Source organism: Amphiprion ocellaris, chromosome 22, assembly GCF_022539595.1.
Source record: "Amphiprion ocellaris isolate individual 3 ecotype Okinawa chromosome 22, ASM2253959v1, whole genome shotgun sequence".
In the NCBI taxonomy this organism is placed as follows: Eukaryota; Metazoa; Chordata; class Actinopteri; family Pomacentridae; genus Amphiprion; species Amphiprion ocellaris.
Window position 1 is genome coordinate 20193455 of NC_072787.1, and position 288358 is coordinate 20481812.

A 288358-nucleotide genomic window follows, 5' to 3' on the forward strand; every position below is an offset into this window, starting at 1 on the left:
TTAGAAAATTTCAGCCCTTAGACTGTGTGAAAGCTCAGGTCCTGAGGACTCGGGAGGTGTGGAGGCTTTGGAAAGTCTTGGAACTGAGGGTTCCACCCTCCAGCACAAAGGCTGAAGTCCAACCTCCTGAGAAAAACGGTCGAGTCGAGACTCGAGTTAAAAAAAAACTCGAAAACGACAAAAAATAGATGATAAATGCGCAAAAAAAAGAAGAATTTGTATCTGAGCGAGTAGCTCAGGAGGATAAGAAGAGGACTCCCAAGTGGAGGGTCGCAGGTTCGAGACCCGCCAGCGGCAGTTTTCTTTCTTTGTCTTTGTCAGGATTTTGAGAAAATTTAAGAAGTGTCTGGTCTTGAACCAGCGACCTGCAGCTCCATAGGCAAATCCTTAACTCACTGAGCTACAGATCAGATAAAATAACATAATTTCGTCGTCCCTTTGTCATCGTAGTTGCTGAAGTCACCACATGGGTGGAGCCAAGGCGGAGTCTGGGTGGAGTCAGGGCGGAGAGTAGGCGGGGAGGTGGGTGGCGGCCTCCCCCCTCTACTCCCCCACCTCCCACCACCGCCCACCACACCTTCCCCCGCCCGACGAGTTCTTCGAGTCTCCACGAGTTCTTCGAGTCTCCAAGGGTTTTCCCGAGTTTCTGGAGTTTCCACCAGGTCGGAGGCAGAACAAGTTGTCATGAAGAGGTGTTGAAGTCGGCCAGGATGGACTGACTTTTTACAGCGACTAGAAGGAAGACGACTAGAAGAGCAGGTCTTTCACCACCATCCATGAAATCCATGGAGTCGACTCCAGAGAAATGAAGGGAGATCAATTTTTATCAACCTCCATCCAGATGTTCAACTTGATATCTTTACTTGGAGATTTTTAGCACCACAAATCTTTAGTATCACATTTTATTATTATTTATTAGGACTTTCATGGAATCCACCAGCAGATTTAGTTTTTGTTGACAAACTTTATTCTCGTCATCATGGGATTGTAGTATTTAAAACTGTTCCTTCTATTTGACCTCATGTTTATTAGTTTTAGTGGAGAAAGTTTTGTCGATAGTCTCTTAAAAACTAAATAATAAATTGGATTAGTCAAGAGGTTTAAATTTCTTACTTTGTCATATTTTAAATGACAAAAAAATCTAAAAATAAAGTGTCCTGAGACAATTTGACCTGTAATTGGCGTTATATAAATAAAATTGAATTAAAATTGTATGTATCTTGTAATGTTGGAGTAATTCAGACATATATGTTAGAAAACAAATTTTCTTTGTCCATTAATCTGTTGATTGTTTTCTCCAGTAATTCATTTCTTGTTTTGGTTTATAAAATGTCAAACCCAAATATATTCAGTTTACTGTCATAAAAACCAAAAAGATTGACATTCATGATGCAGGAATCAGACAGTTTTTCACTTTTTATCTTAGTTTAGTCAGAAAGATAGTTGATAATGTGTGAATTGTTGCAGCTTGTGAGGCGTAGAAGGTTTTAATCTTTGGGGCCGAGTGTCAAAAAACATTTAGAAACCATCACCAACAAAACACTCAAAGATTTGAACATCAAGAAAGGGAAATCCAACTTTTGCATGACAATGTCAAACTAAAGGACATTTATTTCCAACGTAAATGTGTGATATTCATCCTCTGGAGCTTTCTCTTCACATCGTCTTCCACCTGGACTGGTTTGGTCGGGAGCATGTGCAACAAACATTTGAAAAACTGCACTTTAACAAAAATGAATGACACTGAAGTTTAATCTCTACATAAATTAGACTGAGTCTGGATGTGCTGCTCTGTCAACTCCTAAGTTTAGGGAAAGTTCAAACAAAAGAGGACAGTTCAGATCAGACTTGAGAATGAGCTTATTTTGAACAAACATCTCAGATTTTCTGAGCTTCAGCTCCTCTAGCAAGATATTTTAAAAACAAGCAACTCAAGAGATCCAGAAGCTGGAGAGAGTTAGCTTTAGCTGAGCCAAAGAACATGTGGGACGCTAACCTAGCAAACATTTCAGACTTTTCTCTGTGAATTCTGAGAAATAATTTACTATTTAATGACAGCTACACATCTTAACTCAGTCTCATTCAAACAGACTCTAATTCAGTGTCATCCATCCATATTAAAGTGCAGTTACCCAAAATGTTTGCTGCATGAGCTCCAACAAAACCTGTCCAGGTAGAAGGCCACTTTGACAAACAGGAAGTGGACGATTCCAAGTAGATTTATAGAAGGGGGAACCGGACTGTACTAAGTGTGGTCGATTATAGAGGGATGTTTTGTGGGTTTTTAAGGCTGATAATGATTATTAGTGAGACATTTGGAGTAGATATTCATTTGCAGTAAATGAAAGTATTTAAAATCTTGGAGTTAAACTTAAAAGAACACAAACTCTAACAGAAAACTTTGTCGATATGTTTTTGTTTTGTTTACAGATGTTAAGTCTTTACTTCTGTTGTGAACTTTGGTAAGAAGCAGAAACGTTAGCGTTGCCATGGATACATGAGTGTTCAATTCTGGCCATGTTTCCATTTTGGGAAATTCAGTCCAACAGATGAGTTTGTTTTTACTGCCAGCTACCATTCAGTCTGAGATATTAAGAATAAATAAATGTGCATAATGTGGAAATGAACAGATTTTATTTTTATTTATTCCTACAACTGTTGCAGGTAACGTTCTAGAATGTGGAGGAATTTAGTCTCACAATCACAGACAATAAATATTATCTGAAAGTCAGGGTTATTGTTGTTTATCAGCACAATACAAAAAGATTAATGTAAGACGTATTCCAGTTAAGACTCTAGAATATCAGGATTTATGGAAATTTACTTCAGTAATATGAATGCTCAGGTTAAGATTGTGCAGTGATATTATGTAAGTTTAGCTGATTAAAGTTTATGACTCTGCACTACAATATTATTTATTTAAATTTACACCATTATTATAATATTTAGGGTCAGACCCTACAGTATTGAGATTAAGAAATCAAATATTCTATAACATGTAAATACACTGAATTCATTTGGATATATTTAAGAGAGACTCTACAATATTATCTGAAACAAATCTATCAAAATCGAAATTTTAATCATTTTTACTCCAGACATTTACAGGACTGATTTAAACATTAAAATCACTCCTTTCTAATCCTCTGCTGTACGTTCAAACCTGAGGCCTTAAATAGAGAAACACACAAGTATCTGATGGAAGGAACTTCTGCAGAGTCCTGGTTCCAGAACATGATGATAGAATTATAGACGAACTTTAACAAAAGCTGCCTGAGAGTTTACAGGTTTTTATGTTAGATTTCTTCAGTAATTTAATGAGAGTTATCAGCAAAAATCAAGTGTTCATTTGATGAACTTAGTTTCCTAAAACATCCAGAATTGGAGCTCATATCTTTGGCAGCTGTCAAGTTTCTGCTCCTTCAAAGTTCACAACACAATGAATGAATTCCTAAAACACTCTCAATGCTGGAGAGCGTTTGTGATGCTGAAGCAGTGATCAGTTTTTCTGATTCTTCTCTGGAGATGCACAATGAGGGACGTCTGCAGCGACTGAGAAAGAGTCTCACCACATCCTGACATGAGGAAAAAGACTTTATTGAAGACGACAATGAGAAAAACTATCAGACAGCAGACGGCTGCATTCAAGGTGAGCTCTGAACATTTGATCTGGAACAGGAATTCAATAATGGCAGCATGAGCTTCATTTCATTACTCCAAACCATCCTTTAGGTCTACATTTAAGGTGGAATACTCCTTTACACCAAGATTTTTTTGTTCTCCATTGAAAGATTTTAGGTGGAATATTCCTTTGAATGAACTGTTTAAGTTTATGTTAAAGGATGTTGGGTGTAATATACCATCAGACCAACCTCCAAGGTCTACACAGGCAGTGAAAAACACTATGGTAAGGTTTTCTTGTTAAAAAAAAAATATCATCATGAATGCTGGCGCAAAAAAAACGCCTTACTATACTATGTCGAAAAAAAATGCCATTTTTCAAACATGTTGTAAAAACGTGCCATATGATGAAATAATGTAAAGGAGGCCGTGAAAAACACTCCAGAAAGGTTTTCTTTGAAAAAAAAATCGTCATGAATTTTGGTGCAAAAAAAATGCCTTACTATAGTATGTCGAAAAAAAATGCCATTTTTCAAACATGTTGTAAAAACGTACCATATGATGAAATAATGTAAAGGAGACCGTGAAAAACACTCCGGAAAGGTTTTCTTTGAAAAAAAAATCGTCATGAATTTTGGCGCAAAAAAAACGCCTTACTATACTATGTCGAAAAAAAATGCCATTTTTCAAACATGTTGTAAAAACGTACCATATGATGAAATAATGTAAAGGAGGCCGTGAAAAACACTCCAGAAAAGTTTTCATTGAAAAAAAAATCATCATGAATTTTGGCGCAAAAAAAACGCCTTACTATACTATGTCGAAAAAAAATGCCATTTTTCAAACATGTTTTAAAAACGTACCATATGATGAAATAATGTAAAGGAGGCCGTGAAAAACACTCCAGAAAGGTTTTCTTTGAAAAAAAAATCGTCATGAATTTTGCCGCAAAAAAAAACACCTTACTATACTATGTTGAAAAAAAATGCCATTTTCATAACATGTTGGAAAAACGTGCCATATGATGAAATAATGTAAAGGAGGCCGTGAAAAACACTCCAGAAAGGTTTTCTTTGAAAAAAAAATCGTCATGAATTTTGGCGCAAAAAAAACGCCTTACTATACTATGTCGAAAAAAAATGCCATTTTTCAAACATGTTGTAAAAACGTGCCATATGATGAAATAATGTAAAGGAGGCCGTAAAAAACACTCCAGAAAAGTTTTCATTGAAAAAAAATCATGAATGTTGGCGCAAAAAAAACGCCTTACTATACTATGTCGAAAAAAAATGCAATTTTTCAAACATGTTGTAAAAACGTGCCATATGATGAAATAATGTAAAGGAGGCCGTGAAAAACACTCCAGAAAGGTTTTCTTTGAAAAAAAAAAAGTCATCATGAATTTTGGCGCAAAAAAAAACGCCTTACTATACTATGTCGAAAAAAAATGCCATTTTTCAAACATGTTGTAAAAACGTGCCATATGATGAAATAATGTAAAGGAGGCCGTGAAAAACACTCCGGAAAGGTTTTCTTTGAAAAAAAAATCATCATGAATTTTGGCGCAAAAAAAGGCCTTACTATACTATGTCGAAAAAAAATGCCATTTTTCAAACATCTTGTAAAAATGTGCCATATGATGAAATAATGTAAAGGAGGCCGTGAAAAACACTCCAGAAAGGTTTTCTTTGAAAGAAAAATCGTCATGAATTTTGGCGCAAAAAAAAACGCCTTACTATACTATGTCGAAAAAAAATGCCATTTTTCAAACATGTTGTAAAAACGTGCCATATGATGAAATAATGTAAAGGAGGCCGTGAAAAACACTCCGGAAAGGCTTTCTGTGAAAAAAAAATCATCATGAATTTTGGCGCAAAAAAAACGCCTTACTATACTATGTCGAAAAAAAATGCCATTTTTCAAACATGTTGTAAAAACGTGCCATATGATGAAATAATGTAAAGGAGGCCGTGAAAAACACTCCAGAAAGGTTTTCTTTGAAAAAAAAATCGTCATGAATTTTGGCGCAAAAAAAACGCCTTACTATACTATGTCGAAAAAAAATGCCATTTTTCAAACATGTTGTAAAAACGTGCCATATGATGAAATAATGTAAAGGAGGCCGTGAAAAACACTCCAGAAAGGTTTTCTTTGAAAAAAAAATCATCATGAATTTTGGCGCAAAAAAAACGCCTTACTATACTATGTCGAAAAAAAATGCCATTTTTCAAACATGTTGTAAAAACGTGCCATATGATGAAATAATGTAAAGGAGGCCGTGAAAAAACACTCCAGAAAGGTTTTCTTTGAAAAAAAAATCATCATGAATTTTGGCGCAAAAAAAACGCCTTACTATACTATGTCGAAAAAAAATGCAATTTTTCAAACATGTTGTAAAAACGTGCCATATGATGAAATAATGTAAAGGAGGCCGTGAAAAACACTCCAGGAAAGGTTTTCTTTGAAAAAAAAAATCATCATGAATTTTGGCGCAAAAAAAACGCCTTACTATACTATGTCGAAAAAAATGCCATTTTTCAAACATGTTGTAAAAACGTGCCATATGATGAAATAATGTAAAGGAGGCCGTGAAAAACACTCCAGAAAGGTTTTCTTTGAAAAAAAAATCATCATGAATTTTGGCGCAAAAAAAAACGCCTTACTATACTATGTCGAAAAAAAATGCCATTTTTCAAACATGTTGTAAAAACGTGCCATATGATGAAATAATGTAAAGGAGGCCGTGAAAAACACTCCAGAAAGGTTTTCTTTGAAAAAAAAATCATCATGAATTTTGGCGCAAAAAAAACGCCTTACTATACTATGTCGAAAAAAAATGCCATTTTTCAAACATGTTGTAAAAACGTGCCATATGATGAAATAATGTAAAGGAGGCCGTGAAAAACACTCCAGAAAGGTTTTCTTTGAAAAAAAAATCATCATGAATTTTGGCGCAAAAAAAACGCCTTACTATACTATGTCGAAAAAAAATGCCATTTTTCAAACATGTTGTAAAAACGTGCCATATGATGAAATAATGTAAAGGAGGCCGTGAAAAACACTCCAGAAAGGTTTTCTTTGAAAAAAAAATCATCATGAATTTTGGCGCAAAAAAAACGCCTTACTATACTATGTCGAAAAAAAATGCCATTTTTCAAACATGTTGTAAAAACGTACCATATGATGAAATAATGTAAAGGAGGCCGTGAAAAACACTCCAGAAAGGTTTTCTTTGAAAAAAAAATCATCATGAATTTTGGCGCAAAAAAAACGCCTTACTATACTATGTCGAAAAATAATGCCATTTTTCAAACATCTTGTAAAAACGTGCCATATGATGAAATAATGTAAAGGAGGCCGTGAAAAACACTCCAGAAAGGTTTTCTTTGAAAAAAAAATCGTCATGAATTTTGGCGCAAAAAAAACGCCTTACTATACTATGTCGAAAAAAAATGCCATTTTTCAAACATGTTGTAAAAACGTGCCATATGATGAAATAATGTAAAGGAGGCCGTGAAAAACACTCCAGAAAAGTTTTCATTGAAAAAAAAATCATCATGAATGTGGAAAAAAATGCCATTTTTCAAACATCTTGTAAAAACGTGCCATATGATGAAATAATGTAAAGGAGGCCGTGAAAAACACTCCAGAAAGGTTTTCTTTGAAAAAAAAATCGTCATGAATTTTGGCGCAAAAAAAACGCCTTACTATACTATGTCGAAAAAAAATGCCATTTTTCAAACATGTTGTAAAAACGTGCCATATGATGAAATAATGTAAAGGAGGCCGTGAAAAACACTCCGGAAAGGTTTTCTTTGAAAAAAAAAATCATCATGAATTTTGGCGCAAAAAAAACGCCTTACTATACTATGTCGAAAAAAAATGCCATTTTTCAAACATGTTGTAAAAATGTGCCATATGATGAAATAATGTAAAGGAGGCCGTGAAAAACACTCCAGAAAGGCTTTCTTTGAAAAAAAATCATGATGAATTTTGGCGCAAAAAAAAACGCCTTACTATACTATGTTGAAAAAAAATGCCATTTTTCAAACATGTTGTAAAAACGTGCCATATGATGAAATAATGTAAAGGAGGCTGTGAAAAACACTCCGAAAGGTTTTCTTTGAAAAAAAAATCATCATGAATTTTGGCGCAAAAAAAACGCCTTACTATACTATGTCGAAAAAAATGCCATTTTTCAAACATGTTGTAAAAACGTACCATATGATGAAATAATGTAAAGGAGGCCGTGAAAAACACTCCAGAAAGGTTTTCTTTGAAAAAAAATCGTCATGAATTTTGGCGCAAAAAAAACGCCTTACTATACTATGTCGAAAAAAAATGCCATTTTTCAAACATGTTGTAAAAACGTGCCATATGATGAAATAATGTAAAGGAGGCCGTGAAAAAACACTCCAGAAAGGTTTTCTTTGAAAAAAAAATCATCATGAATTTTGGCGCAAAAAAAATGCCTTACTATACTATGTCGAAAAAAAATGCCATTTTTCAAACATGTTGTAAAAACGTGCCATATGATGAAATAATGTAAAGGAGGCCGTGAAAAACACTCCAGAAAGGTTTTCTTTGAAAAAAAAATCATCATGAATTTTGGCGCAAAAAAAAAAAGCCTTACTATACTATGTCGAAAAAAAATGCCATTTTTCCAACATGTTGTAAAAACGTGCCATATGATGAAATAATGTAAAGGAGGCCGTGAAAAACACTCCAGAAAAGTTTTCATTGAAAAAAAAAATCATCATGAATGCTGGCGCAAAAAAAAACGCCTTACTATACTATGTCGAAAAAAAATGCCATTTTTCAAACATGTTGTAAAAACATGCCATATGATGAAATAATGTAAAGGAGGCCGTGAAAAACACTCCAGAAAGGTTTTCTTTGAAAAAAAAAAATCGTCATGAATTTTGGCGCAAAAAAAACGCCTTACTATACTATGTCGAAAAAAAATGCCATTTTTCAAACATGTTGTAAAAACGTGCCATATGATGAAATAATGTAAAGTAGGCCGTGAAAAACACTCCGGAAAGGTTTTCTTTGAAAAAAAAATCGTCATGAATTTTGGCGCAAAAAAAACGCCTTACTATACTATGTCGAAAAAAAATGCCATTTTTCAAACATGTTGTAAAAACGTGCCATATGATGAAATAATGTAAAGAAGGCCGTGAAAAACACTCCAGAAAGGTTTTCTTTGAAAAAAAACATCGTCATGAATTTTGGCGCAAAAAAAAAACGCCTTACTATACTATGTCGAAAAAAAATGCCATTTTTCAAACATGTTGTAAAAACGTGCCATATGATGAAATAATGTAAAGGAGGCCGTGAAAAAACACTCCAGAAAGGTTTTCTTTGAAAAAAAAAAATCGTCATGAATTTTGGCGCAAAAAAAAACGCCTTACTATACTATGTCGAAAAAAATGCCATTTTTCAAACATGTTGTAAAAACATGCCATATGATGAAATAATGTAAAGGAGGCCGTGAAAAACACTCCGGAAAGGTTTTCTTTGAAAAAAAAATCGTCATGAATTTTGGCGCAAAAAAAAAAACGCCTTACTATACTATGTCGAAAAAAAATGCCATTTTTCAAACATGTTGTAAAAACGTGCCATATGATGAAATAATGTAAAGGAGGCCGTGAAAAACACTCCAGAAAGGTTTTCTTTGAAAAAAAAAATCGTCATGAATTTTGGCGCAAAAAAAAACGCCTTACTATACTATGTCGCAAAAAAAATGCCATTTTTCAAACATGTTGTAAAAACGTGCCATATGATGAAATAATGTAAAGGAGGCCGTGAAAAACACTCCAGAAAGGTTTTCTTTGAAAAAAAAACGTCATGAATTTTGGCGCAAAAAAAAAAACGCCTTACTATACTATGTCGAAAAAAATGCCATTTTTCAAACATCTTGTAAAAACGTGCCATAAGATGAAATAATGTAAAGGAGGCCGTGAAAAACACTCCAGAAAGGTTTTCATTGAAAAAAAAATCATCATGAATTTTGGCGCAAAAAAAACGCCTTACTATACTATGTCAAAAAAAAATGCCATTTTTCAAACATGTTGTACAAAACGTACCATATGATGAAATAATGTAAAGGAGGGCGTGAAAAACACTCCAGAAAGGTTTTCTTTGAAAAAAAAATCATCATGAATGCTGGCGCAAAAAAAACGCCTTACTATGTCGAGAAAAAAATGCCATTTTTCAAACATGTTGTAAAAACATGCCATATGATGAAATAATGTAAAGGAGGGCGTGAAAAACACTCCAGAAAGGTTTTCTTTGAAAAAAAAATCATCATGAATTTTGGCGCAAAAAAAATGCCTTACTATACTATGTCGAAAAAAAATGCCATTTTTCAAACATGTTGTAAAAACGTGCCATATGATGAAATAATGTAAAGGAGGCCGTGAAAAACACTCCAGAAAGGTTTTCTTTGAAAAAAAAATCGTCATGAATGCTGGCGCAAAAAAAAACGCCTTACTATACTATGTCGAAAAAAAATGCCATTTTTCAAACATGTTGTAAAAACATGCCATATGATGAAATAATGTAAAGGAGGGCGTGAAAAACACTCCAGAAAGGTTTTCTTTGAAAAAAAAATCATCATGAATTTTGGCGCAAAAAAAATGCCTTACTATACTATGTCGAAAAAAAATGCCATTTTTCAAACATGTTGTAAAAACGTACCATATGATGAAATAATGTAAAGGAGACCATGAAAAACACTCCAGAAAAGTTTTCATTGAAAAAAAAATCATCATGAATGTTGGCGCAAAAAAAACGCCTTAATTCAATTCAATTCAATTTTATTTATATAGCGCCAATTACAGTCAAATTGTCTCGAGACGCTTTACAGAACCCATATGCCTGACCCCCAGAGCAAGCCAAAAGGCGACAGTGGCAAGGAAAACGCCAAAAGGCGACAGTGGCAAGGAAAACACCCTTTTAACAGGGAAAAAAACCTCGAGCAGAACCCGGCTCTAATGTGGGGGGACCCATCTGCCTGCTGGCCGGGCGGGTTGAGAGGGACAGAAGAGGTAGAAAGGTAGAGATAGAGGGGTAGAGGTAGAGATAGAGGGATACAGATAGAGGGATAGAGGTAGAGGGAAAGAGGTAGAGGGGTAGAGATAGAGGGGTAGAGGTAGAGATAGAGAGGTGGGGGGTGGGACACAAGGACCATAAAACACAGCCACACATCTGAAGCATCCAGCTCTGGGACCAGGGACACTCGGAGAAAGGACACAGAAAGAAACAGAGTGAATGTAATGCAATAATGGTATATATAGTAAATACATAGGTAGTTAGAGAAGGGCTCAGTGCATCAAGAGAGGTCCCCCAGCAGCCTAGACCTATAGCAGCATAACTTGGGGCAGACTAAAGGGACGTCAAGAGGGGAAGTCAGTTTTGCAAATGAAAACACCAGCTCACCCCGTCAGGGTCCCCCAGTCAGCCCTAACAATAAGCTTTGTCAAAAAGGAAGGTTTTAAGCCTGGTCTTAAAAATAGAGAGGGTGTCCGCCTCCCGAACCCAAACTGGGAGCTGGTTCCACAGGAGAGGCGCCTGATAACTGAAGGCTCTGCCTCCCATTCTACTTTTAGAGATTCTAGGAACAACAAGTAAGCCTGCAGTCTGAGAGCGAAGAGTTCTGCTAGGATAATATGGTACTATCAGGTCTTTAAGATATGATGGAGATTGGTTGTTAAGAGCTTTATATGTCAGAAGAAGGATTTTGAATTCTATTCTAGATTTAACATGAAGCCAATGAAGAGAAACCAATATAGGAGAAATATGATCTCTCTTGCTAACTCCCGTCAGTACTCTGGCTGCAGCATTTTGGATCAGCTGTAGATGTTTCAGAGAGCTATTGGGACAACCTGATAATAAGGAATTACAGTAGCCATTTTTCAAACATGTTGTAAAAACGTGCCATATGATGAAATGATGTAAAGGCGGGCGTGAAAAACACTCCAGAAAGGTTTTCTTTGAAAAAAAAATCATCATGAATGCTGGCGCAAAAAAAACGCCTTACTATAGTATGTCGAAAAAAAATGCCATTTTTCAAACATGTTGTAAAAACGTGCCATATGATGAAATAATGTAAAGGAGGGCGTGAAAAACACTTCAGAAAGGTTTTCATTGAAAAAAAAAATCATCATGAATTTTGGCGCAAAAAAAACGCCTTACTATAGTATGTCGAAAAAAAATGCCATTTTTCAAACATTTTGTAAAAACGTGCCATATGATGAAATAATGTAAAGGAGGCCGTGAATTTTATTTGTTTCCATACTTGTCTCCAATGTGCTCAGTGTAAACAAAGTCTGCAATTCAACTGAAAAGTCCCTAATTTTTTGTCATAATACCATAAGTCATTAATACCTTTTAGCTAATCTATTCACATTTTGGCAAATACACATCATTTAATACTGAGTTATAGGAGGCCACTTTTTCTATTATTTCCAAGCAATTTCACAGATCTTGTTCATCGTGTTCATATGGGGAATTGGACATCACTGAGCCAGATCAGATTTTTTTCGGGCTTCAGACTAAACTGCTCATTTACCTGTGTGTCTTTGGACTCCTGGACTCCTCACTTTCGGTTTAACCTGGACCATGAGTCAGTTTCTGTGGCTGAGCAGATGCCTCAAAGCAGCCAGCATCCCCATCCTCAGGAATACTTCTGGTATCTTGCTCCTGAGGAGTTACAGTGCAATCCCCAAAGTTTTTTCTCAATGAATTATTCACTAACCAGACTGGTACAAATCAAACAGAATTAAAATTACTCATTTCGAAATTACAACAAAATGTTAACTGACTTTGGTAGCAGCTGCACCACCACTTTGCTCTTTCTTCACCACGTTGCAGGTTTTGCATAGCTGAGTCTTTATCTTCTGCTCCTTTTCTCTGCTCAAACACAGACATAAATACCCTTAATCACGAACCAATTACAAATAGATGTGTTCCAAAATTTGTCTTAATACACACAGGATTTTGAAGTTGCAAATTTAAAGGTAGAGACTCACTGCACAGCAAGCCTGAACTGGGCAAACACTGCTTGAACCTGCCTGATACTTGTGACCTGTAATTAGATGTAATGCAGTGAGAAATTTAAAGCAGAAGTTTAATATATCAGAGAAAGTATTAATAACCATGTTCAATCCAGACTGCGACCAAAACTGCGAGTTGAAATTTCATGTGGTCGCATTGTGCGAGTGAATGACGATCGTTAGCTGATCTGGGGGCTCTTCTGTTTGTACAGGTAGCCACTGCACAAGTTAGTGTGGTTGAAATAGCACTATTTCTTCCATATTGACTCAGCTTCTCCATGCTTGACATGTAAAACAGTAAATTTCACTGTTACCATGATCCAATGACGAAATGATCTACAACCGATTCTGATTTATTTTTTTTAAATAGTGAGGAGAGAGGAGGCTGGAGGAGAGGGAGAGGTATGACACACCTGCTGGGAAAAGTGTTCAGGTGCAGGCAGAGAGATCTCAACTGAGTCAGTTAAGAAGAAAAAGCAGCCTCACATTCCATTTTGATGGCTCAAATTTTAACAGTGATCACAGTTTTGACTATATAAACATGACTGACTGTGGTATTGACATTTAAAATGAGATCTGCTTGTACAAAACTCTGCTAACAGAAAACAGCGCATGCCGATAAAAATCACCCGGTTTCAAGTTGGGTAAATCTGTGTAGAACGCTCTTTTCACTGTTTTCCAACAAATGTTTGGTCCCATACTTGTCACAGCTACTACATTGCAGCTTCTACCTTTGCCAGCATGTGAGGCGTTTAGGGAACATCGGTAAAATGTAATATCTACCGATAAGAAGATATTCAAGAAGTGTTTAGTTTGTGCTCAGTTATGACCGATATCAAAAGAAGACTGGTGACAAAATGAATACTTTTCAGATTTTACAAATATCAAGTCTTGCATCACTGAAAGTCAATGCAACATAACTAGGTTATGCAAAAACAGCTATTCATCAGCATGCATGGTTGATAAATAGCTGTGGCAATGCTGAACCAAAACAAGGGGGTGGACCATATCATATGTTGGTGTGACCAACCAGGAAAGCTGGTAGCACCAGTGCTACCGGTGGAAAAGTTAGTCTGGAGGCCTGCCACAGCAACCAGCCCCTGCGACCAAATTTCATATGACTGCACTGTCTAAAACCAAGGGAAACACAGTCTTACCTAGTGAGTCTTTGAGGGCATGTGTGAGTTTAGTTTGTCTGAAAGGAATGTGGTCTCTGCATTGGTTCGCTAGAGCCAAAATGGCCCTTCTCCAGGATTGACAAAGACTTGTTGATGTACATAGCCTCCTTCAACATCTGACCCTCTGACTGGAAGAACGGGAAGGTAGTACATGACATGGGCATAAGGTTTAGTGATATGACAATCGTCTTGTCTCACTTTGAAGATCAAAACATAACATTTTTCAGTTGGTCAAGTAAGTGTATATTTTTCAACTCACCCCAGTCTTTACCAGCCTCTCAGACCCAGCCAAATCCACCAGATTCAGCTTGGAAGTCATGTACCTGGCATCAGACAAAGTCCTGGAGTGAGACTGTGATAGACAAAAATATTTTCACCTTCTTCTATCTTGGTGTTGGGCATCAAGACTACAGTAAACTGTGCAGTAAAACATAGAAAATACTGGTTCAATACCTCAATATACACAGTTAATATACAGTGCGACCTGGAGGACTTCCTGTTCAGGGTATGAGATCCAGTAATGCAATTCATCTCAGCCTGGGTAAAGAAAGAAAAGCTGATGTAACACTAGAGCACTAGCATCTCGGACCAAAACTGGTTCTGCTTGTAAAGTAAACGTGGAGGAAGTGGTGGGTATGGTTATGACGAGTTTAAATTATTCCTTCAAGTTGGACAGTTTTATAGGTTTAAATCCCATACTAATCACTTCAAACAGAAGGTTGAGGGCCTCATCCTTGCTGTGAACAGGATGACGAGATAGACCCCTGATGAAAAGCCCCCTGCCCGGCTCCTCCATCACCACCATGGCTCGAGGAGACAGCTGAGGTGAGACCTGCGGCGATGACAAAAGGTCCACCAGGGTTTCATTGTAGATCTCCAAGTAGGTCAGGTGGACTGAGAAGGCGTGCTCACTTCTCTTCTTCATCTCCTGAAACACCTGAATACCACATTAAATATAAAGATTACATATGGGTAAGATGTCCTTTTTCAAGATTTCACATTAAGTTTTTATGACAACAAAGCTGCAGTCTGGTATGATTTAACTGTACACTAAATTTGTACCCTTAAGTATACTTCTGGTGAACATATTTCATTTACAATGAAAAAAAAACATTTTAAAAGAGAATCAACATAGTTCTTAAGGGGAGACCTTTCCCCGGTTTACATGCATGTCTGGCTTGGACTTCGATATCAATCTACAATGACACAAGGACCTCAAACTCCACCTCCTGACACACATACTACAAAGCAGATGTGTGAGCAAACAGGAGGACAATTCATTTTCAAGATGAGAGGAATTATACTACTCTTGCTGTTTGGAACTGTTGTGGTAGCGAAACCAAAACCAGCTACAGTTGACATATCGGTAAAGACAAATAAGTTCAACTGCTTAACAAGACCAACTGCTACTGTTCTTTACTTATTAATTTGTTGCACTTTTTTTGGTTAAATTTGCTTTTAATGACAAAATGAATGATCCTCATTTAAAATTAATTGAATCTTTAACTTCTACCAACCAAGAAGCTCTGAAATATTTTTATATAGCACTTTATGTGGTTTAAATTTTTTTTCTCTGACATTTCCAGTGTAAGTTTTCAAGCTGTGGAATATTTCAAATCAAAATTTGTAAAGAAAACAAATGTAAGTTTTGCAAGCTTCCAAAATTGAATTACTAAAATCACATCAATATGTGATTTTCACACATGACGTATTTAATGAGTATAATGTGACCATTCAGTTTTAATTATTACATCCTTTATTTGCTTTCATTTTAATACTATAAAAATGTCAACTAAATATAGATTGTTTTATTTTGTTTCTTATTTACATTTTTTAAAAGAATCATTAAAAAAAGAAAACTCAGTATCGGCCTACAGCATCTGTAATGCTGCTACATGTATTGATAATTTAACTGGCACATTTGAAATAACCTTTACAAGATTTGATGAATACTGGATACAAAGCAAACACTGTAATTCCGTCGGACTAATATCAATGATTTTTTAAATTCAATTTGCAGGATAAAAAAGGAGTTATATTCTTGATGGATAATATCCATGGCTTTAACACAACAACCAACTCATCAACGGTATGTACTGCAGTCTTTGTTTGACAAAGCCATTTTGTGTGTGTGTGCTGAATGTTATTTGTAATGGTGAAAAGTTTCATTTGTGTAGATGAAACTTCTCTGCTCATACATTTAGTATAATGTGTATTTCAATTTTTAGGACTCCTGTTAACATTTTAAAAGTAGTAAGTTTACGTCTGTTAATAAAGATCTGCCGATATTATCTGTTATGTAAATATAGTAAGTGACCACAAGTGGTCTCAATGCTCAGTTCTTTCGCAGTTTATGAGATTTCTGATGTGAGAAGCAAACATTAAACAATACAAAAAAAAAATCATTTTACGATGCAATTTTCAATTTCAAAGTGGAATGTTTCATATTGCTGCCATTTCTAAGGAAGAGGTTATTTTGTTGATTCTTTTGCTGCTCTATTTGAAGTCCAAAGTCGACGACCTTGCAGGAATAAACAAACAGACCATTACCAAAATTGGATTACTAACTCACCATGACCTTCTATTGTAGGTAACACTGCCAAGCAAAGAACTGGACCATGCAGAGGTGGGTACGCCTAAGTTTTATAAATTAATGATTAATATATGATGGAGTTTTCTGGTAGCATGAGAAGAAAATTTCAGGTATTACAACTTTTCTTTGCTTATGAACCAATTTCAGTACCTTATTTTAATCTTATTCTGATGTAAAACAAGTAGAAATTTATTTTTATAGTTTTATAGAAACCTACACCATCATTACATTACTAAATTTATTGGTCATTAGCTGCTTTATTTGAAATCCAATGTTAATGGATACTATTTTTGACAAGACAAGATGGCACCGTGCACAGATGCAGCAGCTCAACGCTCTAAACACACACTAGAATGTTTTCACACTAAGTTCATTCATTTGTCAATGTAATTTTAAGCCACAAACATGGATTACAAGCTCAATGGAAAAGAAGAAGGGGCTTAACAATAACTTTGTTCAAGAAAATAATTTCACTATTTGAGTTTGCAAAGTTTTTGGGGATGGTGGAAGGTTTGACATGTTTACTTGAAACTTGTTTTCCAATCCAAATAAAGCTAAAGGCTGCTGCAGAGGAGCAAAGAGGTTTGTTTGGTTAGATAGTCCAAAGTCGACAGCCTTGCAGGAATAAGCAAACACACTGCATCAAAAATTGGATCAGAGTAAATATGGATATATTTTCCTAATTAAGTGCAATGCCCTCCTATTTTAGGTTCCAGAGCAAAGGACAAAAATTGAGCTTGTAGAGACAGGTACTCTAAACTTTCAGAAAAGTAAAGCAATGAATAAGGAACTTTTCAACAGAGGTGAGACTAAAATGTTAACACAAAGGAGAGAGCAGATTAACACATAAGGACAACAAATGTCAACACATAAGAATGTGAAGATTCATTTGTCAAAGGACTTACATCACTTTAAAATGCTGATAACTGTTTTTCCCCATCAGTAGAATGGTACTGTGATTCCAGTTGAAAATTCTGCTGGATTTGCTCCAAAAACTGTTGACAATGAGGACACACAGGTAAGAAATTCTTTAACACATAAGGACAACAAATGTCAACATATAAGAATGTGAAGATTCATTTGTCAAAGGACTTACATCACTTTAAAATGCTGATGACTATTTTTCTTTGTCAGTGGAATGGTGTAGTGCGGCCAATTGAAAATTCTTTTGGGTTTGCACCAAAACCTGCTGACAAAGAGGACACACAGGTAAGAAAATGTTCAAGACTTAAAGACAACAAATTACAAAGATAATCCCAATATATATTCTTCACCTGATGTTATCAAAGTCAATGATTTGTCAATCTGAAAAACTAGGAAAGAAAATCACTATCTTTGTGCATGTTTTCAAAAGAAAGTGTGACAATTAACTAAAAATCTTTTTTTTAATCTAATATTACTCAATTCATCATCCAGGGGAATACAGAAGAGTGAAAATGACACAGCAGAGGGTTCAACTCAACAGATCCAAACACATATGAAGTCCTAACTGAGTACAGCCATCAGAATGAGGAACCAGCAGGGGATTTCTTCATCCTGTTATGCTTCTTCTCCTCAATAAACATTTCATTTGAAACTATTGTGTGAAATTTCTGTCTCATTTCCTAATTTAGCTGATGTGGACCAACTTCGAAGAGGTGAGTTCAGTTTTAATATTTCATTCCCAATTTGACCCAATGAACACCAACTCTGACAACAGAAGGGAAAACATTAATTAAAAGTACAAGGAACAATCATTTGAGCATACTAAAACAAAGGTTTTTTCTGTGAATTTAAAGTCTGATACATGCTATTACCTTGAGTCACAGAGTTCTACTGTCATCCACCAAAGATACAGTATATCGGTAAAACCACACTGTTGCACTTGGTGACCTGTTCCTTCACTAACATGACCACCAGCATTGTGGTGCATTTTGACTCAGGTTTACATTCACCATCACCCTGCTGTAAAAAAACAACAATAAGATAAATTGTTTTAATCTACAGGTGAAAACAATAAAACAGCCTCCAGCAAATGTCCTCTTTACTCCACATTACTCCAAACCAGTAACATTTGTTCAAAATGGCAACGCCTATCTGCTGTAGAAAATAACTGAGCATTTGGCAATTTACGTTTCAACAGTGATAAAATGAGTCAGGTGCTGAATGCAAATAATGCTTTGCTGGTTTTTGCATTTATGGAATTAGTTAACAATCAACAAACAATTTTGAAAATCAGCCTAGTGCTGTCAACAATGAATGACACTTACAAAAAGGACAGCAGGTAGCAGGCCATTAGTAGACATTGCAACAATATAATCAACATCCCAGCCTAAATTTTACACTAAATAAAGTGCAAAATATCTCTGACTGGAAAGACACTTTGTACAAGTACCCAAGAAAATCAATACATGACATCATTCACAGGAGTCATTTTGTTGCGTTTGTTTAGTCTTCTTTTTTCGTTGCAATAGAGCTAAAGTTCTCAAATGTGTGGACTTGCAGTTTTATGTTGAAATATGCGACAATAAACTGAATACTTTTGGGTTTTTGCCAACAAAACAAAGATTTTCACCATGGATGTTGAGTCATTATGATGGTCATTCTTCACTATTTTCCAACTAGACAAGCCAAATAATGAGTTAATCGAAGAAAAAAAAGGCATGAGCTACAGTACTACATTACTTATTTCTACTCTCCCTACAAGAATCAGTGTTTTCCTGACATTCGTAATGGAAAGAACAGAAATGTATATATTTATATTTTAGTGCATTTTGCCAGAATAGAGACAGACATGAAAAGATAAGGAAAGAGAAAGGGGTAGGAAATGCAGCAAAGGCCTTAACCAATAGGATAAGTGCCTTAAATGATCTAGTCAAAGTCAAAACTATAGTTAAATATAATATTATAATGTTTAACATAATATAACAAAACATGCATTTAAAGTTGTTTGATGACATCATTGTCTTGGTTCTGTAAAATATTTCATTTTATATAAAATAATAGTTTTGGAATAGAAACACGCTATATTTCTTCTTACACTTGTGGGTACAGATTAGGGTTAAAAAGTTTTTATTGATATTGTAATTCCATACACTTCCAATGGCAAAAAAAAAATCAGCAAAATAAATCTTGAAAATTAGAAGCAGTCAACACCTAAAAATCAGCAATCTTTGTGAGGGTAAGCAGTTAGCACCAAGTGGGACTTTGATATTAAACTAAAACTGAAGCAGTGCAAACATCTAACAGACTCCGCCTACGAAAGGCATTATAAAACAAGAGTATGCGCAGACTGGAGGAACATTTACACCAAGATGAGAGGGCTAACTCTACTCTGTTTGGTGGGATTCATTCTCGCAGCGTCGGTAAGACGGTGTCCTACTATTGATGGATTTTCAATCTTCACAGATAATCAGCTGCAATTGGTTTTACTCTGGAAGTGTCTGTAGTATCCTAACCACACTACATTTTGATTCTTGCTTTGCAAAATTGAACATTTCTGTAATTTCATTTATGACACCTAGCGTTTATAATGAAAGATTTTATTTAATGTTGTTATATATTCACCAAAGGAGGACTACGGCTTAAGTTACAGTAGTGTTAAAGAGATACCGCTGATACAAATCCAGATTTAAACAATAGTTTGACTTTCATTGTACATTTGTTTTTTCATGTATTTTTTCTAAGAATCATCAGGAGCACGCATCATACTGCTGCTGTCTCTGTGTAGATTACTGATTAATTATTTTGCTGCTTTGTTTGAACTCTAATGTCAATGACCTTCCAGCACCGGGGTGGACAAACTGTTGAAATGATTAAATACAAACATTCAATGTTGTAACATTGTTTAGGAATCTATATTTTTTAATTTAAGTGTTATCCCTTTCAATTTCAGTTGCATGAAGGAGGCACAGCGCCGCTTCACATCCAGAAAAGCCCCACATCGCATGTAGGTAACAAAAAAGTGGCAGCAGAAAATTTCGTATTTTTTAAAATAAATTCATAAGACAAGCCTGGTCCAAAAGATTATACTTGTTTAAATGTATAAAGTACTGGCACCACATAGCACCATTAAGATGACATGTACATTTAAAAAAAGCATCTTAAAAATCCATGCTTTGTATGACGTTGGTGTTTATATCTTGTTTTTTGTGGAATCTACACTAGTATCTACATTTTTCTTGTTGTCACATTTTATAATTTGTTTTTGAAAATTGCTACATTAATAAAACTGACAAAATTTAATGCAGACTTTTTTTTGCTGTAAAGCCTTGTATATGAGCAAGCCTGCTAAGTAACTTAAATCCACAAACCGATAAATATCTTCTTGAGAACTTGAAAATATTCCATGACCTAAACGTTATAGAAAACTGTTCGTATTGGATTTGAATATTGTCAGCAAAAAAGTAACTACACATTAGCTGTAATACTCTCAGGAGCAGAACCAAAGGGTGACCAGGGGTGTCCACGACACCCAAATACTAAAGTCTGTCCACAGCATGTAGGCCGTGATGCCCGTTTGAGAGCTATGCATGTACTCATAAAAATGGAATTACAACCAGGAACTGCCATTTTTCTGGAAGAATTCTTGTACGGAACCATTTCTCTATGGCTGTTGTTCCCATACAGACTCACTTTAATATTACAACCACCCCCATTCAGTCCCATACAACCAAACAGTTCTGACAACAGCAAAAATGTAAACACTAATCTTGTAGTTGTCACTGGAAAGTCTACAGACAGTAGGAAAATGCAACTTTTATAACATGCAAATACAGAATCTGTTTGTACATGTTTTATTAGTTAAAAATTGCATGATTTTAAGCCTAGCTGTGGATTTTGTGTGTTGTAGACTCTTAAAGGCTATAGGGATAAAACTTGATATTACCTGATATTTTTTCTGTGCATACGTATGTAACTAAGTAAAACATGTAAACTGGACTAAACTGCTTATGGTATCACTTTTCAGATAATTGTTTGAAGGACCATGAGTTGGAAAACCACAATTTTTCTTCGAGCCCAGTAACAAAAACGTATAATTCTTCCAGTTGGGACCACGATCAGAGCGGTTTTAACTATGATACCTGCACTATGATTGTCCTAATACTGACCATAAATGCAATGAATGCAATTTTAATTTCTCACAAAGCATGCCGCACTGGCATGCATAAAATCATATGTATATGTGAGTGAGCCTGCAAAATTTCAGGACTCTAGCTACATTACTTCTCAAGTTATATCACTTCAAGCATTGCTTCACAGATTGGCGCAAAGAAAAGAACCCAAAAGCTGACATGACACCACCCCTCTTTAGGAATCAGAAATTGATGTTAATTATGAACCCAGATTCCACACATTGTCAACTCAATCAGTATTTAGAAATGTTTAAAAAAAGCTGTCCGATTGAAGATGGTCAGACGTGGCGAATAGAGGTGGAATGACCCTTATGTAATTTTAAATATTATATATCTTATGACCTTTTTACCCATCAGTTTAAAAAGTATAACTTTAACAATCATCACTTTTTTCCCCTTTTGTTTTCTTATCAATTGAGAGTTTTAAAAAAGTGTATTGGTCTTCTTTATGGCCTGGTCTTGTGTGCACAAATAAATGGTAAGAATGAGCGACCAAAAAATGTTCATCTGCAGAAAAATGATTTATACAATACTGTGCCACCTCATTGTGAGCAATGGTCTAGGTATGTTTCTTGCCCACATCACTCCATCTGTGGTGTTTCCTAAGCTAACCTTACATGGGGAAATCCAAACATTATTTCCTATCTTACATTTAGCAGCTCGGAACATTTTCAAGACATGCCCATGTCCTCAGGGTCGAGCTATCTGCCTGGAGTAATTGAAAAAGAATTTTTTTCCCCAACATTTTGTGGCCAAACAACGGACAAACAACATACAGATTGCTAAGTGTCACAAACTGGGCAAATGCTAGCTTTGGCTAAGAAAGCTAAAACGAGAAAATTAGGTATAATATTCATTTACAGCTACATATTCCAAGTTGTCAAACAAGCGCTCATAAGGATGAAGTAGTGAAATGTAATTTACCTGGCGGTACCACCTGTGAGATCTTTCTGTCTTTGGCGGCCGTTAGCAGTGTTAGCTAATAGCTTCAGAATTAGCTTCACAATTTCGACCAACTCTTACCAAGTCAAGTTTCGCGTCGTTGTCTCGTTTCGACTTGCTCTTTAAAATTGGTCTTTTTGTCATCGTTGTCGCTGTTAACGCTGTCTGTTTTCGTTTTGTATATATTTTTCTTTTAGATAAAGGCATCAGTTGTGTAGCCTGATAGCCCGCCGTTTGAAAGCAGTTTTTATAGTCAAGTTTACAACCGGAGCGAACTCTGCTTTGTTATTACTATGTGCGACAGCGACACCCTGAGGTCGGCGGTAGTAACAGCAGGCAGATCTTCATAATATTAATTATTGTTATTTTATTTCATTTTTGCATAATAGGACATAGCTGACTGGAACACTCTTCATCACAAAGGTGGTTTTCGACCTCAACCAACTGCTGGAAATCCAGGTAGGAAACTATTACCGCAACGAGCATTAATGATATGTAATAGCAGTAATGGCAACAGTAGACAAAGGAGTCAGCAAATGTATAGCAATTAATTTCAAGTTGTTTTTTTATTTTTATATATGTTGGTGATCTCATCTTCTCAGGGGGAGCCTAAATGAAAGAAGACTGGCACCAGAGATGCTCAACAGATGAAAGCATGTCGTGAATCCGGACAAAGACAAATGACTATCATTCACTGGTGTTAAGGTCTTCTTTAAATAAACATTGAAAAGTCTGTTGTGAGAAAGTTTCTTTTATTTGTTAATATGCTTGGGATTAGGTCATTTATCTTTTTTTTCCAAGAGCTGGAACGTTTGATATTTTATCCACGTGTTTTTTCTTTTAAAAAAAAAAAACACCTACTCGGACAAAATGAGACAACACAGGATTTAAGCGTTGTAGGAGGGATAACAGGACCATACAAGCCTTAAGTTTACAAATGGACAATAGCTTTTCTGAGGAAAGAAAACCCAATTTTCAACTTTAAAGATTCAGATAGACAAAAATCACAATGACCACCTTATTTCTGGGGTTAGGCTCTTTTCTTTTCATCACAAATATTCTCTAATTTCATCCAAAGTGTCCGAGCAGGGATCAATGCCTCCTGACATATTTTATGGAACATACACAGAACATAAATTCAGTTTTTCTTGACCTTTCAAAACTATGCTTGTAGTAAAAACCCATTGGATTTTAATTGGGTAGTTCTGTTGGTTTAGGGGTTGTATGCATGATACTGAGACAGTGGGATTACCTATGAGGAAAAGCCTTGTTAAAAAGAAGAGTCTTAAAACTGGAGGTTGAAATGTACCACTTTACAACAAACTATTAAAGTTGTGAACTCAACATGGGCAAACAACCTCAACAAATTTGCATATAAAGTGGTTTTCCATCATTTTCTTGACACGGTGATATTTGAGACAACCTGGTGTCAAACTGCAGTAAAGAGTTGGTTGTCAAGGGAAGGGTTTCAGATTAGAACCAAGCTTTAATTACTCTTTTTCTGATGTTTAAAGAGAAAAGTAAGGGCAGCAAAATCAAATAGCAGATATGAAAGACAGTTAGTAGTTGTAATCATCAGGCAAACTACAACAGCACTACATTCTTGAACAGAAGAGTTTTTTTTTTTTTTTCACAAAGTGGTGAGATCCAGAGGCAGGCAACAGCCCGCAAGACAACAAGCAAAGGTCTCTTTAGATGACAATGCAGTTTTTCTCTATCAGTAAGGCCACTTTATATAGAAATTCTAAATGAGGACCACAACCTATCTCTTCTTGTCCATAAATCTTTGCAGAGTGTCATCATCATCATCATGAATGGAAAAAAAACAAAGCTTCAAGTTTCTAAATCAAAGAGCCTGATGGCCAACTTGTATGAGGAGGGGTGGGGGTTGGTGTTTGCCCCCTTCACCACCACAGCGAAAACAAACTCAGTCCATATGGTCACCACCAGCTATGCTGCTGAGGTAGTATCCCCACTCCCGAAGCCCCAAACGCAACTCAAAAACACACCTCAAAATAACCATGTGCGATTGGGTTATAACCATCTTGCAAAAAAATAGATATTTTCACAGAAGTTTGTAAAATCATCTTGCCTAAAGTCATCTTCGATCCTCTGTGGCTTTATCAAAGCAAGTTGAAGTCCAGAGAGAAGTTGCGCCACACAACTGCTGCTCTGAGTATAATCCACAAAGGACAACTACATCGCCTTTTGTTGCTGCTGCAGTGTCGTACGTTTGGGTGTATTTTGCTAATTCCGTTTCGATCATTCCCTCTCTCATCAGCCCCTTCAGATGCAGTCCTTGATGCAGTTTTGCCAACCAAATGAATGTAAAAGTCTGATCTATTTAAAGGGAGTGTCACTGTATGTGCTGCAGTGGTACTGTTGTGTGTCGGTTTGCGTATTTATGGGGCTGTGTGTTTGTGTAAGTAACCAGTGTGGTGATGGTGGCAGCGTGAGCTGTCGGGACTGCAGTCCACACAGCTGGAGTTCAGCTTCCTTCAAGGGGCCGGGCAGGACCATGCTGGAGGGGCCGGAGGACGGAGGGAAGCGGCTCTACTTATCCCCCAGGATGGCGTACTGGTTGTCGAGCTGCAAGTGCTGCATAGAAGCGCCGCCTGTCTCCTCCCTACCACGGTTCCTGTGTTTCACAACCTCAAAGGTCTTCTCCATTTCTCTGTCCCTGAAGCAACGAACACAGATTGCATTAGTCAAACAGCAGCAACACATGATACTCGCAAACTAATCTCACTTGAACTCGACTCACTTGCGCGTCTCAACATGCTTGGCGGTGGCGAGTAGAGAGGGGAACTGTGCGTCGCTGAAGATCTCAGGAGGGCCCTGGCTGGGGCCTCGTCTGGTGGTGGACAGTCGAGCTCCTGGTGGGCGATAGACACCAGCGGGCTTCGACTCGGGCACCTCTACATCCTCTGTAGCAAGAGAAAACATTTTTAATTTGGTTAAACTGCTTTAGGTTATGTACGTGATTGTTTTATGATAAAACACAAAACATTTTAAAATGCTCTTTGTGCACTTCCATAATCCTAAAATACCGTACAAATAAGTAATTATCTAGGATATAAAACATAATTTAAATGACAGAGGTGAAAAGCTATCAAGAGTATTTTTTATAAGTAAAGAAAAAAAGTATCTTTCATTACCAATAGTGCAAAAATAGATCCTTTTCTCTTTACATACACATTAACAGATTAAACTGTAACACGAAACACAAAAACATTACAGCTTGGCAATGACTCATAATAACACAGTAATAACCCAACAAATACAGTAACACAGTAGTCCTAACACAGAATTTAATTTCAGATAAAATATACCCAACCCCACAAAGACCTATAGTTAATCTGAAATGTAAAAAAAAAAAAATAATAATAATAAGGAATGGAATTTAAATGTAATAATAATTCAACTTTTGTTATTTTTGTTACCAGGACTAATCAAACTAGCTTTATTTGAATTAATACTGTACAAAATTCATATACAGTGTTCTTGTATGAATTTTTTGACAGGTTACAGAGCAACTAAGGATGGTTTACTCACCCACGGGTGCAGCAGGAGGTGGTGCAGCACCAGACTTGTTCCAGGGACCAGACACTTTGTCTCCGCTGACCAGAATGATCTCTCCATCCTCCCCAACCTCCTCCTTCTCATACTCCTCTTCCTCTTTCTCGTCACTGCGAACAAGCAGAAGGCAGGTGAGGAAGTGAACATATGCTGAGCTGCTCCGGTGCCTCCGGACAGAACAGGGAACATTTTGAGGCGGTGGATATAATCAGCTACATCACAGTCGACCTTGTTATGAAGGTTAGGAGCTTATGTGTTCCGTCTGACAGCTTGAAAGATGGATTTTTTTAAACCCTTTTCTCCTATTTTCTTTCAAAGAATGTCCTTTTTGTCTCAGTATATTCATGTAGGTAGAAATAACCAAATGTATACGCATCAGTTCAAGGTACCTACACAACAAATCCACTTCTTTGATTTGGTATTGACTTTTGTTAGGATTCAAACCTAATCTATACATCATTTAGTGTTGTTCAAATACATCTGAATGGCAGCATTCACCACAACTGCTTTGGAATTTTGAGTTGGTGGCCAAATAATATGTTCGGCATTTGTTTGTCTGTGCAACATTTGCAGTAGGAATTTAATCTTTGTTTTTTTTACAAATTTCTGACAGACAAGTTGTTTTAATAACTGATTATATCTGATATAACATGGAAGTGTTCGTATTATTTGCATTTTGCACAAAAAAATGATGACAGAACCTATTAGAAAGATAAATAATCATGATAATGACAACAGTTTTTAACATTTTATGCCTAAAAAAGTTAAATCATTTTCTGCAAACAAGTTTACCCTCAATTTGTGATTTAAGTTATATATTAGGAATCAACTTAGACTTGCTTTAAATTCCCTTATTATCAAAATCTGACTTGGAGCTGTGTTAACTGTATTTAGAGTTAACTGTATTTAGGGCTGCACCAAATACTTATTTTCATTTCTGTATGTTGACTATTTTCTCACTTATTTTGTTAGTTGTTTGGTCTATCAAATGTTAGAATATGTTGAGAAATATTGTTGAGTGTTTCCTAAAACCCAAGATGATAAGCTAAAATGTATTTTTTGCTGCATGTCCATAAGATATTTAGTTTACTGTCATAGAGCAGTAAAGAAACCAGAAAAAGTTCAGATCTATCTGGCTGAAATTTAAACTTTGATTTCCTCAGATGGACTGATTATAGAAAGAGATGGCAATTAATTCATCAGTTAGCAACTAATCTATTCATTTATTTATTAATGCAGCTCAAGTTGTAATATTGAACCCTGAATAGGCCCCACAGCTTATGCACAATGGCATAAAAACCATCCTCAAGAGGTTTTTATCTTCGCAAATGCCGCTGAAGCATAGTATAAGAATTTGTAAAATCATTTCTTTTACTGGCACTAACCGGAAGGCACCAAAACTAAAACGCAAGTGACTAGAAAACACATTTTATTCTCACCTTATCTGTAAAGCTTGGAGCCGCAGCCCACTGTAGTCCACTTCTTTCTGCTCAAACTCTTTCCATTCCTCGTCCTCCTGGGCAGACGGAAGCATTACTGAATGTTCGCAACAGTAAAATTACAATAACATCCTTATAGCTGTCAGTGTCGCATGTGTTTTTGGTGAAGGTCAATTTAGTGAGGCTCTCCTCTGGAAAAATATATATTCTCTGGGAATTCTTGCCAATAAATGATTTCAAGGCCCCAACATTATAAGACAACTGCACCTACAAGTGTGACAATTCTTTTACCTATCTAATAGATAACTTAGCTTTTTTCAACTAATCATATCTTGATGTTACTTAAAAGACACATTCTGATAATCCAGGAAAACCTTGTGATAAATGGCGGCTAGGCCTTGTTGGAAATATTAAATAAATGAGTGACATTTGTGTGTGTATCTGGCAATAGAAACACGGGAGAGGTTTAGTTAGATGGTCCACATAAGTATGGGGTGTAACAAAGCACACAAGCACGCGTGTCGTGTCAAATTTGGTACCCCGTCAAAAAAAAAAGTGTCACTGAAAGCCATATGCTAGCTACAAACCGGCGTTTTCCCCCCTCCATGTTAAAATAGTCTAGTCAAAAATGAACATTATGCGTGTATAAGTATTAAAAAGCCGCTGTCAGTAAATGAAGAGTATTTTTAGACGTACATATTAAAATGTGACACGACACCGGTAACTGGTAAAGACGCTAACGAGGCAAAAAGTTCCAGGAGAGCAGCGTCGGTTACCTTATCAACCTGTGTGTCCTGATTCTCGTTTTTCGTCGATTTTTCCTTCTCCTTCTTGGTCTTTTTCACCACGGCCGACGTGGGCCCAGCGGCGGACTCCTTCCCCTTTCCCTTCTCTTTCTTCTTCTTTTTATCCCGCTTGGCAAAGAAATCGTCCAGGCTCTTCTCTGTCGGTACATCCGCCATTTTCAAAGAGCTGCGTTAACTAGCGTCACTTAGCTAACCGAGCAATGACAAACGGGAGAATCCGCGGTGGGAGAGTGAGGACAGCGGCTGAAACGAACGGCGGAGACGAAGCTGCTACCAACTGGGGCAGTTTAACTTGTTTTTTAAAGGTTGATAAAAATGTCCACCCTGGTTCCCTGCCTGAATCGTTAGCTATCCTGTCAACCATGCCATGCACGGGCTATTTGACAAATCTGCACCGTCACCCGGAAACACCCCGGCTCCGACCCGGACATGCTACGACGTAAAAAAAAAAAAAAAAAAAAAAAAAAAAAAGAAACAACAGTAGTTGTGTGTTTGTATTTTAATTTTCAAAAGTCTTAAAATTAAATAATCAAAAATCGTAATGATTAAAAATGCGAGTAGTTTACGTTTTTATTACCAGATCCGGGCCACCAGCGGTTTTCTTTTTGGTTGCACCAGCGCAGACCGTACAAGCCACAATATTAGCAAAAATGTACCTTCATTAGTCATATTTTTTGTATTTCAATTTAAGAACTGGAACTTTAATGATTAAAATACACTTTGTTTTTGTTTCTATTAATATTTTTTGGGCCTCCACGACTTACAGAGATAAGTCTTGCAGAGTCAGTAACTTCACTTAAATCACTTCTGAAAACCCACTTTTATAGACTTGCTTTTATGTGAAGTTTACTTTGAGCTTAAATTAGCTTTAGTGTTCTGTCCTATATTATGTCCTGTTTATTTTATATGTTCTCTCTTTTTACAATTTATTTTAATTGAGTACTCTGCCTTGTCTCCTTATGTCTTGCTTGATTGTCTGTGTTTGCATACTTTGAAGGTCAAAGCACCTTGTGAACGCTGTTCTTAAGGGTGCTGTATAAATAAAGTTATTGTTGTTGTTTTCTTGCAGTTGCAACTACACATATGATACAATAAGTCGCAATATTAGCAAAAAATAACTTACATCCGTCATATTTTTTCAATTTCAATTTCAAATGTCTTGAATTAACAAAAAAAACTAACATTAATGATTAAAATACTATTTTTTAGGCTTTTATTAATACTTTTCTGACCTACAAGAATTATAGGTTGCTTGCAGTTGCAGGAACACAAACTATATTCATATTTATATGAATTAAAATTAAGGGGGAAAAAATAAGAATAAGTCCAGCTGACATATTTTATTGTGAGTCATCCAAATATTAGTTACAGACTATTAATATAATATTATTAATATAGACATCAAGCCCACTTGTTCTAGTTTGCTTTATATATTTTATTTTATTTTGTTTTATTTTACAACTAGCAATATACAAGCATTCAGGTAGTTCTTTGTAGCGCACATATATCACAAAAGGAATCGTATCAGTATAGTGTGTGTGTGCATAGATAGATCTAACTTTCTCAAACTCTACAAATGTGCAACTACACATAGATAGATAGATAGATAGATAGATAGATAGATAGATAGATAGATAGATAGATAGATAGATAGATAGATAGATAGATAGATAGATAGATAGATAGATAGATAGATAGATAGATAGATAGATAGATAGAGTGAACAAGTTTACAGTGTAGATAAATCATGACAGAGTAAAACTTTGTTATTATAAAACTAAATGTAAAATCTTGAAAAGACCCTTTTCAAGGCAGTTTGATCAACCCAAGCTTGTTACTGTGAAATAAAACAAATTTATTTTCAGATGTCGATGTTGCTCTGACTTTAACTGCAAAATAGAAAAGTGAAACCGTGGACATGAACTTTGTTTCCAATTACTTTACTTTGATTGGACCAGGACAAATTACAACAATTAAAGGGATTACAACTTTACTGCAACTTTTATTTTTGCAGACATTTAAAATCCAGACGTAAAAATCACCAGTCAGCAGTGATGCTTTGCAAGAGTATCAAAGAATACTGGCTAGTAGCTTGCTAGTGCTACATCAGGCTAATTTAGCACAAAATTACCAGTTCAACATAAAGTCAGCTATTAAGCTTTTCAAAAAGATAATATATATCTACTGCTGTGTAGCTATTGTGTATTTGTAAATAATTTATCACAAATCCTGGTTAGAGTATTGAAAATCACTGCTGTCCATAGGAACTTTCTTACCTCATATCCACAAAATGTAACTGAAAAGTTTTATTCTGACAGTTTCACATGTTATAAAAGTATTTGTTATTTTAGGTTAAAATGATTGGATAACTCTCCATGAAACTTTTGCTAACAGTTTTAAAAAGTTAGGAGGGTAAACCAGAAACTACTTGAATTAATTTGTCCAAATCTAACTTCCATACATACATTTTTAATTGACACAACTTTAATTTACTTTAAAAAGTATTTGGACCCAACTAAACGTCTATGAAGATTTTGAAACAGATGTGAAAAGGTGGCCCAGCGTTTGAGCCACCATGTTTCACAGATGTAAACAGGTCTAGAAACCTGTAATACTACAAATGAAGCCTGTTCTCAGCAGTAAAGCAGGCTTGTAAACAGATTATTGAACTGACGTCAGACTCCCAAAGCCAGCGGTCATTTGAGCAGTCGTAGCACTGGTGCACAAAGAGAAAATTCCAGCTTAACGCATCAATAGATGTGTTGTGGTCGGCTAGACTTGCTTACACAGCTTTGTTATGTAGTAAACCAACAGTATGAAGTCTAACGCACACATTTCCGATGCTTGAAAACCGTCCAGAAGAAAGTAAATCAGGCAAACACAGCAATCCATGTCTTTTCTTTGTTTTATTGCTCAGCAGTAAAAAGTACAGTGTATACTACAGTACAAAAAATACATAATGTTGAACACTGCTCCACCGTGCCACTGAACGTTTTGTAAAATATCCACTTTTTTTTTTTTTGAGCGTGCAAAACAACAAGCCCAGCTGTGAGCATCCAATGCAGGAAATATCAATATGTTTAACTGTGTTATTCGGCGTCACCTTTTTTTTTCACTCGGTGATTTCGGAACATCTCACAATGCAGAAATTTAGCGACGACCAGAGGCAGGCAGCATCAATTACTGAAGAAAACTGCAGCAATGCAAAGTGAAACAGATGACAGAAGGACCACAGGTTCTAAAACGCAACAGAACATTCAAATTTTCCGATTAAACCGCCTCTGTATGTGCTCACAGTAAATATTCATCATACATTATTTGTCTCGATGCTTTTCTTGGTTTAAGGTCTCACTTAATAATGGTCCGACAACTAACTCACAATCATTCAGCAGTTCAGCAGACAGACACTTTTTGTTTATGGAGGGAGACGCTTACAGTAGCAAGGTTGGTCTAATTGTTTCCTACAGCGGTGAGAAATTCTTTTTCTCACTCCGGGACAAAACCAGTAGCCACTCCACGATATAGACAAGTGACAAACACACACACAGAGGCACACACGGGGACGGACACACACAGACAAACAGACAAAATCGAGCCGAAAGTGATACAAAGTCTGGTTCGACTTAAAATAACCGTGATATTTGTTTAGGGGGCGACAGGTCTGTTCACACGCACGCTTCAGTGCACATTTGTATGCACCGACTGGGCATTGTTCTCACACACACTGATAGATAAAGGGCCAACAGAAGGAGTTAAGACATCTATGTGGTCCCTCTTCAGAGAAGCTGGTGACACATGAGGGGGAAAAGCCATTTTAAGTCGCTTTTATTTGACTAACATCTGAGAATCGCTCAAATAATCTGTTCAATAAAACCTGAGCCCGTATTTATCAAATTGCTGAAAGACAATTTTTAAAATCAAATTCACTTTTTCTATTTATTAAACATGATTTGACCTAAAAATAATCTGGAATCACAAAGAGATCTTATACATATGTACATTCTATATGACTACAGCAGCTGAAGCAAAATGTGTATGCATATGTATAAGCATTTAATTTACATTTGACAGGATGCTACACCGTGTTTTCTTTTTTCTTTCTGCATTAAAAACAACAACAAAGTGTTTGGAATCATTTTCTATACATTTTTAATGCACTTGTCAAAAGACCACAAATAATTTCTAGGATGTAGCTTGTCTAATAGCAGCAGGGTTACTTTCTTTTTCTATTCTGGTTATCTTTTTGTACAGATTTCTTCCAATTTCCTATTATTGAATCCCCATTTATTGTCTAAATTGTATTTTTTATTCATGTTTTTAATGTCTGACTTTTTGTTTTTATGATTCATATGTTACATTTTGCATTAGTATGTTTTTGTGGACAACAGAAAGTGACTTTATGAGGCAAAATTTGAATTAGTATGAAAATAAGTATATATGTTCTAAATATATTGGATATAGAAAGTTAATTTTACATCTTAACTGCACAAAAGGACAGACAGAAATTGAACACATCTTTACATAACGATGCTTTCTTTCTTCTTTCTGTATTTGTCATGGGTAAAAACAACAAAACAAGTGTTTGGAATAATTTTCTATACATTTTTAATGCACTTGTCAAAGACTTTTACCTCATTGAATAATGTCTATGATGTAGCTCGTGTCTCCCAGCAGCAGGTTTTCTTTACTTTTCCATTTTTTTTTATCTTTTTGTTTAGATTCCATCCAATTTCCTCTTATCTAACTGCTATTTATAATGTAATATTTACTTTTTATACACGGTTTAATAGTTGAGTTTGTGTTTTTATGATTTTTATGTAAAATTTTGCCTAGAAAGTGATTTTACAAGGAAAAACAACAGAATTATCATAAAAATATGTATTATATATTCAGAATATGTTGTTTGTGTCACAGCTTAAGAGTAAAAAGCTTGCCAGGCAGAAAATTAACATGTTTTTTTTACATAATAGCATCACACGGAGTAAAATATATGGTTTTTTGGTCAAACAATAAACAATGGCTCTACACGTAGGAGTTACACAGGTTTTTAATGTCTGTTTTCTTTAAATTAATTGCTTTTTGGAGGATTCTTAAATATATAGTGTCTAAGAAGTTTGATAAATACGGGCCCTGATTTCACATACAGCATTTTTTCAACACATCTCTGTTTTCCCCCCCAACTATGTAGGTGCTATATTCAAGTTCAACAGGCTATAAGTATTTTGGGATTGATCTTAAAAGAAAAATAAAATTACAAAGAACAGCTTAAATGTCTTCATAGCACATTTTTCTCTCTCTAAAGCAGATTCTCATGTGGCCACATCCGCAGTGCACTCGCCATCAAGCCACTGTAATGAAACAAAACCCACATATACTCTGTATTTTTATAAAGACAATAAAAACCTTTTATCACAATTAAGCCTTTTTGTAGAAAATGTACATCAGAAAAATATGCAGGTGCATCCTCATAGTAAATAGTGTCTGTTTACGTCGCTCTTCTCTCTGGTTGCTCTTTGTGTTTGTAATATACAGTATAAAGTCAAAAGTCTCTGAATATTTACCACATATATAAAATAGACAACAACAGCAGGGGGAGTAAAGGAGGTCAATCCAGCAGCGATTTTCTTTTTTTTCCTTTTTTTCTGTCTCTATATGGCAGAAGCTTTGTCCCTGTTGATGAAGAGGGTCTCCTGGCAGAAGGGGTTGACCAGGACCACGCTGCTGCCGCTGTAGTCTCCGTTAGGGGGTAGGCAGGTGTCATGCTCCTGCAAGTGCACACACGGAAGAAAAATTAGCACAGAACTGCTAAACAATAGCCATAACTCATGATTCACGCTTCAGGGCTGGGCATTAAAGCGCACGCTGCAGTCTACTGTATCTAAGTCACTCTACAAGCGATGAGCAGACAGTTTAGTGTGGAAGCCAACGGAATAAAATATGGGTTCGGTGCACCCCGGGGCTTTTAGGGAGGCGGCGAACAAAGATATCTGACAAAGCTAGATGTACAGATACAAAGGGAGGTGGAGGGGAAGATGTAAAAGCTTCACAAGCAGGGAAACAAAAGGTAGAGGGAACTCAGAAGAAGGCAGCACAGGGACTTCATAGAGGAAAGGTGGAGAGGGGGGAGTTGATGTCGAAATGGTTGTTGATGGTGAGTCAGCAGCAGCGAGGTGGAGGAGGGAGGTGCAAAAAACAAAATGATTTGTTTTAGAGCAGGAAAGAGGCCATTTCATCAGTGAGATCCAATCAAAACCGAACTAACGCAGGCCGTCATTTAGGTTTACGGTGATCATTTCTCCCAGAGCACCGGGGTGGGAAAGCTACGGCATGAGGCTTCTGCTCTACAGAAACAGGTAAAGCAGGAGGGAGAACAACACCTGGGTGTCACCAAGGGCATCCTACACATGATCCAACCTCAGCTTCCCTCTCCTGATGCCCCCACGGGCGGCAGGGGAATGCGAATTGAACGGAGAAGTAACAGCAAGGAAAGAATGAAATGGTCACTGGAGAGACGATAATAAGCAAAAACATGCAAACAGAGCAAGCAATGATACATGAAAATGATGTGGTAAGGTGGAGGGAGGAGGGATTTGCAGATTTAATACGTAATGTAGTTACTGTGCCACTGTTATGCATGAATATTTCCAACAGATGGCGCTGTAATGCACCAAAAAACTAAGCTGCTACTAATTCTGGTCCCCAGATAGAGTTCACGGTCATAGAATAAGCAACTTTTAGCTAAACTGAGTTCAAACTCAACCCCATTTAACCTTAATTTTACCAGTTGATCAATCAAATACTGCCAAAACATAAACCATATAAAAGTAGGTTCAATTTTTTTCATAGAACCCATCTATCATGATGAATTTTGAGGAAATGTGCCTAAATTTACATGCAAGAAATGTAGAATATTTCCGGCCGACACAATGCTGCACAATATAACAAAACCTAATAACATCAGACAGAGTTAATAAGATGATTTTAACAATCCAAAAGCTCCTTACTGGATGAAATAATAGCAGAGAAACTGTCTGTTAAAGGATTAAGCTCTGAAGTAATAATTAGAAACGCTGCCAATTAGCAGAATTTTGATGGTTCAAAAGATTTGTGTGGCCCGAGAATCAAAGAGTTTCTTTATGAGGCCGAATTATTAGAAGTTTTGGATGAAAAATTCAATTTGTTTGGAGGAAAACATCACATCAACAACCACAAGGCTAGAACAAACACTATGGACAAACTATAGACAACGATACACATGAATCGGACATTATGAAAATGCAGACATCATTGTGGGCTTGGTTAAGAACTGGCACCTTATTCTTGATAGAAAGATATGAAGAAACTGCTAGAGAGCAGAATTTAGGTGCTTTTTGTGATTTTAAGGATGATTCGGGTTTAAGCGTTGCAGGCAGAGAAACTTTAAAGGTTGATATTTGAGAAAAGTTAGTTTAGGAATCCCAAAAGAGGTGTTTTATCTGTATGCTGATGGATCAGTTTTTGAAATATTTATCTTATTGTTTTTATTGGCCATCGAGTGGAAAATTAAATTAAATGTCATTATACGTTGTGTAATGACAATAAAGATTAATTAATATTAGATTTGTTTGTGTTGCCTTGAGGTAATTTTGTTTTAGCAAGAATACCAACATACCCTTGATCCTTTAAAATACATTCTAATTGTTAAATGCAGCTTTTTAAAACAGTTTTTTTAGTATTTTAGTGCATATATCGCTGATGCTATAGGTGTCATTTGGTGTAGGACACTTAAATAAAGTCATCAGTCAAAGTATTATGAAAAATTTTGTTAGTTTACAATCTAATACGATCCAAAAATGACAGAGTTTTTGCAGTATTGTATGCATTTTTGCATCTAGACACCCTTAAGGGAGCGCATTTATGACAAGTTATCTCAAGATTTATTAAAAAAGACACATCAACCCCATAATGTATCGGCACATTATCCTAGATTTAGTTGCTGCCGTTCTCCAAATTTGAATCTGAGATATTCTAATAATATTCAAAGTGAAAAACCGTCTAGGAATCGGTGCTTTCACAGATTCCCTGCAGGGTAAAAACCTCTCTTTGCTTGTTCCAGACAGCGTCCCCATAAATCGCAGTAACACAGCGTCACGCTCAAGCGCCTCAGCAGACCTCAGGGCTTGCTGACAGGGCAGATTGGACATGGATCCTCTTGTTGTTTCCATACTCATTAAAAGCATTTTGCTGACTGATCGTGAAACATCAAGTAAATGTCCTAACTGCTTTAGAGTGCGTCGTGCCAAACAGTAATAGAGCCGTAGTGGTGGCGTGTCAGTAGTTTGTACCTCACTCTCCAGAGTGTGGATCTCTCTGGGCAGCTCCACAGCGTGCCGGCTGAAGTAGTCCATGGTGATGGCGTTGTTCCAGTAACTGAGGTTGTTCTCCTGACTTGACGACTTTTTCTTCCTCCTCATGCAGCACACAGTCAACAGCACGGCTACAGCAGGCAGCACAGGAGAAAGGGGGTTAGCGAAAGAAGCTGGAATAGCTTCAAAACGCCTCTGAAAGCTCCCACACTAGCTGCTCAGGTGGAGGCTGTCATGTTTCAGGACAGCAAGCCACTGTTGGAATAAACTGTGCTTGAAAAGGTAGAAAATCCACTTTAAAATACTGTTAGAAAAGGCTGCAGGTTGTGTGTCGTGTAGTCATTTGAAGCTGTCAGTCTCTTAGAAATAAATGGTATGAATAAGGTTTCAGGAATCCAAAAATATATTGAAAATGCATAAGTGAAGAGATTCTTTTTTTTCTCAAGTAGACCAAAATGCAAAATAAAAACAAAAAACCCTGTACTTTGATTCAGGTGCAATGCCTGCTCCTCGATAAAAACTCTACTGTCTCCAAATTAATCCAACAAGATTAGGCCCTGAGGGGTTTCTGGGGGCTGTCAAGAGGCATTCTGGGAAATTTAGTAGATCAGTAACTGAGGCAAATGTACTAGTAGAGCAGGTAGGCTGAAAATGAAGATAAAAATCTAACCAACTCCTACAGTAAAACACAGTTATGATATGCGGCATGCATAATATAATATATATTACTTGGATCAAGAGTGAAAGTTCCTCTGCTTTGTTTCCAAGAGTTAGATGAGAAGATCAGAACAGTCTCACATCTGTCTGTTAAACATGAATCTAAATCGATTGGCCAATCTGCTTAGTTTAGGATGAAACAGGAAAAAGTGCTGTCCAGAGGTGACAAATTCCAGCTCAAAGCACCTCCAAAGCTCACTAAGTGACACCTTGTTTGTTTAATCCTCAGAAGAAAGTCCATAAAGATAAGTTGGGATTTTGTAGTGGTTATTTACTAACCAGGCTAGCCCCATTTCCAGTCTTGATGCTAAGCTACGCTAACTGTCTGCTGGCTGTAGCATTATATAAAATCGCACGGATGTGAGAGAGGTATTAATTTTCGTATCTAACGTTCTCAAACCCTACAAATGTGCAAATAGATGGATAGATGGATAGATAGATAGATTTAACAAACAAATCTAATTTTAGCAATTTTAGTGAATACATTTTCAGCATTAAATTTGAATTTACCAGTTTCATCTATAAAATTAAAAGGAAATATTTGTGAAATTATGGTAAATTCACAAATGCAATTTTTAATATCAAAAATTTTTTTCTTTTAAAAAAGTAAAATTTTTATGTTTACTCAGTTTCAGTTTTTTAATGTTATTTTACATGAGACATGTAAATTCAGTCTATTTTTGTAATTTTATTTAGATTTTCATGCATTTACAAATATTTAAAATTATCTGTATAGTAAATGGTTAAAAAAATAATTAAATTGTTGACTTTTTTGGAATAATAAAAATATTTTTGACATATTATCAATGCTTACATTATATTATGCACTGATAAAAACACATTATTCAACATTTTTGTTGTTAAAACATCTGTAATTATTAAAGAAATCTCTCATTTAACAAACAAATGTATGTAAAATTTCAGAGCAATGCATCTTTTTCTGTTAATTAATTAATCTAATAATATCTCATTTTACACATATATTTAGAGTATGAAACTCGAATTTCACAAATAGTTTCATCTATTAAATAAAAAAAATATTTAGGAAATATTATATACGATTACTTAACATCTTTGCAGTGAAAACTTTTTTAATTATAAAAGAAATCTCTCATTTAACCAACAAGGTATGTCAAATTAATAAAAAATTATGCTATGCTGAATTTACAAACATATTATTATTTTCAATATCTTTTAATTTTTTTAATGTTATTTTACATTAGATGTGTAAATTTTAATCTATGTTTGTAATTTTATTTATACTTTCACGCATTTCAAAAATATGGGAAAAAATCTGTAAAATAAATACAATAAAACACATAACATTTTTGACAGAATTTGAGCTTTTATATCGAGTCACAATTTCTAATTGATAATTTGACTTTACTTACAACACGAGGACACAGGCACGCTGATGGCCAACACGATCCACACGATGTCCATCCTGCTCAGGCAGATGGTCATGCGCGAAGGCGGGGAGTCGACGGTGGGGCCCGAGTTGTTGCCGGGCGTCCAGGGGTCGTGGGTGGTGGCCGGTACCTGCCTGTTCAAGAAGTTCCCGCTGGCGGTGGAGGGGGGCTCGGAGCTGTTCCCCTGAGCGGGCGAATCCTCCACCGAGCTGCTGTTAGACAGCAACCCTCCAAACGCCGTTACATTCCCCATCCAGTGTCCCACGGGGGGACTGTCTGTGCCGTTGCCTCCAACAACACGACCTTCCTCAGTGCTGGTCTCGTTGGCTGCAGTGTGGTTGATTGAGATGCCTGTTGGGTTCTGTGACTTGAGGCTCGGCTCTGTGGATTGGGCCGGGGTGGACGCAGTGGAGGTTAGGTTCTCTAGTGGACTCTCAATCGGACCCGCAGATACTCCCTGTGGCTCCAACGTTAGCTCATCGGTGGGGTTTTCGTTCACTCCGTGCACCTCCCGCTGGGTGATGGTGTGGTGGGCGACCCGCTCATGGGTTCCTGCAGCGTGCTCCCTGAGTTTCAGGCCTCGTGCAGCATCGGCGTCCACTGAGGAAGAGGAGAGGGAGGAAGGCTGCAGACTGGGGTCAACAGGTTCCTCTACACTCAGCTTCTGAGGCCCTAAGTGGTGTGCATCGAGTGTATCCCCTCTGTCTGATCCAGAGCTGGACGCGAGGGGGTTTGGAGCCCCTCTCACAGCAGATTCCACATCTATATTTGGGATCGCTGTGCTGGAAAATTTAGGGCTCCTGCTGCTGGCCTGGTTAGTGCTGACAATAACTGGGTTATGGACTTGAGGTACCCTGACCGGTTTGTGCATGAGGCCTTGGTTTACAGTATCAGAGTCGGGCAGATTCACACGGCTGTCAGTGCTCACAGTGTTTGGGGTGACAGTATTCGTGTCGTAGACGGGAGGATCCTCGCGGCTGGAAGTCTGGGTGGTACGAAGCGAAGCTAAAGGAGGGACGGCAGCAGTAGGAGGGATGATGTTTGCGGGCTGCGTGCTTTTGGATGACCACTCTCCGCTACTGGAGCCTTCCTGATGCCATTCCAGTCGGGGAGGTTTCGGGGGAGACAGGGGGATGTTGTGGGTGGCTGCCATGGAGACAGAGTCCTGGGACGTCTGGCTGAGGTACAGCTCCTGTGCTGATGACACCAGGCCTACTGGCAGTGCTAGGAATGCTAGAACACCTGCAGAAAAATTGAGAGAAAGCTGAATATTAGCACAAGATAATACAGAAAACCCACTTAGCTTAACCGCTGTGTCGTCCTGCGGGTCAAAATTGACCCGTTTTAAAGTTTGAAAATGTGGGAAAAAAAATATATTTTCACAGTGAAACTTCTGATGTCCACATTTTCAACATTTTTGGGAAATCTTTGAACATTTTTTGGTGGAAAAAAGAAATGTTAAAAATGTTTCTTAAGAACATTCACAAAAAAAATCAACCAAAATCCAGCAAATTTCGCTGGATTTTGGTTGATTTTTATGTGAATGTTCTTAAAGAAAATATTAGAAGTTTTACGGATATATATGTAATCACTTTAGATATTTTTAGGATTTTTTTGGAAGATTGTTACTCATTTTTTGAAAATATTTCCAAGAATTTTCTTGCCAAATTTGGGGGATTTTTTAAAAAGAAAACTTTTAAGGGAAACTTTTAAGGAATTATTGGAATTTTCTTCCTGAAGGTTTTTGCAAATTTTCAGTAATTCGGGGAATTTTTTTGCTGAATTTTCTTCAGACAAGGAAACAATATTTTTTGGTGCCCGTAAATGAGGACAACAGGAGGGTTAACAAAACACTGGATTACTTCAAATAAAGGTGTATTTTCACCATATCCGTCTAACTACATATCATTCCCTCAAGCCTCCTGCTTTGCAAAGCCCCACTAGAGTGAGGCTGAGCAGCTGAAATTGACTGCTCAGATGTTCAGAAGAGACGTGCAGCCTTGTCCTGCATTCATTATGCTTCTCAGCCTTTAATCTACTGAACCGCTGTGTTTGTCACTCCCCTAGTCTAACTAGATTGTTTTATTAACTGCATTATTCACTAGGCGAGTTCCACTGTGTGCAACCGTTCATGCATAAGGTGGCAGCTGGGACTGAGAGGACGTGTCCATCTTTGGATGCAGACTTCAAACGCAGCAGCAGCGGTTTTGTTATTGTGCTTCAGAAATGCTTACAGAGCTCTTGACTGAGGTGATAAAATAGCAAGCAATTCTTTGATTTCATTCTTCAGATAGCATTGCAAGAAGGTAAATTTTTTACTAATGTGATTTCAATAGATTTGCTCATTTTAAGTATTTTAAGGCGCCTTTTGTCAAAATAAGATCATGTCAATAGACTATATAACCCAATCTGAAGGATCTGAAGATGGTGGAATCTATTTCTTAGTGGGACAAAATGACTTGTAAAGACATTTTTACAATGAATAGATGGATTGATGACAGTCGTAGTGTCAAAATGGCCTACTTAACATGCTAAAACCATCTTCGAGAGACTGACAGATTCGCTTTCTCAAGCTGGATCCCATAAGGAGGCTGTGTAGTGACAAGCCATTAGCAGGTGCCTGTGAGGAATATTGGTCCTATTATTGTATCCAGACAGCAGGAAAGTCATGGAGGGAGGAACGTGGAAGGGCGTATTAATTTCCCCTTTGCACCCTCCTCTTCATTCCTTATTGACACTGTTTAACACAGCTAATGCGACACATTAGCGGTGCTCCCACTGGGTGGTTTCCATGCATTCAGCTCAGAGCCGCACGCGCAAAAATGCAACGCTAACATCATCTAAATTCCTGTCTGAATGAGGCCGTGGTTTGTTTTGGTCACAGGATGCTGAATGGAAGCATTTAGTTATCTTGACACATACAGTATTTATATTTATTGGCTCTTAATGCTGCTATTAGCCAATCCTAAACGTGGTACTTGGGTCAAAAAATTCATCAAAAATATTACTGAAATCACAATGTGGCCAAGTGCAATATCCAAATCACAGGAGCTGCAGTTTTTTTGCTAAAATGTGTCACAAAATATCATTATAAATGAAGCACTGTGGTGCTACAGTTATACAAATCATGTTCTCCAAACACAAAGGAGCCTGCTTGTTTTGAAGGAGATCACAGGAAAAATCACATTATTATTTTTTTTATGTTTGTTTCAGTGGAAAAGTAATGAAAAAATGACAATTACCAGTCAAATCATGACTCATATCTGTCAAAAAATAATCTCAAACTAATTTTTTTTTGGCATATTGTTCCACCCTAATTCCTACCGAGGAAGTAAATCCTTGAAAGGGGCCTACAACTGTGTATTTTGAGAAATAGTGCATTCATTGGGGACTATTTTCACTGGTGGAGATATACATATTTGGTTTGCAGCTGCAGGGTGGTGTATGTCGTAGCAACTTTAAATAAACTACAGTTTGTGTGATCGTAGTAATAAAAGAGTATGTCATCCAGTGCAACACTGCGACTCTGATATGTTTTTATTAGTTTCTGGACAACAATGCAACGCTGTGGTACGGAGAAAGGAGCTATATCAGGCTTTAGTGGGATCAGTTCATATTTGCCTTTGGTTCTTTAATGGGATTTGTCAACAATAAGAAAAATGTAGAATATTTCAAGCCTTATCCTTTAATAACAGTCAGTGAAAGAATGCTTATATTAATCTGTGAGGATTCAAAGTCATTTATCAAATGCTGGCAAGTCAGATGAGGAAAAAAATCCTTTTTTAAATGTAATATGCAATAAAATGAAACGATACGCGCATATTGTTAAAAGACTATTGCCCACTATGCCGAGTCTTTTTTTACTTTTTTGTGATTTATTTAAAAAGCTTTTGTGTACCATTCACATAAGAAAACAAATACAAAGTAGCCGTCATTGCCTTCTGTGTATCATTCAGAAACAGATTATGCAGAAAATAAAAATAAAATATGTCCTTCATCAAGAAAATTAGATTCTTCTTCTGATCTTTTGAATTAAAGTGAGTGAAGTTTAGAATATTGAGCTGCCACGCTTCAGTCACGTGGCAAGGACTGCATTCAGTCTGGTATCTTTATTAAAACGATGAATCATCCATCAATTACAGCCAAGTTTTATGCAAGATTCTCAATGACGAAGACACAGAAAAATAGAAATGCATGGCAAAAAAAACCCCCAGCATATTGTCAATATTTTAGAGACCTCTCAAAATTTTGAGAACCAGCTCTCCTGCAGTTTGCACCTCGATGCTGCCATACAAATGTAGCTGCAGTAAAAAGAACATGCATGAGTGTCTTATTTGTGACAGAGAAAAAGCTCCAAGCGTTTGGCAAAAAAACATGACACTGACATGACCGAACCAAAGAACAACTAGATATGTATGGACAGGCGTAGGTGGGCTTTCATAAGGTGTCCGCAATATAGAGCTTTCAATGAGAGAATTACGGGTGGTGATTAAGACTCCATTTTTCTTACATTCAAACAAGAGATCAGAGAAAAACACAGTTCCAAGACACCGATGTGACCTAGATGTTATGGCCATCAGTTAACCATGGTGCTCCCTCAGTAACTATGGAAACCAAGTCTCCATTTCCAAAAAGGGTAGAGAAGAACAAGAAGGGAGAAGAAGTGAGAGAAGGGTTGAAAAGTAGAAAGAGAAAGGGATATATAACTCAAAACTACAATGAATTTTTCAAAACAAACAGTAAAATCTGATTTCTTTTCCACAGGAACCTCTCAGATCCTTCCTCTTTGTTCACAGAGGGACTCAAAACGCACCACAGCAGAACCCCAAAGCTCTGACTATTTAAACTTGGCCTCTGAATCATTAATCATATTCCTCTATACTCAATCACACAGACTTCCAGGATGGAGGGTCCGGGCCTTGTCTTCCATTAACCGAGTCCGTCACATCTCTAATCCACAGAGCCCACTTCAGACCCATATCTGAGGAGGCGACTCACACAGACGCTGTTGATTTATCATCGCTCATCCTTCCCTTAAATGATCCCTTAGGCAGGAGGATGAAACACAGTAAAAACCAACCTATCAACACAGAAGCATTTAGGTTTTTGTTGATCCTGAGTATTGTAGATCAAGGCAACATTTAGACAAACTTAGAGGACTAAGTCTGATTAAGCAACATATAATAAATGTTAACTGATACAGTGTAAAAAATGGTAATAATCTGGCATTTGTGGCACTGAAAAAATACTGTAAATACTGTAAATCTCCGTACATTTTCTAATTTTACATGAGATTTTGTCTTTCCTGTGGCTTTGTAATGTTTAACAGAGGACATTTACATGGACAAAAACACTAAAATTGCATGTAATTAGATGGATTAGTATAGAATAGTATTTTGACACACATTATAGATATTATACACAATTAAAACACATTTATAAATGATTTTTGTTGCGAAAACGTCTCTCATTTACCCAACAAATCTATGTAAAATTCAAGAACTAAAGCATTTGTTTTTCAGTTAATTGTCAAAAAATATGTAGTTTCAGAAATATATTTACAGTATTAAACTTGAATTTAATAGTTTCAGCTGTTAAATAAAAAGAAATATTGATGGAAATATGCTAAATTTGCAAATATATGTGTTAAGTGAAAAAAAATCTATTTTCTTTTATAAAATTGGAAATTTTATGTTCATAGAAAGTTTCAGATGTTCTTTTTTTATATTAGACAGGTAAAACCTATTATTCCAGTATATTGTAGTATTTTTAATCCTAAAATATAGTACAAAAATCTGTAAAATAAATAGGAAAAATTACATCAAATTAGGGATTTTTTTATACTGTAGGATATTAAGGCCTCAGATATCTGCACGAAATGGAACTTTCTAGGTGCCAGCATGATAGAGTAACCACTGTGCCTTTTAATGCTAAAAAAAAACAAAAAACAAAAAAAACAGATGAAAGAGATAATAGAGGACAATTAATAGGGAGGATGCCTGTCATGATGAGGTCTGGCTTGTGTCACGCCTTCAATCAGTACCCAAACCTGGCTGTCACAACCTGGCAACCCGACACCCTGCTGCTGTTGAATAAAACATGCCATCCAGAATGCCTTTCCAAACAACGTTATTTTAGAAATGGGCAGATTAAATGCTCTGGCACGCACTCTCCTGATTTGTACAGCTGATCAGAAACTGTGCATAAACGTGTGGTTTCACTCTGATCTGTACACAACATGGAAATAAATATTCATGCCGTTTATTGAAATCATGTTTTATTAAAGATCGCATCTGAAATGTTACAGGGGAAAAGATGCTTTTTAAGTTAGCGAGCACAGACATCTAACTGCCATATATTCATTATTGTAGAGTAGAAATTGAGGATAACACTGGCCTTTAGATTCTCTATCAGATACTGTGCTGGCTTCTGGCTTTAATTAGTTTAGAGTTTGTGACTGACACTGAGTTTGGCTTCAGCAGGACTCCCACCACCTCATTATGAAGAGTTATAACAAGCTGACACGCAGGTTTCCAAACAAATCACCAGTGAGTTGTGTAAACATATGAAAATGATAGAGGATTAGTGACTGACAGCTTTGGAGGAGATCAACATGTTGTTAGAGTTCCTTAAACTAATTAAAGTAACAGGTGGAAAGTTTTTACCCCGAGAGGGAACCCGATTGAGCGTGCAGAATTAGCTACTAGCAAATAGCAGGATAGTCAGAGTCCTCGGTTTGGTAATGGATAGTTTATCGTAGAATCAGGAAGATACACCTGCTTGATAAAGTGATGTACAGGTAGGTGACAAATTAAAGGAAAACTAAAGGAAAAAACTGAATCCTTGACCTCTACAATTGGGGTGTCCCTTTAGATGACAGAGTCAATGCAAACCAATTCATAGTAGTTTTGACTGTTCACCAAAATGAAATGTTTCTATTCTGATGGGAGTGATCACTTAAAGACAACGATGCCTGAATCCATAGGACATGAGGGGTCATTGCATGGTTTGATGAGTATGAAAATGGCCTTCAGAGTCACCAGATCTCAAACCAATGGGAGATTTTGGCTCGAAATGCCATCATCAAAACACCAAATGAGGTAATATCTTTTGGAATATCTTTTGGAAGAATGGTTTTCATTCCTTTAGGAGAGTTCTAAAGACTTGGAGAATCAATGCCAAGGTGCGTTAAATCTCTTCTGGCAGAACAGGTTGGCCCAAACACCTCAAGAAATGATGGGTTTTTACATTAAGACACTTCATGTTGCTTTTTCCTTTAATTTTGTCACTAGTTTTCTTCCTTTTATTTTCATCCTGAGTGCACAACAGAATCTCTTTCATGATCCCCTGTGGCTGATTGTGAGTGAAGCCTTGCCTTTGTACACTGCAGTCACCTAATATTCATGATAATGGCTGCTACAGACAAATTAACCACTAAAAAGCAATTTTTATTGGTTTTATTTCCATAACAAAACTTTCCGTGTTCAGCAAAAGAGTTAGTCAGCTAACTAAAGTGAGGAAGCGACACTAAAACTAGAGACCATCCAGTGGTGGGATCACACCAGCTGTAACACCAGTGAACATGAGCATAGCACATGGAAAACTCTGCAATTAGAAGCCAACGCAGAAGAGCCAAAAATTGCACTTCCTCAAATGACCACTTGGGGCGGAAACCAAAACCGAGTAAATTCCTTTGGCCTTCATGTTAAAATGTTCAACTTTACAGCAGAAATAAATACATTTACAGCCTGGTACAAAACTGGTTCTGGTCTCTATGGCTAATTTCCCCATTCATGACAAATTTACTTGAGGTGAATTTTAATAAAACTCACCCATTTAAATTGTATTATGGCTTCAAGTTATGCGTTATGAGTGACAGGTTGGTGCTGTCATATGCTAGAGACCCGGAGATGTTTGCATGGCACGCCTCAGCTCTTTGCATGCTCTTCCTTTTCACCCATTTTTGAATGAGCTGGCACAACCACCACTATCTTTATATATAGTCAATGCTTCGAAATCTCAGTTTGACACCTGTAAAGTTTTCTGACTGCATCTTGTATGGTTGTGATGCTATTGTGCTGACAAAATCTGTCCACAGACAGCTGCAAAAGTACTCAAAATCACATTTGTGTTCTTCCCGCTACAGTAGGTATCTCCAGGATCAAATTTTGACATAATGAACACACACAGAACACAATACAAGATACGTTATCAACAAAGCCTGCTTTACATCAACTCAGATGACACGGGGAATTCAGTCACTCCTCTTAAAACGACAAATATCTACACAAGCTACCTTGTTCTTCGCGCTCTGCTGCACTTGCATCTTCATTTGTTTTTAAACAGGGAATCTGTTCATTTTGACCCCTGCCATATACATAATATTGTCGAGTTTCCATGTGTGTGATTGCAGCGATTACATGTGTGTCTGTATGTTTTTGCACGTACACTGTGCTGCACACTGAGGCAAATGGCTGTAATTTGTCACAAAGGTTGCGCGTCTGGCTGATGGAGTGAGAATATAAGCAGGGCGAACGCAGACAGAGAGCCCGGCCCGGCCTCCACAAAGACGTGCGGAAAAAGCAGGCGCAGGGAGTGAATTAACAAGAGAAATGATTGAAAAGATCCGAGAAGTAACCTGAGCTTTATGAACATCCATTACTGAGCTGAAGCACTGTGAAGAACATGAGTAAATTGGATGGGAAAGGGGAAGAATGGCGAGGTCGGAGAGGGTGGGAAAATGTGCACGGAGGAGGCCAGAGGTGTACTGCAGAAGAAGAGAGGGAGATGTGTAGGTGTTTCATCAGGCTAAGGCACGGACAAAGGCAAAAAGGTTAGATTAAATACATGACACTGAGGACCAAAAAGGACATTGGAAGGAAAATAAGGTGTATGAGAGAGGAGAATATAGGAGGCACATTTTGGAACATTTGTCTTGGTCAGCTGCACTCGTCTACTCAGCATGATTTTTTTTTCCCTGTCTGACATGATATTTTCTCACCAGCACAAAACACACACACACACACGCACACACACACAAAAGGCTTTCTGTAGTATTGATGCAGTGAGTGAGGAGGCGAAGAGTTTAAATCTTCACACAAAGGGGATAAAAAAAAGCAGAATTCAATGGTGACATTGAATTGAAGGTCCATCTCCTTGTCCTTCTACTACATGTTAACACTGTTATCACTCACAGCAACCTGTTGCCTTCACTATCTACATCGCCCAGCTGATTATCTAAGAATAGCACGCGCTAATATGACGCTGACAAATAATCTCGAAGGTAAAATTACTGCGAGATTATGCCCCCATTTATTTGACTAATGGCGTCAACCTGTTTTCCATTAACCAAGCGCAGGATGTATGGAGGGTGGGGCAATTTATGCAAGAAACCTGCTGAATTAGGGCTCTTTTGAATGCATAGGAAGCTGGTGACATTCGCTGAAGTCCTCCATTGGTGCCATCAGGGACATCAATAAATCATGTTGCAAAGCAGGATCCTGTGCGCTGATCCAACGCAAGCTTTGTCCCACCAATCATTCACTATTAGACTCAATGTCAAGGGCCGGAGTGGCTGTCACTGAATCTAAAGTTACACTAAGATGGAAAACAACATAACATTTAGTCCTGCTGAATGAAATCCTGCATTCAATTTGGGTCCACTCATAAGCTAAGGCTCCATTCTTGTGGAACAATATTATTCACTGCATCGTGAATCTTCCGGCCTAATCAATCATACTGGATGGAGCACTTAGTGTGCGGTATGCAGTGCTTATGCACTAGCCTGGCTGCGTGATCAATCCTGAGGAGGGGCTACTCACCGTGGAGGCTGGGGTATTCATCTTTTTTTTTTTTGCCAGGGGTCACCTCATGCTACGTGGGATGAAGAACGATGTGGCTCCGGCGTCCACAGCGACAATCTGCCTATGAGGCGAGTTCTGTTGCCAGGCTGGTTGTGCCGCATCATGAGTGGGCAGCTGGTAGTGGCACTATTCGAACTGGAGGCTCTACAGGAAGCCAGAAATAGGAGCTGCAAAATCATCCATCAATAAGGCTCGTGACGGTTTGTCAGGCTGTACTTCTGAACTACTACTGCTCTGTCAACTTCCTGCTCAACAGCATGACGGGGAATAACAGAACTGTATGTACAGGGAACAAAACACCGCGGTCCAATGGGAATCTGGCCAAGGTCACATATATATATATGAATAAAACTGCAATACAATGATAAAACCTTTGTCAGTGTAGCATAACAGGGTCTTACAGGATATCTTTAGGAGCATGAATATCCTCCATGTCATTGCTCTGCAGGCTATTTAAATTAATAATTTGGATAATTTTAACTATTTTTGATTTATTTGCACTTGTAAGCTATTTATAAGTGATTTAATGTGTATTAGGGTGCATCAAGACCAGAATTCAATGGGATCTATTAACCAAAATGGAAAATAGCATTCATAATGATGTTTTAATTACTGTATAATCATCTTTAACTACTAATCATTGTGCTTTTGTTAGCTTACACTGAGCCCTTCATGGCTACAGAGGGAGGTCACCATGTTGTGCCGCCATATTTCTGTTAGCCCAGAATGGACAAACCAAACACTGGCATCCTCAGAAAAGGACGGGTTGCAATCTGTCATCTCACCTCTAGATGCTACCAAATCCTAAATACTGTACCTTCAACTCAACTAAACAGTCGAGAAATGAATAAGATACAAATGTAGTTGTTTTATGGGTTGATGTTCGTGGTCATGTCAACAATTTAGGTATAACTTGCATCATCAATGCTCAAGAGGAGTTAGATGAAGAGGAATTATTAATTTCAACTGCATTTTGGTGTCTACATAACATCACATCAAACACTTGAAACAACTCGTCTTGTGATTTTATGCTTTTAACGTTGGTTGTATCTGGTGGCAGAAGGCACAGGATCATCCCTTTAGTCGGTCTAAACAACAGTAGAGATTTCTGATTTGCCTATTTTAGGTTCATGCTCCCTGGTTAAACAGACCAACGGCAGTTACAAAAGTACCTTCACTTATAGACAACTGACTTCACATCTCCAGTTGACGGAGGTTTCGTACCACCTAAGGAAGCTAAATGTACCACTTTTGAGGCATCTCAGTGCTGTTATTTGGTAACACGTCTTTGGCAGCATCGCTGTAAATTCATATCAAAGAGAGTTATTTCTATTGATCTCCTTCTATGCTTATTTTAAAGCAAGGAGTATTTTCACCTTTACCTTTAAACACACCGGCGGGCTTGGAAGGCACAATTAAAGCATTAATCAGAACCACAGACAGTAAACAGAAAGAAATGTTGGATTTTTAACTTTTTGGCCGCCTTTGACCTACTCACATGCCACGAAATCACTTTATTCTGCATGACTTATTGAACATTTTGCCCAAAATATACAGATTCTGAAAAAAATTCACAAATTCTGCAACCAACAAGCCATTGCTCAGCTGTGACCAATAGTCATTTGACAAGAATTCTATTTGGCTCAACTGCAGGCAGTGTTCAGACAGAGCAGACAGGAAATAACAAATTTAAAATTTAAGTAGTAATGTATCTATAGTACATAGAATCATCATATTTTTCCAGTATTGGATGTAATCAAAAACATTCAACTTGGCATTTTTGAGTTGTCTTTACTTCTAGCCATGGTTTTGTTGTTTATGTAGAGGTCAAGTCTTTATATTGTAGTTTAAAATGTGCTCATAGTGAGTAAAAATGCAGCAAGTCTCAGAGTTTTTAGTCTTATCTCGTTATTTCAAGTGTCCAGAAATGATGACTCTGGCCCTGATGAAAAACGTTGAAGTATCTGACTTTGTTTCTAAAGTTACTAAACTTTATCGTCTGATTTGCTTTCAGTCTTCCAGAGCCTGCATAGAACCTCACCTACAGAGAAAAAAACAAAAAACAATGGTGTTTTTAGTATTAGCACCGTATCTGTGCATTAACAACCATGTGAAGATGCCCCTGAGCAAGACACAGGACCTCTGGCTGAACTTTAACTGTATGTTACTTTAAATTAAACCATCAACTAAATGCCTGGGATGTAATTGTACAGATGGAATTACTGTATGTCCATAATGTCTCATAATCTAATGGGATAAACATGTATCAGTGCTGGTTTAGGAGTCTCAAGGAGCTGAACCATAGCTGAGAATTACAGACGTCTTCTTCGCCAACTGGCCGGCCCATGGATCACATTAAGCCTCGTTTATGCTAATCACAACCACTCCACAGTAGCAGACAAACCTCCATGGGATTCCCCCTCCAATCCTTTGGGGGCAAATGGAGAAAGGCTTTATCTCCAGCATTCATCAGAATACAGATGAGCCTAAAACACATCATACCGGTGCACAGAGAAATACACCGCGCCTCTGCTCCTTTAATACAAAATGAATCCATATCTGTCTTTTATGGAATAAAGGCTGGCAGACAGAAATCAAAGCATTCAAAAGACTTAAATGGGGAGTTTTGTCGAAGGTAGTCTGAGACGTTTAATGTAAAGCTTTGACGTGCTGTCAGAGGGAGACGCAGAAACAGATCAGATCCATCAGCTGCAGGTGGACAAAACCCTTTATCAGCAGGCCGACCGGAGAGCTGTCTGACTAACTGCTGGTGAGATTGGATTATCACCCCTGGACAGTGAGCTATCGGCCCTGATGGACTCCAGTGGACCCACTGCACTTCTATAGCAATTAACACTACCAACAGGACTACTGTGATACTGCTGTTACCACTGCTTACTAGTGCTTACAAAGTACCACTAGTGCTTCTATTTTGATCAATACCACTAAAAGAACCACTAATACAGTTGCTAATGATAAAACGAGTAATAAAATAAAGAATCACATAAGGAAAAATAAGAAAAATAAATGACAACATAGTGATTGCTCCAATTTGCAAACTACCTTCACCAATGCTATCTCTACTGGTACTAATACTATTACTACCACTAATGTTATTAATGTTATGTTAATGCTTTATGGCTTTTCAACACTGAGCTATAGTTGATATGATTTGTTTATTTTGACATGAATTTACAAATCAAGACTCTTTCATGCCAAAGTTAAAGCAGATTTCCACAAAGTAATGTCAGTTTTATTACCTCTATGGTCGTTACTTCAAGTGCTACAATTTCCACAACAACTTCTCATCTCACTACAGCTACAACTACTAGTGATGCACGGTGATACTGACATCATCATCATCATCATCATTACTGGCCAAGAAAATTCTTCAGAATAAAATATCAGGAGCAGCATGAAATGAGCATTAACAAGCAGATAATGCTCGTCAGGTTAAAAATGGACAGTCTGGTTTTAAAATTTTGCTTAAATATAATTTTGGCATGTTTTCCATACATGTTTTTTATGTCTGCGTAAACATGATAAGAGTAGGGATAATAAAATGTTAATTCCACTACAGGAGAGATCTGACGTTCTGTGTTATTACGTGGAAAAAACGTGCATATATTGTATTGGTATCAACCAAAATAAGCTGGAAAAAACTGACATATCAGATCTTTGCAAGAATCCAAGATTGCCTAAGATACCTAAGAACTACTGCTTCTTCTACTTCTATTCCTACTACCAAAACACATTCTTCTACTGCTACTATAAAATCACTGCTAGTACTACTGATACCTCCAGTAGGACTACTACTAATGCCACTATTATTCATAGAAAAAGCAATATATGTTTCTGCTGCAGATACTTCCAACTCTAGTTCATCTACTACTACAGTCATAAAGGCAGAGTTGGCCATTAACCAAATAAGCAAATTTGATGTGGTCATTAACCAAAATAGCAAAGCAGGCAACTGTCCTGGGGCCCGACGCCATCAGGGGCCCTGAAAGCCTCAGGTTCATTGTGAGTCATTTAATGGTAATAAACAGAAATTAAGTCCTGCATTAGGTTGTTAACTATTAGCACTGCTCCCACTGGTTCATTTACTTCATTTTAAGATGGAGGAAGTAAAAGAAAAGAGTTTGACCCTCCCTGATTATCAATACTGTCATTCTGCAGCATCCAGACTCTGTATAACTGTGAGCGCAGGCAGATGCTAATAAAAAAACAAGAACTGCTGTCTGTAAAATGCCACTGGATAAATTAATGTTTAAAAAAAGCAACATGCTATTCCTATTCAGCAGAACTGCACTGAGCCTCGGCTCTGCAATGTGTTAGTTTGAAATGTTCAAAATTATTCATATTTCAAATGTTTTTGCTTCTGCAAACTTCTTTTGAATCTGCATTTTTCTTTGTATTTTGCTCCATGCAAATGCAAAAAATTTGCCAGTGTTTAAACAGCATGCTAAAAATGTCACCATTTACCACAGCTTTATATTTCTTTCTAAACAGAAAGAACCATCAGATTTTCAACTGTGCGACAGTACTTGAATTACTCATCTGCAAATCAAAATATATTATTTTGATATATTTATTCAAAATCACTTTCAAAAAATCTAAAAAAAAATCGCCAAAAGTAAACTTCCTGTAGTAAGCAGATTCTATAAAAAACAAAAAATTCTTGCACTTGTCACAAACAAGCAGTCGTGACTGACCAACCAACAGTCACATGATCCAAAATTAAGGGACTACTTGGCTGAACTGCAGGCTGTGTTTACACAGAATAGGTAGGAGACAAGTATAGGAACAAAAAAATGCTGTATGTAAAAATGTATAACTTTTTGTCAGTATTTGCAACACTTCCTTATTCCATTTTTTTCATTTTTTGTAAAATAATCAAATAATTCAAATTACAATTTTAGTATTTTTTGTCATTCTGTGTCCTACTGCACAAAATACATTTTTGAATTCTTTTTACCTTTGGCCATGGTTTTGGTCTTTCCACAGAAGTGCAGGACTTTATGTCACAATGAAAATGAGCCTACAGTGAGTAATAATGTGACTGTAGCATATGAAGCCCAGAAATTTCTTTTACAGTCATTACAAATGAGGAAATTAGCTATAGAGACCAAAACCATTTTTAAAACCAGGCTGTAAACAGATTTATTTCTGCTGTAAAGCTGAACATTTTAACATAGGGGTCTATGGGGAGTTACTCAATTTTGGGATCAGCCTCAAGTGGCCATTCGAGGAACTGCCGTTTTTGGCACCTCAGGTAATTTTTCAGCAGAGGTTATTTCTTACTGCAAACAAGGTTAGAAAAGAAGTCTTCATTTTGAATTTAAGGGACTGAGACCTTTAACTGTACTTCTAGGCTCTGTTACTGCTACCACAACTGTTAATTGTTCTTTTTTTCCTGGACCGACACAACAAAAAATGTGTAACATCTTGGAATTTCGCAGGCCAAGACATTTCAGCAACAACATTTGTCCTCATAAACAATTTGGTTTGCCAAGAAGACTATCAGCTTTTCTTATTCATCAATGCTCCAGTGAATAAGTTAGCTGATTTAAAGGCCAATTCCTCTGAAATTCATCCTGATGGAATGACACATAAGTGCCCTGGGTGTATAAATACAGTGTCATATTAACAGTAGCACATACAGACAAATTCCTTTGGTTTGCTCCTGGGTGTGTTCGTCTGCCATTCTGGGTAGAGTGTCTGTCCCAGGGGGGGAAACAGACAGATAGGGCACATCCTGTGGAGCGCTGGGACCGAGCTGGAGGAGTTCTGGATGGGCGGAGTGGCGGAGAGGCGGAGCAGGGAGGGAGCTACAGATGTGAGCCCAGAGATAAGAGGCAGAGCTTTCGTAACAGGATAATGGCTTCCTGTTTGAATGCTCCACAAATTGTTTGTCAGGTTACAGCAGCTTTGAACAGAGACGTGTTTATCTGAGAATCGGGCCGAGGGAGAATGCAAAAACAAGAACAACAAAGAGTCCTTGCGCTGTTTACTGGGATAATGATTTAGCTGCAGCAGCGGTGACAGCACCAATGGATCTGACCGGAAGGAGAAACATTAAACAGGAACTTGCCTGGAATCTGAAGAGAACTCTGAACTGAAGGCCAGCAGTTATACAACCCCATTACAGTCATGGACACAGAGAATTTCAACATTTCCACAAGTGTTTGTGGCTTTCAAAAAACCATTAACTATTTCAAAAAATACACAAGACAAGATAACATCAGACTGGCACCATTACTGCAGACTTTGTGTACTCATTTACACATCACACCAGCAGTTCTTTCAAGTTACTATCCATTTTTTAAGGAGCTGACTTCAAAACACAATTTGCACCTTTGAAGAGGAGACATTTGGAAGCAAATGCCTTACTTGATGGGCTTCGCTTTGAACACTGAGCTGTCAGACAAAACTTAACATGCTAGAAACAAATTGTGAGTCTTGTCTGCTGTTTCTGGGGTATTCTGGCAGCACAGCAAGCCCACAGTCAAGAGTGGGGATGTAGTTGGAGGACAGAAAGTGCAGAAGACAGAGCGACAAAACAAAGCAATGAGGGTATCCTGGGGTAAAGAAACTTCCAGCTCTGACAGCTATTGTGATGCAGGATCACCTGTCTTTTCTATCTGCAGCATCTCTTCTATCGCCTGCAGCCTGAAGATGTTAAAGAACAGCTGTCTCCTGCAGATGGCTCATCCAAAGAGAGAAATAAGAAATGTTTCTATACGGTGCAGAGACAGAGATCTCAGGTGGTCAGCTCTACATAATGGAAGTGTAATGTGTCCAAGGAACTGAATGCAAGAAAGCATAGCAAGTTTTATGTTTCAAAGATATGACTTGTCAAAAAAAAAAAATGCTCTGAAATATGGTCACATTATAGACTGTATACAAAGCCAACTCACAACTCCGACCCAGACTTCCCTGTTTTAGATGAACCTGCTGCAGTGTGACCTTGCTCCACCTCTGCTACAGTTTATAGCCCTCAGCTCACAGCAGTCCAGTCCGAGTTTATCACTTCTGAGGGATTGAGGCAGATTTGTCAGAGACAGCCTTTGGCTCCACTGCCCCGAAGTGGAGCTTGGGGTGAATACCAGATATGATCAGCCTGTTTAGCTAACCGTCCCATAGACCGGTGGGTCTCAGTCTGACCCCCGTGTTCCATATTCATGTGACATTCTGTGCTGGTTGCCTGCCAGAGCTTTGTGCATCAACTCCCACAGCCTTGATCCTATTCTGTGAATTTAAAGCAGCACAGACACAAACTACGACAAGGGGATGCAGCACTGTATGTACAGTACCTGATGTCCACAAACTGGTTCTCTGAAGGTATTTCACAGGGTCCCCAACAATAAATGAATGCTTTTAGATTCATGTGCAGACAGGACAGCAGACTTGTAGTTAGAAAAAGCATCATTATGCAAGCACACAGTGGAAATATCAAGCAGCAACTCTGGAGCTGAGAAATGAAGCCACTGCCCAAGAGCAAAAAACTGTAGTTCATCAAATGGCCACTTCAGGCTGACTCCAAAAGTGAGTTAACCCCCATAGACCCCCATGTTAAAATGCCCAACACTACAGCAGAAAAATAAAATGTTTACAGCCTGGTACAAAAAAAAATTTGGTCTCTATAGCTAATTGTCCCATTGATGATGACAGTACAGGGGGTGAATTTATATATAACTCACCAGCTTTAATTCTAAAGTTATGCATAATTAGATGCATGACAGCTTTGAGTGACAGGTGGATGCCATCATGGGACAGTCCATGGCCCAGTTCACCTCCACTCATGCCTCAACTCTTTGCCAATGTTTGGATTAAACAGGATTTAGGAGGACTCGGAAGCTGCCAAGATGGTGACAGCAGGAGCCACCACGCTGAGTGTCAAACCTGCTCTTCAGGAAAACTTTGGGTAATGTCACAAACGATCTGTCCATCTTTGTATACAGTGAATGAGACATACCTTTTGGCAAATGACAGTTCTGAAGCTAAAACTTTCCCATGAGAGGACTTCCCTCCCTGATAAACAACATTTTCCTGATGTATAAATTGCATCAGATTTCAGTCTGACTGAATCTTTTCCGACTGATTCTGACACCAAAATGATGAAAATGTTTGCACTCTGGTGATTAATTACTAACGAACAACACTTTTAAATACCATTCACATCAATATACAAGTCAGAATTACAGCTTGGAAACTCTTTGACTGAAAGCTCAAATACTTTCAATTTGCAAATATGTTGACTGCTGTAATACCACATGATATTTTGTTATAAAAATATAGAGGAGCCCTGCATGAATTCACCTATTATTATTACTATTACCAGTACACTGACTGCTCCCACTGTGGCTCATCTACTTTATTTTAGGATGGGAGAAGTAAAAATAAAGTGACTTCCCCATCCTCATTAACAGCACTGTTGTTCTATGGTGTGTAGACACTTGCTGTAAAATGTCACTGGATAAATAAATGTTAAAGACAGACTCCTCACGCTCATCAGTCTGGTATTTCTATTCAGCAGAACTGCACTGAGGCGCGAATATGCGACTCTGAAATGTGCAAGTTTTAAACGTTTGATTTTGCTTCTGCAAGCTTCTTTCTTTTGTAAGTGCAGAGCATTTTTCTTAGTTTTTTTCATACGAACATTAAAATGTACCTTCTATGAGGCAATTCTAAGCAATAGCTGCATAAATTGATCAACATCTTGTCAACAGCTGAAAAAAGACTCTTCCGTTGGCCATTTGATTAGCTTGAAGCACTACTGCAGACCACAGACTATATAAAGCTAGACAAAACTTTCATGACATTTCTTCTCGGTTTCCTGAAATCCTACAGTCACCATTTCGGCAGTGGCTAAGTCTTCATAATTCCTGGCTAATCAAAAAATGGCAGCATCCACCTTTTTGTCCAAGTGTCCACACCCTTAATTATGCAAAATTTTAATCCTAAATATAATATTTCCCTGTAAAGTTGTATAAAGGAGATAATTAGCTATAGAGACTAAAATTGTTTTTGTATCGGGCTGTAAAATTGTTTATGTCTGATGTAAAGTTGGGCTGCACAGTGGCGTAGTGGTTAGCACTTTCGCCTTGCAGCGAGAAGATCCCTGGTTCGCGTCCCGGCTTTCCCGGGATCTTTCTGCATGGAGTTTGCATGTTCTCCCTGTGCATGCGTGGGTTTTCTCCGGGTACTCCGGCTTCCTCCCACAGTCCAAAAATATGCTGAGGTTAATTGATTATTCTAAATTGCCCGTAGGTGTGAATGTGTGAGTGCTTGTTTGTCTATATATGTAGCCCTGCGACAGACTGGCGACCTGTCTAGGGTGTCCCCTGCCTTCGCCCGAGTCAGCTGGGATAGGCTCCAGCCCCCCCCCCCCCCCCCCCCCCCCGCGACCCTAGTGAGGATTAAGCGGTGTATAGATAATGGATGGATGATGTAAAGTTGGGCATTTTAACATGGATGTCTATGGGGATTGACTGGCTTTTATAGCCAGCCTCTAGTGGCCATTTGAGGAATTACAGCTTTTTTTTTTTTTGTTATACATGTTTCTTCAGCATGTGTAGCCCAAGCCTTTACACAACAAGCAAAGGTATCGACTTTCTGCTGTCTCTTTGCATATGAAATGGCCACTGGTATGCAAGTCCTCAGTATTCACACCCAGACCTCCACTGTTAATGACCCCGCCCCCCCCCGGCTCTACTCACTCAGCAGCTGGCAGCGCAGGACCTGCAGGCTTGTCTTCATGGTATCATGTGGTCCGGCTCCTCCTCCACAGTGCTCATGGTTCTCTAGTAGACACAAGAAGAAGAAAGCCTCAGTGCTCAGGTATCAAAATTACATTCAAGTCATGGTCAAGCATCAGTGTGATATACTGTGATCATGTCTGGGCGGGTTTTTAGTAGAACAGACACAGAAAAGGATGAAGGGATCGTGGAAAAGACTGTCCAGCTTAACCTTGGCAGTTTAATCCACGTAATGACTGCCACACAGCAGTTACAACTCTCGCAGCAGACACACAACTAACAGTTCACAATAAAAAGACAAGGAAGGACTGCAGCGGCGGTCAGCCTCAGCGGTTCGGCCTCAGATCAGCATTGGCATCCTGCAGGCTGCGCTGGTCAGTAAAACCAATTATGGAGCATTAAACATTGACCAGTAAGCCTTGTTCTGAGACTGCCACTGTGTGTGTGTCGGCGAGACAAGTACCCGAGGGTGCTCTTTAGGAGAATGACTCACTGATGGCCTTCTGTTAAATAAAAGGCCATACACACCACATCTCCTTTCACCCCCGGACGAGTGCGTGCATGAATGTGCCTCCCTTCGTGGAAATGCCCCTGGCCGACACACTTGCCCACACAACTCACCCACACAATCTACATAAACGTATACGTCTGAAGAAGTGCTGGTGAGAACACACAGACACACAGACACACACACACCTAAGGACCCTTCACTCCACCTGCGTGAATAATCTGCTGTGAATGCGACATGTGAAATTGGATTTGCGCCCCCCAGGATGAGGGCTCTGGTTGCAGGCAACCAGTGTTTCTGTGGGAGATGTGTGAGGCGAGAGTGACGGACAACAAAAGCACAGGGTACTGATCCTTTCATAAGCCTTTATTTCTCATAAATGTAGCCCCGCTCTGGGGACTGAGAGGAGGCAACACAACGCATCTGAGTCATCCTGTTTATATTGCTGCCATTGTGGCAACCTTTTAATGCCTGTATAATATGTGGAGCTATAAATCTGAATCCGAGGCAATTTAATGATTTTTTGAAAGTATTGTTGACTGAAAAGGGATGGAAGTAACTGAGGACGCACAAACATGAGAAAAAAGTGTTAAACGAGTACCTCGGGGCTTATTAAATGTGGTTAAATGCCATACACATCAGGCTAGGTTTTATTTCAGCTACAGCATTAGATGTTATCTATCAAGTTTTGCTAGCCTCTACTAAATAGGTGGCTAATAAAAAAAGATATGATAGAGCCCAACTATAACTGGATTTTTGGGGCTGGCAATAATATTAGGGAATAAGATAAAGTGAGTAAGATTCAAAAGTTTGGGGTCACCCAGACAATTTCATATTTTCCATGAAAACTCACACTTTTATTCATGCGCTAACATAACTGCACAAGGGTTTTCTAATCATCAATTAGCCTTTCAACACCATTAGCTAACACAATGTAGCATTAGAACACAGGAGTGATGGTTGCTGGAAATGTTCCTCTGTACCTCTATGGAGATATTCCATTAAAAATCATCTGTTTCCAGCTACAATAGTCATTTACCACATTAACAATGTCTAGACTGTATTTCTGCTTTTCTTTAAAAAATAAGGACATTTCTAAAAGTTCCATTTCCAAAGTTTTGAACGATAGTGTATGTTATAGTTATATTGAAAACAGACAATGATGGGGTCATTTTTATTATTTTTCCAGCTGTTTATTGCACAGTTTAGTTTAAAAACTTATCAGAAAGCAAAGCTTGACTCGGCATCACCATCTGCTCTGCTACATGTGCGGCATACAGTACTATTGTAAGAAAATTGTAAACAATAGATTCAGCTTTGCTCTGTTGGACCAACAATGTGATGAACCTATTTCTAAATTACCCCTAGTTCCTTTTTCTGTGTTATATTCTGTAAGATAAAGTTTTGATCTCAGTGTATATCAGACAACATATGCGCTGCCATTACATCACCAATATATCAATGATATCATATAAAACATGTAATAAAATGTAATATTAAACAATGAAGACAAAATTGTGTTAAGGAGTTATTAAGAGAACTGAGGTACATAAGTAGCTGCAGAACTTCATAGGTACAACTGCAACTCAAAACACGGCAGAAAATTTGAATGGACTTTTGACATAATGAATGACATGAGAGAGAAACTGGAAAAACAACAACCAGTCTACTGGCTTGACCCTAACATTACAAAGGGGAACACGGATTAAAACTAGAAACAGGGTGACCTGATGGCCAAATGATAAGAACACAAAGGCCCATTTGCTGATGATGGGATGGCTGATAATCAGTCGATTCCCATCACATTTGTTACGGTTCCTTGTGCAAATGCAAACAAGCTTGAGGCACCAAGAGACAGGTGAGAGCTCATTTTATACTGCAAACCGCGACAGACATATGAAAACGGTAAGGCAGGATGTTCACATGTGAATGCAACAGTACGTAGATTGTAAGGACAGCTGCAGCACATAAGAAAAAAGGAAGAGTATGCAATTTGGAATGCAGCCCAGTTGTTTGTCCACCACTAAAAAAAACACAAAGAAGAAGAAACAAACTAAATTTTGGTCATCTATGAGTGAAAAATGAAGAGAAGTCTTGCTCTGGAAATCAGGAAAGCTGTAATAAATCTATCACGTCAGCTGATATTGGTCATATCTCACGCTGTCCGGAGGCGAAGACAACAAAAGAAGTCAAAACAGCTGATCAGCCATGCAAGTTAAATGCATCAGAACTTCCTTCCTTTGATGTGTTTCCACCTCCCATTAGGGGCATTAAGTCTTTTTATTTAAACCCAAAACTTTTTCACAAAATTGAGAGAGTTATTTGAATTTTTTTCCATTTCCATTAAGTTTTTCTAAAGTGATACTTCAAATCACATCCATGTTTAAACTTGGTTTTCATTTCTCCATCACCTTCACACCTGTAAAGTTTTGGGACTGCATTTTGCACACTTGCAATGCCATCGTGTCCACAAAACCTGTTCCCATACAGACACACGCCAACTCAAAGCTGCCTTTGTTCCAGTTCCCACAACAGTAGCTGCCTCCTGGACCAAATTTAAACCACGATGACACACCAACAGACTTACAAGGTGAAAAACACACCAGCCTGATAGACTAAAGAGTCTATCAAGAAACACTTTCAGATGACATATGCACACAATTTTCCTCCATTTCCATGCGTTTAGAAAATTGGCTTCACGACTCGTAACACAGTTTTGACTATAATTGTGCAGGCTCAGTTGTAATATGGTGCGCATAATTGCAAAGAAGATGAGGCGGCAAGAATACAGTAGTGGCAGAAAATGAGTTTTTCCAGCTTCACATCTGAAGAAATGACACCAGCTACTCAAACCCATCCTCGCGTCCACTCATAGCAACGCTACGATGCTGCAGTGAGAGCTCCTTGCCACCGTGGCTTCACTCTTTGCCCCCTTTTTTCTTTTTTGGTCTCACGTTCCTGGTCTAATGAGCTCAATGGCAGGGTGCACAGACAGCAGCTGAGCCTCTCTACGGTGATTACGCCTCATCAGTGCTGCCAGACCAGCGCAGGCTCATAGACACGCTCCTTAATTTGCAGAGGTGAGGCTATGGGTACGTGGATGAGGAGGGAGGAAGAGGTAGTGATGACCCCGGGAGTGTTTCATGTATTCTTGTTATCACAGAGCAGAGGAGGTTTTTTGTCGAAACACTATTGAGCTCTTCAGGCCTCCCGCTGAGGAGCTGAATTATAGTTCAGCTCTGTGCACACATGCAGGTAAAAGATAACGCAGGATGACAGTCGGGGTCACAGCGCTGCCTAAAAGCCCCAGACAGGCTGACGGGGGACGCCGACAGCTGTTGGCAGTTTTGTCGCTGCAACGCTTAACAACACGGAAACTTGAATTCAATTCCGGCATCTCGGACTTGCTCTCAGGTGGGAAGCCGGTGAGGGATCCTTGCTGGGTGGCTGGTTAGGAGGCGGAATAAATATTATTCCTACAAGATGCAGCCTTCAACTTCATAACCAAACTACCAAAATGCAAATATAATGCAAGCCTGTCTGAAACGAAGCAGAAACAAGTGCTGACATCTGGTAAAGCGCATAAAAGTGCACATTCTTTATTAAAACTACTGTTTAGCTTTCCATAGCTGCATCTGTCAACATCTCTGCAGTGTAATGGCAAAAAAAGAAGACTCCAATCTCATACATTTGCAAATTAACCCCTTGACGCCTATTGTTGCAAATTTGCAACATATACCTGTACTTTCATTCAGACTGCAGCTGAGACAGTGTATCTATTCCCCCAATGCTAGCTTGTGCATATTCAATACGTACCTCGGAACCTTTTGCAAGCACTGGTTTCTCATAGGATCAGTCGGCGTGGGACCTAAGTATTATATATCTGGTATTATTTATCTACAGTTATCATCAAGGGGTTAAACTACGCACCCAGTTTTTTTTATGTGTCCCATCATTTGTGCCTAAAACAACAGAACGTTTCAATCTGAGCACCTGATAAAACCTGGAGAACTTCACCAGCAGCATGTGTTCTCGCTTGGAAGTGAAAAGACGGCACCTCCATGTGTATCCGGGAGGACAGATGGACGTCTAACTACAGCACATAAGGAAATGAGTGTTTCCAAACTGGAAGAAAAATGCGTAACACAAACAACCCTCCTCTACCGCTTAATAGGCAAAAATGAAAATATACTAATTTGACAGTAACAGATAGTAGTTTCACAGTGGCAGTTTTGCACACAGTCGCCAAGCTTTTAACTGGAGAGGGGGAAAAAAAAAAAAAGTTGCATGGCAACTGACATGCACACAGACGGCAGCCATCACCATAGCAACCCTAATGGTACATTATATTCAAATTCATTCACAAGGACATTTTGGGGCTCAAACAGAACTGAGGAAAAAAAAGAAAAGGAAAAAGTGAGGAGATTTGGAAATTCTCACTCACCGTGGGTAGAATAAGAAATCTGCTTATCTCTGGGACTTTGTGCTTGCTTTGTGTTTGCGGTCCTGCTGACAGGCCCCCCGGTCCCCGCATAGTGTGGCTGGAGACTAGAGGCCAAAGACAAGGTCACCCGTGACGGCACAATGAAATAAACCTGTCACTCCGTTGTTCTGTGGCCACCAGCCGCAGGGATAACAATGCTTTTAATTTTGGACTTCCCTCTATTCTGCGGTTATGTATAGGGGCCATGATAGCGGGCTGGCTGCTTGCCCACAGCGGCTGCAGCCTGAGAGCTTTTCCATAACAAGAACAGAGGAGGAGGAGGGAAGTGTGGGAGTCGACGATGACGGTGTGAACCACACTGTTGTGCTCTCACAGTCAACTGATAACCGGACCTCCAATCACAACTGATGTCCCTCCAGTTTCAATGCTACGCTCTCACGCTTTATCTCCCGGGGAGGAACTGGACGAGCTTTCAGGCTGAGAAAGCAGAATAAAGAAAGGTAACATGCGGGAAAATACAATAGACTCTCCAGTAGAGGAATAATACTGCCGTTGCAAATTTACCGAACAAGTTTAAATATTAATGTTATAACCCAGCTGTCTAGGGGGAAAGAGAAAAACAAAAACAGGGAGGTGGATGCCGTTTAGCCAGAGTTGAAATTGGTTTCCTTAATAAAAAATAGGTAAATAACACAAATCACCGCAAAAGAAAATGAGAAATTAAAATAATATAACAAAAAGAGGAGTTCTAGTGGAAGTTTTAAACATGCTAAACTAACTCGCCTTAACAAAATAAAAGCTTTTAAACCAAATTTAACCCATCTTCATCACCAGTCTCATTTCAAACTCGGAGTACATTGAGGTATGAAGGCCTCATTTACAATATAGCCGAGTAAGAGAATAAAAGATGTCAACACACAAACAAACTATTTAACAATGAAATTAAAAGGCAAAGTTAGTAAAATAAAAACATTAATTGGTGCATTTAATTTTTAAAAACACATAAATCTACTAAAACAAGCGCAGCTGGAGGTTAAATACGATGGAAAAAAAATGTAATTACCCAAAAGGCAATGAATGAGTCCAACATTAGACTGTTTTACAAGTTGTTCCATGTTGCAGCTGCACAGTGAATAAAAATGGATTTCCAAATTCAGCAGTGAAATCTAGCCATTTGAGCTTGTGTAGTAAAGGCCCACATTAGAAGGCATTAATGAGATGATGCAAGAGGGTAAATAAAACAGAAACTGATCTTACTTGATCGATTCAAAACAAAAATACAAAAGGAGTATCACCCCTATTTAGTGTCCAACACTTGTACAACTAGCATCCAGGTAGACAGTAGCGTCCCCCATACCTCCTGACTGAAGGCTATTTCACAAATTCTCAATTTATCTGGTTTAGTTAAATATTAGAGTTAAAATTCTACAAAATCCTATAAAATACAAATTCCCCTGACTAAATCATTTTTTCACATTTAAATACAAACCCTATAAATCAGCCAAACTACCTTCACCTGAGTACGGTAGTGTCGTTTGAACAGAAAAATCCTCCCTTGACCTTCCAGCGTCTTACAGCTGACTTACAGTAGGAATCACGATGTGGTTGGATGAGCAAAAATCTGCAACCACTGGTGCAGAATTCAGCGCATCAAAGCTCCAGCTTGGTGTGATCTCAGAAAGTTTAGCTCCATTTTAAGTTGTGCAATAACCAACTTCCCTCAGCCCTGCCCTTCCACAGCGACCCAGGGGACATGCCCGCGGAGAGGGCGTCCATTTTTCCTTTGATGTTGTTTTAGCCTTTGATGGAAATCGGCAAACAGTCCCTGATAGCGCTGGGGCTGCAGTCTTGCTCGGTCCATGTGTTTCTTGCACATGTTGAGTTAACCCCATGTTGCCGACTTTGCAAAACGACCACATCTAAGATTACGCCTTATTGTAGGATTACCAGTATGAACAATTCTGTGAAAAAACAAAACAAAACAAAGGAGCGACTCAAACACTGACCTGTGGAGCTCTGATAACTTAATCGTCCAGCCGGGATACACACAGAGCAGCTGAATGATTACAAGTATTGATTGGATGCAACAACAGGCCCAAATTAAATGCAAGAAGCGAGTGCTTGGAGCAGCTTTCCAGGCATCTTTCCATCCCTGCAGGCAGCCACGATGCTGAGTCACTGTGCATACATGCATGAGTGCTGTCAGCTGTGGTCCTGGATGGTTAACCTGGTGGGATGAGCTGCTGCTGCTGCTGCTGCTTCTGCTGCTGCTGCTGCTTCTGCTGCTGCTGCTGCAGTGTCATGGAGGCCGGTGGAGGTTGTGCTGGTGATCAATCAGCACATTCCAGTTTCCCCATTTCCATTTGTCTCCAGGCCCTCCTTGTAATACAGCAACGCGCCAGCCATTAAAAGAACATTAGGGTCCCAGCATGCCGTTCACTCTGACTGTAAAGTAGTGACACATCACTCGCCTCGTCACAGCCGGTCACATGGTTAAATAACAGCAGGAAACACTGCTGCACCGTGCATGTGATTGGCAAAATTTGCACAGTATTATCCTAAAAAAAAACAAAAAAACCCCCACAATTTCTTCAAATAATGAAGATCTAAAAAAATTGCCCTGTTGCTGTAAAATGACATTATTTGGATTCAATTGAGCATAAAGATCGACTGCAGAGAAGTAGATCTTGCTGCCTTCTTGGTTGGGGAAGCTTTTATTGACAATTTAATTTAATATTTTGGTAAATCTAACCTGACTATAAACTTAAAATTCCCTTTCAGTGAAGAATTATAGCAGCCTGGTTCTACTCGTCTGGATTGCTGCCTTTACCTCCAGTTTTGCCATCGGTTCACATAAATACCAGGTTGTGCACATTGATGCCTGCTTTCCTGCTCAGAAAAACATGGGCTGTGCTCTTGTGCAGAAAAATTGCTGTATTTAGTGCAACTACTACACTAAAATAGGAGCAATTGTCCACATATAGAGGTTACACAGGGGCAACCCGACTAAAAGCAACTTGGAAATCAGCAAATTTCATCAACATAGGAACATTTTCTAAGTTGCTTTTTAAGTAGGTTGGAATTATATGGTGAGTCTACTTCTGTTGCGCTACTAAACAGAACATCTACATGTATTGTGATGTGAGAACTCAAGAGAAGCTGTGTTAAAGGGATAGTTCAGTATCTTTGAAGTGGAACTGCATGATTTGCTCATCAATTATAAATGTTTAGATGTTCAGATTTGCACAAAGTTTGGAGAAGCTAGTCAGACTCACCAAATGTACACTTCAGGTATAAGCCTGTCATCTCTGCTGTACATTTCATTCCCATTTATCCCCAATAATATCTCCATGTTACCATTTTCATAATCTACTTTACTGCAAAAAAACAACAGCAACAACCTCAGAGCTGGCAACCCTCAAGAAATACAACTTTTTGCAGCTTTAATTTGTATGAATTAGCCATTTTAATGGCAGCACTAGCTACCAATCACAACAATTGCCCTGTTACCATTTTGAGGGACATTGGTACTGCATCCTGGGCTGAGTTCTGCCAAAGACAAGTGTGATTTGTTTGAAGAAATACAAATAAACCAGAGTGTTATTGTTCTCATTATAGCAATAATCAGGTACTGTCAGATCATTCTCCTGTGCGGACACAAAACTGCCTGGTCAAAGCAGTGCTTGGCTGTGGATAGGGACAGAAACACAAGGTATTTTAGTCTAATAAAATAATAGGTTTCAGCTTAAGTGTACACTATATTTAGAATATTTTTTACTGCTTTACCTTGATGTCAGTCAGCTGTTTCAAGCAGTCAACTGAAGCTTTCATATCGCTGTCTTCAAAGCCACCAGACTCCTTTGACACAAAAAGTAACTTTACCTCTCAAACAACACCGCTCTGCCACCAGTTAGTTTGTGTTGTTCTGTGACGTTTAGACATATTAGTTTGGATCCAAGTTCACACAGCAGCAGAGCAGGAACTTCCATCAAATTACAGTTTTTTCGATTGAGTCTGCCTCAGCTTCCTGACTGAAACTGCCATTTGATGGCAAGGTTAAGTGGTGAAGATACTCTAAATATAGGGTACTCTTAAATTGATATTGATTTCATTGGATGGGTACATTTGTCAGGTGACTAAAATAGATTTTACTGCTGACCCGTTCTACAGTGGTTCACTTTTTGCCTTCTATGCAGGTCGTGCTGTCTGCTTCTGTGATCTACTGTAGGTAAAACACTGACTGTGGATGAGTACCTCATGCAATCTCACTTCAGAGAAACTGAATTATCCCTTTAAGTTAGGACGAAAAAGCTATATTTGCAAATTTTTTATCATAGTAGGATTCCTGGTTATCAAGATGTGATTGAACTCTGCTTTATGCACAAAGAGAAGCTACACACTAATCTACAGTTAAGAAAAAAGTAACTCCAATAGGAGATTTGCCTGCAGCTTTATATTCATACAATAAGTTCAGATTCCTGCATTATGCTTATACACTCACTGAGCAAGCTGTCAGTTTATATCCACATCTTGGCCACACTCCTGAGGTAAACATACTGTATATGTCGGTACTGAAAAACCAGGACAAGATGATGCACCTGTCAATAGTCATTAATGTATAAAGCAGCACTGCACTGCACATAAGCAGAGACCTACTTCACTGTGTTACTGCAGATGCTTGCGAGATTTTTGTTTTCGTTTCTCGAGCTCACTTTGATGCCTCATTGCATGCCATGCACGCCAAAAACACAGGACCTCGGCTTCACGCTCACTTCACATCAACAATGAAGGAACTTGCCGCAGCTCTCACAAGGATGAATGAATTAGAAACTCGTTGAGTGGAGAACGCCCACTCAGAACGAGCAGAGCACCTGTGCTCAGGGGCGAGTGAGGAGGAGTGGAACAGCATCGGCGGCCTCTTCATTACTCAGCACACACACACCGAGCCAGGACCAATGACTAAAGCAATTCATCAGAGGAATCGTGGCCGGAGCCCTTATCTGTGGGTGTGTGAGCACATGTGAGACACAGACAAAGAGATAAATGGTGGCCAACTAGAATTCCTGCCGATTTGTACAGCTGCACCGGAGTCCATTTACAGGCAGAAAGTTTTACAGAGTGATTTTCCTGTGCGCCTCAGAGTGGTTTTAAAACTTCTGGAACAGGTCCAAGTCGAGTTTAAGTTCTGACAATGTTCAGATTCTCTCTAAGGTCAGTCCAAGTCATGACAAGTCAGAAACTGATGTTTTGGGTTATGTCTGGCACACACAAGTCGAATTCAAATCAAGTCATTTTGTTTAGTTTAAGTCTTTGTCATATCAAGTCTCAAGTCAAGTCTTCAGAGAGCTTCTGGAATAACTCAAATCTCACAGAAGTCAAGTCCTAAGTCTCAAGCCAAGTTCTTATTAAGTGTTAAATCAGCAGTCAAGTCTTCATTTGAGTGTTCCACATAGTCAGGTCTAAATACAAGTTCTGTTAAGTCTCAAATCTCAAATTGGAAGCATGTCTGAAATATGTCAAATCTAATCCCAGGCAAGTCGGTGTTAAGTTCTCATTTTGAGGTAAGTTCACTCCCAATCTCAAGGCTTCAGGGAGTCTATTCTCACAGCAGTTAAGTCTGAAGTTCTAATTTTGTTCACATAAATCCAACCTGACTCCAGGTCTCAAATAAGTCAGGTCTCATGTCGAGTCAACACTTTTTACACCACTAGAGAAGGTGCCAGACTCAGGCAGCACTGCATCACATTGCGAAGTCATTAAAACCAAGGGAAGGCCAGACTGTGTGACAGGTTCAGACACTGTGTAACACACACCTGGTACAGAGAGTGAGGCAGGCAACAGAGCCCTTGGGAAGAACCGGTGACAGACTTGTTATATCACCGGAAAGAGGACACCGCGGACTGAAAAGACGGCGCTTGGAGTGATTGATGGAGAAGTGCTGTCGGTGGATGGATTTGATTAGTGTTTCGGCCGGACCTGACAGATTTCAGCATGCAAGAAACACTTTGCTGGTGGCGACTCTGCGATTCAATATTGCAACGTTATCATAAATACCAGCAGTTTTTGAACCTTAGTTTTCTTGTATATTGGTCTCCTTATTTTCCTAAATGTAATGTGTGAGCAATTGCATACCCAGAATTTCCCAAAGATTCTGTCTGTCTGTCTGTCTAGTTGCGCATTTGTAGAGTTTGAGAAAGCTAGATGAGAAAATTAATACCACTCTCACATCTGTGCAATTTAATATAACACTACATCCAGCAGACAGTTAGCGTAGCTTAGCATTAAGACTGGAAATAGGGTAAACAGCTAAGAAATAACCCACCACACAAATCCCAATTTATCTTTTTAGACTTTCCTCTGGGGATTAAACAGTCAGGGTGTCAGTTAGTAAGCTTTGGAGGAGCTTTAAGGTGGAATTTGTCACCTTTGGACAGCATTTTTTTCTGTTTTATACTAAGCTAATTGGCCAGTCGATTTAGATTCATGTTTAACAGACAGATGTGAGAGCATTTTATTCTTCTCATCTAACTCTTGGACACAAAGAGTCTATCTATCCATCTATCTAGAAAGTGAGTTTGTATTGGGATATCAACTAAAACAGAAGACATGGATCGAGAGAAAATTTGCAAAAATCCAAAGAGTCAATTCCAACACACTTCAATATAGTGACGATAATACAGAGATAAACTCTGAAACGACACCTAACACAATATCCAATTTCATCTCCCATAAAACCTCCCGAACGGATGATATTTGGCTTTTTTTGTTGTTGTTGTTGTTATTTACGTTGCGCAAACACCTGGAGACTTGGAAGACTGGTGATACCTGCAAATCTCTGCACAGGCTTTATTCCTACTCTCCTGAGAGTTATTGAGCCAGGCAGTAAAAGGAACAGGCATTGGGATGCAGCTCACCCTCGCCACTGTCTGAGTCGTAAATATCCTCACCTCTATCTCCATCTCCCTCACCCAGTCTCTCCCTCTTTCTTCTCTTCGTCCTTACGTGACCCCGACTGACTGACTGACTGCTCGGCTCGCTGATGATGAAGAGTAACGTGAGACTGCAGTGTCCCGCTGTGCTTGTCACAACCGGTGAACAGAACTGAAACGTACCGTCGCTGCAAAAATAGGTGAAAAGGGCTTTAGGTTGACAGTTGAATTCACCACACTGCATTAGTCTGAGCCACAGTCCAGGACATGCATGAGGAAATCTGCAGCACATCCCCACTGGAAATAATCATAATAATGCAGCATTTTCCATCCTAACACACCCCCCTGAATATAAATATTTGATCACACATGAGATTATGTGATCGTCCTAATTGCTATTCATGAAAATTTACATAAATGGCATCTAAATGAAACTGCATTAGAGCTTTTAAGCAGCAACTTTCACATGGTACTGTTCTACAGGATTCATCTGCATGTTTTTCTTTGTGGCTCTGCACTAATGAAGCAAAATGAGCTGCTGTGTCGACAAAGTGCCGCTTATTGGTTTGTTCGACAAAATAAAAAAAGAGGACATGATGGGAGACAGGATGGGTCAAAAGGCAGCATGAATAATGCAAAAATCTTTTTTTACAAGGTTTCTGATCAGCAGCCTTGAGAAGAAGCGAATAATCAACTGCATTAGGGGCTGAGTTGCCTTATCCAGCTAAAAACATCACTGGCCTTTTTTTTTACTCTTTAAAACACCAGGGGAAGAAAAACATTTGATCAAAGCCTCATGTGTGGCTTCTGTCTCACAGCCAGAATCCCTCCAGACGGTTACATCTCACGGTGCGGCCGGACCTGACAGGCCAGCAGACAGATTGATATGTAAAGTCTGTCTCTCCTGCTTTGCCACATTGATTATTGGACCGGTGCCGCTCGGTGAGGCCACGGCGACGGATAACAAGCACATAATCCTCCATGCAATGGCTGTCAAAGATCTAAATTTACACCAGGAAAATAAGCTGGGAGAGCTTTGATGAAGTATCTGACCTAATCAATCACAGATTTTATCACCGCTGGATACACACACCTCTGCACCGCTACACACTTCTAAAGCTTTATTGAGAAAAGACTATTTTCAGAACCGACTTGGACAATAATGTGAGTTTGACTGCAGCTTTTGATGTAACTTCCTCGACGGCTGAGACGACCGATTTTGTCTGTTTGGTGATAACTTTCCGTGCTGTGTGTTCTCCCCGTCTGGCAGGCTGGGGATGATAGACTAACTTTGCATAAGAGCACGGCTGACAGAAGGAGGGAATGTAACCGCTCTGTAAAAGTGATCTCCAGCAGCAGTTCCAACACGGGGCGAGATGTTGGAGAGTAGCCTCGAGCTGTGAGGCTTTTCTTCTCCTTCATCTCCCATCGCTCGCTTTTATTTGCTCCCCACTTCTTTAATGTCAAGTCATGCTTTCATCCGAATAAGCATCTTCCTCTTTCCCCCCCTTTCTCATCTTCACTTCAAACGTCATGCTCAAAGTCCCTTGAAGCAAAGAGGGTGTTTTAAAGCCGAGTCTGGAAGCTGAAAAATGACGAGGAATAATTTAAAGATTTCCAACCAACATCTGCAGGAGGTCTCAACCTTTATTATGATTTATTAATGCTAAGGGTGTGCCGCATGTGTGCAGATACCGACACTTTAGCGGGTCAACATATGAGACTGTACTGTATTGTTTTCTAGTTACAGGACCAAACAAGCAAGTGTTCATGGATGTTAATGAGTCTGACTTCAGGTCGGCACGAAACAAAAGCTGAAAAATTGCACTTTAGTGTTTAAAGCCGCAGTTAATTAATATTTTTAGATTAACAATGCATCAAATTACAATGTGCATCATGGAAATGGGTGCTTATTTAGTAACTGGTTCACTTTTGCTGCTCTCAGAATAGTTTTCAGAAGCAGCAGGCAGCTCAAAAGCTGTAAAAAACACAACATATGCCACTTTCTGCACACAAAATTAGCAGCTAGCTATTGAACAGAAAGCTAGTGGATTATTTAAGAAGCAAACAGCCATAAATTTCCTCAGAACCGAAGAAGAGGAGAGTCGATACTAGACTGGTGGTGCACAAAAAACACAACTCCAAATGCATGAAAGTGTTTCTGTACGTCTGCAGGATGTGCAATCAGCAATTAATTGCAAAGAGTTTCAGCTTTATTGGCTTGTGTTTTCATATTTTTCTTTTTCCTTAAAGCAATTTAAAAAAATCAGTGGAGCTTCAACTAAAATGACTTGTTTTTTTGCTGTTTCTTCAATGTGGATAGAATTATATAATGTGCACATTAAGATTTATGTTTCACCAGAAGGCGTATAAATGTCATCCTGCAAACATCAGCTCACTAAAGAACTGCCACTGAAAAATGGCAGAAAAATGACAAAACTGTAAATAAAATACAGATTGATAATGGAAAAGGTTGACTGAAATCAGATGAAAAAAATCAGGATCCTTTGCCCTTTACTTGCATAACGAATGACAGTCAACATCAGGAAATGTTCTGTTCCTCCTTGTGTACATCTGTTGACCACTGAATTTCCCTGGAAAGCTACTCTGACATCAAGTGGAGAGAAATTTCTTTTGCAAAGGACACACCTGCTCTGCTCCTCCTCCCTCCTGCATTCAGCCCAGCAAGCATCTCTGAAAGCATTTTCAAGTATTTGGTGATTTTGGCAGACATGTTTACATGACTTGCAATTTCAATTCAAAAGGACAGCTTTATGAAAAGAAAAGCAAGAAGATGAAGTGCGGAAAAACTTTTGATTTGCAGTGCAAATCTGTCAGCGTGTACCGGGTTGTGTGTGTCTAAGTACGGAGGCAGCACTACATCAGATTTGCTGTAATTCCTGTGACGTGGTTGTCGTCCATCTGACAGTCCATCTGCAGCAGGTCGAACACCTGTCACACCTCACTGTCTGTCAGAGAAGGTGACGGCCGACCTGCTGGTGGTCAAACTGCCCTTTAGGGCAAGCTGACATGATTGAAAATACCCACCGGCAGAAACGGTGTGACTCAGCTGGAGAATCAGCACCTCATCAAAATGTTCAACATGAGTCAGTCCATATTTCTCTATTTTCCCAAAGGCTGAATCACTAAATGTGTTTGGCTTTGCACTAACATTTGAGCGGGGCATTAATATGAATTTAGTCGAGCAGAACCGGTGACTGTACACACACTTTAAAAGTCACAGATCGACATTGTAAGAGAAGAGAGTCACTTTCTCTGAATCAAGTGCTCGCCTTATTTTGAACTTCTGAAATAATTTTTGCACAGTAAAGGAGAGAAGCTGAAAATGCGGGACGGAAAATGTTCTGCATCTCAAGAGGAAGAAATACGCAGACGGGTCTTTGAATGAAGAATTTACATACAAGATAAAATAAGCCTTTATTAATCCCACAGCATATGGATAGTGCAAATATAGAATACAGGGACATCGGTGGAAAATTAAACAAGATATATGCACAAGTTCAGTTAAGACTGTACAGATTCTCCCATATGTAGGAATTTAAATGTTGCACAGCTTCCTTTGAATGTGGAAATTTATCATCATGTCATCATCATGAGGAATTTATTATTAAACAACAAATCTGCACCTAAACTGCCGATTGCATGCACAACTTTAAAGCCTGCTTTTTGACACGCTTTGTTTTCCATTTTTAGATTACCTCTGTTTATGTGCCAAGCAAATGGTTAGCAGGCTCCATGGGACGTCCCATCCGATCCCATCTTAGTGTTCAATCAGTTCCCCGCTCTGATTGGTGAGGCAGGAGGTATTTTTAGCTGCAGACGCTTCTCCAGAGGTTTTTTAAATTGAGACAAACAGACAAGCCGACACCACAACAGAATAGCATGACACAGCAGCAGCACTGCAACGCCAAGGGTGCTGTCAGCCGTCGTCTATCCTCGCAGCCTTCCAGCGGGCGTCACGGTTACCACAAGGCCTCCCCGAACGCACCTTTTACACAGAGCAGGTAAACTGTTAAAAGACCCTTTGTTTGGGTGAGCGAGAACACAAGTGAGCATGAGGCTTAGATGCAAACTTTTGGCCCAGTGACAGCAGAAGCGCTATTAGAGCACTGCAGCACAACCGCTGCAACATTAAGCTGAGGAGGACCATTTGTCAAAGTGCTTCCCACCAGAAGTCCCTTCTGTGACGCTGTTTCTGAGGAGATTCGTCCCCAGATTTACAAGAAACCGAACTAAAACCATCACATCCAGACATCCTCTGCATATGAAAGAAGGACGGCGTTTGCATTCAAGCTCAAATGATCCATGTCATTTAACAAAAAGTATCCTGCACGAACAGGAAAGCTATTTTAATTGCCCTGAGGGGGAGAAATTAAAAATGTAGCAGTGCAAGATGAGAGATGAAGGGTTGTGTCTTCTGGGCATGAGCCAAGTCCTCATCTTCTAAAATGCAAAATAAGAAGCCCGGGGTTGAACCACTATAAAGGGAACAATACCACAAACAAGCTTAATCCGTTCAAATCAACAGAACGTGTAGCAGGGCGGGTCGTGTGCTTATTTCAACATGCTGGAGGGCGAAGGACAAAAAAACAATTCTGGGCATTGCGTCAGGGTTGGTTTAAGTCTGAAGGGACTCCAGTGACTGACTATTACTATTAATGCTGCAACATTCTACAGACTGTAACGCAATGAAACAAAGGTTGTAAACATGGGGGTTGGTAACCAGCATGGAGTCGTTGTTCAAGCGCGTTTTCTGCAAACATATGCTTGACAGAAATTTCATAATCCACCCAAATCCACAAGAACTCCTCGGCAGACATCCATGCGCAATCGAGAATTTGCCCACACCCCACATCTTCCAGGAAAACAAGTGCTTGTAAGAGGAGATTCTCCATCATTCACACCTTTATAATTGAAGTAGCTGCTGTTGGACTTTTGGAGGTGCTTTGATTCGAAGGTGTTTTCCATCGACGGAGCCCAAACACAGCAGGAAGTTGCAAATGCACCAGAAATCCTGTGCCATGTCCGTCTACTGTGCTCAGTACAGCTGGGGAATAATCACATTGACACGCTGCTACAGTCCAGAGTGAAGTCTTTCTGCTATATATCCTGGAAAAAGCGCCAAGTCACAGCCAGCCTTTCACAAACATCCACTGGAGTTCAGTGTGTTTTTCTGTGTTTGACATGAGGGACGTCTGGATAGCAGACTGATGCAAATCTATTGTCGTATCAATAGAACCGGCTGTGCTGCCACAGCTGCATCTGCCATGGAAAACATGATGTGGCCCCTAAAAGAAGTTGTGAGAAAACTAACCAGACTAGAAGTAAGCAGAAACATCATAAATTCGTCTTTTATTGTGAAAAACTCTGAAAGTTCACAAAATGCAAGCAAATGGAGACTGAAGTGAGGTTATCTTGTCAAAAATACAGATCCAAACTATAAGAATAGACTTCTACATAGGTTCTCCCTTTCGTGCCAAACCTCTGGTGTGTTGCTGAACTTTTCAGGGTCACAACCCGAAAACATTGTGAAATACACACCGATTGTCTTCCACACCTGATACTTGAGTAAAACTGAGGAAACTAAGGTAATCATGAAGGGAAAAAAAACTCACTTAGGAAATCCTCCTAGATCAAAACAATGCTACGATTTGGAATTTGAAGATGTAAGTGAGCAAAAATGTGACAGCAGCCAGTGGAATTTACGCTTTCCTGTAAACGTACTATCTAATGATCTTACTGAAAGGATCTATTAACCACACGAGAGCCACGTCCGGAGCAGGTCAGGAAACGAGGGCCTTTGTCACATTCCACAAGTTAGACACAGCAACCCAAGAATTTGCATTGCAAAGGAGGAAATACATATTGTCGCCACTGCGTCTCGACTCTTCCTGTCTCAAATCACGGATTGCAAATGCAGCTTCTACAGAAAGAAGCAACACACACACTCCACAGAAACTCCAGGACATTCCTGACGCTATGCACACATCCCTAATTTCACCTCCTGACGCAGCCTCTCGTCTGGTGACAATGGCAGGAACGAAAGGCAGTGGGGGGAAGGATGTTTTTTTGGGAGGCGTGTTTGGAGCGGGGGGTGTATTGTACCTCGTTTCCTTCAGCGGTGCAGCAGAGGCCGTTGAGAGCCAGCTGGGACGAGCCAACAAGAGGAGTAACATCCGTACAGAACATCCAAGGTCCTGAGATTTCCCGCCGGGCGACGACCACGTGCAAGAGGGAGACGGAGGGAGAGATGTTGTATTGTTCTCCTCTCTCTCCTCCCCCCCTCCTCCCTGAATCCCCCACCATTAGTGAGGCGGATTAACTCCAAGAGCTGCTGGTCCTGAGTGCGTCTGGCTCACACACACACACAGACACACATACATTGCGTCAATTAGGCCTCCTCCCAGTGATTTAGGCCGACAGACGAAGGCAGATGCACGCTGCAGAAACTAAACAAGGACAAGTGGCCTGAAACTGGAGAATTTACTTATGGATGAGCTGCCCAATTTCCCCCAAACCGACCAGAGGCATAATAAGCCGGTTACGCTGAGACTGAAGGGCACGTGTTGCAACACACAGATACTCAAAACATGTCTGGGTTGTGAGGGATGAATCTCGGTTGCTTCTATGCAGACACAAGTGAAGCATCTTCTTCAGGAGAGCTCGGTGATTAAAGAAGCCGTAGCTGGTTTGGAGCTGGACGTATAAAATTGGCAGCTGCAGATGGAATGACTTAAACCTGAATTCCCAGCAGCAGCTGTGGGACTCGTGTTTACCTGGAGACGATGGAAGATTTGATGCCGCGAGGACCTGACAGGGCTGACATTTTAAAGTGAGGCCCTACTGAGGCCTGTCCAGTGGGAGTCTGGTTCTAGAGGAAGGACATGTCGGAGGGGCAGAGTTGTGACACACTGGTTGGATTAATATCACGGAGCAGACAGCCTCCCACCGTGCAAGTGTTGTTATCAAGAAAGCAACAAATTATAAACGGCAGAATCTGAACAATCTTGCTCGCCGACGGCAAAAGAGAAGCTTGAGAAGAACTCTTTCAAAGAACCAGATTCTGTACATTGTTGGTCACTTGAACGCATTCTCTTGCTTTTTAATCACAAAAGATTGATGGTCTAGAGGATGTTTTGGGTCATTTTGAAATGCAAGGACACTGTATCTAAAGCACATAAATAGAGTTTACTACAAAGAGAAGCAAATTTATTGAATCAAAGGAACTTTCCCAAACACAAACACATGAAAGATTTTCAAATACAGTATTTTTTTCAACTTCAGAAGTGATTTAGATGCAATAAAAGCTAATTATTATTTTAAGTCTTGATAGAGCTGCTCGTTTATTGAGTTATTCATTATTAAAGACCCCAATCTGGTGAAAACCAAGATGTTTCTTCGCACTGCTAACATGTCCATATGGTGTTTTTTTTAAACACTAGAAATTACACAACAGTCTGCATCAATCTCAATGAGTTTTGACAACTTCTAATGAAATTATGCTCAACCATCAACCTAAATTGAGTTACTAGCATTAGCATTACCTCTTTAATCAACTTATTTTATAATTATTTAATGACTGCCATCATAAACACGTAAAAAAAAAAAAATCAGCTTGTAAGAATTTATCCTTTACATTTATCATTCTTATGCACTAGTTTGCTAAAGTGAAGGGTTAGATGGCCAAATTTCACTGCTAAACATAATTAGCATTAGCTACATACAGTAGTAAAGCTTATTCCATCAACTGTATTTGCAAGAGTAGCCTAAACTCTGTACAAGAATCCAATGTTGGTCACAACACAATGGAAAATATCACCAAATCATTGCTTTAGTGGAGGATAACTTGATGTTTTTGTATCATATTTGTTTAACCTACATGTCCTCTAACATACCACCTTAACTGTTCTGAAATTGTCCTGGCATGAACTCACTAAAGATTAAGAAAAATTAGGGTAACAAGCTAATTTTAATAAGTTAGAGCAACCTGAACATAGTGTTGAATCAACTATCACAGACACTTGAGTTTGAATTACGAAAACTATCAAGTTGATGCAACTACCAACGTTATTATGTTGACCCAACCCATCAAAATAATGTTTGTAGCTTGAAAGGTTTACTAAATCAGTAAATTAAAATGTTTGTCTTGCAAATATGCACTTAATTAAGTGGTGAGAATAGGAAACTGAAATTGTTTTATAGAGTGTAAAGGAAGAAAAGGAACAGAGCAACATTTAAGTCATTTTAAGAACTTCTAAATCAACTACTTTAATCCGTGGATATGAATTTAAGGAGTTTAATTAATGAACAGAGAGAGAGATTCAGATGAAAAACTGAGAAATGCTACATTCACAACTATTTTCAAGAGCAGTGGTGAAGATGTTTGTTTTTTCTGACCAACAGTAAAAACCCCAAATAGTTTCACTGCACAAAGACAACAAAAACTGAGAAAAGCAGCAAACGTTCCCCTGAGAATCTGGGACCAGTCGATATTCAGCATTTTACTTCGAGACAAGAGTTTGCAGGCAGGCTGGCAGCTTTGTGATATTCTTATCCACAGTGGATGTTCACATCACATAACTAACAAGATCCCAACGGTGCAATGGCATAATAGCATCTAGAATATCTAAATAGATTATTCAAACTGGCTATTTTATAACCAAAACCAATAAGTTTAGTGCTGAATTCAGTGCACTAATCTGCAAAGGAAACCCAATCCAACATAACCACAATCAGAAACCTTCATTTCCAAAGATTAAACATGTTGTCGATCCCTAAAGCCTCCAATTACACACAGCCACGCTAATATCTCAGCGCACGAAAATAATCCTTATGTAACTGGGCTGATAATTGCTGCTCTGCTCACAGCGCCAGACTCAGCAGCTCTCCTAACAAACTCCATTTCTCAACCTTCCACCACACCAGGAGCACTGCAGGGACCACAGGATTCACGTTGAGCAACACAGCGACTGCAATTGTTTGCGCGGAGGTTTGATGTCGCATTGAGCTTGGTGCAAGAGGATCAAGATCAGGGTGTAAGCTCCTTAAAGGAACGTAACTTTGGCCTTGTTCCTGTAGGTGTGAAGCAACCTCGACGTTTAAAGAGCTTGATGCACACACAGCGTAAGAAGCTTTAGCTGCGGATTACTCTCAAACATGCAACATCCATCAAATGTCTCTCACAGATGCGTATCGGAGAACTAATGAAGCAATCAGTGCAACCGCTCAGCACGCTAATTACCAACTGTAGCCCGCGATGCCCACCGGCAGCTTCTCAGAAAGAGTGTGTGCGCTTGTGTGTCACTTTTTAAAGATGCTCTCCAGGAGAAAAATGCCTCAGAAATAGACGTTTAATTACCAGAGGATGAGGAGCTTTGGTAGGATCGTGCCATCGCTCATGGCTGAATTAATGAATAGGTAAACAGTAGAGGAACGGGCCACACTCAGCATGGTTTGGATGAGATCTGCAACAACACCACACACACATACGGAGTCAGCAGCGTTTAATATTATGGATGAAATGGTGGTTCAACGCCACAGTAGGCTGGAGATGAAGCTGAGGAGAAGAGCTGAGCTTGTGGGTGATTTGTTTGGCGAGCAGTCCGTGATGAAGCGATAAACCGCAGACGATCCCCGCCCCTCGGTTCCTACATCAAACAGGTGAAGGAATGAACGACATGAAGAAAATGATTGCTCTATTTCATCAGAGAAGTGCATGAGATTATCATAAATCATGGGCGCCGTGATGACAAATTAGAAGAAAAAGCAGGAGAACAGCAGCGTTGCGTCTCGCTGCAGTAACTGGAGGGAGGAAGACCATTTTTCATTTGATGGTTTGATGATAGCGGTGGCGTGTGCTGTCCAGTGAGGGTGATAATTTTAGAAGATCCTAATTGCATAACCAGTAATGTTTTTTAAAGCCTTTCAGTAAGGTCCAAAGGTTTGTTTTTCCAGTTTCAAAACATGTTTCATTTGTCAAATCTGCTCTGATTGTAGAGAATTTTATTCATTTTCACTCATTCATTTTACACTTTTATTTACCTGTTTGTGAATTACTTTTACACATTTTGCTTTTCCCATTTAAAGCACTTTATGATGACATTGCTATGAAAGGTGCCATATAGATCGCATTAATTGATTCATGATCTTCAGATTACTGTTCCTTTGCACAGGCTTTTTTGATGTCATATATTGAGTTCTGGTAGTGATTTGTCGATCACCTGGTTGCCCCACCCTGAAACACACCCTGCTTTATCTTCTATCTTACTCTAAATGGGAGCATAATTTACAAAATCAACATTATAGTGTATTAAATGAGACTTCAAACTAGTGATTGAGACCATAAAGTCATTAGCAAAATGCTTACCGAGTTAGTAAATCAAGTGAGAATTATAGACACTTTCTCATAGACTTCTATACAATCTGACTTCTTTTTGCAACTTGAGGAGTTGCCCCCTACTGGCCATATATAAAATATACTTTATTAATTCATTATAATTATATTACTCTTAATTTCATATATTAAAAATGATGCACTTAAATGCTGCTGGTCATCAAATTAGCCTAATTTTATGACCTGGTGTTTAAATTGCTGTCAGTATCTCATCTAGTTCTTATAATTCTCCGCAATCTGGGTTTAGAGCTTTTTTCCTCAATTGATTGAGTGTTTGAGTCCATAAATGTGAAGATTTTTTGTATTTCTGTGTTTTTTATTGTAATAAACTGCACATCTTTGCTTTCTTTTTGGACATTTGAAGGTCTCTGTGAAACCATGACAGCCAATTTTCGCTATTTTATCGACCAGCTGCCTAATTGACTAAAGTGTCAGCACATTTTTAGAAGCTTGCAGAGCGTGGAGCATTCAGTGAAGAGGCTGCTCAGTACTACTACAAATAAATGGATGCAGCATTAGTCTGCTTTGTTTCTGTTGCATCAAATTTGATATAGTGGCAGTTGAGATGTTTTAGAACAAGTTCAATCGCACCAGTACTTAGTGATTCATTAATACAAGGTTGTTATTTACTCTCTGAATTTACAGTTTTGATTAGCGGGAGGCATTTCAACACTCTTCCAAGTGGTTCTCATCAATAGAGCCAATTTTTGTTCATGCTGGCCTTATAGTTGTTGAGCTTGTACTCGCTAAAAGTGGGGATGTTTCGTCAGGTGGGAATTTTGTGTTTTGTCCAACAGCTCGCTTGCTTCCAGTAAAAACAGCAACTATTGTCTTTATCGCTTGTTGAAAGAATGTTCAGCTCACTGCTAAACATAGCCGTGCACCTACACACATAGCGAGAGCTGAATAGTGTGAAAAATAGTTTCCCAGAGCACAAGATGATGTTTTCAAGTGACTTAATTTCCCCAATTAGCTGCCAAAAACACAAATATGATATAAAGAAATAAAGAAAAGCAGCGAAATCTCACATTTGTGCGATTCAGTGCTGAGTTTAAACCACCGAGCAGAGTTGCAGAGACACAACCAGCAAAACAAACAAAAAAAAAACTGTGCCAGACAAAATGAACGTCAATGGCATCCCAGTGGCCTGTTTACGGCTATCGTAGTCAAATGTCAGATGCTCGGCCCTGCAGGGAAACAGGAGCTGGCTGGGAGAGAATTTGCAGGTGTCTCAGCCTCCAATCACTCTGCCGCCTCTCTTCTGTGTGATGTTGGACATGGGACAATATGGCGGAGAGAGCAGCACGATCTATTATTAGTGGAGGAGTGAAGAATGGAGCGAGTGCCCAGGGGAAGGCAGAAGAGATGGCCAAACCTCACTGACATTATTTTAAGAGTTGCTGTGGTGACAATTTCTGCAGGAGATGGGTTCTGTACCACAGACGACAGAAGCTGTGCGTGCATCACAATTGAAAAAGCCCATTCCAGTGGTTTTGCACTTTGTTGTTGTTTGCTACAAAGCAGCTAACCATTGTGCCAGACATGCAAACCAAACTATGCATGTTTTACAACTTTGAATTCATTAAGTTAGCCAATGCCTAAGCATTAAAGTGCACTTACTACTATTCCTTGGGCTTATTCTTAGAAATTCTTCTGAAAACCCATAAAAATTGTATATCAAAACATGCGGCTCGATTGGGAATGGTGAGCTATGACTTTTGGTAGAAATTCGTCGTATGGATTTTCTAAAAATACGTAAAAATCCCCATTGAATGAATGGGAAGTGCCAAAACCCAGCCATCTCTGAAACCCTGTAGCTCTGTATTATCTTTTTATTTTACAGTAGAAACTTCAACTTAAAAGTCTCAATTTAATAGCCCATGCAAAACTCATGTATTTAAAGGGTCAACAGGATTCTGTGAACTATATGAGACTTTCAAAGTAAAAGCTCAAAGATGATAAAAGGAACAGAGCAGGGTTTGCCACATATACTGGTTATTCAAAATAAAATATGTACAATAATAGCAGGACATATTAATTTCTTCAGAATTTTTCTAGCTTTATCTACTCTTCCAGACATCCATTGGTTTCTTTCTGTTTAATGCAAATTATACTTTTAAAATCTATTCAATGTAATGTACTTACTTAATCAAATGCCATTTTGAAAAAAAAAACTAACACAAAACAGTAATGGTGTATAGAGATCAGCAATATCAGAAATGCAAAAAAGTGAATAGATGTGTTTTATGCTTGCTGTGGAGTGAATGAAGGTGCAAACACAAAAGAAGACTGATGCCAGGTGGGTGGACGACAAAGACAAACCCCTCTTCTCAATTCTCAGTTTGCACCTCCTCGGTTCCTTTCCTTGACTCCTCTGCTCGTTTCCTCCTATCAGAGAAACATGCGGAGGAGGCAAGGAACAGACACAAGAAGAGAGGAGTCGAAGCAACAGGCATTTAACAAAATCAGACATCGTTGCCTTGGAGCTGTTGTTTAAAAGTAACGGCAATTAAATATGACGTGTGGCGCAGCTGCATCATCTGTCCGTTTTTTGTTATAGCTTACTGTTGTGTTTTATCTCCGCCAGTTACGTAGAATAGTGTTTGTGACAACTTACAGGACAGATTCACTTCCAAATCAATTAAGAATATGGCATAATGTCACGAGAATGTACAGATTTGATACATTGTGTTCTTTAGATTTAACATATAAAGTAAAGAAATAAAGTGTACAGTGACTGCATATATGCCTTGTAATAGTTTGTACTGTATATGGACTTTCACTAAGGATACAGCTGTGCATCCTTGCTCTTAGCTCTTCAGCATTTGCAATTTAGGAATCAAGACATCCTTCAAGATGTCGCACTGAAAGGAAGTCAGAGGAGACAAGAAGGCTCAAAATAGTGAAATGAAATGCCTTGCAACTGCATGCTGGACCTGGGGGATCAACTGCATATAAAAGATGGATGTAGCCACAGTGATGTGACCCACTGGTTTGTAGACCACTGTTTTGAGGCCTCACGTTTGGCATTTTGGCTGTCGGCCATCATGTTTTGTTTTTTTTTTTTAAACTGTATATGACAACCAAAGGGGCAGATCTGACTGAGAACCCAAGCACATTGCAAAAACTCATAGAAGCAACCTGCCCGTCATAAAGTAGCCAGACCCTACAACATACCCTGTTTTGTCGTCTATTTTCCTCTAAATAGGACCATAATTTACAAAGTGCACATCTTGCTGTATTGAAGGTGGCTTGAAACTAACAACTGAGACCATAAACTCATTAGGAAAATGTTTATTAATGTGACAAATCAAGTGAGAAGTTGGGTCATTTTCTAATAGACTTCTATACAATTAGACTCCTTTTTGCAACCAGAAGAATCACCCCCCTGGTGGCCATTAGAAAAAAAATAAAGCACTTCTGCACTGTTCTTACTTTTCAGACCTGCAGGCTGCATCTATTTTTTAAAATACAGAGCCTATGGACATCTGGGACCCTAATGCAGTTGCCCACTTCTCCCTTTCTGCAATCCATCCTAGATGATTGTAAGATAACAATAACATAGCATTATAAGATTTGTCGATGCTGTTGTTGTCTCATTTTTGTCACTATTTCTGGCACTTTTTATTGAATAGTCATTCAGTGTACATTCCCTCTGCACTACATCTCAACATGGTACTTTCCTTGTCTGTCCTACACAAAAAATACCCACATCTAAGAGATCCACTGACAGTTATACCAGCACATACTGGACACAATGCAGATGACAGTAGTTGACTTAAAAAGAACAACAGACCGTTTAGCTGCACTCTATGGAACAGATGTTGCTTTTTATTTTTCTCAAGGAACACTGGGATATGTATTATTAATTTGGGTTATCATTAACACAGTTGCTGTTAGTGCCAGAAATCCTGTGTGACCAATCAGGACAGACAATTTACTCAACCAGTGATATAATCCTTTGTAAAGAAAACAAGAAGAATATGGACTTTACTAACAGCAGCAGATGCTTAAACTCTCATTACGGTGCTGAAAGGGAGCAGAAAAATAATTGCAGTTACTACAGTCTGTTTGTCCAGCACAGCGAGCTGCAGTGTGTTTACAGCACAAACAGCCTGCGCAGCGACCGGCGTGTCCAATTTATTTGCAGCTTCTGACAAACCCAAAACGTCAAGTCATCCCTTCTCCCCCCAGAGGACACTCACTACTCTCCTCTTTGGGGTGGGAGGGAGGAGAGGGGAGTCATTCCAAGCAGCTTCAGCAGCAGTTTCACTTGGCTTCAAGCTGCGTGTCGTGTACAGCAGTGGCATTCTCAGCGCATCTGAGATAATCTGGGTGTGAACATGAATCTTGTGGATCACTGCACCTGACAAAGAAACACATGGAGGTAAAAATGTGAAGCCAGTTGCTGTCCAGTCAGATTTTGTTGCTCCTTTCCGCTGCCAATCGTGTCACTCGAGCATCAGCGTCCTCCCTCCACGATAATGCCACTGTCTCCATGGTGATGTAGCTGCCACAAACCAGTATCCCTGCCAGCATCTACCAACACACACACACACCAGGCAAAATCCCACTGTGTCATTTTACAGTTGCTTTTTTTTTCTCCCCATGCCGCTCTGTTTACGAAATTAATTTGTGGTTGTGACGCCTCGCTCCATCTTATTGAGTATTAATGCTGTCTCAGATTACCAGACAGCTTTCCAGCCCCCCGGGGGACGCAAATCTCTCAGACTAGAGAGCGAGTCAGAGGCAGGAGAACGGGTGAAAAAGCGTCAACGCTGCTCTCTAATTGGGGGTGACAAGTGCTGAAGGTTTCATATTTGAGGACTTCTCCCAGAGGTGGTTAATGCAGTGATTACAATGAAATGTCAGCTCCCGTGACACCTTTGGCGAGGAAGACATCAGAGACGTTGTGTATCTCGATTCTGCTCTGCACACTAGCTGTCATGTAGCCTAAGGTTCACCTTTTCTGTGCTTTTGTTCTAAGGAGCTTCTTGGCACACTGTGCACTCTGTTACACTGACAAATCCTCTTCCTTCTCCCATGTCCTGTATATTTCCTTTTACCTTATGTGACCTGGCCGAGGACTCGGCGCTCGCCTTGCCAAGCGCTGGACGTGAACTACATCATCTGCGCCGCTCTCCAGCCCATCAATCAGACTCTCCAGCGGCCATGAAATGAGCCATGTGCGGCACGGGTAGGGCACAGAAAGACAACAATGGTTTAATATACTCAGAAGCTCCAGATTTCCATTCCTGGTGCCTTTTTCTTGGACTAAAACAGCTCGAACAAGGGTAGTCATAATATCAAACGGCGGCCTTGGCAGGTGATTACAAAGGCTTCGACTCACAAAGCAGGAAGGGTAAAGCAAAGATGACCAAGCATTTTAAGACGAGATAGGGGAGTTGTTCCCTCTTGTCACCTCAATCCACCACAACAATTAGCTGCTGACAGTGACATAGGAGCCTAATAATGAGCTCTAGCATGGTGGATGGGGCGAAGGAGGGGGGGCTCATTCCCAAACATATGGTGCCACTTTAATCTGCAGCCTCCATCAGACGAGTCTGGCTGACAGAACAAGGTTCCATTTCAAGCACATCAAAAAAAGGAACAAATATAGCGAGCTGTATCCACAAAGTACAACCAACATCTACTCACATATTCTCAATGAAAGGATCTTTATGCTTTTTGGTGTTGCAAGAAGTTGAGCGCTGACGAATATCCAGATTGAAGAAGTTGCCAAGGAAACCAGAGACTAGAGCCTCTGTGTTTTTTGATAGAATAGCACTTTTCTGGGTGAGAGGGTTGCAATTTGCTTCCTTGTTAGCTTGGGTCACAACCTGCCATCCATTAGAGGCTCTGAGTAATCCTCATAGGTGAGCCCCAGCCTCAGACCCTGTAATCATTAGTCCAACACCTGCTAGTATTGTCCCCTCCATCACATGACCCCTCCCCAGAGGCTGAACCCAGGCTGGGGTTTTTGCCGGTGCGACTCCCCCAGGACTTCTTGTCCTCCCACCGGGGGCCTTCTCATAATCCTATTAGACCCAGTCATCTGCACTGCATCAAAAAAAAAAAAAAGGTGCCGATTGATCCCGAACCACAAACCCTCTATGTCTCGAGGTGGCCCAAAGAGTAAAACTCTCCCCATGTTTCACTTTTTTTTCCTCTTTACATGTGAGTAAAACCGTGAACTTCCTCCTGGGCTTGTTTTAGAGATTTTCTACGTGATAAAGCAGCTGGATTAAAGAGGCTCCTAAAAAACTTACACCCTTCAAACAGAATGCAGATGAAAAACTGTTGCGCAACTAGTAAGTGTCCAACTCAGAGGTTTTGCTTGTGAAAAAAAAGAAATAGGAATCTGTTTTATAAGCTGCAGGGATATAGACTAGACTTAAGCCGAGCCTTATGACTTCCTCGTACTGAAAGGCACCAGAGATTATTTCAACCTTTGCACAGAGAATGTGACAAAACCCAGTCCTTTGTTGGAGCAGCTGAAATACATACAGCTTTGCTTAGAAAAAAAATCTCCATTTGAAAACACAAACTAGTCTGCAGTGACGCTAGCTGCTCTGTGAGGCTCCATTTCGTTAAATGACACATAACATGCAATAACAATGCTTAATAGGTGTATGTTTATCCTGGCTTTCATTACGCATTTTAGCATGCTAATATTTGCTCATTAGCAACGACACAATTAAGCATGATGGTAATATTGGGAAGTAGGGCTGCACATATCATTTCAGCAGTGGCACTACGATGTGCACATGCAAAATAGTTGCATAGTGTGAAGTAAGATGCCAAAAAAAAGTCAAAAAAAACTCCCTCGGTTCTCACTTTCTATGACAAATATGCATAAAAAGTTTGTCTAATAGAGCAGGATTTGCTCAGATTTAATCATTCTTGCATAGTTTTCTAAAAGACTCCACATACGTGCAGCAAAATGAGCGAGGAACAGAAGACAAACACTAAAAAAGGAAGATCTAGTTGCAAAAAGAAACACAGTCCCAGTGGTTTGGAAATATTTTGGCTTAAAGGATGATGTTGACCAGAAACAGGTGCTCTACCAGTAGCATCTCGCAGTTCTTGTCACCACACGAGGCAACACAACTACTTGGTTTGAACATTTAAATCAGCATTACAAAGCTCTGAATCACAGCTCAAAGCAAAAAGCTATTTAGTGCTACATCATATGAGAAAGATTTCAAATGGCTTTTTTGAAAATATGGATTTTTAATGCGGATGCACTCCCCTATAAAATCCACCCTATCAGTCTAGAATGATCAATTCTTTCCAAAAACAGTCATTCAAGTAAGTAAATGTACACTATCTTTCAAAAGTTTAGGGTCACCCGGGCAATTTCATGTTTTCCATGAAAATTCAAACTTTTATTCATGTGCTAACATAACTGCACAAAGGTTTCCTAATCATCAATTAGCCTTTCAACACCATTAGCTAACACAATGTAGCATTAGAACACAGGAGTGATGGTTGCTGGAAATGTTCCTCTGTACCCCTATGGAGATATTCCATTAAAAATCAGCTGTTTCCAGCTAGAATAGTCATTTACCACATTAACAATGTCTAGACTGGATTTATGATTCATTTAACATTATCTTCATTGAAAAAAATGCCTTTTTTTTTCAAAAATATGGACATTTGAAGGACTGCTTTTGAACAGTAGTGTACGTTTTTCCAATATGGTGCAGCCCCAATCACAAGGTTTTAAGATATTTACACATAAATTTAAGTACAAGACATGCGAAAAAGAACATGAATATCTGTACAAAATGTCATGGAAATCAATCCAATAGCTGTGGGGACATTTCACTTCAAATCACATGTAAAAACCTCATGGTGGTGCTAGAAGAAACATAGGGTATCATTAATGATTCATCGTCTTGGAATCACCTGTACAAACATTTTTACCAACGACTGAAAACTTTGCCAATGATGCTGAATTAAAAATCTGTGCAAAACTACTATACAAAGTCATTAGGATGTATCCTCTGAGGACCATGAATGTCTGTAACAGATTTAATAGCAACTTGCCCAGAAGTTTTACACATATGTCAGTCTGAACCACAGACAGACCCACATAGTTAACCTGCTATAGTGTGGCTAAAAGTAGCACCATTGCTGTAGGTGAAGATGTTCACCAGCTATCAATAAATATTCTTCAAGAAACATACATTAAAAGCTCCAGCATTTATGAGTAGATTGATTGTGTTGAACATCTCTCACATTTTTCCCTCACCGCTAAAACATACATCTCTCCAGAGACCTCACGAGAATATTCCACAGTCTAAAGATCTCACTCAAAATTTGCTGTTACGTAACTGCAGGTTTTTACTGAGATGGAACTTATGGGCCCTTTTCTGGCCCTTGGGTCCCTCTTGGCACAGAGGTTAACCATCAGTGGGTGGAGGTGCACATCGGAGTGGCATGGCTGCAGCCGAGGAATGCGAGGAATTCCCCTTGTAAACACCTCATGCTCCGACGGTCCCCACACTCTTATCTCATCGTACCCATCGCCCCCTTTAATCATCATAATGGTTAGTTATTCATTACCAACGCCCCCGTCTTCTTCATCTATCTGCCTCTCCTGTGGCCTCCACTGCGTTTGGGCAGGTGGGTTCAATAGCGCTGCTGCCAAAGAACCCTTTTGTTTACCTGAGGCCCCACATGGTATATTATTCACTCTGATACCCCCCAATGGGCAAACAGAGCCAATTCTGATACGACTGTATACAGTATAATGGCTTTCAAATGTCAACACCTTGAAAGAGAGAGGGCAGCTCTGCTCGACTGGCCCTGGCTCCTTCTGCTCCTATGGGAACGCTCTTTAGTTGATACGATCATAAGTGGCTGAGGGGGGGAAACATTTATTTTTCTTCTTGGTTGAATAGAGCGGCTTTTGCCATGAGCCCCCCTCTCAGCTTAAACGAAAGTCATTTGGAAAGCAGCTGAGGGCCTTCGTTAAGACTGCATGACATTTGGAAAACACAGGAAAAAGAAACGCAGGCGCAGAGCTGGCGTTCCTCCCTCTTTGCTTGGCTAAAATCCTGTTTTGGCCACTTGCTGTTTTGTCAGGATGGAGGAAGGTTGCAAAGTCCATCCTGGGGGGCTGACATTCCTCCTCAACGGTGTACCACTCGCTACCAGTCATGAGGGATGCTTTACTTACAAGCACAGAAAGCTGCCCACGTTGTCGCGGCCACATTCCCACACAACGCTTTCCCACCAGTGGACGCTCTGCTCCAGGAGTCACAAACCAGATTTTCCCTTTTCCTGCCAATTCCCTGATAAGTTTGTTTAGGAGCCCCAAACAGGAGAGCTGATACTTTCCGGGTGTTTTTTCAGAGTTCATGTAGAACTTTTCCTGACTCTGGTGATAAGAGATTGCTGAGCCACAGCCCTCCAAAAGAAATCCTCTAAAGTTGACAGCAGATATCCCGCCGAAAAGGAAGGTGTTGAAATGGCCGGCAAAAACTTTGGCCTCCGTCATATTTCACTCTTTAAAAAGAAGTGGCAGCGTTTGGCGGTGATAACCTCAGAGGGAAATCCTCTAATTGGTTTTCATGTCATTTGCTCAGTGTTGAATTTATGAGGTTTCATTAGGTTTTTAGGGAGATTTAGCTTATCAGAATCACAAGTGTCATGTCCGGGACAGACTGTTAAACCCTGAGGGACATTATTGGGCAGTAGAGCAAGCCAGGATTAGTTTCACTATCTTTTTTTTTTTTTTTTTTTTTTTAGATTAATTGACTTAAAGATTAACATATAAAATGGCACAAAATATCTATGAATAGCCCACACAGAAGCTGATGTCTTCAAATTGCTTGTTTGGTCCAATCAACAGTCCAAAATCCAAATATACTTAGTTAAAAATGATTTGATCTGAAGTTTTCTCTAGTTTGAGTACCATTGCTCAAGACATGAGCTACAACGACTGGTTGGTAGTTATCTATAAAATTAATCGTCATCTATTTTGATGATTGATTATTTATTTTATGGGAAATCTATTTTAAAAAGTACCAGTAACTGGAAAAATGTTGAGTACGAATCCAACAGTCGACCCCTATTTGTGTTTTCTTTATTTGTTATTTTACAATGTTTGACTGTAAAATGACTCTATTTTCTACCATATTTAAATCAGCAAAAAAAATTTTCCATAAATGAGGGTATTTGAAAGAAAAAATATGTATATCAAGAACTAAAAAAAGGTAAGCAATTTCTAAACTGTTATTTTACAGATTTTTTCAGTTTTGTTAAATAACAGATAATATCTAATAAAATCAAACACATAAAGAAATCATTTACATATTGACTGTAAAAAAAAGCAAAACAAAAAAAGCTCATAATAATGTCCAATAATCTGCATTTTTACAAATGGTAATATTTGCCGTTTATCTGGGACTGAAAAATGGTGAACAATTTTGTCATTTTTACTGATTTTCTCAGTTTTGTTGAATTACAGAAACACATATTTACTGTAAAAAAAGAAAACGAAGTCCATAATAATGTCCAATAATCTGTATTTTTACAAATAGTTATTTGTTCTTTTACAACATCCGAACAGAAAATTACACTATTTAAATTTGTACTAATATTTGCTGTAATTTTCTGCATTTTTCTTTAACAGTTTTTGAACATTACGGTATTGCACCACTTTCCTCAGATTTTAACCAAGTATTTTTTAACTGGCTATTTGATTGTTTTCTGACAGTAGACTAGTTGATTAATTGCCTATTCTGAGCACTAAATGTGGGATTCTATGGAAATATTTAACCTAAAATTGATCTCAAACTACATAAATCAAGCCATGTCAACTCAGTGTCAGGTCGCTGGACTAATGTTGCTTTAAAGAAGCTTCGTCTCCAGGTTCCACTCTAGTTCCACTAAATAAACGAGGACAGAGCAGCAGTCTTACATGGTATCCTCCCTGGATGTACAACAGGTCCCTGAGCATCGTGCACAAAGAATAAATGTCCTCATTAGTGTTAAGTGCTTCGCTCATATGTTCCCTAATACCCATTCATGGTATCACAGCATGTCAGCTCGCCCCGAGGAAGCTGTCAGCTACAGATGTCAATACCCTGCTGACCCCGCTCCCTCCCCCCCCCACACCCACTGCACACATGGCACTGGAGGATTGTCCCCCCTAGAACAAAGGGAGTGGGGGGTTTCTGTGGAGAACAGGCAACCAAACATTCCTGCCACAATGGAAAGAGTGGCCGGCAGGTTCAATTAGAGCACACTTTAAACCGGGCTCACTGTTCTTGAACAAAGCTGAAGCCCCCCCACACTCAAATGGAGGTATTTGGTGATGCTGCTCCAACATTTTAAGAGAGTTTCTCCTATTATCTGCTTTGTTGCCGCCACGCTGCCTAAATAAACTACTGAAAGGGCACTTGGGGGCAGAGATCTTTGAGTTGGAAGATTCATGGCTGTCTGTGTTCAAAAACTTTATGTGTGGAAGGAAAAAAAACACCCAAGCACTGCTGTAAGTGGGACATCCAAGCACTGCAAGGAATATTTGCTCTTTCTAAGAATAAAGTGTCAAATAGAGTCTAATTAAGCACTTCATGGAGCATTTTCTGAACTGGTCATGTTCATTTAAAGCAAAGGCAGAATCATTCCTCATCTTAAATGTATAGAAATTGTGATTTTCCGTGCAGGACAGCTCAACTTCCACCTTTCTCATCATGCAACACTGTGATGAATCGGGATGTGTTGCAATGACATGTTCTGCAGCAGTGACAGGGACTTCACGCTTCGTGCCTGTCACCGCTGCTCATAACTGCTTGGAAACCCTCAGCCCGGCTTGCAACAGATCCGATGTTTAACATAATCGATGCGCAGAGGTATTCTAAGAGCGGTCGATCAATCCCCCCCAGAGGTGGAGGCACAAACTGATGGACTCACCTATTACACAAGGTGCGCCGTATCGTCGGGTACTTGGCGTATCCGAGAGAAATGCTCCCCAAAAGCCGCCGTGTCACACTTCTTCACACCGTCCTGGCGCACATGTTGCCCGTAGAAATGTCAGAATCAGGAGCCCCGGCGGCGGACTGCGGGAGCGGATCGCGTCGCTGTGGCTTCCACGGTGGTGTCCGGGGCGCTTGGACTCGATGCGCAGGGCGACACCCTTCCCTTGGACCTCCGGACCTTCTGGCGCCCAACCCTCACCTCTCCCCGCTGCCGTGAACGAACACCGGGAGCGACTGTCCGCCTCCAGGCAGCGTGATCCGCGATCGCTCCTTTAACGCACGGTGCGCAATTAAGAGGCGCGCAGAACGCCGGTGCCACCCACTAAAAAAAAAAAAAAAGAGAGAGGTTTTCGTGCTGAGTGTACGGACAGGGAATGTTAATGAGGACTGTTGCGGAGTTTCCTCCACGATCGCGGTGAAATTCACTGTCCCGACTGGAAAAAAGCTTAAAGTTACCTTCCAGGAGAGGAGGCAGCGACGCAGTGACGAAATAAAACGTCAATGAAAGTCAAGTGTTGGCCACCTGTCAGTCAGCAAAGTGGGACATTATCCCATTTCATAGGACACTTGTTGATTGAAAACATTTCAGGAATCTTCACTGAGTGGACAGAGCAACCAAAAGCAGCTGTGCAGCGAGAATCATCACTGAATCATCAATAATAATAATAAAAAAATCCTACATCCTCCTGTTCCTGCAGCTGTGGGCTCCACCAGGATTTTTCATTTCAGAGAAAGTCACAGGACATAAAATATTGAAGTGAAATGGTTGGCCAAGCAATTGAAAATCTCCAAATTTTACAGAATTGTAGAATAACATTATTTTTGGCACTGAAGCAGACAAATTAATTTTAAAGGGTAACATGGATTTTCTTCATTAAATTGCTCCTGAACAGCCAAATTAAGATCATTTCAGATCATTTGGGTTCCAAAAACTTAACCTGAGCATAGAACTACTGACACATGGATTTAAGTCCTGAAATGTTTCCCATTATCTCTGATATTGTGGCCCATTTCAAGCCATACTCATCCTTGCTTTCCATGACATCTGGATCATATTTTAGTAATTTGTAGTTTGTCTAGTCCTGGTGGAGGCCAAAGCTGCAGAAACAGGAAGTCACGGGACACAAAATATTGCAATGAAATGTTTGGCCAAGTAACTGCAAATCCCCAAATTTGATTGCTTATTTTACAGAATTGTTTGATAACATTAGTTTTGTCACATCAGCAGACAAATTTAAAGTGTAATATTAAGGGATAACATTGGTTTTATTGGCTTTCTTGTTCGTGAGCAGCTAAAATAAGTACATTTCGAAAGATGTCAAGCCATCCTTATCAGTGCTCCTCATGGCATCTGAGTCATATTCTAGGAAGGTTTAAAAGCATGAGAGACAAGTTAGTTCTGGTGCCCTTGAGTGGCCAAAACAAGCATACTTCTGGTAATTTTGACTCCAAAAAATTGATATTGAACAACTGATACACAGATATAAATCATGCCATCTCTCCTAGGCATGTGGGTCAGGATTTTGGAAGGTTGAAGAGTACGAGAAACAAATTTGTAGTTTGTCTAGTCCTAGTGGAGCCCAAAACTGCAGAAACAGGAGGATGCAGGATTTTTCATTTCAAGTCACAGGACACAAAATATTGAGATGAAATCATTGGTCAGTGAATTGCAAATTCCCAAATTTGATCTCTTATTTTAAAGAAGTGTAGGATAACGTTAGTTTTGGCACTTCATCACACAAATGAAGAGTGTGAAATGAAAGAGTAACATTGGTTTTCTTGGTTTACTCGCTCTTGAGCAACCAAAATAAGTACATTTCAGAAGATTTGGGCTCCATTAATCTTGTATGTTGGACATACAACCACTGATATATAAATATAAGTCATGAAATGTTTCCTATAACTGTTACAGTTGCCCATTTTAAGGCATGGTCGTACCTGCTCCCTATTTCCAAACAAATTTGTAGTCTGTCTGTCTGTCCTAATGTATCCTACAGCTGTGAAAACTGGCGACTGCAGGGCTTTGCATGTTGAAGGTATTTGACACAAATATGTAAGTGACAAGTAGTTAAAAATGGCAAAATTTGATCTCTTATTTTATAGAATTATAGGATAACGTTATTTTTGGCTCTTCAGCAGACAATATAAGTACAATCCTGATGACTCAGGCCCCAAAAATCATCAATGTTTGGCATACAACCACTGATGTATTAATATAAAACAAGTCCCATCATTGATGATACTGTGGCCCATTTCAAGCCATGTCTATTCTGGCTCTTCATGGCATCTGGGTCATATGTTAACAAGGTAATGCTTGCATTTAGTTAATTTAATGAACACAAATTAAAAAGAAAAACCCTAAATATACCATAAATTATATCCCCTGGCTGTGGCGAGCCTCCAGGTTTATTACAGCTCAGTGGTTCTCAACAGAAGACTGCAACTGTCATTTTTGCTAATAAAACACTGCAGTTTTACCTCTTTGAGCCTTGAAATATATCTAAGTGCAACAATCTGAAAATCACAGATGGAACTGATGACTCATTTATATAAGCAATGTGTGAGAAGAGGCCCTAAGTCAACACAGCAATTAAGTATAAGGCAAAATTTTGAGAGTCACTGCTATAATTGAAAAACTGAAACTACTGTGGTTGGTAAGAAGTAAAATTTGGCATGTTCTTTTTGTGCAAGTGGCCTTAAGCTGCTCTACTTCATTTCTTGGAGACCTCCGTGGTCCCTGGAGCCTGAGTCATTTTCCCTGAACTCCCCTGTCAGGACAGCTCTTCCTCCTCTAATCCCACACCTCTCAGACAACAGCTCAACCCTGAATCTGCTGGGAGGCCGTCAGCTGGTCCATCGAGTACGAGGTTAAACCACTTATCCGTCCATATGGGAGGGAGCAGGGGTGTCTAACCTCGACTGGCAGCCTGGCATGAAACAGCACATCGTTGGACTCAAGAGCTGCAATCAAGTAAATAAAACCTGCAGAGTGCTGGATGGGGAGATCAAGGAATGAGGAGGAAATAGTAGGAATGTTCAACCAAAGATTAAGGGAGTAACCGAATTTCATTAGCCACTGGATGAATCTTTGACTTTTAGTTACTGAGTTATACAAGAGGAGACATGAAATAATTAATCGTAAGGAATGCAGGGGCTCAAAAGATCACTTTGAGAGTAAAATTGAAGCATTAGCATATTTTCTGTTTAAATAAAGTGTAAATATGACTCATGCTAGAACATTTGGTAAATTTATTAAATATATAAGAGATAAATAGGCACACTGAAGACTTGCATTTACATTTTGTTGCTGAGAAATCATCTGTAAAAACAAGCCCGAGGCACACAGTGATGATGCACTGCCCTCTACAGGCCACTTACTATCAGTGCATCCAATTACAAAACGTGACTCAACAGTTTCTGCAGACCTTCATCAAGTCATTCATCACAACTCCAGTCTCCCAATGCAGGCAGCAGCAGCAGCAGGTACTGCAGTACATTGTAGGGAAAAAGCAGAATTACTAAGCAGGTGTTACATTTATTTAATTTTCATACATGACATTGAAAATTCTTATTTACAATCATTTTCACAGAGTTGAGAATTACGGTGGTGGACACTTAAGGGCTACGTTTCAGTGCAGACGGCTCTTTTTCAGCCTGGACGTGTCTGCTGCCGCTTTACGCTTACGTGACGGAGTCCCAGGAGCTTCCTCAGATGGAGCTTCAGCAGCCAAGTGGTACAGCTCAATAGGTGGAGTTGGCTCCTGGAGGAACGAAAACAAAGCAGTGTCATCTAGTGAGGAGTCTAGTGTGAGATCTGTCATATCAGAGGAGTCAATTCTTTCACGATAATGTCATTTAAATTCTGAGACATGATGTGAAACTGTCTTAAAAATTCAAGTGTCTCATCAAGGTTGACAAATGTTTTATAATAGTAAGAACAGATACTGAACACAAATACAAAGAAGAGAGAACATAATATTTTTACTAAATTCTATACATTCACACATAAGGAGAATAAATATTGATTGTTCCAACACATTCACAACTGTTCAAAAGTTTGGGGTCACTTAGAAATGTCCTTATTTTTGAAAGAAAAGCAGTTTTTATTAGTGAAGATAACATTTAATTAATCAGAAATACATTCTAGACATTGTTAATGTGGTAAATGACTATTCTAGCTGGAAACAGCTGATTTTTTAATGGAATATCTCCATAGGGGTACAGAGGAATATTTCCAGCAACCATCACTTCTGTGTTCCAATGCTACATTGTGTTAGCTAATGGTGTTGAAAGACTCATTGATGATTAGAAAACCCTTGTGCAGTTATGTTAGCACATGAATAAAAATGTGAGTTTTCATGGAAAACGTGAAATTGTCTGGTTGACCCTAAACTTTTGATCAGTAGTGCAGCTTATTTGATGTCATGAAACAACAGATTGAGAGTGGGAATATTTATATAGAGCAGAAATAACAAATCAATAATGAATACGTCCAATCATTTGCATTGCATAGTGTCACATCTGCGGCACAAAGAGATAATGAGGCTGTCAGTATTGCTCGTGGAAAACTGTCCCACTCTTCTTGAAGGGCTTGGCTAGGCTGTTGGACATTTTAGGTGAGAGGACTGCATTGCTGGACACGTCCATCCGGAGCTGTTTGAAGCAATTTCTTAGACAACAAATGATGGAGTTGTGCCTGACTACGGCCCCGACTGACATACCAGCATTCAGCAACCAACAGGAAGCTCTCGTCTTTCTCTTGTCATCCGTAGCATCACATCTTTTAAATAAAGGAGTGTCTGTGTGCTGGGAACACAGTCTGATTAACTGATTAACTGTCCTTTAAAGCCACACCTGACCTGGATGTTGATTAACTCAGTGGTCAAGACTTTATCACCACTTAAAAAGCTCAATAACTTATTGTGCACAATTAGCTCAATTTAACTCTTTCCTAATCATAACAATAGAATTTGGATTTTTAACTTTTTCTCCAAGTCAGAAAATGAGACCGTTTGCATTTTTGTTCTGGGTTATTCAACAGTGGGTGATATTCTGTATGGAGAGCTGTGCAAACCTGCATTAGGTAGTCTGCGATGTACTCTGGCTTCAAGCATGTGACTCCCTGCGAGGTGGCCTCTGATACGTCGACTCTGAAGTCTCCAGGTTTTAGCCGGCTGAAGTCTGCAAACAGATGTGTGGTCTCCTTGTATGAGGATGGGGAGGGACTGGGCAGGACCTGCAGAAAGATCACAAGAAACAAGTATGGACTGTGATCATCTCTTGTGGAAAATAAAGCAGCGAAAAAGAAACTACCAAACAAACTGGTTCTGTTCACTTCAATATGATATTGTAATAACTTTGTTATGTATGTTTCAGTTGATTTTCTCTAAAAGAATCCCGCCTGCTCGCTTAGCTGTTATTTCATTTCTTTGGTCTCGCTTGACTGCTTTTTATGGCTTCTGTGTGTAAAATCAAACACAGTTTTATTGCCAGTTGCTATATGGATTCCCACAGTTTTATATTACAAAACAGTGTGCAAGGTTTCAATCTTAATTTTGAAATTAGTAGGTAATTTGGTGTATTATATAATAATCTAGTTTCATAATCATAATATTAAATTTAAAGTTAATTTGCATGAAATACTGATACTTTTAACTTTATTTAACCACCATATTATCTCTTAAATATCACTAAGATTACAAGATTCAGACCCAGAAAAGTGAAAACTGAAAGAACGGTCAACTTTCTGTCAACTATTCATCTATTACATGTCATTTTGTTATGAAAATTGCCTAAATCTATGTTAAACAACATGATATTTCAATGAAATCAGTTTAGTCTACATGTCTTTTTAAAAATATTTACTAAAAATAAGCCACTTCCACCAGATTCTGTAAAACAAAAGATCCACACTCGGCACAACTGAGAAGCTATGAGTGACTCAGGTCTGACCAACAAAAATTCAGACACCTTTCGGCTGAACTGCAGGGAGTGTTTACATACAGGAGGCAACCACAGGAAAAAAAAAAAACAAAAAACATTTAAATAGTGAGGTATCTGTAGCATGTACAGTCACCATTTCATTTTGTTTTCCAGTATTGCTAACATCTTTGTGCACTTGTAGAAAGATGTACAATTTTACAAAGGGATTCAACCTTTGCTATGTTTTTGTGATTTTATGACACTAGAGCTGCGTCATCCTGCACTGAAGATACTTTTGAGTTTTCTGTACTTCTATCTATGGTTGTGTTTTTTTCCCAGAGGTGCAGGACTTTACATCACAGTGAAAAATGATCCCACAGTGAGTACAAACATGGCCAGAGATTGCTTGAGAATCAGACAGTTAAACTTGGTAGAAAATTTAGAATGTTAATCTTATATCTCTATTGGAAAGCACTTGTTTTAAATGTGATATTTAAAAACCAGTCACTCAACTTCACTTTAATGAAATGAGGCATTAATTAGCCTTCATGTACAAAGAGCAGAGGCCAGATTTCACAAGCCAAATATCCCTTATAATATTTAATGAGTAAGACTATTGTTTAAGACATCTTCTGCTATATAAACTGATTACAAGATGACACGCATCAAAATATGAGTAGCTAAATCATTATATACCCCCGCTTTATCAGCAAATAAATGTCATTTTATCATCAGACTAACTAAGAGTTGCTCTGGAAAAAGCATAATAGAATGACTCTTCATTTTCCGCTGACAGTTTCTCTATTGAGACAAATTTTTAAGATGCTGTCTCAGCGCTTTTCCCTCAAAAAGGAAGAGAAATGTCTTATCTCATCAGTTAAAACTAGATAAGGTAGTTTGCGGCTCGTAAAGGAAAAGCACTGACAAACCTTCGCCCCGCCAGACTGCAGTAACCGTCTGAAGCCTGACTCTCTGCTCTGGTCAATGTTCAGCATGACTGTCCATCCACTGAAGGCTCCCTGGAAAATACAAATGGTTGTTTACAGAAAATAAATGCTTCAACTTCAAAGAGAGTAACTGATGCTGAGCTCTGGTGTACACAGTGTTTATGAGTCTGTATGCACCTCATGCTCAGAGCGCCTCTGCAGGGCTTTTCTCCAACGCATGGCAGCTAACGCCAGTCTCTTCTGTTGAGATGTGATGGAGGGTAACGCATCCAGGATGGAGCTGCTGCCCCACTCATACTCATCCTCCTGCATCACAAACAGAAACAGAGATGGAAATTGAGAGAAAATCTTTTTCTGAGTCAACACCTGTAAAAATTTGGTATTAAAACCTTTAGTACTAAAACAAGGCTATGTAGCTAAAAAAGCAACTGCAAGAAACAGCTACTTGTGCTAAGATATGCTAAACATGTGGCTAGCTATTAATACAGGTTTTGTATTTCTTCTGCAGTTAACAATGAAGAACATTACTGGCAGGTTTACAGGCAAAGTTAGAACTTTCAGATTTTATGCAACCTGAAGGAATACACACACAAAAAATCTGACAAAAATACTTGATTATCTTCAGATTCTGACCTGAATGAAGCGTCCAACTGAGCGACAGGCCTCCAGGTACGATCGGTGCAGGATCCATTTACCAGCTGCCATTGCTGCTAGATATTTCTCGTTACGCAGAGGCGTCCCTACGATGATGTGTGAGCAGCTGGGGTCGAAAGACTGCTTGTCCAAGACTACACCACCTACAGTCCCAAACAGAAAGAAAGTCAGAAACTATGTATAAGATATGCTGGACCTCTACTGGGGTTATGGCTAAAAAATCTGATAATATATGACATAAAAATGCTACATAAATGTAATTTTGTAGTAGAATTAAAGGAAAATGAACTTGTCACGTGTAAATTATGCATTTGCCATTTAAAGAGTATTCAGCTTGTTATACACAGTCAAAAGCTGACATGTGTTGCAACAAAGCTAAGAACATTTTTGTTAGAAGAAATATTCTGCTGGAGGAAATCTTCCCTGATTATGGAGGCAGATCCTCAGTTTTAGTCATCAGGGATTAGCTCCTCTGACTTCAGGCCTGTGATGCGTCGCCTTTTGTTCTGCAGCATGATGAAACATTGTTAGATGCCTAATTAGGTGGGAGACTCACCAAGCTCCTCTATGAGGTGACTGTAATCAATGCGCTCCTGAGGGCTGAGGGAGGACAGCTGAAATCTGGGTATCTGCTTCTCTTCCTTTCTCTCCTCCTGAGAGAAATAAATAACTTCGTTAGCACCAGCAGTTTGTTTGAAAGAGATGGTATATGTAGATGGTGTACTGCACACCACAAATATAAGTCGTAGTTGTTATTTTATTGCTCCGGGGTGTGTATGCAGCTGTTTGCATCAGTCAGGGAGACAGAAAGACTGAGCTCTAAACTGTTCAGATATTGCGGTACAGTTAGATTTGCATTAATACTTCATATTGATAATATAAATATGAAGCCTTACTTGTGGCTCCGGTGCTACTGGGGGGTTAGCAAGAGGAAAGGCGATGCTAGGAGCTTTAGGAGTGGGAAAATCATTTTCTGGCTCCTCTGATGGAGGCGTCAAGACCCTCTGGCCCATGTGTTGGTCAATGACGTCGCAAGCAGCTGTGAAAGAACAGAATGATTATCATGAAATGGTCATAAAACCAAACCCAAACCAAACAATGTTACTTTCGTCAGTTCGTTCAGTTATTCACACCTGGAAGAAGATGTAAACTACTCTCCACATGAGAATCGGTTTATGTGGCGCAACTAGTTGTAATTTAGTCACGTGAAAAATTAAGTCCAGGCTGAGTATAAACGGGTGCGACTGACACCTGATCTCTTACCCATCTCGACCAGCTCTGAGTCAGTCATTGAGTCCCTGAACTGTGGTCCGTTCTCTGCGCTGGGAGGAGGTGGAGGTGCGAAGGGTTCTGAGTGTTGTGAGGGACTTCCAGGCCACTGTAGATTATCTGCCAGCTTGGCCCTCTCCTCTCTGGCTGTAGGATCGTCCCAAACTATCTGTTCACTCTGAGATGGCTCCGTGTTTATGTCCATAGCTGCTTCTCTGGTCACCCTGGAATCATGACAGAACAGTCCGGTGCATGAAACCCCAAAACAAATTCTTTTTGATCATAAAAGGTCTGCAAAAGTTCTTCAACAAACTAAAGCTGAGGTTTGCAGACTATACTGTGATATAACCGATGCCATGCTCAGACTGCAGGAGTTTTAAAAACACATTTTGAATTCAGGTTGCATCATATGTCTTCTTGCTAATCTCAGACTTGCACAGACGAAAAAAAAATTTAAATTATGACTCATCACACACTACAGGATATAAAGATTATTGTGCAAGAGTGAGCAATCAGGCAGCAGTGCACCGCCTCACCTGATCTCATGGGAAAACAGATCCAAACAAATAAAAAGACAGCAACATTATTAACACTATGCGGTAAGAAAATGACAATAGCAGAAGGCTAAACAAGTATGGAGGAGAAAATGACTGGAAAGATGAAGTCAAAATAGTTCGTCTATACTTTAATGAGAACTGAATGTGAAATTTTAGCTAGCAGTTTTAATGTCTGTAGCTAACATAAGCCTCAAGGGCCAGAATATTTAAAAATGCTTGGCAACAGCATCCAGTGTTTTGAGCACTAGCGTGACAATTGTATAGCGTTCCAATTTTTATTTGAGTGGCCCAATGAGACTGGAGGCAGTTTGGGAGTGTTGGGTTTAACTCAAACCAAATAATATAGATTGAACATCAGCTCAGAGCAGATTCTCTCTCTGATTTGGAGCAGTAAAATGAGGGTAAATCAGCCAAAAACTTCTGTAGTCTTAACCTGGAATTAGAAAGCCGACCTTGTGTTTTAGCCAGCAATCCTTCGCTACTGTCAACACTAACTCATGGTTACTGTGTGTTAGATACCATCTCACTGCTTTTTCACACACACTAAAACAGTAACAGGTTGCCCGAATGAAAGGTTGGATTACATATTTTTTACATGCCTCTTGTTTAAAACGAATAAATTCATCATTGTAAATGTTTTATGGCATTGCATTATTCCTGAAAGTGTTGCCAGCTCTTCCAGATATTCAAACTTGACACTTCTATATTTTTTACATAAGGTAACAGCTTCCATACCTCAGAGCTTCTAGAGTTCGTCTGTTATTGCTGCGTCCGACTCTGCTGCCGTCAGGTGTGTTGGGGCTCGAGTCGGCCCCTCCTGATCCCATCCGGGAGAGTCTGACTGATGTTCGCCTCCCTGTCGTCAGTTTGGTGGCTGACATGATCTCCTGCAGCTGCCGTTGGAGGTTCTCCCTCATTTGTAGAGTCTCTGAAATATCTGAACCAAACGAACCGTGTTCATAAAATACGAGTATGAACACAAACCTCGTAACAGCTGGAAAAACGCACTCACCGCTTTTTTCTGTAGTATCATTCATTTCATCTCGATCTATGCTTCCGTCACTTACACGTCGAGGGGCTGCAGCTTCTACCGTGGCATTATGTTCAGACTGAGAGATAGATAATCAAATGGGGAAAGAGGCATAATTAATGAGATGTCATTTGCTAGATAATACAAACAACTAACACTGCTAGCTTCTCAGACTGTCAGACACAGAATGCATAGCCACAGAGGTGAAATTGTATCTTTATACTCACCTTATCAGCCTTTGCTTCAGTGACGTCCTTGACTTGTGTTCGTGTTAAAGGTGGAGACCTCTGAGAGTTGCTGGGGAGTTGGCTCAGGTTCAGGCTCATCTTGGGGTTGTAGGTGAAGGGATACAGAGACTCTGGGACGTGTCTCTGCTCCTCAGCACACTGCACAGAGGTCGACAAGGCCGGCTTGTTAAAACACAGAGTACATATATATACACAGAAATGTATTCACAAGAACTAATTAAATAAAACAGTTATGATGGGAAACATAATTGAAACAGAAATGTGTCTTGAAAATTAACATATCAGAGCAATTTTTCATTTGCTATTCAGCTTTGTTGAGGGGATGATAATTATTTCTCCCGGATGAGAAGTGCTAAGAGAATACAGAATGAGATCCCACATTAAAGTGCGTTTTTATATGATTATGTATCTTCTTAAAGACATAATTTCTTTAAAAGCTTGTTTAAGCAATGGAAACAAAATATTTTGCCTAAATCTTAGTGAGGGTTTCATGGGGGCTTAGAAGGAAGCATGGGGCTTAAATCTTGGCGTTAATCCTATTATAGATGTCTTTTATGGATCGGTTTATGTCCTCAGATTGAAGGAAAGCAGCCCAAGTGAACTGAGCATGAATGTGCATTTATGTATATTAATTATCTGTGGGACAATTGGTTCTGTGACAGATTGGTTTCATCTTAGCAGCGTTTCCAGCTTTCTGCCCACTACATACTGAGATAGGCTCCAACCCTCTCTTGGTTTAAGAGAACAGACGGACATATTTTTACTTTTTACAATACTACAGGCAGCAGATGTGCAATCCGTATAATAGACAATTAGCAATAAATCTAAAACTCTATTGCATTGACAATCAGTTTAATGTTTCATGCCTCGCCTTAAGCTTGGGTTTGATTTATACTACTGGGATACGTACAGCCTGCAGCCAGTACTGAGAGACCACATGCAGCCCTCTCTCCTTCACTCCTCGGTATTCCCGGGTGTTGTCCCCCACACGACCCTGGTAGATGTAGTGTGTCACTGTATCATCACAAACCCACCTAAAAACAAGTGCAAAAAGAGACATTTCTGATATCTGTATTCATATTTACAAAAATAAAATCAAAAGGATAGCTCTATATTTTCCTGGTGTTCCCACAACGATCCCGCTGTGTCCTTTATGGATTGTTAAGAGATTCCTCCTTTCAGGGTAATTAATAGGGAGCAATAAGCACAGTCCTCTGCAAAAATACATTAAGCTAAAAGAGATGTAAAGCCTCAGCAGTCTGAGTCAGGGAAACTATTGTATTTTTAGCATGATAAATGCAAAAAACACAGCATGAATTCGCTTTGTTCCTCCCCACAGAGGGAAAGATGGTTGAGTCAGGTCACAACGACAGAAACACAAAGAAGGAAAATGGTGCTGAAAAAGCCAGAAACTTTTAGAAGATGCTTGCAGAACAATGATGGCAATCAATAACCAATACGTGAGAATGCTTTATAAAGGAAAAGGTCAACCTATTATTTTAGTCATGTTTGCAAAAATGTACCAAATACCTGAAGTCAGCTCCAAGAGAAGCAGCGATGGCATTCAGCTCGCCCTGCATTTTGCTCAGTTTCTTTCCAACACAGATCACAACACCAGCCAGGGGACCAGCTTCTTTTTCTGGAACCTTACATACAAAAATGGTGATAGTTTTGTTTATATGGAGCGTAATGGTTGTGCTAACACATAAAACAATTCAGCCTCTCAGACACATCGATCAAAGAAAAGTGCTAACATAAAGCTAAATCTAATAAAGTTTTTGGATGTTATGTGGCTTTGTGACCACGAGTTTGTGACACAGTTGTATATTTCTATTATTGTTTACCTCCTTCTCAGTTGTCTTTGTAAGCTGTGGACTAGCAGAAACTTCTTGCATTTCTGAGGCATTGCGAGCGCTGTTGGCTAAAGCCACCTTCAGGTTCCTGTTGATGACATCAGTTAGTGGCGTCTCCACTTTCTCTCCTGGTTTCGATCTCCCGCCTGGAGTTTCCAAAGCTCCCAGTGCATCCTAAATTAACAAAGCATGCATATTTATGGAACTATCAATCAGAGGAAAGTAGACATTTTTTTTGCTGTAAGTCTAAGTAAAACTCTTAATTCTGTTGCTACTCAGTGAGTCCCGACCTTGACATTGAAGGAGGGCCTGAAGAGCTGGTCTCTGCTGAGGAAACGTGACGGCGTGTCCAGCTGCAGGGATGAGTCCTTCTGAAGCGGGTTCCTTCTTCCGCCATCCTGGTTTTGTTTAGGGGTGCGGATGTCCTCTTTGGGCTTCATCTCGTCCAACACAGAGCGGAACACTTTGCTCTGAAATCGACCTAAATCCAGCGGGGTGATGGCTTTACCACTCTGGACACCCAGCAGGGGGATCTCTGGAGAGGAACAAGCTGGTGGAGGCATGACTGGTTTCTGGGAACCGCCGACAAAACTCTCTTCATCTCTCTCTGTAGAAGAGCAAAATTGAAACTTTATGCATTACTACTGTGGAAATCATTAGGCACTTTAAACTGTACTATTGCCGAACTTGAGCATGTAGATTCAGTGGGATCACTCAGATTGGCCCTATAAATAAAGTTTACTATAGTGAAGCTCTACACTAATCGCTGCCATTTAACATCCCCCACGGACACTAAGAGCACAGTTACCAACGTGTACAATACTGGGCAGCTCAGCTTCACCTATGAGCTGCCCGGCACAGCCGTTTGCACAGCTGATGAGCCACAGAATGTTTTTTTTTTACCAGCTACACCTGCAGCAAACATATTCGAAGGTTGCATAAGTCACAGGCAAAAGGAATTTTGGGATTGTGGCAAGTACATATCCACAGACAACAGCAAATTATGTAATAGATAAAGTTACTAAGAAACCATCAGCTAGTACTGTCAAAACAAACACAGACAGAGGGATCGAAACCCCAAAGTGGAAGCCCTGTTTACTGTATACTGGTAATGTATCTCAGAAAGATTTTGACACATTTCTGTGTGAAAGGGCTGTGCATACCTCATGTGAAAAACATGCATAGGAGAATTCCCTATTTTTGTTTGCAGAGCAGATCTCTGTTGTGCATACACACCACTTGGATGCTACGCAAAAACGTAGAGTTGCAGCAACTGCTTTGTGAGCTGACAAGTTAAATGTAGCCATAGCTGTAGAACTACAGATTCTAAATGGTAACACATTCAAAGACAGAGTTTATTGTTCTATGATTACTGCTGCAGTGACAGCTATGAGATGCATTTCCAAACACAAATGTACCAGAGACAGGTGTCTAACCTGGTGAGGGTGGCAAGTCAACTAGAAATCTCTCCTCCGCTGCCCTCTGGCCGGTTCGAGCTGCTTCTAGTATCCAGTACATGGTAACGGCAGGAAGTCTCCACTTCTTGGCTGCTTGGTACTTTGTGCCCTCAGGACTGTGCAGCACCAGATGAGTGCTGGCCAGCATGCCTTTCTTCTGGTTGGCCAGGCGCACAAAGTAATCCTGGACACTACAGCGGGGACAGAAGAGAGATAAGGATTAAGATGGACAGCTCACAATAGCCTGCAGCCCACATGAGGGGAAAAGGTACGCAGCAGAGAGAGTGAACTGATGCTACAATGTGCACAGAGCAGGATTCTGTTGTTATTTATTTAACAGTGGTAACATCCCATTGACCAAGAGCACATATAGCTAGAAACATGTATGAATGATAGAAAAGAACTGCTTTTACATTATCTATGCATGAATAATAATAATCCTGATACCACTAGGGTTATTATATTATATTTCTAACCACCTAAATATGAATTTTCATTAAACTGCAGCAGTTAATGAAACTAACAAGGCATAAATCTCGACTCTTGGTCCAAATGATACCACTACATCAATTTCTAAACAGTAAGCAGGTGGTCATACTTGGCTCCAAGGTGCTTGGCCAGCTCCACCAAAGACTCCCTCTCTGCTCCGGTGAACTGACTGACTGAGAGAATGCAATCTTTCAGAGGAAAACGTCCATCCATTACAGCAACTGGGGTGAATAAAGGGTTGGAGGACAGTTGCAGAATACACTCCTTCTCCACACACATGGCCTGCAAATCAAAAAGAGCAAATGCCAAAAACAGAAGACACTGTCCCAACATGTAAAACTGTTAGCAAATGTGCATTTAAGGGCAGTTAAATGTATTTGTGGTTGCTTCTTGATGGGACATGAGGTAGGTTAAATAACTGTTTGCCCCCAGTGCAACCCTTTATCTACACAGGTCAAAAGGATGAAGCCTGTTTGTGGTCTTACCAGCCAGGTATCAGTGACCACCTCGTCCACTGTGGCCTCCACTGAACAGCCCAACAGCGGCACCACTGCATAGTCAGCCACAACCCGTGTACGGCCTATCAGCACCCTGCCTCCATGTTCTGTCACCAGCACAGAGAGCTGCGCCTCGGCCTCGGTGCCAAAGCCCACAAAAAGGAAACATTTCCCGAAAAACAGTCCTGCCTCGCTGGCTTCCTGCAGGGTTGAGTTTGGCTCTGGTCCTCTGGTGTGATTTGGCCCCCAGGGCTCCGGCTGAGGCTCTGCAGCTGTACTGAAGGACTTCCTGCTGCTGCTCTCTGCTGCTGCTGGTGGCATATCAACTGGAAGATAAAAGAACAGTTTTAAGTGCAACATATGAAACTCATATCAGGCTAAATTTTGCTAGACAGACATATCCACCAGACTCAAAATGTGTTGTGAACACCCAGTAAATCTCCCAGCAACAGATACTTACCCACTGTTGGGTCGTCATCCATGTATTGTGAGAGCAGATCTTCTTCTGCTCTCTTTTGCCGGGGAGTGCTGGGGCTGGCTACAGGCGGACCAGCTGAGAGCCGGGAGCTGGGAGTATGATGGGCTGGAACAGATACAGCAGGTAGAGCAGGAGGCAGACAGTCGGGGTGGAGGTAACCTGTTTCTGGGAGCAAACTGCCTTTGGAGAAACTGTCCAGCAGCCACTGCACCGTTACTACGTGGGGCCTGGAAAGTAACAGACATAAGATTACAAACAGTACTACCCACATCCTCATGCTGAATCTCACCTTCCATTCTCTTTTTCATTTCAGTTTATTTTGCAAGCTTCTATATACTTTACTTTGTTGGGAGTGCATATAATACTACAATCCAAATTCCCCATTAAGGATAATGCAAGAATATATTCTGAATTTGAACTTAAACAGAACTTAAGTCAGTGTAGGTTATTCTTATCAATTCAATTTACTTTAAGCTCCCTTAATTCGTACAACTGGTTAGATAAAATACATTGTCAGCCTTGTACTACTCACATTTATATTTTTATCTACAGACATATACTCATTTCCAGCAGTTCCATCACATTAAACAGAAAATTATCTCTGTAGTATTCTTCATATTATACATATTTTTGTGTAATTCAGCCTAATGTATATAGTATTTAGAGTTTGTGAGGTCAAAACTGCCCACATCTTCAACCTATGCTATAAATGACAAGGCTGTAAGTATTATGAAAGCAATAGTCGCTGCAGTTCTGACCTATGAGTCGCTTTGGAGAGAAAATTCTTGAGACCCTGGTCGAGATCACCCATGACTACATGTGTGAGTTCCTCACTGGGCTGGTTGAAGCGCAAACCTCCTGCAGCATTCACTAGACGGCGCAGCTTCTCCAGTTTCTTCCCTGGCAGGCCACATAGATACAGCTGTGCAACATTTAGCAAATGAGAAATAAAACCTCAAATTCATCATTTACAGAAATAACAAACTGCTAGTCCCTCATTCTATATCACAAGAAAAATACAGGCCATCTCTGTACCTTACAACCGTCCAGTACATCATCAGCTGGGCACACGGTGAGATCCAGACTGTCTATGGGATCTGGAGTTTCCAGACGACTGATGGTGCCATTGGTGACGGCTGTGTCGTTTATTGTCATGCTAGCATTGACAGAAATGTGGCTCAAGCCCAAAAGAGATGGACCATCTAGACATGAAAAACACATATTAGAAAGGAACATTTTGAGAGGCTTTATAAGGGACACAAAGTGTTGTTGTCAGCCTCCATCACATCATGAAGGACAAAACTAACATTTTAAAGGCGGTGAACAACAGATGCACTATCAGTCTGTGGCTCACCCTCTTTGTGGCCGGTACCCGTTGGGGTAGAAGTGTGTGGTCGAGTGGTTTTTGACGCATTGCGCTCTACAGTGTACCTGCTCTCATCTTGACAAAAGCCTTTCTCTATGCTGTCAAAGAGCCAGTGCAGAGACACACAATACACATTCCACTTCCGAGCGCACTCGTACTTTTGACCTGCAACAAAATAAAAGTATTCAGAACAATATTGATACCAATGATACCATCCTATTCAAGAATACAGATAGAACTTAATTTTCGTTTTCAGACAGTGATGCTTTATTTAGTTATCATGTGCCGCGCAATTTTCACAGTTTTGAAGGCGTAAGACTTTTCTGTCACTGACTTTCAGCAGTATTCATTTGGAAAAACATTACCAGTGTCCTGGTGACTCACCTGTTGGTTCACTAACAATGAGGTGTGTGCACTCATTCATTTTGAGCTGACCAGTGTAGCTGCCTCCGTGCTGCTCACAGAGCCGCTGTACTTCTTTGCGCTCTGTGCTGGAAAGGCCTGTTACACAAACAGTACAGCCACGTAGCACAGGGCACAGATAGTCCTCCAACGGCAGGTCTGTATACCTGAAAAGACTGAAAAAAGGAGGGAAAAGACTTGCTTATTAAATCTACACTGAAACAGTCACAACAACTATAGTGACTACAGGTTGTAATGGCTTGTGATATTGATTGGTAAGTGTCAGTAAATATTTTAAAATTTGAATTTATTTGAGCAGCAAAGTTTGGGTGCATTTTTCTACAATTAAAACTTCTATTCCTTTGCTACCTAGATGTAAAACTATGTACCCAATAACACCAATGATTGGTCTTACACAAACAGTAAAATTACCTACCTATCCTGTGATTTCTCCCAACAGGCTTTCACCCAAGTGGGCAGCAGGATGGGTTTACCCAGGCTTGCAGCTACCAGGTATTTTTTGCTGCCCACTTCACCTGCAATCAGGTGTGTCACAGACACATTTAGATCAAGATAGACTCGTCCACCCATGAGTTGCACCAGATCCATCACCTCTGCCTGTAAAGTGAGAAATACACACATATTAACACTTTTATGCGGCTATTTTGTTGACTGTGAGTCACTACCTTGATACTAACCCCTATCTAGAAGATTTCAGTTACAGCTGATTCTATTTAGACTGAGTATTCATGTTCACATGTTTAAAAATATCTGTCTGAGCAAAGATTACAGGCACATTCATTAAAAAGTCCAAGCTTGAGGCTTGCCTAACAGTAAATAGCCAGATTCTTTATGATTAAGTCTGATTGTCTACAAGAGACAGCATGAAGCACACAGGTTTAGTACATCTAGTACAGTACATCCACACATTACCGTCCAGTCAAAGACAGCACCACTCAAGAGAAAGAAAAGATTTCATAGTAAGGCCTACTACACGTGACACACAGGCAGCCTCTTAGCCGGTAATTTGAGCGTTTGATAAAGATTTGCTTTACAGAGTAAATGAGAAGCTGTCATCGCATACACAAAATATTTAGGACTTCATTTTCAGATTAAGAATATTCTGTAGATTTGATTTTGTTGCTGTTCATATATACTGTACTAGGGAATGATCACAGCGCTACACTCTATTTTGAGTAACAGAGAAACATTCTGCACCACATGCAGGAAACCAACCCTTGTAGCTTTGTCCAGGCTCGTGCAGGAAATAGTGATGTCTGCCATGGCCATGTTATAGACAGGTTTCTCTGCTTTGGGGACACAGTGTTGGTGCTGCAGACAGTACAACACCACCAGCGGACTCACCATCCTGCAGCCAAGCTATACGACAAATAAGAAAGAGTGACAAACACAAGAGTTAATCTCCAGTTCCTGTGAAATTCACCATCCAGATTTCATTGTATGTTTAATATAGAGTTAGACCTTCTTGCAGTGCAGAAAGGCTGGAGTGGTGAAGCTGCTGAACACAAACAGAGACTTGTCCTTCTGGTCCATTCGTAAAACCTCATCTTCTTCAATTCTTTTCAAGTACTTTTCAGACTGTAGCTCCAAAATGGCCTGTATAAACACGAGACAAACATAATCATCAAGCACAAACAAAGACACAGTGAAGAAGAAATGTTAACTTCAACAGAGAGATTGGACCAGGTAGTGGAGTTTACCTCATAAGCTTTGACAGCATACTCTGTTTTCAGCCCTTTACTTTCAACAAACTTCACAATAAAACCTTCCTTGTCTCCTTTGGACATGGTGAACCTGCATTATGACCAGTGAAAAGACATAACATTTGTTATAATAGCTCTGGCTGGCTTGAGCAGCAGCATCTCAGTTGGCAGAAATGATCACTTCCAGAGAATATGCTGTGATTAGATCTCTAAGTAAAGCTACTAATACCAATCTAGTTATAGGTCGGAATAACGTTATACACAGAAGTAACATTAGCCTGTTCTGTATAGTCACGCGCTAATGTTAGCTAAACTGAAAGGTTAGCTTACCTCCTATTGATCCACTCAGACTGTACGTAGATTTAAAGGTAGCTTCTGTAGACGAACAGCAATCAGTATAAACTCTAACTAGTCATAAGGAACTAGTTTAATGTTAGTAACGACTACCAACAAAAAACTCCTCGAAATACAAGTTCATCTAGCGTTGCTATCAATTTTAAACAAATGCTGCGCAAACTTGAACGCAGCTTCTTAACGTGAACCGGCTAGCCTACGTTCAGAATGGTAAAAAACTTAAGTTAGAGCTTTAAAATTCTTCCAACACCACTAGTATTCATATTATTGTAAACGAACCGTCACTAGTCATTCCAATATAACACAAATTAATGTACATTTTACGATAATTTAATCATAGTAGTTTGGCGAAATTGAAATGTTCTCTTTGTTGATATTGTTCGCGCCCTGTGTCGTAAGTTCCGGTGCTACATTTAATCTGACCGTGTAGAGTCGGAGTGACCGCTAGAAAGTTCCTCAGCAGGCATTGTTCATATCAACGACATTATAAAGTGTTTCGAAGAACTAAAATAATACAAGTATACGCTTATGTGAAAACATAAGCAGAATTAAATAAATATAAGTATATTCATATTCAGATGAGGATACTGCAGAGGACACTGCATTACAGGAACCCATGTTTGAATCATGTGAACATGAGTTTTATATTTAAGAAATGACATCTGAATTTAAATTCTTCATTATCATATTTAACTTAAATATGAAGTAAATCATCCTAGGCTTGCGAGGAAAGACCTTTTCATGATATCCAAGCGGCAAACATTCAGATCCAGAGCCAAATCGGTCCAGACTTAGGGTTCTTAAACAAATTTGCTGAAGGACTTTTGTCAAAATAATTCTGCAAATATGTGGATTGTGAGGACAATCCTATTTATAACAGGAACCTGGTAAAATCTCTCCAAGCACACCACAGCATCTAGTAAATATGCATTGCTTTACAATAATCTTGCTATGGACATTCATTTTAGAGAATAGGTGAACTGATATCAGAGAATAATTCAAAGTATTTGCACATGTACTGGAAGTTATCCAGTTAAGTTTGTATGTTTGTATGTTTTTTATCTGTTCTGCTGTATTTGTTTTTTTGTAAAGTCACATTGGGTGTCAAGAAAGGTACTTACAAATAAAATGTATTATTAAGTATATCTGACTATGGAAGATTAAGATGCATTTTAAGGGAGACTGTTTCAGAATTTTTGTGCTCCAAAGAGACTCTAATACACAAGTTACTATGTGCAAACTGCAACATCTGCTTAATTTTCTATGTAACCCTCTGACTAAACTGAAGAACTAAAATTAGCTTTATTAAGTATGAGGTATTAAGGCTTATGTTTAATTCTGGAAATGTCGCTGGGCTGTCACTAAAATACTCACGGCAGGGATTTTATCATGTCCAAAAAGCAAACAAGTGTCTAAAACTATTATTTCTTTCCCCCCCCCCAACACATAGTGGAAAATTACGTCTGTTTTGCTGTGTAAATATTTCAGATAAAATAAACTTCATTGATACCGAAATGGGGACATTTGCTTGTTACAGCAGCTAGATTTAACAATTCCTTATTCTAAAAGTGGTGATATTTAAATACAGATTCTACAAATACAAACAAAAATTCCTCTATTTAAAAGTTCAGCAAGATTTTAATACAGTACCTCCCTCAAATTTCCACAAAAATCAGAATTGTGTGCTCAGTGCTACGAGTGGCAACTGTGTCCTTATTTTGCTTTGCATTAAAAACACCATGATTACGTCACTCTGTTTGGCCCCTTTAAAATCATTTTCATTCCTACTTCTCAACACGTGAGCAAAAACAAATGTACATACAAAAGAACAACACTGTGAGTTCCCTTTTATTCTTAAAATTTTATGTACAAGTGTGACTGATTTATTTTTTTTTAATGTACATTCAATATAGAAAGTTTATATACGTAATATTACATTGAACATTTCACAAATTGCACTAGTCTTTCACATAAGATTCATAATCAGAGTCAACGTCATTCGTCATGTCAGCAGAAGCTCATTTCCGGTGGTTATTATTCACTTATAAATATTCTAGTGCTTTTTGCATTCTGGGGGGGGGGGAGAATTACTTTTAAAAATATGAGGCAGAAAAGGGCACCCTTCAAAGAGAGAGCAGAAGGAAGCATGAATAGGATCAGAGGAAGAATAGGTTGGACACTTGGAGAACAGATCTGTGTCATTCTTGACAGAACTGACCAAACCAGACAACATGTCAGCAACCCTCAGACTCAGAGTTTAACTGACATTTCTCTTGTAGAGAAACTGGGAAGAGAAATCATACACATCCATTTTCTCAATTCCAATGTTTTTTTTCCATTTTGCTTAAGAGAATCCATTATATAGACTAGTAAATGAGATGGTTATGTAGAAGGTGGATAGGTCCTGTGCACAAATGTGTCACAAACAAGGCCGAATACCCTCAGTTAGGCAGGGTTAAGGAGAGCCAATCGGAATCTGGCAGAGAGGATTAAGATGAAGGAGAAAAGAGAATTAACCAATAAGAAGCCTCAGTCTTCCCATGTCTTTTTCATGAAAAAAAAAAAACAATCTAGAGTAAAAAATATATTCATACAAAAAGTAAACTCATTTGTTCTGTCATTGGAAGGAACAAGAAAAGTAGCACAAACAAAAGAAATGTGGTCATCTGTTAAAAGAAAGGGTTTCTGAAGACTTGAGTGCCATTTGGAAGGGGGAGAGGAGAGTGATGCTGCAGGAGATGTCACAGAGGTTTTGGTGACGGTCAATGACGGCCCGCTCTCTCTCCCATTAGTTTGTGGGGTTTTTTTGCGCTCTTCGTCCCTCATCAGGGAGCTGAACAGTCCATCTCTGAGCCGCGGCCGTGAAGCTGCAAGGCAGCCAGAGTGCCTGAGCGTGACTGTGTGTGTGTGTCCTTCAGCCTTGGTCTCCAATGTCGTTGTCCACAGGGGGTGGGACGTTGGGCATTACCGTGGTGCCAGCTCCTGCTGTAAGGTAACCTGCTACTCCTGGACCTGCAGGTGACAGGAAGACAGGTAAGATAAGAGTCCAGATGTGACTGACAAGGCTAGTTGGAGTTCTAGTGGTGAGTTAAAATGATGTACTAAACTAAGACATCGACTACTCTATGTATGGAGGGGTGATTCCTACACTGAAACACTGCAAATTTGTGATTCTGGATGTTGTACATTTGACTGAGGGGTATGATTTTGTTCAAATATGATGTAAAGGAATGGTTTGTGATTAAATCTTATGAAACTCAAAACCTGCCATACCTTTGAAAGGCATATTATCTTATGTAAAATGATTAAATAAATAAAAATAGTATTCCAGGACTATTTCACTTAACTGCAGGCTGTGTTTACACAAAGCAGAGGACACAAGTCTCAACAAAACATTAAAAATGTAAGTAGTAAATTATTTACAGTATGTATGTAGGAGGAACAATTTTTTTCCCAGTATTGGCAACACTTGTAGGCACTTGGAGAAATGTTGTTCATGTTTTTTTTTTTTAATTTGGTAGAACAAATAAAGAAATGTAACATATTTTTTCAGGATTTATGGAATTATAACTGTCATATTGCACAAAGGATTTTTGTGCAATATGCATAGTTATTCATAGCTATCCATAATTGTGCTGTTTCCTAAAAATGTTTCAGGAGCAAAAGAACTTCTAAAAAATTCCTGGGGTGCACAGGAATAATTGTGTAGAAATCTGATATCTAATATAGATGAAACATCAAATCAATCAATTTTAATTTTTATTATTCTCATTTAGGTAGATTTTAGAACTTTTTACGTAAAATTTAACTGAAATTCATCTGATTTATATATCGGCAAATATAACATTAACCCTACCCTTAAAGTTCCACAGTAATATTCATGAGTACTTTTTGCTTAATTCATTCATTAGTTTACTTTTTGCTGAGCGGTCTTGTAAGGTCACTATTTTCTTCTAACATTGGCTGAATAAATAAACTTTTCATTTAATTTCAACTTTTACGGGCAGTTAATGTGAAGAATGAGAAAGATTTGGTAAACAGGTGTGACGATGGTATGTTATTATGTTCAGCACTGTGAAATGAAGAGGTGGGAATGGAAAATGAAACATAGAACCAGGATGGAGGTAAAGAGGGAAGGAATGGCAGTAGGAGCGAGGTCAAAGTCTACCTGCATCAGAGCAAGAGAGAGGAGGGCTGTGAGGGCCCAGCTCAGGAGTCTAGAGCCCACCTCGCAGTGGGCTGCTGGCGGCCAGGAGAGAAGGAGTGGATACCCCTGAGGAGGAAATGTGGACGACAAAGAGGAAGGGAAGGGCAGAGCCAGGAAGTTATAGGACAGAAAAAGGGTTGCTGGGTTTAAGCACAAGTGAGGAGTCAGCCACAAGGTGTTCTTTAGGGTAGAGCAAAGCATTAAGATTCATCAACAGCTCAGAGAAAAGTGCTGAAAACTTACCTTCTGAACACTCAGAAAATATCTGAACAGTTTTGCTTGTTAATAAATGTTAATTAGCAGTTTGAACACATAGATGCTTTACCTGTCAGGTAGCCTGCAGTCTGAGACTCTGAGATGAAAAGGTCATGTTTCTGGTCTTTGAAGGCACTCCACACTGAAGACTTTGCTAGAATTTCATTCACCTGCAAAGCAATGATCGCCAAAGAGTTTCAAACAACCACAAGGTCTTTTTGATCAGTTATTTTAAAAGCTAACGGACAAGTGTAGTAGTCAGTCAATGATGCTGATATTCCATCTCACCTGCTCTCCATACTGCAGACTGCGAGTCATGGACTTCAGAGCTTTAACTATCTGGGCCTTAGTAGCTGCAGGGTTGTCCAATGTCTCCAGGCCGATTCCTTCCAGTAACTTCAGGAGGTATGGAACTAGCTCCATTCTCAGAGCCTGTTAAGTAAATCAGCAGTAAAAAGTCCCCTTAAAGTCACATCAAACATGGCTGGAGAAAATAAAACCACAACGGTTGCAGTTTACCTGAGCAACGAGGTCAGTCTGCTCTTTCTGGAACATGCGGTTGAGAGCTTCACAAGCCAATCCAGCCATGTCTGCCCGAACTTTCATCCCGGCCATTAGAGGGCCGATAGTCTCCAGAGAGGCCATGGAACGCACACACAGCTACACAAAACAAGGCAGCTTTAGTTAATAGCATGTTGCAAGAAGATGCAAAAATCTAAATGAACCACTCACAGTAACAGATGCTAGTACTAAGAACTGATTATGAAGCTTGATTCCTTCATAAAAATGTAGAACCAACTTAACCTTCTGCTGTTGAAGTATTTTTTGTATTACTCCTGCCATATTTTTTCTTACTGTGGGCTCAGGATTTTTTTTTACTTCAACATAAAATAGTGCATCTCTACGGAAACAGTACAACTGTGACTGGAAGCACAAAAGACTAAAAATGTCTTCTGTGCAGTATGATCCAGCTATAATGCTATTAATCATAAAAAAAACAAAGTTGACTATGATAAATATTTACTTTACAGTATTTCCACACTTATCATCTATCTCTGTATAAACACAGCCTGCAATTCAGCTGAAAAGTCACTGAATTTTTGTCATGTTACTGTTTGCTGCAGTAGATTCACTAGCGGCTTGGTTGTGCCAAGGAAGTCAGACTTTTTTTTTCTTTTTTTAAACAGGAAATGTTTTTTTGGCAAATTTTCACAGTTTTAAGCTCAGATTTGGTCAGTTTGCTCAGCAGAACTGCTGCTAGATGTCTGGCTCAGGAACCATCGGGAAGTTGAAAATCTGTCTAGTGTTTCCATTTTTACAAACATTTTTTGCCAACTTTATATTTTTAGTGAATTTTCTAATAAGACATGTACAATAAAGTGATTTTGATGAAATATCCTGATTTTAAGCTTAAGGAGAAACATCACTTCAAAGATTAATGTGGCTATAAATCAGTATTTGAGCACTGAAAAGCTAAAAATCCAACAATTCCTTTCTTTTCAGTGTTTCTGACTCTGATAAATGACGTATTTTTTGGGGCTCAGAGGGTTTAGCCAGTGCTGTGCTTTCTGTAATGTTGTGCTTATGGTAGCCTAGGGCTTAGAAATACAACTATAGAAAGATCCTACTAGAGCCAATTAAATCCCATTAGTAACTTAACATTGCAGTTTCTTACCTCATTGTCTGACAGCACGTGGATGAGGCGGATGGAGCTCTTGGGCACGGCGTTGTTCTTGTGGTTGAGTGCTGCCAGGATGCGAGGCAGGTGACCCAGAGGAGGAACCTGGTCGGCCAGCTGGGTCTGGGTGCTGAACAGACAAACTGCGGCAGTGGTAACCGTCTCCAAGGCCTCACCCTGCAGGAGACCAGAGATGTCAGTAAGAAGTGAGAGTTTATTTTTTTGGTGCATTTAGCATGTTTATGTCTTAGCAAAGTAGCTCACATTGGGGTTGTTCTTCTCCAGCAGCTCGGTGAGAGTTTCCAGGAGGGACACGAGGAACTCTCGAGGCTTACGCAGCACCCAGCCAGGCTGAGCGATAAAGATACGCAGGAAGACTCCACCAACTTCCAGCTCGCCCTGTCCGGCTCCATACGCCACTGTGAAGTCCTCTGGTAACTGAGCACAAAGACCAGAAGTTACTTTTCACACTGAATAATAATCAGTCAAATACAGATTCATAGCCACAATTAATTTTCACACTTACTTTCCAGTTCACGTCAGGATTATCCTTCTGCTGTTTAAAGTGCCTAGAAAAGATTAAGAAGTTTAATATTCACATTAGTAAGCATTCAGCCTTTGACTATTAAACTGAGCTCATGTCACATACTCAAGCATCATCTCCCGAACAGTAGTGGACACTTTCTCCCTGGAGCTGTCATTCCAGATGAGCTCAGGGTTTTCGTGCGTTCCCTCAAATATATGAACAGCCGCCTCAGCGTTGTCTCGCATGGCGTCCATGAATACACCAGGAAGGAAACGCATCAGTGTGAGACGCACCTAGAGCAAAACATGAGTAGGTTATGTCAGTTAAGGATATGATGATACGTGATTCATATCTATTTATATCTGTCCAGGCTGACCTTTGGCCCAACCAGCTTGTCTGAGGTCATCTTGGAGAAGAGCTCTGCTGTCTGTGTGCGAACCTGGGGGTGAGTGCAATTACAGAAGAGGTCCAGCAAATAGATCAGAGCACCTGAGGAACAGACAGAATAGCATTAGCATCACTGCACTCAAAATTCACATTAATATGGACAGTCTTATGAAAAAACTAAACAAAACTGAATTTCACTGACCTTTGGCCATAGACTCTTTGACTATCTTTGTGTTAGAGGTCAGTGCATGGAGGGTTTCCAGCACCATTTGCCTGCCTAAATGATACAATGAAGTATTTTAGTCTGAGAAGACAACACTGGAATAAGCACAGAGAAGGAAGAAACACAAAGAGCATTTTTGTGAGGTGATTTCTTTGTCTTACTGGAGGGAAGTGAGTGCAGCAGTAACAGAAGGTTGGACAACACCAGCGACTCTGCAATGTTGCTCACGCATTCTTGGTTTGACGTCACTGTATTCACAACCTGCAGAGCAAACCAACATGAATACAACGCAGAGACACTGAGAGCCACAGTAATTAGATATCAGGATCAAGAACCATTAGTCTCTACCTCCAAAACCAGCTGCTGCACTCTGCCAGCTCCGTGAACCCGCAACAGAGAGAAGAGCAGCTTGAAATGGCCAATGCACTCCGACTCTGAACCTGTAATTATACAGAAAGAGATACTTAGAAAGGAAGCTCAAAAATCAAGATATCCCAATAAAACACAGCAACCGTCAGCGCTGTAAGTGACACGTCTCACCAGGGTTGTTCTTGATAACATTGCGGAGAGCCTCTAAGGCCATCTCAGCAAAGCGAAGCCTCTCAGCATGCTGCTGGGACTCCACCTTGTTACTCTGACTCATGGCCAGCAGAGTGTGGAGATACTGAGCCTGGGAGCCGACATAGTCCAGCAGACTGGCAGCAAATGCTTTGGGGTACTAAAAACATAGATGGTAGAGCAAATTTTGTTTAAATTACAAAATATCATAGTCTATTCTATACTGAAAATGACATTTTAAACTGCTGCAATATTCTTTAAAAATTACGTTTCCTTTCATCTATCATGATGTACTTGGAGCCTTTTTGTTCTACTTGCCTCCAGTGGAAAAGTTGGTTGCTCATTGTAGACTCGGACAAAAATCTCCCCCACGATCAGCTCTTTGCTGTGATCACTAAACACAAACTCGGCGCCGAAGCTTTTATCGTTTTCTCCCTGTGAGCAAACAACAGACAAGTTGCATGAATAAGTGAACGCTTGAATGATTCACTTTCAAAGGAGTCGTGCAGCTTAAATGTCAACAACATACAACTAAATCCCCAAACCTAGTAGCTTCTATGCCTGTTTTAAATATAATAATAATAATAATAATAATAATAATAATAATAATAATAATAATAATAATAATAATAATAATAATAATAATAATAATAATAATAATAATAATAATAATAATAATAATAATAAAAATAAATTTTATGTGTATAGCGCTTTCCTGGGCACTTACAGACACTTTACAGGCAGGAAATAAAATATGCGTTAACCCATCTGGGTCAAATCTCGAAACGAGTCTGAAAGCAGTCATGAGTCATTTTTACCCTTTTAATGTTTCCCTCCTGCTGACCCTCCAGGAACTCCAGCAGCTCAGCTCTTGTTCCATTGTTCCAGATCAGGTAGGGGTTCTCTGAGTTACTATTTAGCAGCTTCAAGACCTAAATGCACAACAGGGGGTGTAGAATTCAGTGTGGTGTTGGGGGTTATGCATCCTGATGCCGACACAACCTTCCTTCTCCACCTGTTCAACTAACCTCAGGGGGAGTTCCTGTTCCCAGCTTCCTTGAGATGTAAGGTGTCAGCATGGCGGCTAAGCTCTTGCGGATGGTGGGGTTCTCCGGAGGCGTGCCCTCTGTGCCATTGGTCTCTGAAACTGGGTTATTCCCATCTGGGGTGTGAGGTGTTTGTGCGTAGCCTCCCAGACGGCTGAGGGCCACCAGGCTGAGCTTGGCCAAGCTGTTAGCAACCTCCTGCTGGTTTGTTTCCTGACTAGCCTGTACGCCACTCTCCTCCAGAGTGTAGTCGTAGTTGAAGAGGTGGACCAGCAGGTGCCAAAGCACGCCGGCGTGGTACAGATGGGTCTGTAGGAAGAAATCCACTGCGAAGGAGCTGACGCACTGAACTGCCAGAGTTGCAGTTTTTGGGAGACCCTGAGGGAGAGAAAACGAATCAATGCTGGCAAGAAAACTTCTTTGTAATTTGTAACTGCAGTTCACTGTTGTTTTTTTTCAGGATGGATTTAAGTAAAATGTTATAATTCTACATGTTAAGCAATACTTTCTTGAAAAGGTAGCTTAGCACAAAGATGCCCTAAAAACACTTCTAATTTATGTCTGTTGTTTAATAAAACAAAAAAGATGCCTTAAACAATGATAATTGTTTTAGTCACCATAAGCGCAAACAACACTGACGTAGAACAAAAGCTGCTAAAGCAACAGTTATGGCTCATTGCTTTAACACCGAGATATCACAGCTAATCTGGCGATGACATACTGATGGTGAGAAATAATAGACTGTGATCAAAAAGCTCAGAGACTGTTGCTGTTGCACACGCATGAAGAGCATCATGGTGATATGCAAGTACGAGGTGTGAGCAGGAACCGTTCTGACTCAGGATTCTGCATGTCATCACATAAATAACATCTAAACCTGAGTTAGATGCATTTTTGTGACCACTCACAGGTGCACATTTGCGGTTTCATCATGGACGTCAAACTGGGGCATTTGCACTCCACATTCTGTATTAGTCAACAGATCAGACGCTCACTGTTTTGTTCAACGTTAAAGGGGGTCAGACTGTCAACACAGCGTTCTATTGCAGTATCCTGAGGCATCTGAGGGTGGACATTCAATGTCAAAGTCCTGAACTGTGGCACAACGGCTTTTGGGTACAGTGATTATGTGTGGCTTTTTGGCCACAATGACACAATTATTGCCCCATAACCACAACATTTGGCTCACTGCGACTTCTTTCTCTTCCCCAACATGAAATTCAAAGAGGAGGGTTGCAGTTTAGACACAGTGGAGGAGATTTAACATGTGGTGCTTTACATGCTCATAGAACAGGACTTTCAGGAAGCGATCATGTGTGGCAGGAGCACTGGGAGCAGAGTATCACTGCAGAATGTGACTACTTTGGGAAAAAATTACATCAGGAATAGTTTTTACTTTTTATAAATACAATTATAGAACTTTTTGATTGGACCTGCATCTTTGAGAATGGAAATTCTCTTTCACAATAAACAGACATGAATCATCAGAAAACACTGAAGACCCTCACCTTTCCATAGTACAAGATGTGACAGAGGTCCCGGATGATATTGGGCATTTCGATGATCTTTTCCCTGCATTCTTCAAACTGAGCTGCAACACTGTAGCACTTACAGACGTGCCCGCACACCTGTGATATATTGTTGGAAAAGTGTTAAAGAAATCCTCACAAGCAGGAAAATACTCATCTGGAGAGATAAATTTAACTACAGGTAAGTGCAGTGTTTTGCGATCATTTTACCTGTACAGCCATGTCATCAGGCTTGCTGGATGCAGTTAATACAGCGACACACCGGGACAGAGCCTCCAACAATACCTGAGGAAAGACCAATTTGTCATTTATTAAATCATAGTCCCCCAGATGCCACAGTGTAATGGTCAACATTGTTAAAATGTTCATACCTCAATGCCGCTCTCGCGACGCAGCTCCTCTGCATTAAGAGCCGAGCAGTTTACCGTGTGGAAGGCAAGTTCAGCAGCAGCCGGTAGGAGAGGGGAGGTTTTAGAGAAGAGCTGCTCATCCTCTGTTTCCATTGTGATTGTTTTGATGAGCATGGGGTAACCGGCGTATTTGTAAGGTTCCAGTTCTGGAAGTAGTCCAAGCAACAGCAATATGAGCTGAATGTCTCCAAAATTCAGTATCTCACTTTCATTAAAATTTATTTTGAATGGAATCATTTTAAAATACAAGTACAAAGAATACGCAAAATCAAAAAGAAAGTGAGTTTATATATCTACACACCATGTTTATGTCGATTGAACAGGATGCTCTGGGCTTTAAGGATGAGAATGATGTTTTCTGGATCAGGCCCATCCACGATTCGGGCAGATTTCGTGCAGAGGAACTCGTAAGCTTTGTTAACTTTCTCAAACATGTCCTAAAAGAGACAAAAAGTTACTGGAATCATATTCACAGGGATTCTAAGGCTAAAAGTACACTTCATTGTAGTAATGATGATAATATGTACCCTTCCCTCTGGGTTTTTGTCAGGATGGTACTTCTGAGCCAGTCTGAAGTAGGCTTTCCTGATCTTACTCTCTTCATGCCTAAAGACAAAACCAAAAAGGCACATTCAATAACAGTATCTCACATGAGATCTGTGTTACATATACACATGATCCGATCGACTCTTAGTGAGTTTAAAAAGTAAATAAAACGTATTGTATGCATTTCCACTCACTGTCCCTGTCCTTTGGGGAGGTTAAGGACTTCGTAGGCGTCGTCCACAGACATAGAGGGAGGTTTCTTCTCCACCTCCCTCTTCCAGGCTTCAAGAGTGTCTTTCAGCAGCTTCACCTACAATAACAATAACAATGGTGGATCGTGACATTTAAAGACACATTTCTTAGAAAATAGAAGCAGGTCATCAAAAGTAAAAAAGCAAAGCAAGACACAAAAAAGAAGACATACAGCATCTCTAATTGGCCAGTCGGGGAAGCGGGTGGTGTCACAGAGATGTCTGAGGTAGTAGATGTTGCAGAAGAGCTCATTGTCCAGCTGAGGGAAGCTGATCACGGGGATGGGGCAGTATTGGTAGAGGGCCCGTGTGTTGCTCTGCAGCCTGGGGCTAAAGTCAGCTACATGGGCTGCTATCTTCTCAATCATCATCCGCCTGAAACCGAGTTCAAAAAGAAACCATTCAAATTCCTATAAGTCAGACACTAGCTTTTGTTTCTGCACGTCTAAATATCTCTACATTGCCTTTAATTATACATCACAGACACCACTTCCCACCTCATCTCACTGCTCCAAATGGCCTCAGGTGTGTCAAACTCTCCGAGGAATATTTCAGAGAAGCGCTCAGCCTCGTAGTTCTCCAGATAACACACCATGGCCTCGGGCAACACTGGCCCCAGAACGCTACGCTGCACGATATCCTGACCCTTAGCCTGTGAAGACGCATGTGAACATAACAGACCAATGTCATTCTCAAAAAGACACTGAATTCATAGGATTTAATAAGGAAAAGGACCATAACTGAAATAAACTTCACCTCCTCTGATTTGAAGGCCTGTTTCAGATGGCAGTACTTCAGGAACCTACAGAAAACACAGCAATGTCACAGATGCCAGTACCAACACCGCATGCACACACTCTACTCTCAGTGTAAAATACTCCTCTATGTTGAGTGTAATATGTTTCTGATTTTCAACTCTATCAACTGTTTAGAAGCCAGCATTAGACTTAAGAAAAATGCATGAACTGTAAGAGAAATACTGCATTTACTTATATTTTTAACAGTATGGGGTTAAATTGTTTGTTATCAATATCTAAAATAAAAATTACCATGTCTTAAAAATTCACCGGAGAAAGTTTTGGCTTGTAACAATATTCAGCTCCTAATAATGTGTTTTCACCTTGCTACAGGAAGCACGTTGGAGCCCGTGTACATCATGATGAAGAAGAAGACTCCTGTTAAATAGAGGCGCTGCAGATTGGGGTTGTCCTGCATCACCAGGTACAGAACATTGGCAACCTTTTCCACCAGTATGGGGTCAAAAGTCAACAGCAGCTGGAAAGGACAAAGAAAAACAATGAGGAAAAAGTCTGCATGGCATTTAATTTTATTCAACAATTCACTACAGTGTAATTTTGTGCAATGACTCAACTTTAAGGACACAAACGTTGCAGTCAAAATGTGCAATTACCTGGACAATGTGTGGGAGACAGGCGTTGTCGGAGATCATCCTCTTGATCTTTGGTAAAGGACGAATAATGGCATTATCTTGGTCCCTAAGTAGAAAGTAAATGATTAAATATAATAATTTTCTGTTCCACACAAACTTTTCAAAGTCAGATCAACAGAATAATATTACACACAAAACAAAGAAAAGGAAACAGGTGGTATTTTCTGTACACACACACACACACACACACACACACACACACACACACACACACACACACACACACACACACACACACACACACACACACACACACACATAAACAGCACAGAGAGATTTTAATGGTTCTGACCTGCTGGGGTAATAGGAGCACATGGTGATGAGCATGTTAAGGATTAGGGTAGCCAGGTCGGACTCATTCATCACCGCCTGTCCTGTGGCCAGGAGGCACCATTTCAGCTGAGGAATGGCCTGTAGGGGGCGCCAACCATCCATCCCCTGAGCCCAGCAGCGTGTCTTGGCTGTGAGGACGTTTGTGCTCCAAAACTCCTGCATCTGGATGAGACAAAACAAAAACATAACTGGGTTAATGGAACAATTTTTCAAAAACATCTCTTCTAAATAATGTGAAATAATATTAAATGGCCATTTGTACCCTGTGACACCAATATAACATGGACATAACAACAATAAGATATCAGTTCAAGAGTTTTCTCCATGTGAAGAATGCTTCATAGTTACCTGTACAGACAAGAGAGACATTTCTGTTTCTATTTGATTACACTTTGATAAGGTGCTGTCAGCAAAGACAACATTCAGCCCCGTGAACTGATTTGAAAGACTATATTTTAAGACAATCCCATACCTCCTCATAACTGAAAGGTCCTCTTCTTTCCTTGTCAGCGTTTCCAAAGTACCACTCTTTTTCACTCTCCCTCTTCATGTCTGGCGCTGCCTCCAGCACGTTGCTCTGTTGAAATTAACAAGAGTTTTGTTTGACATTGCAGATTTACACAGATGGGTCAATGCTGAATTAGATCTAACCAAGACAGTGCTGCGTGATAGATCTAATCAACAGAGCGTTTATTGTGACTTGTTTTTACCTGTAGTGGCACAGTAGCTCTGCTGGTATGCAAATGCGCCAAAGTGAGCAGATCCACCAATATACGGACTCCATTTGAATCCATCACCTCCTTCACATTTTTCTGCAGGACAAAAAAATACATGACTAAGGACATAAACAATAAAACATAAATCGGGATGAACCCCAAAACCCGCTGGCAGGTTTGAAAGACATGTTTTTGCCAGAGTCACACCATTTATCCGACCAGGAACTGTGAAAACAGAGTACAACACTGGATTTTGTGCTTTCCAACAGTGCTTTAATGACTCATCTGTGACATGCAGTTGGAAAATTTTACCAAATATAAGCTTCAGTCATGATAAATCTTCAATATCACTTCATTCAACATATCTTTATTAAAAATGCACAAAAAATAAACCCTCCACTCTAACCAGATTCTGTGAAAAACAACAAATTCTGTACTCCTTCCAGTTCTTTCTATTTCTAGGAATTGCTTCAATAGATGGGCAGGACTTTGAATTGCAGTGGAAAATGCACCCACTGAGAGTAAAAATGTAACAGGGAGCCGAAAGCACTTAGAAACTGCATGGGGTTCAAATGGTTAACATGTACTCCAAAAAGGTACCGCTGCTGCCTGCTTTGATGCTGTTTTACAGCTTACCTTGTTGAGAATGAGCTTGTTGAGGAAGAGGATGAGTCTGTCTCTCTCCAGCTTGTCTGTACACTGTGACCACAAAAGTAAAGAGTAAATTTCAGGATTAACTTAAAGTCACAAAAACAGTGTCACTGCTGCACTTATTTAAACCCTTGCAGTGACAGTTTCCACACACTTACCCGGTCCAGCATGCCTACAATGTATTTTGTGTCTGTGAAGGGACCGATCTCCTCGTAGCACTTCCCGTACACTATTGCAAGCGCCTGCAGGCACAGGCACTTCATCGTAACTTTGGGTGTAAGCAAAAAGCGATGGTAGAGTTCGTTGAAGAACTCATATCTAAGGGCAAAGGGAAGGAGAAGCATGAATCTTCTTTTGGCATTTTTCTACTAAATAATGTTGATGTTAATAGTTTGGTGGCTGAATTGTGATCTTACGATCTCTTGATGGCACTCGATTCTTCATTTTCATCCTCTTCCAGAAGCAGACGCAGGTAATAATCCCCAATCTTGATCTCATCTGAAAGGCACTCATATCTCACCTGCAGAAATGAATGCACAGTAACACATGCTTTAATGAAAGCACACTTAAGTGGGTTAGAAATAATCCTGTATTCACAAAATATCCTGGTTCTACCTTACACTCTACAGCTTTAAATGACTTTCGACTGTTGAGTTTGTTCTTGATTGTTTAATTACAGACTTCTGGTCAAGAATAAATGAGAGATAATAGAAGATCATGATGGGCACTGACTGCAACATACTGTAACTGAGCACAAACCTCAAACTCCTGGTGGTTCCAGGAGATGACGGTGGCGTTGCCGAGCTCACGGTCCACATTGAAGGATCGCATCTCGCCCTCCAGAGCATCTCGCAGCTCCTCCCTTGTTTTTAAGTTCCAGATGAGGTTGGAGCGTGCATGGTCAAGCTGGAATCTTAAAAAGCAGAACAGGAAAAAATTGTTAGAAAGATTCTTCCATGGATTGACAGTTGGTGCATTTATTCCAACAGAAGATGTAGTTTGTCTATTAAAAGCTACTAGTGTATCCCAACGACAAGTCAGGTCAGTCTTATGAAGAAAGTGGCCAGTCTTTGACTGGAAGGTCTTTATGTTTGACATTTTGATTCAATACAACTAGAATTTTATACCTGTAGTAGAAAAGCTCCCAGTTTGCTTCAATCTTTATTCTCTGCCTTCTCTTTCTCAGGATGACGGGCTTTTGGTTCGGATTCTGAAATCAAATGACAAAGCGAAACGTTTGAGGAGCCGCTTCAAGTTAGTATTATTCACAGCATTCGATTTTTATCCTTTTTGCAGCTTATAACATGACGAGAGTTGTGACGTTAAATGGTGACAACATGGGCAACATTTTAGACAGAGAAAAACAGAAAAATGAAATTAATGGCATTGGTAAAAACAATGTCACAAACAAGGATGGAGAAAGTCAGATATTAGAACAATGAGACAAACGTGCAAAAACAGAAACTTTATCATATCAACATAGAAAAGACACAGAAACCAAAATGGGATCCCACAATTGTTCTGTAATTCTTGCTGGGGTAGATAGATCTTTGGCATGTGTACTGTTTACATACATTGTGACACTTGTTATAAACCTATTGATTCCTTTTGCAAATAGGCTTTTGCTTCCTCAAAACCACTCCATCTGTAATATTTCTAACGCAGAATAAACAGTTTTTTATTTTTTGTGCCACAAATCATTACATTCAATTTCCTGCATGATAAAAAAAGGATGTTAAGCAACATAAAATACTGTGCAAAGGACAGCTCGGGCTGCTTTGCAAAGGTCTCTCTGTTTATGGTAATTGTACTTCTGTCTTGGGCTAAATGTGGTCATTATTTATTGATGACCAAACACCATAGGTAGCATCTTAAAGCTACAAATATCCACTTCAGATTGTGTTCCTCTCTGGACATGACGAGTCTTTATTATCAGCTATATAATATGTTTTGCTTTTTCCATCTATTTTATAACTCATTGTTTGTGCTAACAGGTCACTGCCTGCCTGATTTTTTTTTAAAAGAAAGAAAGAAAATAAAACCTCAATATGTGACATGAAGGTGGAAAATTGTTTGGCTAAGAGAAAGACAATGGAAAGACAACAATATGGATCCCATTGGTCAGTCCTACTTACCAGGTTATTTCTGTCCTGCTGCAATGTTTGACAGCAGAGAAACCAGACAAGACATAGGGAGGGTGGGGCAGAGACAGACAGAGAGATTATTGTTCCTCGGATCAAACAGAGATGAATGGCAACAAAAGGGTCACAGGTCACTATATGACCAATACACAACGAGTCTATCATAAAAACTAGCATCCTTTAGATGTAATAGTCTACAATCCACTATATTATTGTCATTTCAGCAAAACTATGTATGGAGCTTATGATAAAAACGTAAAAGGATGGGGATATTTGGAGAAAGCAAGCCAATCAAAATACTCTGCCAACAAGTGCATTTTGAGCCAATAACAAGTGTAGCCACAGAAAAATAACATGTAGGTGAAGTCAGAAAGGACTGATTTAAATTGCAGAAAAACCAGAGAGCAAGCTGTAGTGATCCAAAGTTTTTGTTTTTTGACCAACCTCGACCTACCAACACACTTTATATAAGAATGAACCACACACATTCAGTCTGAATCACCATGCATCCAAGTTTTCTTTTTGAGAAAAATGTAACCCTTGAAATCTCACATTTTACAACACGTCTGCACCTCACCACAACAGACAACGATACACAGACTGCCACTGAAAACTTTTGCCACATCTAAATTAAAAATGTCCATTAAACACATACAAAAAGGTGCCCAAGCAGTTCAAAGAACAAACAAGTAAGGAATGTGTGATTGCATCTTGACACAAACTGCCAGCCCAGTGTCAGGCAGCACCACAGCCGATGCCGCTTTCATGCAAAAACAACAGCAACAACTGAAAAGTGCGTTATTGAGTTTGACTCTGGATTCTGTAGCGATGTTCAGCATCGGCGAGAGAAGCAACAGTAAGAAACATCTGAGCAGACAAATTCAGCAGCGGGAGCAGCAGATTGTTTGACAAAGAAAAGGTAAAACAGCTCAGAAATCCCTTTACAAAAGGAAAAGATCCTCACCTCCTTCTGAGCTATGCCCATCTTATCTCTCCAGTGCATCAGCACAAGATCCGTTTTCTCCTTGGCAAACTTCTCCACCTCTTTGGCTGCTTTCCCTGCTATCCGCTGCCACTCCGGCACCTTGTTTCGATTTAGCTGGTCCTGTGGGAAGAATAAAAAAATATTATAGATGAAAAACATTGTTTTAACTCAATCTATTCTGCTAAAAATTTCAGATGTGATGTGGCTTGTCAAGATACCGTGGCGATTTTCAAGTTGTCCCGGATGTGCATTCTGTCCACGTCTTTCTCTGGGACAGGGTCGGGACTGTCCAGGTAAGCCAGCAGGCCTGTTGGCTACAAGCACAGACTTAAACAAATTGCTTCAGCTGCCAGGAAAAAGCCGGGGCTTACATCGTTGAGTTCCTGTATCATCCTAATTACACTAACAGCTTCTGGCATGAGTATTGAACAGGCATCAAATGTATATTTCAAAGTCTGAGCTCAGCAGATTTGGAGGCTTACCAGTATCCTCTTCAGGAGGTTCGTGGCAACAGGGTTCTCTGCCGTCCACAATCCCACCAGGTGACGACTGAGTTGCCTGATAAACAAAAATCAGACATAAGCAGCCAAGGAGCAACTGAATCTGGTTCTAAGAGCATTAGCAAAGTATGAAAATGTGACTACAGAAGATCCACTAGAAACTGGACACAAAAAAAATCCAAATTTCTACATTATCGTGTGTAAGTGTGCATATTTATCGAGGCAGGACCTGTTGGTAAGCATCCGCTGGTCTGTGCTGATGGTGAACAAAGACGTGTGCAGATGCCTCGGCAGAGCTCCTTCACTCAAAGCCAGCTCCTGCATCTTAGTGGCTATTTCTTTGTCTCCCTCCTAAATCAAACAGTTAAACAAATCATCATACATCATGAGTTGTAAGAGATGATCATAACTTTATCAATTCACACTGTTAGAGCACTTAACTCTCAGAAAGACTTACCTCAATAATGGCTTTCATCACCAAGCCTGCTCCCTTTACTATTGCCATAGAGGGATGCTGACGATAATAAAGACAACATTCAATACACATTCACCTCCTTTATGAATCAGTCATGTAGCTATCATAATCAAGGTGGGAATGCTGAGGCTAAAATAACACAAATTCATAGGTGGTACTGAACATTCCTGTAGCTTCTAGATCTTTGCTTCCTCACTAACTGCCCCACCTGGAATAGTTTGAACAGGGTTCGTCCATTAGAAGCAACCATCTCAAGCAGCATGTCAAACTGCTGCCCTTCTGTCGTTTCACTGTAGGGGGCGCAAAGGGCAAATGTTAAGAAGTCCAGTAAGGAGCTGATTACCAACGCTCCTGTTCCATGATCCTGGGAAAAAAATGAGAATAAGCGAAGTAAGATTAGGGAAATTAGCTTATGAAACTATCAAACTGACTTTTTTTGTAAGTTATAAATTTCCTAATTGGCCCAATGGCCGGCTACAACCGCCCTGCTGATGATAACAAGACATGTACCACATTAGTGATGAATTTTTCAAGAAGGTTTTCCAGGAACTTCTTAGAGGACAGCAGAGAGGCCTTGTTCAGCTGCTCTTGCCTCAGGTCATAATCATCGTGCATCGGCTGGAAAGAAAGATGAAAGAAAAAGGCTGACCTGAAAGCAATAAGCTATCAAAAAATGAATTTATGCACATCTTAGTATGCCTGCATATATTTGGTTGATATCTAGATATTTAGGTGATACTTACACACATTAGGGCACAGAGCATGTCTATAGCAGCGTGTGTCACACCATTGTTGTTCCTTTTTAAAGCTTTTACCGTCTTTACTCCCAACTTTTCCCTGAACCTAGAACACACAAACACATTAGCAGATTTAAAAACACTGCTAAAATGATGACGTGTCGAGAATATTTAACACAAACAGTAATACAACAGAATATAAGCCATACAAGCACTGTTAGAAAAAGCAGGTCTGGGGTTGGATACACAAAGAATTCATTGCTTTAGAAGTGGCTTGTTGTTTCTTTTGTCTATTATCTATCGAAGTGTAAATCATAGATGAGTTTATTGTTTATTTATAGTAATAGGAGTATTGTGGTTGTGCGAGGGAAACACCAAGCTATGCTAGCAATGAATCTTTCAGGAAAGCCAATTCTGGCTCATTTGCTTCATAGGGAACAAGGAGTAAATGGTAAATACAGTTCCTCTCATACATCTCAGTGACCCTGAATGGCTACAAGGCTCGGGGATGTAACAGATATACAGAAATGTGAAGAGCAGAATGACCAATGGGATAATGGGAGGGAGACGAGGGCACAAAAATGAGAGGATGAGATGCTGATAGTGGAGGGTCAAGACAAATTGAGGCAGACAGCTCGACTGAACAGAGCGAAGTGACATAACCTCTCCTCTGAAGTGCCTGTCTTTAAGCCTGAGATGAAAGCAGAACAAGGATGAAAGAAGAGAAGGCTGATGGACAGCTAAGAAAGACTGGTAAAAGATCAAGAAGGATATCAAATACAGATGGACAAAGGGCAGACTGAGATGTATGGATTCATATTTACGTTGCATCTGTGAGTCCAGACCCTTGACCAGACCTTGGAACGACAGAGCATGCCAGTTACCAGCAGCTCAGCAAAAGTATACTTTAGAGTAAAAGCAAGTAGATACAGCTACATATGTACTGCAGACTTACTTAGGCAGCTGGGTGAAGGCCTGGAAGCCAGCCTTGGAGGCCACTAAGCGTCGAATGGCCTGAAAATGGCTTTCCAGCTCAGCGTTAAGAGCCGGCAGCTCAGCCTCCTGGGTTAACAGAGCCAGGATCGCGTTGTTGATGAGCTTTTCTTTGTTCTCAGAGAAAAGACCCTGAAGACAAAACAGAGACAACAAGAGAAATGAATGTGGAGTCTGTTTAAGGCAGATGGATAGAAATTAATCACACACAAATTGAACACACTCACATCTTGGGTTACTGCATGCAGCACTCCGCTGTAGGATATGTTGGCGTTGAATCTGAACACTGCGTCTGCAAAGTTTCCATCTAGGAAAAGGAAGGAGCGATGGAACGATTTAACAAAAAAAGGATATCATCTGTGTTCATACTCAAGGTTTTTGAGTATGAACATTTAAATGCACTGCTGTTAGTGCAGTCCTCTCCTGTAGTTTGTGCTTTGTCCTCTTTGCCCTTACTCTCCCTGTACCATCTCTCCAGGAATTTCTATTTGTAGAGCTGTCTGGGAGTAAATCTGTATTATATATATCATTGTAAGGTCTTAAATTAATCAGGTATATTTGCACAGTTTGCATTATTGCTGAATCTTAACCTTAATATTTCATTTTGTCAAGTAGACTTGCATTTTATACAATTTGTAGGGTTTTAGAACATTTAAATGATTCATGTACATTTGCATAATCAATAATACTGAGTTGCATTAGATAGGATGAAGGTAGGATAAGAGAACATGTTATGCTGCACCAGCTGTCACCTTCATTTTGTTTTTCATTTCTAATGTCTAAAAATATCTCTCAAAAATGTCTGAAAAAGTCTGTCATAAATCTTGTTTTGACCAAAACTGTTCTATAAACAAATGCTCATTTCAAAATATTTGGATAGCGCCTGTCAAATATTACTTAGCTTTTCCTTCACTATTATGTTAAATATATATTTAGTTGTGTGAGGGAACAAAAGGTTAGGAATATGATACTTATGCATAATGCACTTTCTCTGAACAGAAGTGCAGTTTTATAAGTTCCTGACATCCACACTGGCAGGCAAAAAAAAAGCTGGCTTAGAGGGTGGAAATATGATATCTAAAAATGAGCATAACAATGGACATATTCTGACAGTCTCTTACACGAGACGCTGATAGTGCTGCATTGGGTTGTGTGCATGAAAACTGCCACAAATAGCTTGTAGGATTAAATGGAAAAAGAGTCAATCACAGCGACAAATGTTGAATCATCAAATTTGGAAAGTTACAGATAATGTGCCACGTGACTTCCCTTATCTGATGTTGGAAAGGTGTGACAGAAGATGTTATTCAATGTTATCAGGTCATCTGACATGGCTTGACAGTATGGACAGATCACATTGGCTCATTGAGCTGCAGTTTGTACCTCACATATTACAATTTTTTTTACTCTAGATGGTTAGAAGAGTTGTTGAAGACTGTGGAAATGCCTTGAAAACAGCAGTATGTGTTGTGAGACAAGTACACTAGGCATTTATTTTTGAAAAACTCTTACCTTAGCTCTGTGGATCAAATTAAATGTTATTACAACTGGCACACATTAGAGCAAGCCAGAGTGGTTAATATTAGCATTAGCATGCTCATATGCCATGCTAATAGTCTAAAGTTTGGTAATATGTTTAAATTTTGCATGTTGACACAATTATGTGGTAACTGGGACTAAACAAATGAACTGTCATTAGACATTTTGAAGTTTTGACGTAATTGTGGTGCTGGATGTAAAGTTGAGAGATCACCAAAGTAAGCAGGATTCTTCCTCTGGAGATCATGAATGTCCTTAAAATTTTGAGGTCCACCAATTTGACAGATGTTTAAAAAACTTTCATTTGGACTCAAAAAATGCTACTTAAGTGCAATACCACAGGAAAATAAAATCCAAATCAAGTGCACAAATCTCATTAGATGAAGGAGTTTTACTCACTGGGAGGTGCTGCCAGGAATTTGAGATGCAAACTCTCCACCTCCTCATCCACGGGCATGCTCAGTAAGCCCCATCGTTGCCCTCGCTGCGTGGGGGCCATCTTGACGCACACGTCCCTGTTCCCTGATGCACGGACTCCATCGAGTAGGCTGGCTAACAGGGAGTCCCTACAGACATACAAACAGCGTCAGCTAAATGCATTGCCAGTGATTAGAGGTGCTGGGCACTGATGCTGTGGAAGGAGATGAGGCTATGCAGCAAAAACACATCCACACAAGCAACTTACTCATTTTGTAAGTATAGTTACAGAAAATGACATTAAGTTGGGCCAAAATTACTACCAAACATGTAACAAATCAACAGGCTGTAGCATCACTGCATACACAGATTAAAGTGTCTGTACCTTTCTGTAGAGGAATACTTTCTGATCTGACCCCTGATGAATTCAACTGTAAACACCTGAGGGTTGTCCGAATCACAGATGAGAGCAAATACCTGAAGGGAGACGAGAGAGAGACCAAAAAAGAGAAGCTGTAAGGGGACAGTTTACTCGTACCACACAGACTCAAGTGCTTCATCTCAGCTGTTCAGATGCAGTGATGCGGTTCATACATAATGATACAAAACACAGGCCATTTAATTAACATTCATTCTCACAGGAGTATAACTAGTCAGAACATGGTTTTAACTGAGTGAATCATTTGAGCCTGAATTTTTTATGACTTAATGCTGCTTGAATTAAAGCTCACCTCTCCGAAGGGTTTGATGGTGACTATGTTGTATGAAGCCGGGTCTCTCTCCACTAGACATGTCTCTGTCAGGGCCAAGATACGTTTAACAGGCTCCTGCAAGATAAAAACACACAAAGATCATATTACTAATACAGATCATAATGATAACAAAACTGAAAAAGCATATAGAGATCATATTTTAGTTGTGTGGCTAATGAACTGCATCCTTGTAATATTGCATCCTGGTTTAAATATCTGACTTTTAAAACTAAATTCTCCAGAGAAATATGGCTTGGCAGTGTAACGTCAGGCTGCAAACAACATCAACGATCCCATCATCACAGCAACTCAATTAAAAGAATGACTCAAATTATCCCAATGCCTGAAAAACCACATTCAGTTTTTGCCTTTAGGACAGAAATATAGAGTTTCCTATGTAATGAAAAATACCTACATAAAATAATTTGCCTCAAATACTATAAATAATGTGAACCGGTAACCAAGACGTATCAAATCACCAGACTGTTCCTGGCTCTGAGCGTTTTATTTCTGTTTTCACACTATCACTTTCTTTCATCTGTGCTGTGGTTTTCTGTTTTGTCCCAATGTTTTGCTTTAATTTCCAAAGACAATTTTCCACTTTAAAGTTCTAAAGGAGGGCAATAAAGTTGATTTATCCATGTTCACTCAGTCATGAGCATCCAACGCTTCAAAGCAATGATTTTTCGCGGCGCAATAAACATATTTATATATAATATATTGACATGGTAGAACTGCACTTACAGCACAAATAAAAATATCAGCATTAAAAATATATATTTTAGGACAAGCTAGTAGGCAACATGTTACGGTTTATACCATTTATCTGGGTAACAGCCAGCTCTCCAATGAATCGCTACGCTGTCAAAAATCAAAAAAAGATCTAAATACCATAAAATAATCTAGAAATCATTTGATATTTTAATGTAGTAAAACTTGAAATGTGAAGGATCCACAAATGTCTTGATAACATTAAATGTAATCTGAAAAAGCATCTCATAATAAACATGAAAATGAAAACGCTGCATATTTTTCTCGCAGATCCTTCAACAATCTGATAAGGGTCTCCTGGTGAATCTTTAGATCCCACACTGATCACTACTACCATATAGCACTGAGACAAACAGAGAAAGATTTGGAGGAGTGTTCTGACCGGGTGTCGAGTAGTGATCTTCTGCACCACGAACTCGGCCAGAGAAGTGATACTCTCGTCTGAGCTGTATTTCCCCAACCTGTCCGTCATGAAACCCTCGAAGGTCAGAGCCTCCTTCCTCAGCCGTAGCGTGATGCCGATGAAGTTCCCAGCATGCTCTATGGCGCTGCGGATGATTTCATCTCGATGCTCCGAGGCAAACAGATGCTGAGAGGAAGAGGAAAAGACAGATGTGAAACAGGAAGGAAAGAAAAGCTTAACTTTGCTGAGCCAACACATATCAAATCTACCTAGTATATGCACATACATAAACAGAGACACACAAACGTTAAGAAAACATACCAGCCGACTGAAGCCACCATAAAGAATGCAAAATCCTCCCTGGTAATCAGAGACCTCGACGAAACCCTCAACGTTTCGATAGTCATAGGAACACACCACTCTGTTAGTGTGGGGGTCGATCTGGTCGATGCCACCTGGTGTCACCTCCAAACTTACAGGCTTCCGCGTGTCACTCCAATGATGCTTATAGCAATTGTAACGCTGTGAAGAGTGTGACCAACATGTTGTCATACGTTCAGCAATGGAAAACATATAAAGTCAAACTTGGATCTTTGTTTTTGATCTTCATTTTCTTCTCTTTTTTTTAAATAAATCCACTAATGTTCAAAAGTTTGGGATCACCCAGACAATTTCCTGTTTTCCATGAAAATTGCACAAGGGTTTTCTCATCATCAATTAGCCTTTCAACACCATTAGCTACCACAATGTAGCACTAGAACACAGGAGTGATGGTTGCTGGAAATGGATCCTTATGTAGATATTCCATTAAAAATCAGCTGTTTCCAGCTAGGATAGTCATTTACCACATTAACAATGTCTAGACTGTAGTTCTGATTAACATAATGTTATCTTCATTGAAAAAAAATCCTTTTCTTTCAAAAATAAGGACATTTCTAAGTGACCCCAAACTTTTGAACAGTAGTACATATTGGTACTTACCCTGCCAGTTATCTTCCCCTCTGAAAACTCTGTTCTGAATCTCTGCAGAAAAGAAGAAACAAGGAAACAAACATTAGATACACACCAAACACAACTAGCTGTTGAACCATGTCTAAATAACAAATATATACACGCTGTTTACAAGATTGCAAAATTACTAATGGCTCTAAGGGGAAACACCTAACTTTGTTGCTGCTTTGAAACTTTTCACCACAATGACCTATTTTCTTGACAACAAAAAACTATCTGCTGATTCACATTTGTAATAAACACCAGCAGCTAATCAAACGTGATTTGCATGCACTGCATTCCTAAACAGTGCGCTGTGCACTAAATGATCCATTTTTAAACACCACAGCACAATACGGAGCCACGAGACAACTACAAAGCACGAATAAGCCACATCAAGTGCCACATCTGAGATCTTTTTAAAAGAAATACGTGCATGCGGTTTATTTAGTCATTGTGAATGATGGCAGAGTGGTAGTGCAGCTGTAAGCGTTTCTCCTCACCAGGGCTTCTGTGAGCAGCTCTGTCCGATGCTCCGTTGAGAACTTGAGCGTTTCTGACTTCTTGCCGCTGCCTTTTCGGAATGTGAGGTTGAACTCTGTCCCCTGACCTTTTCCTACTGGACCGATACCACAGATGTCTCCATAAGGCCACTGGCGACATAGACAACAAGAATACAGAAAGAAACACACTATTATAGCCACACAAGACCAGTTCAAACATAAATTTAAATCCCCCAGTTCACCATTTCTAAGCACCATACAAACATTTAATGAATGCTTTATAACACATCATACTAAAGTTATGAAGTGGAGGATGATTGTTGACAATTACTGTGCATTAATTAGCACTTAAAAATGTCCTTATAGCTGAATGTTAAACATTTAAACACTTTTTATAAATGCTAAATTGGGGCTTTAATGTAAAGAGTTAATTGTTTTAGTTACAGATTCAAGCTATTTACTGTTTAGCCTTTGACTAGAGGGCGAATGACTGAAGTTTCAAGTCTAATTGTTATTATTTAGGATGTATTTCTTGCTCTAATCAGTATAAAATCATGTTTTTGCATGTGCAGTGCAGTGTACTGAGAGCTCAGCATATTTAACACTGAGCACAAGAAGTTAAAATTGCGTTTTGCTTTTAGCAAAAAAAGCATTTCAAATGGATTTGGAGAGCACATCCCACTAAATGATGGTTGAGTTTCTCTACGACACGCTGCATCCATACTGACCTGATTTGTTACTTCTAACGTGGTAGGGTTGTAAGTGGTAATGCCATGCGTTCCCACTGAGAAGACTCGCTTGTACCTGGAACACGGAGATGGGGATGAGTCAGAACCAAAGCCTACAAATCACCAACCACACATGGAAGCAACACCTACAACACCACAGGCGGTCACATAACATTAGCAGTGAATGTGGGAAACACGATGAATGTGTAAATTTAAAGACCCAGTTACCCTCTTTGACAACTCTGAACATCCTATATTCCTAAGTGCCATATATTCAGTTTATCATCATATAAATAAAGCTCTTTTGTGTCTGCCAGAGGAAAGGATGTGGTAAGAAGAGTGGCTTCATTTGCAACTCCATTGTAGTCGTCTGCAAGCTGAAGATGAGTCAAGGACAAGTGACATCACTAGGACTCGGTTACCTGATGATATCATCCACATTCGGGTTTAATATGTCAGTTTCCAGGCAACTTTGTCAATCACTAATTGCGATCACACACAGTTAGATCTTACAAGAAGATCTAACCAACTGCCAACACTCCAAGCCAATCCAATTTTTGCTGTTATCTTTTAATGCAAAACGTTACTACCTGACTGAGCTTGTGCAGTTTTGACTTCTGAATATTTACCCATTACACTCCAGTATTACTAGAGAAGCTTGTTGCTTGTTGTTGTACTCATTTCTGTTTAAATGAGAGGTCACAACTTAATGTACATGACCAGTTGTGTAATGAGTCACTCTTTGACACTGAACGAACGAACACTAATTCATCGAAAACAGTTATGAGAGTGGAGCTTTCTCAAATAACAGGAAGGAAGTGTGAAATTCTGTTGTGTCAATCTCTCTGCATGTTACGCTGAATGAGGGTGTGTGTGTGTGTGTGTGTGTGTGCGTGTGTGTGTGTGTGTGTGTGTGTGTGTGTGTGTGTGTGTGTACAAGCATGCAGGCATGTCCTTGTGTGCTTCATTGCATTGTGGTTTGGCAGCAGTTTCAGTTGGCATTTTTTCCCCAATTCATGACATTCTGCTTCGCGTTTGATATGAAAATGGGTCATTTGAGGGTTCTAGTTATGTAAAAAGCAAAGACTGGTGAGTTTTTCAGATTTGGGAAAAGTTTCAGAAGTGTAAGCAGGGAGTGTTTTCAAATATAAAGGTATATTTAAACATGCATCTATGTACACAAAGTGTTCTTTTAGCGCTCAACAGCTCCGTTAGTTTGCACACTGAACATGCTGACTCAGCTCCTTTTTCTTTTTCGCACATCCTCACTGGGCCTGGATAGCCATTTAGGAAGCTAGTCCAATCAAAATGTCCAGTAAAAGGAAGTAAAATTGAGAAGACACTTCCACATAATACATTTGCACATGTGTACGATTACATGACTAACACAAACAGACAGCGGCCTGAGGCAAGGCCAGAGTGGAACATTAGGTCCAGGCGAATACCGCAGTCAGTTTCCTCTCTTCTCTACAATTATAAAAAAGGTCACGTTCTTTTGGGGTACTAGAATGACTACAAGTGCACCATCTCGTCTTTTCCTTCACTATTTTGTTATTTTGGGCCACAAAGTCTAACACTATCTTGGTGTCAGGGTGCTGTCTGTCTACAATCTTGACCTTGGTGCTTAACTTGGGTGTCAGCACAAACCTAGTTAATTATTCATTCTTTGTGGACTGGCTTTTTAAAAAAAAAATAAAGTTCTATCTTAGTACACAGGCAACATTGAAATCTCCCTGAAAAAAAGTGTGTTTATGAGGCTAAAAATTACACTTTCTCTCATTCCCCTACATGCTATATTCTGTAGTTGAATATTAAAGATTAAAAAGATGCAGAGTTTGTCTTTGAACTGAAGGTAACAAGAAAGGCTGCAAAAAAAGATGATTTTCTGAGTGAAGGTCATCAATTACAGGATAACAAGAAATGCACTAAGTGCCTCTTGAGACATCTCTGTAATAAAAGTGATGCAGTGATAAACAGACAAGTGCTGGAGCTGAGGTTTTCTCTACAGATGGAGAAACCACATGCTGGGATTATACTCCCTTGCAGCTGCAAACACCATGAATGAGTAGTTGTTGTATATTATACTACTTCCTAATCATCTTGGAGGGTGTGTTCCATACATGTGCAGCAGCTCAGCTTCTGCATATTCCCTATATGCACCACTACTACTGCCAAACATGTGCAGTAGAGGTTCTGCAGTGTAGCGGCCAAGTGGAAGTCAGCTGAGGGGAACCGTGCAAATGATGACATTTATGTACCTTGCAGACCCTCAGATTCTCAAAAATCTGTAAAGTACAACATTGGCCAGAGTCTCCTGCTAAAATAAAGCAATACCTGCATGTAGGGTGGTGGTATGAGTTTTGATTAAAGTGAATTTGGGAGAGTAAATTAGTGTATTTCTTGTGATTTGAAGAGGTTCCAGGAATAATACAAATTTCATACAACAGACATATTCATGCAAAGATATAAAACCAATCTGCCTGGATGAAACATGAAGCATAGTTTGTTGGTTACACAGTAAATAAAGATGGTCAACTGTCATGAAAAGCAGAGAAGAAAATATTATTTCTCTGGTACGTTTTGAAAAATAGCCAGAAGCACCGTAATGAATATGTGCTTTTTACCGAATGACTAAAAGGGTGAAATGGTTCTGTAACTCATAAAAGAAAATATATGAGGAGAACTGTAAGACAAGCTTTACAGGTACAGTTAAAACCACAGATATGGTCAGTGATAAGTAACAGATTACTTTTCATACTGTACTGTACAGAATGTCTTCAAAGGTCTTCTCGCCATTTCTAAGGTTTCATAATGTATCACATTAAGCAACTTCCTGTATCTGACTAAACTCTCTTCACGTCTGCCTCCCGTCTTTAAACAAAATCTGCTCCTTTTCTCCCAAAGAAGCTAAAGATTGGTTTCACTAGATAACAAACAACAGTGGGACAACACAAAGTAATCCCCTGTACAAAACTCAACACAAATACAAGATTACAGAGATGCACTGAGTAGTGGAAAGAAAAGACAGCTAAGTGTGGGTAGCAGAACCACGACACAATAAAGAGAATGAATAGAAAGAAACGAAAACATAAGAACTGAATTTACACAAGGCACAAAAGATAGCTACAGCACATCCTATGCACTGGTATGCAAAAGAACAATAAAAAATGCAGTTTATAAAACTACAGCTTGAAGGCCTATCACAGCAAAGGAATGCTTATCGTTTAAACAAGCATGCTGAGAAGTATGAAGGTATTCAGACAAGATTCAAAGGAGATTGTGATTTGCATATTTGTGCTATACTTGAAAACAAAAACCCTGAAATCTTACAGAAAGATTCCATTTGTGTAAAAATTCTGGGAAATGCCATTCATTGGAAGAACAGACATAAAATCAACCTAATATTCTTTTCAACTGAAGTCACAAGGCTTGAATTAAATACGGTCATGAGCATAGCGAGATTGAAAATTCTGTAGTCGCACTAAAAAACATCACAGCAACTGTTAAGATCCACTGTATTCCTAAGTGTTGGAGAAAAGTGTCTGGGGTAAGATTTGACTTTAAGTACATCTCTCAGACAGCCAGCAATGTTCACAAATTTGATCATCTTACCAAAGTGGAACACAAAGAAACACTTGTTTTAGACATGTTAAAGGAAACCAGACAGAAAATAGGGGAAACTACAAAGCAACACCACATCATCATGTTTTTTTCCCCTTTAAATCCCTGCAGAACTGATGACCGAGATTCTCCACGTCTACTGACCAATATGCCAAACAGACCAGACTACAAAAAAAGTCTGCCACAAATGTATATGAGCATTTCAGCCAAACCTACGACTGGAAACAGAAGCCTAAGTTGCTTTGCATATATTGTAATTTATGTAAAACCTGACTTTTTATATTTGCACTTGAAATATGCATTTGGAGGGACATGTCCTTCAAACAGATTTAATGCCAGAAGAAGTTGACACATTAAAAGATGCTGTCAGACATATTTAAAATTCACATGACAAAAGCACTATGTATGCATAACCATACTAATCACAGTTTACTTTAATTATAGTTTGGGAACATGTTTTGTATTCACAGTGAAGAGCTGTCTTCCTGTCTGTGGCACAACTAAAACTGAGATGCTCTTGTGGCTACCTGAAACCACTATTTATGACCAGGACTAATTGAATTATTAGATAAAAACTTTACTCTTTGTCTGACAGGAATGTTTTCTTACAGTGTCAGCAAAACACTGGTGAAATATTTCTATATATATAAAGCTGAATTGGAGTGGTGCAAATCAAACACAATAAGATAATTACTTCTCAAAATCTACTAACCACTGAACTAGACAACATTAGCCCACAATATGTCCTTTTAAGAAAGGCAAAATAGATATATTCTGATTTCCTTTTCTCTTTCCGTTGGCCTGTCAGAGCTCTGTAAAGTAGGTTTCAGCTCGATCTTTAGTTGCAAGGATTTCAACATGTTTTGTATGAATGTTTTGTACATTATGTCTATGATTGTAGTTACACATCGCTGCTAAACCACAAAAATGCATTGCACAAGCACAAAACAAAGTTTCGTTTTCATTTGCAGCTGCTCACCTTCTTTGTCATTAATGCCCACTCACTCAGTTCTTTTTCCTTTCCACCTCTTTCTCTCTCTTTAGTGATTGAGTAAAAATGGCTTTCAAATGTCGATATCAATAATTTAAGTGTCCGTAACCATTCAAAGTTGGGCCCACATTTGACCCAGCTCAGGAGGAGAGTAACGACATGCGCAAACTAATTCAGATAAACCACCAATGGAGCTTTAAACTGCATCATTGTGTTGCGTCGACGTACATCAGCGCTCGTTTCGGCCGGACACTTCATGGAGCATTAGCAGGATGAACCTCTGATGATAGCTTGTGCTCTGCAGCCCTGCTTAAGTTACCTCAGTCAGTGCAGGCCTTAATGGGACAAAGACATTTAGAAAGCAAGCATTGGTAATGTGATCCCACTGGCTCACTGCTCAAGCTAGAGCTTGTCCATTGTATTAGCTTTGAGAGCCACGCAGTATCTACATAAAGTAGTTTTAAAATTTTAGAGGCTTATGAGCGTAATTTCTGCACTGACATAACTGTGATATTTGACCATTACATGTTGGACACTCTGTGACTCTGATAAAAGTTTCATTCAAATATACATCATGTTGGCTTCAGTCTGTTATAATATACTGTACCAATTGTTATCTTCATTTTCACACTGTATAACAATAACTTCAAAATGATAACAACTTCTCTCAACAAACACACTAAGTGTAAACACAGACAGGTATATAGATACTTCCTTCTTGTTCCTATAAATTCAGAAAAAGGCACTAATGAGATGGAAAAAAATCATTTAAATATCAAATTGTCCTGAGTATATTCATGAAACCTTGTCATTTCTACAAGGAAAAAATGTGACAACAGGGTAAGCTTTGTTGTTTTATACCCAGTCATACATAGTAATACAGTGTTTACAACTGTTCAATCTATTGACCGCCACTCATGTTAAACTTGGTTAAACCTACAATATCCTCCACAGATATATTTTAGAGAGAATAAGGAACAGGAATAATACCTGTACATTTGGGTAAAGCAGCTTCTCACATTATTTTTCTCCCCAAATGTTTGTGTCAATACATGGACAGCATCTTTAGACTAGTTCTGTCCTCTGCTCACTGCCACTGATCATAATACTGGTGACTGCTGACAGTAATCTGCAAACCTCCTATGCTTGTCTAAGATAAGGAAGTCAACACAATTGAAACACTGAGTCAGGATATCAGGATTTTCCCAAAGCTCCTTTAGAAGATGATTACTAGTGTACTTTAACACTGCCTTGTAAACTCATTTATTCCAAAGGAGATGTGTAACACATAATGCTACAAACACTAACATCCTATTGGTAGGGTTAAAAAAGGTTGCTGTCTTACTTTCCCCTCCAGGAGTGTTTGGTTGTGTAGAAACAGGCCAGGTCTTTGTTGTCCTTGACGACATTCATCTTTTCACAGGACCTACGACACATAAAGAAAGACATTATGACTTGGATAACAGTACAAGGAACTGAGCTATAGTTTCAAAACAGAAAAGGGTCAAGAACAAAATGAATTAAAGATCTTAAATTAAGTTCCTCTATGGTAAGTATTGTATTTTTAGTTGCACTATGAAGCTACCAAAAACTTGAACCCTGACCTTTACAAGTCATTATTACACCAAAGTTATGTAACACGTATCCCAATATACTGCAACACACACTTCACACAGTCATTCAACATTTTTCAGCTCAGAGGGAAAGACTCCGACCAGACTCTCCCTCAGCTGCAGAACCAACACTGGATAAACAGTGATTATCCAACAACAGAGGACTCCATCTTTCTATGACTGACTGATTCTTCACCATTATTAAATCACTAAGACATCAATACAGCCAGGAACACACGACTTATGAATTACTATAGCCATGACTTTTTTATGTCCTCAATCTCTCTTTCATGGTTGCATTTATGCAGGCTGACTTTGAAAAGTGGCACACTATGGACCCACCAGGATATAACCTGCTCAGCACAAACAGAGGGGAGGTAAACGTCTCCATTCCATGCTGATATTCTAGGCACAAAAAAACACAACAGTGCACCAGCTGAGCATGTGTCAATATGGTCTGCTGTAGAGCCAAAGTGGATTATTGATCGTTTGTAGACAAACAGAGGTTGGGCTATGTCTTCATGTTTGTCCAGACGCTTAATAAGAATAAAGAATGTCATTGTCAGTCAACCTAAGAGTAACTGCTGGATGGTTTGGTCTTATAGCTCTGTTAGACTGTCATAAACAAATCAAAGATGAAGGCTTCAAAGCCAAACCAGTTACCAGAACATAGTAATAAAAAAAAGAGGGAATAACTGCCTCTCCTATCCTTAGTGCAGTAATTTGCTGGCGGCTGCACTGTGACAAGGGGAACCTGTGTCAGCACTCTGCCAGGATCCTGGAAAAATCTGACTCCAGTTTTCCTTCCTCTCCATTTCAATGTGCAAATGAAGCAGGGAAGAGCAAAATAAGCCCAAATAATGCACTAATTCACACACCAAGGGGGATAAATGTCAAGAGGTCACAGAAGGCAGGACGTAAAATAAAAGCAAGACAGTTTTGAGTGCCTCAACACTGGAGGTCCTTTAAAAGTTAACCAGGTTTCACATCTCAATGGCTGAGCCTCCATGGGACAAACACAGTCGCAAATGGTCCAGAACCAAGCTTTGCATCAACATTTCTTTTTCAAATAAGCATTCATCGAGCAGCGTAATTAATTTCATCCAAAGCGTGGGCTGACGGCATTCACAACGAGAGATAGAATTAAGCGCTGCATAGTTTGCTCTTTCATGAAGCAGAGGGTAGTGCCCTTTTTATTATATTGCTGTGATGAGCATGACAAAAGGCAAAGGCAGATATTCCAGCATTGGGTCATGTGATTACCACTCCTAGTTCAACTTGCCTGTATGTAGATCAATCTTGACAGATTTAAAAACAAATCAACAAAAGGACTGCAAAGTAAACGCATCTCTTTTTTTTTAGAAATTTTGACAATACAGGTTTTTCGCTTCTGTAATTGGATAGGTGTGACAGATGGTACAATCCCTAAGTACATACCGCCACTTGCTTTCAGTAAGGAGGCCTGCTAATGGGATTTTATGAAAACTCTAAAAAGGAACTTATCTGAACAACTGAAAACAGGCTGTCAGCCACACAGTACTAGTAGTAGGTACCCACTAGTTACACCACAGCCACAGATTATATGCGTTATGGCATTGTGGTCAGATAATTATTAATAAGCTTCTTTTTTTTTAGTGCTCTGCCTATTTGTTTGGCCTCAGTTTGTATTCTCTTCACTATATAGAAAAGAAAAGCTTGCATTAAATGATTCCTTTAGAAAAGCACAGATAATTAGAAAACTTCTTCAGCATCAGCGTGGGTACAAGGTTCAAACCATCATGTGACATTACATCAGTACATGGACCTGATGATTTAATATATTACCAATTCAAATTTTTGTCCATATAAAATGCTATTTGGATGCCTGGCCTTTAAAGTAATATGGCTAACAAAGAAAACACATCTGTGTGCATCTGGACTGTCAGGATCACATCAAATATTTTAAAGAGCACTGACAAAGCCAAACACATAATGAGAACAAAAGGCTGTTAACTGCATTGTGGTTTTCTTCTTTGGAGCCTTTTTTACTGTCCCGAAGACATATCGCAACACTACTCTGTACTTGCCAATAATATGAAGCAATCTCTCTGCTAAGACGAGAACTTTGATGTGGCACTGTTAGTAATCCAGAAAGCACTTGTTTGCAAAATATAGATCTTTAACAGACTGGAGTAGAGATGCAAAAACTGAAGTCACACGAGAAGCTTTAAAAGAGTAATTGCAATTCTTAAGTCAATTTCAGGATGTGTGCTAGCTCCCGATCTGTCAAGTAAATCCATGACAAACAGCATTAACGTTACCTGGATCTCAAGCAGCTAGCCAAACTCTGCTTCATTGCAGCAGGCCTACACGGTTAACTGTCTGGCTAAAGACTAGCACAGCTTGCGATATCGACATTATTGCTCCGCTTCAGCAGAACAACAATGATAGCCCAAATACTTCTGTTATCAGCGTTTGCTTGCAAAATGCAGAAAAGGGGGGCTGTGGCAGGCCAATGTTGGGTGTTAGCCCCAAGCTAGCGGCTAACTAGCCCATCACTCAGGCTTTATGGGAGAGCTAGCTAGTCGCATTAGCAGCGGGGTTCAATCAAGCAAACGTGCACAAGAGGCAAAGTGGCAGGTGCTAACGGGTGCAGTTACCTGTAAAATCGCTAGCGGGTGTTATTCGTAGCCGTCCCTCAGCCCACCACCCTCCTCCGAGTGCGACCGGTGCGTCTCTGTTTTCCCACTCTGGTGCTGAAGGTGCTCAGTTACGCCGTATTTCCCCCCAACAGAACTCAGGACGCTGCCATATTCCTGATACCAAAAGCGAGCTGCTGCGCATGCGCGAGGCCTGCCTGTCATGCGGCTGTCAGCTGATTGGTTTGTCTGGAAGAGGAATTAGCGAGAGACCTGATCCCGGGTCGGTTTTTCTTTCATTCCTTCCGCGTTTGAATTGATAGATACAGTCGAAACCGACCTGAGAACAGATTAGTGTAGCTGTCTACTGCGGAACGAGGGGTAATAGTTTTTTTTTCATTTGGGTTAATTAGAAAGGAAGTAGTTAATGAGAAACAGCATGGAAACTAGACGGAAAGCAACAGTTACTTTTATTTTATTTTATTAACCAAAGAGTCAACCATAGATAGATTATATACACTAACGTTATTTTGACAGTCATCTTGCTAAAATGATCTTGGTGGATTAACCTGATGAATTGGAGAATATATTACATGTTGCTGTTTCTTCTCTATTTTTCTATTTACCTATTTCTCTCTGAATACTCAAAGGATAATTCAACGTGATCATTTAAACGTTCTGAAGGTCTCCACTGGTGTCAACAGTCTGCTGATAAATTTTAACACATGGATTAAATACAACTATTCTGCCCTCTACAGACACTGTCCCATCAATGCAGCGATACCTGAAGTTTAGAAAGAGTACATCAAGTTTACTGTACTTATCGATTACTGTACTGACCATCTTTAGGCCTGCATGAAAACCCAGACCAACAGACATAAAAATACACTTCCACATGAAAGCATACATATGAACTATTGTGTGCTTCACAGAGGCAAACATTGTTAAAAATATCCAAATTCTTCAATAATAATGACCTTCAAAACGTCCAGCCTCTTAGATGATTGCTTGAGTTTAACAGTGGATTGGTAAATATAATTTACTGTATAGTTTACTTCCTTGTAAATGACCCATGACTAACAATTAAAAAAAAACTGATTAAAAAAAGTATTTTCTCTTCCTGTCCTTTCCTCTTTCCAATAGTCTACTTAACTTGCATTTGCCAGCTGCCCACAGTGATTTATTGTTTCTTCTTCCTTTCATTAATTCATTGTTTATTACATGTGATATTTTTGTGCTAAGATTCAATTTTTAAATTTTCATAGTTTTGATCTTGCCATGGCGCGTGTTCTTCTACAATTAAGTTTCCAAAGAAGTTTACAGTTCAGCTTAATTTGATTCTCTAGTTCATTAATTGTGAACAATCGAGAGGCAGAACCAACTGAAAAGTCTAGTACCACCCAACATAGAGGAGCCTAACAAAAGCTTACAGTAGAACTTTTCAATATTTGGCTTTAAACTACTGCTGTTTAGTCCCTGTCTGAAATTGCAAGTGACTCACCGCGATTGAAGGTAAAGGGGAAACATCTTGGCCTCTATCACTGACTGATGTTGAACACTAAACTTGAGCGGGGCAGCACAGAACGGTCACATTCTAAGGCATCTGATTAGGTGACCAACCATGTGCTGCCCGTTAGTCTAATTTAATTACAGTTAGAGAGACATGTGGAAAGAAGTTTCCTTCTCTTCTCTTGGGATCACGCTCAACAAAATGGAGAGTGAAGTTCTTTTGGCTTCAGTGATGGAGGATGAGAAGACGGTGTCACGGAGATGAAGTTTTTAATTTGGCTCACATGATGGAGAAACAGCCATATTGTGTCTCACCTGACAATCAACTGAATCATATATGAACAGAATGGTGGTAGTTGTAGTAGTATTTGTGTAAGTGTCTGCAAAATTTCTGTTGATGGAGGCATTATTTGCTCAAAAATAGTGATTTTACAGTATTTCCCCCCAGAAAATATGTAATAGTTATAAGATATAGAATCCTTGGCCCTTTTGTAGCTGTGAGTTTAGGCTGTGCAGGGCTAAACTAAATGATGCAGCGACACAGGAAAACAGGCACAGATGATTGAAGAGGCTCCCTATGCTTAGTGTTGATAAGGAATAGAGGTCTATACTCTCTACGAATCCGTATTTATTGTAGAAAGCTTCAACACTGTCAGGACTCAATGTCTGTAGCTTACTCTTCTCAAGCTTTTTTTCCCAACTCTATTGCACTGCACATCTTTGCACTTTGCACTGCACATCTTTGCACTTTTAAACTTTATTTTTATTTTTATTTTTTCTGTTAAAAATTTTGCCACCCTTGTATATATTGTAAATAAAACTGCTGTAACAATGTAAATTTCCCCTGGAGTGGGGAGAAATAAAGAACTTTATCTTATCTTATCTTATACTGCCATCCACTGCTGCGTATGATACACTGAAGCAGGCCTAAACGTTTCTTAAGTAACTGCACTAAACTGAGTTATACCACTCCAGGACCCAAATTCTGATGTCTAAGATAAATTTTTAAGACACTGCATAGAAAAACATGTTAAGATTTTCCTCTCTAAAAACCATTACAGGCTGCAAGGCACACAATTGCAAAATTACTTACACCATTTTTAACTTTTATTTAAAAATATATGTAATTTTCTCAAAAAATACATTTAAGCTAGTCAGCTCGATGCTACACTTCTACATATCTCGGTGAGGGTGGTAGTCTGACTAGTATGTGCACCTGACACATTACATTAGGACACTGTGCCTCTCACATGTTCAAATATTGGACACTACTAATAGAAATGCAAAAACCTTTAAGTGCTCAATATAAGTAAGTATAAATGTGTTTTTCTCTGTTAAATCTTTGAGTTTAGACCAGAATCTAATAAATTAATAACTTATCTCTGATTGCAGTACTTTTAAGACAAATCAGACGTCAGATCATAGAATGTACACACTGAATTTAATACATCAACTCAGACTTTAAAGTTGTTAAGTCTATGTTGGAATTCTGCATATCAGGGTAAGGGTGGTACTCGAAAATTAGATGGGTGCGTTGCACTTCTCATATAGTCAAATAAGGGGAAAAAATAGTAATAGACCACAGAGGATTCACTTTAACTAAGTTCTAAATGTGTTTTTCTGTTAAAATTGTGACCAGAATCTAATAAATTATTTAATTATTCTAAGATAAAAAAAAAAATCAGATAAGACAAACTTTGGTGGTCCCTTACTAGTGAAATTCACACATTACAGCAGCTAGATGAAAATGAATCATAGTTACGAGCAACACAAGAAATACACATTTAGATAAAAATAAAGGTTGTAATAGACTCACATGTAAAGATATGCCATTATGGGTAATTGTACCCAAATTATAGGACACATACAACTTGGATAATTGAACTTAAAAGTTATAAAGAGTAACAGTACGGCATTATATTATTGCCTTTGAAGAGTTATACAGTATAAAAGTTTGATTACAGTACTTCAGTGGTTTTCTGTATCAGTATTTGAAAACTGTATCTGTATCTAACCCTATAATTTCTGTCAGTGGCCTCCCACAACAAACATCTGACAGGTGCCATTTTTCTTCTGCATTTCGGTTGTACAGAGCTAATTAATATTCATGTTGAAAAATATGTTGACCATAATACGAAATGAGTGACGTTAGCGTCGATGTGGCAGAAAAAACAACAACATATCGACACTGAAGCGCAAAGTAGATTGGAACGATATTAGCTGTGATGCATTTAAAGACATATAGACAAAACATATTGTTCTAGATTTACATGGACCTAAAGTAGAACAAAAGCAGACTAAATAACTAACTTATAACTAAAAATATAGATACACAAAAACACAGACGACATATTAAATGGAAACACTTATTTATATGAAATTTGGCAGAGAAAATGCTGTTGTATTAATATATATTTCATTTTAGTTTTGATTCGTACTTGCTGCCTATTGTTCATCTTGTACGCAGCGCCGTGAACGCACCTCTCGTAACCAAGGTGATGACGCTCCTTTCCGTTACCAAGGCATTCTCAAGGCAAACACTAGCTGGGTAGCTAAGCTAGCAGATCTGCTAGATAAGCTTATAGCTATGATATAACCCCAGTTTAGCCTCTTCGCCGGGTTGAATATAAGTACAAGAGAGTTTATTAGAACCCTCCACTCCAGGATATCACCTCTGGCTTTCAGTCTGCTCCCTCCGTGGCCTAAATTACAGGCAGAAACATCAATTTTTCCTTTGGACCAGCTCAGTCTACAGGCTAGCTAACTTAGATACGTTAACGTTAGCGCCACAGCCACCATGGTAAGTAGCTGCTATGATTTGCTGTCTAGGCCACCTGTTTGCTGTTTTTGCTAAACGTCTAACCCTGTTTTCTAAACGTAGTGCCCGAGTTGAGTTTAAAGACGAGCAGACAGCTAACGTTAGCCAGCACCCTCCAGATAGCACGCTGGACATACAAGCTCATGTGAAAAGGCCCTGTTACACATTAGCAGGAGAAAATCCCCTTCAAGTTAGCTTATTAGCTAATTATGGTTGCTATCACAGCTTCTCTCCGTCTCTATATCATCTTTTATCTTAAATCTTTGCTACTAATTTCTTTCTCCTTGTCTCCATACAGGCTGAATTTGGGTTTAATGAACACCATCAGAATGAAGTCATCAATTACATGCGATTTGCACGTTCAAAAAGGGTCCTGAGGCTCAAGACTATTGACTCATGCTTTGAGGAGCTCAAAGATAGCAGGTGACTGGTCATTAAGGTTTTTGGTGCCATTGTTTTTATGCAAATGTAGCGCTATTTCACTTAACCTCAGATCAGCAGTCTATAGAGGAGAGATGTAACAGATGGAGAAATTAAATGCTTTCCAGTTCAGATGGATCTGTAACATTAATGCGTGTGTGTGCTTCTCTCTGAAGGCTGGTAGAGGAAACATTCACAGTGGACGAGGTGAGGGAGATGCTGGACGGGCTACAGGCGGTGGTGCGTGGGGAGGTGGAGATGGAGCTCATCAACACAGCCCACACCAATGTCCTGCTGCTCAGACAGCTCTTCTCCCAGGCTGAGAAGTTTTACCTACGACTGCAGAGTGATATCTCAGAGCTGGAAAACAGGTGGGCTATGAGGGAAGATGCATACTGAGGTTTCCTGAAAAATGTTGTTATTAATCGAAAAACATCCATTTAACAGGAAACATCGTAACATTTCTTACCAGAGGTGTACAACAATGTTTTTATTTGGATCTTATACAATTTACAGCACCAGTAAAGTCCTGAAAAAAGATAATAACATTTGGTTTTATAAGGACACATCTTTTTCTTGTTCACAGAAGTCATGGGTGTTGGATGTACAGAAAAGGAAAGGACACTACATCCCTGTTAATAATAATTCAAACAATAACTTGTCTGTAAAATTTTTTTCTATTTAAAATGATTTAAAATGATGTGATTGTTCAGGGTCAAACAGACTATCACCCCATAGCAAGAGGTGAGCAAGGCCACTGAACCTTTGTGTTCGTGAGAAAAGCTCATCTACGTAGTACCATAAGGCCACTTCCTCTTCAGTACTGCTTACACTGAGATCTCTTAGATGTTATATGCCAGATTAAAAGGTCACTACCAAGCTTCCACAAGACTGTGGTCCTTGTTTCCATTATGCTGGTTTATTTTGTTGTCTTGACGTTCAATTGGCTTTAAAAAAAAAAACCAACTGCTGCCATCTTCTCAGTAATTTTCAAGATAAATTCACCTGGAAACCCAAACAAACATTACAGTATAGGCAGACTGAGCAGTCATTGTTAAAGTCTCTTTCCAGTTGTTGATTTAACCCCAAGAAACTCATCTGTGTTACATATTTACATTTTGTTTTCCATGAATATCACCCTTTCTGCCGTAAGATAGCTTAGATGTAACTCTACATCATTGCTCTGTGGTTAGCACAGTCATCTCACAGCGAGAAGATCCCTGGTGTGTGTCCCGGCCTGGAATCTTTCTGTGTGGACTTTGCGTGTTCTCCCAGTGCAGCGTGGGTTTCACCGGCTGCTCTGGCTTCCTCCCACAGTCCAAAAACATGCTGAGGTTAATTGGTGATTCTAAATTGTCCGTAGGTGTGACTGTGAGTGTGCTTGGTTGTCTGTCTCTACATGTAGCCCTGTGATAGACTGGTGACCTGTCCAGGGTGTCTCCTGCCTTCACCCGAAGTTAGCTGGGATAGACTCCACCCCCCACAATGCTAATGAGGATTAAGCAGTGCATCGATGATGGATGACTGTATGTTCAAAGCAGAATCCCATTCTGAAGAAGAGTAGTAACACAGTACGCTCCACCCTACAAGCTGACAGGATTGTTTTTTAGGTTTGTGTTGTGTGAAAACCCCAAGTCTTAATTTGTGTTTTTGAGGCTGTCAGTTGTACACATCAGCGCAGTTTCAGGTTGGAAATCCTCAGTCATGTGGTCGGCTGCTTGTATCACCCATGATGAGTCTTCTACCACATAAACACCATATCATCTTACCAAATTTAAAAACTTGATTTTCCCTGGAGGGGATCTTTAACACATTTGAAAGCATTGAAAAGTGAATTTAAAAAGCATGATGGAGATGTAACATGCCAGAAAAATATTTGAAATTGCTATTAATGCAAGCCATTGCTAGTCAGACTTGTGTATTGTCCTCAGTAATCAGGACGTTGTTTGAAGAGTTTCTCAAATGTATTTGTGGATATTTATATTATATTATTGGAAACAAATACAGAACTCTCCGTATTTTTTTCAAGCTTTAAGTGAAAGTAAAATTATTTGCATGAAGGTATCATTAAGGATAAATGAAAAAAAATGTAATGTGGTAAAACATTTTTTGATCTTTACACCTTATATTAACAATTTTATGCCTTAATATACATTCATTTTAAGGTAATACTGTCTAATTTATTCAAGTTAATGTTAAAATATGTTTTACTGTCAGTAAAATTTAGCTCTAAGTGGCACAAAATATGAGATGGAAGTGTCGCTGTTTGTGGTTACATATAATATAATTCAGCCTATTTCAATTAAAGCTAAATTGCAGTTCTTTCTGTTTTAACTCAGGAGGAAAGCTCCTTAAATAGTTGTTTGTTTCATATTACAAGCTTGAACACAGAGCAAATTAGGCGTGTACCTGTCATACCAGCAGCAGATAAGAAAGATTCATCATTTGATAAATCACATTTGAACTGCTGTCAGAATGTTGCGCTCTTGACATTTTGGCTAATGATAAGAATGTACCAATATCTTAGAGCAATAGAAGTTATGTAGAACAATAAGAATCACAGTAAAACATAGTTCCACAGCTTGGAGATATTAGCTCTGATATAAATGCAAATGGAGGTTCAAAAATGTTAGATTTGATATGCAAATTTTAGGGTCATACCGAAACCACACGTCGACGTGTTTCTGTTTTTGTCAGCGGGATGAGAAAAACAATGTTTTCACACAAATGACATCAGCGAAAGATCCTGCGGATGACTGTTCTGTTGGTTAATTGTAGCATGTTACACATGTTTAAATGTACTCTATCTGACACCTATGTGAACTTCATATAACTTGTGACCTCCGCAGCCTTTTACCTTCTTGAGGCACCTTGCTGGGTTGTTGGTAGTACGCACATGATGGGTGGATAAACAACCCCCAAACCTTTTTTGCAGGCCTCAGCTGTACGTGACTGATACGCCGTCTCAAGCCAGGAATACGCCCCATGTCACAGTCTACGTGTATTCAGCTGCTTTTAAAAAACCACATTTAAGCATTTCACAGAACCGTTCAGTTCACCACAAGCATATATCTTATATCGCAAGAGCTTAACTGTCACTCACAACAAGGTGTTTAGTTTCCTTGCTAGTTTTTCTTCCTAGATTTAAAAAAAAGCACAAACATCAACACTGAGGTGACAAGGTGAATGAGGTCATGGCACAGATAATCACATCAGTTGAACTGTAATGTAAAGCCAATAATTTTACATTACACATTACACAAGGACACATTTTTAGCATTAACAGACTATAATTTAAAGATTTAAAGCTTTTATTAGTTCTTTTTTTTAATCTGTTGTCTAATTCTTTGTTCTTCTCTCACCCGTATAGGGAGCTGTTAGAGCAAGTGGCTGAATTTGAGAAGACTGACTTTAAAAGCACCGATAAGGTGAGGCACAACGTGCGGCTCTGTCACATGCAGGATCTTCAAACGTTACCATCAGTGTAGCCGCCATTAATCATGTGTTTCGAGCATATTTACACCCACATGGATGTCGGTGACCACAGAGGAGAGCGGCATTCCTGTGCGTCTTTAAGCAGTTTTATATGTCAGGCCCTTTATTTCCAGCCGCACGGTTCTGAAATCACACATCAGTAAAGTTGACATGTGGTTTTTATGTCACATGGTTAAAAAAAACAAATCAAGTTTGTAATGCAATACTCTGCTCTTTCGTTGGTTTGAGCGCTCACACCTTTCTGAAAAGGTACACACTATTCATCTTCACACTTCTGAGAAAAGCCAGACTCAACACATATACAAGTGGTGTTTTAGTTTCACAGCTGCAACTTAGTTACAGCAAAGGACAAGTATACGCAACATGATTGGAATAAGATACAAGAACTGTTCTCTCAGCTGTAAAGTCTTCAACTTTTTTATCAGATAAACCAAGAATCAAGCAAACCCAAGTTGGCACCGCTGAATGAAGGAGGGGTGTCTGAACTCCTTAACAAGGTATAGAGATGCAGTATATTACATGGACTACATGCACAGATTGATTGCAAGGTTGAACTGCCATTATCACATTCATACACTCATTCACACCTGCTGTACCTTTAATACTTGTTTAGGAGATAGCAAGACTACAGGAGGAAAACGACAAACTGAAAGGCAGACTCCGGACTATAGAGTCCCAGGTATAAAAATAACTTCTTATACAAACTGCAGCTGTTATAATCAGCAACAGTTATGAAACTTATTGTCTGTCTGATTTATTTTTATCAGGCTATGAGTGCACTAGATGAGAAAACCAAGGCAGAAAGAGCTCTGAAAGATCTTAAAAAGGTGCAAGGTGAACAGCAGGTACTGTATCAAATTTGGCTTGATTGAACATCATCTTCATGCTTTTACTTTTGCTTTCCATTTCACTACTATTTTTTTTTTTGTATAACTGAATTTTTTTTAATTTTCATCCAAACACTTCCTGCCATTTGCTTTTATCTGCTAACTTGGACCTAACTGGTATGTATCCTCCTGATCGGAGTGCTGCTTGTTGTCTGTTGCTGTTAGGAATAGAGGGTATAAATTCTGCCATGGTTACCTTCCATTGAACTTGAGCCTGAACTCTGTTTCTTTCCCCTTTAAGCTGGCTGCTCAATCCCAGGAGATCAGCAGTCTGGAGGACACAGTCGCTGCTCTGAAAGAGGACTATGAAAGGTCTCTCAGTGCCAATGCTGCATCCCAGAAGGATTTGCAGGAGAACTTGATCTCTGCCAAACATGAGCTTCTGCGAGTGCAGGAGCAGTTGGCCTTGGCAGAGAAGGTATGCCACTGTGCTCTTTCATGGAAACTGACAGTAACCAGCATCTGACGTTAAGGGTTACTTACTTTTCTAGCACTTATTGTTGGAGCTGTTGACACAACGAGAGTGTCATTGTTTATAGCCACATGTGACAAATGTAAGTCTGTATGAACTGAATCTAAATAGCCCTTATTGCTTTTTTTCTGACCAAAGACTAATGTAGGCATGGGAGATTTGAACCATTATAAAAACACATTTTACACTTTTGGCATTTCACAAATAAGCATTATGGCATATTGGGAGATTAACAATAATTCACAGGGCCACAGTTGAGAGGAATCTCTTTTGAAATTAATATCACTGGCAGCTGTTCAACCTAAATGTGAAAGCACCCTTCAATCTGTTCTTCTTCATGCAAGCAGAGATGGAGGAAGTAAGGCTTTTCCACGTTCACTCGCATCACTTGCAACCTTCACAATCAGACTGAAAGGTCATGCGGCTGACATTTCTCAGCATGAGCTGTTGGTCTGTTTGATGGGTGGATGGAGTTTATTGGGTTGAATTTTTTTCTCTGTCTGCAGACCGTCCCAAGAGTTAGAACAAAACAAGGTGAAGCAGCATTTTGTTGTCATGCTGTGCTGACCTTGAATAACCTCTTAGCTGATGTTAGTCAAACCTAGACTCTGACCACTTTTATGTCAAGAGTAAAAACCTTTTGTTTTGTTTTTTTTCCTGCTTGGTCTACCGTGTAATGACTGCAAAATTATTTTAATCTCAATTTTAAATAAGTATTTGATTTATTCATCTTATCTCTGCACATTTGCTTTTTAATTTAATTGCAGTTTTCTACATTTGTGTAGTTAAGAGTTCAATTATGTACTAATTTACTATGTTTTTTCTGTTGTAATGCACTTTATATTGATCCAGTGTATAGAATGTGCTATACAAATAGAGCGGCCTTGCCTTTATCTGCAGCTGACAGGAACTCACAAGGTTAACATCCACCAAATGTCAAGTATCACTGACTATACAGTCCGGCTATAATTGAGTTTTTTTGTTCATGTTTGACTGTATGTTACTTGTGCAGGAGTTGGAAAAGAAGTTCCAGCAGACTGCAGCCTACCGCAACATGAAAGAGATCCTAACTAAGAAGAATGAGCAGATCAAAGAAATTAGAAAACGATTGCAAAGGTGAGTATTCATCAATACATGTGAAATAATGCAAATATAATCCTCCATATGATACAGCAAGCACAAATTCAAAGTCTAAATCACTATGGCATGTCATGGAAAGTGTTTGGCAATGATGTAAAAGAGGGGAAAAAAAAATACTAGTAGTACAGCCTTTGAATGATTTTTGCGCTGTTGTTGATGCTTGTCTAATTTTCTATTACATCCTGTTTCAGATATGAGCCCAATGAATGAGTTCTGCGTAAAACAGCTGGGTTAACAGATGTCCACCGGGTAAGACGAGACCAAAATTTATGACTGTGGTTTGAACAGGAATTCGTCGGTTTCACTGCTGTGAGACAACAGAGACAGAAAAAAGCACTTCCACGAGGAATTGTTTATTCATGCTTTATCTGGCATCTTCAGTAGTTATTGACTTTAGTAAAGAGCAGGAGCGAGGAGGTTGGCAACACACACAACTGAACACACAAATGAAATAGTGACCGCTGTGCTTTTTTTCTACGTCTCAATTTGGAGCTCACTTACAGTAGCTAGCAGACTTCCCTCAGTGCTCTATGCAATTACTAACACGTCCCTGTTTGAAGAGGCCTTGTCCGTTTGCTGAACTGGGCAAATATGTACTGTCTGCCTGATGCTTTGCAGTCTTATTTATCAGATGGTTACAGGTAATATTTAGCCTTCTAACACCAGGTTAGAAGGCTTACTGATGTTTTGCTGATTGGTCTTAATTTTATCTGCCCCTTTTGTTGTCAAAATCCAGTCATTATTGAGTTGGCTCCAAGCTGTTTTCTTTATTAATAGTGAACTTGACTTTTGCTTTAATTTCTTACCTAAGCATTTAATAGTATTTCAAATGATGATATTTTCACAAATCTAGCACTGTATGAAAGCCAGATGATTGGAAATATTGCAAATTTATTACGTTTTTTTTCTGCTCTTGCATATTGAATGACATGGATAGTGATGTAGAATGATTTCCCTATTTCCCTACACAAAGGGCATAGAATATTTTTGTGTGGAATCTTTAACTGTGTACTTTTCGTATTGCTGTGGGTGATGGAGTGTAAGAGAAAAAGAAAATCAATATATACATGATGTTCATGAAGTAATGCTCTTGTAGAGTATGATACATCTACCCTATATTAAATTAGATGTGCATTTGTTTGTATTGTGCAAAGTATGGGGTAATAAAAGCTGTTACCAAACATATGTATGATCATTTTCTCTTAGTTAAGTTAATGTAGGTTGCCATCATCACGATGCTTTTAACTTTTAACTTTAGGTTTAGGGTGTAAACTCTCATCTTCAGCTTCAAGGGATGTCACATAGGTTTAAAAATAACATCTAAACATAGAAAAATGTGTCTAAAAACACCTGTTTTGACAACAGTTTACTGCTCTGCATGGTTTGACCTTATGAATAGATCAGACAGTAATGTATCCAAGGTGAAAATAATGACAAAAAAGTGGGACGAATGTCATAAAACTGAACGAATAGCAATGAATTTCACACTAGAGTAATGCTGCTGTTTATGGAACTGAGTGATTTAACCAGGGGGCGCCATGCTGCAACAAGACACAGGGCATGCACAAATCAAATAAACCAATTCAGTTAAAGTTAAATGGGCACAAAATGTTGACATTATTACATATATTGATAATATGGAGTATGTACAGTATATTTTTTGTGTATCTGTGCATATGTGTCTAGGTCGCTCACTGTCTCTTCCTAATTAGTTGAATATTTCTTCATAAACGAAAATTCTGCATTTGGGTAACATGCACATATGTAATGTCAGTGACTTTTGGGTAACATGCACATATGTAATGTCAGTGACTTTATGTGCCCTGTGATCACTGCAGTTTACTGAGGATGTGGAGTCAAAAACATATCTTGTTGAACTATTTTCAAATTAAGGCTGTAGAACTGCTTTGTGTTTTAATACGCATCTATGAGTACTTCAGTGCCATGGTGACGTACCGTTTTAAGTTTGCCCACCTGGACACACCAAACTTCCATCAGTCGATTCATTTACTTACACTTATCTAGATCCTTATCCAAATTGCAGTGGCCACCAGTTCAGACGTCCATCTCCTCAGCAATTTTTTCCAGTTTGTCCTGTAGGATCCCAAGGCGTTCCCAGGCCAGATGTGATATGCTATCTCTTCAGTAAGTTCTGGGTCTAACCCAAGGTCTCCTCTCAGTTGAGCTTGGCTGGGAAATCTTCAATGAAAGCAACCCAGGAGGCAAACCAACTCCTCTATCTTTAAGACCGAGTTCGGCTACCCTACAGATTGAACTCATTTCGGCTGCTTATATTCACAATCTCATTCTTTCAGTCACTACTTGGGCTTCATTAGCTTCGATGAGGTTTGAAACGTAGACTGGCTGTTAAACCATGAGTGCAGCCTTCCCGCTCAGCAACGTCTTCACTGCAACTGTCCACTACAACACACATCACGGCCGATGTTGCACCAGTCTGTCTGTCCATCTCAGGTTCCATTTTCCCATCACTCATGAACAAGATCCCAAGATCCTGAAGAAATTCCTTCACTTGGGGCAGTAACTCGCCCCCAACCCAGAGCAACCAGTCCGTTGGTTTCCAGGAGAGAACTGTGGCCTCAGACTTGGAGGTTCTGATTCTTAGCATCTTTACTCTGAGCTGCAATCCTCCCCAGTGTGCGCTAAAGGTCACAACCTGTTGAAGTCAACAGAACATCATCTGCAAAATGCAACTCTGAGGTTCCCAAACTGGACACCGTTCCGTGAATATCATAACTAGGATTGGAGACACGAAACAGCCTTGGCTGAGTCCAACAGCCACTGAAAACTTTGTTTGACTTTGCGGCAAGAGTACAAACACACATCTAACTTTGCAAGGACCACATGGCTCATAGCAATACAGCCAGTACCCTGTACTCCTCCAATACCCTCCTCCAGGGGAAACAATCACAGGCCTTCTCCAAGTTCACAAAACACATGTGGAGTGGGTGGTGACGAAGCCACTTCACCGATATTGCACAGTTCGACAATCTCAAGCCAACTGACCAATTGACTGTCACACCACACTTATGTTACAGCATTACATTTTTATGTACAGACAGGGCCTTGGCTATCAGGTAAGGCTGCATGGATTTTTTTTTCTAATCATTGCAAGCAGGACAGTTATGATGTTCTGTTTATTGTTGTTGCATAGTTTAACTCTAAATCAAAGAGACTGATCAATTTAGTAAGAATAAAACTTTCCCTGCAGCAACTCGCTAATGTTAAAACGCTACAATGTACTGACAATTACATCTTGTCACTTTCACAATGCATTGTGCAACATTTTTTGTTTTGAACTCAGCTCATTTAATCACTTCATCTGTTTCCGCAGCAGCTGCCTTGAGAAGACATCATTGTTTTGACTTGTTTGTTGCAACCAAAGTAGATAGAGATGGTGGCAGAATAAGAACCAAAGTGGTCAACAGTCAGTCAACCGTTGAGCTCCTTGTTATTGTAAGTGAAACCCTTAAAGCCACAGTATCCTGACTCTAACGTATTCGGTTTGCTTCATGTGCAGGAGCTGTGTGCATGATGTGCTTGTCTTCTAATAGGTGCAGAGAAAAAGGGGCGGTGGATTAGTGCACTGATCAGAAAAAAACAAAACAATAAAACACATTGTAAGCTTATGAAACTGATTATATTCATATAATCATATAATATTATATATAAATCTGCTGTGATGTGAAAAGAAATTCTAATAAAATTGTTCACGCCTACCATAAATCAAAAATTTAAAAAAAAAGTTTATTACACATTAATTAATTGTTTAAATGTTTACTGTTCAAGAGCTGGCACTGTGGGAAAACTTACGACAATGTCGGATTTGATGCAAATGCCTAACAGTTGCCTATCAGAGCATGAAATAAATCACAGCAAGCAGGTACACAGGAAGTGGTGATGAGCGTCTCAGTACCAAACTCACACTGCAGAGAACAGTTACAGTGACAGCAATTTCCCACAATATGGGGCAACAGTTAATACATGCCAGAGTAGTGTACCCAGTCCCGAACAGCTTCCTGTTCACTGACGATGCATCAAAGGGGATTTCTCGGTTTCACTAGCGAGACAAAAGCTTCTGGTGCACAGTATTTCTACAGAACCATTAAGGAAACTTTTGCTTGTAAGAATTTCAGCAGAGTTGCAGAAAGTCCATTGTGGCAAGAAACAAACATGTACTGTCATCTGGGGTTTTCAATGCTGGTGCTTGCCCATTTAGGCTACTTGCACATTTAGGCTACTGTCACATGTAATTCAGGAACTATAAATGAGAGCAGCATTCTTGTGTGTTTTAAGTAGTTTTATGTGTTTTATATCATTTATACCACATCACATCACACATAGCAATCGTGGCTCAGGTAGTAGAGCAGGATGTCTAATAATTGCAGGATTGCCTCCATGTGCCAAAGTGTAATTGGGCAAGACACAAAGTCCAAATTGGTCCCGATTTCAGGTGAGAGCCTTGCATGGCTGCTTTGAATAACCTAGCTAAGGTTCAACTGCCATACATGCAGTGCAGACCATTTCCTATTTGATTTATCTCACAAGATGGTAGGTGGGAAATTGAGGGATCACAATTCATCCTGATAGGAACAGGACAGTATGTACCAAATTTAATGGCAATCCATTGGTAGCTGTTGAGAAATTTCCCAGAGATGTTGAGGTATCACTAGAGATATTAGGATTTATCATCTGGTACCAGTGTCAGTGTAGATTCTCAATTATCCAGGTCATGATAGTCATCCTAAGAGCTTCAACAGAAGGCAACTGGACCTATTCGGTTCAGAAACTGAAGACGCCTCTTGGCTGAGAAGTGAAACATCTTAAAGAAATAAAAAAAAGAACTTGTTTTTTTACTGAAGCTCTTAGGATCTGGGAACAATGACCGGACACAATTTTGTAGAAATTCAGCCAGCTGTTGTTTAGATTTTTCAGTATGACCACATTGGGGGACCAATTGACAGACTGGCCAATACTGAGGCACAATCAAAAGCTCTAGAACAAGTAGGTAAGTAGATTTTGGGGAGTTTGTACTGTCAGATGGTGTTTCCATGGTGGTTTACTTTGTCCCGGCGTTCATATCCATGACCCTGCCACTGTCCTTGTGGTACCAATGATTAAGCTTTTTCTGGTATCATCTGTGATGTGATAGGCATTCAGATTATTAAGGTTACATCAAGAAAAAGCTAAACTCATGTGTGGTCCCACTAGATGGCGGGCCTCCTGTAGAAAGTTGGTTTTATACGTCGTCTGGATCTGACAGAGCATATTACACGAGAAACTCTATCAGTGCTTTATCTTGTGTTAGTTTTAGCATATCTCAGCAACTGAGGGCTATTCAAAGTCTCTGGCACTTGCAAAAAGATCACCGATCAAGATTAGCGGATATTAGAAAAAACTTTTAGTCACTTCCGAGAATGATCGTTTAATGTGCCAGTTTTAATCTTGATATAATTTCCTGTGAAATAACATTTTCAGTGAACAGCATCTGTTGAATTCAGAAATGAATCATCACTCAAGCTGGCATCTGTGTCCTGTTACCATCTCCAGCTGCAAATATAATACACATTAAGCTGGATTATTTAGGCTGATAGCAAGATTTTTCTTTGTAATTGTTACTTACAGCACTCTGTAAAGGTACAACGGCTAAATGAATGACGCCCTCATCACGCTATACCACGGTCTAATCTATGGCCCTTCGACCTTTTGTCACTTTTGAGGCTTTGTCAGGCCGTAACCACAGCATTCAGAGGTGTCAGGCTGTCATGTGAGTTTAAGGACAACAATGAATGCAAATTTCTGTTTTCGCTTTGTGGACTGGCCACTGGGGTTCCTTGGAACGGTGACCTGTAACACATGTGCCTGTATTATTCATTCTCATCTGATCATGACGGGCATTTCCCTGTACGTCAGTGTGGTCAAAACTGAGAAGCACCACCTTCAACTGTTGGAAATCTGAAGAAAAAATGATCCATTAGCTCATCCTCTTTCATCGTGTGTTCATGCAGGGCAGAAAAGAAAAAGTTACAAAAGGTCAGGAAGTGAAAGGTGTGAAGCTGTGAAACTGTGAAATGGTAGCAGCCCAGGAGCCTCCTCTACAAGAGTCATTTTGCTTTCATATGTTCATGTATGTTTTGTGACTTCTTGCCACTGTGGTTCCTTGTAATAATGGAGGTGCAATTATGGCTTCTGTGTTCAGTGAAATCCATTTTAGTTTATTGTCTTTGCAAGAAAGAAGAATTAAACTTCCAGCTCTGGTTCCTTTGTTTGTGGGCTTTTTTTTGTTGTTATTGTTATTTTGGTTGTTTTTGTTTTTCATGTTGACATTCATGTCTTACGCACAATAAAAAAACATATTTAAAGGTATTCTGCTTCTCAGGACAACTGACAGAAATGTCTATCTACTTGATGTGGGCCTGGGTGGATTCAGGTTGTTTTCTCTGCTTTATGCTCTATAAAGCCCGGGGTATATTTTGGCCTAGGCCAGTTTCTACCCGGGTATACTTTGGCCGAGGGGTTAATCTGGCCTGTTACACCGGCCTGCTAACTACTACACAAAAATAATCCAGAACAAAGATAAAAGTGTAGCCTCAATGGACATCAGATGCAAAGTTTTTCTCCCATACATGTATATAGGTGCTTTGTGACCCTGTAACTTTTTACCCTTATGTGCTGAATGAATGAACACTTTATGTGCATTTGTGACTGCATTCTATTCATTATATCTATTGGTGTGTTCTTCATTGGAGACCCAAAACACATGCAATTTGTGGAAAGAAATGTTCCCCTTTACACAATGAAGACTGTGGATACACACAGACTTCTGCCCCCTAACAAACTAAACAGAAGCAGTTGATTTATCTGCTGCAGTAATAACAACATATACATTACTACAATGCGCAAGTGAAGGAGCTGTGGACATGACACCATATGAAATCACTTAGAATAAGTCATAAAGATACACAATCCGGTGAAGTACTCTGGTTGCCACAAAACCACTGTCTCAAAAATTAAATTGGGTCATTGTGCATCTAAAACGAGGGACCTGACATCTATTTTTGTGTAAAAATGAAACTTTCATTTTGACTTTCTACACTTTGTACTACTCTCTTTCCTATTGTGTTTTGCATTCCCACAGATCAGAACTATACAGTCAATTAGCTGCACTTTGGCAGTTAGTAAGTGGCTTGTAGTGAGTGAAACCTCTCAGTCTGCTGCTTTCTTCAACGGCCTGTTCCCAGACGGAGAATACTGATCTAATCATGCCACAGCCGGAGGCCTCGCTGTGATCAAAACTAAGAAACGCAACCAGCAACTGGCTGAAATCTGAAGAGCTGATGGCTCACACACTCATCCTCTTGCACCAAGTGTTTATTAAAATGCTAAGACTGAAAAAGTTCTATCAGCTAGGGAAGTGAAACCGTGAGAATAAAGCAGCCCACTCAGTCTTACAGAGAAGCTTTTCAAGGGCCAAACAACCCAATGAATATAAGGCAAGAAACACACACACACACACACACACACACACACACACACACACACACAGAAAGAAAGCTAAGTTAAATACTTCAGAGTGAGAATGATTTAAGGCTATGACATTATCATTTCTGTGACTGCCACTTCTCGATTGCTGTGATTTCTTTATTTCTTACCAGGTGTCACGATGAATTTGTTTTCTGTTTTGTTTTGGCCTCTAATGAAACCATTGGCATCACAGGGACTTTCTTTACCTTGTTTTTTTTTTACCAGTGTGGTCAGCTGCATGACTTTTATAGTTTGATTTCCCCCGTACTCGTGCATTACCCGTGAAATTTCTACTTCCCTGTCTTCACACTGAGTTGTTGTTTTTAGGCACTTGTCACATGAATGCTTTTTTAACTGGGCTGTAATTGATGCAGGAATATATGCACTGATATCATAGAACAATCCACATGCTGCTGCATGAGCCAGTGTTCTTAAATTAACTGCTCATATTTAACTCTGACAAAACAAACCAGTCACATAGTTGGGCATTTTGATAAATATGTTAGAGGAGAGGACCGATAACAGTCCTGGCCTAAATTATGCATAATTTTAAACCTTGATACGATTTAAAAGGATGAGATATATACAAATTCACTCCTCTTGAGGTCATCATAAACTGAGAATTTAGCTATAAAGACCAGAACAGTTTTCTGTACCAGGCTGTAAACCCGTTTATTTCTGCTGTAAAGTTTGGCATTTTCATATGCAGGTCTTGGGGGATTGACTCGCTTTTTGAGCCAACTTCAAGTGGACATTAGTGGAACTGCAGTTTTTGGCACTTTGTGTTGACAATTTCTCAGCCATGTAGGTTTTTGCTTGGTCTGTCCAAAGGTGTAAAGTCTTACTTCGTGCAAAAAAAAAAAAAATTTAAAATTTAAAAACAACATTTTTTAATGTCATTTCTTGATAAATTCAGTTATTTTTATATCAGATTTTACCTGCTTTGTTACATTACAGATAATAATATTAGTAAAATCACAGATTTTTTTTCAAATTTACTTCTGTAAATAAATAAATACACAGATAAATAAATAGATTAAAAAAAGAAACAAAAGTCTGTATTGCTTTGAATGGTTGTTTATTGTTTTCTCATTTATGGCCATATAATTATCATTATTTTTTAAACTGTATTTAAATCAACAAAAACATAATTTTTTCACAAATATTTTCTGTTTTCAAATATATTGACCATTTTGTTAATGTGAATATGGCAGTATACATTAATTTATTATTTCTTATTTTTTATTTATTTATTATTTCTATCTTAATATAGCATTTTATTAAGTGTAGTACCTCTTAGGCTGACTCTTACATTTGTTTGTTTAACTTGTGCCTACCTCAGATCTTTATGTTAAACTAAGCGAACCATCTTCCCCTCCCAGACCCATAATTATCATTTGCAGTTGGAATTTTTTCATCTAGCAATTAGCAAGGAAGCCATAATGTTGACTTATTATATTAAACTTTTATTTTCAACATAGTTTCCTTGCATGATAAAGGGGATGTCGTTTTTAAAGACATTTAAGGCATATTCCATTGCCACGCTTATTAATTCAGTACATGTTGACAAGAAAGATGATGGCTGCGTGGCATTTTTCTCACACTGCCTGAACTTGCACTGAAACTGAAAAAAAACAACAAAAAAAAACAATGAAACTTATAGCATCTCATTGCTGACTACCTCGTCTGGTTTGGGGCTTTAATCACACACCAGGGTTTTCAGTTTCATGCATCACTCATCTGCAGTGCTAAGTGCTCCACCTGTGTATACAAAGAGTGTCAAAAAGTGGGCTAAGACTACATAAAACCTAATCGGATATGGAGGGAGTGTGGGTGCTTTATTTCCAGCCTGATGGCCATCGTTCAGCCAGTGTAGCATAGCAGCTTCCCCTTTAAAGGAGCACACTGTTGTGGTTGTTCAAACTCACACTTGGAAGCAAGTTTCAAGTCGGCACATGTTTCGCTGTAGTGAAAGCTTTACTTTATTAAAGAAATACACTGCAGTAAAGGCTGTGTGTTGTTCTCTTCTACCGGCTGAGACAGAGATGGAGTGATAAAGATCAGTACATGACGTGATTCTGTGGTTAAGGGGAAACTATATAAGCAAGTGAAGAGGAGTTGGGTTGTTACATTTGACAGCTGTACTAACCAGACATAAAAAAAGCAGCACTGTAAGATTGCTCTCCCCATCCCTTCGCAATGGGTAAGTAATTCTATGCACTGTTCAAATATATTCTATTTAACCTTTAAGTAAATTGTTCTCATTTGTTATACTCCTTTTTTGATTTTTACAGTGTTGTAATGTTTTGATTTATTGTTTCATTTTAACATTCTCTGGGTTGTTTTTTTTTGTGTAGATTTCACAGAGGAACCGTTTACGGCTATGACCACAGGATATTATTCTCTTCAAACTGTAAGTATTACTCTGACAAAAACATACAAATGATCGGTGATACAGAAATACAGAATGTCTGAGTAGATACAAAGAAGTAAATATGTAAATGCAGGAGCTAAACATAGGAGGTGATACTGCTGACAGCAACTTCTACATCAGTGTTTTTATTATGTGATATCTGAAGTATGATTTAATACTTCTGAGATTTAAACTTCATTTAGGATGCTGTTTAAAGTGGGAAAATCACACTTTGCATAAACCAGATACTCTTTGCCAAATACGATTGTTTTTTTAAATTATTGTTATGTGTTTCTGGTGAAAGAGTAAAAGAATGCATTTTACGATCCAAGTATGGTAGATATATCTAACGTAGACATCTGCAGGATAGTGAAATGCCACAGTCAGAGTCAAAGACGTATCAGCATCAAATTTTCCATTGTTTGCTGAGAACCCGCCGTTTATCTCTGCCCTATATCTACACTCGATGCTTGTTGGGGTACTGAGTTGTGCAGCGGAGCCCCTTTCTGGAGCCCCTCAGGATGGTTCACCCCCCTCAGGCTTGGATAGCAGCAGGAAACGGTGTGCAGTAGTGTGGTTTCTCCTGCACAGACACAACACCTGCACCCAACAACAGTTTTTTTTTCTCTTGCGCACTCTGGTGTAGCGCAGACAGCGTTTGATGTCATTTCAGTATATTCCCGCAAAGCGTATTATGTTATGAAACTGTAGAACAGTCGGGGAGTTTGGTATTGAGGAGAGAACAGTAAATAGGACAGGAAATGAAATAAAGGTCACTGTTTCAGTTGCATGCAATCCTTTTCATTAACACATTTTCTAATCTGTTATTGTTCGCAGGACCCCACTGATTACGATGATTATGACACCGGGTCGACTGAAGACCCCGGCATGTGCAACAGAAGCTGGGTCCGGGTGTTTCGTGGCCAGTACGAACCGCCGCTCTTCTGGATCATCTTCATCCTCGGCGCTGTTGGGAACCTGCTGGTGGTTTGGATCTACACCACCGTGCGCAACCGCCTGAAAACGATGACCGACGTGTACCTGCTCAACCTGGCTGTGGCCGACCTCCTCTTCCTGTGCATGCTGCCCTTCTGGGCCGTCGATGCGGTCAAAGGCTGGGACTTTGGCGTCAGCCTCTGCAAAATGGTGTCAGCCGTCTATAAGATCAACTTCTTCAGCAGCATGCTCCTTCTCACCTGCATTAGTGTGGACCGTTACATTGCTATTGTGCAAGTCACCAAGGCTCAGAACCTGAAGAAAAAGAGGCTCTTCTACAGCAAACTCGCCTGCCTCGGTGTCTGGGTTGTCTCCGCACTCCTTGCCCTCCCCGAGTTTATCTTCGCTGAGGTGAAGACTGACCAAAATCAGCAATCCTTCTGCGTTCTAGTCTACTCGAACAACGAATTCAACCGGACTAAGATCCTGGTGCTGTCCCTGCAGATTTGCATGGGCTTCTGCCTTCCTCTGCTGATTATGGTCTTCTGTTACTCTGTCATCATTCGCACACTTTTGCAGGCCAAGAGTTTCGAAAAGCACAAGGCCCTGCGCGTCATCTTTGCTGTGGTGTTTGTGTTTGTTCTCTCTCAACTGCCTTACAATAGCATGCTGATAGTGGAAGCCACGCAGGCATCTAATGTTGCCAACTTCAGCTGTGAAACTGTAATTCGTTCTGATATTGCCGGACAGGTGGCCAAGAGCCTGGCATTCACTCACGCCTGCCTCAACCCATTCCTCTATGTCTTCATTGGAGTTCGGTTCAGACAAGACCTCCTAAGGATAGTGAAGATGTGTGCTGGAGGTCCTGGCCATGTAGGCCTCACCAAAGTACCGGCAGCTCCCAAACGTCCCTCTGTCATGTCAGACACTGATACCACCCCTGCCCTTTCCATATAAATGCCAATTGTCCTAAACACGCCAAACCTGAGACCTGAGCCAGTTTAGCATTATCATGTTTTTTTTCTCTCATGCATTACTTGCTACTAGCAGAGAAACGATAACATTTACAACCTCGAAAGCAAAAAATATCTTTGTAGTTTACATTCTGACATTCACAGGCACAAACCTTTCTCTGAAATCACTGTATAAACTGTATATTACTGTAAATACTGTTTTTTTAAGTGTTTGTAGTTTGTTCCATCTTATATTTGTTGTGTGCTGCTGTAACTGAACAAAAAACAATTGTATTTTTGACTTTCTGGTACAAAAAGGCTATTAAAAAATAAGAAAAAATCTGCCATTTTGTCATTGATATTTTGTCTCCACAGCAAAAAAGAGAATGCAAGCGTACTCTCAGGTGCAGACTCTAAATGAATGCATGGTTAAAGTGATGAGATCAGGTCATGTCTGGGAACGTATCTGAGTGCTTTCACTGGTTTAACGTATTTTGTGCGGTGGGAAACGCGCTTGAATGCGGCGAGGTTAATCCACAATGTTTTCAGTTTGACTAGACGTCCTCCTGTTGACAGTCTGTGCCATCCTCTGTGCTGACACTCTTAACTGCTGAACCTGGTTTTAACCGTTTGACTATGACTTGGCAGTTTCTCAGTGAACGTTAATAAATTAAAACTGGCATGAAAGATGTTTCACACATTGGCCTCACAACGGCTGTAGCTCAGACACACAAACAGAGACAGACAGGTGCCAACAACCTCAAAAAACTTTCCATGCTCAGCCCTCAACTCCCCTCCGACACACAGAATTTCAGTTTCACCAACTTCAAAAAGCGGCACACTTAAAGGTTTGATATGTAGGTTTTAAATGAAAGGCAACCATTCGACTGAAATTAAATACAAAACCAAGCAGAGGAGGATTAAAAACTTTTCAGGCCTGTGCCACTAAAAAGCGATAACATCAAATCAATTCAAATCTTAAGGGTTTACTGGTGACCTGTTTCGCATCTTCTGTTCTCTAAGACGAGCTGCGGATCACATATTTACAGTTTCATGGCATTCTGAAGCGGAAACTGTGATTATGAATCTGATTTAACCTGAAATTAGAGAACAGGAAGACTCAAAGCTGAGGTTGGCATCACTGTTTGTTCTGCCTGTGTTCCCTTCACCAAGTGTAACACATGACACTCCAAATTTACGGCTTAAATTATCAAAAAAAAGAAAATTAAAAGTTTAAATGTGTGCTTGATTTAGCTTTAGTGTTGGTTTAGAGCTGGAAATTAAACTAAGAGGCCTTAAATTGCTTCTTATGGAAAGGCCATACACTACCGTTCAAAAGTTTGGGGTCACCCAGACAGGCTGACAACACTTTTATTAATGTGCTAATCTAATTGCACAAGGGTTAGTATGTATGTAGATATTCCATTAAAAATCTGCCGTTTCCAGCTAGAATAGCCATTTACCACATTAACAATGCCTACATTGTATTTCTGATTAATTTAATGTTATCTCCATAAAAATCTGCTTTTCTTTCAAAAATAAGGACATTTGTGAGTGACCCCAAACTGTTGAAAGGTAGTGTATCTGTTTACACACAGAGACAGGTGTCAGAAGAATAAGACGTCCCATACTACGTGTTAGCAGTGCAAAACAAAATCTGAGCTGTTATTGTGGGCACTGAGGTTGGCCCCAGACAACTGCTGCCTACCTGCAGAATTCAGGTGACACCACAGACTCGTATTTGCCACCTTTTCGTGCCGCTTCTTACTCTCACGACAGGAAACCATCAATCAAGTCAATAACAATATGTTCCCTCTCAACTCGGTGGGGCCTCACCGCTGTTGTCTTCAGTGGCCCCGGCAGGTGACTCGAATGAGGCCAATGTCATCAATTATCTGAGTGGCTTTGTTGTAATCTGAAATTGTTTTACTGAATCTGCAAGCCTTGCTTTGATTGCAACAATGCAGTTTTGAGGTAATAGATTTCTTAATCTCATGTATTGCTCATCTAGGGTCATTCCCATAGTTTTTTATTATGCACACCAAGGAGAAGTGCATCTCATGTCTCTTTGAAAAGGGGAAGCTACAGTAAAATGTGTCGTCTCCTATTGCACAATGCAAAACGATGTTTTCTTCTTTCTGCCATGTAAATAAATCTGACACTCAGGAGATTAAGTTTGACCTCTTTAATGTACAGCACGAGATGATAGATAACAAGTAATTTTTTTGGAGGCCACTGGTTTTTGGAAAAACCTTACACATGAACCAATTCCAAAAGAGCTTTGATTTCATGTTTGCCCCCATCGAAAAATGAACATTTATAGAAAAAGTTTCCCTAAATCAGTGATTTTCAGCGTTTCTTTGTGAGGTATACCCACACATTCCTATAAGATGACTTTGAATATCCCTTATTGCTCCCTGTCAGTGGTGGCTGTGTTGGACTTTTGGCTGCACATGTGAATATGTAAAACAGATATCCAGGACCTGGACCAGTGTGTAGATCACATGTCTTTGCATTCATTATTTTATCTCTACAAAGGGCTACAAAAACATTTTTTTGTGACTCATCAATCATCTTTTTAAGTGTTTTTTGGAGCTGCTTTTCATGTATTTTAAATTGCAACATACCATGATGAGAACTTGTTACAAGTGACTCTGGCACTTGAAAAACTGACACCATGTGCAGTCTGATTACACTTTTATAACTGGAAGAAACTCAAGAAATTCTGGTGATATTAAAAGAACCCTTGCTCACTTGGGAGGCTCCTAGAAGAACCTTCTCTGTTTAGAAATTTTTTTTAACAAACTAGAATACAATGCAAGTTTCTTTACAATTACAGTAAAACTAGTAAACAAGTTCTATTGTAACTGTGTACATTTCAAGATACATCAATTATTTTAGGTTATAGCTTTCTGGCATTAAATTATGGGACTCTTTTTAACAGAATTTGAAATGTTATCTACTTAATGCAACTTTTTGAGACTTGTTTTGCACATCTGGGCAGATCGGGATCTTGTTTCACACTCACCACTAATGCCAAGGTCCCTCATTGCTTAAATGCAAAAAAAAAAAAGGGAAAAAAAAGACTCTTAGTTTAAATTAGGAGCAGCTACAATATTGTTTACAACTTTTACTTATGTTTAGGTATAAATGCATCTTATAGCAATAATAATGAGTTCGAAATGGAGCCCTTAACCCCACAAAATAGTTCTTTGAAAAACCTTTAAGTTATTTGAGTAACCTCTGCTGATGATGACGAACCCAAAAGTTTCCTTGAAACTCTTCTATTTTAAAAAGTGTACCATTGTTGTTTATTGTAACAAACAAACAAAAAAAAACCCTAATAAAGGATATGAGAGATTAAAATCTTGTGGTTCAAATAGTACCAAGCTCACTCAAGTAAAAATATCAATACAATAATGTAGAATTACCGTATTCCAAATTTAGTAAAAGTGCAAAATGGAATCAGCAAAATGTACCTAAAGTAAAAGTACTGCAGAAAAATGTCCCATGTTACTGATAGATTAAGAAATGTGTAAGCATCATTTTACTGCAGCTTGCTGGATGGAGGTAGTTCTGATTTCTTCGTAGATTAGTCCAACTAAGGAGTCCAACTGTGTGTCCGACACTGTGGTCTGCAGTACGGGGCTCCGCATGGGACTGTCCTTGCCCCCTTTCTTTTTAACCCTCTACACTGCAAACTTCTCTCATCATGCCATGAACTGCCATCTTCAGAAACCCGCAATGTCGAAAGGAGAGATACCACAGGCCCTTCCTTCCTGCTCCAGTCAGGCTGTACGATCAATCCTGCTCCCAGTAGTTCAGCTCACCCACTAACTTACTGCAATAAATGTAGATAAGGACACTATGTGCAATTTCACAGAAATTTTTCTGTAAACATCTATATTTTCTCAATAAGGAGAAAGAACCTATTTACATCTGTGTATTGTGTGCTGCTCTTTTTCTTTGTACTGTTTCTGCTGCAGTAACATCGAAAATTTCCCTGCTGCAGGATCAATAAAGGTTTAATCTATCTATACACTTCCAAAGGTTCACAGATATATCTGAGAATAAAATCTAGAAATACATTGACATTTTATTCACATATATATCTGAGAATAAAATCTAGAAATACATAGACATTTTTTTCAAGAAAATGTTTGTGTTTCATGTGACATATTTCATAATTACACAGATTTAGGTCCCAAACATATATTTACATTAAAAAAGAAGTTTAGAGAGGCAAATCACTCTCTGACTTTTTTGTAAGTGTCACAACCCAGCTGTCTAGGGTAAGCTAGCAGGAACAAAAAAAAAAAACAGTAGTTCTTGGTTTGGTAAGGCAATTTACTGCTTAGTGACATTATTAACAAAAGAAAAGGAGATTATACCGCAAAGACAAAAGGGCTGGTGGGTGTCGCTAAATCAAAGAACCAAATAAAACCAAATAAAGGCTACCAGCGTTAGACAGAGTAAGACAAAAGAATAAAAGAAAACAACTAAACTCCCTAGCCAAACTTAAAGATACAATAGAAGCACCCATGTGTCTAATAAAAATGATTAACAAATCAGTGCAAGTGTAAAGAATTAACTAACAAATGAGTGCCTCAGAACAAAAATACCTACTAGTAACCATTTTTAAATGTCTACAGAATACAAGAAACTTCTGAGTTAAACAGCTGCTAACAAGTTACATATTTACATGAAACTCAGACAACGAGAGGCAACAAGGTAAACCTCTCATGTTAAATCATTTCCACCTAGACTGAGATTAACTTCAGATTTAAATCCCAGGTTTGGTGATTGCTATAGTCTGATTGGAGGAAGAAACTGGGTGGTGGACCAATCAGGCAGGTCAGTGGGCAGGGAGAGGAGTTCCAGGTCAATCAGCCCTGATGTCAGACAGGTGAGACCTGGAGCTGCTCTTCAGCCAGCTGTAATCAGGTTCATCTCCCCACATAGAGACCACAAAGGAACCAAAAGCAGAAGCCATCCATCCACCAGGGGCTGTAACAGTAAGACTGTTCAACACTAAAGCTTTTCTAAACCACAGATTTGATTTTTCTTACTGTGTTGAATTTTTATCAGCTCATCACAGTCCAATCAGCCACATTAACATCGCTGACGAGAAAAGTGAAGAACACTGATCATCTCATCACAATGCAATGTTCTGCTACTGCAGCTGACACTCATTGCAGTAATCAGCAGGTAGCAGAATGCAGGCAGGTGAAGCAGGGAGAGCAGGAGGGCGAGTGACAGGGAGAGAGAGAGAGACATGAGGAAGAGGTGACAGACAGGGGGAGCCAAAGAGCTAGATCAAAACAGAAACAGATCAGGAACCAAGGGAAAAAGGAGGAAAAAGAGGAAGAAGGGGAAAGAAGGGCAGGGGCTGGAGCAGGATCATAACAGGTTTAATCTATCTATCTATTTAGACACATGACACCCACCTCCATGGTAACAGTAATTCCAAACATCAACAAGACAATTCATCCTGTCACACGAGAAAACCATTCAGAAACAGCTCGAGGAACACAAAGTGAACAGGAGCAGGGGTGGATCTACTGGGGTGGCATAGGGTGGCAACTGCCACCCCTAGAAGATGCCTTGCCACCCCGGCTGCCACCCCAGTTCTGAACGATCTGATTCAAAAATATGTATGTGAAAGGTTGTGGCCGGCCGTAAAGAGCGAAAGTCCAGGAAAGACGAATAACAACTGAAACTCAAACGATGTCCGAGTGCTTTCAAATGCACTGGTGACTGGTGAGTTAGAGTGGAAAGAAATGACAGGAGGCAATGTAGTTATGGTGCACTGGATGCCAGCTGATAAACCCAACGTGATAGAGGCTTCATATGCAGAAGGAACAATTCCACGCTGCACTTCGGTTGACTTGGGCATGGTTTCAACATCTGACCCAAACTCCAAACTATTTAGATCTAATTGAGCATCAACAGGCTACCAAATCCACAAAAATCCTATCCTACAACCCAAAGTATTTGAGGATCCACTGCTAACACCCACAACAGAACAACTCCGGAGATTCTGTGTTCGTGCCCTGCTAGGTCAGAGCTGTTTTGATATTACAAGGGTGACCTACACAACATTATACAGGTGGTTTCAATGCTGATCAGTGTGTGTTTTTAAATTAAACACTTAATCTGAGAAATAGCTTGTAACTACAACTGTAAAATAAATGCTGTGAAGTGAAAATTGCAGGATTTCCCTCAATAAGTGCAAAGTAGCTCCAGTAAATTTAGGTACAGTCCCCTAAAAATATTTAACTATTAACAACTTGTGTTTTTTTCCATTCTAAAGGAGGGAGTTAGAAGCAGCATGGTCTAACCCATGAAAAAAAAAATCTGAGTCAAACTGAGTTTTATTTAATTTTTGTAATATTTTATGGTCTAGATTTTAGTGGCAATGTGGTCTAACCCACAACCCAAATATAGCATTTGAATGTTTGACCATTCTTGAAAACACAAAATTTTGAACCCATTTTTTTCAAAAACTGCACAAAGTGGGTTAGACCACTCTGCTTCCAGTCCCTTCAAATACTAACACACAGATACATATATCAAACCATAACTTATTATAATTAGAATCAGACTCAGTTTTGTCCTCAAGTTGGTTTTTCAGATATGAAGAATTTGACAAACATGCAGAAAATGTTTAAAGAATGACAAAAAGATAATAAAAGTGAAAGTGTTGCTAGTCAGTAGGCAGTAAGTATTACAAGACAAATAGGAGGCAAGCGTTAAAAGCCAAATCAGTACTAAGTGTAGCAAATTGAAGCAATAGAAATATTTCCAGTGTGCAGAAATGTGCAAATTAATCTGAGAATGTTCAAGTTTACATAGTATGTCGTGTAATCAGCCTGAAATGTGCAAAAGAAGCACTCACTACCCTATATTGTAAGGCATTATTTTGCCCACCACCTGTTCAGTCATAGGTAGTTCGCATATATAAACAAGCTGTCAAACAGACTTTTAGAACATACCGCGTCAAACATATGACCCGCAGGCCAAAACCGGCCCGCTAGAGGGTCCAATCCGGCCCGCAGGATGACTTTGCAAAGTGTAAAAACTTACAGAGGTGAAAATGAATCCTTACTGTGAAAATAGTTAAAGACACTGACCATTGTGCAGTATAATGTCAGTCAGCAGCTTCAGTACAAAATAGTTAGGTTTGGTGGAAACCTATTGTTGATGCATTGCCACAACTTTTGTACATTTTTTATACATAAAATTTATAAATTTACAAGGCAGAGGGATAACTTAACCTTCTTCCCACTTTAGTTGGTTTGGTGTGTCAGTTCAGGAGGTCAGGATTACCACACAGATGTGGAAATGAATCTAAATTTAAAATAGTTTCTAGAGCTTGACAAGTTGAAAAATACTATATTGTTCAGTTTCAGATACCTGCGACTAAATGTGCCTTTGTAGATAAACTGTGATCTGTAATTTGTAATGCAGACAAGATAAACTGGGGCATAATATTGTTGAAATTTCACTTATTTTTCTTAAGAAATTTCAGGTTGTTCATAATGTTTTGTAAAAAGATATTTCAATAAATGAACACTGTCAGAATGTACTTTTTTGTCGCTAAAACAAAGAGGAAAAAATTGTAGTTGTTGTTATTTATAGGTTTACTATTTTAGGATTTTACTGGTCCAGACCACTTGAGATCAAACTGGGCTGAATGTGGCCCCTGAACCAACATGAGTTTGACACCCTTAGTCGAAGCTTTTCCGTTGCAAGCTTGTAGTAATTTCAGCCACCAGATGGTGTAGTTTACTCAGCAGACTGAGATTGTGGTTCGGCTTTCAGTGACAGTTACCAGCAAACACTCCAGTTGGAAATGAAACTAACCCCATCTAGTGGTGTTTGGATGGGAGACCAAGTGTTGCGGAGCAGCGCTGGATGCAAAGTTCATTACTTTAGTGGCGTTCTGGTGAAACAATCCCAATGAGCTGCTAATAGACAGGCAGATTGATAGCATTTTACTAATATTCCACGTTCCTCATTACACCAGAGCTCTGAGGCGTGTTTTTAATCACCACTGGGGAAAATGGTAAAAAGTAAAAACCCGAGGAGGTCTGGACTGCGTAGTGAAGAATGCAAAAGACTCACAAGTAGAGCAGCACCTGTGGTTTGGGAACATCCCATCCATCTTTCTGCACAGGGGGAATTGTGCGAGTGTGTATGTGTGTGCATGAAGGAGATGTGTGGGAGAAAGAAGAAGAAGGATGGAGGGAGGACATGGAGGAGTCTATGAGTAATAGAGCGATAGAGTAAGCATATGTGACCTACTGACACTGAGCAGGCTGCAGTCTGGTTTCAACTGGCCTGTGGCCTGGTTCTTGTGGGCAACAGAAAGCCTCAGGGACGGTGGCTTATGTATCAACTGTGACCCACTGGCTTGAAGCAACATTTAATGCCAAAGGAAGTCACGAATATGGAATCGGAGAAGTTAGTTGTTGAATCTGAAGCAAACAGTAGAATGATGCATAGAAAAAAAAGGGAAATGGAATCCTTTATCCACGCAAACAGGATCTTCATACCACTCTGCGGCGTAAAAAGAAATGTAATGGAACTTGGACCTCCACAATTCCAGCCCAAAGAGGGAGCCTCTTATCATCCGCCATCTCTCCCACAGCTAATATTTCACTTCAGCTCCCGGGCCCACAGAATGAGAGACGTTTCCATTTCATGTCAGTCATTTCCAGGCCTGTGTGTTACCTGTGTGGTGATAAGTGTTTGACTGACTGGGAGTGTCGTTAGTCACTGTCCGGCTCCGAGTGACAGCCACAGATTGACGCTGATGATGAGAGGATGAGGAGGATGAGGAGGATGAGGAGGATGAGGAGGAGGAGGAGGAGGAGGAGAGGACCGGTGTGTTCAGAGACGACAGAAAAACCTCCGCTGATGCAGTGAGGAGGAAGGATATTTACACAGCTGTAATGACAGACACAAAACCATGCACAAACACTGGAAATACAACGAGGTGCAACAAAAGACAAAGGCTTCAGTTCCTATATCATATATCTATGAGAATAATTATCACTGAAAATAAGAAACTGTTCAATACTGTGATGAACTAACAATTGTTGGACCCATTTGTTAATATTTCATTTTGAGAAACTCCTAATAATTTTCCTGTACAAGTCTATGTGATCAAACATTAATTACAGAGAGGAGAAAGATATATATTTTTTTCTTTTTAGTCAACTGTGTTAAATTTGAGTTTATTTGCAGTTATTTATTTCTAACAATTTGCTAAAAATCGTTTTCTGCGCCTCTACTATGTATTTATTATTGCAAATCCAGATTTCCACATGGTGAATTTTGTCTGTAGAGTCTTAAACCTTTTCATCCCTAAAATAATTTTTTTCTTTTCTTTTGAGGAACTTTACTACAAATTCTAAGTTTAATGATAGTTACATTCGAAGTAATTACATGAAAACACGAGCACCAGAAAATAAAACGTTACCTAAAACATGACAACATGAATCCATGCATTTAGGCTAATTCAGAAATAGTTTTTAAAAAATTCAAACATAGATTTGGCAATAAATAATTTAGCTTTTTTTGCTGTTAGATAAAATATAGTCTGAGCATAATAATAGTGATTATATTTGAGCTTCTTCATCAACAGTGATGGAAATCAGTGGATTAAATCTGATCATGGAACAATAGTATTTAATGCCCTGACAAAACTGAAATTTCCTCTTTCATGGTTTACGTCATAACTCTTATTTTAAAAAGAAGAATAATTTAGCAGTAGACAACACTGTGACTCATGCAAAGGACTCAAGTAAATTCCAATACTTTGTGCTATGTATCACTGAATATTGGTTCAGTATATAGAAAGACAAATAGTGGCTCCTGGGCCTTAAAGAGATGCTTGTATGCTCTAAAAAATTAACAAAAGAATAATACAAATTAATTGAATTGAAAATAAAATCCTTAAATGCTCAAATTAACTCCACAATTTCTGTGTGTTTGACCAGAACAAGTTTGTATGAATGATGCTTTCATGTAAGAAAAAACTGAAAAAAGCCACGCTTTATCCTGTGAGTAACCTATTGATTACATCTCTGGTCTCATAGTGCAAGTCAGATCCTGTTTCATTTTCTGTCTATTTCTTTAAATGAAGTATGAATACAATGACCACACATACAGTGGCATGTGCAGTCTAAAATACGTGACAACATCTATTGACCCACCTTCACATTTTCATTTTAAAGTTACCTTTTCCCTCGTATACAGTCGATTACAGTCAGTACAATAACCACCACAGTTTAATTTTACTTGTTGAAGTTTCGTTTAGCAGCTTTACTTTTTAAATGAAATGCACACACTACTAAAGTTGTATTGTCTTTAAATTGCGTTAATTGATTTGATTGACTGATGTTTGCTAGTGTCACTGCACCAAAATTGATCAAACAGCTCTATAAAAAAGCCATCAAGGTGTTTGACAAAAAGCCACAGTCATTTCATCATTGTGCAATCCTAAAGAAATATCAATTCCTAAGCCCTGAGAATTTCAAATGATGGCTTCCTTAACATTTAAGACTATGAATGGGATGGCCTCAGTGCCCCTGGGGGATTTTCTCAAAAAGAGAAATGGTATTATTAATAATAATAATACCACTGTGGTATTAATTAATACCACAGTCACCCCTGGGCAGCCAACAGGGGTGACTGTGGAATAAAACTTAGAAAGTCCTCCTTTGCACAGAATGCCTTATCTATTGGATATCTGTTGATTCTAATAGCTCCACCTTTGTCAGTTTTAATAGACAGTATAAAGCAGGGTTGATTAACAATCAAACTTGTGAACATTGAGAAATTCAGGCACTTTAAAATCAGACACTTTAACTATAAGCACTTTATGACAGGTTCTGCCTAGAAAGCACTTTACTAAAATAATAGCACTTTAGATTCTGGCTGGGTAGGTTGAACCCAGCCAGAATTAATTCATCATCATTGTCTTTGTTTTACTGTATTGTTTTTATACATCTGCAACCCTGTATGTTTGTCTTTTATGTGTGGGACAACGGCTGGGAATTAACGTCGCGCTAAATCTGACTTATTTACTGCAACCTTGTGTAAACTTAAGAGATTGTACGTTCATTAACTTGCACTGTCCCGTCCAAATAAAGAAATGAGAATGATTTACAATTTTACATCTAATATCTGCTTAGTCTAAAGCTGTTGTGCTGCAGGTCCTGAGGAAAACCAGCCTCCTCTATGTAAAAGGTGTAACAGATGCAATGAGGACGTGTTAAGTGTCCACACCTGGACTCACACTACACCTCAACACCTGCTACAGCGAGGGAGGCTTTAGGAAGAGTCCGGTTTTGTTTAGGAACATTTCAGAGCCCTAAAATCACTGTCAGCTGGGATTACATGAAGAGAAGAGAGTAACTGAAGGACACTTGGATCAATCTACCTGCTAAATGATTGAAAAACTGTGTTCTGGTTGCAGTTTTACTGCACGAAGTTCAGAATCAGAGGCAGTTTTATTGCCAAGTATGTTCTTACATGCAAAGAATTTGACTTGGTGGTGCATTACAGTAAATACCGACAAGTAGAGAATTTTAAAAGAAGCAAAGAACAATTTAAAAAGAAAGCCAATAAATAGTAATAATAAACAAATAAACTGATTAACAGGTGTTCTTTCATAGTTTGAGATTTTTTTTTTTTGCACAGTTTTATCACTTCCCGTGTCCTTCATTTGTGTTTCCTGAGGTTAGCTTGTTGAAATTGTTTATTTTAGTTCAGTTTGTGTCTTGACCAAATCTGCAATGACTAATATTTTGGCCAAATGGGGGCAGCAGAAACAAATCGTGAACACAAGTTTGATATATCAACACTTTTTAAGATGACAATATTAGCACATGAACCGTTTCACATCCAACTTTTGTGCAGCAATATTTACATTTAGTTTGTATTGAAATTGTTGCCTTCTGATGGGAATAAGTGTAATATTCATTCTCTTTTACTATTAAGTTTTATCTCTACCAATTCCCAAGGAAAACATCTGTCTCTTTAGCCACTAAATGTTCTAAGGTGTTTACCAACTGGCTGAAAACTGCGTATTTGGTGTCGAGTACAGTGGAGTTCTACAGTATTTCCCCTGAAAACAGCAGCCTGCTATGAGAGAAGAGAGCGAACCAGACACATCTTTCACATCCATTAATAATAATAAACATTATTAATAATAAATAATCCCCTACCAAACAGCAAAAGCTGCTATAACTCTGTTAGCCCTTATTTTATATGAGGAAAAATGACATTTTCCCTCACATACAATCTTAAACCCCCCCTTTTGACATTTCCTTAATTTTCTGTCACCAGCAGCTGGTTTCAGTTGGATGTATTGATAGAGGTCCATAGTAGTTGCAGCTAAATTTATGTGATCACTCTCATCATTTTGTCAGATCTGCGATCAAGCAAATATTTACAACCATCTTTTATCTTTCTGTTGTAGAATTATCTGTACAACCTTCTTTTAGCACAGCTTGTGCATTTGTGATTTAGTAGAATGAGCTGCTCCACTAAAATGTGCTCCTGATACAATATTCTGCTATTGAATTGTTGAACTAACTCTTCTGTATTTTTGTCTCCTTACTTTTGCTCTTGTGGATTGGTATGTTTTACTGGACTGATTACAACTTTGTCCTTTTTGGGGGAGCTTGCAAATGTTTTGCTGATGATTCTTTGATTTTTTGTTCTCTGACAGTTGCTTCAACTAATCCTTTGTTTTCTTTTTTGTAATCACTATAATTGAATTTAATGTCCAACGCTGTTTTCACAGTTGCATAATGGCTTCCAGTTAAGTCAACCTTTATTGGAATTGTGCACCTACATGCACAGTGAGCGATTTTAGCTCTTCGGTGTCTATTTCGGTGTCCAAAAGTAGCATCTTAAGATCCTTAAAATCAAACAATGCCAACATTTTTTAGATCTTAATCATATGTTTCGCCATTAATTCCTGATCATAATTACCAAATATTAATTAATTTTCAGGATTTTAACCCTTTAAATGTCAGTTTGTTTCCATGATGCCATTACTGTGTGAATTATTTTCCATACAGTAAGTGTTTAGTGTAAAATTCTTTTTTTTTTTGATGATCACAGTCTGGGAGATGAAAGTGATTAGCACCAATATTGATTTTGATATATTATTTTTTTGTGCAGCATCTAGTTTATTGAAACATCACACTCAGGACCTTAAACATTACCCTCAGGGCAACATTGGGCACTTTAGGGTTAAAGAATTAAAAGCAATAAACGTTTAAAAGATGCTAGACGTCCACATTGACCCTGTTTCCTGTAAATTATTGCAGGCCCATTGAACAATGCAGAAACAACCGTTACTCACCTTCACGCCAGGAGTTTTGAAATAGTTCGAGCAGCAAATGGAGGCGGTAAATATCTTAAAACAATTGTGGTAACAATGATGGATCAGATGACATAGACATGTATGAGGTTTGCAACAATTTCAGTGTTTCAAAGACAAATTACAACACCGTTGTTTTCACCATTAGTCTCACCATGAGCGAACCTGTAAAAAAAACACACAACAACGACAACAACAGGAAATAGTACAGCACTACGAGGCCAAGAAGTTCAATCTCTGGACATCTCTGGAACATGTTTTCACCCTCACGGTCTCTACCCTTCCTTTTACCTCCTCTTTCCAAAAGCGAGGCAGCGAGCCGTGAGATGGATGGGCTGAGCGTTGCAAGGTTTCCAAAAGCCAACAGAGTCTGACTGCTGCTCTACCTGAGGAGCAAAAACAAAAGAGCCATCTCTACCTGTAGGACTGTGGGAGTCGAGGCTTTGATCTGGACCAGAAAGAGAGAGTAGTTTGATGAAATATTGATGCTTTTTTTTTTAACTGTGTCCTGTGGGAGCTCAGTCTGCTCTCAGGATGTGTGCGCTGATCCACAATACTGCTCGGCGCTTCGCTTAGATGAGAATGGACTCGACTATGCGGCGCAAGGAGTGTTATCGGGCCTAATGGGCCTGATGATGACCCCCCAGTCTGGGCCTCAATTGGTCAGGGGCTGGTTTTTTTGCTTGATCAAAAGAATAGGTGCGTTTAATCAGTCAGCACCTACTGCAAAATACATACACGAGCGATATGTGTGTGACATCTTAACAGAGTCTTGACAGCAAAAGCCTGCGCAGCTCAAATCTTCGTTCGGTGTTGGGTGTGCGATTGTTTGACCTTGAAATGAAGGTGCGTCGTGTGCACTTTTACCCAAAACCACGCTAAATAATCAAACCGGAAACTTGGTCTTTACAAAAATGATGCATTCAAATACTGCAGGCCTTGTTAATCACACCATGTAATATGAATTCAACTGGGTGCTCAGAAAGTTTGCATAAAAGTGACCCACATTCTTCCAGCAACAATGATCTCCATGGTGGAGAAAAAAAAACGGAATATTGATAAATTGCCTAGAGTGCTTTTGTCTGAAAGTTAAGAGGCCAACGCGGTCCAATCAAGACCGGAAAAAGGGTGTGAAAAAAAAACGAGAGAGGATTTATCACTCTCCCATGCTCACGTTCAGATAGACGGCGGGGCATAATGACTTCTGTGGAAAAAGCCGAGCGATTATTTAAACTTAAAGGAAGAGGAGAAAGTGGTGGAGAAAACTGGGGGAGGAAGGAGGGGTGTTAGGAGGAGCCAGGGGCAGGAGATAGTCTGGGAAAGGTCTGGCGTTAAAGTACAATTAACATGCCTTTCCATTGGAGTCCATTAGATAATCATATTCATACCACACAAGGCTCAAAACCCCTCTCTGTTTCATTATTCCCTTTTAATCCAGCCTGATAAGGGGATGCAGGCGTCGTGGTTTTATTATGTCGTCATTTGGAATCCACATGAAATCCCCACGGGATGTTATCACGGGGAAATTGCTTAAGTAGCCCAAGTGGATATAGTTTTGCGTTTATTATTTCTGACGGATTCAAAATAACTGCAAATATTCTCTCTCTCTCTCTCTCTCTCTCTCTCCCTCTGTCTGATTATTGGGGGCTAAGAGTCTTATCAGTCATTCACACTAATGGCCCACTCAAGCCACCCGATACCTCCGGCAGGGGAGGAGGGGGGAGAGACAGGAGGGATGCTGGGAGGAGAAGAGGGGGAGGCGGTGTTTAGGAGTGTTGTGGAAGGTGTACAGGTACAGTACAAGTGAGTGATAGCAAAGAGGAGGGAAGAAACCGGATGGAAAGAGGAGGAAGGAGGCTTTTTTTTTCAGCTCTATCAACAGACAATTAGAGGTCAGTGAAGGTCTCTTTTCTGGTGCGTTTAGGGTCCCTCGCAAAACAGACAGGTTAATATATTATACTTTAGATTAAAGGTAAACAAAACTTTTTCATTCAATCTTTTAGGGCATTTTTGAGATAGTGATAAGAGAGAAAACATGGGGTGAAACATATGGGCAACAAGCAACCCCTAAAATAGCTTTATAAACTTTGGGGGGCATTTTTCTGGCTTGATTTGTTTCCATTTGGTTCCATACCAAGTTGTTCTTAGTGATCATTTTCATCCAACATTGTGATGAAACATTTCAGTCCTGACTGGAGGTCTCTTCCAGGATGATAAGGCCTCCATCCACAGGTCATGATGTGTCACTGAAGGCTTTGATGAGTATGAAAATGATACGAATCATATAGTATGCCCTTCACAGTCACCATATTTCACCCTAGTTTAATACTTTGAGAGATTCTGGACTGACATATTAGACAGTTCTCTCCATTACCACCATTAAAACATCAAATAAGGCAGTATTTCTTGGCAGATTCGCGTTTAACCCTACAGTAGAATTAGAGAAAAGGTGCATTGAAGCCCTTTTGGTGACAAAAGTGGCCCAATATGTTACTAAGGCACTTTACGTTGTGTTTTCCTTTAATTTGTCACCCATGAAGTTAAGTAAGTAGTGTGAAGTAAATTGTTACGGCATTTGTTCCAACTAATCTTGTGCTTCTAGAGTATGAAAAAGCATTTGAATGACAGCTTAACAGGCCAGGTCATCCAAAAACATCTCCATTCAGAGGTATTTGGTCACGCATTTTGCTTTTAATTGCCTGTGTTTTGACATATCCGTCTGTCAGAAAAATGTATGCCTCCACCCCAATGCAGCTGGGCTCAATGGAATTTTGTTTGTGGCGTTCACAGCAGTGAAAATGTAATTTTGGTTGTTAACAGCAACATCGTTGACCAGAAACTGAATTTTTCTGGGTGTTTTTACTTTTCCTTTTTTTTTTTTAGCACTGCAGATAAGTTTTAAGCTTCTTCAGGCTTGTCCACACTAATGCGGATATTTAGGAAAATCAACATTTTGCGCTATGTTCAGGACTCTCATCCTCATGGAAACACCATTTTAGGTCACTCAGATGGAGATTTACACTACAGTGGCGGATATATAACAGTTTCTTTAGGTTTGGTTCATGCTAGCTCTATAATTTGCTGTGCCCAATATTACTTATTAGTCCACAACATCCATCATCCGTGTCCACCAGAAACAATCTTCACCAGAAACAGTCTCCTCTGGTATTTAATGTATCATTCATGTGACCTGGCAGCTGCTGAGAGTGCTTGTTGTTTTTGCGCTCTTCGTGTGTGCAAAGATATTTTGAGAAATGATGTTTGTATGGACAGATTTCCTATTCATATCTGTGTGTACAAAACACAAATGTGGATATGTGACACGTCCCATTGTAGCTAAACTATAGGATCCTGTCAACTGTTTCCAAGTTAGTTTTGCATTCATGCTCACAGTTCAAAAACAAATACAAGCAGCATTTACATTAATGGAGATAGAATACATATCTAGCATAGTTTAGCATCAGAAGAATATAAAACTACATACATCTACATACACTCATGCATCCGTACAGTCATGTTCAGACATACACATTTACAAATACAACCATACACATTTTAAAAGTCATAAAACAAACATAAACACACACAATCCAAAAAACAGCAGACTTCATGCATCCATCTGTTGTTTCTTCCATCATATTTCCACATTTCTAAATATGTTTAACTGTAATTTAAGTGAAAATTTTCCTAACACAAGTCAGCTGTTCCAAACAGATTAAAAGAATCACTAATTAGTATTCATATTTTAGCCATTTTCTCATTTAAAAAAAAAGAAATGCCATTTAAAATGAAAAAAAAGCACATAAGTTTAGATTATTTCTAGTCATCAATAGAAAGTAACTTGACTTACATACTGTACTTGAATGAATCTACTTGGTAATAATCTCCACTTAACAGTATTAAAGTGCTGCTTACGCATAATATATGACATTCTGCCATAATTAGTACTTTTCATACTTAATCTAGATATGCCTCTACTTGCTTACACTTCAAATGCAAGAATTTTATTTGTTATACTACATTTTCATCCTGTAGTCTTGCTACTTTTACTGTCTGCAGTCGTAAAAGGCACTAAACAAGCCTCATATATTCCCTTATCATAGAAAAAAACTCTTTCTGCAGAGACCAACACTGCTGTTTCATGCATTGGGTTTCATGCAGCCGGTGCATTTCTCGCGGTCACATCTGTGTGGATATAATATGCTTATTCTGCTGTATCCATTTCACAGTGACATCTGTCCAGCGGCGAAGAATTAGAGGCAAAAATCCAAATGCCTACACAACAATCTGCCAAGTATTGATTTACTGTTACTCGTGTAACATACGTGGAAGAACCGAGCGCTCCATATTATTACAGTGAGATCATCTGAAACTGGAAACACGCTCTGTCAGTTGGTCATTCTTTGAGAGAGATATAACAAAAAAGGCGCAGATGTTGATGGGTGTCTTGCAGGGAAGTTTTGCATGAATGAGATGTGGTTATCAAGTGTGTGTGTGTGTGTGTGTGTGTGTGTGTGTGTGTGTGTGTGTGTGTGTGTGTGTGTGTATGTGTGTGTGTGTGTGTGTGTGTGTGTGTGTGTGTGTTTGTGAGAAGCGTCTACCTTAGTGAGTACACCTCCCTGTCTGCAGATCTCAGGGTCTGGAACAAACAGTAGTTCCTTCTTAATTGGGGTGAGATCTGGGGCTTAAAGGGGGCCAAGAAGGGACCTGAACCCCTTTCTTTCTCCTCCAGAATCGCTTTGGCTACAGAGGTGCTTTTGATGTGTGCTTTGGCTCTGCGAGTCCTACTTTGGAATATGTTCTTGGGAGACCATTGGTTACTTGCCTCCAGGCAGAATCTCAATCCCCAGGATCCTGGCCCTCTTTGATGAAATACTTTCGGGAGCCGCTAACCCTACTGATGCCCATGTGTACCTCCTCCCTCCTCCTTTACCCTCTTGTTCTCTTCCCCCCCACCTCCTCCCACCCTCACCCTCCATCTCCTCCCTCCACCCCCCCCTTACAACCTCCACTACCACGTTCCTTGGATTCTCTTTGAGAGATTCATAACAAGGACTTTATCTCTGTGTAGTCCAGGCCAGATGAGCACTGGCTGACAAACTGACAGGAGAATTAGTCGTGTCTTACAGAGCACCTCCGAATGTCTCCTCCTGCTTCCTGTAGTCACCAGAATTTTCACTTTATTCACACTAATGCTCTATTGTCAGACATGTGTGCATTACCTTTATAATCTTATGTGTTTATCTGCATTCAAAAATATCAAATCCAAACGCATTTTATGACATTTATACAAAAATGTCCCAAAATCTGTGTGTTTTTGTAGATTTACTGACAAATCAACAACGCATGAGTCACATTCCCGTCTTGTCTTGCACTGGAATATTTAAAATATTTGCTCACACCACTCGTCACACTCTGCGCTTTTGCCAACTTGCTCAACTTTGACATCCAAAATCCAATCATCACACTGTGACAAAGTCGGAATCAGACATTTTTTTCTAAAATGATGACAAAGATGTTGACATTCGTGACAGAAGATCTTAGGCTCTGATTGATTGAGGCAGTAATTAGCCGGTGCTGACTTTATCAGCATAATAAGCATCCCGGAGAGCGATTATAAAAAAAAGAGAGAGAAATCTTTCTTTAAATCAAGCAGTGTGGATTTCTTCATTTGTGTGTTAAAACCAGGTTAAACGGACCAACTGTCGTGATGGACTTGACCTCTCGGCCACACACGCACATTCAAATCCTGGTTAAACGATTAACGGGTGATTTTCCTCCCCAAACTCCCACCTCTTCATTGATTGAAGCTGCACCCTAAAGACCTCTCTTACCACATAATTTCCCTGTATATTGATTATGTATATTGATTATACCTAACCCTACAGGAGGGCTGCCCTCTGCCTCACCGCAGCGTTAGGTAGCACCCAGGAGACTATTTTAGCACTCATAAATCGACACTTTATGGTGTACGAGTGAATGTAAAGTGGGTGGTTCTGACTGAGAACAAGGCCTGGGATTTTTATTTAAGTCTTAATTTAATTACACAGTGTCACATATGCACTGTAACTTTAACTATTGAGATTTATGTCAATAAAATCTGCATGTTTCTTAGTGTTGTGTAAACTTTTGTGCCAAGTGACTGGCAGCTCTGAATTGTGCCAAAAGAAACGTCACTGAAGCTTTCATGACCAAATGCCTAAAAGGAAAATAGTTTATTTTAGTTAAAACGTTGTTTTTTTTCTCATTCAAAACAGCCATCCTTGCTTTCTACTTCTGTAAAGTCTAAAACTCATGTTTGTTTTTCCTCTTTTCCTCATAAATATAAGCACGTCTGAGGATCAAAGTCTCCAAAAATGCTGCTTTGCTGAAAGAAAGGAAGAAAAAGGAAAGAAAGGGGGTACACCAAATTAAAAAAAAGGAGGGAGGCAGTGAGTAAAGGAGGGAGCAATCCGAAGGGAGGAGTCAAGCGAGGGAAGGAGCAGCTGGAGTCCCACACTTCGCCCTCTCTCTTCTCGAAAAAACGCACTAAATGTAATAACAACTCTCCACGCGCTTCTCTGACGCTTATGTTGTTTTTTACGCACATCTGCGGTCTGCTATCGGCAGATATTATCGGCGGGCTGATGGTGTTAGTCCGGCGGTGGTTGAACACAGCAAACTGTGAGAAGGAGGAGAAAGACAGACAAGAGGAAAAACTCTGGCAGCGCCGTTTTGGAGTTGGACTTGCAGCGTAAAGAAAAAAAAAGTCGCAGGCAACTCCAGAGGCACATCTGCAACTTAGGAAGAGGAGAAGAAGAAAGAATATAATTTTTTTTTTCTCTAAGAAGATTTTCAAAAAAGAACAATTACAAGAGGAAGTCATCCAGAAAGAAGTAAGTAATCTGTTAGAAATCCACTCTCACACACACATGCAGGGATATTCTTGTATTGCGCGCATTTGGCTACTTTTTAAGTTGAGAAAAGCAGTGAGTCAGTGGAGAGGTGGAGGTTTCATATTTCAAAACGATGGAATTTCATACAAGTTTAGATTTAGTGGATTAAGAGCAGCTATTAAAAAAAAACAGCTGTGAAAGCCTCGATGTGGGATCCCAAAAGTGGCCGAAAACGCACCACAGACTGTGGCACACTTGGCCTGGGTGTGATTTATTCTCTGCCGCTTCTTAGATGGCACACTTAACAAATATCCAAAGGACAGATGTGCATCTCAAAACTAGTTTGAAGTTGTGTAAAGTTGCAAAACAAAAAGTGGTATTTGAAAGTTTGGTGTGTTACAGAGGAGATGAAAACACTGTGGTGAGAGCTTTTGAACTGAAACTTTGGGAACTTCTGCAAACTTTGTTGGAGTTTTACCTCAAGAAACGCGCGTAGAGGGGGTGTGGTGTGGTGTTGGGGGGGGAGACATGCATATTTATGTGCATGTGTGCTCATATTTCAGTGTCTGTTATTGATTCGCTTTATCCCTGGTAGACAGCTAGTGAGGATACACGAGTTTGCTTAGGCACTATTTTATTTTAAATCCAAGAAAACCTGTGGCTGACCCCTGCTCTGACCTTTACCATCCACACACACTTCATTTTACACTGTTATCCAGCAGTCAGACATTTTATTTACATCACTTGTTTCAGCTTGTTATATTTGCCAAGATTGAAAGTTTATACAAACACACACAGGAGAAATGTTGGCTTTGGAAAAAAAATATCCAGGGTTTGGCACAGTGGAAAAGATAAAATTGCAAAATGTTAGTGAAATGATATAATTCTTGTAGTTTTTTGTTATTTCTGCTGAACTTCAGGGGTAGGAGTTCATCAGTGCTGCTCACAATTTGTTTTGCAATTTGGAAAAAATATTTAAAATGACACAACAAAAAGAAGAAGCATGTTTCAGGATCTATCGCGGCGCGTTTGAAGGCATGTGCATGTGCTCGGAGAAATTTAAGCCCATTACAGTGAGGTCTGTGGCCCTGCGGGGGTCCATGTGGGGAGTTTTATGGAGGTCCGAGGCAAAATGAGAAATAGTATAAATCCACTAGATTTATTAGAAAACACTGGGATTTGTGTAATTTAAAAGAAAGTGGACTTACTATAGCATTTGCAGGGTTTATTTAAAAAACTAAATCAACACTGGAATAAGAGAAACTCTCACATGAGGTTTGTGGAGGGTGGAAAAAGGAAAAAAATCAGGTTACAGAAGTGTGTGTTTTTTTGGGGGGGGTCCAGGACATGAAAAAGCCCCCGAAGCCTCCACATGTGCAGATATTTGTTTGAAACTTTCCCTCCTGTCCTCTGCCAGCTGTTCCACATTTTATCTGCTTGTCTGCTCTCGGGTTTCATACAGACGACCAGGGTCCGAGGTGCTCAGCCATGCGGTGCAGCTCAAATCCTCCTTTTTTTGACACATGGCAAATTATTAACGGAGGTTTGGCTGCCTTGAGACGGAGCAGCGACTGCACACACCGAATGAGATGTTTAACAGCGCACATTCACACGGATTTACAAAAAAAATAATCTCCTTCTAGCTATTTTTTATGAGGTAGTTCCATCATTCGTCTTAGTTGTGGATTTGGCTTTGAGTAGAGTTTTTCTTTTTTTTTTTGCAGATCTTGGTTACATTCCTCCAATAAAATAAAAGAAGGGACTGTCACATAAACTGTCATTTGATATTTCCCCTGTTTTATTTGCAATAACAAAATAACATTCACAAGATGTACATGTGGAAAATTAATCACACAGTTCACATAAAAATACTAAACAGACAAATCAGGCCTTAAATCACACAACTGTGGGCCTAATCTTAAATTTTAAAATGAAGATTTTTATAACTAATTTTATTTGTAGGAATTAAAGAGGACTGTACTCCATTCTTCAGATTTTATTTAGCATTTTGTGGCCTGTCATTTGTTAATTAGGGATTTTAAAATAATCCTTATAATTAAAAATATCATATTGTTGCCTGTATGTCATTATTGGAGGCCACAGTTATAAAAGCATCTAATTTTATTTTCAAACTACATTTTTCCTTAAATTGGGTGATTAGGTGTAATTTATCTAAATGTCATGGCTGATATATAGAATTAAGTCTTATTTTGAAAGATTTAATATTGTAGAGAACCAGCTTAGACACAAATAAAGACTTAAATTCACGTGCTTTTATACATTTCAAATTGTGTCAAATGTAATAAATCAAATAAAAGAAAGTGTGGCAATCCATTTATAAATAAGGATATTTTATCTAATAGTGCTGTTGCTGCTATCACATTTAAACTAAAGGTGATATCCAAGGTTTCTGCTTTTTACACTCTGGTGCACCTTTACCCCAAAAAAAGGGACTTTGTCTCTTTATAATGCAGCAGCAAGGATGAATGCAGCAGTGTTTAAGATGCTAATCTGCTGGAATGAGATGCACAACTCAGAGCCATTCGCTTACTGTAGCCAGAAAAGATGCATCATCGCCGCTCTGTGCTTCTTCAACTTCCACGCGTGAGGAGCAGGCGGATAACGTTTCCCTTTGCAGGAATCGGTCCGTCAGATAGCAGCAGCAGCAGCAGCAGCAGCACGGTGCTGTTTTATCTCAACTTTAGGCGCTCCTTTTGGTAACGTTATACACGGGCACGTTGGCCCAGGACACCTGTGACCTGGTGACCTGACAGAATAGAGGCTGTCATGTTAATGCAGGGAGATGACATGCTATTAGCTTTTGAGGTATGGCCCCCTCTCCTCTTTTTTTAAGGGCCTTGCATTCACAGCTAAAGGCAGCTTGTGTCCTCAGGCCCTTTACACCCTGCAGGGAGAATACCTGTTATCAGGTTTGTATGCAAGAGGCTCTAATGAGCTGTGTTGTTGTGCTAATGCTGGGACCTGAAGCACTCAAAGAGGTGGCAAATGTTTTGTTAAAACGAGGGTGATGTTAAGGAAGTTGATTATCCTTAAGATAATGAATGCAGTTGTGTATTGTTTTGGAAGATTTGTAGGTTTTTCTGCAGGTTGTTGCAGGAATTTTGTGCTTTTTTTCTTCAAAAGTCAAAAGCGATTACCACTCTTTTAATTGTTTTTAGTAAATGAACACGCAGAGAACATCTGACCAGTGAAAGTTTGGAGGAATTCCCTGTGTGCTATGATGAGCTGTTGCTTCCCTTGCGTATAACTGATGTGCTTGAATAGATGGGCCCCCAAAAGAAATCTCATACTTTGATGATTTGGTACTTTGATATGTTGACATCAAATGAAACAGACACAGTGGGGAAAGAAAGAGGACAAGTCAGACAGAGGTAGTGATTGAGGAAGGGGGAGGCAGTGCACGAGTAGCGGGTGGAAATATGTGTGTGCGCTTGTGTGGTTTTTGCGAGGAGGAGTGCTACGAAAACTTGGGCTGAGATGGCAAACCTGAGGAGCGTCAAAAACGTCTGGATGCATTTGCGTACGAGCAGAGACAAGAAGGGGTCTTTGGGTGCGCGAGGGCTTCTCCTTGGCCTCCTAATCCCCAGGCCCAGCCATCCCTTCAGGGCATGCCTCAGATCTGACTCTCTGGCTCTCTGCGTGGACGAGCCAGCTCCGCCAGCAGATTTAATATGCTATGTGTTCCTGCTCCCCCGGCTCCCCTCCACCTCCACCATCATTGTCCCAGAGCGGGACCCCTCACTCCCCGTTTCAAGGAGCCTGCGAAAGGCACCTTTCAAGCCGGGTGATGTCTTTGGATAAGCAGAGAGGGGGGGGAAGTAGCGATGAAACGGGTATGAGACTCAAGATAGCAAACTGTAATTTCAGATATGTATATTACTCACATGCAGGAATCTTAATACACTTGGGGCTTTTGCAGCCAGAGTAAACAGTCATACATTCATCACACTAGACATACATGCAGCCCGCTGCTCATTCACACACTTGGTTTCTAAGTTGTTTTTTTTTTAAATTTTATTTGTCTTTTTTGTCTCACTTGCATGCAACTTTTTTGTGTTTGAATAAAGAAAATAATAAGAAAAAGTGGGAGCTCAAGTTGCCTTAGTGGAGCTAAGACAGCATTGTTTCTATTTTTTAAATATATATATATATATGTGTATATATATATATATATATATATATATATATGTGTATATATATATATATATATATATATATATATATATATATATATATATATATATATATATATATACATAATAATAATAATAATATATATATGTTTTTTTTTTTTTTTCCATGGCTTTTGCCTTTTGGAAACTCCAACTGGACCTGACAATTAGCCTCTGCTCTCCCGGAGTGAGACACAGAAGACGGTGATTAAAAAAAAAAAGAAGAAGAAAAACAGTCGCATGAATTTGAATCAAGTGATGTGAATGTGTGTTTGACAGCTTAACACAGGGCCCGTTGTAGGTGAATTTTATTGCAAATGCGCAGGTTTGTGTGTAAGAATGCAGAGTGTGCCAGCTACTGCCTGCGTTTTCTTTCCTCGCACACTTGAGGAGAAGCAGGACAGATCGCGTCTGCATGTGGCCGCCACTCATCCCCTCCTCTGTTTGCTGTAGCTGCAGTAAAAATGTCTTTAAGTCTGCGGTGTGAAGTATAGCAGCAAGAGGTGAAGTGCTTCGGTTTGAGGCCCATTTGCTTGCGGGCTGTGTGTGTGCGTAAAAGAAAAAAAAGAAGAAGTTGAGCGCCTAAAGAGACACTTTCCCGGGGCCGGGGCTGTTATTGCAGATGTGGCATTGTGTCAGCTTTGATGGGAGCCGGTTGTGGCATCTGTGAGGGGGTCTGCTCTTTCTTGTCCAGTGTGGCGATTGGGAGACAGATGAACTGGCCGCTTGCTGTGAACAATGATCTGTCATGTACCCCTGCTTCTTGATGTGTGAAACTGGGTTGCTTGTTTTTTTTTTTTTTTTTTTTTTTTTTCACCAAAATTATTTAAACTGAAAAAAATGTGCATCTTCTAAACAAAACTCCTGTCCTCTAACCGGTAATTAAGTTATGTGTTGTCATGCACGATGTGAACCCCATGTGTTTGCAATCCCATGCTGCTTGCAGTTGTCTTTGGTGGGAGTTATCCCCAAAGTCTTGCTGCATCCCGGAGTGGAGGTCAAGGAGGCGCCTATTGTTTGAATGTCAAATGTAAATCCCAAGGTTAATACCTGAAAGAAGCGCAGGCCCAGACATTCTCTCTGCTCTCCAAACACGTTTAGATGAGTACCTCTTCCCCCACTCTGCCGCTTCATTTCCGTCTTGCCGTGGACTTGGGGCAAGTTGGAAAAGGAGGGGTATCCCATATAAACCCCTTTAGTGTGTTCTTTTCAGTAATGAATGCTAACAGACCCCGGCTCTAATAATGCCTCATCTTGGAAAAAAAACAAAAGGGGGAACTCCACTATCTGAGCAAATTTCTTCTCCGACCTGAAAGAGCCCTCCTTTGACAGCGCAGCATTTGAAGACTAATCGTTTTTTCTCATGCAAAGCACGCTGTTTTAAGAGCCCGGGCCACGGAAAAGAGAGGGGGCTGTGTTTTAACAATACTCCGCAGGGAGTGAGGAACAGGGTTTTTGGGGAGGGTGGTGGGATGGTTGGTGGGGGGGTAGGGTTGGAGGGGTGTGGAGGTGGTGGTGGGTGGATGGGGGGGGGATTCCTCTCTCTCTCCTTTGCTCCTTCAGACAAAGCCCAGTTCCTTTCAGGGGGTTGCATGGGGGGTAGGGTGCGTGGGGAAGAGGAGGGAGCATCCAAGAGTTGGAGTTCCTTGAAAGAGAGCGACTCAGGCCGCTTTTAATGACAAGTTTGTCATCGTGGCTCCTCTTCTGCCATCCACGCTAGGAAATTGTAGGCCTGGCCTTGCAGTGACAGGCCTGGAAAGAAGTGGGCCTCCGAAAATTTATAGAGAAACAGAAATATTAACGTGTACATGGCCCTAAAACGGCTTCGGCTATTCCTGCCAGACTGCTGTTTTTATTAAGAGGGGTCGACATGCTTTGGAAATATATCTTATTCATGAAGAAAGCCAGGTTAGACTTCCCAAAGAATTCATTATATCCCCCCTCCCACCCCTCCTCGGATGCGGCTTTGCGGGTTGCAGCCGTCCCTCGGAGGACGTGGACCGTGGAGCGCAACATTGTAAAGCCTCCCTCAGCGGGCATGGGAGCGCGAAGGGTTCCATTTGTCAAAAGGTGCTAGAGTCTTTTTCCCTCCTCAACACTTTCCCGGCTCAGTCTCAAACTCATTGTCTGAGCAAAGGCAGGACATTAGTCACCGCAACGCCACGGGAGCCTGCGGGGGCTAAGGACCGGCGCTCTGGAGCCCTGAGTCGGACGAAAAAGGGGAGGAGAGAGGCGAGAGGGAAGAATGGTGGGAGGGAGTGAAAAAAGGTGAAAGAAGGGCAAGAAAAGAGGAGGAAATGTGGGGTAGAGGGAAAGTGAGGAAGAGAGGGAACATGAGAGCGCCGAGTATGTGTGTGGGAGAGGCAGAAAGACCATGGGGGGGTTAGAGGGAGTGGAGTCTGTAGCTCTACCTCAGGGCTCAGTATGTAAGCCCCTGTCTACCCCCCAAAGCTGCTTTCACAAAGAGATTTACAAGACAGGTCTCCGGTGTGCTTTGCTGCCCTGCATTATGAGTGAGTGAGTGTGTGAGCATCTAAATGTGTGTGTGTGTGTGTGTGTGTGTGCAAAAAAAAGGACATTTCTGTTGTTTATTGTCCAAGACTTTTTTTTTTTTTTTTTTTTTTTGCATCATCTATGCAAGAAAGATATTCACCCAAATTTAGCAGGTCAGATTCACAACAGCCCCAGTGGAGCAGTGTGTGAATAACCCTTATTCCCCCTGGTGGCAGGGGTTTCTGTGTGTGTGTGAGTCTGCGGGTGTGTGTGCATTCATGTGTGAATGTATTTCACAGATTCACACATACAAGGGATCCTGTTAGCTTTTGGAATTATTTATAAAGCCTGGCTTTTGTGTGGCGCCCTAAGTCCCTGTCTCCTCCCATTACTGCCTATGACTCTACCTGGGCTTCCTTCAGCCCCCAAATGCTCCCTCAGACACCCTCCCAGCAGAAGGAACAGAGTTTGGTGTTATATCTAAACCCTTTACTGCTGCTGGAATCACTTCTTTTCTCTTTGGTGAAACATTTTCTCCTTCGGAAGAAAAAAAACCCCGTAATCTGTGGAGACAATCTATGCACTTTAGAGAGACACGCAAAGTTATACAGACCCATCCCATATGGCCCTGATTACCCTGTAATCCAGGAAAGTTTTTTTTCCCTCCTTTTTCTTGCACGGACCGAGCGGGGGTGAAGGTTTTAGTGTGTTTGAGATGGTTTATGTTAATGTTTGTCTTTTATTGAAACAAGCTGGAATGTGATTATAGTCCTGCTCGGTACATATGAGCAGCGAACTGCTCCAGTTTCCCCCATCTCCCTCTGGCATAGAGATCAATGCAAACCAGCTAACGGAGGGTAATAAGCCATTAGTACACACATTGTTGGAGAGATTTACATACATCGACCGGCGAACTGATAAACTAGGTTCCGTGTCCTAGAGGTAAGAATTATTGTGTGTGTGAGTGATTAGCTGAATGAACTCAAGAGTGTGTGTGAACCGGCGCTGGGTGATCTCCTCCCTGTGACTGCCAGTCCTGTGTGATAGGAGCCAGATTGCGTAGCTGGAAGCCAGGTTGTCTCTGCTTGTCAGGAGGTGGAGGAGGGGAGATGTGAGGATGATTACAGTACACCGTTCCTCTGATCTGATTCATCACTAACTGTCTCTCCTGCAAAGGGTGAACTTATTATCCCTGTCTCAACTTCCAGCGCCGAGCCAGCTGCTCTCCATGCTTCCCAATTAACCCCAGGCACCCGTCAAACGCTCCAATTAAGGCCTCCTCCTCCTCCTTCTCACGAATTTATTTGCCTGCGTTCCGCCTCGGCCCGGCTCCGGCTGAGGAGCTCGCAGGAGGTGAGTGAGCGAGCCGGTGTTTGTTTAGGAGCTGTCCTAAGCGATGGCGTTACGGCTCCTAGATTCATTTGAGGTGCGGTTTGCTAACAGCTGAAACAAGTAAATACAGCCAGATGTTTGGCTTCCTCACAATCAAGTCGGCAGGCCTGAGGGTGCTGCCGGTCTAATGACAGTCTTGTTCCTAGCTCTTTATGCTGGGGATTTTTCAGGGGGCCATTTTGTGACTGTGCTGTTTGGAGTTTATGGGAAGTTTTTTCTTCGTGCCGAACGCTCTGCAGTGCCGTTAAGTTTATGGCATCTCATTCCAGTGTTGTGCTGCGTGTGATACCGTCTTGCGTGACTCGTTTTTCATCTGGCTGCGTGTTTCTCCCCAAATCAGCCCTTTTCGAAAGCCAAAATATTCTGATGAGCAACAGTGTGCGCGTGTATCCATGAGTGTTGTTGTAGGTGGCTTTGGCAGCACGATGAAATCCTCTGAGACCGCCTTGCCTGAGTGTGTGTGGAGCCTACGAGCCAGTGCAGAGGGATGGGGGGGCTCTGTGGCTGATATGAAAGTGAAGGGAGAGAGTTGTCTCCCTGTGCTGCCGTGGGGGAGAGCCGTCAGGGAGCTCCAAGTCTCTGGGACTCCCTCTGAGCTTCAGCTGTCTTTGATCTCGTACCTCTGCCGCGGTATACTCCATCTTACTCTATAGAACACACTCACCTGCCGCCAATCCTGCAACACAGACTCACTGTTCACATAGATGAGACTTTTAACTTGTATGCTCCACTTTACAGACCAGCACAGGGTTCATTGCATCCATGCCGCGCAGTGTGAAGCTCTACTTAAACATTCTTGGAGGTGAAAATGTCAAATAATGACTCTAAGTGGCTACAAACACTGATCATCACAGTATTTATTCATCTGTTGAATTGTTTCGGGAACCTTTAAGGTTTGGAAAAGTTTCTAGGACCCAAGATGACTCCTTAAAGATACTTTGATACAAACCAAACAGAAACTGTGAAGAAGCCAGAACCAGAAATTTCTAATGTGAACAAGAAAACATGCCTCGCTGCGAATAATCCATAATTTCAGTGTCTAGTTATGTATATGTTAGTGCACTCCTTCCCCACATCTTTCCTCCTGTCCATCACTGCCATGTTGATTCAAGTGCTCATACAATGACCTTATTTTAAGGGAGTTTTCATGCCGTCTGATTTAAGATAAGGGAAATGCAAAGATACAACAAAATCATCCATATCTCCATCTGTGGAATGTGTGACCCACTGCTTCCCTTTTGAATCTGCTCCCATCCACACAGGAAGCATAGCATTAAAGCCATACTCTTCATTTTTCTCTTCCTTTAACCCCCCTCCTCTCTCTCTCTCTCTCTCTCTCTCTCTCTCCCTGCATTCCTTTGACTGACTGTGGCGCATTTCAGGACAGCTTCATTCAGCATTCCTTTACATCCCGATTTGTTTGCCCTCCCGCCTCATTTTTCCAAGTCTCCCTCTGTTTAGGTCCGTCTTTATCACGCGAGCAGCCAAACAGCAAGACAACTTCATCTCATCCAATTTTCACCCCTTTAATTCGGTTTAAATGGCATGGCTGCGAGGGCCAGGACGGGAATTAATAAGAGCCAATAAAGCTCGCCGCTGGGGCATCGAGGCCAGTCTTTAAGTAAACATTATGACTTCTTGAGGGGGGATTCAGGGGCAGCACTTGATGAATTGTGGCGGAGCTTGGGAAGGGCTAATTTCTCACTTAGCCGTCCTGATGGGGCTAGCTAATAGGCCTTGCTTTGCCTGGCTGATTGTCTGCTGGCTTTATTATTGTGCATTATCGCACTGCCCCCTGGCTGTTGTTAGTGTTCGGCCCCAGAGACGCCAGAGCCCGTCATTAATCACATAGCGGCACTGACTCATTCCACTCCAACACTTATTCCAATGACACAGTGGAATGAAGGAAAGGAAAGAGAGATAGAAAGGAGGAGGGAAACGACAGTATGTGCAACATAAGTAAGGCGGACAAGTGAACGGAAGAGAAAAGGAACTTCAAGCCCAAGTGGGCAGGACAGTTTCACAATAGCTGTGCTGCCTCTGGATTACCTCAAATAGCCCTGCTCTTTGTGATATACTTCAGTCTGAGGATGAGGAGAGTGTGTTTCTTCAGTCTCTTGAGCTAAGCAGGAAGACCTTCTGTCACAGCCGTACCTGCTGCCACTGCGTTTACACAGGACCATCTATCTGCTTGATCCGAGTGCACGTGTGAAGAGCAGGCAGAGAGAGATGTGTCTGAGGTTTTCATCAGTGCAGGAATTTCTCTTCCTCCACTCATCCCCTCCCTTGGGGTCCCACTCGCTCACTTATGTTCTGCGTGCAGTGATTCCACTTGCATACTGAAAGGCGTACAGAGCAGCTGTTGCACCTACTCCTGAACACACCGGCTCTCAAACGCAAACGTCTCCTGTGCCATGTTTGCACACACGCGTTATATAGGAGCCGTGCTTTCCGAGCGACGCAGCCAACGGTGCGACGTTACTCTTTTTTGCTGCGAAAGCACGGCAGAGGATGTCGTGCTCTGGTTGTGGCATCGTGCAGAGCGCCTTCTGTATGAAGAATGCCTCCGCAAACACAGAACTGTTTTCACTGGAGTTGAGAGGCCCACTGACAGGATACAGGTCCCATTCTCCTGTGCTTTACAGTATGTGCCATGTGCAGGGGCCACTTGAATGGAAAACTTAGCTAAGAGTGCACTGGGGCTGCTGCAATTGGCAGTAATTATTCTGAAAACTGAATTTCAAGTCACTCTTAAGATACAGTACGGAAACCTTGGAAACTTCCGCATATAGAAGTGAAAGATTTTCTCATCCTCTCAAAGACCTTCATGATATTCTGCTGAAGTAATAGCTTGCATTGTTTGCTTCTGCCTTCAGTAAATGGCTGAACAAGCATCTTTTCCTTCTTCTCAAGAATCAGGAAAAGTGTCCGAATCAAACAAAGGCTCTAGCATGGGAAGAAAATGAACAAAGTGGGAGCAGAGGGGGGAAAACCAATACCGCATAACTGGGCCACCACGACAACAAAGCTGCCTGCATTATCCATTGTCTCAGTCGTCGCAGCCCCACTTGCCCTGAAACAAGTGGTTCACGAACAAATGCAAAGTCAAAATATATAAATAAACAGTCTAATAAGCAGGGGGCCGTGGGGAAAAGGAGCAAGACTTCCATTGTGGCGCACGCTTTATTTGGCCCTTATCTACTGGGTAGCGAGCGCAAAAGAGGCATCGTGTAAGCGTTCTGATTACATCGTGTGGGTTTGTTACCCAGGAATGTAAGATGCGCTCGGCTCATTCTGCTGTGCAACACGCCGGGTCCCTCACCAGCCTCTCCAAAGCATCGTAAGTGGAGAGGTCTGAGGGAGCAAGACGCATGCGAGGATAATCTTATTAGCTGTGCTGAAAGCTATACTGATGAGCTGTGTTGTTGCTCTGTTTGTCCTTGAAAAAAAAACAAACACATCCAAAACATTCCTCATGTGAGCGAACCTTTTATTTTGAAATTGTGTAGTGCACTTGTAAAAGCGGCCCTGATTGTTTGCTGATGCTATTAACATGATGCACCTGTAAAATCAATTCAAGACAAGTAGATCTGTACAATCTTAATGCAGAAAAAGCTTAAAATATATTTAATTTCTCCATGCAGCATTCATAAGTTTACAGAACCAAGGAGAGGTCTCAACTTAAAGCTTTACAATAAAAAGTTTTACTCGCATATCGTCACAGGATAATATAGAAACATGTAAATGACGTGGAATCTGAACAGCTCAGCCGTGTCACAGTACACAAAAGGGTGAGAAGATCGCACACTAAACCAGTTTGCATGTGCATTTCTGGGATTTGATGTGTGTGTGGCAGGGTGCGACTAATTCCTGCTAAATGGCCCTTACTTGAGGGGCTGGTCCCCATCAGCTGTAGGCCAGACTTAGTGCCATCTGGGCACAATGTTAAGTTTTAACTGGTGAATGGAAGCCACAGCCACCAAATCCCAAATCCCCCCCCTCCGTCTCCTTTGCCTTCCAGGGCCAAGGGCAAGCCATAAGTGCAGTGTGGAACGCAACATGGAAACCCAAGTATGTGGTTTCCTCAAAGAGCTATCGAGTACGGGATTTTGAAGCCATGACAGGCCCTCTAACCACAAGCGAGCACTTCCACTGTCTCCTTAAGGGGGTCTCACCCCCTCACTCTGACCCCATCCAATGCAAACACATGCAGCCCATAGCCAGCACATTCTGTTTTATTGCTAGATTCAGCTAATCTTGCTCAAGGGCTCTGACTCCTCCTCCTTCTACTTATTCGCCCCTCGGTGTTTCAGTTATTCCAGCTGTGAAGGAGCCCTTAATATTGTTGGCATACCTGCGAAACGTGCAAAACGCACACTGTACATGCAGGAAAACATGTGCAGGCATGCAGGGGCACAGTGAGGTGCACACAGATGCATGCATGCATACATGAACACACACTTAAACGCACACACACTCTGTCTCACGCTCCCCCCCCGCCACCTCACCCCATTCATTTTCTCCCTTATCCCACTTTTTTGCTCACAATCTCCCTCAATCGTCTCCATCTCCCATCTCTCCCCTCCCCTCTAACTCGCTGTGCTGCGGTGCGTTTGTGCAGTGTTGATAAGCCTAAGATAGCAGATCTCGGTGGTCGCTGATGTAATGATGATGAATGCTGCGGTGCTGCCAGTCTCCCCCTCAGGGGGCCCTCGACACTGAACAGTCGCCCTAATGAAATGAACACAAATACAGTACACCGTCTGTGAGGGGGGGTAGCCAAATCTAAGAAGACACTTCAAGAGTTTATATATAAATGTCCCCCACTTTCTCTGTGTGTGCATGCATTTGTAAAATGTGTTCCTGATGGCAGAATGCAGCCAAATTAGAAGTACACCTTAAGCAGTTTCATAAAATTAAGCTTGCAAAGACGTCGCCTTTAAATAACAAAAGGCAGTGATTTTTTGATACCATTAGTACTTGTTTAAGCTTGCATGAAGAAAGAAAAACTGCTTTTTTTCTATCAAAGGCAAAAGTTTATTTTAGTGTTTCACTTTGATGTGTACAATTTGCAGATGACTTTCAACTCGGTGCCTTTGTCACCAAGGCGTATAATTTATGTTAAATTGATTTGCTTAATGTGCTTATAAAATAAGATTTTTTTTTTTTTTTCTGAGGGAACAGTCTGAATTGTGGTATTTTAAACCTGTTTAATCGCCTCCCTTTCTGTGTGGAAGGATTACAGTTGAACACAAATAAAGATACACCCTCTTTCTCTCTCCTCTAATTGGGTGTAGGACAGATATTTCATGGGAAAGACATTAATATGAAATTAACATTTATTCTGGGTAACAACAGCATCCGATGCCTGCTTGTAAGTCGCTTTTTTATGCCAGGCCTCTGTGACACACTGCTGATGCAGGCTATGTAAGGTAGTTCTCATAAAGATGATTATATCTCAGCTGCCACATGTAAATGCACATCAAAATATGATATCAGACTCGTAGGTAGGTTTGTGCTTGCTGGCACAGGGAGCACCGATCTCTGTCCTTACTTGAACATTTTATGCGAAAGTTTCTCACATCCAGAAGCGTTCCTTCCTCATAATGATGTCTTCGTATAAACACAGTGTTGCGTGGAGGGTTTTTGGAGACTTGGACGGGGCAAAAATGAGCAACACGAAAGGCAGAGACAGGAACATCTGCAGGATTGGGTGTGGGCGTCCAGGTCAGAGGGATTATGGGTGAAAAGGTCCTGCTTTTAATTGCTGCTTTGGAACTGTGGCCTGCCTTGTGGAACACAAAAGGCCCGTCAGACACGCTTCAGTGGCTTGGACTTGTGAATATTTGCCCGACCAGTGGAATGCTCCGCTTTCTCCTCACACTCCTATACAAACCCCCCAATCCTGACCCTCAAATTTACTTCACTTTCAGCTCTTTTTTGGCTCTGCTCTGACTCACCTGGGGGCGATAAGACACACACATACATGTATGCACGCTGCGCACACAAAGCATGTTGGGAGCTCTTCAGTAACAGCTGTAAAGCAGGTTCTCGCCTTGTTCTTTCTCCAGTCCTTCGCTGCTTTTACTCGAGTTCAGTCATTAGAATGATGTAATGACAGTTTCAAAGAAGTCGTTGAGTGGCACCTATGATCAGTCATCATAACGTCCAAATATGCATGCACAGACGCACATATTCTAGTGATTAACTCACAAAAAAAGCCCCCCAGAAATGAAAGCATCCACTCTATCAAACACGCAGCAGTGATTTGAGATGATATCTGTGCAAGTAGGACAAAAATGTCTTTGGTAGGGGATGACGGCTACACATGTATTCATGTGGGAGTGATTAGAGGACAAGCTCTTGTTTAATTCTGTTTTGATTGGTAGGGGAGTAATTGCATTGTGTTATTTTTTTTCCCTTCTCATTTTTTTTTCGTAAGCCAGCAATTGCTTACAGATGTTGTTGTCGGGTCAGAATGGATGACAGACTCTGGTTTTTCAGGGGGTTGGGAAAAAAAACAAACAAAGCTCGCAGTGTTTGTCTGAAGTTTACCCCTCACCACTTCCCCCTTGCCTTCCTTCCTTGGGGAGTTGGTAAAAAATCAGCCCTCCCCACCCCTTCTTCTAGTTTCAGCAGCAGCACTCTTGTTGCATTACAGCTGACTTTACTGCCTTTGTATCTGTGCATGTTTATAGAGTGGAGGACGATTAAATAGCACAGTCAGGTAATTAGCTGGTCTTTATTGTAAAGAAAATGTTTGTCAGCCTAAATATTTCCAGTAATTATCCGTGAATTATGGAGTCTAACTAAAGGCTTTGTATTGGACCGAATGGAACCGTCCTGTACTTTGTGTAAATGAATGGTTGTGATGCATCACCATGTTGTCTCCATAATCAGAGACCTCCATGACCTAGATAGAGTTGAGCTTGTAGACGGCCTCTGAGGTGCTGAACTGAGCAGCATGTCTGCTAGACTGTTGGCTGAACCCCTTCTAAACCCACAGACAGTATTAACTTGAACCACCTTTATTCTTTGAAAGAAAAATTGCCCGGCACCATGATATTCCCAAAAGGGCCTTCAAACAACCCTTGTTTTTTCAGGACTGTGAATGTTTCTCTCTCTGTGGTATCCCCTTAAGGTTTCTCCTTTCTCTCTGGAAAGACTGCTAGAGCAGGATTATCAGTATATCCACAAGCTGCCTTTACTTCTATTCTGAGATATAAAACCTCATCAGGATGTCCTGCCTTACTCTGTTTATGGAGTTGTTGGGGTTTTTTTTTGACAAGAAGTCAGAAGTTTAGTGTGGCGTAGTTGAAAATAAGGTAGACTCAATTTTGGTTTGGGATACTTAACCACAGTGAGCGGAGGAGGAGATGAGGCCTCTGAAAGGCAGATCAGAGCTGATGGATTGACCCGTGGTTTGCTCTGAGCATCATGAAAAGGGAACATTAGATCTAAAGTTTTCCTTACAAGTGCTGAAGTCTTTTTTTCTTCTACATAAATCAGCATAATAAAACTTGGTGCACTAATCAAACTGTATGATATATTTGCTTCTCATGCACTTCTAGCAAAAAAAGTTAGTGCTGTTTGATTCATCTTATGATGTGCACTTCATCTTTTATCCACCTTCTTCTTCTCCAACCAGTCATCCCGTCTCCATGAGGTCTTGAGGAATGAACAATTGCCATGGAAACCCAGTCCCAGGCCAGTTCAGCAGCTGAGAAGAAGAAGAGGGTGGAGACCATTGTGGCTACCAAGGGCTCATCAGCACGCAGTGACATCAGCGAGAAGGCGGTGGCCTCCAGCACCACCTCAAACGGTACAAGTTCTCTCCAACTGCACACTGAACTGCACTGTCAATGTCATTCTATAGTCAGATTTGAAGAAATTGGTCCATCATCTGGCTTATTTGTTGAACAATAAGAGTCCAAAGCTCAGTGAATCGGATGCCACCACTACACAGTTGATGTTTAAGCCCTTCTTTGGTTGATTTAACCCCTGAAACCGAACTTTTGTTTTTTGAGGTCACATATTTGTAACTTTTTTCCCCCATGAAAATACCCTAAAATGACTCAGATGTAACTCTGCATTGTTGCTTCCTCTGGAATCTATTCTTCTCTGCCTCTCTCCACATACCCATTTCTAGTCATGACAGCTCGAGCACAACAGCTCACCCGCTCTACTGTAAAACTGCTCAAAACTCACAATTTGAAGTTGTAATATTAAAGTAGTTCAGCCGTACATGTTGGAACCAGAAATCAATTATAAAGAAGAATGACAATACAGGAAACTCCTCCCTGCAAGCTGGGTCAGTTTCAAGGTGGACATGCTCAACAGTAGCTTGTTTAGCACATGATATGTCTTTGAGCAGATAAAAAACACCATATGGACATGATAACAAGGTAAAAAACTTCAGAAATAAACCTAGTACATGATTATACAGTTTCAAATTGTATGTTACCTTAGCTGTAAAAATAAAATTCAGTCATTGCGGTTCAGGTTCATCACATCTGATACCACCAAATCACATTTTTACTCATCTGTTCTCTGAAGTCACAAAGGCTAGCAAAATTTGTATTGTAAGATTTTTGATCAGATTTCCAAATCTCTGTCAGCTTGAGATGTACATGTTGCTACTTTGCCCTGCGTCCCAAAATTTCTGTTCCTATAAAACTATGTCTTCTTGTTAACTTTTTGAGAATGTCTTTTCATAAAGTTTCTGCAGTGTCGTTTTGTAGATTTTTTTTTTAAACTTTTTGCAAGGTCTTTATAGATGCTTTATTTAGTTTTGCACACATTTTATGTGGAATTTTTTTGTATTGCAGTCTTGCACTGCATTATAACAACAATAAAGCTTCTAATTCTAACTGAACTGTACTCTCAGATACGTTTTGAGGGCAACTTACTTTTTGCCAGATTAACTTTGTTTGTGACACATCACCAATATGTTTCTAATCAACATATCTTTGCTGTTTATTTTACTGGTTAAGTGTACCTCCTTTTCAGCCCACCAATCATACATTAAGTAGGACGAGACTCATCACTTGAGGAGAACCTTCAAACAAGTTGTGAAAAAGTCATAATTTAACTCAAACCATTGCTATTTTCCTAAACCTAACCAAGTAGTTTTGGTACCTGAACTTTGCCAAGTTTCTAACAAGTAGTAAATGTTGTGAAAGTGTCAACCAAACCATTATATTATCCTTGAACTCACAACATAGTTTTGGTGTCTAAACCTGATTAAACAGTGAGTGAAAACCAAAAGTAAACAATGAGTTAAAATGAAACCTAATGTAAGGCTGACTTATGCAGCAATTCTACCTTCTTATGTGGACTGTTTGTGGCTCTTTGAAACTGGTCTTTTGATGATCACAGTCTTACCTTTTGGAGGGAAAACACGTTCCTTTCAAGATGCAAATGAGAATGCAGTTTAGTTGTGTAGGAATGTAATTTTTGGGAGTCAAGGTTGGGCTACAATATGTCACCATCCATCACTCAACATATCTAAACCCTAGAGTCCCTGATTTACTGGGAACCGAGGAACTTTCCCTGTGCTTATGTTCTCATTATTTAATGATGAAGTTGACCAACTCACCAAAACATGATTAAAAGATTTAGACACGCACCGATTCTTGCACATGACCGTTTCCCTTTGCCTCTCTTCTCATGGTTCACGTACAACTCTCACTGGTAACAACCTTGGCATGTTTACATAGCAATGTCTTCAACACATGCTATTAAAAGCGCCGCAGAGCTTGCAGTTCATTAAGCTTGTCGTCATCTGGCCTTTCATTCTCAATTCTAGGGACGGAATCAGAAATATTAGACGGCGATTTTTTTTGTGTGTGACTGGAAAGCCTTGGAGCATCGAGCTAAAGTCATAACAAACCCAGAGTTGAGATCACCACGGCCTAAGCTGCAGCTGTGCTCATTAGCAGTGAGAGGATTTGGAGGGTTTTTTGGATGCGGAGCTGTAAGAGCTGGAGCTGGTGGCCTGATAGCGTTTTCTGACACCCAGCTCTCGACTCCTGCTGGTGTCAGACACGATCACGAAAGGGTGAATAAGTCGCTGTGGCTTGTTCTTCCATATGGGAGTTATCACAGGAAGCGGGTAAGGTAATGCATCCTGAAGCATCTTGGGAACGCTCTCACTCTTACTCATTCCCAGATGGCCGGCACTGTTCGATTCATTAGAGGGACGGCAAGGAAGGAAAGTTTGTTGTGGAAAAAGCATGGATGTAATCTGGTGCTGTGATTGTGGATTTTTCTTAGTAATGTGCTGCTAATTACAGCTCTGAGCAGCACGAGGTTTGTCTCGGAAACCTTGCCGAGGTTTGTTCTGCGCCACGTCAGACGACATGCAAAGTCCCTCAAAGTACAGTAGTCTCATAATTCACTGGACGATGGGAAGGATGATACTCATCTGCAGAGAAAAAGGTCCCCTTTAGATCCCGAATCGCTCTCTTGGAATCATAAGATAGCTTACACATTCTTTGTGTGGTTATAATTACAGCGCATTCCCAATTCGCCCCCAGAACTCATAACCTCTTATCAGGTGTAACCCTACACTCGCCTCAACTTTAACCCTCGTAGCCCCTGCCCCGCTGCCTCCATGCAAACAAAAGGTAATTGTGAGCAGCTGTGGAACCCCGGCGACTGGTTCTTCTTAGGAAAAGGCCCCGGCGAAATATTTCCCCCCGTCAAGGAGAGCAGCGGCCCCTGATCTCAGCACAGCGGAAACCCCGTTGCGCGCCCGGCAATAGCGTGCTATGATAAGTTGTGAAAAGTGGAAAATAATTAGGAGGGGGCGGGAAGAGTGGACGAGGTGGATGTTTGGCTTGGGTCTTTCCAAAGTAAGCTCTGCTACCAGACGTTTTCTGTGGCTTGGGATCGGCTTTGCGAGCAGGTATTGATCTTTTCAGATATCGTAGCTGCTCTCAACTTTCCCCTTTCTTCCTTCTTGTCCCGAAGTTGTCCAAGTTGAACAGGCCACGCAGTAATTATTGAGTCCCCGGTAGAGCGTTCCCACATGGTTGGCTAAATGGTGGCTTCATCCTGTGTGCCATTCATCTCCGTGCCCCCCTCCTCTCACAGTGACAGCTCAAAAGGGCCGACTGTGCCACAACAATGCTGTGATTGGTGCTCTTTAGGAGGGGTTTGGTGGGAGGGGAGGTGGGGTTTCTCTCCCCTCCAGTCCTCATCATTCGGCAGGCAGGTGGACCACAAAGTCCCCTGATTCTTTTGTTGGGTCCTGCGATTTAAAAAAAAAAAAAAAAAAAAAAGATGTCCATGCTTCTTGGTTGAATAAATCCTGTCGTCATGTGATTTTTTTCCTAATAAAATAAAAAAAAAAAAAACACCCTGGTTATTTGCAGAAGAGCGATAAAAGAGTAAAAGTTTCTGGATGATTTGGGGAAAGTATAGAGATGAGGTGGAAAAAAAACTGGACTCGGGTCAGAAAATTGTCACGGGATGCGGCTTTAACAAAGGGAAAGTAAATTACAAAGTGCGAGTTGGGACCTTTTTTAATGGTCATGCTTAAAAGGGCAAGAGGAAGGGTCTCTGAGGCGAACAAGTTAAGCCTTAAAGGGCAACAAATGCACGGCTTTCGTGTAGGTTACCAGAGAAATCCCTACGCAAATGGAGAGCGTGGCTAAAGTGTTTAAAAGAAGAAAAAGAGCACTTGACTACACTGAAAAATAATCTTCTGATGGGGAAGAGAAGGAGGAATGATACAGAGGGAGGGAGGGAGGGAGGGAGGTAGGGGGAGATAGAGGGCAGGAGTGAGGGGCCACCTTCTTTTTAGGCAGCCATTTAAATGATCAACAGTAAATAGAGGGGAATGTCATCTGACAGAAATAAAGTTCCCGTTAACAGCGGGGATGGAAAGTAATTTACAGATACGCTGTCCCCGCCATCTTTGTGCCTCCCAGATAAGGTTTCATTTCAGAAACGGATAGGAGACATTTTCACTTACGGGCCCCCATTCTGGGACACCTGTGATAACAGCTTGTGGACCCCTAATTGAAAATGGGTTTCAAAATGGATTTTCACTTTTCTTCCTCCCTCCTCTCCCCCCCCACCCCTCCTCTCCTCCATTCACCTCCCTCCCTCATGACTAAACCCCCCCTCCCTCCCCTCTCCTCCATCCACACCGACACCCTGCTCCATCCTCCCCCCACACACCCACCCTTTTTTTCCTTGGCGTTCCCTTGTCGTTGGCAATATCGGAAGGACAGGGAGGGAGAGAAGAGAGGAAGGGAAGGAGGGAGGGTTGGGGGGGAAATGGAGCGTTGGGAGCAGATCATCCCTCAGCCCGTGTCACAGCTATGACAGCCGCATGATCCGTCTTATTAATGAAATCATTGATCACTTGATGGGACTCATAATCAACTGTTTCTCCACTGTGTCCTGCCCCATCTCCTCCTCCGCCTCCTCCTCCCTCCTCATGCTGCCACCTCTGCTTTCCACTTTTTTTTTTACCCCCCCCCCACTTCAAATAACGAACCACATTACGACAGAAAAATGATTAATAAATGCCTAAAATTAATACGAGCACCCGCCACCTGACTATAAATGCCAGAGATCTGATGGGAAAATGTCAAGAATATACCTGCTCTTTTTTTCTTTTTTTTTTTTTTTTTTTACTACTTGCACGAGTTGTTTGTGGATCACTTTTGCTCATAGGTGATCTGTGTCATCTGTATTTGTGCAGTGCTGTATGTATTTCACGGGGACCAGAGAGGGGAAGCAGGGGCCCCCTTCATGTTACCCCGCTCTGGGCTCTGCCTGTGGGGGCTAATGAGAGAGAACTGATGGAGGGATAAGGGACCTCATGGGAGCGCTGGCTGGCCCATGGGTCAAACAGCACAATGGAGGCGGCGTTATAGAGCCTGACACACAACCCCACACAGGAAAACTGGCTTTTAGTGTCAAAAGACCTCTGTATGGTACATACATAATACATAGAAATACATAAAAACTTGTTATGTCAGACGAAATATATAAAAGACCATGCAAATTTAACCGCTTTGTGCCTGTTTTCATGATGAGATGTAGACTAGAGGTGTCAAATATAGAAGCTACCTGTAGATTAGTAAATGTGCACACACAGTGGATGTTCCTCTCCTTTACTGGTGAGCCATAGCCATTTCATGGACCTCTGCACTGAAGGCAATTTCCTGCAGCAGCAGGGGGACAGACTTTGGCAGAGCCACCTCACGGGGGCCTGAGGCGCAGGATTAGCTTAGCCTCGCTGCTACTCAGGGCGGAGGGGAACCTCAGCTGCCCGGCCCACTGCAGCCCTGCCTGGCCTCTCTTGTCTGGCAGACTTCCGCCTGCCCAGATCTGCCTGCTGGGGCCCCGCTGCTCATCCACTGCTGGAAGATGCATATAAGCCACTGCCTCAAGACTTCTGCCAGTCTGTGGAGATGCAGCCAGAATTTAGCTGTAGTGGAATTGCATCTTGTTTTTTTTTTTTTTTTCCGGTTAGTGCTCATCCTACTTGTTGTAGCAAGTGTTGCAACTTTAGACCTCAATGAAAACTTCAGAACTGGTGGCTCAAACTAAATTCCTGTGTCTTACAATGCAGGTCAAAGTAAATGATCACGATATTTTATTTTATAATCAACTTTTTTGTTTATGCTTATTAAATGTTCATTTTTGGGCAGTTTTATGTCTTTAATGGCAGTTAGTGGAGAGACCCAGTCATAGGAGAAGACAACTGCGCATCTGGTAACTTAATGCTCACCATTTGTGTCCATTTGGTTTGCACCCTAAAGCAGCTGACCAACTGTTAGGGTAATATTGTACTCACAATTGCAATTGGAGAGACCTGGAAACACAAAATGACACCAGAAAGGACATAAAACAGAAGCAGCTGGCCAGTGGAAGAGGTTCTAAGTACAAGTAAGCCAATAGTTTAACTGAGTTATTTAGACCAACTGAAGTGTCAGTAATGTCATTTATTACACAGGAGGACTGAGTGGATGCACATCTATAGTGTGGTACATCAGATTAGAACTAAATAACAAACAGGCTGTAAACTGTGTCAGATGTTCTGGTAATGAGTTTGCCACCCACTTTCATTACTTCTTCAAAGTGAATTTGATAACTTGAAGGTTTGTTTGGTCCCTCTGAACCATAAGACCTGCTGACAGGTTTGAAATGCATATTATGTTTCAACATAACACCAAAGTCACACAATTTAGCAGAGTTTAAAACTGTAAAAACCAGAAGAATTGTCAGGTTTTCGGCATTATAACAGTCCTTGAACTAGTCATCTGTGACATACCGGTCTGTTACAAAAATTCACCACTTCTAAGCTTAATATAGTAGTATTTAATGAAAATCACTTTATTATATGTCTCATTAAAAAATAGACCAAAATTAAACAGTTTTCTGTAATCAGATTCTGCAAAACATAAAAATTCTGCATGCGTCGGTGACACCATGAGGCCATTAGGGATTCAACTGTGACAGACAGTCACATGACCAAAATTCAGGGATTTTTGACTGAACTGGGCAGAACTGCAGGCTGTTACTACAGGTAGGACAAAACCATGGAAGCCAATTAAAAATACAAAGTAGTACAATGTCTATAGAGCCACCATGTCTTTAATCCGGTATTGGTAATACTTGTGGACAGTTGGAAAATGTTTGATTTAAGGTTGTATCCATTTTTTCTTCAAAAGTAATGAAACAATTCAGTTTTCTCTTTTTCTCTTTTTATGATTTCTGGCATTGAAGCAGTGTGATACCACACAGAGGACATTTTTGAGTTTTCTCTACTTTTTCCATAGAGATGCAGGACTTTATATTGCAGTAAAAAATATGTCCAAAAATGTCCAAAACCTGTATAATCAATTCCCTTGTTGGATTCTAATACAAAGGGTCGGTCCTCATGTTATGCATTCGTATAGGTTCTGGTCTTAAAGTTGACATCTCAGTCATAGATTTTTAATTCTAATAGGTTGTGAGAGTTCACGCTGACCATCACAAAGGCTCCTTAAAGGAACCTGAGGTCATTCTCACTGACACGCTGAGAACCAGAAAGGCCTCGGAGTCAGAGGTCACCCAGGTCACGGACTAGTCTCTGAAGCACTGACCGGCCTCTTAAGGACAAATCAGCTCGCAGTGACAGAGAGGATGGGAGCTGCTCATCGACCAGCCTCACCCTGCATGCTGGATCTACTCCTCTCCCTCAGAGACGGAGGCTCAGGGGCGACCGAGGGCCCCATAAACTCATAAACCAATAAAGTGGGGAAACCGCAGTTGATTATTCTACCATTCTGTCCATTTGTCGGTAGGCATCAGTGGCCTCCCTCCTGCCAGGAGGAACAAAGCAGGAGTGTCCTGACCCTGCCAGGAGGATTTATTGTGGTGTGTTCTTCTCCGCGTCCTCCCTGTTTTGTTTGCTCGCGCTCTCCTCCTCACCACAGTTGGGCTCTTGCTGAATGCGACTTAGAGGATGAAGTAGCAACTAGTGGCCGAACCACCGGGGTTGGATTTTATGAAGGAATGGCATGTAGAAAGACACATTCTTCAACGGGGCTTCTTTCTCTTTTGGATTCTTTACGCAACTTCATTTGCATAAAGATAGACACTGTATGTATTGAAGCATTTACAGCTGTTTCATTAGTTCCTTAATTGTCATGAATATGCAGTAAATGACACAATGTGCACTCTGGTTTGTGAATAAATTCCGAATTTTGGTTCTTTTTTTTTGCCTAAAAAGCAAAAAAAGACAAAAATTTGCCTAATCATGTGTATCATTAGAATAAAGCAACACAACAGAATCAAAGAAGTGCTTTAAATGCGGTATAAAGACTGTACAGAATTAGAAGCACATTTTTCTTTCTGACATGCATTGACATCTGCTGCTTAAATCATTTGTAAAGAAGGTAGGATAAAAAAATAGACAGCATAAAAAAAACTTGCCATTGTAGTTTTAAAGAGACAGCAAACTTAGTATGCTGCACTACAATCCCATAAAAGTGCCTTCCTGAATGTAGGCTGATGTCCAGTTAAAACATCCAGAACTATTTGAATGTATTAGAATCGCTGCTTTGAGTTTGAAATTTATGTTTTTAGTCTGGAGCAGGTTGTATATTTCAGGCCAGTTACTGCTCTCTGCTCCCAAAAAAACTCGCTGGATTGAATCAAGACATGCTTTCAGATTTGAGAGAGCAATAGGCCCCTATACCCCCTAATCTCTCTCCCCTGACCTCCACACCCCCTGGGCCTTGACTCTCACCCCTCTCCCCTTCACTCCCCCTCCCCTCCCCTCGCACCGCCCCGACTCTCTCCCTCGCAGTGCGAAAGAGGAGCCAGGATCAAAGGCCATAAACCATGGCAGTGATTTCTGGTGATTGATTAGAAGCAGAGGTTGAGAAGCAGCAACTCTCTCCCCTCCGTTCTTCCCACCCTCCGGTACTGTGCACGTATTCTCCCAGGGCTCTCGTAAATAGCTCAGGCTTTAAGTGTGAAAAAGAGTTGCCACGATTGGCAGACGGAGCCCAGAAACACATCCGTGCCGACGCGGCTTGGCCGGTTTTTCTGCCTCTTCTTCTTCCTCCTGGATGGCAGGGGGGTGTCAGTTGATAAGAACCATTTGTTGTCTTGCTTGGATCTGGGGAGGGACAGTGTAATCCCCTCGCCCTGGTCTGTTCGCAGAGCTGGAGGAAAAGAGCAGAGGAGAGGAGGAGGAATTGATTTTCAGAGCGAGGGCATGCGGAGAATTGAACTCAGATGTGTAGCAGAGACAGGGTTTGAAAGAAACATTCTACTTGCGGGGAAACAAATGTCTGTAGCTTACAGCAGAGAGGCCGTACAATTTGAACTTGAGTAAGTCCTTCTAATGTTAATCAATTGCATAGTTGTCTTTCACCGTTCCCTCCCCTCCTCATCCTCCTCCTCCTCATCCTCCTCCTCCCCCCTGTCCCATGCACTGCTCAGCCTGGAGGCCTCTTGACAAGCAAGTGGTCCAGTAAAGGCATTTTAATAGGCCGTGGCCATTCAGTGGCAGCGAGATTAATGCACGAACCAGATCTCCCACGTGCACGCTTTTTTTTTTTTTTTGCACACAAACACACACACCTCACCTGGAGCTGTGAGTCTAATGATGTTTGGAGTGTGGGCCTCGCAGCGACAGCTCCAGTCCTGCGGAGATGTGTCTCATGTCAGACTTTGCGCCAGACAGACTCCAATAAGGAAAAGGAAAAAAAAGAAGGGGGTGGCGGCAGGGTGGGGTGGGTGTTCTTCATCGCAGCTGGAGCAGAGCCAAAACTAAAAGTGCAATTCTCTGAAGGTTTTGTTTTTCCTCTGTGGTATTTACAAAGTGATTGAACGCATTTTTGAGTGTCATGGAGTATCTCATTACGCTCTTAAAAGCTTTTTATCCATCCACATGCTGTAAGATATGTACACACGCGTTGCACACTGCAGATTCTCCCGTCATACATGCATGCGTGCAGACACTCACTTTTTTTTTCTTCCCCCCAACCAAACTGTACACACACACACACACACTGTCGGTGCAGCTGGAGGATGGGCCAGCGTTATTAACTGTTTGGCGACCTCATGACTTCATCTTCGGTGCTGTCAGAGGCGGCCCACATTATGTCTCTGCTCGGCTCAATGGGCTCTTTGTTCTGGCTTGGCTCTGGAGCGGCTCAGCATGGGGCTGCATGAGTCCAACAGTCCCACTGCGGCTCAAAGTTTTTGGGGGGGAGGGAGGGAGGGAGGGAGGATGGATGTAGGGAGGTAGGGGATGGAGAGAGAGAGAGTGAGGGAGGGAATGTGCGGGAAAAGGGATGAGGAGAGATTGAGGAGATTTGGGAAAGACATGGGAACTGGGAGAAGACCTCGGAGAGCGAGGGGTGTGAAGAGGAAGCCGGGAGCGTGAAGAAATGAGATGCAGGAGGTGGAGAAGGAAGGATGCTGACTGAAAGGAATGCAACAGGCTGCAGGTGAATACCAAAGTTAGCATCCAGGTTTTTTTTTTTTTTTTTTTTTTTGCTTGAATGAATTTTAAACACTGCTCCCCTTCCAGCCCTCTGATTTATTCCTATAAAAACACCAGATTATGAAGGCAACATGTCAGCTGAGCCGCGGCGGCCGTCCTCGTGCCGAATGTGGGATTAATGGAAAAGTAAAGCAGAGATTAGAGCAGGAGGCGAGAGTGGAGGATTCCACTGGTGGGAGTGACAAGAGAGGTCATACATGAGGGGAGCTTATTACTGAGGGGGGGACAGCAACGGGAGGGGAAAAAAGTGAGTGAGGAAAATGGACAGCATGTTGAAGCAGGAGGTACGATGAGGGAGAATTGAGGGTTGAAAAGGTTAAGAAAATGATCTGGTGCATTACATGAGGTCGGATAGAGGAATGTGTCTCACGTATGGAATGTTAAAGAAGAAATGTCTGCACTTGATTCATAAAACTAACACTCAATACTATCTATTGTCCTTCTGCTCTGGTCATTTTTTAATTATAAACCCCTAATATTCATTAAAACTTTTATTCTCATGAAGTAACTACGTGGTCAAAGATGCTTATTCCTGATATAAATTTGTAAAACTGCATGAAGTGCAATGTGAAGTAATGCAAATTAACGCAAACACATCATGCTCCAGCTTTTTTTGCTGATTGACGGAAAAGAAAACTCTGCATAGCTCTCATTTTCCAAGATTAATCTGCAAGAGAAGTCTGTCAGACAGAACAGTGTTTACTCGGTTTCTTTTTTCCTTTTATTTACAAGACACAATTTGTTGACATGCTGCCTCCACATGTGCACAGCAAAATTAGAGAGGAACAGGAGAGAAACACAGGAAAAAAAAGGGTTAGCTCGCAAACACACACGCAAAAGACGAGACACTGACCAAAAACAGGTACTCTGTCCACAGTTTCTTGCAATTGTTGCTATCACATGAAGCAATGCAACTTGTTTGACAATATCTGCACCGCAAAGTCCTGCATGACGACGGCGAAGTCAGATGTGAATGTTATTTTCAATGCTTTTACCAGTTTTGCACTATATAAAGAAGATCCCACAAATTTTGCAGCCAAAGAAGTCTTCACAATAAAAAATTGTTTATCAGTTTAAAAAAAAAAAAAAAAAATCGTATTTATTAACTCTATGCAGATGACCTCCCCTACAACAGTTTTTTCTTTCAGTTAATTCAAGCCATCTGGTCCCTTATTTTTCCATACTGAAATAAACTAGAAAATCAGAGAAAAACGAAATATTGTGAGGTCATTTTTTTCCAACATCATGCAGCCCCAGTTTGAAACTTTCTTATATTAATACCCCCCTAGTAAAACCTCAAGGCACTCTATGATAAATGGTTGTTTGATTGTTTATTAATATTATAACTTTGCACCTAAGAAGCCTTTTTTGTCATTCTGTTTGATATGATAAATTGCAGTGAATACTAGTGTACCCACAGGTGGCTGCTGTTTGTGTCCCGTGAATGTTGCAAATCAGACCTGTAGCAAAGTTAATATTGTTGTAGTGTTGAAACTCTGTTAAACAATCCTTCAAAATGCAACTTGAAGCTTCAGCTCCACACCAGTGGTGCGAAAAACATAATTTTAAGCTCATTGATTGGATGTTTTATGCCCTAGTTACCCTTTGAGATAATGCACTGTTTCTGCTGTTTTGCAAAGAACTGAAAATTCACCAAACTTTTATCTCTGGAGTCCTCGATATCTATTCCCTCTGCATGTAGCAGCTCAGTGACACTTGGTGAAATTTATTTATTTGGAATAACCCCTTGAGGTGTGTCACCTCGTTTTCAAGGGGGTCCGGACAGTCAACAATACAGCAATATAACAACACAATACAATACACCACACAAACACATTCACACACAAACACAAATACAGAGGGTATTCAACCAAACTACCATAAGACAGTCTTTATCTACAGTGACTCAGAAATGGCAAGGTGGGAAAATTGCATGAGGAGGTGATGAAATAAAATAAAGAGATCCCTCAGCCACAAAAGCATTCAACCCTTGATGCTTACAATCTGATCTAACCTCTAACATTTAAGACAACTGTTCCAGCCACTTGTCCCATATATTGTCCAGACCTGCAACTTTTGCCCTGCATTGCGCTTTCTGTCGCATTACAAAGGTATTTATCGAATCACATAGAAGACCTTGTGCTTTTTCATCCCCTCTCTCACCTCCAACCTCCAGCCCCTTCCCAGCAGACAGTGTATAAGTCCGTTGGGCCAACATGGCAGATCCTCTAATCTGCTGGGCTTTCTCTGCCCGCTGCAGACACTATAATGAAGTGGTCAGCGACTCACCTGTATTTTGAGGTGGAGAGGGGTGAGCTACACCCTGTTTATTAAGTGGGCAATCACACACTAGGTTAAGGTGAGGGTCAGGTGTAGAATTTTGTTGCAGACACGTCTAGATGACAACATAATGAAGTTTTCTTTATGAGCTAAACCGGCACCTTTTGGGTACTTGATAAAAGTCAGCAGAAAATGAACTAGTGCTGTTTTACTTAATTAACATGTTGAGTTGCAAAGGTAAAAAGTTGATTCAATCAGCGCTGCAGGTTTTTTGACACAGTGAGACCTAATACGTGCTCAGAACAGCCCCTCATTGTGGGAGCAGGCTGCAGGAGTCAGTTGGGTTGTGTTATTTTTATGGCATTTGGCTTGTAGTTTGGAATTCTGATTGTCATGCTCTCTGGTAAAAAGGCCTTCTGTCCAAATGTGACGGGTTAGAAACTGTAAGCATTACCAGCTGCAGCATCAAAGCTCCAGGCACGCTGTTCATTTAACCCAGATCCGTCACACTCATGTGTAGCCCCCGATTCAACCTGTAATGTAGACATTCAGCAGAATGCATTAGACTGAGACTAATGTAGATTTATAGATGCAAATTAACTCCCAACACCTCTCTACCTGGGGAATGTCAGAGATCGCTGACTATATTTGAATATGTTTGGCTGAAGTGCTGTTGGAAATTAATACAAATTTACATGGTGAAAATGTAACCTGCTATTCCTCAATGAAGATTTAGTTCAGTCTTGGTTCCCTGTTCAGCTAACAGGTAGTTTAACCCGTTAACCCGAAAACCTGCTGGTAGGTTAGGAAGGTACACTAGCTTTAAAAATTGCCCAAATGACAACAATGACACTAACTGTTAAAACAGAAAAAATCTTCAGATTTCCAAGTTTTCTGTGCTTCTTGAACTAATAATGTATGACGTGCAGTTCTGTCATCTAATATTTTATCAATCGCGTTTTATTCTACATTATTCTTTAAAAAATTCACCAATAATAATCCCTTTGCATTATCCAGATTCTCTGAAAAACTAAATATTCTACACTCCTCAATGCAACCAAAAAACCCTCATTTCCTTAGCTGCCACCAACAATCATGTGACAAAAATTCTGAAACTTTCCAACTGAACTGGACTGAACTGCAGGCTGTGTACACAGAGCAGCTGGGAAACAGGTATGGAGACGGCTTAAAAATGTAAATAGTAAAATATCTGCAACATGTACTGTCACCATTTTCTTACAGTATTGGTAACACCACTTGAAAAAAAATGTTGTGCATGTATGATTCCATGTTTTTTAATTTTTGGAGAATAGATAATCCGTGCAGGCCAACTTTGTGTATTTTTTATGATTTATGGCAATAGAACTTTGCCACACTGCACTGAAGACATTTGTGAGTTGTCTCTACTCCTAGTTATGGTTGTGTTGTTTCCATATAGGAGCAAAAGTTTAAACTGCAGTCAAAAATGAGCCCATGATAAAAATGTGACAGGAGCAAAAGACGGGGGGGTTTGGACAGTAAAGAACCAAATTCAAGTTTACGCTGCCAGTTATCAGTCAACAAACACATAAAAATATGAAACTGTGATGGCTAAATTGTAGCTGTGGCAAATGATGGAGACCATAAGACCATAGACTATAAGAGGAGTTTGACCACTTTCTGCCCCTTAAAAGGTGTTGGTTGGTTTCGATACTGACTTTTGTTCTTTACCAACTAAAATAGAATAAAATAGAAGCTAAAATGACCTGCAAATGTTTTTCCCTAGTTGTAGTTCTTGCACTTTAACGTCATTTTCAAAATTAGCTTGCTCAGTGTGGATTCGGCCTGAGTGACTCTTGAACTCTTGACTAAGTTTCTCCTCTGTTTACTGAGCTGCTGCTGAGCAGGTGTGAGCAGCGATCGGCAGCAACAGAGCAGGCAGTGAATTAGACGGACAGATCTGAACATCCACAGGCTTAATCACCATGGAAGAGAGGGAGAGAGAGAGTCCACTCTGGACTTAGACGTTCACCAGTCATTGATAAAGTGCTTAGCAGCAGGAAAATTAATGAATCCGGCCTGACTGGTGGAGGGGGGAGGTTTTGGGGGTTGAAGGGGAGGAGGAGGGGGCTGTGCGGGGGGGTAATCCTGTTCCAGCTAAATGGCTGATCCCTCTCATTCCTTAGATATCAAATGTCAAAAGTTAAATTAGCCTGCTAGCCTCAGATACGAGTTAACATGCTTTTAAACGGGGCGTGGGGCGGTGATTCCTGCCTCCCTGGGGACGGCGGGCAGGTGCCTTTGAAGTGTCTAATTATCCAACTCCTAGTTAGAGCTGCAAACTATCCTAATGGAGGGCCCATGTCTCAATGTGGTGCACAAGAATGCTCTTAAACACACGCAGCCCAATGTGTGAGTGTCCATTTAAAGTTGAAACAGGGATATTCAGAGCACAGATGCAGCACGGACGTTAAGTTTGACCTATTAAAAGTTGAATTTCATTCTGCAGTGAAAGGTAGGAAACATCCACAGTGGCATTTTGGATCAAATTTGATGTGCTTGAAATTGCTGTATTATTTTTTCTATTTTATCCCAACTGTTGGCTCTGTGTTTCTTTGCTTTGGCTGGATATCCATTTCTCTTGGCGAGCCGTTCCTAATCTGAGTGCCACAGACTTGGTCCGGATCACTCTGGTGTCAGAAGTGGGATTCCAGTGTTGAGGCCCAGTGGAAAGCTGGCCCACTCTGGTCTGGTGGGCAGCGTGCCCAGATTCACCCTAGAAGAACCACTATCCTACACGGACATAATTCTGCCCTAGTCTGCCCTAGCACACAATCATTTTACATTGTTACAGTCGACATTATAAGTGACTAACAGGTTATGGCTGATGATAGCAGGCTTGTGACTGTCAGAAGTGATGCTAATACACTCTATAAGCCAATCAGACCGCTAAATGGCATCTTTTGCTTTGAAGCCTTGATCAAATGCATCTCTTGGCGTTTGATTCCTCAAAGAATGCAGGCCAAGATGCCCTCTGAGTGAAAAACCTTAAAAGCTATTACTATCCATGGTCAAAAACGCATCAGTGTGCATTTTAGAGTCAGGGCTTTCAGCTCTCTCACTGCAATGCTCATTGCATCCTCACAATGTGGCCCTGATGAAATGGTAGTGGGGTTTCGGACTGCTCTATGGTGGGGCTGTGCCCTTAATGGGTGAATAAGGGGTAGCTGGGGGCAGGCGGAGGCTTGGCACGACACAACCCTGCTGTGAGGCTGATTTGAGGTGAGCGCGGGGAAGGAGGAAGGAGCCAAGCAGGCTTTGATTTGCCCCTCCCCAGCCCCGGGGCCTGGAGACTGGGACTGAGAGATGCTGAGCGCTGGGTGCGTCCCAGCAGACCCCCGGCGGCAGAGAGAGCAGGCTGGGACTGCAGGTTGTGGAGCAGGGGGTTGGGGCTCAGGCTGCCGAGAGCCAAATTGAGATGTGGGAGTCGTCGAATTTGCCTAGATGAATATTGAAGGGGGCATTTGCGGGCGCTGTGTGGGAAATCAGCAGCTGACAATAGACTGCTAACCAGGAGAGGGAACATCCTGACCTCTCTCTGCAATTCGTCCAAACATCCATCACACGCTGATGGTTAAATAATACACCACCACGGATTCACTCTGCAGAGACAGAATCAAACATGAGTGCAAAGTTGGAGGGAGTGAACTTTATATTTGCTGAAACTCTCCAGAGCCCTGATGGATACTTTGACTGGAGAATGCAAACTACCCTGCCCTCAGATATCACAGTAATGACCTCATTCTGCCTTTTGACATTTAGATTTATTTGTCAGGAAGATGCTCCAAAGTCACCCTGTTTAGACAGGTGCAGGAGGCTCCATTAGGACTCAGTAACCTTCACATAATGCATAACTGAACTCCGTTGTGAGGAAGGCACCAAGCTCCTTGTGGCACTGAGCCTATTAGCTAAGAAGTTGATCAGAAAAATACCTCACACAATTGCAGTAATCCCCCGTGCTCCTGTTGTTGAGTTTGAGCGGTCTCTCTCTCACTCGTATTTCAGCCTGCGCTAATCGTGAATGATTCCTTCTGTCTTTAGCGCCAATGCCAGGGCCGGTGAATCAGGTACATAAGCCTAAGCCGCTTGGAGAGGTGCTCTTATTAAACTCTAGCCAGCTGCTGGAATTTTTCTTCCCCCTCTCATTGTTAATTGGGGAGTCTTGAGTCTTTCACGGGAGTTGATTTGCAAGAGAAAGAAAAAAGGAGCAAGAGATTATTGCACAGGAGGAGAGGAGCTTTGAAGAAGTGTTTTGTGATTTCACCGTATATCCTCCACTCCTCTCCTCCTTGTTCACTCTCCATGTGCTCCCCAGCCAAAACCTGTTTGTGCCACTGACAACAGTGCTTTGAGAAGTTAGAAGGTGGAATACAGCATATGTCTGGCTCCGGCTTAGAGGTGCAACAACACCTCCTCTGATTTTTTTCTTCTTTTTTTTTAGAAAACAGAGGCTGGAAGAACTGCAGTGTGCAATGGCCCTTTGTGCACCCCTGCATGTCCCAGCTTTTGGAGACTCTGAGTTCAGGCTGGAAGGCAAATCAGATGCTTGAGAGTCAAGGACAGATTGGCATGCGGAGGAACAACAATCCTCGTTCTTAACCTCTAGAAAATGCCTTCAAAAACAACAAGCCAAGGGTTTTGTTTCACTTTCCATCTCTTTGAATTGGCTGGGCACCCTTAACTTTAGCCCCCCTCCCTTGTCCCGGCGCCCAGCTCTCAGAGGTGTTGGCCCCACTCCATATCTCATTATCTCTTTCAAAATTTCATTTTGTCATTGCATCCACGCTCTCTTTTATACCGCCATATTAAAGGCCATGCATAGGGGTTTTCTCCAAAGGTATTTGAAGCGGAATCTTACAATAGAGACCCCAGACAAGCAGAAAAAAAAGAGGGAGAAACCTGGGTTTTAGGATTTAATGAGTGGCTTGCTGGGGGTGAAAGAAGGATAGAAACCAAGTGAGAGAGAGAGCAATAGAGAATGCATTTGTCGAGGGTCAGAGAGAGAGGAGAAAGAGTAGTAAGGGAGGAAGAATGCTGGAATGGAGCACCAGGTACCATTATAGTGGCAGAGAAAGCTCCTGAAATACTAGAGCTGGGGCGTGTGCTCTGATCAGGACGGCAGTGAGCACAATTACCTTCTTTTCAAATCCTTCAGTGACACTGCGGGAGGAAGGAGGACTTTGAAACTTGAAAGGCAGGAGCTCGCTTTCAACCTCAAACGCGAGCAGGAAAGGGCTCTGAAATTTGTTCAGTGCTCCCCATCCACCATTAGCTTGTTTCTTCCTCTCGCCTCCAGGCATTTAAGCGCTTTTTGAAAAGATGTTAAGAAATTCAATCACCATAGAGAGAGAGCGGGATAGTTCTTTTTTCTGTTTTTTTGAGAGGCATGCTTTCCTCTGGTCCACAGAGGACCGGCCTGCTGCTTTTGTGTTGGGCTGAATAGACCTGCAAACTGGTAGAGGACTGGATGCGGCAACCATGGGAAAAGAGGGGGAAATAAAAGAGGAATGAAAAATGAGGGAGGGAAAAAGGGAAAGGGTCTGTTGGGCGGATGGTCAGAGCTGGAGGAGAGTTGAACTTCTTCAAAGCTGCATGTGTTTACCTGCGTCTGCTCTGTCTTCATTAGTCCATTTTTTGACAGATACTCAACATGTTATAAGGATACAGGAAAGTTTTCAGCAGCAGGTACGAGCAGCACACAAGAAAAACTTAAAGCTCGCTCTCTTCTATTGAGAAGTCAAGGAGTCAATTGACCCTTGTGCTGCAGAGTGTTTGTTTAAGGTCCTATGAACTGATGTAATGAAGCCCCTTAAGGTGGTATATGGTAGAATGATGAACCCCCCCCTCTGGGATTTCCAGGGTGACTGGAGGGGGATGGTGGGAGTGTGACAGTGCCGTGATTGAACTATTAGTCGCTTGACCTCCCTTGGAGCAGAGAGACATATCTGAATAGCAGTGGGGGTCACTCAGAAAGAAAAACAAGAAAGATGGGGAGACAGAGTGAACAGGACAAATTGAAAAAGCCAACAAACAGCAACGTGGAGTATATTTTTTTCATAAAAGTAAGCAGTTCAGACTTGTAGTTTTTCACAAGTTGAAGCTATCCTTTCTAAAGCCCCAGTGATGAATCTATTTATGAAACATCAAGTATCTGTATGAAAGTAAGAAAATGAGCTCATAAATATGTACAGTTTTTTCCTCCCCAGATGTAATGCTAGATTTTCTGCATGTGAAGGAACTGAGCGTACACAGTGGGAGCCTGTGCTACACACAGCTACATGCTTTACCCTTAGCTGTTCTTGCTCCCTGCATAGTTTACAGTCTTCCTCAATCCATGTCAGGAGATGAACCCAATTCCAAAATCCCTTTATGTTAATATTGCGCTTTGCAAGCGCAGACCTATTAATCCAGCTTTAACCGTATAAGTTGCATTATTCCCTTAATAAGATCACTGGCTGTGCAGTATAGGATTAAATACTTATATCATAACTGACACTGTCATTTCCTGCGGATGAGAGCGACTTGCCTCTCTGGCTGTCAGTTCCGCGTTAAGAATCCTTGAATCCGCTGCCAGTGCTGCACTCGGGCACGGCTGGCCCGAACGCAGGTAATGGATGTGGGAGAGTGAGGGGAATAAAAGCGGGACCCTCGGGTTGCTCTCCCCTCGCCTTCTCTCAATCTCATTCTCTCTTTCTGTTTCTGTCTCTCTTAACCTCCTCCTTTCTGATCGCTCCTCTTCTTCTGTGAAGTGGTGCAGCACTATGGCGGCCCTCTTCGGCGCTTAAGGTAGTGCTCTTTAATCTGGCCCTCTCCTCTGTTCCTAATTGGCAGTTGGATGCTGTTGGGTTGCAGAGCGTAGTGGGGGAGCCGCTCACACCGCCAGGCTGCTAATACTACAGAACCTCTGGCGCCGGCGCAACGGCACTTTGCCAGGTTCTCAGTGAGCGACATTAATGCAGGAAAGAACAGTGGAGTGTGGTGATGACCAGCAACCTTAATGGTGAAATCATAATAATAGTAATTGCATATAAACCAGAGCTGAATAAGGCGACCAGGCACAGAAAATTGGAACTGAAGAATGTGGCTCCTGGTGAAAAAGTCAGGTGTTGCATTTGACAAAGTACCAAATCTTTTTATTTATATAGATGCAATCAGTTTGTGTTGAGGCAAACAATAATTCTCAGTTTGAAGGTACTCAGGTGGCCAAAATCAAGTGATTATCTGCTGATATTGAAGTAGGTCATCTGGAATTAACTCAGCTCAAATGATGCTTTCCAGAGTGCACCAGGTATGAAATATCACTCTGTATATGAAAGTAAAAATGTTGTCTGAAGCTACAAACATAACATGGCGCTAACTACACAGTGATCTGCAAATGCAAGTACCATGTTAGCAATCCATTTACAGAAGTGTCCACTGTGACAAACAGTGCAGTCAACATAAGTATCCCATTTATATCTTTCTCTCTACAAAATGAAATCCATCTGGTTGCAGAAAATGAAACACTTTATTATTTATCTTGTTGATATTTGAAAATGAAAAAATGAAACTGAATCCCAGACCCGCTGTGCCACTTTCTGAGTCTATATGGTGTCATACTACAGCAGAGACTAATACCAGGTCAGAAGGCGAGGTGACCCTTATACACATCGGTTCAGAGGTCAGGCCAAGAGGTCAGAGGTCATGTCTTTCTGCTGGAGCTCAGCCCTTGAACTCAACTCCACATTTATCCCCTGTACACAGCACGCCAAGAAGCTTTTTTTCTCCCGAGACCCCGCTCCTCCTAATTTTCCCCTCAGACAGAGAAAGAGAAAAAGATTTAGTTTGAGAACACAGAGAGTGAGGGGTTGGGGTGGGGGGCAAAAAGAAAAGGAGAATGAAGGAGGGTGGGGTTGATACAGCCCATGCCGCTTGTTAATGGGCAGCTTGGAATGTGGGCAGAAAGCCTGTGTTGCCTCCTCCATGGGAATCCATTTCTGTCTAAAAAAGAACAGACAGAGCTGAATTTAAGAACATACGTTTCCTCAGCTTTATGAAATTAAGAGGTTGGGATATTTTCATCCACGATGCCTGTTTCCTCATGCACTTTCTGCTTCTGAACTGGTGCCGCTGAAGGCAGATTTACACCCATAATGCCCAGTATGTTTTAGTTGTGCAGAGCTGATCTCCTGCTCCTCCCTCTACCTGCTTCCCTCTACGTGAACAGACTTCCTCACCAATGCACCTGCTCGCAGCTAAAAACTCAAAATATCTGCAGCTTATTGTTTTAACATCTCATTTCTGTGTCTTTATCCCGGCAGAGGACGAGAGTTCAGGCACGCCTTACCACCGCGAGAGGCGCAATGCCATCAGCTCCCAGGCCCCGGCGCCCGGCGCCCCCGACAGGAGCGTGAACGAGGAGCCTTCCACCTCCACGGAGGAGCGGCCTTCCCTGCTCAAGAAGGAGCTGCACGGTTCCCTGCCCCACCTGACCGACCATGCGTTGCCGTACCGAGGCACGCTGTTCGCCATGGACCCCCGCAATGGCTACCTAGACTCACATTATCGTAAGTAGAGATGGGTTTTTTAGGGCCAATAGCGATGCCAGTTATTGGTAATCAAGAAATAACCGATATTTGGAACTGATGCACGTTAAATGTTGTTTTAACAGCATGTGATAGCAGGAACCTGTCATTCACAAGTAGGCTTCTTCTTTAAAAAGGGTGACTACAAGTGAATATGTAAATAGAAATAGGAATGATTAGATTTGGATGCGCTCAACTGAGATTGGTCAGTTTGTCTTCTGCTTTTCTATTTTCTTAACTGTTTTATCACATTTATTGCTCCCTAAGGTCCATATCTTAAAGCATTATTAATTATCCGAACTCTGTTTCAGGGTAATCTGTGGCTGCTTTCTAACTTAGCCACTAGCCATTAGCTTGGCCTTAGTCACTGTGTGTTTCCTGTTCAGATTTGCAGTCTGTGCTTGAGAGACATTTATGAGACTGCAGAGTGACTACAAACAGAGAGGTGGCTGCATAAGACCTGAAGTAGCACAATTTGTATTTAGTAATTTGCCTATAATTGGTCAATAAAAATACAGATACCGGTAATCATAAAAATGCCAAATATCGGCCATGATAATCGGCCAGGCAGATAATCAGTCTATCCCTAATCGTGAGTCCGCAAGCCACAAAATACTTCTAGAGTTGAGAAACTGCGTATCTCAAGGACATATTTGTACCACCCCTAAATGCTGAGGTTCAAGTTTGCCTCTTTACTGTAGGTGAGAGGCAGCACTGCCAGATGCCTGATTAAGTCTGACAGATTAGCCCTTCTCTTACGCACACATGCAGACACACACTTGTGAACACATGCACGCACGCTTGTCTTGTTTTGTGCCTGGGAAGTTAGTATGGGGAACGGCCAGCGCGGCTTCTTAATTCCCTCATTAGGGGCCTGTCTGAACACAGTACTCCGCTTTCTCTCATCAGCACACACTTCAAAGCCCCAAAGCAGTGCCGAGTCAAACCTCACCACCCCCTACTCTGCCTCTCTTTCTCTCTCTGGGACTCGGAGACAGTGTGAGAGAAAGACAGAAAGAGAGAGAGACTACCAGAGACGAAGCCCAAGAGATTGAGGTGAAGGAAGAGCTGTGGCTTGAGTGAGATAGTGAAGATAATTCGAAACAAAAGATCTCATAGACAGTGGTAGTTAGATGAAAGTGGGGCTGTATGCAGAAAGAGGGGACAGGAGATAGATGTTTGGGGAGTAAGAGGCTGATTAGGAGGTTAATTTGACGGCCACTGTAGCCAGGACTTTGCCTGCAGACAAAGATTTGATGTGATAGCTTGTTTAGTTTGGTTATATTGGCACTGAATTGGGGCAGACAGAGTGGGACAAAAGGATTGTAATCCGGTGGCAGTAATGAAAAGTCCAGTGGACCCCAACCTTCTACTGTAACTCTATTTATTCAGCCACTTCATTAGCCACCTCTCCCTCGTGCTTGGGTGCCTGAGAATCACCAAGGTGCCTCTTTAAGGGAAAGGTTACTTAAAAGCAGGCAATGGTGCCGTGGACAGGACCCTCGAGGGCAGAACATTACTGCCCATTACATCCTGACCTAACTCAGCAACACTGCCACTTCTCGTTTTATGTGTGTGTGTGGGTATGTGTGTGAAGTAGCTCTGGTGGTTCCAGACCACTGAAGCCTTTGGGGTGAGAGTGAGGTTGGGGGGGAGACGAGTGGGAGGTGGAGGAGGAGGGGGTCACTCGCGAGGCTTGAGGTCATGTGGAAAAGTCACCGTCTGAAATGGAGAGTTCAAAAGCAGCAGGAAAAGTCAAAAGGGCCGTAGAGCTTCAAGAGGCTTTCTTTGTGCGCCGGGAATCAAGAGGCTGGAAGACTGCAATCATATGAAGCAGCGTAGAGGAGAGCAACGTGATGCGAGGGATGCTTGCTGGGAAGCTATAGGCACGATGCATAGATTTTATTCTCCTTCTGCAGCAAAAGTGCTAGACATTTACAAGTTTCAGCTTCTTAAATAGAACATTCTGCTCCCTTTTTCTTGATCTAACTTTGAATTTAATATCTTCAAGTTTTCAGTTCTTGTCCAGACAGAACAAGCAACTTCAATGTGTCATCTCAGTGCTTGAAAATGCAGTTTAACACAATGCAAAAAGCAAATTGCAATAGCTGTAATTTAGGATAGACTTTAAACAGTGTCTCTGACCCAAAATTTAAACTTTAGTGTTCATTTTATTTACAAATCATTGTGTAGAAGTGACACTTTTGGTGGTATCGTATATGCTAATAAATTGACTTACATAAAGCACATCAAGTGGTTGTATCTATAAGAAAAATCGCAGTTAGATCATGTCCCAAAATCAATCCAAAAATTGCGACTGGCATCAAAGAATGATCGATATATCAACCTAAACAGTTGAACAGAACAGTAAAATAAGTTGGAGTTGCATAATGTCAATAACAGTAGTGGGAGTGCTTGTAAAAAGTATTCACCCCTTTGGAAATTTTCCCTTTTTCTTGCTTTTCCACATTAATTCATTTTCAGTTCATTTTAATCCAATTGAGAACTTGTTGTTGACTTGGTTGAAATCTAACAAAGAGCTACTAAATAGTGAATTAGAGGGGGTGAATAGTTGGAACACTTATTTTACATTTTATATTTTTAATTCCTTGATATCACTTTGTAGAAAGCTGTTTGCACTTTGACACAAATACATTTTTTGGGGTTAAATTCTTGTCAAAAAACCAAAATTATATTGGCCGTGATTCAATGCCAAAAAGTTACTAAAAGGAAAAGCTTCCAATGACGGTGAATACTTTTTATAGTAATTGTGTATAGGAATTACACTAAAATATACAATTGATTACCGGTGCTATAAAGAGAAATAACAACAGTAAAGATGAGAAATAGCCAAGTTTTTTACTTAAAAACCAAAGGTCTGAATAACTTCTGCCATTTTTCATTGATGTTTCTTCGTCAATTCTCTGATCTCGCCTGTTCTCAGGAAGACTTATGATCTGAGATGAGAGCATTGCTGTGTAAAACACCTCCTCCTGGCCCCAGGTGTTGAGGACATGGGGTGTCCCTAAAGGCGGCGGTCCCATTCTGTCTGATTGAACCCAGTACCAGAGCTCAATCCCCATGAGCTTCGGCGGTCTGAGGGTCAGCAAAACGAAAGGGGTCCCCTTAAACCTCGGCTTCGCCCCCCCTCCCTCAGCCGCTTTGAAGCCTGTAGCATCTGTCGCCACTCCTGCACCACAAGGTGTAAAAAAGCCACTGGCTCCTGTTCTGGTTTCTGGTTCCATACACAATCAAGCACACACTTTTGACACACACACTCGTGGCTGTTGCTCCACCAGCGGTAGCCCCCTCTCTATGAGGGCTTTGTCACCTCCTAAATTCATCCCAGGTGTGTGCGTGTGTGTGATGGAGAGGGGTCTCTAAGCCTTTGTGCTGTGTTTGCACAGCGCGCCACGCCATGCAGCAGACAGCCAGGTAAATCCGATTACTCTTAGCGCTGGTGTGTGTCAGTGCTTAATGTGCCTAAATGCGATGGCACCTGCAGCCTCCCCACACCTGGCCGCTGGGTCGTTACCGTGGTGGCGAAGCTCTGGGAGGTGTGGGAGTTGAGCAACGAGAAGAGAGCAAAAGGGGGGTTTATCTTCAGGGGTCTGGGTAAATCTCTGCTATTCACCCAGACTCGCCTTCTCCCACTCCTCTTATGTCCTTGGCCTAAGACTCTGTTTACTCTGGTTTTTCACACCCACTTCACTGCAGAAAAGAGGAAGCACCAAGGAAACATGGCTCCTATTGTTAGCATTAGCTAATCGTGGTGATGCCTGAGTCTTAGCCGCTTTTCTTGGGCAAACACTGGATAAGAGTCCATATCCTTCTTACCAGGATGCTAATACATGAGGCTTTGCTGTGGGATAAGAAGAAAGGATTGAGATGAGGATTAATGAGGGAGGAGTCTTTTTTTTAAAATCTTAATTGTGTGGAAGTGTGAATAGGATGCACGGCGCTGACATCTGTTTACATTGTGCGCTGATTAGCCGGTCAGTGGTCCTGCAGCAACAGTGAGCCCACTTGCTGGCGAGACGTCTCTGCTTCCTCTAAGGGAATCCTCTTCTTTAAAGTGTCTCCTCTTCGCTCTTCTTTGCCAGACTAAACACATCCGTGGAGGGACTTAAGGCACATCCTTTTCAATGGCTTTCTTGCAAATGTTAAAACTGCACTGAAACACCCGAGAATGTTTAATGAAAGGGAGGCAGCTAGAGGAAAGTAAATTTGGCAAGCTTTAGAGACAACGCTTAAGTGTTTTGGCGCCGAAGTGACATAACTTTTGCGTCTGTTCTGTATCTCCGATGGAGTGGGTCATTGAAGGGGGCAGAACAGACACATTAAGTGTCTTCAAGCTGCGATTGCTGCCTATCGGTTCAACAGCCTTTTATTCAGCTCCTTAAAAAAAATCTAGCCCAGATCTTGCTTCCAGGGCCTAATCCCCACACCAAAGCCTTGCTGTCCTTGACTGATCTCAGAGACCAACCCAGCTAAGCTAGAGGCCGTGGAGGTATGGATCCTTTGGCCGAAGGATTCCTTCACATGCATCACGGTAACCCTGCTGTCTGAGCCTGGCCAAAAGTGGCCGCAGCATGGATCATGAAGGCCCCGTGTTCTGGGAAAGCTGCCGGGAACACTGAGCCGTGGCGTGAAACCTGTCCCAGGGTTTTATGGTGTAGTGGGGGTGGTGGGTGTCCAGTCACAGAGGTTAAACTCTAAACTGCTGCGCTGAGCTGATCTCAGGTCTACTCGGCCGTAGCACGCCAGCCGCTGCCCTGGCGTCATTCTGTCTGCCTCTATATCAAAATGCAGCTGACCACTGAACTGAGTGAGCTAGCTGTCATCAAACTGAACGTGATCCACACAACAATAGCCCCGGACTCTGTACAGTTAATTAAAACGCTTGGTCACTCAGTTCATATGGACTGCAGAGGCCCTTTCCTTTATGTCTTGCAAAAAGAGCAAGAAAAAAGCAATCACAAAGCGTGTGTGTGTATGAGAAGGAAAAAGTTTTAAACAGAGAGCTGTTGTGAAACTGCATTCAAAGAACAAGCTCTCTGGTCTCTTGTTGGTTTAAATGTGGCAACTGGCTGGGATACAGGTTCAAACATCCTCCCCCAAAGAACTGGGGAGTACAGAGGAGAGCCTGGGGTGAGAGGACACGTGCCTGTTTCAAGGGTAAGTGTTTGTCTTTGTGATTGTTTCAATATTGGCTTTTTGAGCGTGGTGGCACGGTGTAGTCCCCCAGCGGTGTGCCGGCACAGAGAAGCCTGGGGCACACTGCAGGCAATGGAGAGGGATCCCTTCCATCCACCTCCTTTCATCAAGAAAGAACAACATGGGCCTGTGCTCTGCTGTGGCCCCTTGGTCCAGCGCACCAGGGATAATCAGATGATCCCCTTTTATACAGCTTATTAGAGGCATCTCATGCTGTAAGATAGGCAATATTCTCACATGCATGTGTCCCTTTGTAGTGCTTGATGATTTAAGAGGGTTAAGCAGAGTTTGAAGTGCTTCGAGAATGCACTTTCATACCATCTTAAGGTCATGTGCTGCTCTTACCACAAAGCTGAACTGAATATCTCAGAATAATGGCAGTTCTTATTAACAATGACAAGATTAAATGTGAAGGGGCTAAGAAGAATTAAGAAGAATTTTCAGAGAACTGAAGATGCTCAAAGAAGAATACTCAGCATTTCTTAGTATCATTGCAGCAACATCTGTCAGCATGTGTAAATTCTTTTCAAACGTCATTGGTTAATCAGTCAAGTCACAGAGGCAAGTAGGAACAAAAGCACTTTGTTGATGGAAAGGCTTTAAATGAAGATTTATTGTATCTTGTCCATCCAAAAGGAGAATAAACTGCAGCAAGCCCCACTGGCTACAACATCATTAAGCACTATATTATAAAAACAAGAAGACTAAATGCTCATGGGGACTTCTCCTCAGTTATCTGGTTAAAGCCACAATATCTTGAGCTTTTTCTTTAAGTTACCCTGCGGTCTCCAGTAGGATAATCACCTCTGTGTGCTGTGGGAGAATCAAGAGTTTTTCTTGCCTTTCTACATGTTTGCTTCCCGTATATCCAAATCTCATCGCTCCATTTTTCTATTTGCATTCCTCTCACATAGTGGCAAAGATAAGCACCCTTATCCCGTCAGCCAACAACCCGTATCTTGCTCTTGTCTCTGAAGGGTCACAAGTATACATTGTTTTACACGAAGAAGAGGCTGATGAACACAGTATAATTAAAATGTTTCCAGCAGCCTGCTGAAATGTAAGATATCACTGGAGAAAAGAGCAAGAGGAAGGGAGTCAAGGCTGAGTATGAGGGTCTAAGTGAGACAGAGGGGTAAGAAGAAGAGAGAGGAGCCAGAGAGAGTGGAGAGGAAGGAGGAGGGGGTGTAACAAAGCAGAAAATGAAGAGAGACATAAAAGAATGGGAGCTCAAGGAGGTCAGGCCCATCACAGGCTTTAGTGTTGCCTTCAAAGATGCCTGGGACAGGTGGCAGCTCCAGACAATCTCGCACCACAGAGAAGCATCCTCTCAGGAGGAGATAAGGGATTCCTCCATCCAGGCACCCTCCTCCCACCTCTCCTGCACTCACACCTCCCTCATGCCCACCCCACCTCCCCCTTCCTCCCATCTCGAGGTTCTCCCAGACGGGCTGCTTTGATGTGGCTCAGTGTGAGCGGGCAGCTGTAGGCCACGGGGCTGCAGCAGCGCTGCTGGGCCACTGGGCCAGCGGACCGTTGGGATCCGACTCGACCGCGGCTCAATCAGCGGGGCTCTCCGGTGCCCGGCACTTTCAGGTCTCATTAAAGCGCTCCGGCAGGGTTAATCCTCTTTAAGGTTTACATGGGCCCCAGTTTGTCTCTCTGCCCAGGCTGAGGGAACCCCTGGGCACCACCTGCGTGACAAAGACTCAAATCACTGTGACACAAGTTCCCTCCGTCTATACTGCTCCACTCCCCTTGTATGTTCTCCTCACTCTTCCCTCTTTTTCCATGGCTCTCACTTGCCTTCCCTTGTGCATTCTGCCTCTTCTTTCCTCCCCTTCCCTTGATAGTACCTAGGCCTGGTTGTAAGTCTTTTAGGATTATTTGGGTGGAATCTGTTGACAGGGGTGCAGTAAATGGATTACAAGTTTGTCCTTGTTTTGGGATGCTGTGCAGAGGGAAAGGGGAGAGATCAGGAGGATGCGCTTTGAATAATGAGAGAGGCAAAGAAAAAGAGATAGACCGAGAGCGGGATTAACCAAAAGAATTAGGAAGACGATGCAAGACTGAGAAAGAGGGTGAAAGAGAGGTTAAGGTGACAGCAATGCACATACTGCAGAGAGTGAAAAAGAAAGAGAACCAGTGTTCCAGATGTTGTACTCATAAGACCTAATTGGTCCAGAGGCGTCAAACCCTGTCTGGCCTTGTAGAGCCCAGCAGCCATTTGTCTGATTGCTGTGACACTGGGCTTTGTCTTTACTCTGTGACATACAGTTTCCTTCGTTAGCCCAAGTAATGGGCACATACCTCTAGAGGCTTGAACAGACTCTATCCAGCGTCTGCATGGCTACAGTGGAAAATACAGGAATAGACTTACAGCACAAGGGGAAATACCATATGATTGTAAAACACATTAAGTGACAGGACCGATGGGTTTAAATGCTTGAGTTTATAAACTTATAATCATGTATGCATGATGTTTTTCCAAAGATTGCAATATACCTTTTTAGATTTATTTTTCATCTTCCAGGCAGCCACTGGTTTCCATTTTACCACGGAATGAAAATCAGCTTTTAGATACTTATAACTTGCTGAAGAGAAATGACTCAGTCCATTATGTTGCCAATTATGAACTTCACTGTTGAAGATTGAGACTCCAGAGCTACTTTTCAAACTGCAACCAAGGTCTGGGCAATAAAATGATACTGATATGTACCGGCAAGCAACACTTCATTAGCATTAATGAGAAAAATGGTCGGTTTAAAGTTTGATAGTTAAATTCATTGGATGTGAACCACAATGAAAACACAAAGTTGGGTTTTTACTTGAAGCATGCTCCCTCGCTACATCATACCAGAATTATAATAGCCTCCATTGATACTTGAACCTCTTAAATCCGTCAATCACCCCATTGGCTTCAGTGCAGGTCTTCCGAGGCATGCTAGTCTGCAGCCATCTGGGCCTCTTGTCGCCTTTGTCCATGTCTGCAGACCTTCCCTGGAGGTTGTGTGTGGTGGTTTTCCTTGAAAGATGGGCTTTGCAGGTTATAAATCCACCTTCATGTAAGAGGTTTACTCCTTGTGGCCTGCTTCGAGGGCTGATGGACTTAATGTGCAGGGTCACTGTCGGTTGATACCCGGTCCAGCCCCTCTGAATCTTAACCACAAGGTGAGGCAACCTTGCCTTGGTTGTCCTCCATGTGCCTCCAGTTTTAACTCGCTTTCTTTAAATATTTTGCGTCGAATGGAGCTCATTCATTTATTTATTATTTCATTTATGTGTATAAATGTATTTATTTCTGTTTTTTCCTTTAAATTTTTACCTGTGCACCTTGAAAAAAGCGATTAACTTCAAAACAACCCTGTTTTTACCTTGTCTTTTTTAATCAAAAATAAGTAATCAACATGATCAAGAATTACATGAAATTATTGACAATGAAATGTATCATTTTATTGTGATGAATTTATCAGCAAAAGCAATGTAATAGATGAGAGACATGCCATCCTTTTAGCACCCGTTGAATTTTAGGATTTAATAATGTGTTGCTGTTCTGCTGTTTAGGTCTTCAAAGTCAGACTGCCCTTGAATGCACCACAGAGGAGAATTTTTAAACCACCCCCTTCTTTCACCCACATTACCAAGCGATAATACATAATTTTTATGAAAAAATACTAAAGGTGACAAAATGCTCACTGTGATGGATTACCTCTTTTAATCAAGATTAGGAAGTCCCTGCAAGTCGACATTCATAGCACATGGAAATAAACAGCGCCTACCTGGAAATGTAATTTGGTAAACAAAATTACATTAAAATAGCCGGCTGTGGTCAGTGACCTCTCTGCATGGTTCAAAATTGAGGAGCTGTCCACTTTCCCCAAGCGCTGTCCGGTCCGTGTGGTGCTAGAATGCAGGTGTATTAGCCTCACAGTCGCTATCACACAGCCACATGCAGCTTTAGTATCACCTGCATAGAGGCCGAAGGAGGGTCAGTCTGTCATAGCGGCCTGATGCAGCTGTGGCAATCACAAACAATGTCACTGATATGACCCAGACTCATATAAACATGTTGCACTGAATCCAAATCATTTAATGTAAAAACAGACACTGTGGGGTAAAAAAATGCATTTTTTTTGTTTTTGTTTTTTTCAGTGACCCCAGTTTCTAAATAAAGATTTCAAAAAAAGATCAAACCCTGAAGTGGCTTTATGTTTGAGTAGAATAAATCACACAGGGGTAGTCGGAGCAAAATAAATGTAGCAAAGTCCTGGTGAGTTAACCCGAGGTTTAAATCATCTCCCTCCTCTACTGAGAGTTATCATTGTTTGGAGTGAAGGAGATAGACAGATGTAAGAGATAAAGAGGAGGGAGGTGGGGAGGAGAGTGTTTCAGCGGTGTTTCAGCTACTAAACCGCCGTGTCTTTCCCCAGCTGGGTGGGTGGAGAGGAGGCTTTGGGGGGGTGTAGGGCAGAACGGGTGCAGGAGTGAGGGGAGAAGGGCCAACGCATAGCTCTTTGTTCTGCTCCCCAGCTCATCCCAATCTGGAGAAATTCGGCAAATGCAGGAGATAGATTGGCGCTCCGCAGAGGCCTCGTGAAATAACCTTCACTCCCTGATCCATACTGGGATAGGAGGGGAAGAGAAGAAAAACAGGGTATAACTGGGGTTGCATGGTGCTGGGGGGCCCCTGGAAGAGCCGTGTGAGTGCTTAGCTTCACTTTCCAGCAAGAAAAGGGTCCTCGCACCGCAATTTGTTAGGATCGACTTCGTAAATGTCTTGCAGATGCTGGACTTCCATTAATACTCATAGCTGAGTTTCCTGCATTTTTTACTGAGAAAACTCATCTGCAAAACCTTTAGAAATTGTGCAAATTTTAGATAAAGTTTGGCAGGGAATTGTTGCATATCCTGCAGATGATGTAAGAGCAAAAAATAAATTAAAAAAAGACAAAAAAACCCCTGAGCCCTTGGAGGAAAGAAAAATTAGCCTGTACTTAACTTTGTAAATATTGGCACAAAGCGATAACCTGCTTGAACATTAAGTCCCAGAGCAAATATGCATAGACTTGTAGCACCACGAAGAGAAAGAATGGGCACCGACTGACTTGTTCAGTCTAGACAAACAAATTAGTTCTGACAGCGATGGAATGTATACTCGAACAGAAAGCCTGTTATCGTGCAGACGTTTCTCTTTCTACCACTCACTTTCTCCACTCGGCTCTGTTTTTCTTTTCTACCATGTTAATTGCTTTTATCCGCAGAAAGCCTGCTTGTGTTTTAAGGGTGTGAGAGCAACTGAGCAAGAGAGAGACAGAGAAGGCAAAAACAGCAGAGAACACAGCGGAAAAGCAAAAAAAATCTATTGATTTACAGAGGAAGGGCAGTGTGTGATCTGCCAGCCTTGCGTAAAAGATGAATGGCAGAGAGACTGGCAAGCCAACGCTTAACATTCTTCTGTTATTTAACCTCTCTGCTTGCTTTCTTCTCCCTCATTCTCACTTTTTCTCTTTGCTGGATAAAGGCTTGTTTTTTATCTTTCTGTATTCCAGTGCCCAAGCATTGCATACAGTAGAGAGGGCTCTGCACAGCAAGAACATTAGGCTAATTTATACAGCGGTAATTAGGCCATTAGACCTGAAACAATCTGGGACCTGTAATTAAGCAAAGCGCTCCAAAAGTCAACAGCAACTCCCATTGAGCTTAGCTAAACAGTCTCTGAAAGTGTTATTTACATGTCCAAACAGCTTGAGGTCTCAGTGTAAGCAAACATGATGAGAGGCGGGGTGTGAAGGGATTGATCAGAGGGGGAATTTGCCATCGCAAGAGAGGCAGCTCCTAAACTACTCCCGCTGATAGTATGTCGAGGGTTTTCTGCATCTCCATCTCATGCCAGGCCTGATAGTGATGAGAGGCTCAGTGTCACATTTCTGCTGGAAAGTGGGATCAAAAGTGTCAAGCACACTAAGTCATATTGTTCAGGCTCACAGTGAATACTGGCAGTCGTGCTTGTCTGCAGATGTGTCACGAGGAGGGAAATTTCCTCTGACACAACAACCAACATGGCCTGTAATCTAAAAACGGCTGGCTAACTTGTCTTTGTTGCGATCTTCCACTCACTTTTGCATTTAATGTTTGAAGGCTTTTTTTTTTTTTTTGAAGTTATTTTTTTGGCCTTTTTTTGGCTTTTTTTTAGGCACAGTGAGAGAGAGACAGGAAACAGGGGAAAAGAGTTGGGGGAAGACATGCAGCAAAGAGCCACAAGTGGGAATCGAACCCGGGCCGCTACGTCGGGGACCAGCCTCTGTACATGGGGTCGCCCACTTAACGCATTGAGCTATACGGGCACCCGCCTTGGAGGCTTTTAATTTGAATATGTCAAAACTAGCATTTTTCAGAATGTTGGGTCTATTAATCATTTAATGGTGACCAGTGGATTGATTGAAGAGTAAGTGTTTGAGTGATCAGATCTGATATTTAACACTTTTCAAATTATCATCATTTTTTAATAAGAAAAAAACTTTTTCCAATAAAATAAGTTATTTTGGGGTGCTTCTTTTGTTTTGATACAGCCGGATTTCCCTATCTGCAGACACCACTTGATGTTCTTCAGCAATTTAACGCCCACAGCACTATCTGATTGGTTACACATCACGAGTAACAGCTTATAAAGACTGAAGGAAAAATGCTGAAAAGGTCTCTTTTAATTAAACATAGGCCAATTATAAATAAATGAAGGCATGAGCTTGTGTTATTCTAAATTTAGATTTTTACTGTCAATATACATTTTTGGTAGCCTTGATAACCAATTATTGATCATCAATACCAACTCCAGTAAACCTACATCACTCAATTTTCTTTTATTGACTACAAACCTAATCAAGTCTTATTAGATTTGTTCACATCCCCAGGCTTCTGAAGTGGTTCAAATAAACACTCAGTTTCTTAATTTTAAGAGTTTATAGTGTAAAAATGTTGGTAACCTCTGCTCCAAGTATCTCAAGGTGACATCAGCAAGAATCACTAAATTGCACAAGTAAAGTAGTGCACCCAAATGTGCCTGTTTTGCATATTGAAGTCATGTACATGCGCTTGTATCACTTCCAGAACAACAAGAGCTGCACATACATGCACTTTGAAGCGTGCTAACAGTGTCGAGCATCTTTCACGCTCTCTGCAAAGTGCTGCAGAGTTGTGGCGTAACTGCAGGCCTCGCTGCAGACGAGCGTGCCTGAACAGTGAGATCATGAGCGGGGAGAGAGGTGGCATAATGAAATCTGGCAGTCACAGCCCCGGCACAGGCTTCATATGTTCCACATTAGCAATTCACAAACCTCTGGAGCAGGCCCCAGCAGCCCTTTTCTCACTCCGCCTTAGTCGCTTATGACAATCTGTCACTGGCTCTTTGTGCTCTCGCAGCCGAGCGTCGATGAGAAGTGTGGTGTTTATGGAGGAGTGTTTCGTCCTCGGCTGCAGGTGACACTCTGTTAGAGCAGAGTCAGTGAACCCTCGCCAGAGGAGAGCTCGAGCTCCGGTTTATCCGTCAAGACAATAAACTCACAATGCTGAGTTGACAACAAAAAAGGGAGATGAGAAATTGTTTGCGTTATCAAAACCCCGAATCAGACCAGAAAGTGACAGCTCAAATTCTCTGCAAGTATCACATCAAATACATCCCAAAGCACAGTGAAGATCTGCAGTGGCAAAACGTCCATTATTAAAAGAAATTAACCAATGAGGATGTTGCAGATGATGTGCTTCAGGCTTTATCTCCCCTTGTCCTCCTCCTTCTTTTTGAAATGATTCAAGTGTCCAATAAAGGACAAGGCAATTACCATCCTCTCTTTAATGAAGGGGAAGCTGGCTTTTGGTCCTGAGCACGGTGAGTTTGTGATGAATTAGAATTAATGAGCTTGGTCAAAGTTTGCTTCTAGTTGCCCTTTCATGAAGACCCATTTGTAATCATGTCTTAATGACTTCCATCCCGTCTCCTAAAAGACTGAAAAAGAAAGGAAAAAATAAACCAAAAAAAATGAATACTGCTGCTCTGAGAAGTTGTACTGAGGTCATTAAAATGTTCTAAAGAGCCGATGAATCGGTTGAAAACTATGGAAAATGTTACCCGTTCTGTGTTTCAAAAGATGCAAAAGAAAAGTCTTCAACATTCCTGACTTTCAGTATTTGATTGCTTGAGATGATTTATTTAATCCGGCTCAGTGGTTTACCATATGCAATGGGGACAAAACGCTGGTGATTACACTTTCTTTAGGAATGCTTGGTGGTTGTGTGGCCGCAATGGGAAGGTAAAAACTGTGACGTGTGTTTTTTTGGCTTCCTGTGTGCCTTCCAGCTGTATTCTGTATTAGAGAATACCCCCGAATATCCAGAAGAGCAGGGGCAATTTAGTCCCAGAGTAAACAGTAAGGAGTCCCTACAGGAAACACTGGAGATGGATTGCAGGATGGAGCCTTTCTCCCTCTTTCCTTTTGCTCTCTGTTCTTTGTGACTGTATACATTCCCTCTAGTGACACGGGGGCTGTTTGCCTTGCTAATGGAGAGCTGTGCTGGTGTAAAAGAGGTGGCAGGCTCTATTTAGATAGGGCCATGGTAAAGTAAACTTCTGGGTTGGATTTAAATAAACCTCAGCGGAACGGTTTGCCATGCGACAAAGTCATGGGCAGGAGGAGGGAGGGGAAAGAGTGATGAAGGAGTAAGAAAAAGGATCCAGTCGAGGCACAGGGCTTCGCTGAGTGAGTAGCTCCAGAGACATAAACAAAAAGGGGGATCTGGGTAATTCAATGAGGAGTGGCGGATGTGGGAATGAAGGTGTATGTTGCAGGGGTGAAGGGGTGGAGTGTTTAAAGTGATTTCACAGCTTGTAATCTCTATAGTTATCCCCCACCGCCCGACATGACAGAGGTTAGTATAAAGTTCCTGCTACGTGGGCAGGGATGAGTAAGACTGGAGAACATGAAGCTTTTACTCCCATCGAGCTGCTGCACCGCGCACAGACCCTGCTAAACCTGAAGGTTCATTTCCGAGTCTGACAGCCGAGGGCCGACAGCCCGGGAGCTGGAGCTGTGGAGAGTAAACAAAGCAGATCCAGCCCTTGTCTACCAGAAGCCCATCCCCTCCTTCCCAGCATCCCCTCATCCCTCCCTCCCTCAGCAGCTCTGGAGTCGGCCGAGGTGAGCCGGGCCAAAACTGAGTCATCAAGAGAGAACTATCAAACAGACAGAGACGAAGTGGTCGGATACTTGCCAGAGCTGGATGGAGGAGGCTTTCACCACTTATCTCTGCTATTGTGAAAACTTGCACGGCTTTGAGAAGTTTGCCTAAGTTTTTAAGCAAACCTTTATGTTGCTCTGAGTGGTATTTCAGGGAAACGATAATCAACATCGGAGCTAGAGGCAGTTGTTTGAACTTGGGACCTTGATTTAAGAGTTGTTTGCACATCCAAGCCTCTGGACTTTTTCTACTGCAGTCTCCCTTTAAAAGACCTCAGAAGGCAAGCAGTTGTCTGATGCATCAACAGGATTCAGTGCAGAAAACAGTGTGTGTGTCATATGTGTCATGTAAGCTGAGAAAGGTACTACGGCAATCTATCATGTCAGATGAATACACACGGGGCATCCTACATCTGAATTATTTTGTCTGTCATTCTGGAAAGAGCTTCCAAAAACACTCCAGTTGCATCACTTGGACATCCGTTTAATTGAGGGTCCTGTAGAGGGTCAGATACGAAAGTATAAGGTCCAATATTTTTGGTGCATCCATTATTAAAAGTATGGATAAGTCTGTTTTTAATTTGTTTCTTGCGAGCCACCTAATTTTTATGGACCTTTATGGGAGACCTTCATTAAAATTCTAATGCAACAGGATTACAACACCACCAAATGGATCACCTCTTAATTCTAGCCGTTTTGGCCCAAGCCGGCAATTATCATCCCAATGAATGAATGAGCAATGAGGTAAGCGGACCTGAGACGTGCTCAGGGATCAACACCTGCTGTGCTGCTCTGCCATGCAGCTGCATTTGTCATGGCCCAACACTTGTAGAGCTGTTGGGCACCCCACCGTTTGGCCATCTGCCCTCTTGGCTCACGCTTCTAAATGTTTACAAGCAAAAAAAAAAAAAAAAAAAAATTGAGAGAGAAAAAACTCATAGCTAGCAGCCTCAGAGACTTGCTGCGTGAAGTTATGCAGATGTTGACACATGCTTTGCCTCGGGGTGGTGATACGCAACTTGGCAACGGGCTCCCTAACAGGCAATAAAGTGACACGTGTTGGAACTGCGAGACGTGTTCATACTAAATGAATGAAGTGAGCGATGATGTGATTCATTTGTGTGTGAAAAGTCGTGAGCTGTTTGTCTTTCTGTGCAAGTTTTAACTCATTTAGGCTCTCAAGAAGGCAGCATCTGTGCTAAAATCCCCACTCTTGGTTTGCTTGTTACGACTCGTCTCACAGTGGATCCACAGTTGTGACACAGTTCCAGCTTTACTTTTTAAGTGTATGCCATCGAGTTCAGTTAAGGTTCGAAGATGGGTGCATGCATATTCAGTCTGGTGGCAGCTCAACAGTTTCAGTTTCGGGGGTAAAAATAGAGAAAGGCTTGGAAGCTCGTATTATGCAAATGTTTTAATGTTTTATGTGGAGGGTGGGGGGAAAAAAAAAAGAAGCCTCCGGATTCTCTGTGACAAAACACTGAAATGGAAAAGGATGTTTTTTGTACGTCTCATTGGTTGTACTTAAATGTTATTCTTTGTACAAAACCATATTATGCTTGGCACGATGAGAAATGTGCCATTTGGCTGCTTCTCTTACGGTTATTTATCACTGTTTATTTTGAATTCTATCAGCCTCGAGACATTTACAAAGACTTCCTCGGCGAAACAGTTTGGAACAGTGCAGCTTGTAGCTCTGTGCATTTAATGAGGTCTCATTTGGGTGGGTCAGCTGAAAGATAGCCATCAACCACTGCCTTTCATTATGGCTGCTGTTTAGATTAACCGAGGAGGGACTGGATTCACATGACAATATGATTTTAGAAGAACTGCGGGTATTGCAAAGTGTAAAGAATAACGTTCCCTCTCTTTTCTCTTCCATACAGCTACTCCACAGTTCTTCCCAACCTTCCACCCTCCAGTGCCCATCGACGACAGACATGCCCAGGGACGTTACATCTACGAGCCTTCCCCCGTGCCCCCTCTCCATGTGTAAGTCCCAAACACACTCTGAAATCTTGCGGAGAACACGTTCGATTCAGCTGCATCATGCACGTCACCATCTAGCTTCCCCCTCCGCTATTAACGCCGATACAAATCGAGCTCCCAAAACTTCCTTCCGGCCCGTGGGCGTGGAGCAGTCCTCCTCATGGGTGCCGGGGCGCCTCTCTTTGCCTTTCAGGATCAAAGGCCACGGCCCTGTACGTGCGCAACATGATCCGCATGTCAGAGACACGCAAATGAACATGTGTCAGAGACATGGAAATGAGAGCAGGGCGAGGGAAGCCTGGGAGCGCGCAATTCTCATAAGAGCAGTGATCAAGTCCTGTCAAGAGAAGGAAGCAGTGCCTCCGCTGACATCCACCCATCTCTGACAGACAAAGATGGGCTCCTGACATATGAACTGTACACCGCCTCAGACTATACATGTACATTCTCTCAAACATGAAGTCAGGTAAAAACATGGCGTCATGCCTCGAAAGAAGGAGTTATTAAAAGCAGGCTTATTACACATTTCCCTGGAGTTCCTCTGATGGTGCTGGCCAGGTCAGCCGAGAACTTCAAAGCACTCCCTTGCATGTACAAATTATTTCTCCTTGTCTCCAGTCTCCCTCCTTCACTCTCTATCATTTGTATTTTTTGCATCCAAACAGTGCAAGGAGGTGCTTCATCGTCCTTGCGGTGCTTGTTTCCTAACCGCAGACACGAAGGAAGCGATCATGGCGCGACGGGGACAAATTGGATGGGGCAGCTACTTGGGCCGCATTATGTTTGATATTCTTCATCATTATCAACTCCCCCCTTTCTCCTCCTCAGGAGTCATATCTCTCCCTTGCTGATGTGCCACTAAGCGTAATGAATTTTTTATGTCCCCTCCACCTCCGGCCCACCCCACCTCTCAACCCCCTCGTCTCCTTGCTCAGGGGGAGCTGCAGCAGCAGAGGGAGAAAGTAGGGGAGAGAGAGAGAGAGAGAGGCGAGGAAATAAAAAAAGGGAGGTGATTGATGCCCCGTGTCACTGCAAACAAAATGGCAAATATAATTTAGTATTTAGCTTATGCGAAGATAATGGGGCGAACACGCGCAGGCAACACAGGCTCAAGCAAACAGCCGGGCTTGTTATCCGTCAGGAGCGCTTTGGTGCGATGTGGAGCGCAGGTTAGGAGGGAGGTGGGAGAAAAATGAGGAAGGAAGGGAGTGGGGCAACACGGAACAGAGCCAGGGAATTGAATTAAGGGGAGAAGTTACGCAGCGCCGGTGTCTTCAGTCACTCTGTCCAGACAGGAGTTATCTATGCGCTTGGTTTGCTGTCAGCGGAGACATGGCCGCGCTCTGCCACGCTACTTAAGGCCTATTTATCCAAACCATTAAGCATAGAGCTGTTTAATATGACACACTATGTTGAGGGAAACTATTTGTCATGATTATAAGACAGCTGTTGAGTGGCCGGCCTTATTCAAATCAAGTCTGTGAACTCACTGTCATGCGCGTTATCTATGAGCTTACGTGGGTTTCATGCAGAAATCATCCCCGCAACTACTTCACACAGCAATATTGCCTTGCCGCTTGATTAAAAAAGCAGCTTCGAATTCCTCAGCGAGAAGAAGCCCTCATCACTCGTGGTATTACAGCTGCGTCCAACCACCTGATGGCAAATTGGAGTTAATTGCACTCCCAGGTTTGTGCAAGTTTTAGCTGTGGCGAAACTTTACAAGCGTGAAACTGCAGCCCAAAAAAAAAAAAATCTCTGCCAGGGTTTAAGCGATGCATTCTCCTCCTCGGTAATGCTGCTTGTAGCCGGCCCGAGCAAATAGAGGCAGTCGACGTATAGCTGTCGCTTCAGGGAAATGGAGGACAGGAGGCGGCTTATGGAGAAATATTGAATTGTTTTAAGACAAGTTCTCCTCGGTGCGCAGAATTAATCGTTATTAGCCCTCTCAAAGATATGCCTAAGTACACAGGGACTATTATTGCAGTACTTCCCCATGCAACCTCTCATTACGGCCTGTAATTACAGTTGGGTTGGCCCTGCGGCAGTTCCATCAATCCAGCCGGCTTCCCCCCGCCACGCACGCACACAAGCCCAGCCACCACCGGGCATCCGTGGCCGGAGAAAAACACCGGCGAACGCCCAGCAGCTTGTTTCCTCCCCGCCACAATGACACATCCACCATCCGTACGTGGCAAATGAACAGGATCATATCCTATTACTGTGAAGGGCCTAATTGAAACATGTTTATTTATGGCCCTCGTTTTCAGCCGAGGAGCGGGCGTTAGCAGCACGGCTAACGGGCTCCAGCGATATGAGGCGGTGGAATTAAATTAAAAGCTCATAAAATGAAATATGCTCTGTATTAGCTGTTTGACACTTAATTTGCCTTCAAATGAGCAGAGGAAATCACAAATTAACTGTCCTTTGTTTTTTTCCCTCTTTACCTCACCTCCCCTATTAGGCAAGGGAGAGTGCAATTACAGACAGAGGCTAATCGTTTAGTTTATGAATTCTTGTGGGGAAGGTACCAATGTGCCATTCAATATTAAAGCCTCGGGGTCAGAGGAGGGGGTGGGGGTCCCTTATGTGGCTGCCTGCTTTTACTGGGAAACTTGTATATTCTCGTGAAAGAACAGCACTTAAGAGGAGTTTCTGTTCGAGCTGAAACTAATCCCAGCAACAAGCTTCTTCACAGTTTTTCTTACATTCTGAGTACACTAATCCAAAACCAGGAAGAGTTTTTTCTCTGTCTCAAAGTCTGTCTTTTTCCCAAGTCTAGAAACCTTTTACCTCCAGCCTCACCAAAGACAGAAAAGAGCCTCTCCTCCTCCTGGAGAAGATGCTTCCTGCTTAAATAAACACATTGACTAGTGAAGAGCAGGCTCTCCATGGGAGCTCTGGTCCCCTCTGCCACCACCATTGTGCGGGACTGGCTTAATGGGAGTTTTCGGGTGAGGGGGGGAGGCCGGGGCCAAGAGAAGAGACCGCTCCTTTCATTCGGGCTTTATTGCCTGACCACGGTACACAGCAAAACAAAACAGCCCTCTCATGCGGCTCGACGCCGGCTCTCAGTCACCCGGAGACCGCTCAGAACAAACAGAGGTATTCGTCACAAGTCAATTATCAGCATCGGAGTTTACTCTGGAGTCCCAGGCCCTCGTGCTGTGAATGAGGCCACTAAAAAAACCAAAACATTCTTACGGGATAAGCAATTGACTCACAACCCTTTACACACAATGTGAATTTAAAAAAAGAATTAAGTCAAACTGACAGAGTCAATTTAAGAGTCTATAAAGTTGTAAAACAAAAAGAGTGCTCTGAGCTCTGACTTCTTTCATTTTAATTATGGATGTATGAGGAAACTTCTGTAGACAGCAGGAGATTTTTCTTAAAATGTAGCATTTGTTGAAGGATTGCAGTTTGAAAACAAATGCTTAACATTGCTTTACTTTTCTTAAAGGTGAAATAAAATAAATTTGTTTACATATTGTCCCTTTTTCCTTTTCAGTGTCAAAAATGCATTAAGTTTTTTTTTTTTGAAATACAACAATCTGAGGCTCCAAATGGCTTAAAAAAAAAAAAAAAAAAAGTAGCATTTTGAAGAAAAGAAAACTTGTCAGTGTGACTCATGAATAAAGTCATGGGTTTTTATTTTCTGTCAGTGGAGGCCCAGTGCAGGTGGGGGCTCTCAGGGTGTGTTTCCGTGTTCCCAGGCTGTGTGGTTATTTCATTCAGCAGCATGTTTGTTCAGCTGCAGGCCTCCACTGACTGGAAGGTATTCTGAAGGTACCAGGGGAGATCTGCGGCTCGACTCTGTCATCGCAGCGCAACCTCAGCTCCTAAAACGAGGAACCAGCAAGGAGTTAATTGACTTAAAGGCTGCGTGAGCTGTTGCTTCAGAAGCTTTGCTTTGCATAAAGAGCGCAATATGGCACTAAACGTGACCGAACCACCTTGTTACCCTCTAATTCCAAGCATCGGAGACGCTCGCGCCGTTCGGCTGCATCGACTCTTACACGCTTCCCCCTCAGTGTCCTCACCGAGGCTGTTTGCTGTTTCGCTGTGCGCCGAGTTCTTTTGTTATTTACATAAACTGTTGTCAGAGCGCCCAATCTGCGCATGGAGGAGCGGCATGTTGCTTAGCATAAAGACTATAGTCTTATCTCAACACCTCCTTCCAGATGGGACGAGGCCGAGCAGTGCAGTACTGACACACACAAGTACACAACTACACACAGTTTTATATATATACTGGAAAACAACAGAAAGGAAGCAGGACCTGGTGTAGCTTTAGTAGGTGCAGGAGGATAAAGGTTTTGTTAGTTACAGTCTCATCTGTGGCTATTTGCGCTGTGTAAAGGCCTCTTTTGATAATTTATATCTCATTTTCTAATTTTTGCCTTCATAAAATATGATATTGGAATATTTTGCAACTTAATTTTTGTAACATTTCCCAACAATTTTCTCTTTTTTTCAGATTTTCTGCAGTAAACCGGATGCAAAATCGCCTGTTTGAAAATTTGCCCTTAACGCTCACATTTGAATATTGTCTAGACTAAACTAGAATGTGAAGTGAAGCTATAAATTACATTAGGAATTAATGATTAGCCCACAATCGCGTCTGATAATCTCTGTCCAGATACGGCTGCTGTCACCAAAAAAACCAGGGGCAGGAAGACGAAGGCCACTTTTTCATCTTCCTCTCAAACTGTCCAAAACCCATTCTGTGTGACTTCATAGGTCACCCCTCTCTGGTGCAGTCGCTGGTTTCCCCTCCATCCTCCCTCCCTCGTCTCCTCCCCCCAGCCTCCCCCCTTCTTTAATACTTTCTCTATGGAGTAAGTCGGGGGGACAGGCGGTCACGCAGTAGCTGGCTTCATGATTAATGGTGTTTATTCTTGACAGAAGGCTCCTTTATTTATCTGCATTGCAGTTTCACTGATACTATCAGTCACCTGAATGAAAAATATTCAGTCATACCAATTTTGCAGTATAATTGAGTAGAGTCACTTCCTTTCAGTTTTTCTCCCCCCCTTGCTCTCCTCTCCCTCTCTATCTGGCAGCCTTATCATCGCCACAGTAATTTTCGCGCTGCGTTGTTTGATATGGAGAGGCTGGCTTTAGCCGTATTTGACATAAAGCCTCTTCAATTTTCACAGGAGAAAAAAAGAGGCAAAAAAAAGGGAAGAAAGAAAGTTGTGCGCCACTCTGTGAAAATGTGCGAGGAGGGGAAGTATCTCTCTTCCCCCCCTCCTCCTTTTTTTTCTGAGGCAATTTCAGGATTTAGAGAGAAAGGAGATAAATGCCTAAGCAGAAATGTGGGCAGATTGAAGTTACAGTATATCTATTTTTTTGTAATACACCAGTTTCAGAACCCCAAATGGGCAGTGTAGTCTTTTTTTTCTCCTCAGCCTGTGCACAGGACCGTGATATTTTGAAAGCACCTGTGTATTTTGAGAATGATGGATCCAGCAGGTTGAGAGAAAAAAAAGAGAGAGGGGGAAAAAAAAAATACGAGGTTGGCACAGCAGATATTTGACAAGGCCTGTAAAGGTTTTAGGGTTGAGTCATTACCTGTGGAGATCTGTTAAGACATGCTCCAAAACTCTACTTACCAGGCTAGGATTACCGTCGACTGAGGCTGCTGTGTGTATTTGTATTTCTCCCTAGATATTAAGTGCATTTTTGATGTTTTTTCAATGGTTTATGACTGATTTAATCCATCTTAAATCGTCGGCAAAAGAAAAGAATTCATAGTATTTCCAATCTGATTTCTTCCATTTTACTCATGCAAATCAAATCCCGTCTGATTATTCGTTTAACAAATATTTCCCCTTTCATTATCATTTCGTCAGCGTCGGTTGAATTTAATTTAAGGCTCCATTAAAAACTAGCATTCAAAAAAGGTACATTTTCGATAAAAGGGGAATACATTAATCTCTAATACGAGGCCTGTGAATTTGCACATGTAACACATTAGTGGATTTGGCTTTTCTATGCACAAGTCATTTGCCCCCTCTTCATGTTTTGAGATCTCAATTTGTAGCTCTCCCAAGGAGCACAATGGAAAACCAGGTCTGAGGGGAAGAGATAACAGGCAGGTGCCAAAAGCTCTGCGCTAATGTGTGCGAGTGAGAGTGTGTGTGTGTGTGTGTGTGCTTGTGCAGCCATGCTTACACACACACACACACACACACACACACACATTTAGAAATAATTTTACTTTTTTAGGATGATTTCACTGACATTTGTTATTTTTTTGTGTGTAATTCTTCACCTTTTATTTTCCTCTTAAATATGAAATATGCTAAATATGTGTAAATACACATTTATTCCCCTGTTTTTTAAGGCATTTGCTGCTCACCCTCTCACAATTCAGACTACATTTTTTTCATCTTAGACATTTAATAATTTATAGTTTGCAAAATAAGCCGTTTACTGAAGCATTTAAATATTTTGCATATGCATTAAAGCACGGCTGCAACCAGTGATGACTGTGTATTTAGTATCGGTTCCTATTTTTTTATATAATAAATATAAGCAGTGGAAAAAGGCCACTCACAAAAAATATGCACTCATATGTAGTTACGTTAAAACACCAAATTCTCACTTTGGAGAAGGCAGAAGCAGATTATTTTAGAGATTTTAGGCTAAAAAATCACATTATGTCAATCAACTAATTAATTAATTGATTAATCCTCTGCTATATTGCTCAAAATGTGCCTAATAGAAGCACTATGTAAACCTTAAATAACATTGACTTCATATGATATATTACTTTCCTAAGGAGCACACAGGTAAAAGCAGCTTTTAGTGGTTTCACTGGTAACTTATTTGACGGGTGTGTCAGACTGTCACTTTTATGAGCCTTCCTGCCTCTTAATTGGTTTTGTAAAAGACCCTCCTCTCATTGGTGAGGACCTATTAGATAGAACAGCACGCCGCCTCACGTCGTCTCCACCGCCTCAGGCTGCCGCTGTCCTGACGTCTCACATGTGGTGGTTTTTAAAAAGCCATCACTTAGACGTTGTTCTCCGCAAATTAGAAGAATGCATGATTTTCAGAGCGGTTGCTTCTTTACCTAGTGAAGGATGTTTGAGTCAATTTTACTTTAAAGAGTCGGTTTTCAGCTTTTTTTTTTTTTTCACTCAACCTGTGCCCTACAGACGTCATGCTGTAGCCGTGTAGAAATGTGGAATTTCCATTACTCTGATCTCTGGGCTCCAGACCCTGCGATCCCACTCTGGGGGCCAGTTATAGCAAGTAACGAGACCAGGGGAACAGGGTCATAAATCCTCTCCAACTCTCCTCATTTTCCATCCTCTCTCTCCCCGTCCCTCCCTTTCCTTTTCCTCCCTCTCTCTCCTGCATCCCTCCTAGCCGGAGCCTTCAATAAATGATTGAAGGGAATCTAAACAAATATGACCACATGTTGGTTATAAAATGCTTTTAGTCGAGCTGAGCTTCCACTGCCAGTTTTAATGGGAGAAGAAATGAGTTCATTACTCCGTCTGCACCTCGTCGCCTCCCTTTTTTTTCTATTTGTTTATCTTCAGAATCGCAGAAGAATTTCACTCCTTTTATTCTCTCCTCACCAATGAAAATTAATTCATATCACATAAAGCGATTCCTTTCTCTCAGCCCTCTGTTATCTCCCTTATCAGATGTGGCGTCCATTACATCTGATAGCACGATTGAGGCTGGTTTCATCTAATAATTCATCTGTTTGGGCCAAAATGAAGCCCCCTTTCGCTGTTTCTGCCTCCCATCTTACTTTTTTTCGTCTCTGAGAGGGCGTCAGCTTGTGAAGTTGTTCAGTGGGAGCTGCACAAATATGCAGAGTCATGCGCGCAGCTGCAGCGAAGTTTTTGTTGCGTGCCCGTCATTTGTTTGACCTCTCTGTGTGTGAGTGATTTCACTTAATTAGGAATGAATGTTTATTTAAAAGGAGTGAATAAAGCTGGGGAACTTGTTTCTAGAGCCAAAAAAAATCCCAAAGCAGGCTTATTAAGAATTCTCCCCCCTATTCATATCAGTTTTGTTTCACTTGTCTAGCAGGTTTGTGTAACATCCTCCTTTGGGTATATCCAAAATTTCCACGAGTCTATGTTTAAGCCTCCCAAAGCTTCATCAAGCCTGAGCATGGCACCACCACGCTTTCAGCCCCTTCATGATTAAATATCAAGGAACTCCACTTGACATTTTATTAGCCCAACAAGATGGATGAAATGGCCAGAATAAAGTAGGCTGTGTCTGTTCACTTTCCCACCAGCGCTTGCCTTTCTTCTGTCCGGCTTTTCTTTCCCTTCCCCTCCTCTGCAAGAAGTATGTATTAGGAAAACGTGATGGATTTCGTTCTGAAAAGTAGATTTTCAGTTGCAGAGAAGGAAACATATATTTCTGTGTCTTGTACCTGATGCTCCTGTTCTGCTCCCTCTGTGTCTCAGCTCTCCCTCCTCCTCCTCCTCTTCCTCCCGACCCCCCCCCCCGTTTTTTTTTCTGTTGTTCTACCTCAGATCTCTGTCTGACGGATTAACCATCTCCAGCAGTGTGTCTCTGCTGTCTTGTAGCGCTGTGTATTGTTTGTGATTTGCTCAGGCCCATCCGTGCGGCTGCTCATTTCGGCAGCCCAGTGTGACGTGGTGAATTGAAGAGGGGGGATCATGTGGAGCCGTCTCACGGATCCACGCCGATCCTCGCAGCCCCTGGGCCACACTCGTTCTCCTCGACGCCCCTCACCTGTAGGCTGTGCACGCACACACAAACACGCAAACACTGACATGCATGCTCATTACCTGACTTGGCGGGTAGTGAAGGCGATGGGGTGTGGAACCTGAACCCTGTTTAGCTGCAGGCATCAGCTGAGTTTTTGTGTAAAGGCATCGGGGCCATCGAGACACTACTTGAGAGGAAAAAGAAAGCTAGATGCGCTTCCTCCCTGTTTTCAGAAGTTTAACACTTTAACACCCAGGAGTCCCCGCCTGTCTTCTCTCTAGCCCGAGGCATGCCAGAGGATCTCAAAACACTGACTGAGAGCTAATTCCACCTGTGCTTACACTCTGTTGCTTTGAAAAAATAGAAGAGAAAAACAGCAATCAAGCACGTAATTTGCAGCGAGCGGAGATGAAGGTGGAATGTTGCATTAATGTGATCGCTCTATTTGTAGAATCAAGCATGGGAGAGGACCAAAAAGGAACAAGAAAACCTTTTTTTTTTTTTTTTTTTTTTTTTAAAGTCTCATGTTTGTTCCCTGATTCCACCCGCCTTGAAATTACAGGAAAAAAGGCCCGGCTCATTTTGTGCAATTTCACTTTTATGTTTTCATTTTCTTGCTATACACTCTTGTTGATTCGTTTTGGTAGACATTCTTATCTCGATGGCTGAAATTACATTTAATTGCAGTGTGGAAAAATGCTTTTCAAAACAGGCTTGCGAGAGAGAGAGAGAAAAAAAATACCCTGCTGCGTGGCAAAGCCAAACATAAACTTTTCAGAAACGACGACTGTTTGCAGTCATAATTTGGAACCGGCACAAGTGGTGAGAAGATGTGACTCTGTCTTTTTTGATAAAACGTAATCCCTGCCTGACTTTGTTGAAGTGGCGCCTTGATCTAAAACAAGCAGCGTTTCTCATGTGTGACACAACTTCAGTGGGTTCGTGACTCCTCTGGAGTTCACAGAGGCGGCGGTTACAACTAACCGGAGCCTCTGACACCTGGACCCGTTTGTTATGACTTGAGCCTGTCACACTCACTGACTCCCGTTGATAAGCATATGTTATCACTCCAGTAGCGTGGAAGTGATACGTGCCTGCGGGGATGTACTGTACATGGCTGTGACAGAACGAGTGTGTATGCGTGTTCCTTGTGCTGCTTATATGTAGACAATGTGAGTGTGATGGAGACACTCAGGGGGAGGAGATGGAGAAGGAGAATGTCTGGGTATTCAACTGGACAGCCAGGGTGTGTGAACTGACTGTGCAGTATATGGGAATGTCTGGCACGCCTCCAGAAGTATCCCACAGAGAGGGAATCCTGCTTGATGTGACCATGAATAGAAAAGCTTTCCCCACTCCCCGGACCCACCCCGGCCTTTGATGTCAGGGGGTCACACAGAGCCTTCGCAGCTCTGGGGGTACATACTTACCCTGAACGCCTGGCAACCTCACCATACCCTGCCAGCTCCACGGCCTGCACTGCCCAGGCAGAAGAAAAGCTTAAAGCAGAGACTGCTGCTGGTGAGCAAAGGAGGAAATTCAGATTACATGGACTGTATAACTATTAAAGTTCCAAGAAAAGGCCAAAACACAAGTTCCTGGCTTTCATTTACTACTGAAATACACTCAATAAAGTACCTAGAGTGATGTACCAAGGCAAGAAAAGCTTATAGTCTTTTCTCCTTTACCTTTAAAAGTGCAAGTATGCAAGATTTTAAACATAAATATAGCATTGACATAGCTGCAGCTATCTGCAATGTAAAGATATAGTGGACTTAGTGGAGCAAATGCGTCCTTTGCAGAAACTGAATTTACAGTTCCATCTGTGTGTGTTGTAATCCAAATTATTTTTATTTTCTCTGTTTTGGTACCTGGTCTGGTCATGCATGCATGTAAGTGAATGTGGGTCCCTCCCTTTGAAACTGTTGGCTCTACCCACACTGATAAACCGGTAGTTATCCCGAAAGCCAGGCAAGCTCACCAGATCCTGCCAGCTCCACAACCTGCACTGTCCAGGCAGAAAAAAGCTTAAATCAGAAACTGCTTCTAGTATGCAAAGGAGGAAATTCAGATTACATGGACTGTATAAAGTTCCCAGAAAAGGCCAAAAGACAAGTTCCTGGATTTCATTTACTACTGAAATATACTAATTAAAGTAGTGCCGAGAGTAATGTGCCAAGGCAAAATAGGCCAATAGTCTTTTCTCCTTTGCCTTTAAAGGTGCAGATATGCAAGATTTTGAACATAAATATAGGATTAACATAGCAACTAGTGACTATCTGCGATGTAAAGACATAGTAGATTTAGTGGAGTAAATGCGTCCTCAGCAGAAAATAAATTTACACATGCTTCTGTGCATGTTGTAATTGGAGTTTGTCTGTTCTCTGTTTTGGTAACTGCTCTGGTTGTGCATGCATGTTAGTGCATGTGAGTCCCTTCCTTTGAAACTGTTGGCTCTACCCTCATTGATAAACCGATAGTCACCTTAAATGCCGGGATATGGTGAGCGCATTTCACCTCAGTGTGTGAGAGTCTACTGCTGTTTTGAGGCCCTACTCTACTCTTTTTTTTTAAAAGTTATTTTTTGGCCTTTTATTCGAAAGATGCAGTGAGAGAGAGACAGGGGAAGACACGCAGCAAAGGGCCGTGAGCGGGAATCGAACCCGGGCCACTGCGTCGGGGACCAGCCCCTGTACATGGGTCACCCACTTAACCTGTTTAGCTATATGGGCACCTGGCTCTATGCTACTCTTGATCTTTGTTTCCACACTGATGTCCTCTCTGGTCTATCCACAAACAGACCTCGCCTGTTTAAATGTTTGCTAAAGATATGTTGACCATCTAGAAAGACATACAGGAAACCTTCAACTTCATAGTGGTGCATTAAGTGGTTACAAAGCCTAAACATGTAGCCACTGTATCGCTCTTCACATATGTGAGTGCATTTTGTAGCTAAAGCGATGATGGACGCACATCAGAACTACTACTGTCAACTTGCGAGGTTGGGTTTTTTTGTATCATTAGTTTTCTATGGTGTGTATGTGTGATTGAGTTAATCCAGTGTTACAACTTTCTATTGTGTAGCATGACGTAGTTTTACAGTGTTTGAGCAGAGGTGAGCTGGTGTGCTCGAGCTGCCATGACTGGAGAGGGTTGAGTGGAGAGGGAGGCAATACTATGTAGAGTCATGCATTGTGGAGGAAGCAACAGTTTAGAGTTAAAGCTAAGCATTTTAAAGGTATGAAGGGTTTATTTTTGTTCATATGGCTTCTAAATGTGTAAATTTCAAACACAGAGACGAGTTTTAGGGCTTAAATCAACAACCAAAAAGGGACTTTAATGAAGTCTTCCCCATTGAATCATTAAGAACCCCAAATATATCCACCTTCCCCTGTTTGTGTCTCTCAGTCTCGGTCTTGTCTTCTCTCTCCCCTTGTCTCAGCTCCCTTACCTCTCTCCTTGGGTCTCAGCTGGCTCTGTTCCTGTGGCCCTTTGATCTCAGTGAAAGGGTTTGGAGCTTTAAAGTGCTTCTGTTTCCGCTGTCAGGAGCCCCTCTCTTCCTCCTCTCTGGTTTAGGCTTTCAGAGCGGTGGCAGCGTTGCGGCTGTGGCTGGGTGGGTTAGGGGGTTGGGAGTGGGTGGGGAGGCGTAGGTTTCTGTGAGGTGGTGAGACTGAGGTGAGGCTGGGGTGGGGTGGGCGTATGATGCTGTCAGCATCAGTCAGGAGAGGGCCTGACACCTTACTGATCCCAATTCCCTCCAAAACTCCCAGTTCCCACCTCACTCAGCCCCTTGTGGCCACAGATGTAGCATGTGCACTCTACTCCTTCTCTGTATTTCATTCATGTGAAAAAGCCATTTTCAAAGTGCTGTGCATCCTTCTGTTACAAAATCATCACATTGAAATGTAGTCCAACTTGGCAATTTTATCAGCAAAAACTTTCACTTGCATATTATAGTGAAACGGAGGCATGTTAAAAATTGAAAATGTAGCGAATGGAAGTTTCCGTTCACAGTTGGGACTTGTTTTTGTGTCAAACAGAGAAAATGATAGAACCCTGAGGACCTTTGTGACGTGTTTGGCCACATTCAGACTGACTGTAGCACCAAACCTCTCCAGTAGTGGTGCCAAAAAACTGGCTCAGGTTTTGATATGATATAATTTTATAGCGTGAGTGCTGCAGTTCTTCTGAAGTTGTCATGATTAGGGCCGCACTATATTGGATTTTTGTCAATATCTGATATGCCAATATTTTCCAATTGTTTTTGGCAGTGCCGATGCCCATACTGATATATATACACGTATTTTTTCCATCTAATAGCGGCAAGCATGATGTCTCTTCTGTAGTGGAATTAACATAGAACTTTGGTTACTTATAGCGATGGCCCCACTGGCAGATGAAGACATAAAACACAGTGCTTTATAAATACACATTCTCTGAAAAGTAATAAAACTATTTCAACTTGCATATTTATTTTTACGTAACAAAGCTATGAACTTTAATCTTTTTTTGTCTGTCAGTGTTTGTTTTTGTCAGTGATAATGATGCCTATAGTACACAGCAGGTGTTACTGATACTGGGGAAACTTCTACCTACTACAGATAATTTGCTACTTACGTTTTTAGTTTCTTTCCATACTTGTCTCAAATCTAAAAACACTGCCAGCTGTTAAACCCAGTCCAGCCATAAAATTTCTGAATTTTTGTCACATGACCTTTGCAGGCAGCTGAGTCACCAATAGCTCCATGATTGCAACAAGGAGCACAAAATATATATATATTTTTTTTTTTACATAATCTGTTTGGTGCACATTGCTTATTTTTAGGGATTTATTTTTGATTTTTAAATGAGACATTTAGATTTTTATTTAAAAAGTGATTTTTAATAAAATAGCAGAATTTTAACATTAGATGTGGTTATGTTTTCAGTGCAAAATAGCATGATAAGTCATTTAAGGACTGTCTTAATGGTGTAATTTTGACGATTATGAAAGGATAATACATCTTTCAAACCCAGTGGTGGATTTTTGGGCTCAGAGGGTTAAAAAGTTGATGGTAAAACATAGAAATATTGTGTTTATGACCCGGCTATGCCACCTCACATCTGTGGGTTTCCCTATAAATGAGACATCAAGTCAAAGCAACTGTTGACCTCTTATGTCAAGCAGATTGTACACTTAGTCTTTCCCAAAATTAAAGCCACATATCCCACATTTCCCAGCACACACACAGAACTGTTTCAGCCTAAGTACTGGTTTTAGTCTACTGGAGCTGGTAGGGTCATTGGCCTTGATGTTGTTTTCTTTCTCCACTCCTTGCTTTGGGCCAGTCTAGCAGCTGCGGATGGAAATATGATGGTTTCATGAACAGTCTCAGTTGTTGGATTATTGGATTTGGACTCGCCAATTTCCTGTACTCCTTCGGCGAAGCACACATCACGAAATTTTCATCTTATTATATGCGCGACCATTTCATGCTTGAGCTAAAAGTATTTTGCAAAAGCGCGCTTCCTATTTTAGCCGACCGCTGTGTCAATACCACCAGGTCTGACTGCCGCGCCACAATGATGCCTTCTGCGCCGAAGTGAAGTCATCAGCCTTCACCGCAACTGTGTGTTCCTTCGAGAAAAAAAATTATTAGTGTTGATATAACCTTGTTCCAAACAAAGATTCAAGGCCTGTGCACATGAACACACACCGCTCCATGAAACCTCAAAACCTTTTGGGGGCATATTTACACTTGGCAAGTGTACGCTCATCCGGTGAAATAAGACGACAGTTTAAAATCCACAGACCGCCCCGTGTAAACATGCGATGTCTTAAAGAGGCGCTGGCTGGTTTAAGCAAGGCCACGTGAAAGGAAATGGCTTCCATATGTCAGCAGCTCGGGCTTTCCTCATGCCCCTGCTTGCAGGATGTCTTCTTTGAGGGTTAATAGGAATTGTAAACCTACGAAGGAAAGCAGAGGAGTGAAGTTCTCTCTCCGGGCAGAAGAAGAAGAAGCTTGCAAACCCTGCGGTACGAGCTTTGATGTAAATCTCATATCAGGTGTATCTAAGGCGCTACTTCTCTCACACACACACACACACACACATTCCTGCGCAGACACACAGCGCGTTGTCAAATTACTTCCTTTCGTCATGTTGATTAATGCACACTGGCAGATGCTAAGGTGATCATGGCCCTACAGAGAGCGGCGGCCACTCTCGCCAGCGTTTTCTTTTCAAAGACACACCACACTCCTCCGAACTATCCATCTCTCGGCTGTCCTCCTCAAATCCCCTCACACCTGGCTCTGCACCCCTTGAGATATCTTTCTTTTTTCTTCTTTGCCTTCTCCGTCCAACCTTCCCTCCCCAATTTATAGTTCATATCTTCACATGCCCCCTCCTCCCGACTACTGTTAATGCTGAACTGTCTTTCCTCCCTCTCTCCACACCTCCCTCCCCTCCTGCTGTTCTCCTCAAACTTTTTTTCACCTTTCGACAGGCTGAAAATCTCCCTCTTCCGTGTGTCACCGTCCTCCAACTCTCTTTCCTTTTGTATTCTGGTCACTTCTTTTTTTCGTCTTCCTCTCTTAGCACCCCTGGCCCGAACGTAGGACTCGGAGTTAGCTGGAAAAACTAGACAAACAGAGGCATGTAGCTTTTAGTGTCAGTTTGGGGAGATGCAGCCAACACATGACAGGGTTAATCAGCATCATGGCAGCCGGAGTGGATGTCTGGCTCCATTCGAACAGGAAAAAAGCCATGAAATTCTTGAGCCCTTCCTCTTAGGTTCTTATTTCTATATAGAAAACCATCATATGCAACCAATTTGGGCACAGAAATATTAATTCCACATATTTTGCCATTAAATAAACCCTTGTAAGTCTTGACTTTGTGCAAAATTCAGCTGCAGGATGTGATTTCGATTACTCGGTAATCAGCGACAAAGCAGGTTTTTTGAATGCTTCTGTGTGTGCGTGTGCATGGTGCAAGGTTAACCATGTGACAACAAAGCCAACGTCACTCCAAAGCTGTGTTGTGATCTCTGCAAATGAGGCGTGGAATGGTTGCATGAGGGCACCTGACTTGCTCATTGTAAACACACTTTTGGACACACACACCTGTTTTGGAGTTGCCCTTATCTCGGCCTGAGGAAGTAAAAAAAAAAAAAACTGTATCATGAGTTTTCTTGTCAGCCTACGTGCAAAAAGTCACTAATCAAACAGAGGTGAACAAAAAAAAACAAACCCTGCTGTAAAGTCAGGTGTGATCCTGAAAGAGATTTTCGTCCAGAGCGGCGTTTTCTTCTTCATCACGAGACACGTTGTCACACTCTCGAACATGGTGAAAGCCTTTAAAAATCGTCCTGTCGCCCCCTTTGGGCTAATTACAGAAAAGGCTCCACGAGACAAAGTTGTGCACACATATGTCTGTGTGTGTTGTTTCCGCTCCTCGGTGCTCATTATTGACCCCGGCCTGAGCTCTTTCATTAGGGGGGCTGTGAAGCGGAGGGACGAAGGGGCCGGTAGGGGATCAGGGGACGGGGCGGAGGTCGTAATTGGGCTGTTCCGCTCCCCCCGGCCTCGCTCAAGGTCACTGCCAGACAAACGGTGGGCCAGGTCTCTCTCTCTTTTTTCCTCCCCTTTCCATCTCTTCCTCTTAAACCCACACTTTTTCCCCCCTTCTTTCACTCATCCTCCCCTTCTTCTGGGGTCTTTTGTCACAGCAGACTGGTCCACCGGGGAGCCACAGTGAAGCGGAGGGGCTAATTCAGTCTAATCTTTTAGCCTGTTAATGTCTGGCTGATATGTGGATTTCTTCACATCCTCGGGGGAAGGCCTTTGTGGTGAAGGCCATCATTATGAAGTTTCCAGGCCCTCCTAACCAATTATAAGGAGGGGAGACAAATTAGTTCATCTCAAACTTGGCTCCTAAGAAGTTTTGCCTGATTGTTCTCAACTTTACTTCACATCTCGTACAAAAGAGACAATCCACAGCCAAGGTTTGTGATAAAGAGGAGCCCGATAGCGGCTCTGTATATTTATTTAAAGGAAGAGATTCTGACGAGGCTCGCTTATGGGTTTTTGTACAACATCCGTCATGTGCAATCCTGTACACGGTTTCGGCTCAAATTCACCCGAGCGATGTGGCGTTGCGGTGTAGCGTTGCTTGTCTGGCTCTGGCCAGCGGTGAGCTCGGTCTAACGTTTCCCTCTGATTAAGACGCAGTGGTGAAAGCTGCCTTTGATCTGAGGAAATGTCTGCGTAGGGAGCAGTTGGAATGCAGCACTCTCCTCGCTGCCTCGCAGATGGAGGGGGAGAGATAGTGTCACAGTCTATTTGTCTGGTAGGGCCACTGCCAGTACGTCAGTGCTAGTAAAACATGGATGTTCTGGCCTAATGAAATGAACATGATCCCTTAGATTGGTGGAGAAATTGGATTATTTATGTTTTGTTTACAGAAAATTGGTGACAGAAAAGCTCAGAGGAATCAAAAGATGTCACTCGTACACATTAATTGGAATAAACGAGAGTCATACAGTGGGAGTCAAAAGGCAGGAATGCTCACACCGGGTTCAACTTTGGCTCGTACTTTGGAATGATCACGTGTTCTTCTCGGTAAATGCGTGTGATTGATCTCAGTTTTATTTTGAGTCTGAAGCACATATGTCATGCCCTTTCTATATTTTCTCCTCTGTCTCTGCAGGCCTCCAGCGCTGGCGGGCAGTCCAGCTTTCTCCGACATCTCCCTCATTCGGATCTCGCCCCAGCGGAACCCATCCGTGGGGGCCGAGTCGCCCTTCCACCCTCCACATCCCTACATCAACCCATACATGGACTACATCCGCTCGCTCCACAGCAGCCCCTCCATCTCCGTTCTGTCGGCCACCCGGGGCCTCAGCCCTGCAGATGGTGAATAAAGTGAAACATGCACCGACACACTCACAATACAGAACCCCAGCGGAGCAGAACAGGGCCACAGCACCTCAGTAGACCCTTAAAAATAATTGTTGAAATTGATTAGCGAGGTTCGATTGCTATTAGGAGGAATCTCAGCTCTCTGTATCAGTTTAATTCCTGTTTGAGGTCAGGTGAGAGGCAACCAGATCCATCTCTATTAAGAGCCAGGGGTTGCTGAGATGTTATCCGAGTGGGGGAGCTGGTGGATGGGAGTATTATGAGTGCAGCGCCATCCGTGTGGGTGGGGGCTCAGGTTTGGAGGGAGGCTAATCCTTTTGATCTGTGAGTCATGTCAGAGGACCTCTTGAGGATGCATCAGTGAGCGGCAGGGTCACATACAGTTCCACAGCGAGGGAAGGCTGGATTCAAGTTCAGGGTTTTTGGGAGCAGGGAGGGTCGGTTGTCGGGGCGTCGGAGAGCATTTGCTTTCTGAGATCCTAAAATTTGCTTTGACTGGCAAATCAATCAAAAAACAGACTTCCTGAACCAGTTTAATTGTAAGAAATTCACAGAACATCAGTAAGGAAAACCTACATTCAGTAAATATATCAACTTTTTGAACCCTGGGCAGTTTCTGGGCGTTTTTACATTTTTGTGCACATTTTTCACTGCTAAATAAAGTCTTGCACCTCATTTTAAGCTGCACAACCATGGCTAAAAGTAGAGAGAACTCAGAAACATCTTTTGTGCAGTGTGATTGTAGTTCTGTCATAAATTGTAAAAAAAAAAAAAAAACATTTTTTGGATAATTTTTTTCACAAATTTATAAAAATCCTGGAACCAACACGGACAACATTTTTTCACATTGTTACTGACACTGGGGTGAAAAAAGTGATTTCACATTCGTGTCTGTGCTTGTCTTTAATCTGCTCACTGTAAACACAGCCTGCAGTTCAACACAGTTCAGCCAAGTTCTTGAATTTTTATCACATGACCGTTGCTTGCAGCTGAGTCACTAATGGCTTCACAGTTGCGCCGAGGAGCACTGAATTTTTGGATTTTTTCCTGGCTAAAGCAAACAGTTTATCTTGGCAAATTTCCAAATGGCATGTAGAAGAAAGTTGTTTGGATGAAATATCACAATTTCGTAAGCTTAGAACTGAGTGCCACTGATGTGTAGTTCCCATCGCAGGCGGTGAAAGATAGTGAATTGATTGTACTTAAATTATGTGATTTTAGTATTTTGATTGAGAAATAAGCTTTAAAAAATTGACCAGCAGATTTAATAATTATGATGAGAAAATAGATCTGATATTTCAGGAAAACCTGACATATTCGCTGTAAAATTTGAATTTCACAGCTTTTATAGATTAAATAAATATTTAGTTACACTGTAAAAAAGAATTGCACAATTTTTTAAAATACTGGTGAGACACTGTAAAAACAACTGTAATCTAAAAATCTGTAAAATGATTATATTTTTAGATGATTTGAATACAATAAAAAGGTGTGATTTTATGGTCACATATTATTAAAGAACAAATTACTCTTTGAAACAATATAGATTTTTGACATGAACATTATTTACACTTTAAGCCATATTTGTAAATTTTAATACTTTTTTCTTTTTTTAGATTTTGCTATATATTATCTGTAATTTAACAAAACAGGAAATCTGTAAAGTAACAGTTAAAATGGATTTTGTCATTTTTCATTTTGTAACATATATAATTTTTCCTTTAGATAAAGGCAAATATCAGGAAAAAACATTATTATTGTTATTTTGCTGATTAGATACAGTAAAAATAGCACTGTAACAGAATAAAATAACTTTTAAAAACACACATTTTTGATGGCCGTTTTTTTGGGTTAACATCTAAATTGAAACCTTTTTTTAAAATATGTGACTTCAGTAGTTACTACCTGTAATTTAACAAACCAATAATTGTTCAAAAAATTAAAATGAAAATTTGTTCTAAATTTTTTTTACAGTGTAATCTCCCAAAAATGACTACCAGTGTTGAAAATAATTGTGGCGTGCATTCCTATTTTCATTTTTTTAATTTTTAAGGTTATGGAAAACAAATCTGTAGCAGCCAGAAGCAAAAACCAGTACAGCAAACATAACAAACACCCAAACTGACCACATCACACCTGCCTTAAAATCACCTTCACCTTGTAGGTGTTGAAATGACCCAACAGCCTGTAATGACCCTCAGCCATCAGCCTTTTGGCACTTGAGCAGCAGAGATCCACTTTAGCTGCCGGCCTTGTGCTGAAGAGCTTTTCTGAGATGGCAGATAGCAGGGGCATTTCCTCTACACCGGTACACTTGACTTCCTCTCATCCACATCTGTTAAAAGCTCCGGAGTCTCTCCTCGCAGCTTCGCTCAAACTCCACGGCTGCACTCCCAGCATTTGCGCCGTGGAAGCGTATGAGCTCAAACTCTCTACCCTCCAATTTTCCGTCACCGCAACATAATGTGCACCAGTCTCACATTGCTTTAAATCAAAATAGTTCCTCCAACCTACCACATGATCCCTTTTCACTTCCTAATGCGGTGAATTGTGAATGAGGCACCTAATTACTCCTCTGATTAATTAACCCATCAGCTTTTGTGTTGTTAGTATATCACCACGCTTACAGGGAGCCTCCTTCTTCAATATGCAAGGATTTTTTTTTCTACCAAAAAAAGTACATTTGAATAATGATGAATTAATTAACAGAATCTAATGGAGATTTAAAGTGGGTGGGATTTAGTGCCACCCTCTTGCTGCCACACATTTGCTGCTTTTTTCTTTGCTCCCCCCCTTTCAATATTTCTCTCTTTTCTATATAAGAAGAGATTCAGAGGTAGGTTTGCCCCTGATCCTATTGTTGGCTGAAGGAGCACCCGGTGGCTCACCAAGTCCTGAGGCACATCTCTGTCTTCTCCACATCGAGTACCACACTGACAGCCTTCTCCCCCCTTTTTACTCCCCTCTTTTTTTCTCTTTTTTTTTTTGCCCCCAGGATCACACTCGGATGCCAGCGTTTCTGATTTAGAAATTCTGCAAAGCTCTTTTTTTTCTGTGCACGGATCCTGAATGGGACACATTATGGTTGAATGTAAAAGCAAAGCTAAGGCGGAACACTGGAGACAATTAAGAAACTCCCCCCTTCCACTGAAGACATAAAAGCCAGATCGAATTAATTTAGAATTTTTTCTTCCATTCATTCAACCAATCATGGATGCATATTGCAGGCGTACGGGCCAGCCTTAAGAGGAAATCTCCTCATGTGGTGTTTCTTTATTTATTTCCTCTTTATTTCTTCAATTGGGGGAGAGAAAAAAAAAAGCTGCAGCACTCAGTGGTCTGAACCGATTCCATATTTGCATCCAAAACCACAGTGTTAGTCTTTTCCTTCTCTCTTTCTTAGAATATTTGCATACGGAAGCCCACTGCCAGATGTTTATTTTTAGGCTACGGTTCAAGGACTTACAGCACTCTATAACTAAGGGAATGACTTGGAAAAGGGAGGCTTTTCCAGAAAAGAGAGAGCAAGTGAAGTGGAGGCAGAATTGTTCGCTGTGTCTTTCTGCACGCGGATCTATCCGGGCAGATTTAGGCCTTTTGTTTCGCCGTAGAGTTTAAAAGGAGCAGAGTCGAGGAGCAGGTTGCATATCTGCAGACTGCAGCCCTGATGTGTACAACGCACGAGCAGCGTCTTTGGCAAAAGACAAGCCAGCCCACGTCCTCTTACCACACATACAGTACATACTCTCTGTCCAAGTGATCAAGGAACTGTAAGAGGAGGAGAAAAGGCTGTTTAAGAATTGTATTGTAAGACGATCAGTTCTGCTGTTCTCGGCTGTGAATGCATCAATCAAACGCTAATGCACACTCACTGTAATCTCTGAGCAAGCATCCACTAATCCCCAGCGAGGCTCTCCACTTCAGGTGATGCTCCCCGTGCAGCTGTTTTGCTTAACTTGATGGTGTTGCTAATGTGCTCATTACTGTTCTGCTGAGCTGATTATCATCTAATGTAAATGAATGCAGGTCTAGCAAATGCAGCGCAGGTGCTGTCCCTGTCATGTTTACCTCACGAGCTAATCATTTTCCTCTGTTGTTTCCTCTCTCGTCATTTTTCTCCAAATACTCCCTCTGTACTTTTTTTTTTTTTTAAAGCGTTTCCTTCCTCGTCGCCTCTCGTTTTGTTGTTTTTGCTGACCCGACCTTTTCTCCCCCTCCAGCCCCTCACACAGGTCTGACCACAGCTGAGTATTACCACCAGATGGCTCTGCTGGCGGGCCACCGGAGCCCTTATGCGACCGACCTCCTCCCGTCTGTGGCGTCCACGGCCGGGGCGAGCAGCGCCAGCGCTCTGCACATGGAGTATCTGCAGGCGATGGACAGTAAGTCTGCACCGATCACACAGATGACTCAATATATGGACAAACATGAACCTGCTTCTAAGCCCCCTAGTAAGATCTCATCAACTGACTCCTATTTATGCATAATATGAGGTGCAAAACTCATCCACACTCAAGAGTAGGGTTTTCTAAATGATTTTCAAGGCGTATTTTTGTGTTTTGAAGGACTATAAGCAGTATTTTTATTCTCCATATATTCATAAACAGAGTCCAGATTGGCAAAGTCGCTCTAAAAACCACATATCTCCAAAATATCAACTTCCCATGAACCCTGTTTTCAGTTTTATAGCAAAGCATTTTACACATAATCCAAAAGGAATCAAAATGGCTTATTTATCTTAAGAAACAGGATCAATTTTCTACCAGTAACATAACACTAAATCCTTTTATTTTCGAGATTTCAGGCTTTTGAGCTTTCGTTGGACAGCGACTTTATGCATTTGTTGCCTGATTTTCTGGATTAGTTGATTTGCAGATGAAGAAAACGCCGGTGTTTTTACTGAGCTACACATAGCGACTGTATTCTAATATGTGCCAGGACTTAACAGCATAATAGATCATGTTGCATTAACAGTTTCAGGTAATATAAACCCACCAATACTGGACATTTGAATAGAATTTAGCCCTGTGAGTGAAAAGACACCTACCACATCCATGCCTACTGGGACTGCACCTTAAAGTATTATGAGTGCATACCTTCACATTAAAGCATGGGTGGCCCCGGTGGGAATTCAACTCTTTTTTTTTTTCACTTCTTCAGCGCACATATCCTCTTCTATATATAGATCAAGCTGCACCTCAACCAACAGCGAGGAGGTATCTGCAACTTTGCTTTGACATCATTTAAATGAGCTATTGTCTTAATGTGTTGGGCTCTGGATTGTGTGCAGAGGACTTATGCTAATGAGTTATTTTAAAGTGTAAATAGGAAATTAAATGCACAGTGAATCTTAGAAAGGTCGGACAGCCTCACCCCGCTCCCTTTGATGAGAATGTATTTAGTCAGGCAGACGCTGCTTTCATGGAAATCCGGGGTGAAGTTCCCCGTATTCCTCAGAACAAACTAATTAAAACTAGCCAAACTTGTGCGGGTATCAGAAAATTAATTGCTATTAAGTGGGAATTGGAATGTCCCGCCATTCATCACTGGGGAAATCCTTTCTTCTGTGTCACTTTTTAAGATTAATAGACTGAAACAAAACAATTAGGGCCAAATTTAAGTGGAGATGCGGCGCTCCTCACTTAAAAATCGCCTGTGATCATCGCTGGTAATAACTCATCACGTTTCAACAATGTGTGTTCCTATGCCGGGAAAAATTAACACTTTAAAGCTTTGGTGGATTTCAGAAAGAGAAAAAAAAACATACAAAGAGCAGAGTCTATCAAGAGGCTCTCACTGATAATCTGGGCTACCATGTTACACTGCAGCTATTTTAGTCCATTTCAGATCAGTGTAATTACCTTCAGAGAGAGCTCTGCTAATGAAACAATGGGCCTGTCCTGCCTATTTGTGCTTTAATGGGCTATTGTCTACGTTCGTACTGCCTAATTAGCACCATAGCTCTCATAGATCACTATGACTAAAGTCTACTCTACGCTCAAGTCTTTATTTGTGGTCTTTATTAGCTCGTTTTAATCTCCTCACTCTTTATTTCTACTAATTGTAAGTTGTTTTTCTTACAAACAGGTTTGCTTTTAAGCATTTAAAACACGGCAACTGTTTAATATAACCTGATTAATTGTAGCTATTAATTATGTGGTAACACTTCACTGTAAGACATCATATTTAGCATTTAGAGGCAGCCTTTTATATATATATAATATCTAAATGTTTGGATTAAAATGAGATTTGATCGAATAAAATATGTCTTCATAGGAGAAGATGACAAATGTTGCACATTAATAAACATTTAACAAAATGATTACACTGTAGCTATGTACAACTGCATTACAGTGTGTTGTAATGTGTTTATTAAATATTACTATACTTCTTATTCATGATAAAAATGTACTTCTTGAACTGTATTTTTAGGAAATAAATGTATTTTTTCATCAGTGTGTTATTGTTATATTCAAATGCATTTCTGTTTGCAAGATTAGAGCCATTTTTCAAGACGACAATGATAATTTAGTGTCTTTTCTGACTCAAGTGGTCACAACAGAAGGAGGACACATCGGAAATTACAATTAAAGTATACTTAAGTGAGCCAAATTAGACCGAACTAAAGTTAAATTAGCAAACATGGAGTTGTAGAAGTTGTTCAAATCCTGGATGAGCTCCCATTTGTTCCTCCTCGAGTTTCTTCCTTTTACATCTCCAAAATCAAGTTTTTCATGTCGCAAAAATAAAATACAGGCCGTCTTAAATTCACGCTCCAGCCCTCCCCTGCGATAGCGTCCCTCTCCGGTGGCCCCTAGGTGTGTCGGTGAGGGTTCAACCCCAGTTTCAGAGCCAACTTTTATTTCCACCGCCGTCAGTCTGGCCCGTCTGAACCCTCCGTGGCCGCGAGAATTAATGACGCGGCGAGTAACCAGCCGTCCCGTCCATAAATCAAGAGGAAATTAGAGGGACAGTCCTGCTACAAGCCAGGACGCTCCTCTCTCTGTCTCCCCCGGTTGGCCGATTTATCATTTGGGCTGTGCATTAATAAACACCACTCCCATGAGGCTTTGCAGTGGTGGGACGCAGGCCCTGCTCCTCAGCAATAAACCCCCCTCTCTCTCCTAATTCACCAGAAGTGGAGGCTGTCCTGCACATTCACTGGAATTCAACTTGTGTCAAATCTGGGATGTAGGAGGTTAGAATTGTCCAGATCAGGAGGATTTCTTTAGCAGGACAATTTGACATATGATTTGAGACATGCCAAGAAATGACAAACTACACTGTATCCAGCAGTGCACAAGGGTTTGCATGCGTGTATGCATGCGAATTCCTAAAAAAAAAAAAAGGACAGATTTTCTATACAATGACAATGTAAAGAGGGTATTTCTCTCCGTACGGCTTCATGCTGGAGATGAAACTCAGGCCTCTGCATGCCAGAACACCGCCGCTGCCACCACAGCGGTATCCATGTGCACACATTCGCATCCACACACTCTGATTACCATGTGAATGGAGCGCTCTGTAATCGTTGGATGTGTCAAACGCGAGATGGAGCATTTACGTTTGGGAGATGGATGGATTGTGGGGGACGTAAATATGGAGGGGGGTTATCGGGGCTGCGTAAGCTGGTTTTGTTTGCCTTTTATAAAATAACTCAAAATGTTTTATTTCCAAGTCTTGAGTCACAAAGTCATTGTGTCAGTTCACGCACAAAGCACGACATCCCCTCAGCGCTTTTTTTCCCCCTCCTTCCATCTCCCCTTGTTTTTCTCTGTCTTGTTTGTGACATCTCCATGTGAAAAGACAACAAAAGTCATGTTTTAATCTCTACCCGTGGCTCATTGTATGTGCAGAGTGAATGCTTGTGCCGTTTCCGCCTTTTACCTTTTCAAACCCCCTTTTTAGTATTTCCAGTCAACACTGATTGCATTTGAATAACGACTCAAATTGGACTTGATTAAATATTACCATACACAGTCAGAGCATTTCTCCAACATAAAAGACATGTTTTCTCATGGATGAAATGCAAGCAGTGCATCAAGTGACAGCTGAACACTTATTCAGACGAGCCTTTTGTCTGATGATTGACAAAAGTGTCATCTGTTAGGGTTAGATTAGGTTAGAGTTTGGAAGAAGTCAAATAGAAACTTGCGTATAAACCTTTTTTTTTGGATTACTTCTCTGAATGTAACCGCTTCTCTTCTCCAAAAATCACAGAATGAGGGAGCAAATTTACGGTTTTACATGACATTTTACCTTTGGCTTTCACAGCAGGCACTCGTTCCTTTCTGCTCCAATCTAACCCCTCTTTCCTCATCCTGCAGGCTCTCGTTTCTCCAGCCCGAGGCTCCCATCACGGCCCAGCAGGAAGCGCCCTCTGCCCATCTCGCCCCTCTCCGAGCACAGCTTCGACCTGCAGACCATGATCCGCAACTCGCCCAACTCCCTCGTCACCATGCTCAACAACTCCCGCTCCAGCTCCTCCACCAGCGGCTCCTACGGTCACCTGTCCGCTGGAGCCATCAGGTAGAAGACTGACGGCTGCATGAATTACTCTGAAAGCTCCCGGATCATTATTATTACTTTTTTATGCTGCTGTCATCAGGTTTTTTACTGTTGGAGATTTCAATTTTGAATGGAAAGCTTGTCTTACAAAGTTGGTGTGTGCGGTCGTAAAAAAACGGGCCTGGGTTGAGGTGAAGTAGGATGAAATTTCCAACCGGTTACGTGGAAATTTTGACTTCCCGGTAGGAAATTTCAATTGGAAAATCCCAAGTAGTCGGATATCCAACACGGAAAGTCCCTAAAACTTAACCTACCCTCCGAACTTCAAGAATAGCAAAAGTTGGAGTGCTGCATAGTTTATTCTGTCTAGTGTTGTATTAACTCAGTCATACACACAATTCTGTCCAACTTATGTGGCCGGGTTGCGTTTTTTTTCTTGTACAAAACAGCGCATAATGTGTTGAAATCAACTGGTATTGCTTATAATAGCTAATCTTGAAAAAAAAAAAGATTAGATAAATGGACTCACCACAATAAAAGGTACGTTCTAGTTGCATTATGGGAATCGTGGTCGGGCTGCAAGTAACTACCGTTTCCATTGTTGATGAAGCTGTTGTTTATTTTCTTGATTAATCAGTCAAAAAGTTTGGTCTATTAAATGGTTGAAAATGATAATTTGTGTCCAAGATGACATCACAACCCAAAGATCTTCAGCTTACTGTCAAAAAGTGCAAAAAAAAACAGAAAATATTCACTTAAGAAGCCAGATTTAGAGGATTTTTATTTACCTGTGTGCTTTAAGAACTGAACTGATTAATCGAATATGAAAACGGTTGACCATGGGTGCCCGTATAGCTCAACAGGTTAAGCAGATGACCCGTGTACAGAGGCTGGTCTCTGACGCAGCGGCCTGGGTTCGATTCCTGGTCGCCGCCCTTTGCTGCATGTTTTCTCCCCCATTTCCTGTCCGTCTCTCACTGTGCCTATCAACAAAAAAAAAAAGGTTGACCACTATAGTTTATGAGACCACTAGTCAATTAATCACTTCATCGCTGCAGGTATAAATGATAAGATACAGGATTTTCTGGACATGACTCTTAGTAGGGATTAAATAAAAAGGATACTTTGGCCTTTGCTGCTTTGATTTTGACCATTTTTAAATACTTAATCTGTCAGAAAATTATGAAAAATGCTGCGTCCAAGATGATGTCTTCAAATGTCTTTTTTTTTTTTTTTTTTTTTTTTGTCCAAAACTGAAAGATCTTTAGGTTATAGAGGAGGAAAGAAACCAGAAAATATTCAGATTTACAAAGCTGGAATCAGAGGATTTCAACTTAGTTTCTTGAAACAATTGCATTAAACTGATTAACCAAATATCAAAACAGGTGGGCATTATAATTTAATAGTTAGCAACTAATCAGTTAATTGTCAGAGTTCTAAAGTGTGGTTTCCAGGATTTTAGGGGCATGACCTTTAGGCTTTTAGGGACTAAAAATCTGGTTATCTTGGCCTTTGCTACTCTGACTTTGACAGTTTAAAAACAAAAAAATTAATCTGTGAGAAAATTCTGAAAACTGCTGGTACGTGTTGATTATAATGTCCTCAAAACAGTTGGCCATTATAATTTAATAGATGACAACTGCACTATTATTCAGTTTATCATTGGAGCTCTAAATTGTAGGATCCAGTATTTTAGGGTCTTCAGCCTTAGCAAAGACAAAAAAACATAAAATGTCTTTGATGCTATGATTTTGGCATTTTTTAAAAATGTAATCTGTCTGTCCAAGTTAAAGTCCGAGTCAAAATTACTGAACAAACCATTAAAAGTTCTGAAAAGAAAATCTCTCCTCGTATCAGGGCGTCTTGAGCTTTGTGTGACTGTGTTTCTCTCAAGGTGGTCATTCGGGAGCTAGCATGTGCCGATAATGAATCAAACTGCAGAATCTCCACAGAGGGAATAATGTTGTGAATGATTTTCTAATATCATTGATTGGTATTTTTCATGCAGCACGCTTGTAGTAAAAGAAAAAAAACTACTCGTCTCCCTCCGGACGGCACCATAATATTCTGTTGGATCAATGTCTAAGACAAAAGGTTAAAGAAAGTGTGTGTGTGTGTGTGTGTGTGTGTGCGTGTGCGTGTGCGTGTGCGTGTGCGTGTGCGTGTGTGTGTCAAACCCACATGTGGGTGACGATCTCCCAGCCAGCCAGTCAGCCGGCCTCCCCGGCGGCTCGTGTCAGTCATCCAGGTACACCTCATGGAAACATCACATACATCACGCCCCGGTACCACGGGCGAGCAAAGGGAAGCAAAAGAAGAGTAGAGAAGGGAAAAGAAAAGATCCATCGCCCCACCCACAGCCATTGATCAGCAATCTGTAAGAAGAGCCTGATCAATCACGCTGCACGCTCAGCCACTGTCCAAGTGACAGGGCCCAAATAGCCCGAGCCAACAGACTGATGAGTGATATGACAAGCGGATGGGCCCCCAAATGTGTCTCGGCCCATTGATTTCCACTCGGCTCGTAATAAGATCAGCAGACATATGGGTCGCAGCGAGAGCGAAGCGTCAGGGCTCAGGATGAATGGAGCGCTGCCGTCGAGCCACACAGATCTGTGTTTATACGGTGGTTCAGCCACGGTTAAACGGAGCCCAGAGGAGCCTCGGTGGCTTCATGGGATTTTCTTTTTTTTTTTTTTTTTTACGATGGACAAAGTTAGCTCAGGTTGTGGGTTAATAAACTACACAGGAAACAACTTCAGCTCTATTTACATGGCTGTAAGATACACTTGGGATTATTTATCATGTGTATCATTTGCCCAGTGGAAGAATGACATACTACCTTACACAGACCACATGATAATTCACTCTGTTAACAAGCTGAACATTCATTGGCAGGGATTTGCCGACAGTCCCGTGGTTCCAGCATTACCACACCATCTCCTGTCAGATTGTCCTCAGGGATGAGGAGCAATCCAGAACAATCCATTTACTCACTATCTTTCCCCCCCGTTTTGCCTCATTGCCTGAGCCTGTTTCACTGAAGTTGTCTTTTAGTTTTAGGATTATTTCACCCGTCTTCTTTCTGCTTTCCTCTCCAGCCCGGCGCTGAGCTTCGCCTACCCTCCAACCCCGGTGGCCCTGCATGTGCACCAGCAGCTGATCGGACGCCAGCCGGGCATCGTGGGCTCCGCCTTCGGCCACAGTCCCCCGCTCATCCACCCGACGCCGGCCTTCGCCACCCAGCGACCCGTTCCCGGCATTCCCCCGTCCGGGCTCAGCGCCAGCGAGCGCTCAGCCCTCTGCAACGACTCCTCGCAGGTGAGAGCGAGCGGCCGGCGCCTCTGCGATTCATCATCGCAGGTAATAGATAGCAGGCGTCGCATGCCAGCCACATGTGAGCGAAACGCGGCAAGCGAACGTGGTACAGGCAGGACCCCCCCTCCGAGCGCTCCTCTCCGGGGACCTTCCTCCTACTTGTGTTGTCTCTTGTTTTTTCCGAGGCCCAGAACGTGCCTGCAGCAAACAACAAGGGGCTTGTTAGCATAGAATCCCACTGCTGACTCCATTAATCACTAGAGAGAGAACAAGGATATAGAGAGGGAATATTGACATGGATGGATGGATCCAAACAGGCTTTTTCTCTACCCTCCTCAACCCCTTACCGTATGTGCGGGCCCACATTTGAAGTAAATATTCAATGTTTATTACCCGTCCTCCCTGCTGTTTCCCGTGCCTTGAATTTGATCACAAATGAGGCCTCATTCAAATTGAGCGCCACCAAAATTGCCTTTTCCCTTTCCCGAATAAACAGAATATTGCTTTGGGGGCACAGCAGAATATCAAAGATGAGGGCTAATGTGTCCTGGTAAAAAAGTGTTGGAAATATTTTCAGGAAACCAACAAAATGCATCTGCTGAAGTTCAAAAACTCCTTTTTACTTTAGCAAGCTCGGTATGTAACAAAAACTCCCCCGAGGGCATATTTAAGCCAGGGCCAAAATCAGGTCATCCATTGGTTGAATTGGTTCATGAGTTTGTTTTAATTGCAATGATTAGGGCAGCTAATGTGATACACTGAATTACATAGTTTTTCATTCCCTCGGTTAAAGCTCTTGTCTCGGATGCAGGAGTCATTATGGTTCAACCACGGTTGTTTTTTTTTTTCTGGTTGATTAAGTAAATGATTGATTGACTTATAAGCAACATATGCATTTTTAATAACACTATGAAGGATAAAACAAGAATAACAGGAAATTTAATTGTCTATATAGTCAACACCGCTGCCATTCGAGGCTCCATATGATGAAAACGCTCAAATATTTTCTCTTTCCGCAGACCAAACCGACGAGTGAATCCGCTGTGAGCAGCACAGGAGACCCAATGCACCACAAACGCTCCAAAATGAAACCGGAGGAAGAGTTGCCGAGCCCTGGTGCCGTGAGTGTTCAGGTGGGGATAGTCTATTGTTTGAAAATATCGAAATTTATCATCAGTGATTAACTCCACAGGCTTCCTTTAGCTTCCTGCCAGAAATGCACACTGCACACTGGTTGGTGAATCCCAGAATTCATGTTTATTTTTAGATTTTTTTCCACTAGAATAAGAAGCCCATATAACTGCTGGTCACCTGCCAACATCGGCTGCAACAAAAGACAAGCTTACCAGCCGCAGTGCCTATTTATTTACCTGCATTTAGCTGTTTGTCAGCGTTAGTTTCCCACCTTGAATTTATCAGTTTCTGTTCCCGAAACACTCCATTGATCTTCGGGACACTGGAAGGAAATTGCCTTTGTTTAATCAAAATTTTTAAGTGGCTGGAAAAATGAAAGAGAAGTGTGATAACAGTGAGTGTTTGCATCTGCAGGAAAAACCTTTATTAGAGTCGATATCTGAGGTGTACAGTGGAAGCTCGCATGTATTCGCCCACACCAGCTCCCTCAGCCATCTAAAAGTGTGACAGTGAAATATGTCTGGGCTAATAGAGCAACCTACAGCAGGAAGAGGGGGTTAGATTCCTCAAATACTCGCCCCAGTCCTGTCGTATAACAACCCCCAAATACAGAGAGGAGCTTTCAGTGCTACATTTCCGCTCTGCACACTTTTCCAAGCCCAGACAGGGCCAGATTCACGGGGGCGCTGCGGCCGAGACCTGTAACCAATAATTTCCCTTTCATGTGAAAAATGGCTTTTATGACCTGGGCCGATGTTGGGGAAAGGGGGAAGCAGTTCTTTTTGCTTTCACACATGGATGCTGGTATTAAGTGACATTTTAGTTTCACGCTGTGCTCGGTGTGTGTTGGTGGTTGTGCTGGAACTTCTCTTTTGCCGTCGCTATGCAGGACCATCCTGATGGGATGACTCTGGTGAAGGAGGAAGGGGACAAGGATGAGAGCAAACAGGAGCCGGAGGTGGTTTATGAGACGAACTGCCACTGGGAGAACTGCTGCCGCGAGTTTGACACCCAGGAGCAGCTAGTGCAAGTGAGTACTCCGCAGCACAAACAAAAAAAAGAAGTATTCACATCCTTTATGTTGTATGAAAGTACCCATACAGCAATGGAAAAATGCTCCATTACAAGTAAACGTTCTGATAGAAAAAATCTACTTAGTATCAGCTGCAAAATGTAGGTAAAGTATTAAAATAAAAGTACAGGTTTGGTCCCAACATTTTTCCAAGTGCCCACAGGTGTTACCAATACTGATAAAGTGTGATGTTACATGCTATAACCATTTTGCTGCTAATCTTATTAATTTGTTTGTATTGTTTGTCTCTGTGTATGCACAGCCTGCAGTTCAACCAAATAGTCCTGCAATTTATGTGTTGCTTTTAGGTTGCAGTGCAGAAGCTGCTGCAGATGGAACTACTTTAAACTATTTTATATACAGTTTTATATACAGGGACAGCAGATAAATCTGAGGAAAGACGGAAAAAACAAACCTCTGATATGCAAATCTGTTTTGGACTTTTTATCTCATCTTGCTTTTTTCTTTTCTTTCTTTTTTTGGGTGAAATGTTGCATTGCGTTTAAACCTTTGCTGAAATGAAACCACATTAGAAGTTTCATGGGAAAAATCATTATTTGATGAAGCCAGAAATGTTGGAAACCACTGTTTTAATGAATATGTTGTGGTTTAAAAGCTTGTTATTGTGTCCACTGTGTAAAATCTTGATCTTAAAAGAAACTAAAGCTGACAGATAAATTCAGTGGAGTAGAAAGACCAATATTCCTCTCTGGAATGATGTGGAGTCAAGTAGAAAGTTGCATAAAATGAAATACTCATGTAAAGTACAAGTACCTCAAAAATGTAGTTAAGTACAATACTGTGGTGAGTGCAGTAATGTGCACAAATGGGTCATATTTAAATCTACAAGCAACATTAATCGTGTGTGAGGTCACAATTTGAACATAATTTAAATGTGACATAATCTTTCACTTACTATTATCACTTAATTTTGTTTTATCAGGCAGCTGATTTCAACACAAAAAGTCCATAAAAACCTGCTGTACTCTACATTGGTCAACACCAAATGGCACACAGACACAGTTTGAGGTGAACACGATGAAACATTTACAGAAGCAGCTAAAGAAAGTGAGCTAAAATAGACAGAATTTGTACCCGTCAGATGCACAGATCAACTAAATGAATGGTTGTGTTTCTCCACAGCTTCTAGATGTTGAAAGTCCAGTTCCATCAGAGAGCATTCGATTGTCCATGTGAAATTGCCCTCAACCCTTTCCGCACCTTAGTATCCAGGAATCCTGTTCTGAAGTGTCACTAAATGTTTCTTCTCAGTAGTTTAGTCAGTTTCGAAATTGAATTGAGCTCTTGCTCGCTGCTGTTTAGCAAATGGTTTGGATTTCACTCCTACGCTGCGATTCTGTTGCAGAGAAAGGTTCAGCTTTGACCCCAGCTTGTCTTGTAGGTAAACAATAAGACTCAACAGGATGTGTCTCGCTGTAAGGTTCAGCTCAGAAAACACTCAACCAAAACTACACTGTGTTTGTGCGAGTTTTCCCCGTTCTCTCCCATCAAGCTCAGCAGCTTCCAGCAGCATCAACAGAAGCCGCTCTGCTCTGGACAATGCTTCCTATCAGGCCACAACCTCTGCAGCCGGCAGCGGAGTCCGAGCTGCAGGCTGCAGACTGATACCGCTGCTGTCGGATGCCTGATTGGATCCAGGGACGATGGTAATGGGGCTCAAAAGCTGCGGAGCACATCTCGCAGCTGAATGCCGCTAACTGATTTGGGTGGGTTAAGCCTTCCAGATGTGAGCTTTGTGCGCTACACTGGACCGGACCCCCTCCTGGCTGTTATCAGAACTCTCACACAACCCGGCAGATGGACGGCTCTCATCGTCTCGTGGCCCGAGGGTTCACCGTAGAGCTAAATATTAACCACATTACGGCTGTGTCACCCCCCCGACACTATTAGCTCTGCCGCTCGGGCCCGTGAACCCGTCAGAGAGGGAAGTTGGTGGGAGTGATGAAATTACACCAACACGGGCGACGGCGAAGCGTGCACACCCACATGTGCACGCACGTCTGATAGAAAGATCCTCGGCTCTTCACAGCTGTCTATTTGCCGTCTTGACATGGCAATCCTCAGCTGCGGTGGTAACCCCTATCTATAATTGATATCCTCAGCACGGAATGGGCTGCCTCCCGTGTTTGAAGGGCTCAGCTCAAAGGTTGAGGATCTTGACAACTTCTTGCCCCTGTTTCAGGTGGTGGGAGAGGAAAGGGAAGAGGATGGCTTCTTAATAGAGGGGGAAAAAAAAATCTTTGCTCCCCCTACTGTATCGTCACACCAGGTGGCCATCCAAACAAAGCAGTCGCCTCTCATTCCTCCACATACACTCCTCAACCTAACCTTGCCGAGCTGTCATCAGATTGCCGTGTAGACACTCACACCGACAAAAATCCTTATTAGTTTTTCCCGCTTTTTCCCATCTTGGAATTGTTTTTTTCCTCCCCCTTTCTTTTTCTGGCATTTGACTTTCTGATATTTTATTTCTCATTTTCTATGCACATGCAGATATGCGGAGAGATGCCAATAAAAGTCTTCGCCTACAGAATCCCTGCCCTCTAATTCAGCAGAGCGGACGAGAAAATGCTCTTATCTCCCCTGCACCCCCACCCCCCTCAGTAATAGGATAAGTACAGTATTTGGACCACAGTGGCTCTCCTCACACACTGGGAGGGGTTTTGGGGTGGGGGTTTGTGTGGAGGGGGGGATTTCCATATAACCAAACAATGGAGCGTCCCTTCCCCCTGTACTTGTCTTCTGAAATGGCTCTGGGGGGGGAAGAAAAAAAAACACGACGAGAAAAAAAATACCCCTTTTGGTTTGTGTTTTTTCTAGCTTTTGCACAAAGTTTATACATGCATTCAGCAGTTTGTAAAAAAAAAAAAAAAAAAAAATGTGTTGACAGTCTGTGTCACGAATTAAACGGCTTTTTGAAGTATTAAAAGTAACGCCTGCACGGATTCAAATATCCCCCTTTTTCTTTGTGGTTGGCCTAATTTTAGAATTAAGCCTTCACACCACCCTCATCGCTTTCCACCTTGTTCAAAAGCACTCCTGCCGCGCTCTTGATGCATATTTTTACACTCTCAAGCATGCTCTCACCATGACATGCCACGGCGTTTCCTTTATCATCTGCGTTTAAGCGCTCTCGGTGCAGCCGATAAGATAAACATCAGATCTGTGCAATTTGGCTCACTTATCTGGCCTACCCAGTCAGCAAAAGCGAGGCGGGTGTCAATTTTAGTTTGCTGTATTTATTTCATTTATTACATTTCAACTCTCTATACCTCTCCATCTCCCTCTCCGCTCGGCTCCACATTCTTTTGCTTCCCCGTTTTTGTTTTTTTCCCAGCGTAAACCTCTCCCTCTCTCATTTTCCCTTTCATTTTCTCTCCCTCCCCTCTTTCCCCTCGGAGGGAGTACTTTTAAAGATAAGGCCTGGTGGCTCCTTTAATGTCTCTCTTGAAGTAGGCTTTTTTCACTCTGGTTTTGTCGCCAGAGATGCCAACCCCACACTCCCATAATTCCCTAATATGGCCTTCCTCAACAATCTTTTATTATTTTCTCATTGATCTATTACTGATTCTGCTGTTATGCTATGAAAATGTGCAGTAAGCCATGTCGTTCTCCATGTTTCAATGACGTTTTAGGAAGAGAGTCATTGCATATGAATGACTAAATAATAGTAGAGACATTAGAGGTAGTCAGATATGAAGAACAGTTTTCTTTGTGTTGAATTGTTCGATGATAATTTCTTACTCTTCATCTCCCTTTTATTTTTTGCTTCAGTCAAATTCTTCCTCACTGCATGTGTGTTTTTCTTCTCTAGTATAAAGTCCTGCACTTCATGGGAATCAACAGAACTGTGGCTAGAACCAGAGAAAACAATAAAAAAGTCTTTTGTGCAGTATTTCAAAGTTCTAATGCCATAAAGCATGAAAAAAGTTGCATTTCTTTGATTATTTATTTTACAATTTAAAAAAAAAAAAGGAATCAACATGTGCAACATTTTCCCAAATGCCCACGTTGTTGTATTACTTACATTATTAATTTATTTCCATTGCTTGTCTTCTAACCACTCTGAGTATACACAGCCTGCAGTTCAGCCGAATAGACCTGCAGTGTTTGTGTTGGTCGCAGGTTATTCAGTCAACATTTTGTGCTTTTTATTTACAGAATGTGCTTTATTTTTAGCAAAAATTTAAATAAGATATGTAGAACAAGTCATTTTTTTCTTTCTCTGAGATTTGGTTACGTTTTCGGCTCAAAACGGCATATCACGGACATAGTCTATAGTAGGTTGAAAGTGGCAGTTTTTACAGTTTCCAGCGCTGAAAAATGGTGTAATTTTGACAATGTGCCTTTCAGCTCTGCTGCCAGGGTTTGGTGTTCAGAGGATTAAAGTTTATTTAACTCTCTCATTCAGGTCTACACTCCCTCCTCCAACAAAAGGCGCCTGATACAACCACCACAACAGGGCCGGTCAATAGCTAGACTCTTGGAATGAGTTCCCAAACTCTGTTCGATCTGCAGAGTCCCTCTCAGTCTTTAAGGAAAGACTAAAAACCCAGCTCTTCACTGAACACCTTTGCACTCGACAGACTGCAAAAAAAAAAAAAAAAAAATTCATATTCGTCCGCACTGCCTGTAGGAACCAAGGTCTTATTATCACACTTGAACTTGTTCTATGGCTGTTATCCAGGTCGTTTTCTCCTGATTACATCCTTGCTTGTGTTGTATCTACTCTCAGATGTACATCGCTTTGGATAAAAGCCTCTGTTGCTTCATGATAACTTTCAAGAAATGCGAACATTGAGAATTCAGATCTTTTCTCGTTATTTGACGTCTTGGAAGATGTGCTAGCCTGTTTATGAGGGCGTTGGTGGTCTGTGTGTGTGTTCCCTCAGCTCATCAGGCCTTTTCCACCCTCCAGAGTTTCCCATTCTGTTCCAGGTCATCTACATAGGTGGCGCTGTGATGTCCTTGATGGGGGAGCTGGCTTTCCCTATGTGCTGCCGTGTTAAAGCGGCTGCCGTTCGCCTCCCCGGTGTTAAAGGGAGATAAACGCAGGCGCAATCTGAAGGCAGCCCCCCCTTCTGGCTACTGGCACAGGCCTTTAATTGGTAAAATGCAGATTTTTTTTGATCAGGAGAAGGATTAGGCCCCTTATCTGTCTAGAGTATCTTACTCTAAGATGAAAAGACTGCGCTGAATTACACATGCCAATTCTAGCTCCCTGCCCCCTGCTCGTTCACTCACTTACTCTCATCCTCCCTCTTCACTCCCTCAGTCTCACTTCCCCATTTTTCTCCTCCCTCCCTTTTTCTCCCCCCGTTTTTTTTCCTTTTTCATGCTCTCTTCGCCCCCCCCCCCTCTCTTTACACAAAGCACTTCAGCAACTGACATCACAAAAGAGCATATGATTTATTAGGCAGTGTTTGATAAAGCTAAACGGTGTTGCGGGTCCCACAGCTTAGTGAAATTGCCTTGTAAACAGGCCCTCTTTTCATGCACGCTTGCATTCTAATGCATGAAGCCTATGTCCCAGAGAGGGTTTGATAAGGAGACATGGAGATGGATACTGGAGTGGGCAAATGCTGGGAAAGTAGCAGAAAGAATGAATCTACAGTAATGCATGTTGAGATGCGAGGGTTTGGCAAAGAGGGAGGAAACTAATTCAAAATCAGCACCTTTTATTTTCTTGAAGACACAAAATCACCAATCTGAGTGTGAAATTACGTGCGTTTTAGTCCTGTTTGTGGTTGTTTTTTGGCAGGAAAAGAGAAGACGGCGGCTGCACCTGTGTGCATGTATGTGTGTTCACCCCTCATACGTCACAGACGGCTGCAGTGTCCCCTGTGTCCGTGTCCCTTGCGTTCCCTGTCGTGCGACTCCCTCCTAAATCCATCTTGGTGGCGTTTTTACAGTTGTTGGCCGATAAGCTGGCAGGGGGAAGATGAATAACCTGCCGCGCCGCCGCTATCAGCACCTGTTTGTCGATTTAGCCGGCCAACGGGACCTGTCTGCTCAGCATGGAGATTATTGATTCAATAAGAATTGCCATTAGATCATGCCATTAGGTTTCTCGGCGGCCCCCCTCTTCCCCCCTCTGTGCTGTCTGTCCCCCTCTCTGTCAGCTCAGAGCCTCATGCATCACACCCGTCAACGACCTCCTTCATTTGTACAAACAGAGTGCGAGCGTGCATCCATCTGTGTGTGTGTGAGTTGCGTCGTGCTGGCCGGCCGGCGTGATCCAACACCTCGGCGCTCGCTCCCATCGCTCTCCGCCAGGGGATATTGAACGCTGGTCACAACAGACCGATCGCTTGCCACAGGGATTCCCTCACAGAGAGGAAGAAAAAGAGAAAGACGAGTCAGGTTTTTCTGAAGCTCCGAACAAGGTGGGGAGGAGATCAATCTTAAGGGGGAAACTTCACCAACGTGTACGGCCGTCCAGTTCCCCAATCATTTTCCCCTTGAATTAGTCTTGTTTTGTCACTTTAAAATTAAAAAAATGTCAAGTGAGAATAATGGAGGTTATTTGCTGATATATTAGTGTCCATTTTGCTCATTGCTTTTCCTTTTGCACTCCGCTGTTTCTGTGCTGATTCATTTGTCGATACTCCTGCTTTGGAGAGCTGGGGTCAAAGTGTCTTGAGGAAAGATTAAACGCAGGGTGGTTTCTGCTGGGTGTCATGGTTGTGCATAGTGGACAGAAAGAAGGTACAAAGATGACAATGTCAGAGGGTTGTCATGCCTGGAGGGGAACTGACCCAGGATGCTTTATTCGCTTTGGTTTTATAGCTCGACAGTCTCGTGAATAGGTGCTGGCACAAAGCATTGATTCCCCAAACATTTACAAGCAAAGTCAAGTCTGTATTTATCTCCCTTTCTCCCTCTGTCCCCCTTCATTCACCCCCAAGGTACAAAAAAAAAGAGTCTTTTCTTCTGCTCAGGAATGTAATAATACTGGTTTCTTTGGGTCAGGATATTGTCTGTCTCCCTGGGTTTAAATTGCTCTCAGAAAAGGCACTTCAGAGGCCACCACACACTGTTGTCTCTGAAAGAGAGCCAGATGTTGACTTCATCCCCAGAGGGTCTATGTCTGCATGTTTTTTTTTCTCTCCCCCCTTCCTCACCTCTTTCATTCCACTGTAGCATCCACCACTTAGCCCGTTTTACAAGACAGTGAGAAAAGATGGAGGAAAAGGAGGAGAGAAAGGTGGTGCTCGCAGATATAATGCTTGGCTGGAGTTGTAAAGCCCTTGCATTTCTGAAGCCTTGACTGAACTTCAGATGTTTTCTCGCCCTATCTCCTCACCTCCCTCCCGACTCCCCTTCTTCCTAAGCCTCAGATTGGAAGTTGCCACGGCAGCACAACTGTCAGCACTTGTCATAGAGGGGCGAGGGCCCAATGTGATGCGAAGTGACAGGGTTTTATTTGAAAATCCTGTTCCGATCGGACACTGAGACTCACAAGTCTGCCTTTTTTTTTGCCTGCTTTTGTGCAGATTTCAACAGGGAGAGAAAGAAAAGGGCTGGAGAGGAAGGAAGGAAAAAGTTCTGAGGGATGAGATGGAAGAAATTATAAGGAAAAAGTACCGCATGAAATGAAAAGAAATGGAAAACAGCAGAGTAAATGTTATATTTACCTCTTATACTGCAGAGCAAACATTTCCTGAAGCCCAACAATAAATCAGCTCAATGCAAAATGACACTGTGCTTAGTTCTCACTTCCTTCTCGTGTACAGGCCCAGCGAGAGCGTATAATAAAGCAGCTTGGTTTCAATTCTCTCATCTTCTTTTCCAGCACATCAACAATGACCACATCCACGGGGAGAAGAAGGAATTTGTGTGTCGGTGGGAAGAATGCTCTCGAGAGCAGAAGCCCTTCAAGGCACAGTACATGCTGGTGGTCCACATGCGCAGGCATACTGGGGAGAAACCACACAAGTGCACAGTAAGGATGCACACATTTGTTCCATTGACTGCATTTATTTGGGGATGAAAATCTGTTTTGCATGCTAACACAAACTTATGAGTTTGAATTTGTAGAACATCTGAGTGATGTTTTTGTTATTTTCTTTCCTTTCCTCAGTTTGAAGGCTGCACCAAGGCCTACTCCCGCCTGGAAAACCTTAAGACTCACTTACGTTCCCATACTGGAGAGAAACCTTATGTGTGCGAACATGAGGGCTGCAACAAGGCTTTTTCCAATGCGTCAGACCGAGCGAAACATCAAAATCGCACTCACTCGAATGAGGTACAGACAAAGATGCTTTCAGATTGTCAAATTCGGTCATCGAATGTTTTACCACGATGTTTTACCGTCTCCCTCCTCTCTTTCAGAAACCCTATGTGTGTAAAATCCCAGGCTGCACCAAACGCTACACAGATCCCAGCTCCTTACGCAAGCATGTCAAGACGGTACACGGGCCGGAGGCACACGTCACCAAGAAGCAGCGTGGAGATTACCCACGCCCTCCGCCCCAACCCCGGGAGCCTGGGGGCAACAGCCAGGGCCGGTCGCCAGGGCAGCTGCCCCTGGGTGGGTATACGGACCAAAGGGAGTACAACCATGCTACCTCAAAACAGGATGAATGTCTGCAGGTCAAGTCTATCAAGACAGAGAAGCCCATGGTAAGACTTTATTTCAGGTTTTATATCCGTTCTGCTGACACTTATTTTAACTTTTCTAATGCTTCTTGCTAGTTTTACCTTTACTTTAACAAAGTAATTTGAATGCATTGAACTGAGGGCATGCTTATTTAACACCTCACTATTTAACATCTTCTAATGAGTACATGTTTTCCTCTATCCAATGCTTCGGCATTTCTCTCCTTCCCTTTCTAAGGACAGTGGGTAATCAGGTGAGATGGGTATCCCTTCACATTGCATTTGTAAAATATTCCTCTCATCTTTCCTGTCTCGATCAGCTCGACTTTTTATCATCCGATCACAACTGCTTGACTTTTTCACCCCAAACGTGCCAGATTTGTTCTCATTGCAGGTTTCTCTCATCCCTCACATACATGAAAAGAGTCTTCTTCTCATCTCATTGCACTGCACTTTGATATTTCCTGAAGACGATGCATTTCTATGACGAGTGCCCATGCCTTTGGGCAGAACTGCAAGGGCGCTGAAAGTATGCCGGATACTTCCCAGGGCTGCACTGTGCAGCCAGATCCATTCACTACTAAACAGGGATGAATAGCCTCCCAACACTGTTGACACTTGATGCCAAAAAAAGTGATTTCATTATTCCTCAGTGCAGCACAGTTCCTAAAATTCTGTAAACAATCTAATTAGGCCATGGCCGGTCACACAAGAGACCTTTATCCTATTTGCCAATTCTCTGTAAACAACCAAAAACATGATTTTGCCTTTTGAAGCTTTTTTTTTTGTATCCCAGTTGGGTCAGGAGGCATTACCCATGCCCCAATAATCTACTAAGCGGTATTTAACAAACACAGCTTTTTTTTCCCTGGAAGAATAAAGTTGGTTCTCACAACTTCTATGATTATATGCGATCATTTTACGAACACACGAATAAAATGATTCATTAATAAATATCATTGTCTGATGCTGTAGAGAATGCATCCCTCCAAGCATTACATTATATCATTGTTTGTGACATTCAACATTGCATTTCCTGTCTTGTGATACCTGGAGTAAACTCAATAATCATCTATTTCTTTCCTCTCCTCTCCCGATCTTTTTTTCTCTCTTGCCCTCGTCTTTTGGTCTTGTCAGACGTCTCAGCCAAGCCCTGGCGGTCAGTCTACATGCAGCAGTGACCAGTCCCTCATCAGCACCTATCCCAGCAGTGGAGTCCAGCTTGCTGTGAGCGCCGGACGCTCGCCAGGGGAGGGGCTGGAGGAGGACGAGGAGAAAGAGGAAAATGAAGAGGAGGTAGAGGAGGAGTGTGAGGGTGAGCCAGCCCCCATCATGGACTCCACAGTCTCCACAGCGACTGCGGCCATGCTGACCCTGCAGGCGAGGCGAAGCATCGGCCGCCCCCTGCGCTGGATGGAGCACATCAAGATGGAGAGGCTGAAGCAAGTGAACGGAGCGCTGCCCAGGCTGGGGCCACTGTCCCCTACACCGCCCCCCAAAGGCTCTGCAGTACCCAGCATCCTGGGGAAGGGTAAGGCTTACCTTTAAGTTGTCATTGTGTACGTTAACCCTCTGAACCCCAAACCCTGCTGGGTTTGAAAGTCATGCTATTTAAAAAAAATAATTGTCAAAATGACACCATTTATCAGAGCCGAGAAGTACAATCGCTGGATTTTCATCTTTCCCACAGTCTTTGAACTTATCATGTGTGACTGTTGTTTATCCAGTTAATCAAGACAAAGCTTAAAATCGTATTAATTCAACAAAATCACTTGGTTCTACATGTCTGTCTTGAAAAAACAAACAGTTTTAATTTAATTAGATTCTGGAGAAAAAAAAAACAACTTCTGCACTCCTTGGTGCAACCATAAAACCATTAGTAACTGAGGTGTGATCAAAAGTCACACGACAGAAAATAGAGCCACCATTTTTTCCAGCGTGAGTAAAAAGTTGGCAGCACTTGAAAAATATTGGTTATGCTGGTTCCAGCTTTATTTTTATATATATTTATGAAACAGTGAAGGAATTTAAACTTTTATTTTTCTCTGTTCTAAATATTTATGGCACTATATGTTTGTTATATTGCACAAAAGACAATTTTATGTCCTCACTACTGTTTCCATAGAGGTGCATGACTTTATATTGCAGTGAAAAAATGAGCCCACAACGAGTAAAAATGTGACAGGAGCAAAAGATATCTAGAAACTGCTTGTGGTTCACAGGGTTAATTTGAGGTCCAAGGCAGCACAGGAAACTTTTCATCTTAAAATGTTGTGCAAAAGTCCACAACAGCTCATGATAGAGTTCATGTGGGTATTTTGCTGTTACGCAGCATCTGTTCACAGAATTTACACATCAACGCAACAAATCAGAGAAATTAATTATCCTGAATTCTATCTTGCCCATTTTGGCTGAAGGACTAAGGCAAAACAAATGCTTAAAATTTACTGTTCCGCTGAAAAATGGTATCAAGCTGTATATCATATCAGAAACAATAGCATGTAATGTCATGTTTCATGGCCAAGTGCTGCCAGTTGTCTATGGTAACATCTGTTTGAGAGATCTCTCCACACTAACACTTAACTTATTTGGCTTCTTCTCTCTCATTCTCCTGTTATATTCCTTTACCACATTCTTTCCTTGTTCACTGTGTGCAAAATTTCTTCACTCCCTTTTCTCTTGCTGTGTGTCTCCACAGGATCCTGCCTGGGCAGGCAGTGGGGGGTATCTGCTCCACAGCCACCTGCTCATGCTGAGCTGGGCAGCACAGAGCTAACAGTGCTCAACTTGCTCCGAGACCGGCGTGACAGCAGCGGTAGCGCCACCAGTTCAGCCTACCTGAGCAGCAGCCGACGCTCCTCGGGCATCTCCCCCTGCTTCTCCAGTCGACGCTCCAGCCAGGCTTCCCAGAATGAAGGTACAATGGCAGCCGCCCACCACCGCCGCCTCCACAACCTTAGCTCCACCGATTCTTACGACCCCATCTCCACTGACGCCTCCCGCCGGTCCAGTGAGGCTAGTCAGTATGGAGGTGGGCCAGGAGGAGGGGGTGGAGGGATACTCTCAGGCGGGGGCTGTGGAGGTGTAGGACCAGTAGGCATTGGAGGAGGTGGGGGGTCACGGGGGATGCTCAATTTAACCCCAGCACAACACTACCACCTTAAAGCCAAGTATGCAGCAGCTACTGGCGGCCCACCTCCCACACCTCTACCCAACATGGAGCGCATGAGCTTGAAGACTCGCATGGCCATGATGGATGAGGGTGGTAGCAACCACTGCTTGCCACCTCTAGTCAGGCCACCACGCTGCAGTGAAGGCACCAGTGGGTACAACAATGGGTATATGGGGCATACAGGTTACAGGAGGAGGGTCCTCTATCCTGGTGAGGGACCACTGAACGGGAACCGGAGGGCCAGTGACCCAGTTCGGACGCAAGCTCCTGAAACTTGCAATTTTCCCCCCGTGCAACGCTTCAACAGCCTTAATAACCTCCATCCTCTTCCACCTCTGGCTCATCATTCTACACCCGAATCTCGCCATTTTAGCCTACAGAACTACACGCGCTCCGAGGGCAACCTGCAGAGAGGCCTGCAGCACTCGCCATACACTCCTAGCATTGCAGAACATGCGGCCTTAGAAGCTCTGGCCATGGAGGATGATGGGGAGGCAGGCTTGTTGCTTGGGGATGAGGATATGCTACCAGATGACCTGGTACAGTATCTCCACTCCCAGGTTCAGTTGGACAGTGGCTCCTACATGCACAATGAGGACCAAATAGCTTCTTGCCAAAGGGACACCTGCCATCTATCCATGGAGGAGATAGACCAGATCCAGACCTCTGGGTTTAATATGACCTTCCCTGGGTCCCACAGTCTCCAGCAGCAGATAACAGAGAGGAAGAGCCCCAGTAAGCTCCCCATCCAGTGGAATGAAGTGAGCTCTGGGAGTGCTGACAGGTCTCCTCAGAGGGAACAAAACCACCATTCACAGTGTGGAAGGTGGCCAAGCACAGAACATGGACCTGTATCTGCACCATTTGGCAGGTTTGGAAACATGGTAGTTCAGCAACAGGCTCCCCTCGATTTCCAGAACAGTTGCGCCCAGGCTAATCAGTCTCAAAGTACTTGCTGCGTTAACCTTGGAGTGAAGCTGGAAACAACCCCTAACTCCTGCTTGGAGATGAAAAGCACTGGTCACAACTTGACAAGCAACTTTGGCAGGCCGAACTTCTCACAGATCCTTGATGGGCCTCTTCCCCAGAGCTTCAAACAGCAGGCATCCAATGGACCTCATAA

The 288358-nt window shown here is 41.0% G+C and overlaps 8 protein-coding genes and 1 long non-coding RNA gene across 18 annotated transcripts in view; 4 read left to right on the forward strand and 5 right to left on the reverse strand.

The window, feature by feature from the left end:
- Window positions 1-13077: 13077 nt before the first annotated feature.
- kif9 (kinesin family member 9) lies at window positions 13078-15029 on the reverse strand. The gene is given in 7 exon segments (XM_023263111.2): window positions 13078-13411; window positions 13838-13925; window positions 13927-13986; window positions 14118-14210; window positions 14312-14395; window positions 14565-14795; window positions 15024-15029. Coding segments are annotated over 7 exon segments (729 nt in total). The 3' UTR covers window positions 13078-13244.
- Window positions 15030-19690: 4661 nt separating this feature from the next.
- Window positions 19691-23240, forward strand: LOC111563839 (uncharacterized). The gene is made up of 4 exons (XR_002745711.3): window positions 19691-19795; window positions 20326-20379; window positions 22897-22966; window positions 23110-23240. It is a non-coding gene; the product is annotated as an uncharacterized LOC111563839 (long non-coding RNA).
- A 112-nt stretch (window positions 23241-23352) lies between these two features.
- On the reverse strand, window positions 23353-28736 carry cdv3 (carnitine deficiency-associated gene expressed in ventricle 3). Of its 2 annotated transcripts, none has more exons than XM_023263101.3 (5): window positions 28302-28736; window positions 27526-27599; window positions 26063-26196; window positions 25272-25434; window positions 23353-25187 (listed from the first exon to the last, which is right to left on the reverse strand). In XM_023263101.3, exons 1-5 carry the CDS (start codon window positions 28485-28487, stop codon window positions 25061-25063), a joined length of 684 nt encoding a protein of 227 aa, XP_023118869.1. In that variant the 5' UTR covers window positions 28488-28736; the 3' UTR covers window positions 23353-25060. The 2 variants fall into 2 exon arrangements, with proteins under 2 accessions (XP_023118869.1, XP_023118867.1); XM_023263099.3 differs by having other exon boundaries at window positions 27526-27602.
- A 2482-nt stretch (window positions 28737-31218) lies between these two features.
- tmem108 (transmembrane protein 108) lies at window positions 31219-93105 on the reverse strand. 5 transcript variants are annotated; one of them, XM_035944867.2, is made up of 7 exons: window positions 92650-93105; window positions 79687-79792; window positions 58388-58471; window positions 38785-40044; window positions 36656-36807; window positions 34709-34760; window positions 34000-34096 (listed from the first exon to the last, which is right to left on the reverse strand). In XM_035944867.2, the coding sequence occupies exons 2-6, from the start codon at window positions 79718-79720 to the stop codon at window positions 34716-34718; spliced, it is 1575 nt and encodes a 524-aa protein (XP_035800760.2). In that variant the 5' UTR covers window positions 79721-79792; window positions 92650-93105; the 3' UTR covers window positions 34000-34096; window positions 34709-34715. The 5 variants fall into 5 exon arrangements, with proteins under 5 accessions (XP_035800757.2, XP_054863126.1, XP_054863127.1 ...); XM_035944864.2 differs by lacking the exon at window positions 34709-34760 and having other exon boundaries at window positions 31219-34096; window positions 92650-93099; XM_055007151.1 differs by lacking the exons at window positions 34709-34760; window positions 79687-79792 and having other exon boundaries at window positions 31219-34096; window positions 92650-93095.
- Window positions 93106-95949: 2844 nt separating this feature from the next.
- Window positions 95950-112360, reverse strand: topbp1 (DNA topoisomerase II binding protein 1). Its single transcript, XM_023263097.3, has 28 exons — window positions 111938-112360; window positions 111605-111698; window positions 111366-111500; window positions 111120-111263; window positions 110320-110501; window positions 109866-110059; window positions 109470-109646; window positions 109151-109317; window positions 108874-109037; window positions 108098-108342; window positions 107626-107963; window positions 107250-107422; window positions 106631-106842; window positions 105485-105801; window positions 105186-105368; window positions 104872-104987; window positions 104252-104375; window positions 103321-103479; window positions 103076-103172; window positions 102799-103000; window positions 101501-101730; window positions 101134-101276; window positions 100794-100890; window positions 100217-100380; window positions 99761-99889; window positions 99566-99655; window positions 97789-97950; window positions 95950-96475 (listed from the first exon to the last, which is right to left on the reverse strand). Exons 2-28 carry the CDS (start codon window positions 111689-111691, stop codon window positions 96344-96346), a joined length of 4563 nt encoding a protein of 1520 aa, XP_023118865.2. The 5' UTR covers window positions 111692-111698; window positions 111938-112360; the 3' UTR covers window positions 95950-96343.
- A 1431-nt stretch (window positions 112361-113791) lies between these two features.
- LOC111563834 (dnaJ homolog subfamily C member 13) lies at window positions 113792-147695 on the reverse strand. Of its 4 annotated transcripts, XM_023263095.3 has the most exons (58): window positions 147526-147695; window positions 144619-144699; window positions 138662-138737; window positions 137934-138083; window positions 137422-137463; window positions 136762-136962; window positions 136420-136626; window positions 135246-135341; window positions 134900-134991; window positions 134497-134663; window positions 132786-132865; window positions 132521-132690; window positions 132390-132422; window positions 131572-131671; window positions 131339-131446; window positions 131037-131192; window positions 130811-130867; window positions 130583-130704; window positions 130336-130411; window positions 130072-130167; window positions 129833-129973; window positions 128863-128880; window positions 127855-127937; window positions 127487-127640; window positions 127144-127247; window positions 126886-127045; window positions 126713-126775; window positions 126071-126172; window positions 125833-125937; window positions 125320-125522; window positions 124989-125073; window positions 124698-124852; window positions 124334-124379; window positions 124075-124229; window positions 123751-123952; window positions 123521-123636; window positions 123308-123386; window positions 123082-123217; window positions 122742-122926; window positions 122581-122655; window positions 122350-122469; window positions 120824-121219; window positions 120614-120727; window positions 120114-120230; window positions 119778-119955; window positions 119586-119677; window positions 119399-119498; window positions 119217-119291; window positions 119004-119116; window positions 118751-118920; window positions 118628-118670; window positions 118366-118539; window positions 118099-118278; window positions 116943-117083; window positions 116712-116855; window positions 116494-116593; window positions 116130-116234; window positions 113792-114973 (listed from the first exon to the last, which is right to left on the reverse strand). In XM_023263095.3, the coding sequence occupies exons 2-57, from the start codon at window positions 144684-144686 to the stop codon at window positions 116179-116181; spliced, it is 6777 nt and encodes a 2258-aa protein (XP_023118863.2). In that variant the 5' UTR covers window positions 144687-144699; window positions 147526-147695; the 3' UTR covers window positions 113792-114973; window positions 116130-116178. The 4 variants fall into 4 exon arrangements, with proteins under 4 accessions (XP_023118863.2, XP_023118861.2, XP_023118862.2 ...); XM_023263093.3 differs by lacking the exon at window positions 116130-116234; XM_023263094.3 differs by lacking the exons at window positions 116130-116234; window positions 132390-132422.
- A 3836-nt stretch (window positions 147696-151531) lies between these two features.
- On the forward strand, window positions 151532-159430 carry lztfl1 (leucine zipper transcription factor-like 1). Of its 2 annotated transcripts, none has more exons than XM_023263105.3 (10): window positions 151532-151813; window positions 152130-152254; window positions 152428-152622; window positions 155622-155679; window positions 156172-156243; window positions 156360-156425; window positions 156514-156591; window positions 156875-157051; window positions 158118-158221; window positions 158437-159430. In XM_023263105.3, exons 1-10 carry the CDS (start codon window positions 151811-151813, stop codon window positions 158453-158455), a joined length of 897 nt encoding a protein of 298 aa, XP_023118873.1. In that variant the 5' UTR covers window positions 151532-151810; the 3' UTR covers window positions 158456-159430. The 2 variants fall into 2 exon arrangements, with proteins under 2 accessions (XP_023118873.1, XP_023118874.1); XM_023263106.3 differs by having other exon boundaries at window positions 156893-157051.
- An 8367-nt stretch (window positions 159431-167797) lies between these two features.
- LOC111563837 (C-C chemokine receptor type 9-like) lies at window positions 167798-170432 on the forward strand. The gene is made up of 3 exons (XM_023263098.3): window positions 167798-167990; window positions 168145-168200; window positions 169038-170432. The coding sequence occupies exons 1-3, from the start codon at window positions 167987-167989 to the stop codon at window positions 170091-170093; spliced, it is 1116 nt and encodes a 371-aa protein (XP_023118866.1). The 5' UTR covers window positions 167798-167986; the 3' UTR covers window positions 170094-170432.
- Window positions 170433-189962: 19530 nt separating this feature from the next.
- Window positions 189963-288358, forward strand: part of gli3 (GLI family zinc finger 3) — a 100958-nt gene continuing 2562 nt past the window's right edge. The window contains exons 1-15 of the mRNA XM_023263107.3: window positions 189963-190369; window positions 206096-206269; window positions 227095-227340; window positions 243686-243791; window positions 261198-261403; window positions 265630-265791; window positions 269737-269938; window positions 273019-273238; window positions 274255-274368; window positions 275259-275399; window positions 283258-283407; window positions 283546-283710; window positions 283797-284087; window positions 285201-285594; window positions 286762-288358. The exon at window positions 286762-288358 is cut by the window's right edge and continues 2562 nt beyond it. Coding sequence (XP_023118875.1) covers window positions 206137-206269; window positions 227095-227340; window positions 243686-243791; window positions 261198-261403; window positions 265630-265791; window positions 269737-269938; window positions 273019-273238; window positions 274255-274368; window positions 275259-275399; window positions 283258-283407; window positions 283546-283710; window positions 283797-284087; window positions 285201-285594; window positions 286762-288358 — 4127 coding nt within the window. The 5' untranslated portion in view covers window positions 189963-190369; window positions 206096-206136. The remainder of the gene's footprint in view (window positions 190370-206095; window positions 206270-227094; window positions 227341-243685; window positions 243792-261197; window positions 261404-265629; window positions 265792-269736; window positions 269939-273018; window positions 273239-274254; window positions 274369-275258; window positions 275400-283257; window positions 283408-283545; window positions 283711-283796; window positions 284088-285200; window positions 285595-286761) is intronic.

Coding starts and splice junctions, on each gene's coding strand:
- cdv3 (XM_023263099.3), bottom strand. CDS start 28,487: ATGGCGGATGTACCGACAGAGAAGAGCCTGGACGATTTCTTTGCCAAG. Junction 27,603..28,301: donor AGGACACACAGGTTGATAAG/GTAACCGACGCT, acceptor CCGTCTGCCCAG/GAGGACGAGGAATGGAAAGA. Junction 26,197..27,525: donor CTCCAAGCTTTACAGATAAG/GTGAGAATAAAA, acceptor GCTTGTTCGCAG/TGACGAGAAAGAGGAAGAGG.
- tmem108 (XM_035944864.2), bottom strand. CDS start 79,720: ATGGCACGATCCTACCAAAGCTCCTCATCCTCTG. Junction 58,472..79,686: donor CCAAAGCTCCTCATCCTCTG/GTAATTAAACGT, acceptor TGTGTCTACTAG/AGAACCATGAGCACTGTGGA. Junction 40,045..58,387: donor CCTGCGCTGCCAGCTGCTGA/GTGAGTAGAGCC, acceptor ATTTTTCTGCAG/GTGTTCTAGCATTCCTAGCA.
- topbp1 (XM_023263097.3), bottom strand. CDS start 111,691: ATGTCCAAAGGAGACAAGGAAGGTTTTATTGTGAAGTTTGTTGAAAGT. Junction 111,264..111,365: donor CCTTTCTGCACTGCAAGAAG/GTCTAACTCTAT, acceptor TTTGTCGTATAG/CTTGGCTGCAGGATGGTGAG. Junction 103,173..103,320: donor CTGAAGCAAAGGCTGATAAG/GTGAGTATAAAG, acceptor TCTATCTCTCAG/TCTGAACATAATGCCACGGT.
- LOC111563834 (XM_023263093.3), bottom strand. CDS start 144,686: ATGAATGTCGTCAAGGACAACAAAGACCTGGCCTGTTTCTACACAACC. Junction 126,776..126,885: donor TTGTAGGCATGCTGGACCGG/GTAAGTGTGTGG, acceptor TTGTGGTCACAG/TGTACAGACAAGCTGGAGAG. Junction 123,387..123,520: donor CTCCCCAAAGGACAGGGACA/GTGAGTGGAAAT, acceptor TTTTGTCTTTAG/GCATGAAGAGAGTAAGATCA.
- lztfl1 (XM_023263105.3), top strand. Junction 156,244..156,359: donor TGTCTGAACTCCTTAACAAG/GTATAGAGATGC, acceptor ATACTTGTTTAG/GAGATAGCAAGACTACAGGA. Junction 156,592..156,874: donor AGGTGCAAGGTGAACAGCAG/GTACTGTATCAA, acceptor TTCCCCTTTAAG/CTGGCTGCTCAATCCCAGGA.
- LOC111563837 (XM_023263098.3), top strand. Junction 168,201..169,037: donor GATATTATTCTCTTCAAACT/GTAAGTATTACT, acceptor TATTGTTCGCAG/GACCCCACTGATTACGATGA.